Below are 288,358 nucleotides of genomic sequence, written 5' to 3' on the forward strand. Positions count from 1 at the left end.
GTGCATGTGTGCATGCTTTTTTCAAATGTGCTGCCATTTTCCTCTCTTTTTTTTCAAAGTGATTTCTGCTAAATGCTAACCATCACAATTAAAAAGAAGCTGTCCTTTTCTTTCAACTGCAAGTCTTACTTTTCAACAGCAACACAAATTAAATCTCTGCCCACAATTCTTCTCTGCACACAGACTCATGGTTTGATGGTAGTCACAAAACAGTATTCCTCATTGTTACCAGTACACATTATCTTATGTTGAAAACATACTCCATAATATTTTACATATTCAAAACAGTTAAATATCTTGCAAAACTGAAAATGTATATCACAACTGTAAACAAATAATCATAATTTTTTTTATATATATCAAAATTAACCACAAACACCCCCTCTCAAACTCATAACTCACCTTTAAAATTAGTTAGTTGTGAAAGAAATGTAGCAGTCACACAGCAGTTTATCAGACCAGAATCACTGAGCTCCACACCTCTCTCCTCTCAGCAGAACCAGTTAATGGCACAGTTTCCCTCTCTTTTTTCACACATATACATGTTAATTTTCAATCTCAGTACTTCCCAAATTTTTTCAAATGAAATCACACATTTCTATTGGATGAAAACTTCAACCCCTTTCCAAATGTACCCTTCCCCCAACTTAACTTCTGCCTGCTCCCATAGCAACAGGTCATAGAACACAGGTGTGAGCAGAGAAGTCAGAAGTTCAACAGACAATGTTTCATTTCCAAAGAGCAAGAGTGCTTGACTTTTCAAACCTAACAGCAAATCCAAACTAATGTTCTTTTTTCACACTTTTTTCTGAACCAATGCAATACATGCTTTTTAAAATTTAAACATACAGCCTAGTTTTTAGTGTAGAATGGTTTGAAACAGCCAATGAGTTCTTTTTATAAAAAAAGTATGTGTGCCTCCATTTCCAAACTGTCTTTCATTTCTTTTTGCCATTCTACTGAAAGACACCTGCTGAGTGCATCCAGATCTCCTTGGAAGATGTTCACAGTGTGGATTGTAGGACACAGCTATGTCTTCTGGAGTGAAAAATTTGCAGAAAAAAGAGGTATGGTGAGAGACCTTGCTTTGCCAAATGTAGACATTAAATGGATTGGTCAGAGAGGGTTAAAGTGGCACCAATTAATGCCTTTGGTGAAAACCTTTCTACATCTCCCACAGCCTAACCTTATTATTGTGCACTGTGGTGGAAATGACCTAGGCACTTTAACTGGGGTAGGTCTGGAAATGCTTATTAAGGACACCTTTGTGCAATTGATGACGCTTTTTCCACAAACTGCCTTCGTATATTCTAACATATGCCAAAGGCAAAAGTGGAACTGGTCCAACCAATTTTGTCCGCAGATTGACAAAGCAAGGAAGCACGTCAACAAATCTATTTCTGCTTTCCTCAGAGACTATGGCATGGGTTCTATATACCACAACAACTTGCGTTACAACATGCAAGACATTTATAGAGGAGATGGTGTACACTTCACTGATGAAGGCAACAGAGTCTTCCTCTTGAACTTTAGACTCTGCATCGGTACTTACTTGTAGGTACCAAAAAACAAACAATAAACACAAGGGCTCTTTTTAGAGCCACCTTATATCTAAACACTTAAATGCGATTTTTTTAAATTTTTTTAATAAAGTTTTTTTTCGGGTGCGCGCTGGGTGCGCGCACTCGGCGATATTTTTTAACAAAATATAAATCTTTTTTTTTGCCCTACAAGGTCCAACTGTGACCCCCTTACAATGCCTACTGGGTTAATTTCTCCCCACTCTGCCCCCTTTTCAAGTTCTCCCCCTTTGTTTATCACCCCCTCTTTATGCGATAGACAAAATGGCGGCCGCCGCTTCCTGATTTCCACCGATTCAAATGTTTACTAAGATCTAACAACCAATCAGAATTGCGCTCGCGCACGGCAAGGTGCGCGCACCCAGCGCGCACGCTGCGCGCTTACAGATATATATATTGATTTAAATACTATTTTCTCAGGAAATACTGAACAGATTTACACCAGACCTGCAAAAGGCACTTCATGGACCTTATGGCTACCTCTCTGCCAAATTTTACATAATTCTGTTCAGCCGTTCGGGCTGTAGCCCTGTCTAAAGGTCCTATGGAAAAATGCATGGGAAAAACGCGTTTTGGGACCCCCCTTTTATCTCGGCCCCCGCTTGACGAATCCCCCCGAGACTTTCAGAGTAGGAGCGGAGCGTAGCGCCCCACCTATTTTGAAAAATTTGCGAGGATTCGTCGACCGGCGCCAAAGTTATTCAAAATAGAATGTTGCGGATTTCCTATGGAAACGTGGTCCTAACTATAACTACCTACTGGCGACCGCCAGTAGGTAATATATATATATACATATATATATATATATATATATATATAAGTCACGTGAGAATACTTTAAACACGCAGCTGAATGCAATGTGCGTTTGAATCAGTGACCTTCTACCTGTGAACAAGGCTGAAAGGCAGAAACGTTAGGTGAAAGAAGGAACCTACAGTGTTTTGACGATGAATAAACGCTGTTTCTGTGCCAGCAGTGAGCCTCTTGTTGTTTGCTGTGTTAATGGATGGGCTTCTCCGTGCTCATTGTGAAGAGGCTGCCATGAAGGGTCGGGGCTCCGGTAACTGGAGGTTTGTTTATTGATTTAGATTGAGGAGCATGACCCACTCACGCGCCCCAACCTACCAAGGAGAGGCCAATGTGGCAAATGGGCACGCGTGTTGGAATGGATTCGGGGTGTATGACTTTCACCCACGATCGTGCTGGCTGGACATGTGTTAATTTACATCTAGAAAAGAATTGAAACAATGTGCCAACAACGATGCACTCACCTGACTTCTAAAGTATTTTCCATGCACGAGCGGCACCGCAATTAAGACATTGTTTTACGAACTTTGAACATTGTGGATTTCCAGAAGTACAACTAATACACTTGCGGTGCACTCTGGGACAAGTATTTTTCATTAAGTCACGTGAGTTTGAAAAACTTTAAACACGCAGCTGAATGCAATGTGCGTTTGAATCAGTGACCTTCTACCTGTGAACAAGGCTGAAAGGCAGAAACGTTAGGTGAAAGAAGGAACCTGCAGTGTTTTGACGATGAATAAACGCTGTTTCTGTGCCAGCAGTGAGCCTCTTGTTGTTTGCTGTGTTAATGGATGGGCTTCTCCGTGCTCATTGTGAAGAGGCTGCCATGAAGGGTCGGGGGCTCCGGTAACTGGAGGTTTGTTTATTGATTTAGATTGAGGAGCATGACCCACTCACGCGCCCCAACCTACCAAGGAGAGGCCAATGTGGCGAATGGGCACGCGTGTTGGAATGGATTCGGGGTGTATGACTTTCACCCACGATCGTGCTGGCTGGACATGTATGTATTGAGTTCTTATTAAGCGCTACTGCCACCCCAAGGGTATCCTGGCGCTTGACCTTCAATGAGTCATCAGATCTAATACACTACATTATTTTGGAAAGAGATAGGTCTTCAACTCTTTTTTAAAAGAGGAGATTTCTTGCTTACTCCTTAGCAACAGAGGGAGGGTATTCCACAGCTTAGCTGCTGTAAAACCAAAAGCACGACCACCCATCCTCACTCTAACAAATGTAGGGACTGTGACCAAAAAAGCCGAGGAGGATCTTAAGGGTCTAGCAGCCTGGTACCATGAGAAAAGATGTTGGAGTGGCAGCGGTCCCAGCCCATGCAGCGCTCTAAACACAATACAGGCAGCTTTGAAGAAAATACGCTGCTGGACAGGCAGCCAATGGAGATCAGATAGTGCTCCTGAAGATGACGCGGAGCGAGGTCAGGCTAAAGCCAGTTTGGCCGCCATGTTTTGAACCCTCTGCAGCCTGCCTACTAAAGACTTAGGTGCCCCCAGAAGTAGTGCGTTACAGTAGTCTAACCTACTGAGTATAGTACTACACACCACCTCTACTCGAGCCTCTGGGGGAGCAACGGCAAGATTTTACGTAGGGCTCGATGCAGGCCCATGCACGTAGCTATAGTCTTATTCACCGAGGCATCCAGTTGCAGACCGGGCTCAAACAGAATCCCCAGGTTGCGGGCCGACTCCGCCGCTGTCACCATACCCAAGATGGATGCCGGCCAAAAACCCTCTGGCAACGTGCAAGAGGGCTGATCCAATGAGCAATGAAGCACTTCGGTCTTTGCCCCATTAAATTGGAGTGAGTTAAGGCGAAGCCACTCTGCTGTTTCCAACATACACTGATGGAAAGTATCCCTCGAAACCGCCTCCTTACCCTCAAAGGAGAAGATCAGTTGTGTATCTTCGGCATAATTGATGACCGAGATGCCGAAAGATTTTATCAAACTGATTAGGGGTCGGAGGTATAGGTTAAAGAGGATCGGGCTAATCGCCGACCCCTGTGGCACACCCTGCTTCACCTGACGTATGTCTGACCGGAAAGGTGGTAATGCAACTGCTTGTTGCCTATTATCCAGGTAAGATTCAAGCCAGCCCAGCGCCAGACCACCCACGCCCGCACTCTGGAGACGATCCAGCAGGACAGCGTGATCCACCGTGTCGAACGCGGCCGACATGTCCAGCAGCACTAAAAATGCTGCCTTAACCGTGTCGACACGCGTTCGCAGATCGTCCAGCACGGTGATCAGGGCAGACTCAGTCCCATGTGCTGGCCTGAATCCAAACTGGACGGCGTCCAGACAAGCGTTCGATTCCAGAAAGTTTGATAAAGTTCTTGTTACCAACTTCTCTAGAATTTTTATAGGGAATGGGAGCAGCGAGATAGGCCTATAACTGGCAGGACAAAGCGGGTCCAGAGAGGCCTTTTTTAGCAGTGGTGTCACGATTGCAAGCTTCCAGCTATCAGGAACCGAAGCTGAAGTCAAAGACTGGCAGCAGATGGTATGCAACGGAGGTAACAGTTCTGCCTGAAAGACCTTCCATATCCTATGTGGCAAAGGATCAAGTGGAAAGCCCGAAGATACACCATTAGCCACTATACAGAATTCCTCCAAGGAAGGGATAGGAAAGCAAGATAATTGCTGTTGTTCCCCCTTGACCTCCTCCACACCCAAAGGGTGAGGAGGTTTCCGTGGAGAGAACTCTATCGGGACCACATGGCTCGGAGTCGAGAGGCCACTCAAGATAAGCCTGATTTTTTCCTCAAATGCAGAGGCCAAGGAATTACACAGCTCCTGAGATGCTGTGGTGACTGGAACTGCACAGGCCGGATTTGCCAGGTTATTGACCAACTTAAAAGGGTCTGTGATTTGTTGGTGGCTTTGGCCAGTGACTCTTCCAGAAACTTCGCCTTAGCCATCTTTAGGTGGTCTTTATATTCCCGCAAAGCCTGTCTATATTGTGCGCGATTTGAATCCGCGTACCCCTCTCCTCCAAGCAAGCTCCGCCTGCTTACAGCGGAGTTTCTGTTGACTAAGATCACCAGTGAACCAAGCATTAGTTCTCCGAGCCTTGTTCTTCACCCTTTTTAAAGGGATCAGTTAATCCAGTGATGTTACAATCTGTTCACTAAGGGTAGCGTAGCTTTTATCCACAGTTTCCTGCACCTCAAAGGTTGTTGGCAACAGAGAAGGTAAGCATGGCCCCCTAAGTAGACGGGACCACTGTCTGCTAAATTTATGCCCAGCCGAGCTGTCACTACGCTGCTCTCCAGCCACATAAATAGACATGAGCACCAGAGCATGATCAGTCCAGCATTGGTCCAGGACCTCGTTAATGGAAACCAACTTTTTATCAGCAAAGACCAAGTCCAAAATGTTCCCCTTCACATGTGTGGAACATTGCACAAGCTGTTCCAGCTGTATGTTGTCACATGCTTGGCATATTTCTCTATAGGCTAGATCTTGTGGGCCTGATGGTCGTAGATTAAAATCGCCCAGTACTATAAAGTTAGAATGTGAGTTGGATAAATTGTAAACAAGGTCAATAAATTGCTGAAAAGAGGGGGCTATTCCAGAGGGAGGTCTGTAACACAAAAGACCTGTCAAAACTGTACCACCCTGAGCCATTAGAGAGAATCCCATAAGTTCAAAGTCTACCACCTGTTTAACTGTAAACTGTGAAAGGGCGAGTGAATCTTTACAAATAAACCCCACTCCGCCACCTCTTCCCATAGTTCGGGGAATGTGTCTAATAAAATATCCTGGGGGACATGCCCAAGCCAACTCCGCTCCACTATCTGGTGTGGTCCAGGTCTCTGTCAGGAACAACATGTGTTAATTTACGTCTAGAAAAGAATTGAAGCAATGTGCCAACAACGATGCACTCACCTGACTTCTAAAGTATTTTCCATGCACGAGCGGCACCGCAATTAAGACATTGTTTTACGAACTTTGAACATTGTGGATTTCCAGAAGTACAACTAATACACTGGCGGTGCACTCTGGGACAAGTATTTTTCATTAAGTCACGTGAGTTTGAAAAACTTTAAACACGCAGCTGAATGCAATGTGCGTTTGAATCAGTGACCTTCTACCTGTGAACAAGGCTGAAAGGCAGAAACGTTAGGTGAAAGAAGGAACCTGCAGTGTTTTGACGATGAATAAACGCTATTTCTGTGCCAGCAGTGAGCCTCTTGTTGCTTGCTGTGTTAATGGATGGGCTTCTCCGTGCTCATTGTGAAGAGGCTGCCATGAAGGGTCGGGGGCTCCGGTAACTGGAGGTTTGTTTATTGATTTAGATTGAGGTGCATGACCCACTCACGCGCCCCAACCTACCAAGGAGAGGCCAATGTGGCGAATGGGCACGCGTGTTGGAATGGATTCGGGGTGTATGACTTTCACCCACGATCGTGCTGGCTGGACATGTGTTAATTTACGTCTAGAAAAGAATTGAAGCAATGTGCCAACAACGATGCACTCACCTGACTTCTAAAGTATTTTCCATGCACGAGCGGCACCGCAATTAAGACATTGTTTTACGAACTTTGAACATTGTGGATTTCCAGAAGTACAACTAATACACTTGCGGTGCACTCTGGGACAAGTATTTTTCATTAAGTCACGTGAGTTTGAAAAACTTTAAACACGCAGCTGAATGCAATGTGCGTTTGAATCAGTGACCTTCTACCTGTGAACAAGGCTGAAAGGCAGAAACGTTAGGTAAAAGAAGGAACCTGCAGTGTTTTGACGATGAATAAACGCTGTTTCTGTGCCAGCAGTGAGCCTCTTGTTGTTTGCTATATATATATATGTATATATATATATATATATATATATATATATACATAGTCGCCAGTAGGTAGTTATAGTTAAGACCTATTTTCCATAGGAAATCCGCAACATTCTATTTGGAATAACGTTGGCGCTGATTGACGAATCTTCATGAAATTTTCAAAACTTTTGGCCAGCTCCGGTCCGCTCCTATCCTGAAAATTTCACGGTGATTCGTCAAGCGGGGGCCGAGAAAAAAAGGAGGTCCCAAAACGCGTTTTCCCTATGCATTTTCCCGTAGGACCTGTTGATGCAGCTACAGCCCGAACTGCTGAACGGAATTACACCAAATTTCGCAAAGAGGTAGTCCTCAGTTCAGACTCGTGCCTTTTGCTTAAATGGTGTAAATCCGTTCAGTAGTTCCTGTGAAAATTGGAGTTAAAAAGATAGATATATCTGGGCGGAGCCTAACCACACATCTCATCGTGAGATCTGATTGGCTGTCAGTAATTCATCCAAGAAGTGTTGGCAGCCTTCTTGGGACCAATATACATGATAGCACCTCATTAAAAAGCATTTCAGTTAATAGAAGGTTTTAAGACTTTAGTTACATTATAAATCAATTGTTGATGGTACCATGCTCATTTTAGGAACTGTGGTGTGTTCTAAGGTGATTTTACCATGTGAAAAATAGGGGTGGGCGGAATTTGCGAAAGTGATTTTCGCAAATTATCACGAAAATGTTAAAAATCTCCGCAAACACGCGGAAATATCGTGAAGATGTGGAAGTTTTTTTCCCGCCCGTTCGTGGTATTTTCTGCGTGGTCGCGGCTCGCCAACTTACCCATGCGGTTGCTCGCGGGCGCGGCCATTTTGTTTTCACTCTTCTCGCGGTGCATGATCGCAAGAAGAAAGACGTGATCGCGCGACCAATCACATTACTGCGGGCGCGAACTGTCGCGAGACAGCGCAAATGGCTACCAACAATCCAACATCTCGTGGAGAACGCGACCGGATCGGGAAAACATGTCGGCGAACGCGGGGATTCAGGTAAGGCGATCGCGCGCGCGCGAGAATGTATTATTTTACAGAGCGAGCAAGAAACAAATTATCGCTAAGCTGCGGAATGCGGAAATTTTGTCATTTTCACGCTCTCCGCAGAACGCGAAAATGTCAAATTATCGCAATTTCTGCGAGCGGAACGGAAATTTAGCCCAGGCCTAGTGAAAAAGCCTTCTGCTGTGATATCATGAATCATGTTTGAGAGAAAACTATTTTCTCATGCTTTTTCCACAGAGGTTTGGAAGGTGATCTATAAGCTAAGCTGAGAGCATATTTTCTGTAAATTCACATTATCTTTCTCAGTCATGTGAGAATGAAGTCTGACATTCTCAGTAAAACATGTACATCCAACAAGGGCAGAGACTGTCAGTTGATTCCTTTGTGTTCTACTGCAGCTTCCCAGAGTGTTCTAAAGAACAACTAAAGCGCTAACAGTCCTACTTATGACAAACGTATTGCACACCTGAAGCCATCTTGATTGGAATAAAGTGGTAACTCTTAAAATATTTAATTTAAAAAGGAACAAAATGAGGGGGTTCATTTTGCCATAGAAAGTATGATTAGTGCTGCAGAAAGAAAAATTAGGGCACATTTTGAGTGACTTCTCAAATCCCCTTTTATTTCAGTAAAAAATTCTGGCATGCAGACTGAAACATGCACTTTTAATACCAGCAGCAGACTTCCGTGGTGAGCAGTAGCTTTACTACAGTGATCTAATGAGCAACTAGAGTGCTAACATTCTGAATTTATGGCAAATGTGTGACATATCTGAATACCTTCTTGATGGAATCAAAGTAAAAAACTGAAAGCATTTCCTACTGAGGAGACTGCAGTAAATGAGGAAATTAGGAAACTTCATAACAAATAAATCTCCCAAGATGGCCACCAGAGACAAAAGAGCCCAAATGCAGCACAAATATCACCCAGATGTAGCCCAATGACAGAAGTGTGCAAAACACTTATTTTTTGTGTATTTGCAGTTTTAAATAGTTCAGACTTGTCTGGTATTGGAGTGCTTTACATGAGCATTGGTTACATCACACAAGATCAAATTCATTTTGGTTGTAGACATGGGGAGATTAAGTGATTTGACCAGAATCACAAAATGTTGAGCTGAAGCAGAAACTCCAATCTGGTTCCCCAGTTGAAAAGTCTGCAGCTCTGGAAGTAACACCACATCCTCTCCCCTAAGTGCAACATTTAATCAATTGGTCAACTGGATAAACAAACATAAAGATTACAAATAATTTAAAAGTTCTTTGTCGCTATTTGAAAAATCTGAAAATATGTCCTCATTTTAGGTTTTTTAGAGCACTAACCATAATTTTGGAGCAAATAAGACCCTCTCATATATGTAATTTCTAAAGGAAATGCTCTAGGTATTACAGTTTTGATCACATCAAGATGACGTCTGGCGTTCCACACTTTTGTAATAAATATAGAATGTTAGCAATCTAGTTGTTCATTGGGATACTGTTGAGAGGCAGAGGCCAGGGGCATGGACTCTGAAAATTGAAGGCAGGTAGGAGAGTGCAGAGGCAACAATTTGACCACACTGGGCAGGCAGGAAGGGCAGTGGCAGCACAACAGACTATGGAGGGCAGTGGAAAGGGGGGCAGGGGCAACAAACCAACAATACAGGACTGGCAAGAGAGGCTGTGACAATATAATAGACCATTGTGGGCAGAAGGAAGAGGCAGTGGTAGTACAACCATACATGCCAACAGACCCGTTTCAGCCAGGAAACGTCCAATGTTTTTAAGCTCAAATGGGCTTTATTTGATCTGTCTCCTGTCTACAATCTCCTCTTTTTCAATGTAACTCAAAGGGGAAAATCAATACCCCAGTTCTTTTTCAACATCTCCATCTTACCAAGTTCAAAATGTTCGCAAGTATGGTACATTGGATCATGGTAGGCAGGAGGAATTGGGGTAGGGACATGGACTCGAATAACAGAGAACAGGAGGGACATGGAGAGGTGCACCAAACTGACCCTACAGGGCAGGCATCAGGGTTTGCAGCAGCACAATACACCACACAGGGCATGCGGGACGGGAGTGCAGCACAACAATCCATAGAAAGCAATAGGGAGGGGACAGGACCATGCACATGGACAACAGAGAACAGAGGGGAAAGAGGCAATGGTAGCTAGCTGACCATAATGGACAGACAGGAGAAAAAGCTGCAGCATAACAGACCATAAACGGCAGGAGGGACAGATCAGGGGCATTACAATTGAACAGACAAGCCAGGACGGAGGGAATAGGGGTCTGCACATGGAAACAGAGGGCTGGGGGCAAGGGGGCAGGGCAGGAGCAGCAAGCTGACCATGGATGTCAGGCAGGATGGGCACTAGAAACAAGACACACCATGGAGAGCAACAGTGAGACTATGATGGCATACACACAGACCATGGAGGGAAGGTGGGAGGGGGTCAGGGGCAGCTAGCTGACCACATAGGGAAGGTGGGAGGGGCCATGGCAGCACAGAAGACCATGCATGGCAAGCGGGAGGGTTAGTGGCAGCACAATGGCTATGATGGGCAAGAAGGAGGGTGCAGGCGCATGCACAAAGGACCATGGAGGATAGAAGGGAGGGTCAGGACCTGGGCACAGACAAGAGAGTTCAGGGGAAGGGGCCTAAAAACAGACCACGTAGGGCAGGCAGGAGGAGCAGTTGCAACACAACAGACCAGGGAGGGCAGAAGGGTGTGGCAGTAAAATGGACCATGGAGGACAGGAGGGGATAGGGGCATGGCATGTGGACAGGCAGGGTGGAGGTGGCAGGGACAGATTACAGTCATCTGACAATGCTAGGCAGGTGGGATGGGAGTGGCAGCTCAACACAACACTCAGAGTAGATAGGAGTGGCAGGTCCATGGAACATGGTGGGCAAAAAGAATGGAGCAGGGGCACGCACAAAGACATCGGAGGGTAGGGGAAAGGAGAATAGGGGCAGCAAGGTAATCACAGAGGCTAAGCAGGAGGTCAATGATGGGCCATAGAATTGGGCAATGGATGGCAAGAGGAGTGGACTGATACATCATGCTAAATGAAGTGCAGTGGCAGCACATCAGACCATGCATTGCAGGAGGGAGGAGGCTAGTCCATGGATTTAGACAACAGAGGATAGGGAGGAGGTGGATGGGGCAGCAAGCTAACTGTTCACAGAAGGAGGGTATTAGGAACTTTATTGTTTTTAAAATGTGTGTCTGTGAGAACTACTTAAAATATGAACAAGTATGCAGCATAATCTCACTTTTATTCAGGAAGAAGAGGACGTTTGTGACTGTGACTCCGGGCTCACTTGGCATAAACACCCCCTGACCCTCCACCCCCCATCGCAAAATGTAATGCCCGTGAAAAGGGTAGGTGGACGCAGTGTTATATAGAATATAGTCCTGAGAGCACAATTGAAAATGAAAACTAGATATAGAATATGGCATAAACTATGCACCAAAAAGTGTGATATAAGATGAACCGGGGCGTGAAATATAATATACAATACATTGTGCGCAATGACAGATTCATTGGAGAGCGCGAGATAGCACAGGCACTAGCACGTGCTATGCGATATGCGCCTTGGAGTGTTATATGCACAGGGCAGTGTTGTGTAACCTAACTAGTCTCTAAAGTTGTAATATAAAATATGTGCTGGGGAGTGTAATGTTTAAGGGTGGGCGTAGTTCGCGAAGTAGCACTTCGCGAAGCTACGCAAAGTGAAGTTCGCACTACGCGAGCTACGCGTAGCACTTCGCGAACTGCGTAGTAACATGTTCGCACTGTGCAAGATGTTGTTTTCAATTATTGCACAGTGCGGACAAGCAACCGGCACTGTGCAATCATTGAAAATGGCATCTTGCACAGTGCGAGCTGTAGTTTTCTGCTGCTCGAGTAGATTTTTACTCGAGCGGCAGCTTTCTCAACGCGAACTGGTAGTTTCTCATCGCGAGCGGTCGCGAGCATACGCGACCCCTCGCAATGAGAAACCTGACCTCCTCGCGTTGGGAATCTCGCCGGGAGGTTTATTTTCCATGCTCGCGATCGCGAACAAGGAAAAAGTCTCGCCGGGATGTAATTTTGCTTGCTCGCGGTCGCCAACTTGACGTTGAGGACCGCGAGCAAGCAAAAACTGACCGCAGCACTACGCATCACTACGCTACGCGTGTTCGCACTGTGCTACGTGCAGTTCGCGTAGTGCGAAGTAGCGCGAACTTCGCAAACTACGCGAGCGTAGCGTAGTGCTTCGCCCAGGCCTAGTAATGTTGCATATGCACTGTGACAAAGATATAGATCCCAGATTGTAATATGTATGGCATTGCGCTGTGCGTTATAACATAGGCATCGAGGAAGGCACGTTAGATGGGGCAATATAACCAGTGCGAAGGCAAGTGTGGCATGACATATTCACAGGGTGGTGTTACAGTGCACATGGGCAAGAGAGTGTCATAGCATACGCACTAGCTGGTGGAATACAACACAGAGGTGTGTGGCACTCGGTGGGCACTGGTGGGTGTAACACAGCATTGGGCTCAGCCAGGAGCACGCTGTGACTCTCAAGTGAGGTTCGTCTCCTTTCCAGAAAGTAAAATAAAAAGTATTACACATCCGGCGGTGGATGTGTGTTTTATTAACCATGAGGGGGGTTTCTTGCATAGTTTGGTCGAATTTTTGTCGAATCCCCTTTGAATGGCTTGGTGTGCGTGTGTATTAAATGTGCCCGTCAATAGCTACCCATGTCTGTATAAATAAACGACAAGGGTGTCTACTTGGAGAGTACCCACCGGCGGGGGCGCCGGGATTAGACACGATAGGGCATCAGACACATCAGAGATTCACTAGCGGTGTAAATACATTCCAAGTGGATTCATTGTATGCATAGTCGCCTTTTAATGAATATCACGCAAATCGTCATGGTGATAGGTACATACGGTTTGTCCAGCCTGTACTAGGTGTTTCTATAAATATATATTTTTTAAAAATAATAAAAAACAAAGGCCGGCCCTGGGGGATGGGTTCCCCGGGGCCATAAGTGGCCTGAGGAGGGGGGCAACGCAGCCCCCCTCCTAAAGAATTTTTTTTGAAAAGGCCATGACCCGGGGGTTGGGGTCCCTGGGGCCGATTAAGGCCTTGGGTGGGGGGCCACGCGCCCGCCTTCCAAATTTACTATTTTCAACAAAAAAAAATTAGGGAGCAGGCCCTGGGGGATGGGGTCCCAAGGGCCAATAAATGAGAAAAAGAAGAGGGGCCACACAGCCCTCCTTCTTAAAAAAATAAATAAATAAAAGACCGGCATCGCGCCGGAGGCCATGCCACCTCCTTGCAGCACTCTGCAAATGCGCCCCCTGGCCAGTTGTAAGTTGGGGAATTAATTCCCCTTCAATACTGAGGGTCCCTGAGGGCCAACTAGCCCAACAGGTATCTCCAGTATGCACCAGGGAGCTGCGTTGCAGACAGGTGTTCTGAGGCCACGCCCCTGTTTACACCTCTATGCAACGCAGCTCTGTGGCGCTTACTGGAGGTACCTAGTGGGCTAGTTTGACCCTAGGGACCCTTAGGATTCAAGGGGACTTAATCTCTCAACTTAGAACGGCCACAGGGCGCCTTGACACAGTGGTGAAGGGAGGGGATGGGGCCTGAGGTGACGTGTGCATACACACCCTGTGGCGTGTTTTAAGTTGGGAAAATAATTCCCTGTCAATCCTGAGGGACCCTGGGGGCCAACTATCCCACCAGATGCTTCCAGGAAGTGCCACTGCTCTGCGTTGCAGAGAGGTGGTGCAGGTCGTGCCCCTTTTTACACCTCTCTGCAATGGCGCTTACTGGACGCACCTAGTGGGCTATTTTGCCCCTAGGGACCCTCGGGATTCAAGGGGACTTAATCTCCCAACTTAAAACGGCCACAGGGTGTGTTTACACAGAGGGGAAGGGAGGGGACGGGGCCTGAGGTGACGTGTGCAAACATGCCCTATGGCGCGTTTTAAGTTGGGGAAACAGTGGTGAAGGGAGGGGACGGGGCCTGAGGTGACGTGTGCATACACACCCTGTGGCACGTTTTAAGTTGGGGAAATAATTCCCCTTCAATCCTGAGGGCCCCTGCGGGCTAACTAGCCCACCAGGTGCTTCCAGTTAGCGCCACTGAGCTGCGTTGCAGAGAGGTGGTCCAGGCCGTGCCATTATTTACACCTCACTGCAACACAGCTCTGTGGCACTTACTGGAGGTACCTAGTGGGCTAGTTGGACCCTAGGGACACTCACGATTCAAATGAACTTAATCTCCCAACTAAAAATGGCCACAGGGCGTGTTTACACAGTGGTGGAGGGAGGGGGCGAGGCCTGAGTTACCGTGTGCAAACATGCCCTGTGGCGCGTTTTAAGTTGGGGAAATAATTCCCCTTCAATCCTGAGGGACCCTGGGGGCCAACTAGCCCACCAGGTGCTTCCAGTAAGCACCACTGTGCTGCGTTGCAGAGAGGTGGTCTAGGTCGTGCCCCTTTCTACATCTCTCTAAAACGCAGCTCTGTGGCGCTTACTGGAGGTACCTAGTGGTCTAGTTGGACCCTAGGGACCCTCAGGAATCAAGGGGACTTAATCTCCCAACTTAAAATGGCCACAGGGCTTGTTTACACAGTGGGGAAGGGAGGGGACGGGGCCTGAGGTGACGTGTGCATACACACCCTGTGGCGCGTTTTAAGAGGTAGTTTTAATCCCCTGCCCTATTATATACTAGGGGCTTACAGAGGAGGTCATGCTAATCACACAGGGACCCCAACGCATAGTGTTCCCTAGTGTATGTAGGTGTTTTCACTGTATTCTGAGTGTCTTTTAACATAGCACTGGCTCTAGGACCGGTTAGTCAGACTCAGTTACCACCAGTATCCTTCTGAAAAAGTTGAGGGTACAGGATGATTTTGCAACAAGGCTTCTTTCTGCTCTTCTGTTTGTTCTTTCTGCACTTTATCCTTCTTCCTGCACTTTTCTGCATCTTTGAGGACTTCTGTTGCTTCTTTCTGCATTTCTTCTTTTTCTTTCTGTGCGATTTTTCTTCTTTCTTCACATGTCCTATCTCTGTAGGCATAGATAGAAATTAGCATTTAAAAAACCTTTGAAATTCACTGAAAAAACCATAGGTTTCAGGCACGTTATAGTTAGGAATTAGCATTTAAAAAAACCTTAGAAATTCACTGAAAAAAACTTAGGTTTCAGGGGTGTTATAGTTAGCTGGACTTTTCACTCGTACAAAACCATTGAAATTCCCCCGTTATAGTTAGTTCAGCTAACTATAACTCACGCGCCCGCAATGCACTGCTGATGACGTCACATATTACATCACTCATGACATGATCAGTGACGTCACTCATGACATCACTGATGACATCACAAATGACATCACTGATGACATCACTGATTACATCATCCTTGTGCTAGAGTGGCAGACCTCCTCTCCCCCTAATATAACCTTTGATACACACATTAAAAAATAGAAACTAAAAATTTCAAAACAATGGACATACCAATACCAGTTACAACAACCTATTCAGTAATTCTAAGATCCACATACACATCCACTCATTCACCAACAGTCCTATACAGTCACTCATACATGTACTCAATCATCATATGTACTCATACACCTATACATCCTGTCACACAACACCACTCATCCATAGAGTTACTCACACACATAGTCACTCATGCTAATAAAGAATCAAACATCAATTTTCTTGCATATACAGTTATACACAACCACCACACTTACTTCTACAGAAACTTACACATACTTAGTCTTTTAAACAATCACTTATAGAAACACATACTTATTCATACAGGAACTCTTCCAATCTCTCACTCTTACATATACTCACTTATATACACCAATAGTCACATATACTAGTTTAAAACATATGTAGTTACTCATAAAGACACTATTGAGACAGTCATTCACTCACTAACACACCCATGCACACACTCATCCATCCATACAGTCCTGCACACATGCTGTCTTCAACACATACAAACAGTGAGTCACTCATTCATGCACCTATGCACTATGTAATACCCCCCACCGAACCATACAGACACTCAGACACTCATACTCATACTCAAAAAACCAACTAATAACCTATATAGACACTCATGTAGCTACTCACCAACCCATGCAGCCACTTATACACAAAGTGAGAGACTGATACAGATATTTACATATTTAAACATTACTCACTAAGCCATGTATTCACTAAGATACACTTAATCAGTCAGTTATACAATCAATTTTTCAAAAAGAAATCATCCATTTAGGCACTAATATACCCATTTATTCTTCCATCGATCTTGAGATATACATATATAAAACATATGTAATTTTCAGAAAAACACACATTCACTGGATGATGTCATCAGTGATGTCATTTGAGATGACATCAGTGATGTCATGAGTGATGTCACTGACCATGTCATGAGTGATGTAATATGTGACGTCATCAGCAGTGCATTGCGGGCACGCGAGTTATAGAGTATAGCTGAACTAACTATAACGGGGGAATTTCAATGGTTTTGTACGAGTGAAAAGTCCAGCTAACTATAACGACCCTGAAACCTATGGTTTTTTCAATGAATATATATATATATATTGGTGATTTTCAGTGGTTATGTCACCTAACTATACTGATCCCTTGATCCCTTTAACCTTTTTTTTTTTCAGTGAATGTCTAAGGTTTTTTTTAATGGAAAGAAAGATATTATTACCATACCTAACTATAACATCACTTTAACAGTTGAATTTTACAGTGAATTTCTAGTTTTTTTAAAGTAAAGTAATATTTTATTAGCATACGTAACACACTGCGTATGGGCAAAGGGCATACTTGGCATGGGTGTGCCTCAGGCCCTGGCTGGCCAGGCCAACAACCAACCTATCACGGCAGTCAAGCCCATGCCACACACAGCTGAAGGCCATGTGCAATGTGAATTGGGCTGCAGTCCACGCCTTTCACCCAAGGCCTGCCATCCAAACTCTTCCAGCCACACATAGCTGAATATAAAGGGTCTTACTTTATGTAAGGTAGAGCTAATAATTTTGTCAAAAGGTCACAAATCTAAAACATAAAAATAAATGGCTTTATGAAGGGGTCAGAGTATCAACATATAGACAGCACATGTATTATCAATAATTGTACTGAAATATATATTTCATTAATTCACAAACAGTTCAATGTTTAATAAAAGAGATTGTCATTAAAACATTTAATAAAGCTGTAATAAAAAGAAGACCATCAACATGGTTTTGAGTCTTTTTATAGCATTTTTCAAACTACAAAATGTAGCCATAGAACCAACCACAAATGGGCTCTACATTCTAGCTGAAGAGCGTAGATCTCCAGCTAGGAGTGATTTTAAAAAATGGTAAGCTGTCCTACGATCATAGATTCAATGACCCAGGAGACTTACTGCTTTTTTTAATGTTGCTGGGGGCTTCTGTACTCCTTCAGCCCCCCACTAGCACCTTGAAAAAATGTTTGGTGATGGGCCTGCCTCTTCTAGACAAAAAAATGTATTCTGTTAAAATGCCCTAAGGCATTATGAAGTGCTTCTTGATAGGAGCTCTTGGCGCTGATTTCTGATTCTTATTTTATTGTGTTTTAAAAAAAAATAATTTTGGTTGTCCCTGAAACCCATACCATTTTTATTGTTTTTGTACTAGAGGGTGTGCAGCCAACTCCCAGAGCCTTTTCCTGGTCCCGGGACCCCATCCCCTAGGTTTGTTTTCTTTTTTATGAAGAGAGGGGAGTGCTGTCCCCCTCTGTACGTTTTTAGAGGCCCTAGGACCCATTTCCCTGGGCAATATTATTTTTTAAGGGAAGAGAGTGCACCATCCTCCCCCTTGACTCTTTACAGACCCAGGGAACCACGTCCCCAGGGCCTTTTTTAAGCAGAGTCAAGCGGCTCCCCTCCCCAAATTGGTATGACCCTGGGGATTCCATCTCCCACCCATGGCCTAATGTGGGTGCCCCTGGCCCACCAGAAGCACCCATAAGAGAACATTGGGGGCTAGCAGGATAGCTCCAGTGCCCCCGTTTCCCCATCGGCTGCCTGCATGCACTCATCTTGTGTGTAGCAAGTAATGCTCTGTCTGGCAAGAGCAGGCATTTTTCTTAGCTCCTGCAATGTGAAAGCAATCTCAGTTTTTCTGCCCACAAGAATGTGGTAAGGAAACCAATGCCTGTTCCCACCTAGTGGGAGCATTTATGCAAATCCTTCTGGGTGCAATAAGACATGTTTTCCTTGCCTGCACTCTTGAGGGAAGGAAAAGCGTGTCCCAGGGGTAGTCTCCCTGGGAAAGTACAGCGGAGTTTGCCCTGGGGGATGACTTTATGTTCTCGGATGGGGCTCTAGAGCTCTATTTGGCTTTTGAAGGGAAGCTGTGTACCACCCTCCCTGTCATTATTGTGTCAGTACCTTTGGATGAAGACGCTGGGGCCGTAACCATCTCAGGGAGTTGGATAGTGCACCTTCCTACCTTTTCATTATTATGCTGTGGCAGCTGTGCTGAAATTGGCTTAGGAAGGGGTACCCCACACACATACCTCTCACTGATATATGTTTTGGTTTGCCCGAGAAATGTTCCAATCTGGGGGTAATTGTATTTAAAAAGAAATGACGGCTGCCATTTTGGATTTATTTGCTTTTAGCATGGGGCTAAGGGGACAGGATATCCTTACCATGCCCCCTAATATTTTATATGTTTTTAGGAAAGGGGACTAGGTCCCAGAGTAACGTATTTGCTTTGATATTTCAGCCAGCCAATCAGAACACTTATTCCCCTTGGACCTTCATTCTTGCGTGACCGAGATGGCCTAAGGAAATAAAATGCAGCTTAAACCAATCAGAACGCTCTATTTGTTTAAGTTGTGGAAGCAGGACTCTCACGAGAGACCCTCTCACCCAACCATCCAGATATACAAATAGTTTTTCACCTTCTATTCTCAAAGGCTACTTGGCAAATTTAAACCATATCATCAAAAGTACACTTTCTAGACCATGATCTAGTTTCCTGCCAAATTTGGTGTTTTTACGATCAACCGTTTTTGTGCATGAGAATGAAACTGTTTGTACACACATGCACACACATACAAATGTTGGTTCTTTTCAATCTAAATTTTTTAAAAAATCATATGTTTCTTCTCATAATATATAAAGTAAGTGCCACTATCTCTAAATGCGTAACAATATTTATCCTTTGTAAATCAACCACACCTTTTTCAAAAGTCAACTTAAGATTATATTGAAATACTTCATTAGCCAAAATCAAATGTGCAACACCATAAATGTAATTCCAACATCAATATTTGATTTTAAAATCAAACCCGGTAGGTGACATTAAAGCACTTTCATAAATTGCTAGCTAAACTCACATACACTGGACTGATTCTGTGCTCATAATGAACCACAAATCTGAGGCCGTATTTTCTAACCTCTTCAGTGTGAGACATATGGCCGTACTACTGCATGACATTTAAATTAAAAAAAAAATGTGTTTATTTATCTTTAGAACTTCAGATATTCATCCAAATGTTATGTTATGTTATGTTATGCCAACTTATAGAGCGCTCTAATACCCGTAGGTGTCCTGGCGCTGTAGCAGAAAGTCTGGAGGGGCCATGAACAAACCAAAACCAGAGGCGAGGAGGAAGTCTAAACTGGGAAAAGCCAGGTCTTTAGACCTCTTCTAAAGGAGAGGAGATCGAAGGAGGACCTAAGAAATGCAGGGAGTTCGTTCCAGGCCCGGGCGGCCTTGCGTACAAAGCTCCTTCCACCCCAGTTTGATTTTTTGGCCCTGGTTACTAATGCCAGTTTGGCATCGCTGGAGCGGAGAGTTCTCCCGGGAATGTACCACTGGATACGATTTCTCAGGTCCAGAGGGCCGGTTCCATGAAGAGATTTGTGAACTATACAGAGAGATTTGAAAAGAACCCGCTGTTTCATGGGGAGCCAGTGCAAATCACGTAGTCCTTTACTAACGGACACAAATTTGGGGGTGTTTGTTAGCAGCCTGGCTGCCGCATTCTGTGCCATCTGGAGTCTGTTAAGATGTTTGTTGTGAACTGTGAGAAAGAGGCTATTGCAGTAGTCCAGATGGGACAGAACTAGGGCAGAAACAGCAGACCTGAAGCTGTCGGTGGTCAGGTAGGGCTTTATTTTTCTCAGCATCCTAATAGTCAAGAAGCACGTGGATGTGACTTTATTAACCTGTTTTTCAAAAGAGAGTTTATTGTCAAAGATCACCCCCAAGTCTTTAACCTTCAAGGCGGGAGGGAGGGAGGGCCCAAGTCACTGGGCCACCAGTCTGGGGACCAGAGACAGGGCCTGTTCCCGAACAGGATGACCTCTGTTTTGCCCGCATTAATGTTTAAACAGTTGGCCGCCATCCAGCTGGTGATAGCAGACATACAGTTTTGACAGGTAGAAGCTTTAATTACTTCCGTCCCCTTATTAAGGGAGATCACGATCTGGGTGTCATCGGCGTAGGAGGTTGGCCTAAGGCCATAAGATCGTATAAGGGGTCCCAGAGGTTTAACATAGACATTAAAGAGCGTCGGGCTCAACGAGGACCCCTGAGGCACTCCACAGGAAAGGACAAATGATTTGGAAGAAAAGGTGCCCATATCCACGTTTTGGGTTCTGTTGGACAACAAGGACTTAAGGAGGGTAAGGGCGGTGCCCTGAATGCCGAACTCTGAAAGTCGCTCTGTTAAGACAGCATGGTGAACCGTGTCGAAAGCCGCCGACAGGTCCAGTAAGATCAAGATAGCTGAACCTCCCTGGTCGACGGCTTCCCTTATCTCTTCGGTTGCTTTCAACAGAGCTGTTTCGGTGCTGTGCCAGGCCCGAAACCCATACTGGGAGTGGTCCAGCAGAGTGTTGGTGTCAAGGAAAAGACTAAGCTGCGAGTTCATCGCCTTCTCCAATACCTTAGCTGGTAGGGGAAGACGGGAAATTGGTCTGTAGCTGTTAGGGTCTTTTGGATCAAGGTTGTTTTTTTTTAGGAGGGGTAAAATAGAAGCGGTTTTCCATGACAAGGGGTATTGCCCAGTGGCCAAGATCTGATTAAGAAGAGGAGTGAGAGTATTGGCGATGGTATCAGGAGCCATTTTGTTAATAGAGGCAGGGCAAGGGTCATTCGGGGAACCGGAATTACAACCCAGCAGCAGATTAACCACCACCTGATTAGACAATGGCAAAAAATTATCAAAGGTGGGGAGGTTGTTAGACGGTGACACGTTGGTGCTAACATCCATGGGGGGTCCTGCGGGCATGTTAAAAGAAGAGAAGATGGCATCAACTTTAGACAGAAAAAATTGTGCAAGATCATTGCAGAGCTCAAGGCTACTGGCCGGGTTAGGTTTAGGGGGGGCAAGCAGGGCAGTGACAGTTTTAAAAAGTTGTTTAGCAGAGGATTTAGCTTCAATAATTTTTTTTGAAAAGAAGACCTTTTTCTCGGTGAGCAATGAGTTTTTGTAATAGAGGAGGCGGGATCTATACCTGTCTTTATTAATGGAGTTGTAGCCGTTCCTCCATAAACGCTCCAAGTGTTTACATTCTGATTTGAGCTTTTGAAGGCTCTGCGTGAACCAAGGGGCCGATGGGGTTCTACGTTTGGGGATGCACCATTTGACCAGTGCGAGGAGACAACAAGCTGATTTAATCCAGTTAGTATAGGCTGTAGAAACATCTTCTATACTAGACGTTAGGTCCGGGACTGAGTTGGTCAATATTTCATTAAAATTAAATGGATTGATGTTTTTCCAAGCCTGGATAGCTAACCTGTCACTGGGAGTTCGAAAGGCTCGATGAGGGGTTGACTGCGCAATCTCAAAGAGAATAGCCGAGTGGTCGGTCCAAGGTAAAGACAGGGTGGCCGAGATAGAAAGAGAGGGTGAGTTAGTGAAGATCCCATCCAGGGTATGGCCGGCCCTGTGAGTGGGACCAGAAACTAGTTGGTGGAGGTCGACGGCACTCAATGTGTCCAACAGTCGGGTCGTATCAGGATCCGATGAATCATTTAAATGAAAATTGAAATCGCCTAAGGCGGTAAAGGAATTGGCACAGAGGCCATCTTCCAACAGAAGGCCTATCGAGTCTAGAAAAGCTGCTTTGGAGCCTGGGGGGCGGTAAATGAGCATCACTTTAAGAGAATCATGGGGGCCATACCGCACATTAATAGAGAGAGCTTCGCAGGAATTGTTGGACGCGTCCTCAAACGTGGGGCTAAGGCTTTTGTGATAGATCACCGCCAGGCCTCCCCTCTTCTCAGAGGGCAGTCCAGACTATAGCTAAGAAAGTCCAGTGGCGAGGCTTTAACCAGATCTGGACCCGACGCATTGTCTGTCCACGCTTCGGTAATAAAGGCCATTTTGACCTCCTGATCTTCAATCAGGATGGAGCATTCTAAGCTATGCTTCACTAGCGACCGAGCGTTAACGAGGAGACACTTGAAAGGAGATGCCTTCCTAGGTGGCTCAGGTCTTAGGTAGCCATGTGAAAGAATTTTGATGGGTGCAGCCAGAATTAAAGGAAGTTTACCAGAGCAGTTAGCACAGTAATGGGGCAACGTGTCAACTGGTATCGAGGGGGAGAATCTGGGGCAGTGTAGTAGATCGATGGCGGGATTGAGCCGTAAGAGATTCTCCCTGGCGTAGGATATGCGTAATCCTTGCGTGGAGGCAGGGGTCGTCACCCTGAGCCCGGCACGAGCCCGGACGGGCGCAGACGGGCTTACCGACGGCACGCCCCTCTGCGCGCGTCTGCTGCGCGGTAGCTTCAGGGCGTGTATTCATTCAAACCGTCCTCCTGTAAAAAAAGAAATATAACATGAAATATCCCTTTGCCAACCTGTTATTTATGGGTGACACTTCTTAATGTCGTAAAGAATTTTGAATTCTGTTGCTCAGAGAATGGTCAGAAGTAGTACACTAATGTCTTAAAGATATTAAAAATGCCCCCTAATGTTGTGAATAAAGAACAATAGAGATCCTAGTAATTGTAGTAAAATGTTCTCTTGCACTGAGACCTTAGCCGTCAAACCACTCTAGAGCATCAGAGGAGCATGATATGCTCTTTGCTGCAGCCCAGGAGCATTCCTTTCTTACTGATATCCACCCTACCCTCTTCCTATGTACAGCACTAGGCCATGTTTCTCCACTCACAGTTATCACCTGTTAAGAGCATGGGCTATATATGAGAAGGAAAGCCCCATAATCTAGCAAAAGCCTGAGGAAAGGAGCTTGGAATATATAAGTGAGACTGTTTATTCTCCTTTCCAGGAACGTTAACTCGTGGTCCCAGGAGTTCGAGGTGAAGATACCTCCCAGAACTTGTATCTCTGGCTCCTGTTATCTCTTCCCCTTAATTTCAGTAATCTCCTAATGAGGACCTATTAGCCTTGGCAACAATATGCCGCTTGAAATATGGAGAAATAGATAAAAATTGTAAGCATCATAAACTCACCTATGAGCTCAATCTAGGGACCTTTTGGCTCTCCCAAAAAATCATCAATGGGCAGATCCATCCAGTGAGAGCTCCCAAGAAAAACAGAGGTATATAGACTGATGGGACTCCAGGCTTGCATGGCCTCCCATCAGCTTTGAATTTTTAATTGAAAACCTATCACTATCAACTTTGTTTAACTATTGATTCTTATTTGCATTAATTACTAATTCTTTGAAGTATTCCATGTTGCACCCAGTCCTATAAACAAGTGGGTCCTGACAAACCATGCCAGTTACCGGTTAATAATATAAAGGAGTTGGGCCCTTCGCCGCAAACTAGATTGGACCTCCTTAAGCGTTATAAACTGACAGATTATCTAATTGCCAAATATAAATTATCTTTACCAAAGAAAGGATCAATAGTATTATTTCATCAGCCATTGAGTTTTATTTCACTTTTCTTCTAGATTAGATGCAAAATTTCATAAGCTTCATCTTAAATGTCTTTTGAGAAGGGCAAACTTTTTTTGGGGAAAACAAAATCATATGTGCACTTCAAAATACATTTGACACTGCAACAAATACAAACACCATAAAACGACAAAAACATTAAAGTGAAAACAATGTGGTTACCCTATCAAATTAAAAAAACAAAATATAAATGATCTATATAAGACCAGTCCTTCATTTAACATATTAACACCTGACGGAATGTTAATTTTCTGTTTCTCTACACACTATATCCTGCCGGTGTAACATGCCCGGAGCAGCTGTCTCAAGATTGTTTTTAAGGGAGAAGTGAATGCCTTGGTAATCTCTCCCAAATGTTGTTAATTTAATTGCGGGTATTCTTCTCCCAGGAGCATAATTCAATGAGTTTCAAACGCTAATCGATTTGCGGGGTTCTCCTCAGGACCAGGACTACGTCAATGTCGGTGGAAGGTAATGTGGGACAGGAGTGAGTTAACAAGATTTCTGACATTTTTGGCCAGAGTCAAAGGGGGATTCGGATTTAGGAGAGGGCACATTCAACCAGAATCAACAAATAAAGACTGCTTTTTTAGCTGGAGGCCAGAAAAAGAACAGGGAACAAGCCTTGGGAGATGCAAACAAGGCATCAGTACTACAAAACCTAGAAAAATCTTCTGTGATGAATTTGTCTATTGACATTTTGACAAAAGACCAAGAATCATTGTTAGGAATGAGGTTAACCATTGTTCCCAGCCTGTATTCAGATTTGGTTAAACTCAAGATGGAAGCCTTGGAATTGTTTAGGAAAATACGCCTAACGTTATTCTTTTGGGGAAGAGAAGATCGAGCAACAAAAGAACTCTCTGGCATTCGCAATAAACACATGTCTGCCCTCCCACCCACAATATTCGCAGAGAGATAGTAGGATTCAAACAAAGAGTGCTGTACTAGATAATCTGTCAGTTTATAAAGTTACCGGTTAATGACATTTCTCGACGTTAAAGTAAAATGCTATGCAAAACCGATATAGAGGACCTTATCACCTTATTCGATGAACATATTTTACCTTATATCATCCAGGTTTGTGAGTAAATTTCATCCCTGTAGATTGCATAGTTGCATTGTTCATCATTGTGCATCCCTCAGACTACATTAGGAGTTGAGTTCCACATGCTAAGATTTTTTTTTCATTTCAGTAGAGCTTTAGATTATGTTGACGAAGGATTATGCTGAAACAAACTCAATGTCTGGGGTATTTCGCATAGCTTTCAACATACTATGCACATAAAACTGGGTAACAGTTCTACAAACTCTGCAAGCATTAAAATGGATTGAGGTTTAAAACAGAGCTGTGCAGTTATACCAATGTTAGATAACAGGTTTGATATAAACTGGCGTAAATCAAGGTCCTGTCCGCCAGTACTAGCTGGTGAGCCAGTCTAAGATCTTCAAAATCCCTACAATGCTGTACTGTTGGACAAGACTATCATAAGCCTGCAGCAGTACCTTACTTGTTTTAGAAAAATTGATTAATATTGCAAAGTCTATGAGCATCATTTTTGGAGAAAGGATCTGGAACCTGAGGGAAGGATTTCCGAGTTACCAGGAAACTCATGCACATTTAAGTATAATATTTTGTTCTGGGATTTCATGAGAGGGGCTGCCGCGACCATCACCTTGCTTCCCTGAAATCTATAATCTCATCCTTGAGCTTTGCTTTAGATTGTCTACACAGACAAAATTGATATATGTGTTACCTATAGTAGAGGTCATTAAAGCATAATACATGCCTACTTTGGATATGGGAATGAAACATTCTTTCGAAATCTATGGGGCAATATGTAGGGATTGATTCCAATATCGGTCAGAAGGGCTCCAAATCGGATTCAAGTTTGCCGAAACGGATCCATAGCCCTTGTTTCTGACCAACATGTTCCCAGTTCCGAACGACCAAGTAAGATGCCTGGAAACAGTTAGGGCTCCCCGAATCGGTTCCGAAAGGCATTCGGAGAGGTTGAGCCTTTCCAGTGCCAATTCGTACGGTTCTATGGACTTGGTTTGCGAACTATGGAGTACTATGACCGATTCGGACTGCCTTTCCGATTTGGTTTGCCCCGAACAAAAAGGCTGCCGGAATCTCTCTTTGGGGGCCCTTAACAGGTCCTAGTTCACCTGGCGCCCTCCAAATAGAGTACGTGTGGGTACCCATGTGCCCCCGCTTCCCAACCATGCACAATGTGGCTGGCACCATGGGGTGCCCACCACAGGGTGAATGATTTTCCTCAGCCACCCCTTTTCTTCAATGGGAATCTGTGTTGATGTTCGGAACACAGGCTCCCATTGAAGTCAATGGGAGTCCAACCAAATTGTATCCTGATGCATACGGCTGGATTGTACTTGCTCTGTCGGACTCCCTCGATCCGAGTCGTACGGAAAGCATTCCGGAACCGATTCAGTCTGTATGCTTTCCGAACAAGATCGGAATGGGGCCCATAGTATTTTGAGAACTATTCTATTTATGAAAAGTATCACTGCAATCCCAGAAAGGGCTTCAATTTGGTTTAAAAACACAGAGCATCAAAATTCACTTCCGGCATACCTGGTTTGGTTGGCCCAGAAGACAAATTGAAAGCTCTTTAATGGTTCTAAATAAAAGCACCTTTAGAGAACATTATTAATTTGTGAGCTATTTTTTCACCAAACTAATTGAGATTCTTCCTTATTGAACAACTGAGGGGATCGTGATTTAACACATTCAACAAATGTACTCTCATCCACAGTTCACTGCTGTGTAAAATAATTATTACTTGTTTACTTTAAATGAATTCCTTCAAAAATGGAAAATCCTTCTTGACATTAATCAATTCAGGTCTTGTGGCTACAACAAGGAAACATAGAACCATGTTTTATGTTGTTGCCTGTTATTAAATACAGAGCAAAAGGTACTCTTAAATAAGGCTGAGGAACTTCATATTTTTGTCCCGTAAAATACAACACAAATGTTGTGAAATTACGTAAAATAAAACCATTAGGGAAGATTGTGGTTCAAAGGTAGCCTGTGCTAATTGTTTAAAGCAAACAAAACGTTTTGAATGTGAATGAATTTCTCAAGGTGCACAGTCACTTATAAAACGTTTTTAAAAACTGTTTGATGAAATATTTGGCATTTTTCGAATTACACAAAATGTGCACATTTTGCAACTTCTGCCCTGGGCCATGTCAATGGCAGGTAGGCTTTCTTTCCAAGCGCTTGGATTGTTAAGCGATATTGAGTCCAATTAATTGATCTTGTTGGTAAACAGAAACTACTTTAATGTTGACACTGTGAGTTGTAATTATAACCTTAAATCCAATCCTATCTGGGTTGGTTTACATTCATCTTTACATTTTAAATATAAATAATTTACACGAACGGAATTCACACTGTTTTGTTTACTATTATAAATGTTTTGTTAAATGAATCATTTGCTTGATGGACTACTTGCTTCTCCGTCAGACATTAACGTTCTTATAGTGTACCTTCTGTTAATAGGGCTGGGACAGGAAAACATCCAATCGATGAGGAAGGTTAAAAAATGTTAAGGTTGAACTTGAGTGCAACGCACCAAAGGTTTTATTAAATCTAGCAGCATTCATTTTTGCACTTCTGCGTTATCTTCTTGAGTATTCAATCTTAGCATCTTCTTATTGGTCAGTTCCAGTTTGGATTGGTCAGTAGTTCACCTTCTACAAATACAGTTCCATTGGGGATGTTCTATAAGGTAAAGCACGCTAAGGCATCTAGTCAAAAAAACTAAATGTAAAGATCAGAATACTTTGGAAAGCAGCATGGAACCCTAAGTGCTCAAAATGTCCAAGCCATGCTTGAGCTATGTAATTTACAGGTAAAACGTTCCTGTGTCTTGCACTTTGCCTCCAAGAGAGCCAAAAGCTTCAATTAAGTCCTACTATATTTGAAATGAGCACAATCTTGTTTTGAAGGGCAAAATAAATGTCAGTTTTACTAACATGGAACCACTGCTGTTTTTTGCACTTTACCTCAAACACAAAGCTACCATGGACCATTTGGGTGACTGGCGATTTCTTAGAATTAATTTTAACATAGCATATTCATTTTATAGTAAATGGAAAAAGGTTCAGTTTCGGTACATTTTCCCTTCTTTGTGCACTTTTTGAGGCATGCAATGCAAAGGTATTTGTATCGAGGTAATGGCACATTTCCAATGAACTGATACCACACAACAATCCATGTATTCTTAAAGGTAGCAAAATATAAGCGGTAACTCGATGGAAGCAATTTGAAACACATGATTTGCAGTGTTGACACAGGAAATTCACTTGTATTAAACCTCCAATTTCGAGATACTTGATGTAGGAAAATGGGCCACTCTGAAGGGTCACCCAAACCTTTTGCCTACCTCCTCCTCTTTTTGCTGATTCTTTTTGTTGGCCTTAGGACTCTGGCCCCTTTTCCAGTGCTGACCAGTGCTAATGTGCATGTATTCTCTTCTCTCAACGTGGTGTAATTGGATTTCACCTGTTTTGCATGTTTAATTTAATTGTAAGTCCCTTGTAAAGTGGTATACCATATACTCAGGACCTATAAATAAAATGCTACTAGTGGGCCTGCAACACTGATTGTGCCACCCACACATGTAGCCTTTCAAACTTGTCTCATGCCAGCCACTGCATGACCTGTGTGTGCAATCTACTGCCACTTAGACTTGGCATTCACAACCACGTGACATCCCTTAAACTCCCCTTTTAATACATATAGTTCACCCCTAAGGAAGGCCCTGGGGAGCCCTAAGGGCAGGGTGCCGAGTAAGTAAAAGATAGGACATGTACACCTAAGTTCTTCATGTCCTGCTAGTGACAAACAGCTACATGTGTTTTTCACTACTCTGAGGCCTACTCCTCTCATAGGCTAGCATTGGGAATTCATTAAAGCCCTTTGAAGCTGTAATTCCTGACAGGAGTAGCTAAATCATGTTTCATATCTTTGGAATGTTAGTAATAAAGCCTCTTCAGTGGTAAAGTTGGATTTAACAATACTATTTTAGAAATGCCACTTTCAGAGAGAATACATTTCTCTGCTCTTAACTTAAGCTCTGGGGGCCTGAATCCTGTCATCCAATACACGTCTGGGCTGGGCGACAGCTATACTTTTTGAGTTCCCTCTACTCAGCCACAAACACAGAAAGTCTGGATGTGACTGTGGATTCATCTGCATTCTGGTAGTCTTCATGGGCAGGAAGGGGGAGAAGGAGGTGACACTTACATCTGAATAGGCTGTGCCCTGTCCTGACACCAAGGGCTGATTACCCCCATATGTAGCCTGGCAGACAGGGCTGGGATGAAAGGGGACTTTTGCACTTCAAGAAGCTGGTTTGAAGTCACTCCCACTTCAAAGGCACATTTGAGTACAAGTACTGGGGCTCTGACCCTACTAAATCAGTACACTGCTGGAGGTGTGAAGAATTCTGCCAGGATTAAGGACAGTTGTGCTTCAAATATTGCCACTCTGCTTGACTGGCTGTTTCCAGGTACTGCTTTGCAGCTGTGCTAAGCTGCCTCTGTTGCCTGCTGATCTCTGACCTGCTGAGGCAAGGATTGGACCCAACTCGCTTGAACCTAGAGTGACTCAAAGGGCTTGTTGATTGCCTTCTGTTTTCTGAAGTCTCAGGGTCATAAATGAAATTTTTAAACAATGTTGGTGATGCAGGAGTCCTACCCTTTCTTGAGGTGCCCCCTCCAGTCCTGGGCCTCGAATATGGGTTTTACAGCTGTTTTGCTACAAAACCAATGTATCATCACCACTGTGCCAATCTGAACCAACACAGTGCCCTTCAACTTCGACGCAGTACCGATCTGAAGACATGCCTGTGTGGCTCAACAATGATGCAGTACCGATCCGAGGTCTCAATGGTGAGATTTGACTGCAACGCAGCACTGATCCGAGGTCCCAAATGAGAGGCTTTACTTTGATGCATCGACCCGACTGTGTGAATCGGAACCTATGCATCAGACTCTTGATGACAATGCTTTACTCCATCCATTGTGCTTTGTCGGCGTCACCTGTTTGAGTCCTGTAGTCAGCCTGCTCTCCATCGCGTTCAGCCTGAACTTTGGATTTACCCCGGTCTAGCACATAATCATAGTAAACTTTTCGTGCTATTGACTTCTAAGCAGTGTTTTTGGTTTATTCTTTAAAAATTCATAACTCCAGTTGTACTTTTGGGATTTTGTCATTTTGGTCTTGATTTACGCATAGGCTTATTGTCTATTTTTCCAAACCTGTGTGCAATCTTTTAGTGTGTTTTTATTGTGTTACTCTGTGTGAGTGTGTGTCGCACAAATACTTTACACATTGCCTCTCAAGTTCTGCCTGCCTGCTCTTTCCCAAGCTATCCGAGGGTGAACACAGGTTAATTTAAAGTGTGTATCTAGCTTGTGGCTCCTTCTTGGACAGGGTGCAAGCCTCTGTCAACTAGAGACCCAATTCTAACACCTGAGAACAGTAATATGATTCATGCTGTGGTGTTTTTTCCTCTAGATTTGTTTATTGCGATGGCAATGAGACTGTTAGCATGCACATTTGTTTTACATGTAGTGCAAATTCCAGAACAGTACGTGTGTTCTTTCAGCATTTTTAGGATCACTTGTTATGGAGAATACTTTTTTTTTAGTCATATAGCTACTATTTCAAGTATTTTCAATTGTCAAATTGTCTAAATTTTAAAGTGGAGTTAAAGTTTTTCCAAATGAGTGATTTTGTATTATTGGTGAGTAAGAATAATAGGAGCTGATGTACTATTGGCTCGGATACATCACAATGGCCGTGTTTGCACAATGTCTGTGAAGGGGACTAACCAAATCTTTGATGGATTAACCGCTCACAGCCTGAAGAAGCCCTTCACAAGCAGTCAGAGGAAACTTGCTCTTTAATATGTTGAATTGATTGTGGGTTATTCTGGAGAAAAATGGTGTCTGGTTCCCGAAAAACTTTTTCAGACACCAGTTACCCCGAATGGCATTCTAAGGACGTTAAATTCATTCTAGTGAATGCCCTTCTTGCCAAAATAAATTCACTGCATTCTATTGTTTCATTAGAACACAGATATTCCTTGTTTCTGTTTTACATACTTTTGTCCCCTTCTTCTTCCTCTATCCAATCTACTTACTTTTCTGTTAAGGTCTTTTTAATACAGTCGCAGCCGACATGACTTGCGGGTGGGGGGGGGGTCGAGCAGGTGGGGGGCGAGGGAATAAAGAAAAAGAATTAGGCAGCCTAACTACCCTAAGCCAATCACAACACTGCAATGGCAGCGTTGTGATTGCAATGGCAGCATTGTGATTGGTGGGGACAGCGCCCAGCCAGGCGTCTATTGGGAGGCCATTTTTTCTATGTAGGGTGCACGCAGACTACTTAAAGAAAAGGGAGAGTGTGCATGGCTGCTTTGATCGGCTCCAGAGGACCGAATAAACAGTCAGGGCCCACAGTATTGGGCAAGCCACTCCTCCCCGACCCGCCCAACGGCCCGCCTGCCCCCAACCAGGCATACCCTTCTGCTTTCTCGCAGCGTGAGAAGCAGAAATATAAAATGGTAGTTTTACCATTTTATGTTTCGGCTTCTCGCACTGCTTGAAAGCAGTGGGGTGATGCTCCTCCGCTCTAATGGAGGAGCTGCCCCTGTTTTAATACCAGTTACATACCAGTAAACGCAGAGGAGCTAGAGACAAAGACAGCGGCCATCCACCTTCAGAAACTGGCCTCCAATGGCTCCCGCTCTCTTGGGTAAGGCCCGATGGAATATATTTCAAATGCAGCCCTGACTTAGACGTGAGTTGTCTTAATCATTTCTGGTTTAAAAACTAGACTATTTGATGAGTGTGCTAAACATTAGAAGTTGTACAATAAAACAGATACAACAACGCTGAATAACGAGATGGAAAGAAGGAAGGCAGGCAGGCAGCTTCCAGCAGCTTAACGAAGCTTCAGAATATAATCAGTGCTTGTTTTATTATATTCTGCTTTCTTAAGCATAGGGACAGTTATGTTTTTCAGGTTGTAAGCGTAGTAGATATTATGCTATTATTGTTTTGTAATACACGGAAAAGCTAAAAAAACAAAACAGCTTTTACAGGGAATTAAATTAAATCTACCCCCTCTCATTTGGAAGAACGTTACAACTTTTAGCCAGACAGAAATGCTACCCTGCATTAGCTATTTCACATTTATATCATTGCTCACCATGCATCAATGCAATTAGTCACATTGTAAAAAAGCAAATTATCTTCCAGGCTAGCCGCCCAGTAATTGAACAGCTAAGAGAGCTGATGGGGGTCATCCAAAGCATGTCATTAATACCTTCCTCTAACATATCAAAACAGCGTCGACAAGTAATGATGATGTGAAAGTGGTCTTCGGGTTATGCAAGTGCAGCTTCAAGACCATAATCTGTCCCAAATGACAGTCATTGCCTTTTATAGTACACAAAGGTCAGACCTAAAAAACCTTTGCCTTCGAGCCCCTTGTAATATGGCACATGCTCTCAAGGGATACTGTCTGATTTTCTGTAGTTGCTGGCGTTTCACAGTTTTTCCAGTCTTTGACAACCGCAATTACTTTTCTCAGGCATTAATTGCACTGAGCAAATGTTTGTTGCTTGACATACATCATGGCCTCCTCATTAGGAAATGTATTCAAGTTTGCTATCCCACCACGGCTCCTGGGAAGTAAAGCAGGAACTAAGGTATTACTCCAGCACAATAAGCAAGGATTGGTTGCGAATAGTGGACTCGGTCATTAGTGGACAGGCTTGCGCTTAATGCAATAATGTTTCTAGATGAATGTAAAGTGCCTGTTTGGACAAAGACACCATCCTCTTTTGACAGCTTTTAGCACGCAATGGAGTCAGGGTCCCAATTGCTCCTGCAGTTAATGTCGCTCCTTCAGCCCGGGTGGACTACTTCTCTGACCTCTACTTAGACATTCTGATAAAAAAAACTCCCTCTGATCCTCTGCAGCTGCTATCTTGCCCATCCTATTTAATGCGATTATTTGACAACTTGGGTGGGACTGATGGGCAGATGTACAAAGCTTTTTTGAGGACGCAAAACGCCCGAATTACTGAATCAGGCCGTTTGAGACTGCAGAAAAGCATTTGTTAATGTACAAAGGCCCACTTTGCGATTCGGTAACCTATTAGCGAATCGCAAATTGGGTTTGCGATTCGGTATTAGTAAGGGGCATATTTAGGGTATCCCTTCCTAATACAGAATCGCAGTGGTATGTGTGAATGTTTTGCAACCAAAATGCAGTTGCAAAACATTCGTATTTTACCACCTACTTCAAGTAGGTAGTAACCCATTTGCAAATGGGAAGGGGTCCCCAAGGGAATTTCTCCTTTGTGTATGTTTGTAAAAGCGTTTTTTATGAGAAGGAGGTGGTCCCATAAACCACTTCCTACTTTTAAAAAAGAAAAAGAAAACTTTTCTTTTTTTTTTTTAAATGCATCTTGTTTTCCTTCAAGCAAAACTGGCAGCATTTAAACACAATGTATTAATTTTTTGAAAAGCAATCACAGACATGGTGGTCAGCTGATCCCAGCAGGCCACCATCCCTGTAATTTTTTCAATTACCCAATTGGTCACAAATCGAGTCCAACCTCATGAAAGTTAATGAAGTTGGTCTATTTGCAACCCACTGTGAATCGCAAAATTTGTTAAACACATTTGTACATTGCTGTTTGTGATTACTAAATAGCGAATTGCAAAAACTTGCTATTTGGTCATCACAAATTCTTTCCTTTGTACATCTGGCCCTGAATCCCTTTCAGCTGTTACACGTGGAAGGGCAGCAGGGCTGGACAGCGTCCCGGCTGACGTTCTTCTATATGGCATAAACCTTTAGGCCTGTTACATCCTAAAAATTGCTAACTCCATCTCTCCAGGAGAAGGAATTCCCAAATCAGGTAAAGTCACAGTCGTCATTCCTATACATAAAAAAGTTGATAGGTCTCTTCCTAGCAACTACAGACTGATCAGCCAGATTAACCGTATGCAAAAAGTATTTTCTCAATGTCTGTTGGTCAGGATAGAGGACTTGATGACTGATAAGAATATCATTATCCCTTACCAATCAAGCTTTTGGAAAAAGGTCTCCACTATCGACCAGGTGTCCGGTTTCCCCTTGATATACTGGCATACTGTTACCATTGACAAAAGCTCTATGTACGTTGCACTTGTGGATCTCAGACCTGCCTTTGATCTGGTGACACGTTCTACACATTGGCAGGTTTTGCATAACATGAAAATGCTGCCAAGCTTACTGTCCCTGGTTAGACGGCTCCATGAGGAAAGGTTTGCCTAAATCAGGTAGGGAAACCAGAGTGAGCTGACTGAGGACATTCCAGTGTTGTGTGGCATATGACAGAGCTCATACGCCACACAACACTATACTTTTTTCATTGTTTGTTAACAAAAATGGTGTCTATTTAATTATAAGTTGAAGCCGACGCCCCCTTGCTGGCCAGATCCAAAGCTCCCATTCTCCTATTTGTGGACGACACCTTGTTGATCTCCAAGTTGATCTCCAAGACCCCAAGTGAGTTACAGAAGCTCCGCTGTCATTTTGAGGGGTTCTGCCTTGGTTGGGGTCTGTAGATCAATACAGATAAAACTAAGCTAATGCTCAATCCACATAGATCATTCAAGAAATGTGTTGTCATGGGGGGCTCCTCTCGAAATGGTCAATTGTTTCATCTATCTGGGTATTATGCTTTGTAAAAGTATGTCCCGGAAACTCTATCTCTTCAAAGCTGCTCTGAAGTTTATACAAGTAACAGGTGCTCTTTACAAAGAAAATTGCTCTTTTCATACTAATTTCCCTGGTGCTTCGCATATATGAGGCCAGTGCTCTTACCGCTGCCCTTTTTTGGGCAGAACTGTGGGTCTTTTCCAGCTTAGACACACGTACTAGTGCGGAGAACACATTTATTTGCAACCTTGCTTCTCTTCCCCCCAGCAACCCTTTGCACCCACTTTGTCATGACATGGGCATGAAAAGTCTCATGGGTAAAGTCAGCCTATACCCTTTATTGTTCTGGAGGCAGCTGTGGGCCACACCAGAACTAGCCCACTATGCATTAGCACTACAGGACATTATGGAGGCAGAACAATTTACCAAAGTAACATGGCTCTCAAACATCACACTGAGGTTCTGGACTTTTAAGAGTCCAGAGGTGTCAGGGAAACAACACCCGAAGATCCCTGAGTTCCCCCTGTCCCGGTGCACAAACAAACAGAGACACGGGCTTCTCGATGGCGGCGTCAAAGACCAAGGTTTATTTACTGCAGGGATACAGAAATCATAGGAACCACACAGAGGCAGAATCTAGGAGACTGTTCGAATTGCATTAAGTGGGTTGTTTCTTAAGTACAAGAAAAATGTCTTGGGGCAACATTACACGAATATTTCTCATGCCCAACCCGGTATCCCAAACAGATAATAAATAAATATCAAACAATGATTAGTTGTAGGTTTTCGGTATTCGATCAGGCTCTCTTGTCAGTTCTTCATTCTCTACTTGATCCTCCCCATCATAAAAATCGTAACCTCCCCATTGTAAAAGCCCAGAAAGAAAGGAGCAGAGCCAGGTGCAAAGGATTGAAATGTAGGATAAGAGGTGTTTATGGATCATAAACGGGCAGGGCAATCGTCTTCGGCCTTCAGTCAGGACAACGGACACGAGAACCAGTATAGCAGGACTGGCCTCAGGCAAGGGAGGCAGCTTGATTCTGCCTAGTCATGTAGCGTCAGCCTTTCTCGGGGCTTGAGCTTACGTGTCCTTAACAAGGTGATTCTGCCGGGGTCATCGTCCGTTCATTGGCTATGTGAGGGCAAGAAACAAAATGGATGCCGTAACTAAAATGGGTGCCATGACTTTACTGACAGAATGCCCTATTTTCCAGTGAATTCATGCTAGTTGCGCAGCGAAAACACTGTCATGTATATAATGGATCATTTGCGGTTCATTGATACCAAAATCGTGTCAGTACTATGATACCGAATTCACGGGTTCGGATCGCTACAGAACCTCAGACCGTCCTTTTGCCCTTACATAGGCAATAACTCACTCTATGTCAGAGTCCATTTCTATGTTCATTAGGTCACTGATATGTTGTTGTAGCATTACTTTATCTCGTGATGCATCTCCGAAAACAGGTGGTCTCCTTACGCACGATGAAACACAAACGCTACATAAGGCAGGGCCACACTGAATAATGAGACAGCACGAAAATAAAAATACTAACGTAACACCAATGACCATTAGAACCTTCCACCCCCATGCAGATAACAGATTCCAGAACCATCCCATTAGTGACCAGTCACCTTCCTCTACGTGAATGGAGTCGGAAATTTTGTGTAACTTAGAGATGGCCTTGTATACTGTTGGCGCATTATCTGAGATAAAAACGCAGCAACTTGATTGGATCATTTTGCATACCCCACCTCGATCTGCAAGTAACACGTCAAGAACCATACGGTTCTGTAACGTCATGAGGCGATCCGCTTGAAGCTCAGCTGTCAGGTTACTAAGGGCACCTGTAGTTTCGATAATGGTGGATTCAACTACTCGTGTTAGTTGACGCAGGTTTCTACTGTTGACCATAGGCCCCCAGAACGGGAGGAAACCTTTGAAAAAGTCTCCTGCTTCTTGGCCAGCAGTATCCTCTTTACTGAATACACCTCTCACAACTCTTGTTTTGTGATAATCCGGCGCAGCAGTGTATGTCGGAGGTAACAGTTGAGCGATATAACATGAGCCTGAGAAGTCAGCGGGCAGCCATGTATATGCTCTGTCTTGACAAACAAAATAGGTACCCTTAGCGGCTAAGAATGCAGGGGAAGATTGTGATGGGAACACGTACGTTTCAATACAGTCACTCTTCCCTAGTCGAGCTTTCGGATTCCTCCCATTTCCTTGCAAACAGACCTGACCTTGGTGGGGTACGACCCAGATCGGAGTTGAGCTCTTACGTTTGTTCTCACCCAGAGTGATGCCATATTCTGTAATGTTCCACCCCATGTAAACTCGCAGCTCATCCTTGGGAATGTACGGAGTATTAGTGACATCTCTCACCATATCAGTGATTCCTTTTACCAAGGCTCTATTAGCAGAGTTATACCGGGTGGAACGCGGAGGTCGTGGAGGGTAGGTCTCTAGAGCATAGGCGAACATGGTCTGAAATGCCCAGAATGATCCATTATAACTGAAAGGCAGAACCAAATAAGGGATGCCCTTGTCAATGGTATGTGGTATCAGGCCACATACCCAGCAGTTTGTTGTGTTAACCACTAGTTGATGTTGGTGCAAGAGCTGAATGAAAGTGTTATTTATAAACTCAGAGCGTCGAGCTTGCTCGTGGGCAGGAAAAGGATGAAAAGAATGAATAGAACCAATAGTCGGGGAAACAGAAATATGGGGTGATACTGTAGACGTAACAGGTGCAAAGATCAATTGAATACCAAAAATAATTCCGCCTATCAGAGTTATAAAAACAATCAGAAGTGTCAGGGCACATTGCATTAGGAAACATTTACTATACAATATGTCATATAATTTTGTCTTGTGCACCTTTATGACTTTAACCCGTCGTAATTCAGGAAGCTCCATCTTCTACAACCGTTCGCAACGGATGGTTTGTACCTGTTAAAAACTTACCTCTGTTTATCCCGGGAGTTCCCAAGACAAACAGAAGAAACCGACCTAATGTCTGATTCCCTGTAAATTAAAACAAGGCACACGTTACGACCCTACGGTAACCCAGACGGCAAGGCAAGAGGATAGCAAAAATAAAAGCAAACTTCCTGACTGTACGGGATGCAAATACTATCAAAACAGTTTTACAGTTATCAAACGGAAATGTAATAATGCAATGTCATCAGTTCATCACATGAGAACGTAGATTATATCTGTATTTTCCAGGTCTTGTTTGGTCTTGAAATAGCTGGTCCACAGGTGCAGAAATGTTCGATTCCACAGGCGACAAGTGTTCACTTTGTACAATGCTCGGTTCAGGATTCAAAGGAGCGGTTTCTGCTGAGGTGCCAAAGTTCTGCGTTTTAGTTCGTGGATGGTCCGTTAGGTACTCTGCATCGCTGAAAGGGATGTGCCTAGGAACAGGTTCTGTCTCGGATACACCAATTCCCTGTCTAACCCAGTTGTCAATTTTTCCTGCCAGCTAGGCGTACTGCAGTTCTGGTTACGAGGAGGACCTGGAACGGGCCCACGAATCTTGGCTGAAGGTTTCGAGTGCGTTCAAAGTTCCGCACTACAACCTGGTCGCCGGGTTTCAACGTATGACCTGGACTCTCCGGCAGTTTAGGCAAGGATTCGAATACCTGTTGATGAATAAGGCTCAGTTTAGCAGTCAGATCATGAAGGTAATCAATCAACATTGGGTATTCTATCTGTTTGAATTCCTTTGGCCTAGGGACTCCCCAAACATTAGCAGGGCGGCCGAACACAATCTCATATGGGCTAAGCCCTACTCGAGAATGTACAGTCGCGCTGGTGGACAGTAAAGCTAGAGGCAGTGCGTCTGGCCAAGAGAGACCAGTGGAAGCTTGAATTTTCGCAAGCTTCAGCTTCAGGGTGCCATTGTACCCTTCCACCAAACCTGCTGACTGTGGAAGGTTCGCACTGTGGAATTTTTGTACAATTCCTAGACCTGCACACACACTCTTCATAACTTTCCCTACAAACTCACTTCCGTTGTCTGACCAAACAATCCGTGGCATACCATACCTAGGGAAGTATTCTTTGAGGAGGATTTTGGCAGTGGACATGGCAGTGTTATCCTTTAATGGGTATGCCTCAATCCATCTTGAAAAGGCACATACTACCACTAGGACATACTTAAGATTGTTACACCTGTCCATGTGGATATAATCCAATTGAATCACTTCAAAGGGACAAGAAGGGGGAGCAAAATGACCAGTTGGGGTTGGGGTTCCCTTGCCAGGATTATGCATCAGGCATACCATGCAGTTTTTCACCACTCTTTCCGCACACTTAGTAATTCCATCGTTCTTCCATACTGGAGCTAACATTTTACAGATCCCTTTCGAACTGATGTGCGCCGCTCCATGCGCCATCGTGACTACCGCAAGTACATACGCGTCAGGTAACATCCAACGTTGCTGCTCAGACAGATCAATCCAACATCCACTTGGATCCATTTTACCCGTTTTCTCCTTCCATTCATTCTTCTCATTTTCAGTTGCCTCATTTTGGATTGCTTTCACACTGTCAATCGTATTCTCACACATTCCTGATTCAGCAATCCATCTTGCAGACGTTGCAACATACATTCGGCTCGTCATGTTCTTGGCCGTTTCTTTAGCGACCTCATCAGCAAACGCATTCCCACGGCCAACATTATCCGTAATCTTTCGATGTGCACTGCACTTCACAATCGCAACTTCATTCGGTAGGGTCAGGGATTCTAATAGATCGTTGACTAACTGTCCATGTTGGATCTTAGTTCCATGGGACGTGAGAAAACCTCTTTCTTTCCAGAGACGCCCAAAATTGTGTGCGACGCCAAAGGCGTACTGGCTATCAGTAAACACATTCACTCTCTTTCCCTCAGCTAAAACACACGCTCTTGTCAATGCAAATAATTCTGCTGCTTGGGCAGAATTCTGACTCACTGTTGCAGTCTCAACAATCGTACTCAAAGTCGTAACTGCATACGCGGCCGTCACATCACCATTCTGTAGTTTAAAACAGGACCCATCGACATATAACGTGCCGTCTGGGTCTGATAACGGAGTATCTTTCAAATCAATTCTACCTTTTGTCTCTTCCTCAGTTCTGAAACAACAATCATGGGGCTCTGAATCACTCGACTCCTGAGTAGTCGGCAACAGTGTTGCTGGATTCAATATGTTGCATCGCTTGATCTGAATGTGACTTGCCAAAAGCGTCAGCTCATAGCCTGATAATCTAGCACTGGTGAGGTGCTGAGTTTTTGTTCGATTCATGAGTGTATCCACAGCATGTGGAACCATGACTACTAACATGTTGTTCATGACTAGTCCAGCAGACTGTCGAATAGACACTGCGGCTGCTGCCGTGGCTCTTAAACAACTTGGCAATGCTCTGGCTACCGGATCTAATGTGGATGAAAAATATGCACAAGGCCGTTGTTTGTAGCCGAATTGTTGTGTTAATACACTCAATGCACAACCTTCTCTTTCATGGACATATAGTGTAAACGGCTTACTGTAGTCAGGAGTACCCAACACAGGAGCTGAACACAGCGCATCACGTAAGTCAGAGAAGCTCTGTTGACATTCATCAGACCATGGCAAAGGGCTCGGTACACCTTTTCCAGTCAGGGCTACCAATGGTTTTGCCATGAGAGAAAGATTTGGGATCCATTGCCTACAGTATGACGTAATACCCAAAAACGCACGCACTTCTCTTTGTGTGCTTGGTACAGTCATCTGTGAAATTGCTTTGATTCTCTCTGGGGTCAACCTTCTTCCCTCCTTTGACAAAAGATGACCTAAGTAGGTCACTTCTTGGCAACAATATTGCAGTTTAGAAGGTGACACCTTGTGATGTAGGTCTGACAAATGACGCAATAAAGAAATTGTAGCTGCTTTGCAAGTTTCCTTGTCGTCAGCGGCTAATAAAAGATCGTCTACGTATTGGATCAGAGCAACACCATGAGGAAGTACAAGAGCGTCTAATTGAGTTTTTAATGCTTGGCTATAAATTGAAGGGCTTTCACAATAACCTTGTGGAGCGCGTTTGAATCTGAAACTGCGTCCTCCTAATGAGAAACCAAAAATGTCTCTACTTTTTTCTGCTATGTGAATGCTGAAAAATGCATTTTTCAAGTCGATCACCGTAAACCATGATGCCGATGCAGGAATCAACGTCAATAATGCAGTGATATCTGGGACTACAGGAAACTGTGGAATCACTATTTTGTTAACTTCTCTGAGGTCAATCACAAATCTGTAAATTGGAGGTTTAGAAGGGTCAGTACGTTTCAGAATCGGCAGAACAGGACTATTGCAGAGGTTTCCTCTAGTTTCCTCTATCATATCTTTCTGTATCAGGTCTTTTACAATTAGTAAGAGTGCTTGTTCACCTTCGTTTGAAATCCGATACTGTGGGATTCATGGAAATTTAACATTCGCTTTTAGACTTACCACGTAAGGGGGAATTTCCAAGAGGCCTACATCGTTGGGACCAGTTGCCCAAAGAGTATCAGGGAGAGAACGCAGCTCCGGTGGGAGCTTGTCCATCGACATGTACATCGGGGAGATGACTCCTTTACCTAATGTGAGCTGTACTCCCGAAGGAGAACAGTACAACGTTGCATGCAGGCGTTTCAACAGGTCTAAACCAAGCAGATTCTCATTACAACCGGTTGTTAAAATGAGGGGTGCTTCTAGCTCGCATGGCCCAACAGTGATAGATAAAGGGCTGGACACAGGATTGTGAACAGGGGCGCCTGAGAAACCTACTGAAGTGTTCGTTAAGCCGGACAAAGGTGCGCCAGGGAGTTTCGCACGCATGATTGAACTTTTTGCCGCACCTGTATCCAACAGAAACGGTTCGACCACGCCTGAGGTAACTACTGTGACATAAGGTCCACTCTGATCAACTGGAACTGATACTACTCCCTCTCTCTGCCTGCGGCTGTCCTATTGTTCGTTTCTTTGAATCTCTTCATTATGATCATAGTAATCTTCAACATGATACTGTGGAGATCTACCTGGCTGCGTAGGTTGTACATTTCGCTGGTCGAAATAATTCGATTGGCGATCAGCCTGTGGTGTCATCGTACCACGCCCTCTACCTCTAGGAGCTTGCATAAATCCAACATTACCTCTCTGAGCTGGGACACCACTAGTTTGTGGGTGTAGTACTGGACACTCATTCTTATAATGACCCTCCTTTTTACAATAGGCACACTGATTCCATGCTAACTGTTGTCGGGGAAAACTATAATTAAATCTCTGGGCCGTCCCTTGCTGGAATTGTGGCTGCTGCTGAAACTGGGGTCGCTGCTGTGAGTCTGACTGATTCGAACGAGGCGGATATGCCTGTTGCAAAAGAACTTTGGTTTTTAAATCTTTCGTTTTCTTTTCTGACTTTTCCTTCTCTTCTTTCTCTCTATTCTCGTAATACTGAGCAGTTGCAAGTATCTGTGCTGTCGTCGACACTGCCCATGCACTTTCAGAATCCTTTAACTTGTTACTAAGCTCAGGTAGTAAATTAAACACGAACTTATCAACAAACAATCTCTGACCTCCCTCGGTACTCATATCTTGCCCACTGTAATCTACGACGGTCTCTTCAAATCTAGTGAAGAAGTCAGAGACGCTTTCGTCCTTCTTTTGCTTGCATGCTGATAGTTTATCCCAATTTACTCGTAACGCTGGCATCAGCGTTTTCATCAGGTTAATTATTCTGCCAGGTAAGTCAGCAATCAGAGGTTCAGGTTTAGCTCCACCAACCTGCTGTGCGTCTGCCGCTACGATAGCTGGCCAATCACCTCCTAAGGCGACTGGGTGGTTCTCTTGCCGAATCTTGGCCCATATAGGTTGTGGTACTACATTACCAAACAGCATTTCAATGTCTGCCAAATTCATGATACACGCTTGGACTGTCTGTGTTAATTCTTTGTAATAACCAGCAGGATTCTTACGAGGGTCTGGTAATGCTTGTTTTACTGCTAATACTTCAGCCCGTTTCCAAGGAAAGTGTATCCACACTCTCTGGAATTGTGCTGGAGCAGCTGCAATACCCAAGTTCACATCAGCGGCAACTGCTTCGCGCCATATGGGCGGAACTTCTCTCATCGGATACTGACCTCGTCTTTTCCTAGTTATCGGTGTACCATCAGGGTCTCTTGTCGCCCGAAAAGGGGACTCATCCCTATAAGCTAAAATGAATTCTATCGCTCTCCCTACTTCTGAACCTATCACCATTCCTGCGGCAAATGTCTGCTGAATATTTATTAAATCAGAAGGGACGGAATCTAAGTCATCATCTTCCCATTCCTCACGCACAAGAGAACACATCACGTCAAAAACATAACGTTGAGTTGGTTCATTCCACTGCATAAATGTGTCTAATACTCTTCGTGCATCATACTTCGCAGCTTTCGACATCCACCTAAGAGCTGTCGAATCTAACGTCTCTCGTTCCTCGGGACAGGAAGCTGGCTACGTCTCTGTATAGAGTCAGAAACGGGGGTCCCAATTAAGGACCTGTAAAGAGGGGTTAATATATTAGTTACAGAGTCGGTTATTTTCCGACGAACGGAAAGCGGAGTCAGAATGACAGGGCTTGGGGACAGGGCAGCTGAAGCAGATGAAGTAGTAAGGGTAGGAGTAGTAGGTAAAGCAGTTTGCGAAACGATAGGCAAAGGCGGAATAGGCGACCCAGGAAGAGGGGGTGCCGTAGGATCATTGACCATGGGAAAGACAGGAGCTGGATTCAAAGGGAGTGGAGCACCTATCCCAGGCTGACCAACAGCTGGCTGTACAACAGGTAGTAACTGTGGTACTGTAATACCCTGTGCATACGGTGGAGGTGAACTCAACAGGTAAGACAACAGGGGATCCTTTTCAGGGTCCTCTATCGGCTTAGCAGGACAAGATGGCAATACAGGGTAACATTTATCAATTGCCAAATTATGTTTTCTACTCGCCATCTCCATTGCTTTCTCGGTCTCGTTGACATGCAGCTGCCTAGCAGACTCCATTAAAGTCAACCCTTTCTCTTTCTGTTCTTTCTTTGTTTTCCTAATTTCTCTCTGTTTGGCTTCTTTGCGCCATACGCGAAAAGAATCAAACATCGCCGGCCGGGCTTTTCTCTTAAACAACTTCATTTCTAAATTATCTAGAATTTCCGTTTCGAAACTACCATGCGGTGGCCAACTAAGGACACCATCTTTCTTGGTATAACGGACCCATACTTCATTATACGTAATAGGACCCACACCATGTTTACAATAGAGCTCATATGTAGGAGTCCCAATCGGAGGAACCAAACACGAGTCCTCCAACCGTGAATCCCCGTTGCAACGTAACCAGGACAAAAAACAATTGTTACCCTTAGTCATGACTACAAAGACAAATTCAAACCAAAATGCGCAGAGAACTTAGGCGTACCAAAATGAACCAATACCAAATCCCAAGATTATTTTAACAAGAGCAACCAATGATAATCTACAAATCCAAAACGTATCAGAATAACCAAACTGAGCACAACCCACTTAATACTTAACTGAAATGTGGAAGACGTCACCAAGGAGAACCCGTCTTCGTCTCGCCGTACTAAGGTCTGCACCTCGGGTCCAAGACAGGGCGACAGTCAAGGCAGCGGTCCTCTGTAGCCGTCTGGGAACGGGAACCCTCGTGCAAGAGATCGTCGGGCCACTTTTACGACATGCAGGGATCGATGAAGCGGGGTACCTCCCTCCGGAATCTTCACACAAAACTTCTCGAACTTTTCAGGCTTTGGACCGGTACCGGATGACGTCGCCCCATGTTGGGCGCCAATTTGAGGTTCTGGACTTTTAAGAGTCCAGAGGTGTCAGGGAAACAACACCCGAAGACCCCTGAGTTCCCCCTGTCCCGGTGCACAAACAAACAGAGACACGGGCTTCTCGATGGCGGCGTCAAAGACCAAGGTTTATTTACTGCAGGGATACAGAAATCATAGGAACCACACAGAGGCAGAATCTAGGAGACTGTTCGAATTGCATTAAGTGGGTTGTTTCTTAAATACAAGAAAAATGTCTTGGGGCAACATTACACGAATATTTCTCATGCCCAACCCGGTATCCCAAACAGATAATAAATAAATATCAAACAATGATTAGTTGTAGGTTTTCGGTATTCGATCAGGCTCTTTTGTCAGTTCTTCATTCTCTACTTGATCCTCCCCATCATAAAAATCGTAACCTCCCCATTGTAAAAGCCCAGAAAGAAAGGAGCAGAGCCAGGTGCAAAGGATTGAAATGTAGGATAAGAGGTGTTTATGGATCATAAACGGGCAGGGCAATCGTCTTCGGCCTTCAGTCAGGACAACGGACACGAGAACCAGTATAGCAGGACTGGCCTCAGGCAAGGGAGGCAGCTTGATTCTGCCTAGTCATGTAGCGTCAGCCTTTCTCGGGGCTTGAGCTTACGTGTCCTTAACAAGGTGATCCTGCCGGGGTCATCGTCCGTTCATTGGCTATGTGAGGGCAAGAAACAAAATGGATGCCGTAACTAAAATGGGTGCCATGACTTTACTGACAGAATGCCCTATTTTCCAGTGAATTCATGCTAGTTGCGCAGCGAAAACACTGTCATGTATATAATGGATCATTTGCGGTTCATTGATACCAAAATCGTGTCAGTACTATGATACCGAATTCACGGGTTCGGATCGCTACAGAACCTCAACACAATAATTCTTTTCCTTGGCCTGTAAGATATCAGGGACCATCCCGCTTCTGCATCCTTCCAATCAAATAATGCATTGAAGTAGGTCTACTGGGAAACCACAGTGCAAATGATTTCAGGAAGTCTCTAGCCTCCAGCATGTCTAATGAGTTTCATGATTTTAAGCCTGTGAGTGGATATGAGACATTTTTCGATCTGGTCACTGTTCCTTTAGACCAGAAGTTATACTTCCATTTCCAATTGGGCACTCTATCACTGAGATGTTTTACTTCAAGGAGGTCTACTAGGTCCACAGATGTTTGTTCACCTTGCCCTCACTCAGTGGACAGTATCGCTCATGTCATTTTTGCCTGTCTGACCTATGTTCACCAAAACAGATTATGAAAGCCCCTACCTGTAGACAGTTGGGCATGCGTAAGTACTGTGTTGCCTTATGAATTTGGAGGTCAGATCCCAGCCCTTTACTTCTCAGTGGCTAATTTTCGAGGAGAAATGTGGAAACTTCGCAGAATGGTCTGTTAATTTTATGTGATGTCACGTTGTTTACTTTACCTATATTGTCAAACGTAGACTTTTTATTTTTAATGTATTCAAATTGAGTTATTTTATGCTATATGTACAGTTGTGTTACTTATTGTGTTTTTATATTTATGTACCTGTGCTTTTGTGGCCCTAGTGGCCAAAACAAAGTTATTTCGATTATGATGATCAACTATCGAAAGAATAATGAAAATAAAAAATAAAGGTATCTGTCTTTTGTTCACAACGCTTGTTGCACTTTGTCCAGTACTGAGAGAAGCAGCTAATTTGGTCGCATTGAGCATTGTAAGCTGAGCTCTTGGGCTTCAGCAAAGAGTGTGCAGTCAAAAACTGCATTGTGAACAAGTGATGTTTGTTCCTCCTCTTGACCTCGTCTACATAAGAAATAAGTGATAAGTCATTTTAAAGAATACACTATCTCAATGTAAGATGTTTTCTGTAGGCAGGATATACATGGGTGGACCGGTGACCAGAATGCCATTGCTGCCTCACATCCTTTTTGAATGATAAGTGTTGTAATGACATAGTCCCAGAGTAGGATTGGCTAAATATCATCTAATAAATATTGTGTCCTAAATTTGTTTTATCAAAAAAAATCACCCCTTTGGAGTTAATCATAGAAAATTTACCGCCAAACGTTTTTAAACAATATTTAGGCCATAATATTAATGTGATGTATTTTTTTATTGATATTCTACCATGTAAAAATTCTATTAAGAGGATTTTCGTAGTGGCTTTGTGTAACCCAAATTGGCTTGTTTAACTTTCAATATTTGTAATATAGAGCCAGAATTGTACCAACGGCTTGCACTCAATGTCAGATTTGGGCTGGTGTGTTTATTTGCACTGTATGACTCCAGAGAAACCACCACTGCAGTGGCACAAGTCAATCAAAATGCTTTGCATTGTAGCAAATCTACTTTTATTCATCAGCTAAATCGCATCTAAGTCTGTTATGTAAGGTAAGAATGGCTGGATGCATAACATCTAACAGAAAATAGGCATCTTTCAGGTGAAATGTTGCAAAAATCGGTCAGCAGGCCTTACTAAATTTGTCATCAGTGGTATAATTGTGAAATAAAATAAAAAACAATTACAATCTGGTCTTGGGAAATAACTGGAAATGACATTCAAAGTTATTTTCTCTTTAATAACAAATCAAATACAATTGTATTAAAATAAAAGTATAAAAGTAAAAAATAGTAATTTTTGTTATGTGTATGGAAAAGTAACTTTATTAATATACTTTACAAATATCTAACAGATTTTTTGTTGTAAGTAATGTTGCACTAGATGGTACTTTTATTCTTCATGTTTGCAAACATGCTCTCTCTTTTCATATGAAACAGGTACGCACCAAGAACTAAAGTAGTCTGTGGGGAAGATGATGGTGGGACCATGTGCTATATGGTACTGGATCTCTTCCATGACTTCTAGTATCCCATATATGTTGTGGTACTGGCAGAGCCTTGAATTTATTACATCAAGAAAGTTGGGGATGGCCATTACACTACAATCTCGAAAAAGTGGAGCATCACAATGGGGCATATGCATCAAGCTAACCAAAAGCGATTCCTTAATAGCGAGAAATAAGGAATCATTATTAAGGAATCGCTTTTGGGTATGCATCAACAGATTCGGTAAATATTAGCGATTCCTTAAAAATCGCTATTTTTACCGATTATACAATAGCGGGGCATACAAACTCCGAATAGCTATTAGCGAGTTCGGTAATTCCGAATTAGCAAATAGCGAATTCGGTATTAGCGAAATCGCAAATGACCGCGTCGCACCGGGAACGTGCAGATGACATCACCAACCAGGAAATACAGCAGCTCCACCCTCATTGCATCGACAGAGGAGCAAACAGGAGCACTGACTGCAGACTGCCTGTGCAGACTGAAGCCACACAGACTGTTCCATCAGCAAAAGAACTACATCCATGGAGAAGGAAGCCCCATCCAACGCTGAGGCTGCGCGCAAGTGCAAGCGCAAGTTCTCCGACAGGGAGCTGGAGCACCTAATAGAGGGAGTCTCCAGCAAGCACGTTCGCCTCTTTGGGAAGCTGTCCCTCAAGGTGCCTGAGGCGGAGAAGCGCCGCATATGGCTGCGCATCCGCGAGAGGGTGAATGCAGTAGGTGTGACGCCCCGCAGCATCGACGACCTCAAAAAAAGGTGGTACGACCTGCGGAAGCGTGCGAAGGAGAGGATAGCAGAGAGGCTCCGGGACGCAAGCAGAACGGGAGGCGGCCCTTCCACGGTCCAGGCTAACACTGCCCTGGAGGAGCTGGTGGAAGGAACAATTGAGCGGGAAGCCGTCGTGGGAGTGACCCAGTTGGACACCTCCGGCGCAGCCACAAGTGCCCAAGGTAAGATGCATGCCTGTGCCCATACCCAGCATAGCGTAAATCCCATTCAAGGCCCCCAGCAGGATCTGAGTGTGCATGCAGCTTTGCAACACACAGCTTGACTCCTAACACTAGTGCATCATGGGAGTTGTAGTCTACTCAGGCAAGTGTGCATGTAAAGGGGTAAATGCAATAACCATTCACCAGATCAGTAGAAGCTGGCTATAGACAGTATATTTAGTGGATCACGGAGGGACATGTATGTGTACAACACTACGTAGGTCTAACCATCCCACTAACCATGCACTGTTTCACACACAGATGCATCACCTGGGGATTCAGATGACAGCGGGCAGCTGGTAATCTCCGAAACACCGGTTGATTCAGACCTTGAGACAGCGCAGGATACCCTCACATCACCTACACCTGCCACCCCACCAGCACCACCAGCACCAGCAACACCAGCACCAGCAACACCAGCACCAGCAACACCAGCACCACCAGCACCAGCACCAGCCACACCAGCTGCTGCCACGACAGCCACCAAAGCGCCGCGGCGCAGGTCCCAGGTTGCGCCCTTGCCGGTGATGGAAACACCCACCACACAAACGGGACACGGTCAGCGTGCCATCACACCACCTGATGCACCACCTGTCCGCGCCAGGCTAACACAGCGGCGCAGGTCTCGCCAACGTTCGGTCTCATCAGGCAACCTGGATCTCCAACACACTCCTGGCATTGAGGAGAGGATGCTGTCTGTACAGCGCGTGCAGAGCCGCCACATGGCAACCATCAGCACCAACATCGTGCACCTTGTTCGTGAAATGCGAGCCATGACTGCCGCAGTAACGGCCATGGGCACGGCGGTCAGGGACATGAGCACTGTGGTGGCAGAGGGCAATGCTCACCTCAGGGAAGATGTACAGGACCTCACCAGTGCCATGAGGGAGGGCCATGAGTGCCAGAAGAGGAGGCACCGACAGCAATTGTTGTATTCCGCTGCCGCTACTAAGGCTATCACGCGCCACAGCAACAGTACCGCAGTGTTGGCACGCCACACTGTGTCCTTGCAGGTCGACCTTGGGCACTTCTGCGGGGATGTGGCAAAGGTACTGGGGCAGTTGACCACTGCTGTGGAACACTTCCAGAGCAGCACATGCAGTGCTGCAGCTTTGGGGGGGGATGACGCTAGTGAGGCTGCCTCCAGTGTCAGCAGCGTGTCACTGGCAGAGGCCAGCACCAGGCGCCGCAGTTCGCGGGCATCCACGGGGACAGGCCGTGGTGAGGCAATGGAGACACCTGAGCGGAGGCTTGGGGTACTTGGCAAGCACCACTAGACAGTTGAACATGCATACAGGACCATGGTGGGGCAACCATGGACAGCCACTTACTGAGTATGCACAGGCGTGAGTTTAAGGCACATTTGATTTTTTTATTTTGGCAATTGGAGCATGATTTGCATTGCTAGTTTTGTTGCACAAACCTCAGTGCTACTGTGCATTAAACAGTTGCACCCCAAAGAAAATTGTCATGTTTCATTCTCACATGTTTCAAAAATGATTTTGCATTATGTATGTCCGCCTCCTATGGCCCTCTGCTGTGTTCGGGACGTGTGCCTGTCGTTGTTGGGCGGGTGGTTGGTCGTCCCGTTGGTCCTCATTCCTGTCCACCTCTATGGGTATCCCCCTTCTGGTCGCTATGTTGTGCAGCATTGCGCATACAGCAATTATCCGGCAGCATGTTTCAGGTTTGTATAGCAAGGCGCTGCCAGTCTTATGTAGGATTCTGAAGCGACTCTTCAGAATCCCAAATGTCCTCTCTATGACATTCCTAGTGCTGATGTGTGCAGCGTTGTAGCGATGTTCCTGTGGGGTGGCTGGATTGATGTATGAGGTGAGTATGTATTCACGCAGGGCGTAAGCACTGTCACCTAGAAGATAGAAGCATAGACTTAGCATTGGTGATGTACATACATGTGTGGTGTTGGTGTGGGGAAGCGTAATTTTTACGTACCTAGCAGGAGTCCCTCTCCAAATTCTCCGTTGATTAGTCGCCTGTGCATTCCACTGTTGCGGAAGATGTAGGAGTCGTGTGTGCTCCCTGGGAATTGTGCCACTAGGTCCGTTATGATGTTATTGGCATCGCACACAACCTGCACGTTGATTGAGTGGTATGACTTGCGGTTCCGGAAAATGTACTCATTTGCTGCGGGTGGACATATGGGGATATGCGTGCAGTCGATGCATCCAATCACATGTGGGAATTGTGCCACCTGGTAAAATGCCTGTTTGGTGCGGTCCAACTGCTGTGGGGTTGTGGGGAAGCTGATGTGGGTGTGTAGCATTTTCAGCATGGCATCGAGGAATTTCTTGAAGAAGCGTGACAGTGCGCTTTGCGATACGCCTCCGGCAACCGCAATAACCCCCTGGAAACTCCCTGAGGCCAGTAGGTACAGGCTGCATAGGACCTGAACGTGCGCAGGGATTGCATTGGTCCGGTGTGTCTGGTGCTGCAGTAATGGTTCCAGGTCTGCAATCAGGCGCATGATCATTGCATGATTGAGGCGATACTTTGCGTACACCTCGTCCTCATTCTGCCCCAGCAAGGTTATGCGCAGTCTGAAGACTCGCTCCTGGACCCTTCTCCTGCGCTGTCCTTCTGCATTGATACGCATCCTCCTTGCAAGCACGTAGAGGGCAGCCATTTTGTGGGAGCCAACAGGGTCTCCTGGGCCACATTTAAGGGTCTTGTGATTGCCTCAATCATTTGCACATGTTGAAATTGTTTTTTTGCATTTGCTTTTTTTTTTTTAACTTTACCTCCAGGTTTTGATTCCCCTTATTTAGCTCATGCAAAATAGCGATTTTTAGGATTTTCGTTATTAGCGACTGTTGTTGCATTGGGGTGCGATTCGTTATTTGCTATTGGAACTTTCCGGGAGCTAATAGTGATTTCGGTAACTGCTAAAGCGGTATTTAGCGATTCGGTAATTTTGCATTTTGGTTATTAGCGATTCGGTATTTTGGCGGATTTATTTTAGCGATTCGTTATTTGCTCACGTTTTTGGTTCATGCATTTGAAGTGGGTATTTTTTAATCGGTAACGGGCGGTTTTTGCGATTCGGTATTTTACCGACTGGATTTTGGCTTGATGCATGAGGCTGTTAGTCAACAATCATCCTAGTGTCCTGGTATCTGTCCTTGCATTTCCCACACCCACTACCCTGGAGTTACTGATACTCCTACTTTAGAGCCACAGAGAACATAGGGGGAATTATGGGTTATTACCCACAGAAATTAGGAATTAGCAGGGGGAACATGAATTGGCCATTTCTCCCTGGCGTTTCATCCATAACTTTCAGTTGCTTTCTGCATCCAAAATGTCCATCTGAAATGCACCAGATCTGTGGTGTTTCAGAACATGCTATAATTCTGATGAGGCCAGTGACTGCAAACATAGGCCCCACTGGATTTACAGGATAACTCATAATAAAAAAGTTTGAGAGAAAAAACCGAAACAAAGATTTTACTTCACATTTTAATGCATGTATACTGTTAGACCTAGCACCTTGGTGTGGGTCTCCCTTCCATTTTTTTGCTGTTGCCGCATGTGTTTTTGCTGGTGTTAGATGCTTTGGGCACTGGGCCACTGCTGTCCAGTGCCACAGTGCAAGTGCTCCTTATTGTAAATTGATATGTGGATTAGTGATTCCATGATTGGCTGGTTTTGTTTACCTGTCAGACCCTAGTACAGTGCACCAGGAGTGTCCAGGGCTGGTAATCCAAATGCTGCTGGTGGGCTTTCAGCACTGATTGTGCCACCCACAGAAGCAGCCTGTAAAAGTGTGTCATAGGCCTGCCATTGCAGAGCCTGTGTGCAGGCTGGTACTGCCATGCTGACTGGCCAAGTGCACCCACTTGCCAGTCCGTAAACCTTCCTTTTTCTTCATATCAGACACCCCTATTGTAGGCCCAAGGGCAGGGTGCATTGTATGTATAAGGTAGGACAAGCCCTGGTGTGTGTGGCATGTCCTAATAGTAAATTACAGCCATTTTCGTTTTTCACTATTGCAAGGCTACCTGTTCCCCATAGGCCAGAATGGGCAGTTTGATTATTACATCCTATACTCCTAACTGACTCATGGAGCATGGTGGAAATTAGAGTTTAGTATGCCTGTACTCAGAATGATAAAATAGATCTTTTAGTGAAGTTGGTTTTAACATTCTGTGTTTGAAAATACCACTTTTAGAAAGTAGGTATTTGCTTGTCTAACCATCCAAACCTAACTCTGCTAGGTTGTGTATTCTTTGTCTGGAGTTTGAGTGACAAGGGCTGGGGGATTCCAGGAGACAAAGTGAGTCAGCATAGGGCTGAATGGAGAGATCTGCATCTAGATGGGTCTGAGGAGTTGCACCTGGGACCTGAAGAGGGCTGTGCCTTCCCTCCACAATGCTGGCTCCACCTCCAGTGGTACGTCTGATGTCTCTGCCCTGCACTCTGAAATTAAAGAAGGAGTCATGTCAACAAAGTGCTCCAGGACTGACCAGAACTGGTTTGGACTAGGCAAAGGCCTCTCTGCCTTCAGAGAACAAAGAGAAACTGGGTATAAATATTGGGACCCTAACCCAAGAATTTTAGATTACTTTGGGAAACAAGAAGAAACCTTTGCTTCGGAGCGGAACCAGAGAGACTGAGGAGAGACTATCGCTAAGCTGAAGTGCTGCTTGGGGGATTGGCCTGCAGTGGTTGCCTGACTGCCAAATAAAGGAGAAAGGAACTTTGTATATACTTTATTCAACTTGTGAAGGATCTCCAAGGGTTTGAGAAAAGAGCTTGCCTCCTGCCGAAGTCTCAGGGACAACAGACTTCAACCACCAGCTCCCCAGAGTTCTTTGAAAGTGCCTGCAGCTGTATTGGGGCCTTCTGAGGAACTGCGTGTCGCAAGGAGCTGGAAGAGCGACTTACGAAGAAGAAGCCTATCGCCGCCGCTGCTGCTGCCGTCGCGTCATTGAACAAGGGTGTTGCCACTGTAGCATCGCATCGTAAAGAAACGTCTCGCAACATCGAAGAAGCGTGTCGCTGCCGCAGCCTCTGTCGTCATATCACTGAACAAGGGTGTCGCAGCTGCAGCTGTCGTATCGAGCCAAAGTGTCTTGCATCACCGGAGAAGCGTGCCGCCGCCGCAGCCACTGTCGTCGCATCACTGAACAAGGGTGTCGCCGCTGCAGCTGTCTCAAAATTGATAAGTAGAGTGCACCCCTTAACATCCTTTTGCTCAATTTAATCAGTTTTAACAGTATGTTGCGTGCATCCCGGGAACGCAGTCTGCCCTACAACCACATGCGACAGTATCCAACATAAGGCTTTGGGAACGTAGTATCGCTCCCGTACCGGGAGCACTGCTGCGTTGCTGCTTCGAGCAAAAGATGCCACCATTTTATCAGTTTTATGAATTTATTCCAATTATTCACATATTTTAAATGTTAATTCCATTTCATCTGTCACATGAAAAAACATTTTGTATTCAATTCTGATGCAATAGATTTGCCCATCTGGGCCTTTTTCTAAGGCAGGAAACATACATGATTCACCCTCAGTAGTGTCTTATTCCCAATGCATTTCGGGCTGTTTCATTGCCCTTTGTCAGGGGTTCACTGAAAATGTAAACAATTACATTTGAACAGTATGTTTTAAAACTCATATCATGCCAACTGTAACATTACTCATTGTGTACATATTTTGAAATTCAATGCCTCGATCAGCGTTTTCCCTCTAATAACTCCCAACGCTGAACTGCTCCAAATTAACACCCCTCCTTCTTTGTTGCTGCCCCACATTAACGGAAAATGCGCGAGAATGTCTCCCCCACCACCTTAGTTCGCAATCCTCCCTGTTTTTCTCACACTAAACCTCGTGAAATCCTTCTCGTACCTGTAATCCGTTTCATTAGTTTGTGCCTCCTACCTCAAGCCATCTAACAACTCTCTCGGTCCAGCTTCCCTTTTAAACTCATCACTTTCGTAACTCCACCCTTTCTCATAAATGAGGCCTATGCCACATTACTATAGAACCCATAATTCACTAATCCGCTGATGTAACACCCACATGGGGTTGTCATATTACCTATGTGTACAACCTTCATCTATGTCCTCCTTCTAATCACAAGCCTCCCCATTTTCCCCACACTGAACCTCTTGGAATCCCTCTCATACATGTGATGCGTTTCCTTAGCTCATCCCTCCTTCCTCAAGCTGTCTAACAACTCTCTCGCTCCAACTTCCCTTTTAAAACTCATCACTTTCATAACCCCTCCCTTTCTCATAAATGAAACCTGTACCTCTTTACTACAGGACCCATAATCCACTGATCCACTGATTTTACACCCACGTGGTTTTATCAGATCGCCTATGTGTGAAACCTTCATCTGTGTCTTCCTATGGGTAAACAAACCCCCACCACTAGATTACTCAATTGCCCCGATCACCCTTACAATGTAAAAATCTACGCCCATCAAAAAGATGTAACACCTAAACATTGATCAATACAAATACAATTGTTAAAAAATAAATTTCAAAATTTGAAACCAGCCTGCTAAGTAACTACATAATATGGCGTTATTCTCATGTTGTAATTTAAATCTAACAGCTGATCATCCATTGTGTTCATTGCCACAGGAGCAGTTCGAACAAGCTCCCCTTGTGAGGAGAAGAGGTTTCACGTGTGACCACTTTCTTACCCATTTTAACCAGGATTATACGTGGGTGCTACTCTGGGTTGGGCTGTGACATTACCTCTCAAAATTGATAAGTAGAGTGCATTCCTTTTCACCCTTTTGCTCAATTCCATCAGTTTTAACAGTATGTTGCGTGCATCCCGGGAACGCAGTCCGTCCTACAACCACGTGCGACAGTATCCAACATAAGGTTTTGGGAACGTAGTATCGCTCCCGTACCGGGAGAACTGCTGCGTCGCTGGATCAAACAAAAGATGCCACCATTTTATCAGTTTTATGAATTCATATCAATTATTCAAATTTTTCAAATGTTCATTCCATTTCATCCATCACATGAAAAACCATTTTGTAATTAATTCGGATGCATAGATATGCCCATCCGGGCCTTTTTCCAAGGCTGGAAACATACATGATTCATCCTCAGTAGTGTCTTATTCCCAATGCATTTCGGGCTGTTTCAATGCCCTTCGTCAGGGGTTCACTGAAAATGTAAACAATGACATTGGAACCGCTGCAGCTGTTGCATCGAGCAGAAGTGCCTCGCACCACCGGAGAAGCGTGCCACCACCGCAGCCACTGTCGTCGCATCACTGAACAAGGGTGTCGCCGCTGCCGCTGTCACATCGAGCCGAAGTGCCTCGCACCACCGGAGAAGCGCGCCGCCACCGCAGCCGCTGCTGTCGCATCACGAACAAGGGTGTCGCCGCTGCAGCTGTCGCATCGAGCCGAAGCGTCTCGCATCATCAAAGAAGAGTGTCGCCGTCATAGCCGCTGTTGTTGCATCACTGAACCAGGGTGTCTCCGCTGCAGCTGTCGCATCGAGTCGAGACGTCTCGCATCATCGGAGAAGCGTGTTGCAGGGCCTGTCGTGGCTCAGAAGAATTGTTGAGTCGCCACACGGCCATCAGGCGTGCAGGCATTGTGTCGCAACAAGAGGAAGACACCATCTTTGTTTGCACCGGATCTTCATCGCCATGGAAGTGCAGTAAGAAACCGACGCATCACCGTTCCTGCGTGTCAGGAACCAACGCATAACCTTCTCTGCAACACTTTCATTGTATAGCGTTACGCATCCAAAGGTACATTGACTCAAAGTGTCGCATTTTAACATCTAAAGAGAACTAAGCTAGTACTACCATTTTAAGTACAGTATTGTGGATTTTTGTCGTTTATGGTCTTGTGTTAAATCTATATAAAGAATACATATTTTTTATATAAAACTTGTGTGGTGTCCATCTGTAGTGTTGTCACTTGGTTACTGTATGTGTTCACAAATACTTTACACACTGCCTCTGAGATAAGCCTGTCTGCTCATGTCAAGCTATCAAGGGGGTGAGAAGGGGTTATTTTAGGATTGTACCCCCTTACCCTGACTAGATGCAAGGATCCCTGTTTGTCAAAGGTACCTACATCTGCCAACTAGAGACCCCCAAATATAACATTGGTGGGAAGCGGTGAGGATTCTGGACTTGCATTTGGGACTCATGTAGAGTGATTGGTGAACACTACTAGTGAGCAAAAACGCGACCACATACTTTTGGAAGATTTCTTTTTTCTGGGATTTTCTATTTTTGCCAAGTTTAACCATCATTGAGAAAGCAGCATCCATAGCGTCAGTTGATTGGGATTGGGAAGAGGAGAAACCGGAATGCTACAATGTGAGACAGCTGAAGCACTTCTGCAAGAAATTTTAAGTTGTAATTACCGGGCTCACCAAGAAGGATGAGTTCTATAAGGCGCTGAGGGCCTGGGTAGAAGCAAGGCAGACCCCTGAGAATGAGGAAGGGGATGAGAATGCAGATGGGCAGCTGGAGGGGCCATTGGGTCCAAGTGGAAGGAGAGCAATTTCCCCAGCAGGTAGCAGTGTTTCTACCAAAAGCTTGTCCCCAGAGGAGCTGGAGGACAGGGAGAGAAATAGGATGCATGAGTTGGAGCTGGCCAAAATGAATGGGCAATTGGAAATTAGGAAATAGGACCTGCAAGAAAAGAGAATGTAGTTTGAGCATGAGAAAAGTTTGAGGGAGTTGGATTTGAAAGCTAGGAGCTTAGATATTACTCCCTCTGGTGGTAGCACACCGTCAATGCCTGTTGAATCTAGGGTGCATATTCCTAAGGATGTGGTCAGAGAGTTTTATAAGAATGATGACATTGGGCAGTAGTTCAAGGCCTATGAGTTAGCCGTGTTTTCCCACCGGGTCCCTGAGAAGGATTGGGGAGCGGGGCTCTGGGGGCAGTTCCTTAGTGAGGGGCGTTATACACAGTTAGACTTGCCTTCTGATGTCCATAATTCTTATAGCCACATGAAAGATGCATTGATGTCCAGGTATGGTTTGACTCATGAATTGTATAGACAGAGGTTCAGAGGTTGCAAGAATATAGAGAGCAGTACCTGGGTGGAATATGTCACTTTTTTTCTGCTGAGCATTGGATGGTTGGTTGAAGGGTAGCAAAGTTGATGATTTTCAGGGGCTCTTTGATTTGATTGCATGGGAGCACTTGTCAAGTAATTGTTTTCCAGAGCTACGCCAGCACCTGATTGATAGCAGGCTGACTAACCCTAGGAAGCTTACTGAGGAGGTGGACCACTGGGTGAGCACCCGGGTCCACAAGGGTCACGTGGGAGATTTAGCCAAAAGTGGGCAGGGTCCCCAGCAGAAAAGTGGAGGGGACAAGGGTAAACAGAGGGAGTTCCAGAGAAGGCCCCAAAGTAGTCCCCAAGGGAACCAAGGGAAAGGTTCCCAGCTTCACCCCCAGAAACCGTCAGGGGCTCAACAGGTCCAACTGTTCAAGGGGGACCCCTGAAGTGCTACAAGTGTGGAAACTTGGGTTAATCGTTATCGACTAAAAACAAAAGGTGGAAAAACCTTGGCGGTTCTGGGTACTAAAGCCTGGAACAGTCTGCCGGCTCAGTTGAGACTAGCTCAACAGAATGCCTTTTCAGAAAGCTTTTAAAAACGTGGATTTTTTCCATCAATGATAGTACCGTGTTCTCCCTGCTGTCAGGAAAATCACAGGGACTTTCACTTTTATTTCTCTCCTTATCCTTTCCGTTATTGCTTTATCTTTTGCTTATGGTCTGATAGCGCCAAGATGCTCCTTGGAGTGGATGTAGCGCTTTATAAATAAATAAATTAATTCATTCATTCATAAGGCAAATGATCCCAGGTGCCGCCAGTTTGGAAAGACAGCACCCCCTGGTGCAGCCCCCTGGTAGATTGCTAGTGTAGCCCTGGGTGAGGAGATGGGTACCCAAGGTGGGTGGGGTACCGCAGATATGTCCCTTGTCTCTTTAGGGGACTGTGAGGTGGTCCCCAGGACCCAACTGCCTGACAACACTAAGAAATACAGGCAGTGGGTGACCATCAATGGCCATAGAGTGGAGGTTCTTAGAGATACAGGAGCCAGTGTGACAGCTGTCAAGTGTCACCTGGTGTCTCAAGAGCAGGTTGTCCCCAATGCATTTTGCCCAGTTGTTGCCACTGACAACACAGACAGCCACTGCAAGGTGGCTCTGGTTCTCTTTGAGTGGGGGGTCTCTGGTACACTTCAGGTAGCCGTGAGGCCCGCCATGCCTGTTGACTGTTTGTTAGGGAACGATCTGGAGAGCTCACCTTGGGTGAAGGTGGAGCGAAGGGCTCATTTGGAGATGTTGGGCTGCCTGACTGGGCATGTGTAACAACACGGTCCATGGCAGCTAGTAAGGGTGCTCAAGAGGACCTGGTGCCTGAGAGGGGGTCCAGGTGCCTGCCTTAGAGAGAGGAGGCAGGGGGTGTGGGAAACCAGCCCCGAAGTTCCCACGGTCCAGGAGGAAGAGGGGGTGCGGGAAACCAGCCCCCGAAGTTCCCACGGTCCAGGAGGAAGCAGACCCTGAGGGGGATGCCCTAGATCCTACAGGGGAACAGGTAGCTGAACTGGGGGACCTGCCTGAGCTGACCTATTGGCAGCAAGAAGGAAGACCCTCCAGGGAAGAGTTCTGCCAGGAGCCAAAAGAATGCCCTTCTCTCGTGGGTCTGCGGCAGCAGGCTGCAGACCAGGCAGCAGGTGATCAATCTGGGTCACATTGGGTCTACTGGGAGAATGGTCTCCTGTATAGTGAGCCTAAGGTTGCTGAGCCTGGGTCAGCCCATGTTCTGGTGGTACCCCAGTGCTTCAGAGCCTTTCTACTGGGGCTGGCTCATGATGTGCTGTTGGCAGGACATTTGGGGCAGGACAAGACCTTTGAGAGGCTTGTCACCCACTTTTATTGGCCCCAAATGCGCAGGAGTTCAGACACTCACTGCAGGACATGTCAGACTTGCCAGGCAAGTGGAAAGAGTGGGAAGAAGCAAAAGGCTAATCTCCAGCCATTCCCTGTGGTCAGCACCCCCTTTGAACGGGTGGGTATTGACAATGTGGGGCCACTGGACCCCAAGACAGCCATGGGGAACAGGTTCATCCTGGTCTTGATGGACCATGCCACCCGGTACCTGGAAGCCATACCTCTTAGGACAGTGACGGCCTCAGTGCTGAGAGGAGCACTGATGGGAATTTTCTCACGAGTGGGCTTCCCTAGAGATGTAATGTCTGACTGGGGAACCAACTACATTTCCAAGTATATGAAGTCCCTGTGGCAGAAGTTTGGGGTAACCTACAAGTTTACCACTCCTTACCGCCCCCAAGGAAATGGGTTGGTTGAAATGTTCAACCGAACCCTGAAAGGCATGATTATGGGTTTTGAGGACCCTATGAGGCATAAGTGGGACGTCCTCTTACCATGCCTACTCTTTGCATATCCTGAGGTGCCACAGAAATCTCTAGGGTTCAGCCCCTTTGAGCTTCTCTATGGTCACCCAGGGAGAGGACCTCTGAGTCTGGTAAAGGAAGGCTGGTAGCAATCTTCCAGGAAACCTCCCCAGGATGTTTATAGCTACATGCTGGCCTTCAGAAACCAGACTAGGCGTTTCAGGCAACTCACTGAGGCGAATCTGGAAGCCAGCCAGGAGGAGATGAAGTGGTGGTACAACCAGAATGCCACCCTGGTAGATCTTCAGCCTGGTCAGAAAGTGTGGGTCATGGTCCCAGTGGAGTCCTGCAAGATATGTGGACCGGACTCTTTGAGGTTGTGGAGCGCAAAGGTCCTGTTACCTATTTAGTGGACTTGCAGTCTCCCAGGAACTCCTTTAGGGTCCTGCATGTCAACCGCCTGAAGCCCCACTTGGAGAGGTCCCAAGTGGGCATGCTCTTAGCGACAGATGCTGGAACGGAGGAGCAGGCTGAGCCTCTTCCTGTACTCCTGTTGGTGACAGAGCAAGGTGGGTCAGTGGATGGTGTCACCTCTCTTCCACTCTGGCCCCTGAGCAACAGAATGACTGCCGCCAGTTGCTGGGACAGTTTTCTGATCTGATCTTGCTGATCTCCGGGGTCACTGATTGGTGTGTCCATGATGTGGACACTGGGGATAGTACACCTGTGAGGCACAAAACTTACAGGGTGACTGACAGGTTGAGAGCTTGCATCAAGGAGGAGGTCTCCAAGATGCTTGTGTTAGGGGTGATTGAGTCCTCTAACAGTCCTTGGGCCAGCCCAGTGGTCTTGGTCCCAAAGGCTCTGTGTGGACTACCGAGGGCTCAATTCAGTCACTAGGACTGACGTGCACCGCATCCCCAGAGCTGATGAGCTCATAGATCGGTTAGGGGCTGCATGGTACCTCAGCACGTTTGACTTAACATCTGGCTACTGGCAGATCGCCTTGACTGATGGGGCAAGAGAGAGGTCAGCATTCTCCACACCAGATGGGCACTACCAGTTCCGGGTTATGCCCTTTGGGATGAAGAATGCCCCTGCCACCTTTCAGAGGTTGTGATTAATGGGTGAGAGTTCTATGATATGAACCACCCATGTCGGCTTCCTAGAGAGCGCCGTGAAACCAATCGGTGTACGAACGCTTTACAAAACCCTTTTAACATTAACATTAACAATAACATGACTGGATGCAAAAACTAATTCCTGGATAAATGCATTAATGCTCTCATTTTGGTAGACCTGCCTTGTTACAAGTCCAGTATGCATACAAATAGTCCGCCATTAAATTCTGAGGGACTAGGAGAGAGGATCTTTATAGATCATTGAAGATTGCTTCATGCAGCTGTACAAATAAAACATGTATGTTTGCCCAGCAGGTGAAGATGGATACCCACTGAAGCCTTATTTAAACATTGCCTCTATGGAGCAGAACACACTTAAAACCTTACACACCAGGATGTGCTGAACTATGAAGAAAGCAGCAGACACCATCAAACTATAATGTGTGTGCTATCTGCTGAATCCAAGGACATCTGAAGAATAACAGTGGCCAGGAACTGGCTTGCTTTATTCTTCACATCATAGCCAAAGACACAAGGCAACTCACCTCCAATGGTTATTGACTCACTTGATGGAAATGTGACTGTGAAGTCAGCAGTCATGTCTATGCTTTGATTTAATAAGAATCATTAACTTTTTAAGAGTTTTTAAACTCATTTAATATTATGCTCTCAGCTTATCCATTGATGTTTTCCCTGCTTTGATGGCAGTGCTGTGGTACCCGAGACAGTGGTCTGTCCTATCAAGGTAGTTTTCCTAGCCACTGAACATCTTAAACCTATGAAGCAAACATGTAACTACATTTCTTTGGTGGTCAAGGAACTTCAATGTTTACCATTTCAGGAAATAATTCAACACAAAATCTGTTGTCTGACTGCAAGGCTTTGCATCAGAATGCCTTACCCTTTTGTCATTACTGCTCACTATGTCTGAAAGTCAGCGGTGTCCGGTAGCAAAGAAATTCGCCGCTGGGAAACCTTTGAATTAAAGTCACCCTGGACACTGGTACGGTCCTTTTCGGGAACAGCAAATGCTGTCTGAAACTCCCTTCAATCCCTACTATGCACAAACCTGACCTTCTCCCCTTCAAGAAACTCTTGGACACACATCTATTGAAATAACATATCAGTTAAATCTGAACTATCCCCTTCACTGCAATGTTTCCAATGCAGGTTTATTGTTAATTATAAAACTTACTAACACCTCTTGGATTTAGCAGCAGTACAATAAAATGGAAAGTAACAGTTTACATTGTAAGACACCCAACGCCATCTTCAGCACAACAGATTCAGCTCATTGCTCATTTGTGAATTATATTGCTTTGTTATTTGCCTTGATTTAGACTGTTACCACTCAAGTAGAGAGAAATCCCAACGGTCTATGTGTTGTGTTTACTTTTTGCGACATGTAGAATGTAACATAGAGGCCACTTCTTAGAATGCCACAAAGTAATACAGAGAGTTAGACCCACATTCCTGCATGGCATGGCATGTTATGTAGGAAATAGAATCACTTGAGGGAACCCCTATCACTGGTGAAAAATTGCTCTGAGGACTTCAACGCAGAGGGAGACCTACAAAGGAGCAGAGCACATTAATAAAGCATCTTTTATAAATCTACTCACACTCTAGTAGCTCGAGTGCACAGCACAAGGATTATTGTTAGGTGCATGCACCAGACTTGAATTCACGGGCAGCGCGTTGGAGTCTCGAGCGCACACAGGCTGCACATCTTGTACTGTGTCATTGACGCCTAGACATGCACCAGAGGATCAAGCACAGTGCATGCAGGGGAAGCATCTTGGCGTCATCACAGTGGAAGCCATCTAGGATCGGGAGTAAGTTTCTTCTGTGCTAATGCAATAGGGATAAAAAACATGATTTTACACACTCTGTAGCAGCTATTCCTAGAGCACACTTGGGGGCAGATTTACAAGCCCCTTGTGCCGCCGGTGCATCACGTTGGGTGATGCACCGGTGGAGCAGCCTGCTGAGTGATATTTACAAGCACAGGTAAAGTCACCATGCGTGACAACCTGTGCTTGTAAATATCTCCCCTGCTCAGGCAACACTTTGCATGTTAGGGGCGATGACTTGGGTATTGCTGTTGGTGTTCCCACTCAACACCAATGTCCACTGATTCACTTCCAGATTTAAGAGAAATCGTAAATCTGGAAATGTGCCAGAATGCTTTGCCACCAGAGGGGTGACGTAGCGAGGTGCAACGAGGTGAAATGTTTTCATTTCTCCTTGCTTTTTTCCTCTTTCAGTGCATGCTGCATTCTACAGCACACATTGGAAGAGGATATCACCTCAATGTATTGTTTTTGTGCAGGAAGGTGTCCCTTCATTTAAACAGTTTAAACAGTTTTTAGCACATTAACTTTTGGTGCTTTATTCAGAGCACTACAACATGTGCGTGTCACATACTTTTTCTCTTACTCTGAGCTGATTGAATACTTTTAAAGTACTCTATTGAGAATGAAGAATTGTCACAACAAACGAAACAGATTATACTTTTAAATTAATTGGGGCCATGGGGCCTCCAAGTGTATAATTCTATGGAAAAGAAGCCTCATACTACAAATGATTTGGATGACTTTTTGTATGTGTTAAAAATTTAGAAAGATACTATTCTATATCTGTTTGTATTGCAATTGATAGACATATTTTTTTCAGAAGGATACAAAATAACACAAGCCTATAGATGAGTATGTGTCTCATCTTGAGAAGCGTGTATTAACGTGCAGATTTGATGCATCACACAACAAACTGATCAGAGACCAAATCATATTGCATGTTAACGGCAAACATATACTGGAAAGGTTGTAGGTGTATAGAGAATCTTTGCTTTGTGATGTGGTATCAGTAGTTAAAAAAGTAAAAATCGCTAATAAGTGCGCTAGGACAGGGGAGGTTAACTCAAAAGGTAATCGGAAAGATGTCGTCGGTAGGTTTTATTTCCTTTTATAAACTTTATTTAAAGTAAGGCTCATAACAGGTTATACATACAATTACATAGTTTAGACCAAGACACATTAATGAGGCATTATACTAATAACAGTAAATGACTGTGCTTGCCGGTATAGTCAGAAACTGAATTCACAAACTATTTATTAGATTAGCCAATCTATTATTCACAACAGCACGATGTCATTGGGATTAGGTCCACCACAGTCCCCGTTAATTTCTACTATCCTTGTTAATCTACTCACTTGGAGCTGCAGAGCCTGGGGGGGATTCGGGGTATAGTCATCCCCAGCTACCTGTTGGAGATAGGACACATAGGTGGCCCAGATGTCATGTGGTTAACTTGCATGGAGTATTAGGTTCCAATATATGCTCAAGTGCGACTGACAGTGTGCTGCGTCTGATATCCAGGTTCTAGTAAGAGGTGCCGGCTTATGTCCCCAATGGATCACCACTCTACGCCTGGCGAGCACCAGCAGCATCGCGACCAATCTGCGGTTGGCATCTGCAATGTCTTTGACAGAACCCAGGAGGCATGAACGAGGGTCAGGTATAAGGGTGTCAGAGATGATGTCACCTATAATTTTGCATTCCTCCCACCAGAAGATTGCTACCCTCGGGCAAGACCAGGCAAGGTGTGTGAATGTAGCGTTGGGAGCAGAGCATCTTGTGCATCTTGTGTACTCTTTCAAACCCATTTTGTGGAGTGCTGCAGGGGTGTGGTACAGCCTGTGTAAGAACTTAAAATGTATCAGGCATAGCCGATAGTTAGGGAAAATGTTTGGGTTTGATTGCAGCAGTATTGCCATTGTTTCGGTGAGGGCTGATCCACCAAGTCCACCACCCATGCGCATTGCGACCTTTCAGTGTCCACAGGGGAGCTGAGAGAGTCAACGCATACAGTTTTGTGACGAGTTTGTGCGAAGAAGCCGCCACATGGATATATTTGAATGATGCATTTGGCGCTGGAGGACTGGGAAATGTATCGTTCATGTCTCTGCTGGTTGCTCTTATCTGATAGTACAGTAGATTATCTAGTGGATTTGCATTGTCAGGGAGGGGAAGGAATTGTCCATTAGGATAGAGGTCGGCATTAGTGTGAATGCCCATTGTGGTGGCTCGGCGAGCCATGACACTCATTTGCAGTGGGGCGGAGGAGGGATTACTAGTAAGTTGCATCGCCGACGCGTGTAGGGTCTTAACACTTAGGTGTCTGCGGATCCCCTCCCAGGCCCAGCATATGCATTCAACAGTGCCTATTTTGCCTCTTGGAGCCGTATATGGTAAGAACCATTGCCGTTTATAGTGGCCATGGGGAAGCTAGGTTTGTTTCGACTGTAACATGTGGCTGAAAGGGCATAGGGTGTGGTGAGAATTGAAGAAAACTGTCATGAGCGGAGTATGCATAGAGTTTAAAGTTTGGGGTCCCCACCCCGCCTCTTGAAATCAGCAGAGTGAGTGTTTCGTAGGGGCTTGCGAATGTATAGTGCCTTATCGTCTGCGTGCATGGAAGTTACTAAGTCGCTGTTTGAGAATCTGATACCGTGCTATGTGTGGTGCTGTCGCAGCCAAACAGCGAGTGGCTCCATCGCTATGGCATAAAGCATGGTTGACAATGGGCAGCCCTGCCTGGTGCCTCTGGTGATGTGTATGGACTCTTAGATTTGTCCATTGATGCGGATGTGCGCTGAGTGTAGCGTGTATAGCAGTTTGATTTTGCTTATAAAGGCTGGGTTGAACCCTAAGCCACCCAGCATGGCTAAGAGAAAGGGCCATTCCAGTGAATCAAATACCTTGGTGGCGTCCAACAAGGCAGCCGGTAGATCGGGGTTGATTTGATGCATTATGGAGAAGATGGTGTGTTAATTGGGTGACATGGTGCGGCCTGGGATAAAACCAGATTGGTCTTGGCATGCAATAAGAGACATAAGTAAGAGGAGTCGATTAGCTAACAGTTTTGCATATATCTTATTGTCTGTGTTGATTAATGACAAGGGGGGTATGAGTCACAACACTCTGGCGGTTTGTCAGGTTTGAGGTGAAGGGTGATCACCGCTTCACGGAGGATGGTGGGGAATTGGTCGAGCGTGACAGATTCATTATACATCTTGGCGAGATGAGGAATAAGAGTGGACGCATACTCTCTATAAAAAGCGGCCGTCAGCCAGCAAAATCGAGTTGCCTTATCGCCTGGGAGGCCAGAGATCACTTGTGCAATCTTCTCTGCGCTGAAAGGCTCGTCTAGATATTCTCGATGCTCATTACTGAGCCAGAGTTGCTTGATAGTGTTGAGGTACTGTGCAGTGTAGAGATGGGAATAAAACGAGGAGATTATGTTGCTGGGGGAAGTAGTTCTTCATGCGGCATCATCGTGTAGCTCTGTTATATCAGAGGAGGCATGTGGCCTCCTCAGTAAATTTGCCCTGGTTTTGCCAGGCTGGTCTCCCTCGACGTAGCGGCCTGCCTGTGCTTCACGGCCGAGGTGCTTGACCTCGCGTTCAGCTTCAGTGTGATATTCGGTCAACTTTGACTGTGTAGCTGCTAGAGTGGCTGGAAAAGGGTTACTGATGTAACTTTGATCGAGTTGTTTAAGTTCTCTTTCCCGCCTCTCCAGTGTGCCCCTAATGGATCTAAGCTTGCCAGATTGCCTTGTAATACATTCTCCTCCAATCACCACCTTAAAGGTCTCCCAGAGGACGGATGCCGAGTCAACCGAGCCGGTATTTAGTTAAAAGATTTTAACAATGGTGCCGCAAAGCTCTTCCTTGAATGCCGCGTCTCGGAGTGCGTGGGGTGGGAGGATCCATGCAAACGTGCTGGGCGTCAGTGGAATCCGCAGAACCAGACTCAGTGGCGAGTGGTCAGATAGTGCATGCGCCAGATTCACAGTGGAAGTGGGCCAGCTCAGGACATCTCGGGTGACCACCCACAGGTCAATATGTGACCAGGAGCCATGTGTATTCGAGACACAGGAGCCCTCGCCTTTGTCAGGGTGGAAGTGCCTCCAGGCGTCTGCTAAGCTGTTGTCCTGCATAAGGGTATGCAGTGTGGCAGTAGCCTGTGGGTGAAGCACCCACTCGCCCGAGCGGACTAATGTGCAATATTGAAGTTGCCACACCACATCAACAGCAGTGAGCCTCCAAATGTGGGTGTAAAAGTCTGGATCATCTGTTTACGGACCATAGACTGCTGCCAGAATTACGGGTTGGGCGTAAAGGGTGCCTGCGAGAATCACATATCTCCCTTCAGTGTCGATGTGAGTTTGTGTGGTGCACCATGGCAAACCTTTCCTATATAGAAGGCTGAATCCCCTAGCATAGTTTGAGTAGAATGATGAGTATGTGCCTCCCAGTGTCTCGATCTGAGTCTGGCAGCATTAGAAGCTATCAAGTGAGTTTCCTGGAGAAAACAGACATCAATATTGTGCCTTGTGAGATACGTGTGTATAAGATGTGTTTTGCGGAAGTCGTTCATGCCTCTAAAGTTCCACGCCAGGAATGTCAGCTCAGTCATGGGCTATTTCTAACTGGGGCACAAGAGCATTTCTATTGTCATCTGTCCCGGTGCCAAGGGTTGGTGCAGCAGAAATCGAAGCCACTGTGTAATTGAATGCCATTGTAGCCAAATTTAAAGTCAAACATGTGCAACAATAGAACAGGGCCTAAGCTGTGAATCTTCAGCAACACGCGGAATACCCCTCGCCCCCTCCCACTTCAACCCCCCAACTTGGTTGAGAATCGAACCACCCAAGAAAGCCCAACTCGGTGAAACCCGGCGTGAAATGGGAATTATCCCAATGGGGTGTGTGGGCTCAACCAGACCTCCCCGTGCCGTGAGGCAGGGTGGCTGAGCGCGGCAGAGCGCAGCCGGGGGAGGAGAGCATGCAGTTAAATCATTACGTTTGAGAATAGGCAAGAGAGCAGTGAAGAATTATATTATCGGACTAGAATTGCTTAGTCTTATTGCCGGTAGGACTACACAGGAGCCGCTATCATACATAAGTTAAATCAATCATTTTCGCTTGAGTGTTTTTTTTCGGTAGGTGACTGACGATCTCAGGGAAGTTACTGTTACAGTTGTTTATCAAACTTAAGAGCAGCCTTAGAGTCTGTAAAGAAACAAGGCTTGTTCCCAGTGTCAATGCGTAGCTTGGCAGGGTACAAGAGAGCATATGTAATAGAAGTTTCTGTAGTATGCGCTTGGTGGGGAGGAAGTCTCTACAGACGGCTAGCACAGACAGTGTAAAGTTAGGTTAAAAGGAGAGTCTAATACCTTGATGTCTGACCTCCCCTATTTCTCTTGCCTTCAGGAAGATTTAGTAGTGGTCATGATAATTCAGCAGGCATGCTATTATTGGCCGCAAGGGAGTCCGCGGCAGGGGGCGCGGGCCGAGTGATCTGTGTGCCTGCTCAACGATAAACAGGTCCGACAAGGCCCCACCAAATAGCTCACGCAACATGTCTTCCAGGTAGGTCTCCATTTTGTTAATTGGAGTGGATTTGGGTAGACCCACTATGTGTATGTTTTTTCCTGTGGGAGCGGGCTTAAAGGTTTTGATTTTTAGCATGAATAATCCCCAGCACTTTGTCCATTTTCAGGATATGTTGCCGGTTTTCCGCTCCGGTATCGTCTGCGTCCGAGACCCTCGCCTCCAGCTGTGAAATGAGGGTATCATGAGTTTCCACCCGCTGCTTGACCTGGTCTAAGCGGGATGTTAGATTGTCGATCTTGTAGTCAATGGTCTTTAGGCTTGATTTGACTTCCAGGAGTAGAGAGCGTATAATGTTGTCCTGTGTTTCGGTGGCCTCCATCTACGCGGCCTGCTCAACGGCCTCCTGGGGAAACTTTCTGGGCTTGCCAGCCCGCGGCCCAAAAATTTGAGCTTGGCCAGTTTTGCATCAGCCTTCCCCATTGCAACGGATTCAGGAAGAATGGGGTCTCGAACTAAGAGTGTCTCAGGGGACGAAGAGCGGCGGTTCAGAGCCAGAGTCAGGCTAATATATTCATGTTGGTCTACTTATTTACAGCACCGTGACCAGTGACTGTCATGCAGGTGTGGCTGGAGGAGTTGGTACGCAGCGTCTAGATAGACCCAATATGTTCAAGCAGATGGGGGCCAGTTGCCAAAAGCACCCAGATATTTGTGTCAACGTCAGTGTGATCCTCTACCACACCCCACTGCGGCCAGACTCACCCAGCGGTGCAGGGCAAGGTCACAGAGCAGGCAGGGCAGTCCCACAAGGACCGGGGGTGCAATTGACACATCGCTTCAAAGTTCATGTGCTGTTGGTGCCACAGAGCTTCAGGCGCACCTCAGCAGAATCAAATGCGGTCGGGATTAGCAGAAGGGATGCAGCCCAGGCAGCGCCAATGGTAGGCTACAGGGGCAGACCCAGGCAGCTTGGATCCCGCACCTCCCGTGGCCCACCAGCCCCCCGGCACGCACCACCTCCCGCTCCAACACCTTGCTTGGGTAGTAGTGTTGGTTTTAGGTGCCACTTCGCATCTGGCCAGCTACATCATGTCTTCCCCAGTGCAGAGGTCGTGTCCTTGCATTGCCGCAGTTGCCGCCCCTCGGCCAGGCCCTGGGCCATGCCCGCCAGGCATCCGAGGCAGCAATGACCGAAGCAGGACAGCAGCAGTCTTCTTGGTTCAGGACTCGGCATGTCAGGCCCCCAGAGGGGAGGCGCAGGCAGTCCTAGTCCTAGTCCAGTGGGCCTCGTCACCTTGCAGGCTCAATGGCGTCTGCGGATGGTTTGACGATCTTGGTATTCTAGCGCCCAGGGGCGCCTGGGAAGCCAGAAAAGAATGACAGCGGCTCCTGAGGCATTTTGCCAGCGGAGACTGCCAGTTGTGTGTGTCTGCCCCCTCAGTGCAGTCAGAATGATGAAGGATTCTCTCGCTCATCTGGTAGAGCTCGCTTAAAGCGCAGCCATCTTGCTGCTGGCGAAACCATGCCCCCCATCAGTAGGGTTAAACAGAAAAAGAGGAAAGACACACAAAGCCATTTTGCTAAGGTTTGTAAGAAGGGAAGAAACAAGAAAAATGAAGCCATAATAATAGATGAGTTAAAAAAGGATAATGATTGTGTTTTAGGTATCAAAGAAACCATTTGCACCAGAGAAACAACTGGTGAAGTTAGAGTGAACAATCTTGTCAGGCAGCTTAGAAATGAACCTGTATGCAATATAAGACTGGGCTGGGTAGAGATACTCATTGTGGTATATACAGGTTCCCTCTATACATTAGTCGATCAGAAAGTGTGGGAAGAGATATTTACAGGAGTACTAGAGATACTTTTGAAACCCTCAGATGTGGCTCCTGAATGTTTTTTTACTGAGGAGCCAATACACATGTTAGGATAGAGGAAAGTAACTTTTGAAAAAGGGAGAAAACCATGGGAAAACTATGTGGCAGAAGAGGGTCCATCTTTGTTACGATGGAGAAAACCATGGGAAAACTCTATGTGGCAGAAGAGGGTCCATCTTGTTATGATGGATTGATCAGAGGGAGATGGACATTATACTACACCCAATACTAAAGAACAAGTACTGTTCATAGATAATAGTGAATGCCATGGCATGAAATTCAAGTATTTGTACCCAGAGGTATTTTCAGGAAAAATTGGGACCCTGGTTGGATATTGCCATAAAATCATTTTAGAAATTTTTTTTTCCAAAGGTGCATCAATCTAGAGAAATTCCTTGGATTCTGAGAGCAGAGGTCAATGAGGAACTTGATATTTTACCTAAAGGAGGGATCATTGAGAAAGTGGATATAGCTGAGTGAATTGCACCATTGGTCTTCGCAGGTAAGCCAATGGAACAATTTGCTTATGTGTTGATTTAAGGGAACTGAATAGGAATGTAGTTGTGGAGAAATTGAAACAAGAAAAAACTGTAGGTCTATCGTTGTATATGACCCTAACACAACAACAGGATGAACTAGAGTTTTTAATAGAGTCTTAACAAAATGTGTTGGGTGTTGGTTGCAGTGCTGGTGACAATGTGTGAAAAAAGTGATTTAAAATTGACTATCAAGACACAAAAAATGTTATTAGGCTCTGTCTTGGTGTCAATGTAATAACAGTGCATATACAGCTTAACAAATAACTGTAAGATTTTCAGGTCTACATGTGTCAGCTTATAGATATTAGAATCCAAGCTTTCATCAGGACCTTTTTAATTGTAGCTACTGCAAAAAGATTAGTGCTAATGAGCAAGAAAATTAAACAAGATAAAGTTTGGTAACAATACAACCTGGGCACTTGTATTCTAATATCCATAAGCTGAAACATGTAGACCTAGACATCTTGCAGTTATTTGTTAAGCTGTATATGCACTGTTTTTACATTGACACCAAGACAGCGCCTAATAAAAACGTTTGTGTCTTGATAGTCAATTTTAAATCACTTTTTTCACACATTGTCACCAGCACTGCAACCATCACCCTACAAATAGTTACTATGCTTTTTTTCAAGATGAAAAGTATACTGTTACTCACTTCTAGGGTACCTGTGTAACCAATACTCTCAAATTTCATATGGGAACGTGGTTTACTGATAGTTTCCAGATGATGAAACAAGCCACCTTGGTGGGTTATGAGAACTTATTCTTTTTTGTTAAGACTCCACTAAAACTCTAGCTCATCCTGTTGTTGTTTTAGGGTCATATACAACGATAGACCTACTTTTTTTTCTTGCTTCATATGTCAGTTTGGGGATTACAAACTGTTTAGGTCTTTAAAATTCATCCCTAGGACCCCCCTCTTTTTGAAGAAATGTTGTTACTAGTTGTGGAGAAATTCCCATTTCCTAAAAATGAAATGCTTCACATCTATAGCCTTATCCTCTGCATACCATCAGGTAAAACTACATGATGATAGCAAAATTTTAACCACCTTCATGACACCCTTGGGTTGTTATTGATTAGTATGCATGTCGTTCGGTCTTGCTTCTGCGACAGCAGTGTTAAAGAAATTAATTCATAAGCTGTTTACAGACATGTCTGGTACTATATTATTTGACGATGACATATTAGTAATGGGTGGGGAGTAAAAAACAGCATGACTTCAGACTGAAAGGGTGTGTTAGAAAAATTGTGGGAAAATGGCCTGATAGCGAAGTTTTCAAAATACAGGTTTGGGGTGCAATCTTTAGGTTAACCACACATGCAAGTAACAAAGGAATTGTAGCTGTATTAAGTCAGAGAATGTCACTGGTAATGAGTTCATCATATCATTTGCATTAAAAGCATTGTCACCAGCTGAAAAACGATATTAAATAATTGAGAAGAAAACTCTTACACTAGTGTGGAGGTTGAAAGAGTTCAGAAACTTTGTGCGGTGTTTTCAAGTAGAGGTAAGGTGCAACCATAAACCAATATTGAAGGTGTTATCTACTGATGGTTTACTTAATCAACCCCCGGCATAGCAAGAATATTTATGAGATAACTAGATTACAGGTACAATTTGCTCTATCTTCTAGGTGTCAGGAATAAAGTAGCAGATTGCCTAAGTAGATTGCATTGTCATTGGAAGAGAAATATAACAGGAATTTGGAAGAAGTAAGTGTGATATGGGCCAGTAGAAAAAAGAGATGCTATTACTGACAAAAAACGAAAGGAGCCAAGTATGAATGACTCTATTCAAGAGAAAATTAAGAATTTTATTGTAGAGTGTTGGCTAGAAAAACGACTCTGGAATAAGAGTTAAGAAATTTCTGGGAGGTAGGCAATGAGTTATCAGTGATTAATGGCAATGTCTTGAGAGAGACTAGACTCATATCACCTAAACGTTTGAGCTAGACATTAATAAAGTTGTATGATGAAGGACGCTTAGGTATTGTTATGTTAGCTCAATTTGATAGAGTGAAAAATGAATCATACCTGTAAGAATATCTTGGTGCTAGGCTAAATACAGCCAAGCAGCAATAACTGAGCTAGACCAATCTACTAGAATAGCCATGTTTTTAAAAGCTATTTGAACTTTCCAAGTTCCAAGCATAGTCGGATATGCAAAGGTAGTTTATTGAAGTGGAAGGGAGCGAGATAGGAGAATGATCTCCCCCATACCTGGAAGTGTTATTGCATCGAATTTGCAAAAACATTTTGTCTGTAGATCTTAGCAGTCTGGTCAGTTTATGCTGTCAGAGGCTGTTTTGCAGGTAGGATGGAGCATTCTGATTTATTGACTTATGTGTAAGGCAACATAACATAAAGATTAGCCTTTTCATAATAAGTGACCAGTGCAGGCAGTTAAGGATTGGAGCAGAAGAAGATCTGGATGGAAGATTCAAAACCAGTCTGTCTGCCGTGTTATGTACCACTTGTAGTTTGGACAGCAAAGTCTTGTTTCCAGCCACCAATAAGGCATCGCCATAGTCCAAACTACTTATGATCACAGCTTGTACAAGAGATTTTCTGGAAGATGGAGGGAGCCAAGGAAAAACCTTTTTCAATAGTCGCATGGTGGTGAAGCAGGTTCCACAAATATGCTCTTTCACGCCAAGGATTTTGCTATTTGCTTTGGGGACGGGGCTGGCTCCACTTCAGAAGGTCATCAATCCAGCTTCCATAGACCCTGAGCTCTGCCAAAGAGGAGTATCTCCATGTTTTCTCCATTATATTGAAGGCACTTACTAGACATCCAGGAAGCTATCTTCCTCATACAGTCAGTGAAGCAAGCATTAAACCCTGCTAGGTCCTGCCCCAAACAGATGACCAGTTGTGTATCATTGTCATATGAAATTGCCTCAAAACCACATGCGTTGATGATCTGTGTGAGAGGGGCAACATTAATAACATTGGGCTAAGTGTGGATCCCTGTGGTACCCCTTGGTCAACTGGCATGGTTTGAGATTTAAAGGGGTTCAAGTAAGATGTTTATGAAGGTCAAAAAAACATTTGTGCACTTTGCCATAAACTCCAATATCATGTAGACTTCGAACGAGAATCCCACGTGAGACCATATTGAAGGCTGCTGCCAGATCTCAGAGTACCGGTAAGGCTGGGGTGCTGTATCCAGGACAGTTCAATAGTATCAGTGACAGCGACCTGCACGGTCTCTTTGCTGTGGCATGCTCTAAAACCAAACTTTGAAGGGTATAGGAGTCTCTGTTTTTCCAGGAAGGCTCACCAAAGATGTGCCATGGGGAGGAAGTAACAAAATTGGCCAGTAACTATATGGGATGCCTGTGTCAGAGTTTCCCTTTTTTGAGATGGGGGAGACTGGAGCAGTTTTCCAAGCAGTGGGGACTGAAGCTAGGTCCATGGAGAGATTAAAAAGGGACATGATGGAAGGAGCAAATAAACTAGAGAAGCTCACCATAATGCTAGGTGGGCAAAGGCCCAGACAGGATCCTGATTTAGATGATTTGAGCATACCCTGCTCTAAAGCGCATGGTAAGAATCTCTCCAGATAATATGTGGCCTTTGGAGAGAGTAAATTAAAGTCAGGGTTGCTTTCAGACTGGCTCCGGGTTGCAGAAAAGTTTGCATAGATTTTAGTAATTTTTTCCTTGAATAATTGGCTAGTGTGCCACATTATTCTTGAGAAGCCAGGATAGCATGCACACAGCCATGCAGTTTAATAAAATCGTTAAGTGGTTTAAAGAGAGTTTTTATGGAATTTCCTGCTTGCTCAATTTCCATTGTAATAACATCTCTCTGGGATGTCTTAATATTATGAAGATTAACTCTTAAGCAGCAGTATTAGTGATCTTTAAATGAAAGGCATTTAGCCTTACGTCATCGCCTTTCTTGCTCTTTACACTTAGATTTTACTAGTTTCAGATCAGTTGACAACCAAGGTGCATTGTTTCTTCTGGGGGTAACTGATGACTTTTTGAGCGGTGCGACTATGTCAAGGCCCTGAGTGAGAGAATCATGGAAGCTGCCTAAAGCATTGTCCATGCCTGAGACACTCAACAATGCAGGAGGAGTAAATGCCATAGCAAAAGAGACCAATGAGACAGATTTTTATTGTCTTGTTGGCTGCCTGGTCTCTTTTCTGGTTGGCACAAGTTCATTAGCCTTAGGCATATGAAAATGTATTAGGTAATGATTTTTACAGAGGAGCGGTTAAGGAGATTCACATCTACACTCAAGAGAATTGCTAAAGATTAGATTTAGGGTATGACCTGCCGAGTGGGTGAGATCCACCACAATCGGAGTCGAATGTAGCATCTCCTTATCAGCCAGAAGCTGTGCTACCTCATCATCTTGAGTGTTTTCACCATGGAAATTTTAGTCCCTCAAGAGCACAAAGTGCAGTGAAAGTCAAAATGTGAGGAGCAATGAGTTCTGCTAGAAAGTGGCTGAATTATCTTTTTGCTCCGGGTAGGAAGATAAATGAAAGCGTCTTTCCAAAATTTGGCAGCCCAGAGTTAAATTCTAAAGACAATCATTTCTACACACTCAGCTAACAAGGTCTCAGTTACTACAGTATTGACTGTTTCTCTAAAAGTGATAGCCACACCTCCTACTGGTCTGGTTCTCTATTCAGATTTAGCAATTGATCTGACTCTGGGAGAGCTAGTGGAATACATGATAATGCAGCTGGATTCAGCCAATTTTCAGTTCAAAAACATACGTCAGAAGATAGGGAAGTTAACCAGTCCCAAAGTTATGTTGCATGCTTAGACATTGGTCTAATATTGCAATTGAGCTATTTAAAGCACAGATGGTGGGAGGGGGACATGTGGCTGGGAGGGGGGAATGTCGTTCGGGCTTCTGACTCTTTATAGGGGTTGCACTGTTGGAGTTAACTGGTACAGAACCAGACGCTAATACAGCACTATGCGGAGAGGGACTAAAGGAACAGGGGAACCTGCTTGTTAAACAAGAGACAGTCCCTTTTAAGTTAGAAGAGAACTTGCTAGAACAGCCAAAGGGGGGGCAAACCAGAGTGAAGATGGAGTTCTGCAAAGGAGTAGTATAGATCTGGTAAGGAATCAGCTTCTCTAGTTACAGCTGCAGAGTTGCTGGCTCCTGGTGATGTTCAGGCATGGATGTCAAGAGTAAGAGCAAAATCAAAGAGAATTATTGGTGGTTTGGTTAAGATGTAGAAGTGGAAAGGACAATTCAACAATGTGATTTGTGCGAGGATGCTGAGAAATCTCAAGTTTTATTAAAAATACGACTATGGACAATACCTTGTCAAGAAATGGCATTGGAAACCATAACAATAAAAATATTATGGGACCTGTTTGTTTTGGGGTTGTTTGGTCATGACACTTAATCAAAGTGATCACAGTTTTTATTCACTAGTAATTCCATCAAATTTAAATCAATTGTGTGAAAAAGACTGTCACAAACATTAGAACACATAATACAAAAACTACCTAACAAAACTAATTACAAAAAATGTTTAGCACAGGACAAGGGATGTTACAACAACATTGATAAATAATACAACAAAAGTATGTCCCACGTCAAGCGTTTTTTAGAGCACACAAGCCTCAAATGATTGAACCAATAGTGTGGGCTTACTCTTGATAGTGGAAAACGCCAATGCCATTGCTAAAAATCTCAAATTTTTAGGCTTTACGCGAAGGGCCCTTCTAATAAAGTCAATCTAAGTACAAGCAAGAGTTCCCCTAAAGCCAAACAATTTTTTTAAAAACAAGGCCTCCCTGGTGGTTTTTAAATTGTTGATGCTCTTCAAACCCATATTAATTGTTATTAGATGTTGACAGTGAAGTACACAATACTTTTTTTATAGTTGAACACCTGAAATGATTTTAAAAAGTGAGGGAATATAATACCAGCTTAGTGCATGTGAGCAGTAGCAAGATTAGCATGTTTGTTCTTTCATTAAGCTCACAAATTGAAGAACAACAGTATCTGTATTTGCTTTTCCTGTATTCCAAAGACGAGCTGAGCCAGCTGCAGTCCAGTTCCTTATTAGACAGTTGTGTCTGAAGAAAAACATTAATGGAATGAGTGAACTCCTTGATCCTAAAAAATAAAAATAAAACATTGAGTGGCGACACTTTCAGAGACGGGAATTAATTAATGTAAACTTCTTGACTCGCACACTGGTTGTTTGTCTCCTAATTCAAACAAGCGCTGCTTCACAGTTGAGGCCGAGCTGAGCGCAGCACCTTCGCAGAATGGATACAATGAAACCCAATAATGTCAAAGCTTTGAATGTTTATGACTGGTTTGTCTAAAGTTGTCCCACTCCATTTAAAGCCGACAACGTTGTTAGAACAGTTTGCATGGGCTTCTTTATAAAGTCATGGGTCTTTTTAGGAAAACATCTTAAGTTTAAGGCAAGTACAGTTTAATCAATGTGTCAAAAACAATACATGCACTGGAACGCAGCTAAAGAACATTTAGACACTGTTTCAAAATGATTTACTTCACATTCAAAGCGGTCCTTCTGCTATCTGCATCGTGATTACACCATTAACAACAACATTGCAGCAGTTTTCATTCATTTATTTGTTATTTGAGGGTACATTAGAGTAAGGGATTTTCTCATTGGTTAATAGGGTTCCAATTGGTAGGATACAAAGCAGTAGGACCAACACAACATTGTGATGCATTGTGGGAATTATACCTTCTTCCTAAAATGTTATGTTTATTCAGATAAACAGAAGGTGTTGAAGTAAATTTAGTAATGTGTATAGTTATTTTTTAATTCCAAACATAAAAGTGGGGGGGCAGAAAGTGGATTGATTTTTTAGGCCAGAGGCTTCATTGATCTGTGGAGGATTGTGATGAATAAAAAACAAAAATTCAAGTAGTTCTGTTTTCAAATGCACAAAGTTTGTCTGTTTGTAAGGTACAAGAGATAATCCCTTCTTTAGGGTGCTTTTTTCAGGTGTAGATAGTGGCCCTTTTGATCAGTTAAAAATGGAGGAGTTAACTCACAGTAGTAGAACTGTTGTCGAGTTCACATTTCCCATGGCTTGTTGTAATATTTTTGTGTTCTTCTCCCTCCCTGTTGACTTCTTCCTGAAAACATTGGGTGGCTTTTAAAATTAAAATTCTAATTTGGTGATCCTTCGCCTAGCTCAGACTTTCCATGGGCTCTGATGAAGATGTTTCAGAGAATATAATCAACTGTTTTCTAGATCTACCTTGCACATTTTGGAGAATGTGCCAAGACTTAGGGTGGGTATAAAAGTCCTCATTTAAGTAAGGGTAATCTGTTTCTAGGTTAAATGTGTTTTTGTCTCTCTCAAACCTGGTGGTCTTTTGGTTAATCGTGCAATCTTTGAAGTGAACAATTTCTTTTTTGATTATTTCCAAAAATGTTTTGGACTCAAACACTGACTGGTTGTTTAATTTCTTCTTCCAACAGTAACATTTCTTCCTATTGTGTTTCTGAGAGTCGTTGGGCTCTCTCTATTGAGAGAACCATTAGATCACGACTACATTTGGTACCAAACAAGCTTTATCCTTTCAATATTCAGGATCTTCAATAAAAATGATTTGTATGTTGTGTATTTATAATCCCCATTGGATTATGCATGTTTTTGAACTTTCCTTGAGGGAATTGCCATGGAGTTTGGTCCTGATATGCTTCTTTTTTAAACGTAACAATTTCTCTGATTTATTTTTCTGCTTAGCTGTGGAGTTTAAGTTTACTGAGGAGAATAGCGGAGTATAGATAAGTCTCTGTATTTTTTTCTCTAAATGACAGTGTGTCATTTTTAGACAAAAAAGGGAGGAAAGACGTTTCAAAAGTAAAGAGAAAAGCTACACACTGATCACTAAGCTGTTTACTTTTTTATTTTTGAAACGGGAAAGTGCCAATCCTTTTGAAGTACTTGCGGGAAAAAACCCACCCTCATGTTTAAAAAGAAAAAGGGGGAGGTTGGGCATATTTGTCACCAGTAACGCTAGGCCACCACAAATTCTCAGAAAAATACCTATACTGACACTACTCTTAAGAATTTGTTTTGGGGTTTCAGGTCACACCAATTACTCAACATGATCACAGTGTTTTATTCACTAGAAATTAAAATAATTTAAATCAATCTGTGTGAAAAAGACTGTCATAAACATTCAAGCAGTACAAAATATGGCATGCACATTCAAATGTATTTTTATAAAACACAATGCAAAAAATACCTAACAAAACTAATAACAACAAAATATTTAGCACAGTAAAAGGGATATCATGAAAACATGAAGAAATATCAATACAATACAAAAAAAATCCCAAATAAAGCGTTTTGTCAAACCGATAGTGTCGCCTCACTTTTGATTTTGAAGTTGCCATTTTTTTTGCCTCAACCAAATGTGCTGTTTTACCTGTGTTGAGGCTCACAGGACTGTTAATGATTTTTCTGTGGTGTGATGTCTATTCCTTCCAGACAAGTACCAATAGGGCCTTGGGTATATGGCCTCTCCTGAGCAGGATGGTCTGGAGGGGTTTCACCCAGCCCATCTTGGGTTTTAAAGGCTAGCCTGAGGAATGCAACACAGCCCCTTCCTGACTTCAGAAGATGGCTGCACTGTCACTGGCAAATGCAGCCCATACCAGACTTGAGTCAAACCCAGGGAAATGGGAAGACCTGACCAGGACCATTTTTAGTGTTGGACAAGGGTAATGGGCTACCCATAATATACTAACACTGGGTCTAAAGTTGTTATCTCTAGAAACTCTCATCATAACACTCCTGGACCTGTGGAGATTCAGTCTGAACCCTGAAGGAAGACTGGACCTTCTTGCCTTGAAACAAGGATCTCAGAAGTGAATACTAGTGTTACCTTTTGAGCTACAGGAACACAACAACCTTCCAAAGCTGTTTCCTGTGACTGCTCAGCAGACCAGTACCGACTAGACTTACCTGAACCATGGAGTGAGTCCTAACTAGGTGTGGGCGTATAAATTTATTCCGCTTCCGGAGCTTGTGGAATTCGGGAATTTCCGTGTTCTGCTTGGAATGTGGTATTCCCAATAAATTTCGCATTCTGCCACTTAGCAGTGTTTTTTATTGGTGTGTGCTAGATTTGCTTTGACACGGGCTGGCGACAAGACTTGCCAACCGTGAGCGCGCACAAGACTTGGTAGCCAGTTTATGGCACTTTTTCATGACTGCAGCTGCACCTCAAGCAGATTCTATTCTCGATGGGCAGCAAAATCAACTCAAAAAGGCATTTTTGAGTTACTATTCTCCTCCAACGGATCAATAAGGTTGTTTTTAGTGTGACAAGCCTTTTTTAATTCTACTTTCTTTTCCAACAAAAAAGAAGTGGCCGAGAGATTTCAACTTCCTCCTCCTGTCTAGCAGGCTCCTCCCAGTGCTTTATTCATTTACTGGTCACTTTTCATTTGGATTTTAAGCTGGAAGGATCACTCTCTTTGTCTAATGCACATATATACTTTTGGATCTAAGGACTGTTTTTGAGATTTCACAAGTAAGTTCAAAATCTCTTATATAAGTGTGTTGTTTGTTTTATAAAGGGCATGCACCAGTATTGTTTTTTAAAATGTATTGTTTTAGGTGACCTGCAGTTTCAGCAGAGACCTAGTTATATTTTTGGATTTAATTGTACTTCTTTTGTAAAACAACAATGTTGCACAGTTCAGTAAAGTTTCTCCATGTTCGTTAAATTTCCAATATTTCTTTTTTTACCATGTGGCCTAGTCTGTCAACGGGCCATCCAGTCAATAGGCCCAGGCCAGTACTAGTCATGGGTGCATAAAACAACTATTTATGTGGTATATGTTGTTTTGAAACATCATTTAGGGCTGGCATGGTATTGGATTAAATAAAAATTTGCCTTTTTTGTATTTCAAATTTTTTCTTGTGTGTACAAAAAGATTATGGTGCCGATCACGATCCGGTAAAAACCGGGTACGAACCGTCGGACGGAGCATATTCTCCGTCCGACGCGTACCTGGTCGAAAAAATATACAAACATGGAATTACGATTCGCAAGGAAATACCATTTCCGTACGAATCGTACAAAACCCCGACCGACGAAAATAAACATACAAATGTGATCCGGGAAAGCGCCGACGTGACGTCGGGACGCACGCAGCCTGCCATTCACGAACCAGGAATTACGATTCGCACCGACGTCATCCCGCACGGTGAATATTTTCCGGCAGCCAAAAACTGCCGGGAAATCAGGACGACGCGAACAAGGAGTACCTGCACGCGACGGACAGACATGGACCCGAACCTACGTGTCATCCCGGCCCTCATAGCAGTTGACCTCCTCTACAGGTTACGACGCACACGCCGCAGAAGGTCAGAACAACAAAGGGAGGGGGGAAGGGGGGGCAGGACCAGGGGCAGGCCACAAAACCCCCACCAAAGTCACACAGCACACATGCCCTGGACATACCTGACCCCCAGGCCCTGGTCACTACGAGGGGGTGGGGGCGTGTCCAGCAAAGCCAGCGTCCGCCACAACGGAAGTGCTTGACGACACGAACCGGCAACACAACAATACAGGTACGTCCCGTACCCACGCCTTAAGAGCGTGGGTACGAGTCGTACCACGCCCACACCTACGTCATCCCAACAATGGCGGGACGGCTGTACCCACGTGGCAAAGGCCTGGGTACGGCCCGCACAAGCATCATATAGCGTGGGGACGGATATGTACGGACCGTACCCCCACCCCCGTATGCATGGAGCGTACCCCCAACCCGAACAGTGTAAGTACGACCCGTACCCTCACACGCGTACGTATGGAGCGTACCCCCACCCCAACAGTGTAAGTACGACCCGTACCCTCACCCGCGTACGTATGGAGCGTACCCCCCACCCCAACAGTGTGAGTACGACCCGTACCCACACCCGCGTACGTATGGAGCGTACCCCCACCCCAACAGTGTAAGTACGACCCGTACCCTCACCCGCGTGCGTATGGAGCATACCCCCCACCCCAACAGTGTAAGTACGACCCGTACCCACACCCACGTACGTATGGAGCGTACCCCCAACCCCAACAGTATAAGTACGACCCGTACCCTCACCCGCGTACATATGGATCGTACCCCCCACCCCAACAGTGTAAGTACGACCCGTACCCTCACCCGCGTACGTATGGAGCGTACCCCCCACCCCAACAGTGTAAGTACGACCCGTACCCACACCCGCGTACGTATGGAGCGTACCCCCAACCCCAACAGTGTAAGTACGACCCGCACCCTCACCCGCGTACGTATGGAGCGTACCCCCACCCCAACAGTGTAAGTACGACCCGTGCCCTCACCCGTGTACGTATGGATCGTACCCCCCACCCCAACAGTGTAAGTATGACCCATACCCTCACCCGCGTACGTATGGAGCGTACCCCCACCCCAACAGTGTATGTACGGACCGTACCCCCACCCCAACCGTGTAAGTACGACCCGTACCCTCACCCGCGTATGTATGGAGCGTACCCCCACCTCAACAGTGTAAGTACGACCCGTACCCTCACCCGCGTACGTATGGAGCATACCCCCACCCCAACAGTGTAAGTACGACCCGTACCCTCACGCGCGTACGTATGGATCGTACCCCCCACCCCAACAGTGTAAGTACGACCCGTACCCTCACCCACGTACGTATGGAGCGTACCCCCACCCCAACCATGTATGTACGGACCCTACCCCCACCTCATATGCATGGAGCGAACCCACACCCATGTATGTTCTAAGCGTACATATCCTGAAATAGGAGGGGTGGGTGTAGAGTCCTCCCAGCAGTGCCCAGTCACAAGAGTGGTGTGTGAAGAGTCCTCCCAGCAGTGCCCAGATGCAGGAGGGGTGTGTGCAGAGTCCTCCCAGCAGTGCCCAGAGACAGGAGGGGTGGGTGCAGAGTCCTCCCAGCAGTGCCCAGAGACAGGAGGGGTGGGTGCAGAGTCCTCCCAGCAGTGCTCAGAGACAGGAGGGGTGGGTGCAGAGTCCTCCCAGCAGTGCCCAGAGACAGGAGGGGTGGGTGCAGAGTCCTCCCAGCAGTGCCCAAACGCAGGAGGGGTGGGTGCCTATCACTCCCAGCAGTGCCCAGAGACAGGAGGGGTGGGTGTAGAGTCCTCCCAGCAGTGCCCAGTCACAAGAGTGGTGTGTGCAGAGTCCTCCCAGCAGTGCCCAGACGCAGGAGGGGTGTGTGCAGAGTCCTCCCAGCAGTGCCCAGAGACAGGAGGGGTGGGTGCAGAGTCCTCCCAGCAGTGCCCAGAGACAGGAGGGGTGGGTGCAGAGTCCTCCCAGCAGTGCCCAGACACAGGAGGGGTGTGTGCCTATCACTCCCAGCAGTGCCCAGACACAGGAGGGGTGGGTGCCTAACACTCACAGCAGTGCCCCTGCAAAGAAAAGGGTGGAGTACCCACAGAGCCAACGCCCACAAATGTCAGTCAGGTGCACAAAGATCCTGCAGTACATGTACCACATGTGTGCGAGGCTGGAAGTATACATATGCATAGCGCCTAAAAGAATACATGTACACATGAAGTCATGGCAAAAGTCTACATACACAAGTACAGTGACCACCAAGTACGCCACGAATGATGCTGGTGGAGACATCGCTCAGCATGCATGGCCCAAGTCTAACGAGTCCGTCACACACCCAGCCAATGTAGACACAGCTCAGCACCACATATTGGAAAGACCCTGCAGGGAAGAAGTCAGGTTACACAAAGGAAGGAACACACCTTGGGACGATGTCACCATGCAGTAACTGCTTACATGAACAAAGTTATGTAGCCAACAGCTTGTGATGGCACACAGATACCAGGATCCACTCTATGACCAGCACAAGACGACAATTCCCACACACCCAACACATAATCACCACCCAAAAGAATGGGGCAGGTCGACCAACAGCAATACCAGACAGACAGTAGTGTGCGAAAGAAAAATAAATTGCTTTAATCAGCATCCAAAAATATGTTTGTCCCTTGACAGTTCAAAAAGTACAATGCCCATAGGGCAATCCAAAGTTCCAATCCAGGTGGGGGACACAGTGGGACGCGTGTCCCCTAGCTTGCCTGCACAGTCAGACTCCTTCGTCTTCCAGAGCGGGGAGGGCATCATGTGGGGGGGGAAGGACCAGGCACCGCAGGGACATGAGGGCGAAGGGTAGGCGTCGTGGGTGCAGGGATGGAGGACTCCACCACAGGGGGTGGGGCAGGGCCAAAGGCGGAGGCCAGGATGGTGCTGTACACCTTAGCAAGGTCCTCCAGCGACTCCCCTGCACCCGAAGGAACCACAGGCCCCAAGGAGGGGGGGGGCGGAGGGATGGGTCGCAGCGCCACTGGGGGAGGGTGTGGACAGGGGGGGACTCAACCACCCTGACCGGGGACTCCCTTGACCGCTTGCGGGGTGGTGTCACAGTGGGGCTCAGGGACAGAGCGGCCATGAAGGAGTCTTTGCTGGCTATGTGGCCAGGAGAGCTGAGGGGAGGGGATTTGGAGGGAGTGGATTTGGTGGAATGCGGACTCCCACTCTGGCTGCGTGACTTACGTTTGCCCCCGACCCAGTGGGTGTGCCTACTTCACCCTGTGTGTGCGTGCCAGGAGGTGTGCGTATGACCTTCCCTGCAGGTGTGGTGCCTGTGTCTGTTGTGGTGGGTGCATGCTGACGTCTGGGTGTACGTGGGACAGGCATGGGAGTGGGAAGTGTGGATGGTTCAGGGGTAGGGGGTTGGACGTAGCGCTGCAGGAGACCCACTGCTGCAGTCAGTGTCGAGTCAATGGACCTCAGCAAGTTGCGTTGGTCAGCCTGCGATGAAAAAATGCCCTCCAAGTATGCCTCCATGTTGTTCAGCACTTGGCTGTGGCCATGGAGGACATTAAGCATCGCAGCCTGACCAACCTGCAACTGCCGCTGGATGTCCACAGACTCGGCATTGGCGGCAGCAGTGGAGACAGGGGCAGGGGGTGCGGTGCCTGGCAGGAAGGAGACATGTGGTGACCGGGCACGCTGGGAAGGGACACGAGCAAGTGGGAGGCGGCTGATGGCAATGGAGGGGGCGGGGTGAGATGTTGTGCCGCTGTCAGCTGCTGGTGCAGCCTCCGCCCACTCGGAGAGATCATCCTCGGACCCGTCAGCTTCATATTCTGTCGTGCCAGTGGACAGGTCCTCGGCCTCACTCTCCTCCGCCTCAGTTCCACTCAATGTGCCAGCCACGATGTCAACGCTGGCACTGGTGCTCGGTCCCTCCGCTCAGTCTGTGCTCATGTCTCCCTCCGTGTACCCCGACGATGCTGTGGGCAAGGTGAAGAGACAGCAATTAATCACACACCTGTATACATATGTCACATGAGTCCAATCTACATAGGTTACAGTGCATAGCCTGAAAAAAAAGATCAGTAACATCTACAAAACAAGGTACAGATGTAGGGCATGCAACACACAGTTGGTTGACCCATCATGCCACTGAAAATCCATGGAGAGCATGACACAATAGCAAATGACATGAAATGGAGTTTGACATAGGAGCCAGGCCCTGGGGACAATCCAGCACTGCATCTTCACCACACAGCGTTGCCGAAAATAGGGATGAGCAGGGACCATATCCATGAACTTGAGGCACATGCTGCATAGGTAATACTGAAAACATGCCCAACATGACTGGCTCACTGCACCTTGAGTGTATGTCCAGACAAACATCACACACTGGCCAGACCTAGCAAGGAGATTTCAGGTTTTGGCATGTAGGCTTTGCCCGCACCAACCACCCCCTACATGAGACAATTTGTTGAGACACAGGAAGCACTTACATCTCTTAGTCTGGGTGAAATACACAGGGGCTGCATAAATGCAAGATTGGACGCCAAATACCGAAGGTGCGGCTGTCCAAATAATCATGTACAAATGGTCATCATCAGATGATTGTAACAAGACACACAGGCACTGGCCACCGTGAGTATGAACAAGGAAAATCAGGTCAGGCTGTACAGTGGACACTTGTACTACATTTTACGTCAATATACATGGTGCCAGGGGACAATGGCACAGAGCACAACCTATGCTGTAGACACTGAGAGTGTCCACGTTTTGTGATGACACACATGACACCTAGGAAAATATGCCCCAGGGGACAGTAGTGGCCACACAACTCCGTGGTCCTGAATGGGAATGACTGCAACACACGCCACCATCCCTGCACTATGCATATCGCACACTCATGCACATCATGTCACAGGCCACAACATAGGACATGCGTGCTGCAAGGCATGACACTTGAGAGACTAACTCCCATGTCTGGACTCAGCATCAGTGCCAACTGACATGGAACCCACATGTACTGAACTGGACAGGGCACAGGCAAGGTCCCAAAACCTGTTACACACCACCCCCACACATGATGCTACAGGCATAGTTCACGTGGAGAAAGTGCCAGCCTACATTACCTTGTGAAGGAGTGACTACACACAGACCAGGGAACACATTGCAAGGAGGGGAAGGGAGAGCACTGCTATACTGTGGGTAACTGGATCTGCACAGCACCTTTAAACCCTGGCAGTGTATCCATGCAACTGTGCACTTACAAATGCTGGTGACACACAACAAACACACATGTACCTACCCCCTTCCTGCTGCTGCTTCTCCTGTAAGCGCCTCTCCAAGTCTGGAAATACCACCGCCAGTACACGCTTGTGGATGTGGGTCAGACGGCGGCGCCCGCGGTTCTTATGGGTCTCAGGTGAGTCCCCCAGCAGGACCCGTGCGATCCTCCGCGTCCAGCACCGGATATCCTGCCAGCGTTTCCTCACCTGGGCCAGGTGCCGCTTGCGACCCTCCGTCCTCCTCACGGCACTGACGGCGTTCATCCATATCTGCTTCTTGGCAGAGGCGCCTACCTGTGAGGATGAACAAGTGACACTACAGCAATACACCAGGCACATGTCACAGAGAGACATATTAGAACAAATTTGCTGTTTACAACAAGGCATAGTATGCATCCAACGCATTGCACCTTTGTCATAGGGACATGATCCTCTGGGGAAGGGCTAAAGCAGTACGTGCCATTGAAAGTACACAGGTGGAATGAGGGCAACGACACAATCAATGATCCAGGCTCACACTGTGCATCACAAGCTACACCAGGATAATGTGCAGCACCTCTAAGCAGTCACATGCCACAGGCCACTGACGCTACCACAGCAGAGTACACAGACACACACAGGCACAGGACATTCACCTGCCATTGCCAAATGCAGCGACAAACCTCACTCTGCACATGTGCCACTAGACGGGGGGGCTCACAGGTGTGGGGCTGGCTCTGCACATCAGACACACAGCACTGCTCCCTGCTCACATCACATGGGCAGGGTATATCCATCCCTCATGCAGCCCGGGTGCCACACTCCACATATGCACCCACCCACATGACAGGGGACTTACACACACACCGATGTCCAGGGTACGAACACATCATGTGGACACTCTCAGCACAGGTACACAGAACTAACACACATCTGTGGGTACAGTCACCTGTCACACTGGGCTGACCACATAATAAAATGAGGACTGTAGAGGCTGCATTCCCAGGAGGACAAGACAGGCAGAATGTGGCATGCACCATGCAGTGATTGTCACAGTAAACACAATGCAAGTGAGGACGGCAGACATGCACCACAGCATGCACTGGCTGGGAGACATCAGGCATTCCCCCCCTGGGACCCCCCCTACAGTACATAGCATGTGTGTCACACCTGGACACAATGCCAGAAGTCACAGTCACAAACAAGGGACACAGTCTGTGCTAGTAGACTCTGCACTCACCTGACACCCTGGTCGCCCATACAGCAGGGGGTACTGTGGGAGGATCACATCCAGCAAAGCCAGGTTCTCCTCCAGGGTGAAAGGCTGTGACCTCTCCACAGACCTTGACATGGTTCCAGGGAATCAGAAGCAGCAGCTGGGTCGTCGAATCCAAAGATGTGCAGGCAAGTGCTCCCTCATGGGACCTGGCTGCCTTATATCTGCCTTGCTGGCCTGTTTCATGCACAGGAGTACAGAGTGATTGGTCACTCACATTTAGATCCTATGTTTCCTCCAATCCCTTCAAACCTAGCACAGTCAGTGGGTTCTTATTGTGTTTTTTTCTTAAGCATGATGTCAACTCCAGAACCACATTGCAACAAAGTAGATTCATTCAAACTGACTACTGCTGTGCACCTGCTGAAAAAAATTCAAACTTTAAACTTGGTCTCCATGACAACCAGCATGCATGTAGGCCTTTATACTTGTCCCTCATGTGTCCCCTATGTAATTTGGAGTTTCACACACAGGTACGGTGCGTACCGGGGCCCTAGGGCACCACAAATGCATAGCAACGGCCCGTACTGGCGTGTGTACGGTCCGTATCACTATGGATGTGCTCGCGTATGCGTACCCATAGTGATAGTGAGCGTACGCACGCGTGTACGGTCCGTACCACTATGAGTACGCATACGCGAGAACACCCATAGTGATAGTGAGCGTACAGGCGTGTGTACGGTCCGTACCACTATGAGTACGCATACGCGAGAACACCCATAGTGAAAGTGAGCGTACAGGCGTGTGTACGGTCCGTATCACTATGGGTGTTCTCGCGTATGCGTACTCATAGTGGTACGGACCGTACACACGCCTGTACGCTCACTATCACTATGGGTGTTCTCGCGCATGTGTACCCATAGTGATACGAACCGTACACGCGTGCGTACGCTCACTATCACTATGGGTGTTCTCGCGTATGCGTACTCATAGTGGTACGGACAGTACACGCGTGCATACGCTCACTATCACTATGGGTGTTCACGCGTATGTGTACCCATAGTGGTACGGACCGTACACACGCCTGTACGCTCACTTTCACTATGGGTGTTCTCGCGTATGTGTACCCATAGTGATACAGACCGTACACGCGTGCGTACGCTCACTATCACTATGGGTGTTCACGCGTATGTGTACCCATAGTGGTACGGACCGTACACACGCCTGTACGCTCACTTTCACTATGGGTGTTCTCGCGTATGTGTACCCATAGTGATACGGACCATAGACGCGTGCGTACGCTCACTATCACTATGGGTACACATACGGCAGCACTCCCACAGTGATAGGGAACGTACACAGGCCCTCTGAGCGAATGTACGGTGCCTTTCACACATCACAGTGGTGACAGGCAGCACACCGGAAGGAATAGGGCTGACATACTTGTCCATGGATTGACATCAAGGCATTGTCTGGGCAGTACTACATGTGTGGGGCACAGGTGTGAAAGGCTGTGATGTGGCACATTACTCCTGAGTCGAGAAGGCACCAGATGTATGATGAGATGTGCACAGATGGTATGTGTGACGGTGCAATGTGTGCCAGGCATGCCCTTAACTCCTTTGACATGTGTGCATGTCGTACTGCATACTTGGGATGAGCGTCACTGGCATGGCAAAGTCAACAACACACGCAAGTGTCCCCTGATGCCCGCTACAGGGGTTACCACACCAGACATGTCACTACCCACGGTGCACGATGTGACTATGTCATGTATGTGTGGGGTCTCCCCATTAGCTTGATGTTGGTGCTCCCTCAAAAGCGTCAGCTGTTGCAGCAACCAACATGTGTCTGTGTGTAGATGGACATGGCACACTGTTACGCACACCAGGCCACATGTGGTATCGGATGTGAGGTGCGTATGTATGCATGGGACACGGAGTAGCGTAACAAGGACATGTCTGCATCCTCTCTATGAATGTGTGGTGAGTCATTACATGTACACGTTATTGGCAAGGTGTGTGGGCTCTCCTAGTGTCATGTCATGTGACCTGTGGCTCTAGTGTTCCGCTACCAGTCTCTGAAATCGACAGCCTACTTCTGATGATGTGTTGATGTATGTCACTCCTGTGTTGCGTCTGGCTGTTCACTTACACTGGAACACTGCTAATCCCATGCCATGGCATGTGGAGGTTCACAATCTCCGTGTGTAGATGGGTCTTGGTAGGAGTGTCACCTGGCAGCCATACGTTTCCAGGGCATGTGGCACATACCTGACTCCGTGTGTCGCATATGTGTATTGACAGATTAACATGTGCTCAGCACCAAAAAATTGTTGTTGTAGTGCAGTCACTCTTCCTTGTCACTTCCAAATTACTGCAGAGCGCCGCCTCTTCCCCGAGCAATTACGGACTTGGCTGACATGCGGGAGAATGACTGTATCCGGTGCTGCCGCTTCCCCCAACCGTTGATTGAGGAGTTGACAGCGAGTCTGGCACCACACCTGCAACCTCTGCACAGGTATCCTACGGCACTGACACCCAAGCTGAAGGTAATGGCAGCCCTACATTTTCTTGCCACGGGTACTTTTCAAAATACCATAGCTCATGTTGGTGGCATGTCCCAGAGCATGTTCTGCCGTGTGCTGCATGATTTCTTAGAGGCCATGTTGCTTCACCTGGATGAGTTCATCCATTTCCCAACCCCTGAAATGTTGACTGGGGTCAAGCGTGGATTCTATGCCCTGGGAGGGATGCCCCATGTCATTGGGTCCATAGATGGGACACATGTGGCTTTGGTACCACCACAGGCACAGGAGGTAGCGTACAGGAATCGCAAGCACTACCACTCCATCAATGCCCTTGTGGTGTGTCTGTCCAACATGGTGATTTCACATGTCTGTGCTCGTTTTCCAGGATCAGCACACAATGCCTACATCATGAGGCGTAGCAGGGTGCCTGAGATGATGACACAGCTGCACAACGAACGAGCATGTGTTGTTGGTGGCTACACTCTGTCTGTCCTGTATTTTGCGTAGACTTCCAGCACGACCGCTTCTCCTGTCCTACTTATGTCCATGTGCTTTCCATGTAGGGGACGCTGGCTATCCCAACATGCCATGGCTGATCACACCTCTCCGCAACCCCATCACGCCGGCCCAGCTCCGCTACAACACCGCCCATGGCCGGACAAGGCGAGTGATAGAGAGGACATTTGGCCTCCTGAAGAGCCGATTCAGATGCCTCCACAAGACCGGCGGCGCCCTCCCATATGCCCCGTCGAAGGTCTGCAAAATCTTCATGGTGTGCTGCATGCTGCACAACATGGCAGTTGAAAAAGCTGTGCCACTCATCCTGGATCAAGATGATCAGGACCATCCACCCGTGGAGGACCAAGGTCTTGGCAATGGGGCTAGTGATGTGGAGGATGTGGTTCCGCAAGAGGACATCCGGAGTCGGCTCATACGCGACTTCTTTGCTTAGTGGTGAGTACCAGTGTCTGTGTGTGCACGCATTGGTCCCCGTGTGGCATGTGTTGCCATGTGTGTGTCCATCTGCATGTATGGCATGTGAGTCAGAGGTGTGTGTGGATGTGTCACTGGAGTGATGGTGCCAGTGATGAGTGTATTTCCCCAGTCATAATTGTGACCTAGCATGTTGTCATCCTTACATGTGTCGAGTACATGCACATGCAAGTGGCTGTGCTTTTTGTGTCTGACTTCTTGTGTGTCTCTCATCCCCAGGTACTTGCGCATGCCGTCTGCTGGTTGCATTGTTGGGGCACTGCTATTCCTTATGGACACGTCATCGTGTGCTGACTCAGCGTTACACGCACGGACAAGTTTGGAAGTCTCCTTAGGGTAAGGGATGCATCAGGGGTGTATTGGGTGTGGCAGTTGTTTACGATGTGTGCACACTGCCCCTGTCAATGTTTGGTTCCTCTGCAGACATGACGCATCACCATGGGACACATGACATGCAGCTGGGTACACCTGAATAGATGGTCAGACTTGTTGACAGTCATCAGTGATGGGATTGTGGATTGTGATGATGGCATCAATGTGTGTTACACTGCCCTCGGACACATACGGTTTGTATTGGCTTGACATGGTGTGGGACTTCCACATCAGCGGATCAATGGTGTATGGCAGCCTCTCCGTGAGCAGCAGGGGGTGTTTAGCTGTTAGCTGACACTTGTGTGCCAGTTCCATGGCTATCACGCATTTGTGCTGCAGAAGGGGAGTTCCAGTGTTGGACCCACATGTTACTCCACATGACCCGTTCATGTGTACTCCGAGTTGCCTCTGCAATCCCGAATACATGATTAATAAAGGTGTCCCTATGCCTCAAAGGTGCCTCTTCTCAGTCAATGCTGGTGTGTTGCCACGGTGCATCCGGCATGTCTGGCATGGTTTTCCGTGATAGTGGCTATGTGTCTGTGTGTAGAGTAGCAAGATGCAAGCTGTTTGTGTGGGATTAGACTGTGTATTGTGCATGATGTCCATGACTGTGTGGGTATTGTGACATGTGCCATCCCCATGCATCCAGGCCACCATTCTCTGCATCCACCTGACTCAAGCTTGCAGGACATGGTTCTGCCACCTGTCCACACATACCTGGGTGCCCCACAGGACACTCCACATGATCCCTGACCTCTGCGCATGGCTGTCGCTGTACTCAATATGTCTGTCGGCACGGTTGTGCGGCCACCCCCTCAGCTGGTTGGGCCCATCACGGGGGTGTATGGTGCTCCATGTCTGTCTTGCCTAAGACAATGTGACCCATGTGTGTCCTGTGCCAGACTCAGGCCCCAGGGTGTGGATGGTTGAAGTCAAATGAGAACTCAGGCATGGTTAGACTTTACAAGACACATGAAAGGTAATAATGCAATATGTAGGCATCTTCTCTTTATGGTGTAACTTTTTATTTTGGTTGGGGTACGGGGGGGTATGACATGAGGGGCTTTCCGGGTGTGTGGAATCCAAAGTTCACTAGGGGAGTTGGTGTCCTTGCCATTTGAAATCTTCAGTGTCCATGCCACAGTCTTTGTCAACATTGGTCAGACAGTGACCAGCAAGTCCATGTGGCAGAGAATGTATTTTGCTGCTGTGCTGCTGTTGGTCCAGTGGGCCAGGTGCCAGGCCAGGTGTCCTGGGAGATGGTGCTGTTGCGCTGACCCTCACGGTCTTTTCCGTAGACGACCCGCCCTCCTGCGGGGACCCTCAGAAGCAGGCCGTGACGATGTTTGGGATGCTCCATCGGATGTCTCCTCCTCCTCCTCCTGATCCCTCCCTCTGGGTGGTGATGTTCTACGCCTGATGGCACAGGGAGGGTTGCCCATGTTGTCGGCTATCCGACGGAGTGTACTGTGAATTCCCCTGAACACCGTCACGAGATCAGCCTGTCTGTCCTCCATCCGCCCTTGGTGTCGCAGTAGACAGGCATGTTGCTCCGCATGTTGCTGGGCCTGCTGGGTCTTGATCTCCTCGAGGATGGACACAACCTCGGCCATGCCCGTGGTGTCCTGCCGGTATGTGTCCAGGATGTTTCGGACATGGGAATATACCGGTTCCGCAGCCAACAGGTCAGGCTCGCGCCTCCGCCGTCCTCCACTCCCACCACCCCTGCCCACTTGCACCTGGCCTGCCCTTGTGGGCACATCGGGTCTCCGGGACCCCTGAGGGGTGGCATTGGCGTTGTCGCCTGCCTCCTCCTGGGTGCCCGGTACACCGTGTCCCTCCTGGCCAGCCTGGCTGCATTGTGGTGGTGGGGCAGGGATCCTGGGTGTCTCCTGGGATGTGGCAGGAGTGGGGGTGGTGGTTGGCCCAGTTGTACCTGACGCAGGTGCTGCAGGTGGTTGGACACCAGAGGGGCCAGGTTCGTCCACAGAGTGGTGAGAGTCGTCGCTGACGGTGGGTCCGTCATCCCGCCGAGCCGGGTCCTGTGAGTCTTCCCCCCAAGTGTTGGGGGGTGATCCACGACGTTGACCTGTGTGTGAGAGAGACAATGTTAATTTTGTTCCATGCAACATCCATGTTTCATTCGTTTCTAAGTTGGCACATTTCCTCTGGGAATTTGGATATGTCTTGCATTCCACTCACAGTGCACTTGTGCATGGGTATGTCCCTTGGCCACAGCTTTTGCGACTTTACCTATGTGTGGCACAGTCTTACTTGCTGCGTCAATTGTGACTGCAGTCAGCAGTGGAATGAGCAGGTGTGGCGAGCCATGCATTGGCGCCTTCCGTGTTGCACTGTACGTGGGCACATGGAGTTGTTCCACACACTTAGATAATGCAGGTAGCTGGCGTTGTGCTCGTGCACAGGTTGACACATGGCCCAGTGTTTTGCCATGGAGAAGAGGGGGGATTCAGGCACTGGCCACCCTTGTCTACATGCACGCAGTCCACCTGCTGACGAGCAGACATTCCCACCCCCCACGGCTGAATTGGTCTCCCTGTGTGTCCCTTTCTCACTCCCTCTCTGTCCCCCTCTCCCTCCCTCTGTGTGTCAGCCTCCACCCTCTGTCCGTCTCCCTGTGTCTCCCTCCCTCTCTCTCCCCCTCTCCCTCCCTCTGTGTGTCACCCACTTTCACCTCAGCCCAGCTTCCCAGGCACACAGTTTTTGCAGATCTTTGACTGGCCCTTGGCTTGTTGATGTGAGTTTGTTTCTGATCAGCAGGCACCCAGTGGGTGTAGTGTCTGTGTCTGCGCTGCTGCTGTGGTGGTGTGTGCTGTCACTCTTTCACAGTGTTGGCTGTTCATTAGCTGCTGTCATGTGCACAAACGTGCCGTCACCCCCATGTGTTAATGCAAGGCGTCCGCCATTTACTGGCAAGTCTTTCCTGTGTGGGGACACACTGTTTGTCTGGCTGTGACCTAGGCCATATGGGCAGGGGGCATTGTTGTCTGCTTCAGAGTTGCACTATGTGATTTTTGTGGCCCACACTCCCGCCATCCAACTTATTGTGTCTTGTGTTGGTGTTTTCTGTGGCCTGTGACTTTGCATTGTCAAGCTGGGTGCATGGGGCATGGTGGTGCCTGTGGCATGTGCGTGTTCATGGAGTGTGGTTGAGTCATGCGATAGCTTGGGGTGGTTGCGTGCCTGTTTGTGAGTTTGGTTGTGGATGACGTTCCCCCCATGTGAGGTGAGTTGTTTGTGTACTCACCCGGGTTTCGGAGTCCGTCTAATCTGTCCACTGACACCACCGGCAGTATGGCCATCACCCTCTCCTCCCAGGGATGGTACTGTACGGTTCTGCGGGGCGGCCCTCCTCCAGTGACGTTGGCCTGGTTGTGGTCGTCGGTCATTTTGTCTCGGACCCTCCTCCGCAGATCGTATCACCTGGCTTGGCATTCATGCCTGGTCCTTCTGGTGGCCGCAACAGCATTCACAGCATCAACAATCCTCTGCCACATGGCTGTTTTTTCGGTCATGCAGGTCTGTCTGACCAATCATCCAAAGAGGTGTGGCTCGACTCTGAGGATTTCGTCGACAAGGACCTCCAACTCTGAACTTTGGATTCTTGTTAGTGGGCATGGTGAGGGGTGTGGGTGTGGATGGTGGGGGGGTGTGGATGGTTGTGGGTGTGTGTGTGAATGTGATGAGGGGGTGTTTGTGAAGGTGTGTGTGTGAAGGTGTGCAAGTGTAAGGTGTAGTAAAGTTTCTAGTATGGTGCTGTAGGTTGTCTGTGGGGTCTGGCAGCAGTGAGTCTGTTGCAAAGGCTCATGGTTTGTGTGTGTGGGCCCTTTTTATTGGTCCATTGGTGGGTGTGGCTGTGTTTGAAGTTTGGGTGGGTGTGTTATAAGGAGTTGTTGTGTTTTGGGCCTCTGTTTTGGATTTTGGCAGTTGCAGGTCAGTGAATGTGTTGTTTTTGTGCTTGATGGACATGTTTTGTGGCTTTGTGCCATTCGAATGGTGTATTCTTGTGTTGTTTTGCTTTGTCCTGGTTGTGTACGTGCGTTTTTAGCGTGTGTACGGTGTGTACTTCGGGAATTTTGTTGTACAGTGCTGTCCTTGTGTCTGGCTTGGTACGACTCGTACTTGCGTGATGTTGTGTGAAGGTGCTGGTGTTGGGGCCTGGGGTGCACTCCGTACTTACAATGTTGTGGTGGGGGTACGCTCCATGCATACGCGGGTGAGGGAACGGGTCGTACATACACTGTTGGGGTGGGGGTACGCTCCATACGTACGCGTGTGAGGGTACGGTCTGTACATGCACGGTTGGGGTGGGGGTACGCTCCATGCATACGCGGGTGGGGGTACGGGTCGTACATACACTGTTGGGGTGGGGGTACGCTCCATACGTACGCGGGTGAGGGTACGGGTCGTACATACACGGTTGGGGTGGGGGTACGCTCCATACGTACGCGGGTGAGCGAACGGTCCGTACATACACGGTTGGGGTGGGGATACGCTCCATGCATATGTGGGTGGGGGTACGTGTTGTACATACACTGTTGGGGTGGGGGTACGCTCCATACGTACGCGGGTGAGGGTGCGGGTCGTACATACATGGTTGGGGTGGGGGTACGCTCCATACGTACACGGGTGAGGGTACGGGTCGTACATACACGGTTGGGGTGGGGGTACGCTCCATACGTACACGGGTGAGGGTACGGTCCGTACATACACGGTTGGGGTGGGGGTACGCTCCATACGTACGCGGGTGAGGGTACAGGTCATACATACACGGTTGGGGTGGGGGTACGGTCCGTACATACACTGTTGGGGTGGGGGTACACTCCATACGTACGCGGGTGAGGGTACGGGTCGTACATACACGGTTGGGGTGGGGGTACTCTCCATACGTACGCGGGTGAGGGTACGGTCCGTACATACACGGTTGGGGTGGGGGTATGCTCCATGCATACGCGGGTGGGGGTACATGTCGTATATACACTGTTGGGGTGGGGGTACGCTCCATGCATACGCGGGTGAGGGTACGGGTCGTACATACACGGTTGGGGTGGGGGTACGCTCCATGCATACGCGGGTGAGGGTACGGGTCGTATATACACGGTTGGGGTGGGGGTACGCTCCATATGTACGCAGGTGAGGGTACGGTCCGTACATACACGGTTGGGGTGGGGGTACGCTCCATGCATACGCGGGTGGGGGTACGTGTCGTACATACACTGTTGGGGTGGGGGTACGCTCCATGCATATGCGGGTGAGGGTACGGGTCGTATATACACGGTTGGGGTGGGGGTACACTCCATGCATACGCGGGTGAGGATACGGGTCGTACATTCACGGTTGGGGTGGGGGTACGCTCCATACATTCACGGGTGGGGGTACGTCTCGTACATACACGGGTGTACATACACGGGTGGGGATTCGACTCGTACATAGGAGGGCTGGGGGGGTGTTGGGTGCGTATGTGGGCACATGTCTCCATGGTTGCTATGGGAGTTCGGTGCGGACGGTGTTTTTTCCATACGGTTGTAACATCGGACGCACGGGATGGATCGTAATTCCGCGGTCGGACTTCACTTTTCACATTTGTACGGTAAATCGTCCGGGGACGTGTCGGACACATTTTCCGACCCGAGGACGTGTGGGGAATGATTCCCAATGCGATTCGTATGGACTTTTTCCCATGCTTATCGTGATTGCCAGTTTGTACGGCACTTTTACGATTCGTACGGTAAAAAGACAGGATACGAGTCGTACGTGGAATTTTTTTACCGGATCGTGATCGGCACCTCAATGTGCGATAATATTTGATGTCTTGGGAGGATATTTGGTGACTTGTTGTAAATGTTTGATATTTGGCACTGCTGAATTATTGTTTTCTTCAGTGTTACCAATGCCTCCTTTGTCTGGCCAGTGTGTGTGTGTGTTTCCCATAGGCCACAATTTTTTTTGTTCTCCATGCGATGTGGCCAGCGGCCATTTTGTTTAGTCAGTGTCCATGGGTATGCCAGTGTGTGTTTGCTATAGACCTGTATCTGTTCTTTTCTGTGGCCATGGTGCGTTGATTGCTACTTGACCATGTGGTCGATGGTCATTTGTGTTGCCAGCCAGTGTGCTTTAGACATAGCCCTTCATGTGTTCTTATTGTGGCCATTACTCCTTGCTAGCTATTGGTGGTTGACCATGTGCTGCCAGGCATTTTGTGCAGCCACTCTTTTTCCCAGTTTTCAAAGGGAGATTGACAGGAGATGGCTATGGCTTTTGGTACTTGTTCATATTGTTGTACTTTTCCCTGATATCAGTGTAATATCATGCTTGAGGAGCATTGTAGCATTTGTATATTAACAGTTTTGTGTTATATGCTTTTTACGTTTTGCACCTTCACCCCATTGACCCCCAATGGGTTTCTCATAGTCCCTTAGTTTCCCTAATATACTAGCAATTAATTATTGTTGTTATTTGTATTGTTTTCCTAATTTTTTTTATTAAAACTTTCTTTTTACATTCATCTATCCACCACCTGCCTGCCAAAGGCACACATGCACACAACCGCCTTTTTAAAAAGTATTATTCTATTTTCCCCTGGACCCCCTGCCTCCCATAGGTGAACAACACACCAGCATTAATTTTTAAGGATTATTCAATTTCCCCCTGGACCCCTTGCCTGCCATATGTGCACAACACACACCAGCATTCATTTTTAAGAATGATTCAATTCCCCCCTTGACCTGCTGCCTGCCATAGGTACAAAAAACACTATAGCATTCATTTTTTAAGGATGATTACATTTCTCCCTGGACCCCTGCCTGCCATAAATGCACAACACACACCAACATTCATTTGTTACCAGTTATATCATCTCCCCTGAACCCCCTTGCCTGCCATGGATACACCCCAGAATTTATTTTTTAAGCATTATACCGTTCACGATCGCGAGCGGGTAAAACCTCCGCTGCACATGGCGAAGTGGAGTTTTCTGCACTCCGCGAGCTCCGCAGAGTGCAGAGTGCAGAAAACTCCGCAAACTCCGTGAACTGAGCAAAGTTCACCACACAGGCCTTTTGAAAATACAGTGTAATTTTTCCCTTTAAGTATAATATTTTAGAACTGTGTGGATTCACTTCAATCCCCCATACTTTGCATTTTTGAAGCATAGATGGCAGAGCATTTAGATATTTAATAATAGCTTGGATCTCTGGGGCTGAAGGACTGCGTGCAATACATTTAACTGAACCGTGTCATACTCATTCCTTCATTTCTTCCAGAACAGATTAATGATGATGTGCTGCTTATTTCCGTTGAATTTGTGTAGTGTAGTATTTGTCTTTGTTGCACCTTTCACTAGATCCCCTTTCCCATCCATTCATCAGACCCCAAACCCTCTTCACCCGTGTTGTGTGATTTATTGAGGCGTGACTTAATTTGCACCATAAATAGATCACACACTAGGTGTGGCATATGTGTTGAAAGTGACACCAACTCACTGCAGGATCTTCTATTACCTGAGCAGTAGCCCACACTGGCCCCATTTAATCACCCACACATAAAAGTGATCCATATTTTAGATATAGAAAGACCTCATTCATCAAGATCATTATTCAGGCCTTGTCTTGTGTTGTGTAAATGCTTAACCTTGTCCACTCCTGACTGAGATTTCATAAGTTTAGTATTAAATGCTAACTTCCCATTTTGCAGAAGAAGTTGCTATTGCTATTTTTGGTATCATATCAGGACTTCTTTGTTGAGTCATGGGGTATTCTGGCCTACGTCTTTCTAAAGTTTCGATATTATAATATAACCCACTAAGTCTCTTAGGTGGGAGTGGAACCTCACTTCTGATTCCTTCCCTGTTAGCGCGCTAGCCTGCTACAACTAGCACCATCATGGCAACTTGGAAAACTCCGCAGTTAGAAGACTGAGGGCCTCATGTAGGTAGCCAAATACCGGTCGGTAACGGCCGATATTCGGTAAATATGCCGTCACCGACCGGTATTCAGACAAGTGAGATGTAGGAGTCCAAAAAACACTTTTCGGTAAATATGAGGCGGTAAATACCGATTCATATTTACCGAATTCCAAAATACCGAATCAGAGTTGCCGAATACATAATTAACGATTCGGTAAACATGAAGTGGTAAATATGAAGTGGTAAAAATTAAAATGACATGTAGGAGCACTCGGTAATTAAGAAATCCAGGAAAATCGGTAAATAAGAGTCGGTAATTAACACGGATTGAAAGCAGGTGGTAACCATCAACAGTGCAGATAAGCAATCCCAAAATGCAACAGCGTGGACAACATGGCCGCTATGTACGTCATTGCAAGGCGCCTACGTCTACAGGCAGCAGGACTGAGGGTGTGGCGACGGGAGGAACAAATCTACAGACAGCGCATCACACTATTCCAGCTGACTGATGCAGAGATACATGAGAGGTACAGGCTACACCCCGAAACCATCATGGACTTAATCAGGGACCTACACCCACTCCTGGACCATCCAATAAGAAGGGCGCACGCCATACCCCCACATGTGCAGGTGCTCTGCAGCCTACATCTGTTGGCATCCGGCAGTTATCAGGTGGTGACAGCTGCGGTGGGTGGGGTATCCCAGAGTTGCCTGTCACGTTTCTTCAGGAAGTTCCTGGATGCCATGATGCAGAGAATGCACCACTACATTAGCTTCCCAAACACACAGGCTGCACTGCAGAAAACAAAAACAGACTTTTATCACATGGCACAGTTCCCCCATGTCATCGGCTGTATTGATGGTACACACATCCCAATCTGTCCACCAGCTGACACAGAGCACATCTACAGGAACAGGAAGTCCACCCACTCCATCAATGTGCAGGTGATCTGTGATGCAGGGAACATCATCACAGATATTGTTGCAAAGTTCCCTGGGAGCACCCACGACTCTTACATCTTCCAGAATAGTGGGATCTACACACGACTGAGTGCCGGAGAATTCGGAGAGGGATACCTGCTAGGTAAGTAACAGTGACGCCCCTTGAAACCTGCAAATCATAGTGTATAGAGGCATGTTACTGATGGTTCCCTCTTACTCATCCAGGCGACAGTGCATATGCATGCCGTTCATTCATCCTCACTCCCTACCTACACCCAGCAACCCAGAGTGAGAGACGATACAACGTGGCACACAAAACAACACGCAATGTGGTGGAGCGCACGTTTGGACTACTGAAGAGCAGGTTCCGCTGCCTGCACAAGAGCGGAGGCGCACGCCAGTACAAACCCATCACCTGCTGCAAGATTATTGCCACTTGTGCAATGCTGCACAACCTTGCCACGAAAAAAGGTACAGATGTGGAACTAACATATTTTGAGGACAACGAGGATGAGTCAGGCCAGCCAGAGGGCAACGCAGCTAGAGTGCCAACTGCAATCGATGGGAGAGAGAGACGGGCAGAGATCACATGCAACTATTTCTGAGTAAGTGAGGGGACACAGCGAGTTGTGAGAAGTCATGACGTAGTTTTAATGTGGCACCACGCCATGAACACATGAACAGGCCAATCTGGCAATATACCATCTATACAAGGAGTATGTCCAGGGTTACGTCACCCAATGGGAAGTGGCTAAGCAGGGCTACATCAATGTTTGCGCATACGCGCTGCAGTGGTGGATTGCACGGCCTGTGCATCCTCACTAGAGCCAACCCCAAGCCGCCTGCTGCTCCTGCGTGCTTCTGGGACGGGGGGTGTGATGCTGCTGCTGGTGTCGATGCTCTCCGCAGCATCCCCTGCAGCAGTTGTCGACGCCTGACTAGTCAATAGCACCCCTAGTGCACTTGTCACCTGCACCATCCCCCGAGACAGGTCGCTGCAGCACTGTGTTAGGCCCTCCTGCATCGTCACAGAGCGCCGGCACAGTAGAGAAGTCGCAGTTGCCAGACGGTTGAGTGCCCTGCTGGTAGTGTCCCTTCTCTGGCGTTCCCGGCGCCGTGCTTCGATGTCAGCATCTAATTTGCTGCACAACTGCTGGATTGACTGGGACATGTCCCGAATGCCCGCAGCCATGCCGCTAATGTTACTGTCCATGTTGACTAATGTTGTCCTCATCACCCGCATGTGCCTCTGGACTGACATGACTGCCTTTGATTGCAGGCGCTGTTGCTTCAACATTTGGCCCTCGAGACCCAAGAAGACACCATGGCCGTCAGTGGGTGCTGGTGGACTCTGGACACGCGACCTGCGGCGCCCTCTTGCTCCCGTCTGTGCTGCCTGTGAGGTGTGGGGCACAGTGGCATGGCTCCCTTCCTGGGGCCCGGTGCGGTCTTCTGGGCCCATGCTGTCGTCTGACGAGGTGTCTAAGGCTCGTAGCCTGGCTGCTGGACGCCTCCTCATTCTCACACCTGCAAGCGGAGATGTGGCCGGTGATTCGAACATGAGTGGCGATGCTGGCTCTGGTTGTGGTGATGCTGGCTCTCGGTGAGGTGTTGCTGGCTCTGGGTGCGGCGAGGCTGGCTGTGTTGGTGGTGCGGCTGCCAGTGGGCCTGCTCCCTGGTCTGAACTTGTGCTGGCTAGAGGTGATATTTGTGGCCGGTGTGCCGTCTCTCCTGCAGCATGCCCTGTCCTGCATAATGTCACATCTGTGGACAGAAATACAACATTGGCTCAGTGTCCCCGAAGGGCTGCATTGCAAGCGTCACAATAAAACATTTCACATTCCAATATGTCCTCTGTCTCCTTGTGCCTCGAGTGCGTGACATGCCTTGTTGCCCTGTAACATTTACGTCATGGTTAGTGTTGCCCTGACTACATCTCCCGGAATGCATTGCCTGTCTGCACTGACACGTGTGGACTGCAGTGTGATTCTCGTTTCACAATGGGGGATGTGGGATAGGGGTAGGGGGGGCTACATTGCTGTGCTTTCGTCTTACCTTGGTGTGTTGCGGCTCTGGCAGAGCTGTCGGCGTCCCCAAGACCCACGACGCTCTCCTGCTCGATTGTGGCCGCCACCAGCTCCTCCAGTTCGGTGAGGGCAGGTGCCCTGTTGGTTCCACCTCCGGTCTGGCTGGCCTCCTTCTGGATGTCGCCCATCTTCCTCTTGGTTACAATCCTCAGGTCATACCAGCGCTTTTTGAGGACCTCAATGTCCCTGTGGGTCACTCCCACAGCATTGACCTGCGCCTGGATGGCCAGCCATATGTTGCGCTTTTCAGCCTCAGGCACTTGCAGGGATTGCCTTCCAAACAGCTTCTGGTGCTGCTTCACCACCTCCTCCACCAGCACCTGGAGTTCCTTGGGGCTCAATTTCAGCTTCCTCCTCCTTTCCCCTCCGTCTCTCTGTGTTCTCTGGCTGGACATGCTGTTCGTTTACCCGCTCGCACATGCAACGGCTCCCTGCCTCTCCTCTGCACTCCAAGCCTCTCCAGGGTCGGCTAATTATGTACACCTGCCTGGGTGTGGCCACTTCGGCTAATTATGTACACCTGCCTGGGTGTGGGCACTTCCTGGTTGGGTGGGCTGTCGTTGCACAGGATTAGCTGTTTTGTCAAGTCATGTGATTTTATTTACCGAATCCGTACATACCGATTCGGTATTTTCCGATTCGGTAAATACCACCTCGGTATTTTCCGATTCGGTAAATACCACCTCGGTATTTTCCGATTCGGTAAATACCACCTCGGTATTTACCGATTCGGTGAATTCCGATTCGTAATTACCGAATGTTACCGAATCGGTAACTGTTACCGAATTTTTACCTACATGTAACTTACCGATTCTAATTTACCGATTCGGTACGGCTCGGTATTTAAGAACCGGTAAAATTTATTTACCTACATGAGGCCCTGAGTGAGGTAGCGGCCCTAGCTTCATCAATTCAGTTAAAGAGAACTATGGAGTGCTGTTTTAGGCAATATAGGCAATGGCGACGCCCCAGTGGTCAATATAGTTACACTTTTTTAAGCAGATTCAAAAAAGAAGCTGCACTTAATGGCAGCAGTGCAAATTTCAACAACCCAAAAAACATTTGAGACATAAATAAAATATCTATTACCCTTTTTGAACAATAAACACCAGCCCCTTCCACCCACAACCGGCCCACCATTGTATCCAACAAAATCTCCCAAAACCAACCAATATTCAACAAAAAAGTCCAAGACACAGTCCAGATATCAACTCCCATCATTACCACCCTCTCCACCGACAACAAGTCCCTACCACTAAAACAAATATTATAAAAAGAGCTAAAGAAGAGGGCACTACACACAGGTCAGAAGCTTTTTGAGGTGCTTCTCAATGAGTCCTGTTCTGCATTCAAAACAATGGTAGGCCCTGAAGTAATGGTATTTGAAAACAAGGTACTGCAGGATATATCTCGACTTGAACAGCAAAGCACAATCCCTAAATTTAACAACATGAGCCGGGAGGATTGGGAGGCAGTCAAGGGCCTTCAGAATAACCAGCGACTGACGATTAAAAACGCAGATAAGGGTGGAGCAGTAGTCGTTATGAACACCATTGACTATGACACCGAAGTGATGAGATTATTAGGTGTCCACCAAAACTACCATCCACTAACACAGGACCCCCTGGATGAACTTTTAGAAATCATCAGGAAGATGGTAGGCGTGGCGAAGGAGAAAAAATGGATTACGACTAAGGAGGCAGAGTTCTTGGTTAATGACAAGCCAAGAACTCCGGCGTTCTATATTTTACCAAAAATCCACAAGCCACAACGCCCCCCACCCGGTCGACCCATTGTTTCAGGGATTCAGTCGGTGTTAGAGCCCCTCTCGCAATTCGCCGACTTTTTTCTGAGGGAATCAGTTGTTAACCAACAATCTTTCGTAAAAGACACTACAGCAATTCTTAACATCTTAGAGGATTTTCATTTTGACTCAGGCAATGAGTTTATGGTAACCATTGATATAGAGTCACTCTATACTTGTATACCACAAGATGCAGCGTTGGTGGCAGCAGCGCATGCTCTTAAGGGACAAGAGTGGTTCTATGATGTACCACAATCTTTCGTGCTACAGTGCATTGAACTCGCCCTGACTCGGAATTATTTCTGCTATAAAGATAACATGTACCTGCAGACCACGGGTACTTCAATGGGCGCGACGATGGCGCCTAGTCTGGCCTGTATCTATGTTGGCCAGTTCAAGGAGCACGTCATATACCAACAGTCTAATCCCTTCCAGAGTAACATCCGCCTCTGGAAGAGGTACATAGACGACGTGCTCTGCGTCTGGTCTGGACTAGAGGATGGGTTACTAGAGTTTCTAAATTGGCTCAACCATCAGGACCCCAGCCTCAGGTTCACATGGAACTACAGTAGCCATACAGCAGTATTTCTTGATCTGGACATCTATGAAGAAGGGGGTAAATTATGTTCTAAGGTACATCAAAAACCCACAGATAAAAATTCTCTCCTATCTTACAATTCGTATCACCCTAGACCACGCAGGGATAATTTACCCGTGGGACAGTTCCTTCGGTACCGCAGGAACTGTTCATCCACTGTAACATTCCTGGACCAATCAGAAGAACTCTGTGCCAAACTTGAGATGAGGCAGTACCCCCGTAAGATCATCAGACAGGCTAAAAAAAGAGCAATGAACACCCCGCGGAGTGTTTTGCTTCAGAAAAATGAAAAAACAAGAGATGACTGCTTACCTGTGGTCATGACGTTTGACCCTTTAGCCACACAGATTCGTCAGTCCATACGAAAGCATTGGGCATTGTTGTCTACTGAGGATTTCATCATGCCTCCCCCTAGGTTTGCTTTTAAAAGATCTAGCAACCTGGGCGATAAACTTGTACACACACGTGTCAAAATGGCACAGAGGCCGACAGAGTCGTCCATCCCGTCAGGACATTACCCATGTGGACTATGCTCTGTGTGTGGATTAACAAAGAAAACCCAGAGTGTAACCCTTAATTCAGGAAAAATCTGGCATTTGAAGTGTTTTAGTAATTGCAATACTGCCAATGTGGTCTACAGACTTACGTGCCAATGTAACCTTCAATACATAGGACTCACGACGAGGAAGGTGAAAGTCAGAATACAGGAACATCTGAGTACGATCAGAGGAGGCAAGCTCACGACTAAATTGGTACAACATTGTCACAACACCAAGCATACCTTCACGTGGGTGGTTTTGGAGAAAATAATGGGTTCACCCCAAAACGTTGAAGATCTACTGGCCACAAAAGAAGCCAGATGGATTTTCCAGGAGAAATCTGACCAGTTTGGACTGAATGCCCAAATTGAGTGGGGGAGGGCAAGATACTGAGTGTCCGTAACTTGGAACTAAACTTATCAATGGACGATCTGGCACTGCCTCTCTAACTCCTGTCTATTCTCCCTCCTCTTGCCCTGATTAGGTCTGTGGGTATGTAACTATGAGATAACACCTAATTTGTTTATATTCTCAATACCCCTACTCAATAAAAATTATATAAAATTTATACTTCAACAACAAAAATTATATTTCAATAGATGAACAAGATATATACTTCATAATGGTAGGGTTCATTTAGATCATAGTTACACATTGAGAGATATATATATAAAACACAAAAGATAAGAGTAGAAGAAACAGGGCTTAGTGGTATGGTGAAAAAGAAAGGCATGGAGATACATATGGAAGCACACGTGCAGCATCCCACTAAGAATTACTAATGAATCCTTCAGAGAGGTATCTCATTGGGTATTTTCCATACTGTCGCCCATGATACAACCAGAAACACCAAATAGAGATTTACGCGTTGTGCCTAATCTTGATCCCGGACGCATAATCTCCCCTTTTCAAAATAGTCCCCCTGAGAGTGACTAAGGCGATGTAATAGAGATCTGAAACTAGAAATCTAACTGGCCAGTAGATAGCTAGGTCACTTATTTTACCAGTTAAAGATGGCGCCCATAATTGTAAAAGTAAGACATGAAGACATGCAGGGAAGCGCGCGTGTTACACCCTATTGAGAATCACCAATGAGCCCTCCGGAGAGGAACCCCAGAGGATAATTCCTAGATTATGGCCCAGGACTCAACCATATATATAAAAAACATGGAATAGAGATTGGCACGTGTATGTGCTTAATCTTGACCTCGTATCCACAGCCTCCCCAATCCAAAATGGCGCTTATACTTGTTCCGCGAGATGGTGGGCGTTCCCGGAGAATGAATATAATCAGACGCGGTAACACAACACACTCGACCGGCGGAGAAAAGGAGCTCCGTGAGGCTTTGGGTGGTAAGGAGGTGTTGGATGGGAAGGAGGGGGCTCTGTATGAAATAGAGGATTCCATTGGCCTACGATCTCGTTTATAAATAATTTGCTAAATATTTTGCTAAATACCGATCCATGGGTAAAACTATGATAAAATCTCGGGAGAATGGGGCCAGAATTGAAAACTTCCTTTTTTTTAAAAAAGCCCCCTCTCGATGCCTGGTTGGTTTGTTTTCGCATTAGTGGGGGTTCTGTGGTTTACGAGTGAGGACACATCAGTGTCCATGAATGTATACCGGGCATTTGTAATCCTAGTACAGCGCTGATAAGTATATAGAGAAACAACTAAAGGAGAGAGTCACACTAGAACAGTATTAACTAGGGGCTCGTTGTACTAGTGTGGGATGTCAGTTTACTGATAAGAGTATGTAAACAATAGAAATCTGAGTATATTGAAACTGCCCTCTCTATAGATTGGCATTACAGCTGAATGCTGACCCACCACGAGGACTCATACAAGGAGCCCTAGGGTGACCTGTAGGAACGAGCTGGTACGCGAGGCCATGGCTCCACAAGGGTAATTGATGGATTCAAATGAGAGACATATATCCGTCCATGCAGAATGGGTCATGGAAATAGTTAAGTGTGTTGTGTGTCTTTTACTTTTGGCAGTCCCCGAATGAAACTCTAAGAAGTGTCCCTGACGTGTGCCAAGCGACTGTATTTGCCCTGACGAAATCGCTACAAATACATTTGGCGATGAAACATGTTGGCACAACATAATGTTATGCATATTTAGCAACCTTTTTAAGTTTTGAACTGGGTGCACATCTAAGGAGGAATAAAGTTTGAACCTATAGAGGTTGCATCTTTTTCATTGTTTTACTTTCACTATTCAGTCGCGCTATTTACCCGCACAAAAATGTTCTTAAAATTTTCTTTGGGTTTATTTTTGTGGACACGTTATTTATTGTTTAATATTTTTGGAGCGTGATGGCAACCGATGATGATAAGAGTGGGCAGAGCTGATGAGTACCAGTCAGCAGGCTCAATTGGTGTTGAGCACGTGAGGTGCCATCTCGCCTCGCTCACATTTTTTTCCTCACGTTTTTCTCATTACTGGATTTGAGAAATACCTGGTGTAATTTACATGAGCTCTTACACCGTGGGGCTCATTAGGGAGACTGCCTGAAGTAAAACTTTTATTAATCAAAAATTGAAGGTGGCGAGCTTGTGGGTGACTACCTCAAAATTTGGAAATACGGGTAGTACAAAATACCTTAAGCGATAGGGTTTTTGAACCACAATTTACGGCCATTACACCTTCTAAGACCTAGGCCTGTGTAGAAAAATATTGTTTGAGAGGAGGGCGACCTAGGTTCTTTTTCCCTCTGTAGCTCCTTATTGTGTGCCTGCATTCAAAACACGCCAACGTCAGCAGGATGAGGCACAGGAAAATATGGTGTGAGGGTGAGGGGGGCCACAGGGGTAGTGTGAAGGGCAGCTGGCAAGGGCAATGGGCAGCAGCAGCTTCCTCCTTCTCCTCCGCCTCCTCAAGGACCACCAGCCGCTGAAATTCAGCCCGTTCATCCTCCAACCTCTGCTGCCACAGCCAGGCTGCTATCTCCTGCCTAATGGGTGGTTGACCAGCAGGTGTAGCTATATCATGAAAGAAAAAAAGACAAATTGTAAACAAAGCTCTGTACAAAGCCTTTGTATAATATAGTAGCACAGAATCAGTACATTGCTGGACCCCTCAAGCCATTTAAATATGATGTGATTAGAGTCACAGCCATTTTTTACCCACAAATGCCTCACGTAAAAGGCAAATGCAACCATCGGCTGAAAGGAATTAAGGCAGAATGACAGCACGCCTGATTACAAAAGTTTTTTTTTCTTTTTAACAGATTTCCTAGCAAAAAAAATAAACAGACGCTTTGTGTGGAAAAATAAAAATAAATTACCTCTTTTTAATGAGTAAGGCATTATGCAGTATGAACAAGTATTCATGTTGTGCTAAATTAAGGAAGCCATGCTAGCTAGTATGCCTGTATTGCTACTCTCTGAAGGTTGCAGCTTGGGCAGCTGTTATAGACAATTATCGTATTTCAATAGCCATGCTTCAAAATACCTTTCAATTTTACCCTGAATCCATGTCAGATGAATAATAATGACACAACATGTATAAAATGGGGATAGCCGGTCTGCCGTAAGTAGATGGTGGGAAAAGCAGTAAACTGCAGTACAGGGAAAGGATTAAGGAACAGGATATATAGATTGTATTTGGCATGTTCATCACAGACTCACATCGACAAAACTCAAGGCACTCCATCCCACTTTACTGTCTTACATTACCATCCACCACAATTTTGAATTATTTCAAACAAGTACATTTGCTTGGCAGTAAGAAAGGTAACTTAACTTACTCTACTGTAGGGTTAGTTAGAGGAATTATGCTGCAGACATTTTACTACAGAATAATGGGGTGTCACTGATCATCCTCATGTGCCTAAGCGTTGGTTTAGTCAGTCACTGTAGTTGACAAATGTTAAAAGACAAAAATATTGAACTGGCATAAATCCATTATGAAAGCAATTACATATATAAATCATTTGGCCAGAAAATGTGGTGCATGCCACGAATGGATTTTTGAATTTGTTTGGCAGGCTAGGACAGAACTGAGGAAACAAAAAAGGAGTAAAGTACTAGGAAGTGACTAGGTGGGAACTGGGAAAGAACGGGAAACACACTTTGTTTTTGCTTTGCCATACATTGAAAACTTTGTAAATGCCAAAAAAAACTGAAGCAAATGCATATTGCACAGCCAACACTACAGTGTTGAGTTGAACCTTGCACACGTTAGGTCATGGGTGGCACTGGCGAAATGCAATGGGATGGGTGGAACACAAATCTGCCTCTCTTGACAAATACAGTGAGTCAAGGGAGTAGACATAAATACCCCCCACTTTGAACCAAAGCTTTGATAAGATAGATAGATATATAGATAATTTTATTGCACAATTAATAAAAAGTGTTCATATTAAATTAAAATCAAAGGTAAAGTACATCAATTTCTGTATTTACAAAAGTATGTAACAATTAATCTTCTTGTGGTTCTAAAAATAAATTGGAAAGCCATTTTGACAAGCATTAAGGAGTGCAGATTTAAAACAATTAGCGCTGCATTATGCCTTGTGTTCTGCATTATTGTCTAAGTCCGGCATGGCTACTACAGCTGTCAAGAATTTCAAGAAGCTTCTTGACAAGTCTGCACATTTAAGATTCACCAGATAGGGCGCAGCCAGCAAATTCTCAATGAACGTATTTTCTCATAGATGCGGATTAATGTTTCCTCTTCTCCCCTGCATGTTTGGCACTGTATTGTTACAGATTCTTTATACCCTTGGACGTACTTGTAAGCCAAAAGTGGGATCAAGCCAAACCATAGTCTCATTAATTGGTGCTTTATTATTGCCTTTAAGGGGGAGGACAAATAGTGTGGCAGGCCCCCGCTGTTGTAAATTGTCGCTCAACTGACTTAGTTTTTTCAAGGTTAGTGCATCAAGGTTGGCCGTCATTATTTTTGCTTGTTTGGTTAAAGGTTTTGCTGCAGCCATTGTGGGTATGTGGGCAGACCATATTTCGCAAGCTTCCAGTGCTTCCAAACATTTAATTAACCCCTTCCATGCCCATGACGGAACGGTTCCGTCATGAGCATCGGTTGAGCTGTCCTCATGACGGAACCGTTCCGTCATGGCCCCGCCCGCGCTCAAACCCTTCAGCACCGCGGGGGAATCCGCGCAGCGCTGATGGGGTTAAGAACACATGCCAGGTTGACCCTACGTTGCTTATCATTAGCCAGATGTGCTTCTTTAGTGTGTGGTATCGTGGTTTTACTTTGATGCAGTAGGCACTAAACCTGGCTTTTACCATCCACCTTTGAGATGTCAAACTAAATTTGGTGCAAATATGTGCATGGAAGGTGGAGGTTGGTAAAAAAATACTATGTGGAAGCAAGCGCACTGGGCTCTCTCCAACCATAGCGACAGTTTGTCTTTGAAGGCTATTGGTTTGTGGGCCACTGACGGTAAGAATCGTGCCCCATAGATCAAATTATGGGGTAAAATCCGGTGGTAAACTCATGGTTTTCCTTGCTCTTCAGAAGGCCCGCTCTAGTGACTGAGCCATACCTTGCATTGCGGTGATGTGGGCCGACTGCCTTCCTTTGTGGTCGATCCATACTCTCAAGTTCTTATAGGCAGTAACTGTCTCAATCGGTTTACCTTCAGCGTGCCATGAGCCAATCCTCTTTATTTGTCTGGAAATAATCATTGCCTTTGTCTTTGCCGTGTTTATTCTCAAATTGTTTGCTTTGCAGTGTGATATCAATGTGGTCAGAACCCTCTGTAGCCCAATAGCAGTTTGATTGAGCAATATCGTATCATCCGCATATTACAGCAATTGAATTTTGGTTCCAGCGAGTTTCGGGGGAAAAGCTTGATTGTCAGCCAGACAGTCCGGTAAGTCTGCCAAGTGTAGGTTGAAGAGCATCGTGCCAATATACATCCTTGCTATAGGCCCTTAATAGTATTTATTTTTTGGGTCATTGACCAACCAGAGGAGACTATTATCTTGCCCCATGTTTCCGAATATAGGGCAAACAATGCTTGTAATAGTGTATTGTTAATGCCCCAATTTTTTAATTTCATCCACAATCTCGGGGGGCCACACTGTTGAAAGCTGTTTTGAAATCAATATATGCTAAATACAGAGACTGCCGTTTTTTGCAAGTGACGCCTCAATCAGATGTCACAAGCATACCAGGTTATCCTTAATGTGAGATCCCTTTTTGATCTTGTTTGTGTAAACAGGATCAATTTACGTGTTTCTGCCCAAGCTTTGCTAAGTGTATGAGCACGCCCCTCTCCAGAAGAGCTTCCTTCTTTCTTCGTCCAAGCAATTATCCATTCATCATGTCATTGCTTTAGTATTCTTCACCCTTTTATACCCACAATTTAAGCTTTACATTCTCTCATCCATACATTCAGCATTGAAAACCGTCCATCTATATATATCCATCCATTAATGTATTCACCTATCCATGGCTCTCAACAATCCTTTCTCCAATATATCCATTTTCCCACCCACACATACTTTCACACATTTACCCTTTCACCCATCCTGCTATAACCCACTAGAGCATTCCTTTCACCCATCAACCCTTTCACCAGCCCAGTCATGCATCCTACCTTTTACCCATATACCCTTTCACCTACCCTTCACCCACACATGCATTCCATCACCCATCTACACATCCTTTCACCTTCACTCACCCATGCATTCTTTCACTCATAACATTTTACCCCTCCTTTTTCCCTTTTCTATCAACCCATCATTTTTAGCGTTCATTATGATCTTGTGTCACCTGAGTTGCAGACAGAAGATGTCATTAACTCAACTCCCCCTGTAGGTGGTAAAGTGGGATGTTCGCAAAGCCCTTATAGTGAGTATACTAGTAATTGTCAATAAGCAAGAAATGTGACCTAATGTAGTCGAGCCAACCAAAAACTTTTCATAATGGAGAGGCAGAGCTATGATGACTCTGAGTCATTGAAACGCAATGAAGGGGTAGAACATTTGGTCAATGAAGGATATATGGACTTTTTTTGCAAATGCAATGGGACCATCCTCTCTTTTCCAGCCATGCTGCACCATCATTGAAACTGTTGGTATAACTACTACTGTATGGCCACTCTCTAGGTTTACTGTTTGAGCATGATCAAGAAAAAGAAAGCCTTCTCAACAAACATGCATAGAATAAGAATAGCTTACATGGGGATGAAATCTTCACAGTAGAGTACCTGTCCTAAAATCGGCTCTCTTAGTCCTGCAGTACCAGTCCGCAATATATATAATGGGAGAGGGAAAGCTTACTGACAAAGCAAAAGAAAGGATGCTACCGACAGCCTAGTACAGACAGGAGAAAGCAAACTACAGAAACTAAATATGCAAAATAACTAGGATAATACAAGGAAAACAAGAACAGGGCTAAGAAGAGTTGGAAAAAGTAAACAAAGTAAAAAGGAAAAAATATTCAAAATGTGGAGTGGCAACAGTTAGGGAAATAATAATACTCACAAGTGGACTTACTGGGGCCAGCAGATCCATCAGCATTGGCCGCAGCACTGATGGTAGTGGTGGAAGTTCCACTTTCCGCGCATTCCTACTGACACCCCCGGCTCCCTGGCCCACCTTCATGCTGCTAGCCCTCTTCTTGCCTCTGGATGCTGATGTAAGTGATAAAGAAGATAAAACAAAAACAGATTAGTGGCACAGCTAATATTCTCCCCAAAAATAATTTACCAGGCAAAGGCAAACACAGCAACATTGCACTTTTCTAAATTAGATCATCTATTGTACTAGTATCAAATTGACTTATCCCTAATTTCCTAAATCTAAGCCATATTCCAAGTTTCCTGAACCTAAACTACATTTTGGAACTACTATTGCATTACAACAAAGGACCTTTGCTTCTCATCTCATTCTCAATCTAAACCCCCTCTGATTGGCCAGCTTATGCTGCCTTTTTTCTGTACATAAATGCATGCTACACATCAGCAGAATATTGCTTGGGACTGTACGAGCTACGTAAAGAATGGCAGAGGAAAGGCTATATTACTGATATTACTACTACTTCCACTGTCGCAGTGACAGAGGAGTCAGCTTGACTTCCTAAATAATCAGCCCAAGCAAGTGCCAACAAGTACGATTAGGTTGCGCTGAACACCTGGCTGGATCACATAATATTTGTAATGCAAACTTAACTTACCTCAGAATTTGAGCAGCATGCTCTTTGGAAACAAAATGTTAGCACAGAAAGAACACAACAAATAAATAATTACTCAACAAGCTCTGTAACCTCGATTCCTAGCAGGTCCTGCTCCCTGTGCAGGATATCGGCCCAGCAGAGGGTAAACTGTTTTGTGGTGCGCTGGACCATAGAGCTCTGGTGCACACACTGGTGCACATTCCCCCACAGCAGCCGAAGCTCCCACAGGTCGTACTCGCTGCCAGGTCTGCCACCTGCTACCAGCATACAGGGGAGTTGGCACCGCACATAAAAAACAACTGCAGCAACCTCTGAGAAAAAACAGCACGGGCTGCACCCTTTGGTGGCACCGGCAACTGCAAGGTGTGCGACGAGCAGCCACACTAGCACCACCACTCTCGCACTGCTCTCCCATGGTGCTGGTGGTCAAATAAAAAAAAAGAAGAAATAGGAAAAGAATGAAGGGAAAAACTAAAGACTTAAAGGGAAATAAATTAAAAAAAATCACAAAAACATAAAATACACAAACACAAAAACACACACTGATCTGGTAAAGGAAAACGAGGGGTGGAGGAGTCAAATGGGGGAGGAGTGAAAATATTAAGGGTGGGTGGAAAAACAGGACCGAGCACCACGCACAGGACAGAAAACAAAATGGCTGTGGCAAAGCGAACCATGGGGTACCGTTTGCTTGCAGTTTCTGGTTCAAGAATCCGCGTTGTGCTATTGAACGCCCAAAACATATCATCAAGCAGCTCCGTCCATCCATGGAATTCTGTGGAATCTTGCAGAGTTTTTGTGGTGCTCCATGGAATTCTGCGTAGCAGTACTCCGCAAGCTCTGCCAGGGCCTAGGCCTAATCCCTCAAGAGGTACCCCAGGTCTTTGACCCTTGGCTGGAGTTGGAGTGTACTGCTCCACCCTTAAAACTGCAAGAACTGGACTCCAAGCAGCATCCTCAGAAACCCTCATCAGAACACTCCAGTGGAGACTCATAAGAAGGACTGCCCTACTGCCTGAAGCCTGAAGGAAGACTAGATCTGCATGCTTTGAACCCAGGACCCCACAAGTGACTCCAAGGATCAATTTGATGATCTCCTATTTGAGCTACAGGGACACAACACGCTTCCATAGGCCTTTCCCTTAATTGCTCAGCTGCCCATTACTATAACTGGACCTGCCTGAAATCATCTGATAGTCTTTTCTGGAGTGAGTCCTAACCTCCAAAGAGGTGCCCCCAGATCCTGAAGCCTTGGATGATATTGTAGTTTACTTCTCTAGCCTTAAAACTGACAAAAACTGGACTCCAGGTGGAAATTCACAGGCTGTAGGCTGTGCTGATCAATAGGATCTGACCCCGGTCCCTAATGAAAAACAAGTAGACTTCACCAAGGCCAATGCAGGAAACTGCATCCACCTTTCCAGAGACAGAGACCAGACTTTGCTACCAGGAGTTCTTTGCATCCACAACGATAGCCCTGTGTTTTCCCTGAAAAGTGAAGTTTTCACTTTTTCACAATTTTCTGTTTTAAATTACTAGAGAATAGTCATGCACCACCAGCAGCCTTCCACCTCTCACTTGTTCTGAAGAAGTCTACAAATTAACTGAAGTAGAAAAGCCAAAACATAGCCTGAGACTGACTTTATCTATCTATCTATCTATCTATCTATCTATCTATCTATCTATCTATCTATCTATCTATCTATCTATCTATCTATCTATCTATCTATCTATCTATCTATCTATCTATCTATCTATCTATCTATCTATCTATCTATCTATCTATCTATCTATCTATCATCTATCTATCTATCTATCAATCTATACTAATATAATATAATCTATCTACATAGGGTATCTATGCCTTGTAATTAGGCTTTACAGGGGTCATCCAGATCAGACAAAATAAATCAATTTTCTTTTGTCAGTGCTTCTTCACTAACAACCAGAAACAACAGAAGCCAAGGAATGTTTGATGATGTCTGTTTGAGCTTTGAGACCTATTCTGACATCATTCACCAAATTAATGCTTTAACTGCTTCTTGGCTGCCAAGGGTTCCGAAAATGATTACATGCAAAGAAAGCCTACAGTGGAGTTGTGGCTGCACACTTGAGGAGCGTGGCAGGGAAAGGTCAACGGGTCAAGAGTGGATTTCTTCCAACTGAGTACTGGCAATGGCAGCTTTTAAATCCGCTGGTACAATGTGAACATTAAAAGAGCTGTTAATCAACTTGAATAAGAGACGCTAACAGTACAATTCACGAATAACAGAAGAGAGGGGCGAAGTAAGTGACAATACTCACCTTAAAAAACAAGATGAAGAAGAAGCTCTACTACGTTGGTGATTGCTGGTCTTAGACATTGTAGATGAGCTTTTTGCATCAGATTGTATCTGCTTCACGTATCCACTATGTCTCTATCATTAACAAGGAAGATACGACTTGAAGGGCCTCTGACTAATCGTCATGCAGGTAAATTGAAGGAATGCCTCGGTCAAGGCAGTGATTGGCTTTTCAACAAGGAAGAGGAAGGAAAAAAACAAGGGGGCAGATTTGCAAGCTCCTTGCGCCACTTTTGCGTCACTTTTCCCATGTCAAAAGTGACACAAAAGTGGCGCAAGGGGCTCATAAATCTGCCCCAAGGAGGGAAGCTTGCTAATTGAAATAAGTACCTACCAGAACAAGCTCAAAATGGGTAAGGTGCACTCCTGTGTCAGTGGATGCAAGTAGCTCAGGTGAAACACACCCACCCTCATCACTTTAAGGGGTGTTCCCTTCCTCTGTGCTTTCTTCTTTGGCGTTTTCTTCCTGCTCTTCACTGTTTGTTAAATTGATCCCTAAGTCCTGTATCTCATGTTATCGGTTTCATACTTATCAACCGCTTTTTCTCCTACATGCTTAAAACCGTTGTTGACATAACTCTCAGAAAACCCATAAAAGCGGCAATTTTTATTTTTATACTTTGAAAGGTCGAAAATGCCATTAGAGTAGCAATTTTGACAATAGGGACAACAGCAAACAGAAGGTTGTCTCTTATAAAACCATGGTCATTATTTTTCAGGAAAATACTACTTTTGAAGTAATGTGCAGTCTGTCCCTCTAACAGTAGTACACACCAATAAACAGGATTCAATATAGCAGCATGGCTATAAATGAGAAATACCAGTCTAAGGGAGTACTCGACATATACACCATGTGTTACTTCACTTTAATATTTTTTTGAAATCCTTGGCTGCTCACACACATCTGCTGCCTCTTCAGAGTAATCTATGATGTACCACAGAGTATACATTTGTTCAACACTGGTAATTGTTTTATTCTGTTTCGCAAATTTCAACGTAGGCTCTCTGCGTTATCACACTTGGCAAAACTACACTTTTCAAAGCTTTCAAGAAAATAGAAGACACATTTTAAAATGTAAAAAGGAATTTAATTATGCAATCACACCGTAGAAAATAGAATAGATCGAAATCATAGAACTAAAAGCACTTTCCGTTTTGAAACTGATAAAAATAAATTTACATTTCTAAAAGCTTTTTGAAAACAATTGCATGAGATTATTAAGAAGCATTAAATTACTTGAAACCCAATCAATGTTGATATTTGACTATGCACATTCGGAACAAAAATAATTTACGCAGTTTACATCGCATGAAGGAAATACTTTCTTGAGCTTTTGTACGTGTGCATATTGGATATTTCAAGTATCTTTAAGTAGGAATTAACAACACTTTTTCATTACGTGAACCATAATGATAACGAGCTAAATTAACTAATTCGAGGCGAACGGGTAATGTCTAAAAATTATAAAAATAATGTTTTCAATTGTTTTCATGAAGAAAGCCCATGGTTTTCCAGCGTTTATTTTTGATGTGTGGGGATGTGCAACACATTGTGAATTTCCTTTTATTGATGAGACGGGTCCTTCCCTCTACTTTTCACTTTTTTCACAGCAGTTTTTGGCTCAGGAATGCTCTGAGAATGTTTTCCAAGCTTTGTTCTCAGGACAATCACTTTAGCCATAGCTGAGGGGACACTGCTTAACTTGGAGCTATAAATAACATTTATTTTGTGTGAAATGAGCAAAATATACTTATGTACCCTTATATCCCAATACAATCCACATTATGCCAGTTCATCTAACACTGCATATTTATTTAGTGTATTTGCAAAATACTACCACTCATCTTAAGGTAACCTCAGAACGCAATAAAAGGGTACATGTAAGAAAGAATAACAGAGGAATATTAGGACATTAGCAAAGGTTGAACCTGAGAACCAGAAAAGCAACCAGTAGACCGCTCAATCAATCAATCAATAAAAACTTTATTCGATCTAGATAGATGACATAGTTCATAAAAGCAAACAAGTTTAAAAAGACATTTTGGCATCCTTAGCAAAATTGATACAGACTAGTTAATAAGACAAACCATAACAATTTCATTTAAATAGACGTCAGAATCTAATGGGTTCAGTCCTAGCTTATACAACAATCCTTACCCAGCCCTCCACTGATTGATTACAAAAACATAAATAAGCTATAAAAAAAAAATGTTGTATCCAGAAATATAAATTTCAAATGACAGTGAGGTTGTCTATGTTATTTAGGTCCCCCATCTAGATAAGATAAGTAATTTCCCCAATGACAATAAAAGCTCTTAAAATTGGAATAATATAAAACTAGCTCACTTCTTCTTTACAAGAGACGTCTTCTATGCATACATGTCCCCAGAAAAGATGCTACACAGAAACAGACATAGAGGTTGCAAAGCTTCTTCATGAAAAATAATGCAATTCAAGTATTTGGTTTAAGTTATGCCGGCTTAAAAGGGTAAGAATATATATGAATCTCTGGTCCTTGTAATATTTACAAAAGAAAAAGAGATGAAGGTCAGATTGCTGTGACAAATTGTCACACGGACACAGTGCCAAGTCACTGAAAGAGTACTTTCTGACTGGAAAACCCAGCATCAAGGGTATTAAATTGGTGCGGAAACTTAAAAGAATAAATCTGTGCTGTAAATTTTGTATACCCTCCAGTTACACAAATTCACCTTCAATTATGGGCAGTAACTGATGGTAGAGTTTTGCTACTGTTTTTGCATGGTGAGTCTCCTTCCTTACATATACAGCCTTAGCCATAAATAGGGATTTTGGAGCAAAAACTCGGATTGGTATACAATTCTGGGCCACCTAAGGAGTATAAAGTAGTCTTACAATACTCCATTCAAGCAATTTTATGGGCATTATCTAATGTCAAACAATTTCTTATTATCACCTGGTTGGAAAAAAAAATGGATATCTACAGTATTTCTTCTCCATATTGAATGCCACAGCATAATCGGAGCAAGTCTTACTGTGTCCGTTATGTATGGTAGGCCCAGTTCTAAATGGCAAACCTAGTTAAGAAATGAGGTGGGAAGAGATGCGCCCCTTTTTAAAAAGCCATCCTCTGTCTTCTGCGGGGAGTCTATTGGTGCCATTCCCCACAAACCAGCCCCTTTTGTTGTTGCAGAAATTGTTTTTGCATTGTAGATCTTTTTTATCATCCCAATGGGTGTAGATCCCAGTTTTTTACAAAAACAGGCCATTGCAACCAGAGCTCTTCTAATTTCCTTGTCCATATATAAAAAGATGGTAACCTGTTCAACAGTAGAGAGCCGACACCATAACAAATGATTTGGACTCATTTACGTTTAAGTCCAATGATGACATGTGCCCTGAATAGGCGTTTAGTAGGAGTTGAAGCGCAACTCCCGTCCTGGCTATTAATACCGCGTCATCCGCATAGGCCAGGATTGGTAGTAAAACTGGGGGGAAGGTTGGGATGTCTACTGCAGAACCTCTTAATTCAGCTTCCACCCCGTTTGTGTATAATGAAAAGAGGAATAGGGCAAGTACACAGCCTTGCCTAACTCCTTTCATAATCTGGAAGGAGCTTCCTTTTTTCCATACCATATGCTTGCTGTCGCCTGAGAGTACATTTCCCTAATTATATTAATCAGGTGAAGGTCAATGCCCATTTCCAGCAACATAGACCATAGCTTTGCATGGTCCATGAAAGCCATGTATATACGGCCTCCCTTGGCTGCAGTATACTTTGCAGTGGTCTTGCTAAGATTTAGGCATTGGTCAATCGTTCCTCGTCCCTTTTGGAAGCCATACTGGGTTGGCATATGATTGTCTTTTTCCCTCACCCATTCTTCCAGCCTATTCAATAGGACCCGACCTAACAATTTTCCTGTGCAATCCAGGAGGGAAATCGGGTGATAGTTCTGAGGGTTTGATTTGTCACCCTTCTTGTGCAGTGGGACTATAATACTTGTTTTCCATGAAGGAGGCGGTCCCTTCTTTGCGATGTCATTGAATACGATGGTTAACAATGGGGCCCATAGCTCTCGGTGCTCCAGAAAGAAGTCAATGGGGACTGCACTCGAGCCAGGCGCTTTGGCAGGGGTACAATTAAGCAGTGCTGTTTTTACCTCTTCCAAATCAAATCAAACAACAGAGACTCACTTGAGGATACCGTTTACTTAAAGGGGTCCTCCCTCATCATATTATTGCTCCCAAAAATTGCTTCAAAATGCAGCACCCAGGCATCTTCGGCTACATGATTGTCCAGAGTTTTGTCTAAGCGATTCTCCGCATCCCCGTTTTTCCTTAATTTCTTGTAATTCAGGTGTAAATCCTTAATCAGGGGCTGATCTCTAGAAGATACCTTAAGGGACTAGTGAAGATCTCGTAGGGCATGGGAACAAGCATCATCGAACCAACCAGTTTATCGGCTTTTTTTATTTATGTTTGACCGGGTTAAGGATGATTTAATTTCCTTGATTAATTCTAGGAAATTAGGGTGTCACATTCAGCATTCGGGTCTAGGCACTTCATGATCAAATCTGATTTATTATTTACAACCTGGTGAATGATTTTCTCTTTATATATTTTGACCCATTTTAACTGGAACCCATTCTGTCTGGCTAAAATTGGTTTGGGTACATTATCTTTCTGCCTTTGATACCCACCTACACCAGTAACCTCAAACAGCAATATTGCATGATCACTAAAATTTGAAAATTACGTAATAGTGTAGGTGATGTTACCATGGGCAGAGGTGACTATGAAGTTGATTGTCGACCCATAGTTGCAACGCAAAAAGATATTGTCTAGACCACCTCCAGTGGGAACTCTTTTGTTACATATTTCTAAGTTCTAAGTGGTGAGCAGCCTATTTAAGCTGTTTCCATGTCCATTGTGCATGAAATGCACTATTGGGTCCCCCTGAGTATCTTCTAGCCCACAAACCGATTCAGAAAGATGAGTATATGTTTGAGCATTAAAATCTCCTGCCCAAAGAGTATTAAAATCCTTAACTGGCAAAGCCAGCTAAGAACTTAGTCAATTCACTCTCCAGGGAGTCTACAGTTGCCGCCATGCTACCCCCAAAGTTATTATTGTAATAATTTACCATTAGCCATACTTGCTGGCAATCTCCTCTTAAAGCTAGGAAATGGAAGTTGGATGATGGCTATTCAACTTTAATGACCTTAATGTTTAAAGTATTTGAGATTAGTGTGAGCAAACCTCCTTTTGCTCTACCTGCCGGTGATGGAACAGCTTTAATTTGAAAAGATCGATAGCCAGTAATTAAAATGGGGTCTATTGCCCAAGTTTCCTGGAAACAGATGATGTCTCTATCCTGCCATATTTATGCCCACTTCAGTAAGAGCTGATTGCAAGCAATGTCTGCCACATGTGGCTATTTGCACGGCATGCTTCTGATGACCCATTGTTTCCACAGGGGATGATGTATCTCTGATGTGAGTTCGTTCGATATCACCTGATATCTGTTCAGTTGATCCTCCCCCTATTGACAAGAGTCTATGAAAGCCTGGTGAATATTCGCAGGCATCCATAGCCATTTAGCAAGGATGTACACTGAAAACAGCTGAATACCGCTGTAGCAAATTCTCCTTTTCTGAATGGTTACCCCAGAATTTCCCCTTTTGCTGGACCCTATTTTTCCTGTACATTGCAATTAGCTGTTTACCCTGTTTATTTTTGCTAAAAGTCCATAGACAATGACATGGAAAGTGAAATGTCATAGGTGCTCTGCTGTTTCCATTTGCATTACCCGCCCACGTACAGATACATATTTCTGCTAGGAGCACCACTCTAGTCCGGCTAGGCTACAATTTAAATGCACTGCTTTGCCACATCTAGGGAAAAATGCATTTGCTATATAGAAAAAGCCTATTTATATATATTCATAATTCAACCCAAAAGTGTGTCTAGTAAACCCAAAGGGTAGGATAATAATATATAAACAGAAGGCACACTACATATTGTGGTGAAAGTGCCCTCACAGTAAAATAAAATCCAAAAGCTTTTTCACTTTGTTGGTCAGGCTAGACCTTTCTTTAACAGACCTGGGATGGATTAATATGTTTATTTTCAATTCCACTTAGGAAAGGGCTACAAAAAAGATTCAAAGCTATTTCTTGTTCAGTTCATTAAATCTGATTTCATCATGAAGTCAGGTTTTTGATAACATAAGAAGAAATGTAACTTTGTAAAAATGTACTTGAGGCTGCCTACCTATGCTATAACTGGCCTTAAACCAGTTCTGCTGCTTATCACGCCTCCTGAGTTGGAATACACATCTTTGGCTGGCCTACTTACCTTTGATAGAGATGTTCCTGAAGACCATTGCATAGGTCATTGCATTTATCAAGAGATGACATTACCACAGCTAGCACAAGGGCAGTTTTCTGGGAACAATGTAATGTGGCAGAACCTCCTTTAGCAGACAAACTTTAGTTTTGATTATTTATAGCATAAATGAGAGATTGCTATCAAACAACTCAACCATTTCCATACCTTTGCCACTGGGACTGGAGGGTTAACAAGTTGATCCTTTCAAGATAATAGTAGGGGCATGTGAAATGCATTTAATTTGCTTTTGCTTGATTACATGAAATTTCCACAAAACGAATGTGAAATGACGTAATTATGTGAAATGCAAATCCGTCACTTTGCTCTATATCTTAGCGCAAATGCATCCTTGTATAAATCTTTACCCCAAGAACATATTTCATGTTAAAACAGTGCTAAAAAACACATTGAAATAGCAGCCACTCGTGTTCTGTTTCTTTTTCGCGGTGGCTGTATATATTTACTACAAATGGAGCCTTCACATTTAATTTTTACTGCACATTAGGACTTATTTACAAGCCCTTAGCGCCACTTTTGCCTCATTTTTAACATGGTAAAAGTGACGTATGTGAGGTGCAAGGGCCTTGTAAATAAGCCCACATTGTGTGTATTTAATGTGAAGTGTCATGATGGTGTGTGTTGTTTCAGGAATTTCATATTAGACGCGTACCATGAAATTGCGCAATTTACACCAGCATAGTTTACATTTTGTAAAGACCTATATACAAGGAGGGGGTCTTGAAAACCAAGCAGAGGGAATTCCGTTCTATCTGCATTTGCACGAAGTCAATTATTATGCAACTGCGAGAGGCAGTGTGCAAACTTTGGGAGGTTGACAGGGTCTTTATTGAGCTAAAATGGAACTAGGTATTGCCCGATTACATGTGATAATGTACCTTGTAATATCTTAATGTGCCAGGAAGGGGGGTATAATATATTTGATGTCAGCTGTACTTGACAGAAATCTCTAGTGACAAGTCATGATGGGCAGTAAGGAGGCAAAACATGATGTTCTGACACTAAAGGCATCTGAAACGAACAATTGGCAGAACAGCATTCAGTGTTCAATGGTGTCATAGGTAGATTAGAAATCGACAATAAGTCCAGAAGTGTGGTCCTGGAGGTTAACAGTTTCTTCTATAATATTTAACAAGGCGATTGCAGTACCCTTACCAAGTTTGTAGACTGATTGGAAGTCTCTGAGTATGTGATTTGCCTCTACATGAATTGACAATTGGCAGAGATAACACTTTCAGGCACACTAGATGGATAGTGTGTTGGCTTGATTGTATAGGTCCTCGTTGGGTTGCTTTTAGAATGAGTATGATTTGTGCATGTATTAGGAGTTTTATATAGCGCTGGCCGGACCCGTGGGTATCGGAGCGCTTTACAACAGTTTTTCCAAGAGTAGCACAATAGAGCACTCATTATACAATAATGGTTCGGAAGTCCAAGTGTGCGGTGCAGCATTGAGGTAGTATGAGAGTCCTGAGATAACCTCATTTAGTGCACGTTGTCTTGGGTTGAACCTCTTGGGGGAAGGGAGGAGCAGGAAATGGGTCGAAGGGCAAGGATGAGGTAGGTCTTTGAGAAACAATGTCAGGGGGAACGACTAGCAGGGATTGGCGTTCCATTGGCGGCTATCCCTCCGGGAGGGAACGGTTGAGGAAGAGGGTTTTTAGGTCTTTTTTTAATTTTGTGAAGGACGAGATCGTTCTGATATCTGCTGGGAAGGAGTTCCAGATTTTGGGCGCGTTTCCGGCGAAGGACCGTGCGGCGGTTTTTTGTTTGCGTGTTTTCATAGGGATGAGAAGTAGGGAATTGGAGCTCCTGATGTTTCTTGTCTGACCAGCCCTCTTGAGTTTGGCGGCCAGTTAGTCAGGTTTTCCAGTGTGCAGGGATTTGTGCGGGAGGCAGGCAGTTCTGAAGCTGGCAAGTAGTTCGAATGGGAGCCATTTTAGTTCTCTGAGTGCTTGGTGAAATTTGGTCATATTTCCTAATTCCACTGACCATTCTGGCTGCTGAGTTGAGAGTTGTTTTAAGGGGAGCTAGGTGAGATTTTGTTGTAACCGTGAGAGTTGCATTCCTATAGTCGAGTCTGGATAGCACCAGTGATTGGGTAGCTTGTTTGAGATCATTGTTTGGGATGAATGGTTTGATTTTGTTGAGTAGCTACAAATTGAGGAAGGCACTCTTTACAGAGTTTTTAATGTGTTTGGCCATGTTGAGTTTTGGGTCTAGGGTGATTCCTAATGATTTTACAGAGTTTGCCAGAGTGAGATTACCGTTGAGAGAATCCATAGCTTTTAACCATTCTGCGATTTGAGGGTTCTCCTCTTTGTTGGAGATGAGGGGGATCTCATTTTTTTTCTTGATTGAGTTTTAAGTGATTTACAGACAGGCAGTGTTGGATTTCTTTTACAGTGTCATTTAGTCTGTGAATGTCGTCTATGGCGGAGGTTTCTAGGTAGATTTGGGTGTCATCTGCATATAGGTGGAAAGGGATGTTGGCATTTTTCAGTATGGTGGTGAGAGGTTCCAAGTATATGTTGAACAATTGTGGTGAGAGCACTGAGCCTTCGGGAACGCCCCTGTTGAAGGGGTATAGGTCGGAAGTAATGTTTTTGATTTTTATCGTTTGCGAGCAACTGTGTAGGAAGGAGGAGAACCAGCGTAGGACCACCTCATCAGCACCTACCCTTTCTTGTAAAGCCTTGATGAATAGTTGGTGTTGGTGTCAAAGGCTGCTGATAGGTCCAGGAGAATGAGCAGGCAGCATTTGTCAGTGTCGAGGGATTTGTGGATATCGTCTGAGATGTTGAGGATCGCGGTCTCGGTGCTATAGCCTTTTCTCAATCCCGATTGGTGGGGATCAAGAAGGTTGCTGTTGTCCATGTGCTGCGCCAGTTGTAAGAGGACGCATTTTTCAAGGATTTTCGATAGGAAAGGGAGATTGGAGACGGTTCTGAAGTTTTTCAGGTCCTTGGAGTCAAGGCCTGGTTTTTTTAGTAGTACCGTGGCTTGGCCAAATTTGAGGCATTCTGGTATGACGCCTGTTCTCAGGGAGCTGTTTAAGATCTTGCACCAGAACGGGGCTATGGAGAGTTTCAGTTTTTTGGTCAATTGGGTGGGTATATGGTCAAGGACCTGAGAGCGGGTTTGGAGGTGGAGATCAGCTTGAGGATCTCGACTTCCAGGATGCGGGTGAAGGACTTCCATGTTTTAATAGGGTGTTTGCACGTGCTGTCTGTTGTCACTGGGGGCAAGCTTTTGCAGGAGGGGATGACGTCCAGTGAGAGATCAATCTTGGTGATTTTTTCCTCGAAGAAGATGGCAACGTTTTTGCACAGTTCCTTGGAGGCCTGCATTGTAGATTTAGGGGGTTTGGAGGTTTGTTGCTTGATGATTTTAAACAGGTCATTGGGTTTGTTTATTGTATTGTCCATGGCGGAGCACAACAAGGTGGATTTTTTGCTGTTGATGTGTCTTTTGTATTTTCTTCGAGCTGATTTGAGTTGTTTGTGTAGGCTTGTGGAAGGGTTGCTCCTTCAAAGTCTTTCTGTAGCTCTGAGTTGTCTCCCTTCGTTGTTAAAGTCCGTGTTGAACCAAGATCTGGATGGGATGTTCCTAGTCTTTATTAGTTTTAGGGGGGCTGCTTGGTCTAAAATGGATGTCATGGTTGTGTTGTAGTGGGCGATGAGTTCTGTTATGGAAAGATCAACCGCGGGGTGGTGAGGAGGGAGTTGACCCTCTCCTCTAGGTCAGTAATGTTGATCTGCGTGAGGTTTCTGGTCCATTTGGAAGGGTCTTGGGTGAGGGGTTGGAAGGTGATCGGAAGAGTGAGGTGGAATAGGATTAAGTGGTGGTCAGACCAATCCACTGGTAGGGTGTGTTCTTTCGTGAATGAGTCGCGTTGGGCAATAATGGCATCTAGGGTTGCTCCTTTGTTGTGAGTTTCCTCTGTGTAGTGTTGGGTAAGGTTGTTGCTGTGTAGCAACTCATTTGGGTTCTGGATTAGCAGGTTTTGTTCTTCATTCCAGTGTAGGATGAGGTCGCCCAGAATTAAGTTGTTAGCATCTCAGAGAGAGCAGTGGGAAATCAGGTCGGACAGGTGTTCAGTGAATGTGGTGACTTTGCCTGGGGGGTGGTTGATGAGGTGGCAGATTAGAGTTTTGTTGTTGCTAGTGTTAGTGTTGACGGTTAGGCATTCAAAGGTGTTGTAGTTGAAGGAGTCTGTTTCTGTCACTGAGATATTGTTTTTGTGGATGATTGCTATGGCTCCACCTCTTTGGTATTTTCTGTCTTTGTTGGTGATTGTAAAGCCTGGGGGGACAAGAGTATCCAAGAGTGGTAGGGAGGAGTCATTTAGCCAAGTCTCGGTGATGAATGCTATGTCTATGTCGTGGATGAGGATGGATTCCGCTAGCTCTGTGGCATGTTTGGTGGCTGATCTGCAGTTTATGTGCATGCAGATGGTGGGGGTTGTCTCTGTTTTGGGTTTCTTTGTATGGGGGCTGTGGGGATGATAGTGCGGGTGGCAGGGGGTCACAGGGATTTCAGAAGGACCTGGTACCCTTCCCAGTCTGGTGATCACCTGAATGTTGGATTGGAGGGAGACAGTAATAGGATTGTTGTTTGAGGAAGCGAGGTTTGCCCCATCGCTCTCAGACATTGCATCTCTAGTTCTTTTGGGTCTCTGTGTCTGATTAGGGAGGGGGGTAGACATCCATCTTTTGTGGGGAGCTTTGGGAGGTCTTTGTTGTGTGCGGGTAGGGAAGGAGGGGATGTGGTGAGGCTGATGGGGCGTGGCGAGGTTGGATAGGATTTCGCTAAGGGTGAGTCACAGCCCAGTCTCTATGTTAGTGAGGGTGTTCTGGGCGGGTATGTTAGATCTGGAGGGGGGAGCCTCACGTTGTTGTGTTGCCTTTTTGAGGGAGTGTTCTCCGTGTGGGTTCTAGGCAGGGCCGTGAGTGCAGAGTGATGGGGGTCGTGTTGTGGTGTAGGTGTTTTATTGTATGTGGGTCGGGGGAGTTGGTTGGGGGTTATAAAGTGAGTGTTAAATTAATTCTAAGTGTGTAGGGGGGTGTAGGTCAGAGGACGGGTAAGGGTAGTGGTGGGGCCTTGTTTTCACTGTCAGTGTTAAGGGCAATGTCTCGAGGCGCGGGCGGGTGTTGTTATTGGGAAGCATCGGAATGGTGGGTGCGTTCTGCTGGTGGGTCCGGTTGCTTAAGGAGAGGAGGAGGGGCGGGCAGGGGAAGAGTGCGTGTGGCGGGGCAGTCCGGAGTGATGGAAAGAGGGCGTCAAAGGAATCTAGATTGTAATGGTTGTTTGTATCAGGACTGTGCCATTGGAGTAGATGGTCACATGGTGTTTCCTATTGGTCTAGTGTGGTTAGGAGCTGAGAATGTCAGTTTGCAGCTATGTGAAGAGTTGGTTATTTTGGAAATATTGAGCTGTGATCTGAGGATGGAGTTCCATATTTTGGGTCTTTCCGTGTGGAAAATGAGATCCATTTTGACCTGTCCTTTGGAGGAGCAGTGGTAAATGTCAGCGGATAGTGATTCAGGATGTTGTCTGGTTAGTTTTGCTTCAAGATTTTTTTTGCTTTGGGTGAGAGGTTAGGTGGGAAACTGATCGAGAAGGAGTTCGGGCCGTGAGGATTTAAGTGGTTTGCAGATGAGGGGTTGATGTGGGCTGACGTGGCGGATGACATTGTGTCTAGGTAGGAAGAGGGGAAGCTCCTTTTGGGGAAAGGTGGGATAGTATTTCCAGCGCCGTCCTTTGAGGGTGATGTGAGGGTAGTCGGGAGATTCGTGCAGTTTTTTACTTGGGCCGGTAGTTGAACCAGCAGTGTATTAGACGATATAAATGCAAAGGTGAAGACTTTAGAATTACTAATATCCCATGAAGAAAAAGATTTTTAAAAGGATGAAGGCATAGTGTTAATTGTAATTTTAATCATAATTGTAACTATATAGTGCTTATTACCCTTGACACGGCGAGTAGCACAATACCCCAGGACCCAAATAATTAGTGGTGGATTGGTATAGGGAAATCTTAGTTGTTAATTTGAGCGGTGGATGTATGAGCCTATTAGTCTGATTGAATGGGATAAAGGAGGGATAGAGGAGGGAAGAGTCTAGATAATGTCATTTGGGAGATCATATTAGTTAGATAAGGTTTAGGATGAGTCAAAGGAGGGATAGAGAAGGGAAAGGTCTACAATTGGTTATATGGGAAATCACAGTAGTAGTATGATGTTTGGAATGAGTCAGAGAGTGGAGGTGAACGATATATTGAGAGAGGTATAGGATGAGACAGAAAGTAGTGCATCGGAGCAGTGGAAGGTGATTTTCTTTCTTTCTTCTTTTCTTCCTTTCTTTCTTCCTTTCTTTCTTCCTTTCTTTCTTTCTTTCTTTCTTTCTTTCTTTCTTTCTTTCTTTCTTTCTTTCTTTCTTTCTTTCTTTCGTTCTTTCTTTCTTTCTAGAAAAGTAATAAAATATATAGATACATAACTACATAGAAAGGTATACATCTATAAAAGAAAATTATAAAGAGATATAAAATTGTATTGCATGTATGCGCAAGTATGGATCGATAGTCAGAAACTCAGAATTTCAGGTGTTGCTTTAGGTAAATAGTAATGTATTTGTGTGTGTGAATATATATATATATTTATTTTTCACATTTGCACTTTTTTCAAATAACATTTTTTAGATAGTGTTCTGATGATAGGCGTGGCTGTAATTGATTTTTAAAGAGATCCTGGGCTTGATTATTATATATATATATATTTTTATCTTTTTTATCTCTTGCCTCTGTGTCAATCTCCAAAGAGTTGTATTTGAACTGATTTATGAACACCTTGAATTTGGCCAATATTGCTGCTATGTATATATTCTATGCGTTTGCTTGCACTCGGTACTGTTATTGCGTATTTTGCACAACAATATCATTGCAGTTTGCACTTCTATTTGCGTATTTTGCACACTCAGTATTTTCACTTCGTTACAGTACTGTCCATGCTCTTTTGCACTTTTTCATGAGTCTACCTCGGCAAGAGATTGATAAATTGCAGCCTACTTTAAGGATTTTCGTTATATATTTCTTATGTAGTCATTACAATTGTATTTGCATACTTTGTATAAATACTAATCACAGATTTTTCTATGTCCTTCATCATAACCATCATATGACCTTTGAATGCTGTGTATATAAGGTTGTTAACGATGGCGCTTACTTTATGTGATCATGGCCACCTTGTGGCCGAAACGCGTAATGACGTGCTGTGTTGGTGCTGGCTCTGATTAAACTCTCCTGAAGCACGACTGGTGTCCGTGTGCTTTCTTCTTCGCCTGCCTGGAAGTGGGAGAATGCGCCTGGTGTTTGCATATATTTATATATATATATATACATATATATATATATTAGTTTATATTTTCCTCAATATTTCAATAGTGAAGCACTTATAGATACAATTGATAAGATCATATATACATATTGTGATAGAGAAATAGAACAAAGACCCATAAGCATCTAATCAAATAGTGTACATGAAAAATATGCAATGACCTATATACATTTTAGGCATAAAATAATGTATACATATATTTGTATACTCATGTATAAATTTACCCATAAGTTATATGTACATTTGTTAAGCACTCCTAAATAATATCTATATATTTTTAATCATAAGTAGTAAAACAAGTTGTACGAAGAAATGCACATCTCTAAATAAGTACATATATTCAAATTATCCACATTTACATACACAGGCATATGCTGTATATTTGTGTTCGAATGTGTTGATCATGAGGGAAAGAACCAGCTCTTGAATAGTCTACTGAAGATCACATAGTTGTCCATGGCACATATGTTTGGGGGTAATGAATTTCCATAGTGTGGCTCCTTGAACAGTGAAAGATGTACCACCCATGTATTTTTTCTTGTATGATGGGATTTTGAGGCAAGGTGCAAATCTTGAGTGCAGGTTCCTTTGCTGTATGCATTTGGTGATTTTATTTTTTAGATTAAGTGGTACTGTTCCACGTACTGCTTTGTGGGTGGACCTTCTAGCAACCGGTAACCAATGTAGGGACCACAAGGCAAGGGAGTTGTGGGCCTGTGGCTTTGCATTTAGGAGTAGTCTGACAGCAGAGTTCTAAATTAGTTGTAATTTTTTCATAGTTGATAAAGATTATCTGTAGTAGAGGCCATTGGTGTAATTTCAGTAAAAGAGAAATAGTGGTCTGGACCTTGTGTGGAAATCCTAGGTGTGAGAAAATGCGTCACAGAGTTTTCATGGTAATGAAGATTGTTCTTGCTAATTTGGAGTCCATAGTAATATCAAGGTTTCTTACTTCCTGAGATACTTTAGGAGGTGGTCCCACATCATCAGACCAGGTGCATAGTGGGTCATAATTCATTCAATCGCCGCATGTGAGTATTTCAGTTTTGGAGGCATTTAATTTAAGATGGTTCCATGTCATGCACTGATTAATGACACTTAGGCAACTGAAGATTTTTAAGTTTCCAACGTCTTTGGAATTTTCCAGTTTAGGTATTTGTATGCCATCAGCATAGTTGTAGCATGTGAGCTAAAATTTCTCCATCATTTCTGGTAATTACTTCATCTAGATGTTGAAAAGTATGGGTGAGATGATAGTGCCTTGAGGGTCACCTGCTTTTGTAAAGTACAATTTGGATGAAGAAGGGGGAGTATAAATGGCATTTGCCCTGTTTTTAAGGTAGGTTGTGATCCAATCAAGAGAAGTCCCAACTATGCTGGCTTCATAGAGTCTTTGGATTAGAACGTCACAGCCAACTGGTCTACTGTGTTTTTAAAATCATACCATATGGTGATGATGAGTGCAGATTGAGGACCTCTTTCTAGTTGGAATCCTGTTTGAAGTCTAAGAGTATGGAGGTATCTTCAATGAGGTGTGACATGTGGGCGGATGCTGCGTTTTCTTTCAGTTTGCCCAGGAAAGGTCTGTTTGTAATTGGTCTGTAGTTGTGTGGTAAATAAAATTCATTACCGGGACTTAATTTGATACGGAAACATAATAAAATAGCTCAGTAAAATGAGAGGCAGAATCCGTGGTATCAGAGGTTCGGAATGGGCTTTATTCCAATGATTGATTATAATCGGTTGCTCCAAGTTCCATCACCACGGAGGTTCAGGAAGTGAAGTACATACTTTATTGACAAGAAATGACTTTTATAGTACATACATTACAATGAAGCGAATGCAGTAGGCGTAACAATTGATAAGGAAAATGACGATTCATATGCGTAACCGAAAATGGGTGTAATAAGGAGTAAAGAGGAACATAATTGGTTATGATGTCATATATAGGTGGATCTATAAGATAATACTTGGCATAGATGCGCGCGCAGCAGCATGATGTGTGATTGACGTGCAACTAGGGGGTGAAGGGGACTTGACATTTAGCTCTACATGTGGAGACGAAAAGTCTGGGGGGTCAAGTCAACCTAATCCCAAATCATATCTAACATCCTATGTTTAAAGAACTATGTTATCCACAAAAGAAGGACTCTCGGACAGAATCTATTCTATACTGACTGTGCGTGCGTGTACAAGCGTCTAAGTGTCTACACTAAATGCGAGGGGGCAGGAATATTCCATGGTAACAGGACTATGAATTACTTGCATAAAGACAGAGAAGCCGAGCCATTGCTCGGTAGCTGGAAGAATGTTTATTTAAACTACTAGACAGGAATGCATCGGCTGAGGGGTGAAGCAGATAACTCGAAGGTGAAATACAGTTCTTGGCAGAGAATAGGCTGATGTCAGGCTTCGTGAGCCGCGCAGAGAATGAGACAAAGTTCATGGTCACAGATGCAGGCTCAGACTGGAGTTTTCAGAGGCAGAAGGCAAGAAAAGTTTGACGACAGAATCAGGGCCTACTTGCCTGGACTGTAAAATGGCATAGGTGAACCATATAAAGGCGGTGGCCTTTCATACTTAGGAATGGAATATCCGGCCCATTCATGGCGGATCAACAGAGGACATGTTAACGGTGGACGCACATGTATATGCGTCTTCATAACTGGAACTGGAGGGAACATACATGTACTTGTAACATGCACATAGAACCGTTGGGGTCCAAGATAGGGGACATAACTGACCAGAAAAATCCATATTTCCACATTTCCTCCTTGTCCCCTACTTGCCCGTCAAGAGATATCAATCCTCATTAATCCATTGATCTGTTCATATAGCATCATTTGTTCTTCTTTCTTCTTCCGTGACGAATAAAATCTTGGTGGTGGAATACACGATGTGGCACACAGGCCACAGATCGCTGGTCCACATTGTAGACATAGACAGCAACTGAATAGTATGAGAAGGCCAATACCTAGGAAAGATAGGACTCTCCATCCCCAGGCTGATATCACACTCCAAAACCAACCGGACCAAGTCCAAGTGCCTGGGTTCTGGTGTATCTGGCTTACAATCTTATGAAGGCGAGTTATAGCTTTATATACAGATGGCGAATTTTCTGGTATGAATACGCAGCAGCTTGATCCGATGACCCTACAAGCTCCGCCCCTATCAGCCAGGATGACGTCAAGGACAAGACGATTTTGAAGCACAACAATCCGCATAGCAGACTGCTCTTCTGTTAAATTGCCTAAGGCGGAAATAGTTTCATTCACTACCGCTTCAAGGGTTCTAGTTAATCTACGTATCAGCTTACTATTAGTAACAGTACCTATATAGGGAAAGATGCCTTTATTGAAATCTGTGTATTTTTCCCATGCTGTTTCAGTGTAATCGACAATTGGGAGATCTCTCCGCTCTCTGTTGTGTACTAAATGAATATTTCTATAATAATCAGGAGGAGCTAGGAAAACAGGTGGCAAAAGGAATGCAATGTAGCAGGTACCATCCCAATCTAGAGGTAGACGCATATATGCAGTCTGACCACATATAAAGTAGGAGTGGCGATAAGCTCTAAATGAAGATTTGCCTTGATCACTGAATTCTACTGTAGTAGTGCATTTACTATGGCCCATATGTATGGAACCAACTTTTCTTACACACAATTCACCTTTCGCTGGGAATACTGACATGGTTGGTAAAACTAGTTCAACTTCGGATTCGACACTTAGAACCATGAGATTAGGAGTAAAGTTACCTAATCCATATACTTCATTTTCTAGATCAGTTCCTGTTCCTTTGGGGCGACCCTCCTTGTCAGGGTAACAGACTTTGAATAAAACTAGGTTCAGATTTCCCCATACCCACTGGTCTTGGTAAACGGCTGTATCTGAGTCTATGGAATTGATTAAACTAAACCATGCTCCACAGGAGCCATTATGTGTAAACGGATGTGGAAAGAAAGGCAGGACTCCTTCATAATTCTGATAGGGAGGGAGCCGGCCACACACCCAACAATTAGTTGCATTACTAGTCTGATGGGAATGATGTAACATACTAATGAAAGTGTTATTGCGCAGCGCAAGTCTATAAGACAATTCATGCGGGGGTAAGTCACTAAAAGAATGTTCAGCAGTAACATTGTAAACGTTTCTGGCAATAGGGTAATATATGTGCAACAATATACTTGCAGTAATTATTAAAAGACTTAAGAAAAACAAGATTAATAATGTCACTATGCAATGGCTACGCAGTGATTTACAATACGCCTGTCGTTTCATCATTTTTCGCGACTGTCCATGATTCAGGTCTAGGCGATACATGTCGGAGACAGATTCAACCGCTTCACCTAGGAGAGGACTTAAACAATCAAATCGTCCGACGGCCTAGGCCTTAATTTTAGTTTATAAAGTTCTTTACTGTCGGCCTCAGCCAGAGGTAGTTTGGAGTCAATTGGTGAGGACACACGAGGTGGGCTGTTTACATCTGAAGGAAGTCCATGAAATTTTTTGATATGACTTGAATGCACCCATCCTTTCCTGCCCTCGATCTTCACGGCTGTCCTTGTGGTCAGCAGGACCAACTTGGGTGTCTTCCACCTGGGCTCCAGCTGAGTCTTTCGGTCGAAATTCCTCACAAGGACGAGGTCCCCCGGAATTACGTCAAGGGGTTTCACCTCAGTGTTGTCGGGAAAGGCTGCAGCTACCTGTGAACGACAAGATTGTAGTGCAGACATCAAGGAAGCCAAGTAATCTGTCAGCATATTACAGTCAATATCAGTTATTTTGCGTGGTATGGGCGTCCCCCACATATTTGGTGGTCTGCCGAAGATCACCTCATACGGGGATAGCCCTGTTCGAGAGTGTGCTACCATTCTTGTGTAAAAGAGTGCAACTGGTAGTGCTACTACCCAGTCGACACCTTTCTCCCTGCATATTTTGGACAATCTAATTTTCAGTATCTGATTATGTCTTTCTACGAGACCTGCTGCTTCGGGGTGTCGGACACAGTGAAATTTCCACTGATAACCTAACAGAAGTGAAACATGTTTCATTAATTCGGATGAGAACGGCTGGCCGTTATCTGAGTGAACAACACGTGGTAAACCGTATCGTGGGAAGAATTCTCGAACTAACTGTTTGGCAGTAGTCGGGGCAGTGTAATCTGAAACCGGGTATGCCTCCGTCCAGCGGGACAGAGCGCAGACAACTACGAGAACATATTTGAATCCTCGACATCGTTCCATCTGGATATAATCCATCTGGAGTACTTCAAAAGGGTGATTAGGAGGATGAAATCCACCTTGTTCTACGGGAACACTTTTTCCTGGGTTGAACTGGCAACAGATCATACAGGTACGGACCTTTTGTTTGGCTGCTGCTCGTAAATGTTTATTGAACCAAATGTGTTGAATGCTGTCTAGCATAGCTTTTTCTCCTAGATGCGCTGGACTATGTATAGTGTTAACTATAACTTGGACCATTGAATCAGGAAGGAACCACACAGACCTTTCCTTCATAATCCATCCTTGGTCCGTTTGGATCCCTCCTAATTCGGTCCATTTCTTTATTTCGTCTGGTGTAGCATGTGTCTGTATGTCAATTACGTCAAAAGTAGGATCTTTAACTGTCATACAATGTGTCGGCATCGGGACTATTGTCTTTGTCATGTCGGATGTTTGGGTTTGAGCAGTCTGTTTAGCTGTTCTGTCGGCTAGATCATTGCCTTGAGAAATGATATCAGTGACTTTCGTATGAGCTTTACATTTCATAATTGATATTGCAGTCGGTAGATGTATCGCATCTAATAAGGCATGAATGAGGGGTCCGTGCTGAATGTGGGCACCGTGGGAAGTTAAATAACCTCTCTCTCGCCATAGCACGTCGAAGTCATGTACAACTCCGAATGCATAACGTGAATCAGTGTATATGTTGACTTTTTTATTTGTGGCTTGAATACAGGCTTGTGTCAGAGCAATAAGCTCTGCGGCTTGAGCTGACAAAGTATTTATACGATTAGTTTCAATGACTTCAGTATCTGTTGTGACTGCGTAAGCAGCCACCAACTCTCCTGTATTTGTTCTCATACATGAACCATCTACATACAATGTCAGGTCTGGATCTGACAATGGGACATCGGTTAAGTCTTGTCTGGGTTTCGTCGTTATAGTAATAACTTCAATACAGTCATGGGCTAGTGGGTCTGTTCCAATTACTGGCAAAAGTGTGGCAGGATTCAATGTGTTACAGCGTCTGATTTCTATATGTGGCTGGAACAATGTAAGTTCGTACCCTGTAAGTCGCGCTATAGTCAAGTGTTGTGTTTGCGTTCTATTTACAAGAACCTCTACTGCGTGTGGTACTTGAACTGTCAATGGATGTCCTAACACTATGGCATCGCTTTGTCTGATTGCTAAAGCTGTCGCTGCTACTGATTTTAGGCATGCAGGCAAAGCCTGAGCTACGGGATCTAATGTACTAGAAAAATAAGCACATGGTTTGTGTGCTCCTGCTTGTTCCTATGTGAGTACTGACAAGGCAGTACCTTCGCGTTCTGTAACAAAGAGTGTAAACTGTTTTCTGTAACATGGCGTTGCTAAAACAGGTGCTTGACATAAAGCTTTCTTTAGGCTTTCAAAAGCTTGTGTATGTTCCTGAGTCCAAGGGAGAACAGTCGATGTGGCTGCCTCCTGTGTTGTCAACTGAATGAGCGATTTTGCTAGAAATGCATATTGAGGGATCCACTGTCTACAGTATGAAGTGAGGCCTATGAAAGCCCGCACCTCCTTTTGTGTCTTGGGTATTTGCATGTTAGCTATTAACTGAATGCGGTCGGGTGTAAGCTGCCTTCCCTCCTTGGACAGCGAGTGTCCAAGATAAATAACTCGCTGGACACAGAATTGCAGCTTAGAAGGGGACACCTTGTGCCCCTTTTCGGCTAGAAATTGTAAAACTGTCAGTGATGCTTTTCCACATTCCGGTTCACTTCTCGCGGTGATCAACAGATCATCGACGTATTGAAGCAGAGCAGTGTTAACTGGCATGTGGATACTGTCGAGTTCTCGTTTCAGTGCTTGGCTATAGATGCTGGGGCTTTCTGTAAATCCTTGAGGTGCGCGTGAGAATTTAAAGCTACGTCCATTTAAACTAAATCCGAACAAATATTGGCTTTCCGGATCTATTGGGACGCTGAAAAAGGCATTCTTGAGATCGATTACAGTAAAGAATGTCGCTTCGGAATCAATAGCTGTCAGTAATGACGAGATATCTGGGACCACAGGAAATTGTGGCACAATGCATTTGTTTAATTCGCGCAGATCAATAACCAATCGATATACTGGCGGGGCCTTTGGATCTGTTCGTTTAAGAATCGGAATTATCGGTGAATTACATACATTGGAGTCTGTTTCTACAACTACTCCTTGGGTAATGAGCTCGTCAATGATTTGTAGTAAAGCCATTACAGCATCTGGTGGTAACTTGTATTGTCGCATTCGTGGTAGCACCACTCCTGCCTTTAATGTGACTCGATATGGTGTAATATTCATGCATCCAACATCAGTAGGGCCTTGTGCCCATAGATGTGTAGGTAAAGTCTGCAGTCGGGGATCCATGTCTTTAGACACATAATGACCTTTAAAATCACGTAAAAACAATCTTACTCCTTCCGGAGAACAACATATTATGGCTCCTAGAGCTTTCAGTGTTTTTATTCCTAACAGATTTTCTGGACATGATTTAGTAAGCAATAAATCGGTAGTTCGGGTCAAAGGTCCTATCGTAAGTGGAAGAGGTTGTGACACTTCATTAACAATAGGTTTTCCTGAAAAACCAAGGGAAATATTCTGAGAGCCTGAGAGGGGTGCCCCTGGAACTTCACTACGTTTTATGGTCGTTCGACTTGCCCCTGTATCGAGTAAAAACTTTCTGTCTTGGCCTAACAATTCACTATGTACATAAGGTCCTTCTTGATCTACAGGGATCTCGATAAGGGGTAAGTCAACTTCCCTCTCTAGGCTTGTTCATGCGTATCGCTGATAATCAGGATAGTCGTACTGTGCGGTCTGGTACAGTTGTCGTGTCGTGGTTTGTGTGGCAGCAACGGGCAGCGCTGGTGCAGCTGGCACAAACTGTATAGACTGTGGTGGAGCTGGCATGGACTGTGCATGCTGCGGAGCTCCTTGTTCATTCTGATCCTGTCTAGGTGGCCGTGATCTTTCTTTTGTATTACCTATGGCGATATTATGTTTCAAAACTGGACAATCGTGTACGTAATGACCTGGCTTTTTACAATAATTGCATGTCCCTTTTACAGGTCCGGCTGAATCACCGGAATGTGTCATACCCTTTTTATGTCCTTCAGCTGGGACTGTCTGAGAAACTAACATTTTCATTTTCGTGTCTTTCATGCGTCTGTGTTCATGTTCTTGTTCCTCTCTAATTCTATTGTGATGGTACTGTAACATTTGTAACATTTGTGATGGAGTGTTACCTTGCCAGGTACTCTCGAATTTTAATACTCTATTCTTTACTTGGGGCAGGGCATTTTCTACTAATTTTGTTACAAACAGATGTGGGTATGATTCGCTACTTGCTTTTAGGCCACTATTTATACCAAAACATTTTTCAAATCGGGCATAGTAATCACTAGTGTCTTCATCTTGCTTCTGTTTACAGGCTGAAATTGTACCCCAATCTTCCTTTTTTGTAGTTAGTAAACGTGGCAGTACCTGTACTAATAAACCTGGTAGTGCTTTAGTTTTATCCCCGAGTCCTGCTCCTGCAGTTCGGGCCTTTTCTTCTGCTTCTAATACTGACCATTCTATCTTTTGGTCTCCTACCTCCCACTCTTTTTCCCTGAGTTTCTCATAAATGCCAGCAGGCATCAATACCTTTAATATTGTCATAATGTCGGGATAGGTATACTCTCCCATGAGTAACATGTCTTTAATTTCTCGGTGAAAACCCGCTGGATCTTTGTCATGACTGGGTACCACTTTCTTCATTTCTAACAATTCTATTTTTGATATGGGCGTATATACAAATACGCGCTTAAACTCGTTGTCCTCGCCCTTTATTGGGTGCACTTCTCGTAAGGGATTCTGTCTATCCATGTAATACGTGGTTCTTTCCTTGATGGGCAATGAGACACGGTCTGAACATACAAAAAGAATATACTGCTTTCTTGATTCTAGAATTTCTTTAATTAATTTAGTACCTGAACCTCTCCATCTATTCATAAGCAATTCAGTCAATATGTCAGGTAAGGGACCAGGGTCCGAATGCTGACTCTGATATAGTATAATGAGTTGTTGAATCATATAAATCCCAGCTAACCGCTGTCCATCTGGGGTGAGATTCAAAAATGTGCGTGCTACTGTATCATCACTATATTTTCCGGGACTGTCCACCCAATGGACAGCTGCCCTAGCTAAATCTTGTTCATCCATAGAATCGAGGAAATGATAACCCCTTCGTTCTCGGAGTAGTTTGTCGGCGGCTTGGAACGAATGCTCGTTAGACCTGATGTTAATTATAGGTATTTGGAAATTCCTGTTTTTATCTGGACATATCGGACGTATCGGGTCAATAGGACATCTATTACTATTACAAGATCTTCCTTTACCTACATAGGCTATGGTGTCTGACTGTCCTGCGGGCAGTCCTGACCCTTCCTCCTCGTTTTGTTCGAACTCGTCTACCGCTAATCTTTCTTCGTGTAGGCGTTCATTTTCTTTACGGATCTTTCGGCACATGGCTATTATACAATTTTGTTTATCATGTCTACCTTCTGATATATTCTGGCTCCATCTGGTAAGAATTTGCATTGCTTCCGGGTCTACCCCCGGTCGGTCTTCATTTCTGATCACACAATTTATGAGGAAACGTAACAGTTCCCCCTGTATCTCCACTTTCTGGTATTCCATAGCTCTGTTAATACATTCTGGATCTCGCCCTGTTTGGACAAAATGGTATATTTTATCTAGATGCGCAGTCATTCCTGGTAACTTCCCTAAGTACACTGCGGCTCGTCTGATACGCAATGATGCCAGGGTCATTTCGTCCTCTTTGCCGGGCACAGGGTCATATCTGCAATCTATAAGAAGTTCCTTAAGCGTACGGGCATTTATGAGTTTGGGGGTACGTGAATGTGCTGACTCTTGAAACGTAAGTTTATTTATTCTGGGTGGCGTAGAAAAAATGTTACTAGCACCTCCCGTAGCCCCATCTGGGGTGTCGGGTGTGAAAGGATTCGTTGGACGTGACACAGCAACTATAGGTGTGGACACAGCTATAGAAGCAGCTGTAGGAACAGATGTAGAAACAGATGTGCTTGTCGGAACTTGTGACACGATCTGTTGCTGTAGGGATACGGGTACTGGGTCTTGGCGTTGAACCTCCCTGATAGGCGGTCTATGTGGGGCGGAATTAGCATACTCGGGAGCTGCGTCATCTAAATATGAGGAAAGAAAAACATCTTCTGCGGTTCTAGGATGCCCCTTAGGATGTACCTTTATTGGGAATAATGGGGGCGGCAAGTCTTTCGGTGTTTCTGGAGTAGCTTTAGGTAATCCTTCGGCTAGAAGGGGATACATACCATTCATAAGGGCATTTCTTTGTCTGTCTACTTGTTCTGATTTCACTCGGATACCTTCCTCAATTAATAGATTTTCTCGAACTTTATTGGAATTCTCTTTACTCTTCTCCTCCTGTCTACGTGCTTTTTCTGTACGTCTATGAGATTCTTTACGCCATAACTCAACGGCATCTTTCTGTGACTGTCTGACTTTCCTTTTCCATAACTCTTCTTCTACTTTCATGATGCACTCTGCATCCCAGGTTCCCGCTGTGGGCCACCTCTGACTTTCTGGTAATTCCTTGGTGTAGTCTACCCATAAATCAAGAAATAATATAGCGTCTAAGCCATGTTTATGATACATGAAGTATCCTGGAGTGTCCCTAGGAGGAATAGGAACGGCTTCTTCGAGTACCCCTTTTCTTGTAGTGATCTGTCTTAGTTTCGAAAAGAGCGGCATATTGAGAACTGATCTGATACTTAATCTTGAACACACTTAGTACAAAGCACAATAATGAACAACCATTCATACCACAATATGCAGGACGTTTAACACATTAAACATTAAACATTAAACATTTTTTTTTTAACCTTTAAAATAACCAACAATGATGATCGTCTGCATAACTAATCACCAAGCATAATTCTTTGACAATAACTAGATACTTCGGAATACTTGATATACTGCTAAACAGTACATATACACTGCTAAAACAGTGCAGACCGGATTTGTGTACCCAAACCCGTCTTGACCGGCACAACCTATGTGCACGTCAGAAATGCCTCCCCAGCAATGGTACTCACCGGGTAGCTTCGGAAACGGAAGGCCTCGGAAACTGAACTTGGACCGGACTGGACTCGACTCGACTCGTCGGAAACTGGACTCGACTTCGAACTGGTGGGCCTCTGTATACCTCGGATCTTGCTCTCTCAGCTAGGCTCTGGTCGGGATACTTCGCACTTCTCACCGCCTCGTCTGGGTGTTGATCGCAGCCTCAGTCGCCCCCGCTTGACCGGAGGGAGATACAGGAAATCCTGCTGGTACGCGTTATTGTCCGTCCAGCTGTGGCAGGAGACCGGGCCTGCAACTCACCGCCGGCGCGTGAGATGAGAAAGTGTCCCTGTTCGGGCGCCATTCATGTGGTAAATAAAATTCATTACCGGGACTTAATTTGATACGGAAACATAATAAAATAGCTCAGCAAAATGAGAGGCAGAATCCGTGGTATCAGAGGTTCGGAATGGGCTTTATTCCAATGATCGATTATAATCGGTTGCTCCAAGTTCCATCACCACGGAGGTTCAGGAAGTGAAGTACATACTTTATTGACAAGAAATGACTTTTATAGTACATACATTACAATGAAGCGAATGCAGTAGGCGTAACAATTGATAAGGAAAATGACGATTCATATGCGTAACCGAAAATGGGTGTAATAAGGAGTAAAGAGGAACATAATTGGTTATGATGTCATATATAGGTGGATCTATAAGATAATACTTGGCATAGATGCGCGCGCAGCAGCATGACGTGTGATTGACGTGCAACTAGGGGGTGAAGGGGACTTGACATTTAGCTCTACATGTGGAGACGAAAAGTCTGGGGGGTCAAGTCAACCTAATCCCAAATCATATCTAACATCCTATGTTTAAAGAACTATGTTATCCACAAAAGAAGGACTCTCGGACAGAATCTATTCTATACTGACTGTGCGTGCGTGTACAAGCGTCTAAGTGTCTACACTAAATGCGAGGGGGCAGGAATATTCCATGGTAACAGGACTATGAATTACTTGCATAAAGACAGAGAAGCCGAGCCATTGCTCGGTAGCTGGAAGAATGTTTATTTAAACTACTAGACAGGAATGCATCGGCTGAGGGGTGAAGCAGATAACTCGAAGGTGAAATACAGTTCTTGGCAGAGAATAGGCTGATGTCAGGCTTCGTGAGCCGCGCAGAGAATGAGACAAAGTTCATGGTCACAGATGCAGGCTCAGACTGGAGTTTTCAGAGGCAGAAGGCAAGAAAAGTTTGACGACAGAATCAGGGCCTACTTGCCTGGACTGTAAAATGGCATAGGTGAACCATATAAAGGCGGTGGCCTTTCGTACTTAGGAATGGAATATCCGGCCCATTCATGGCGGATCAACAGAGGACATGTTAACCGTGGACGCACATGTATATGCGTCTTCATAACTGGAACTGGAGGGAACATACATGTACTTGTAACATGCACATAGAACCGTTGGGGTCCAAGATAGGGGACATAACTGACCAGAAAAATCCATATTTCCACAGTTGTCTGGGGCATTCAGGTCCAAGTTTGTTCTTTCTTAATAATGGGCATTTGTAAGCCTTTTTTAAGTCTTCTGGAAGTTAGCAAATTATTGATTCGTTTTTTCTGCTGTGGAAGCAGCAGAAGTTAAAAGAATCTTCTTGAATATTTGTGTTGGACAAGGGTCAGAGGGGCAGTCGGCTGGCTTGTTTTGACCAGATAGGGTGATGACAGATCAAACCAAAAATTTCCTCACCATCAGAAATGCTAGACAACCTAAATTGTACATGATCCCCAAAATCCACAAAAACCCCTCTGATCCTCCATTTCGCCCCATCGTTTCAGCTTGTGGATCCTTGTTTGAACCACTAGGAAAATTTGTTGATCATCTACAACAATTTGTTAAAAAATGGCCTTCATACATCAAAGACACAACACATTTTCTACAACAGTTGAACACACTCCAAAACATTGATTTGTCCAACATCATTCTATGTACAATCGACGTCACGGCATTGTACACGTCTATTCCACAACAAGCTGGTTTAGAAGCCACTGAGTGGGCACTCCTCCGATCATCTGACATAGGAGCAGAAAAACTGTTTATCCTCAAAGTCTTACACTTCTGCCTAAATCACAGCTATTTTGAATGGGATGGTCAGTTCTACGCACAACTCACTGGAACTTCGATGGGTTTTTCAGGAGCACCGGCATACGCCAACACATTTATGGCACTCTTTGAACATGTGAACATCATGTCCAACCCCGAGTTGTGGAACAACATACTGATGTACTGTCGTTATATTGACGACATATTTATCCTTTGGAAAGGTACCATAATCCAACTAGAAACTATGATAACAGACTTGAATACCATTGACCCAAGGATCCAGTTCACCTGGAACATCCAACAACACACCATTCATTTTTTAGATTTTTTCATTTTCAAAACAGAAGATAACAACAATTTTGAAACCTCGGTGTTCTTGAAACCTACAAACCGCAACAGTACCTTGCACTATACCAGTTTTCACCCAAATAGTCTTCTTAGGAACCTGCCATTTTCTCAATTTCTCAGAATCAGACGAATTTGTTCAAATCCAGAAATCACCAAAAACAAAGATTTGGAATACATGTCTCGTTTCCAAAATCGGGGATATCCAGACAATGTTTTACAAGAATGTTTACAACGGGCACAGCAACAGGACAGAACCACGTTGCTCAAAAAACAGATACAACAACCTACTGACCGCCCAGTCTTCATGTCAAAATTATCCACAGCTGCAAGAGAAATAAGAAGCATCATTAACAACAGATGGGAAATGTTATCGTCAGAAGACGACTTCAATAACATTTTTTCCACCAAGCCTTTATTCGCGTATACCCGCGGGAAAAATGTGAAATCACTTCTGTCCACGCCATCCACTAGACAACCTATGGCTCACCACAAAGGAATGTCAAAATGCAATAATTGTGTGCACTGCAACAATGTGATTACTGGTAATACCCTGACACATCCATCTTCAGGCAAACCAATCATTTTGAAACATTTGGGCAATTGCAACTCTATGAATCTAATATACTGCATCAAATGCCCTTGTGGCAAAGCCTACATTGGCAAAACGGAAAGAAAAATGAAGGTGAGAATTACAGAACACAAAAGTAAAATTAGGAATTGCAGCACTTCTTCTCCACTTGCCACCCATTGGAATGAACTACATCACACCATTTCTCAATTAAGATTCCAGATAGTTGAACTCATTAATACCACTCCAGGCACTGATACAAGGCAAACACTGCTGCAAAGAGAGATCTACTGGATCAAACACCTTAACACTTTGATTCCATCTAGCCTTAATGACCGGATTGACATGAACTGCTTCCTGTGAACACCTCATGTATCCTACCGTACACTTTTGATTCCCGCATTATACAATACCCCATTCTAATACTTTTATTCCATTACCTTCATTACATATATAATGGGTATACAATCTTATATTGATGTCACTAATATTTTAATCATGTCTATGTATCCAATTGTACAATTTGTATTTGCACAACCAGAGCGTTTTGTAAGGTGTATTTTTCACGAACTATACAGAGAGCACTTTATTAACCCACACACCCTTTTGTTTTTCTAGCCAACACTTCCCGTTCCATGGTGAACACGCTATGCTATTGACCCACAGCTATATCTTCATTGGTTCCATGGTATCATCACACTAGATATTTTCGAGCAGTTTCATTTTTCCCATGTTTACCTCTTGGGGTTCATCCTCCACCCCTTCCATATTCATTTGTTTATTGGAAGCTACTCTTTATTTTTGAGCTTTCCATTAATATTCCCCCTGTTTTTTCCCTCTGTTTCACGTCCCAGTGTTCCATTTTTATCAATACTTTCACTATCTATTCATCTATTCTTTTCTTCCTCGCTGCACCAGAGAGTATTTCTTCCTTGTCTATTGTCCCACGTGATACGTCCTCCGCTGCACTTCCTATTAAACTACCGGGTCTCATCTTCCCATCACCGCGCTTGTCTCAGCACACTCCGTGGACCACAGATTTTTGCTGCTACGCTTCCGGGTTTCCATCTTCAGGTACTTCTGCACTCGCAATGGGTCATCATTTACCGCTCGCTTGTTTGGTTATCACTTGTCCCTACAAAGACTTTTCTTCTTCTTTCTTTAGTGAGCTGCCCGTAACACGGGCTCAACGTGACTCGTATACACGGAGGCATCACCAGTTGCTACCACTCGCTATAGATCTAACAGCGCTGCCACTTCACTCCTGTGAATACGGTAAGCGCAGAAACACATTAAGTGTTTTCCATCCCACGATCTTTTTTTCTCCGTGACGAACACATCAGCCTGACAATTAACACATTCTTGCATTTTAGATTTCTCGAACCTATTTTCGATTGTGGAATTATTTGTGATAAACATAGCTATCACATGTTCTCAGGTGAGCTTTATTCGTCACGCGGTTTTCCCTATAGTTTGCACCCTTATTACCCCATATTCTCCTTAAGGGGTCCCAAGCTCTGGCATTTTCAATCAATATTCCACTCCTAATCTAATTATTTTCACCAGGCCAGTACATCACCCTTGTCCTATGCCTATAGTCTCCACATATAGACAGGAGCACTTCAATATGAGCCTTTCCTTTTCAACCACCCACATGGTTTTGAGTGTGTAGCATGCTGTGTGCTATTACTAACTTCCACCTGAGCATCATCATTTTGACATTGCTTCATAAAATTTCTGAACATAAAACTTATAATGCTCACATTTGTTCTAGGTTGGCCCCTGACGAAGGAACTCTCATAATCCCGAAATGCATTGGGCACTTTCCACCAATGACTTGAAACATTTTTCATTGTGTATAATACAGCTACGTTTGTTAGATAGTGAATAAGTCAACTTGTACATTCAGTTAAGAAACCATTAACTTGTTGTACTATTGTGAATTCTCATTAAGTTTTTCTAAAAAGTTAATGGTCTAAAACTAAAGATGTCTCTGTTTACTTAAACACGTGTACAGTTTTTTATAGATGGAATTGTCATTTCAAATAACTTTGATCTAATTGTTTTCTTGGGGGGATCCCCAAATTTGTGAACAGTGCAAGGTACCAAGTGGGGTTTCCCACTTTTCTTTTTCTTGTTTTGACCAGATCCATAAATTCACGTTGTAATGGTTGTTTGAAGTAATATAGAGGCTGGGTAAACCTACTATTGGAGCATATTGTTAGAAATGGGTTGGTGCTGGTTTTTTCCTTATTCTTAAATAGGAGTACTATTTTAGCATCTGTATTATTAGTGTTGGCATTAACTGTATAAAGATAGCCATGTTGTTTTCTATATTGGAATCCTTGTCTGGCAGGTTTAGAAGGCATTTTGTTGGGTCTGCATATATAGGTGGTGGAAATGGTAGTTGATAGTAAGTTGGTGAGCTCTGCTGTGTGTTTAGAGAATTCTTGTTTTGTTAAAAGACATGGAGATGTGAAGTTATGAAGAGTAGCATGTTGTTTATTTTGTTTGTGCCTGTTTAGGGTGGGAGGTGTATAGGGTTGGGGGTGGAGCATGTGCATCATGTTTAAGGCTCTAAGCAATGGATGAGAGGTGTGTTGTTGCTCTGCGTTTGGGGACTATGTAGTAGGTTTTGTTGAAGATAGAAGATTTGTGAGTAAGGATGGTTTAGGATCTGTCCTATTTGTGTAGTCATGAGGGTGGGAGTGGATGTATTTTGTCTGTGGGGGAGATTTTCATGTGCTGGTGTGTGTGTTCTGTTTTGTTTTTGTGGAGTAGTGAGATGAGATATTGATGTGGAAAAGTTCTGTGAAGGATTTGAATGTAAAGTACTCTTGATGAGTGGATGTTGAGTGGTAATGAGGTGGTGATGCGCATTGGAGGAGAGACCATGTGGTGTGTGAGAGGGGATGGACAGGGATTATGAGTGTTTGTGTTAGATTTGGTAGCAGGAAGAGGCAATACGTGTGGTGGAGTGGAGTGTAAAGACTGTTTGTGTTTTTTGGTAGAAAGAGGAGGAGGATGTTGTTGGTGGTTCATATAAGAGTGAGTAGATTATAGGGTTGGTGGTGATGGAAAGGTGTTTGTTAGAAGTAAGTAGAGGGTAGAGCTGGTGTTTTGTATAAACAGGAAGTGTGTGTTTGTTTGGCTTAAGAGTAAGTATAATATCGGTTTGTTTTGTATTGGTTTGATAGTGGTATCAGACAGATTTCTGTTTGTGTGAGAGTGAAGGTGAAGGTGCCATTGTGTGATAGTAGGGGTAGAAGGGAGTATAGATGTTCTTTGTGGGGTTTTGTAGTGGTTGTTGACACACTGAAGCATGGTTAGAGTTTGTTTGTTGCACATGAGTAGTGTGCATTTGCTGAGATTGTGTTATTATGTTTTGCAGATGTGGATGGTATAAGGTGGTTGCTGGTGAATGAATGTCAGTTCAAGAGTGTGCAAACCCACTGAGAAGTCTTTCAGAGGATCATCTAGAAGAAAAAGGGCAAGGTACCATGGCCTGTATTGTGGTTGTGGCTATGCAATTGTATAGCTTGTGAGTTTTGTTGGTAAATGTTAGAACTGGGGGTCTGTAGTTGGCTGAGGTCGGTACCTTAGTCCAAATAGGGACCCTTGCTTCTAGTCAGGGAAAGGAGGGACACACTCTTAGATAACCCCTGCTCACCCTCCGGTAGCTTGGCTCGAGCAGCCAGACTTATCTCCAATACAATGTGTAAAGTATTTGCAACCACACTCTCAGTAAAACAGTGATAACACCACAAATGGACACCACGCTCATTTTATGAAAATAGAGGTATCTTTATGAAAAGCAATAAGATGAGACCAAACGATAGTAATCCAACATATGCGTATTCGTAATATTTCACTTTGACGGTTATTAGGCCAACAATCACTCGTAGGTTCTTGCGGTATTAATAAGCAGTTCACAATGATCTAATGCAGTCCTAATCCAATTTTATGAGGTTCATAATGTAGAAATAAGACAGTCCTTAATGCAAGTACTAATGCAGTTTGTAACGCAGGAATAATGCAGTTCGTAATGCAAGAATAATGCGGTTCGGAATGCAAGAATAATGCAGTTCTTAATGCAAGAATAATGAAGTTCTTAGTGGAAGAATAATGCAGTTCTTAGTGCTAGAATAAGGCAGTTCTTAAAACAAGGAATAATGTTATAAGCCAATCTGTGCGGTCAGCTCCGGCACCACTAGGCCCCAATAACAGAGATAACGGTCATAAATTTAAAAGGGAGGCACCGGTACTGCTGGGCAGGTAAAGGCCGCTCGGGGACTCAGCACGTCTAACGCGGTGCAGCAGGAGGGAGATCGGAGCACTCCTGCACACCTCCCCAGGCCACACATGCTTGCGGCTCCCGACTGGAGTCCAAGCCTTACATGGGGAGTGCGCTGCCTCTCTCTCTCTCTTTCCCCGCTCATCAGATGTCCTGCTGGGCGGTCCCGATGACGTTGCAGCTCCGTTGCTAGGCAATGCTGTAGCCGGACAGGTTACGGCGCTGCCTTCTCCCTCGTTGATGATCTTGGGCTGATTCCTCTTGGCGAACAGTGATCACGATCCCTTTCACCTTCACAGCTTCCTTAGTTTCAAGAAATCCTTTAGCACGCTGCGGCTCGGGCCGGCGGCGGCGATCCTTACTCACAGCCTCAGTTGCGATAATGGCTCGGGCCACAAACAGCAATGCAGCAGCGTGGCCCATGTTTCATGCTGCAGGGACAATGCTGTCACGGGACACCTCGTAAACAGCACCACAGACCACATGGCAGTCTTGAGCATGCAAAAGGACGCGCACCAAGCGTTGCTGAGACACGGTTGGAAACTTTGATGTTCATGAGTTTCCACAACAGGGGACCAGCTCTCCTCGGGCCATTGGAGACAAGTTACTTCAGGACACAGCACACAGCAAAGTCCTTTCAAGCAGGGGGACACAGCACACTGCAAAGTCCCTTGTCCTTTCCTTAGTCAAATCAGGAAACTGCAGGCCAGCCCCAGAACACACAGCAAGGGCAGTCCTCTTCAGTCTCTTCAGCTGTTCTTCTTTGGCAGAGGTTCCTCTTGATCACAAAGTAGTTTATATCCTTTTTCAGTCTTGAGTTCAGTCTTGAGTTCAGAGGTTTCAGCTCTCACATTTATACTCCTAAATGCCTTTGAAGTCTTTGTGTTAAGGGGGCTCTGATCCCGGTCCATACTAATTCTGGGTGTCTTCCTGCCAGTGCACACCCTCTTCCTTTGATAGTGAGGGTCTGGGCCTCAGATGCTCTGCAGGAGGTGGAGCCATCCTTTTGTGGCAGCAGCACAGCCCTCTTCACATCCAGGGGGCTACTCCTCCCACCACACCAAATGCAGGCCATCCTGTAGCTGTCTCACCTACTCCTGCCTGGAGTCAGGACACCTCCCCAGACTCTGTCTCATCCAAACCCAAACAGTCAATAAACAAACAGGCAGAGGCACACAGGATTATTAGGACAATAAACCAGCCACTTCTAAAAGCGTGGTTTCTAAACACACAATTTAAAAACCATCTTCACAAAAAGATGTGTTATTAAATTCTGAGTTTAGGGCTACTTATGTGGGTGGCACAATTAGTGCTGCAGGCACACTAGTTGCATTTGCATTACCAGCCCTGGCACCCTTAGTGCACTTAACTAGGGACTTTACTAGGAAGACAAACATACCAATTATGGACAACCAATTCCCATAACACTTTACACAGAGAGCATATGCACATTAGCACTGATCAGCAGTAGTAAAGTGCCAAGAGTCCTAAAACCAACAAAAACTGGTCAGAAACAATACGGGAGGAAGGCAAAACGTTCAGGGATGACCCTGCAAAAAGGGCCAAGTCCAACAGTAAAGAATGAGTAGAGATTTTCACAGAAGTAAGGCAAGGGGTTAGAGTACAATAGGCAAGAAGACTCCATCCGCATATGGATGTGGAATAATTTTTTGGTAGAATTAGAGAGTAGGCAATGCAGGAGAGTATTTGTTCAGTGCCTTTTTACCATTCTGCCACAACTTTTCATTGGTGTAGTCTTTCAGTGTATGATTTATTATGGCTGGACAAAGTAACCAAAAGCAGTCATGGCAAAAATGCTCAAACCAGTCCTGCTCCCTTCAGCTCCTCACTCTATCTCTCTCTTTCCATACATCCATTCTCTCTTTCCTTCTCTCTGCCTTACCCCTCCCACCCTCTCTTTCGCTCTCCTGAAGCCTCCCTGTGCCTGCTGCAATTAACTTTGGTGAGATGAGGAAAGTGACAGAGTCACAAGAAGTGGCACTGGGTTTTCAAAGCCATCCTTCAAAGTCTCCAGTCGACTGGAGAAATGTAGAGTGGAACAAAAGGCCAGGTAGGACTTGCCATTTGTTGGTTAGGTTGGTTGGAATTAGGTGTCAAAGTGTCTAAGGCATTGATCATTCTGAGCTCAAGGTGGGCAATAATATCATCTGAGGATTCCATGGAAGAACTGACAATATAAAAAATGTTGGAATGAATGACTTTGATTGTATTTTGTTCAGGTTATGCCAAGCCAAGAATTGACAAATGACATTGGACATCTTAGTTTTGCTGTCTAGCTCATTATTGATGTAGAATGTGACTAATAAGTGATCTGACCTTCATAACTGTTGGATTTGCATGACCTGGAGCTCTTGTATCATGAAGAACATTGTATCTAAAACATGAACACAATTTGGCTGGGTTCTTTAATTAACTGGATAAAACCAAGGTAACCAATCCCTAAATTATTTTATGGCTGGATCACCTACCCAGAAGTCACCCATGATAAGAACTTGTTTAGAAGTGTGTTGGGCAGTATCAAAGAGATCTGTGTGGATGGTAGTGTGGTATTTCTTGGGTGGATGGTAAATGGCAGTGCAGACAAGGGATGTAGTTGATTGTATAACTTGCTTGGCCAAGAGATACTGAAACGGCTCATACGATGGGCCATGTAATTACTTGAGGGATCAAAAGTTGAGATGGACGATTTCAGCACCATCTCCATTGCCCTTATTTCAGTTTTTTGTCAGAACTTTGAAGTTGCGGTCAAGGAGTTTGGTTGTAGGAGGAGTTGAGGCTATTTTGCACCAGGTCTAAGTAATAGTGAGAGTTGTGAATGCCATACTCAGATTTGGCATTGGTGAGGGTGTTCAATAGCTCAATAAGATACTAAATGTGGGGGGGTGATATGGTGCAAGCTGCCCAGCCACCAAGTGGGGACTTGGTTTTATTGAGATAAGTGTAGGAATGCTGGGGGTATGATTTGTATTGTTCCTTCCAGATTTTAGAATTTTCTTTCACAGAAATGTGAAGAAAATGAATGATTTCAGAAAAATTATGACATTTGCAGGGCATTCTTGATAAGAAAACATATTGCAAGATGCACAACCTTTGATATACCTGGGTCTCTAGGTTCAAGAAATTGCCAGGATTCATAGGGTTCCTTAATGACATCTGGCCAGAACTTGAATAATACAGTCATTCACCAAAGTAGGTGAGAAGAAATTAGTTTTCACTCCCTCTCTGCCAGGTCATATATCAAGCCTATGTCCAGAAGATTTAAATTTTTATCTCCTCCAATTTACCCATAGGGGACCTGAAAGACTGTTGTGGCCTTTCTGGTGGGACTCACAGCCCGATGCCAGGGTGGGCCATACCAAACCTGTAACTCTTTTAATTTAGCTTCCCTCTTTATGCCCCTTGGAGGAAGACTGGAAACAAACATCAGAGGTGGTAAAAAGACTTTCATGCCATTTGTCTAGTCGACTTTCTACCCCTCAATCTGCCCCTTCAGAGCGGCAGAAATACTGTTGTGCCTTTTGTTTGAAGTGGATGCATTGTCCATTTACATCCCAAATGTCTATTGGACTTTCTACCCTCATGGAAGGGTAATTGGGGGTAAGGACAAGGAGGGTGGAAGGTTTGTTCCCTGAGGGGAGAGCACTAGACCAAGTGCCGGCCTCTACTGGTAATACTATAATATGTAATATTATTAATGTATTTCTGCGTTTATATAGCGTGAACCCTGCCTTCTTTTGGCTAATTTTGAGTGCTGAAAAGTCTAGATGATGAAAAGTCAGCTTTGTCATGTGTGGGCATTAGAATCTGATTAATGAAGTATACGCTTGTTCAATAGTATTTATTTATGGTTCCTCAAAGCTCAATTGTAAGCGAGCCTGAAATGTTCTGTGTGATGTGAGGTGCCTTTTGTGTGGATCAGGGTGTTCCAGATTTGAACTCATAAGGAGGATTCCGTAAGGTTCTGCCTTCTTGTAGATTATTTATCTGATCTTTGGGGAATGCAGTGAGCAGTCACTGAGTGAGTTTCCTATTGAGTGGGCAATGGCAGAATATGTATGCAAGTTTTGGGGGACTTTTCCCCAATAAGCTTGTGACCTGTGAAGCAGACCTTATACACTTTAGCTTCCAAACAGAGCCACTGCTAGTCTGATGTGTTCACATTCGCACAGAATCATTCACACTTTGGCTTCTTTCATTTTTAACAACCAGAGTCTACTAATCAATGTTTAGGACCCTGCATAGATGTTATTACCATAGTCCAGTCTTGCCATAACCCATGCTTTCATAAGCTAGCCCTGGTGATCCGCTGTGTTCATAAACTCCAGTTAGGTTCCAGTTTGTGAATAAAACCTCAATATTGAGGTATTCAAAGGCTGGGGATCAAAGCAAAGGGCAAAGAGGTATGTACAATCCTCACTTTACCAAGATTTCTGAATAACGTCCATTTATGCAGCATAACCTGTCCTCCATCCGATGAAAGACATGATCCAAGCAGATAATGATATTCATGTCAAGGTAATTTTACACCCAAAGGTGAAAGAGTATTTTTATTTCAAGTGTGACAGACGTAAATTTTACTGCTCTTGGAGTCGTGGCCCACTGTAAATGTAGATGATACAATGACAGTGTTGCTTCAAAAATGGTACTCAAAGTCAACATACTGAAAAATAATTATTTGCAAAGACACTGTTTGGTATTTTAAGCAACTCTGCCTGTGCTCGAGTAGTGTTTTTACCAGACATTCTTTACAAAAAGGGAAGTATGTGCGCAGGCACAAATGATTATATTTGACACACATCTATACATCTACAGCAGTGGCACCTAACCTCTGGATATGACTAACACTGCGGATCACTGACAAAATATCGAAAGACAAAAAATCGACCTACAAAAATATAGGTACAAAGTTATCGATAACATTATTATCGACATCACATACTTATTTAAAAAATTACAAAAATATCGAACACACAATATCGAACTACATAAATATAGATACCCCAAATATCGCAAACACAGTTATCGAAAACATGAAATATCGATGCTCATTAATAAACATTTACTACATTACTAAATATCGTAAACAAAAATATCGACTACTAAAATATCTCCATTTTACAAATATCGACTATATAAAATTAAATTAAATACTAAAATCAAACCACATAAATACCAAATAATGTATTTTAACTCTACACAAAATTAATATTAAACAATAATATATTTACTACATTTAAAAATCTATTAAAAGACTTAACAATTTGCTAAAACATTATTAACAACCTTCCTACATTAAACAACAATAATATGGAATTATACTTTAATAATTCATGCATACAATACATAATATAAAGTTTTTAAAAATACATATACAATAATACACCACAGACTACTAATTAGCGTTTTCCTTATTTGGAAACTAACTACCAGAACATGTAAAAAAAAAATTCGTACTAACCAATAAAAACACTTCAAATTCAAACTAACCAATAAAACAAAGCACTATAAAAACAGTTGAACTTCATTCACAGTCCAGAACTGAAAAAAAGAAATTGAATGAAGAAGAAAATCTACAGGATTGCAACTGCGGATATAAGGAAATCAACATACAGCAAATATTTAAAACTATCAAAAGTAAGAAAACTATATTATACTCATTAAGACTCAAAGTAAATAAATTGTAATTACAATATACATACACTATAAATAAATAAATTTCTTCTTTCTATTTCATGTTTTCACTACAGGAAACTCCAAAAGAAACTAAGAAAATACAGAAAAGCACCAAAAAAGATACAACTAACAAAGTAAGTATTTCCCAACCAAAATTAAGCTAATAGATCAAAAAACCACCCAAATTCAATCCCAATTGCAAATCCCCTAACCATTCCCTATAAAAATATAGAAACAAATATTAAAACAAATGTACTTATATTTTCCAGAGAAAGAAAATACTGCAAGAAAATTCCACAAATAAAGAATAAAAGGCATTCAACTCAAAGACATAAACACCAACTTTGTGAGTATATTGTAACTAAATGTTTGTTTTTTTCAACTGAAATTCATACAACAGCATATGTAATAACTGTAATATATATTTTTCATAGATAAAGCTATACACACAGGAAAAAGTGTATGGTTTAAAAGTTAACTGGAAATGCACTAAATACTACTCTAATAAGTGCTATGGGCGTGCTACAACACGAGAAACAACAGTACTGTACACTAGAGAACATAACCATGCACCAAACATTACTGAAATAGAAGTCAGATCTGCATTGGAAACTATAAAGGAAGCTAGCACAAGTTCTCAAAAACCTACAAGTGTAATTTTAAAAGAGCAGCTTCCAAAAATTCCTAAAACTGCTACTACACAAATGCCATCTGTAACTTCGCTCAAAAGAACTATAGCACTTACTAAAAAAAACACTACTACTTCAACCCCAATTCCTCACACATATAGTGAAGTTATTATAAGTCCAGAACAAAGTATAACTTTAAACAAAGAACCATTTGTCATTTTTGATAATAAAAACAATGACAAAAGAATAATAATATTTGGAACTGCTAATAATCTCTCTAAACTACAAGAATCACCAAACTGGATGATGGATGGGACTTTTACCACATGTCCCAAGCCCTTTTTCCAACTATATACAATACACGTCCTATATCACAATTGCAATATACCATTAATTTACACATTATTACCAAACAAACATAGCTCCACATACACTGAACTATTAAATACAATAAAACAAAAAACAAATAACTTTTCCCCACAAAAAGTCATCCTAGATTTTGAACATGCAATGATTAATACTATATTAAAACACACCCCCATACCTTCATCCAAGGCCGTTACTATCATTTTAATCAATGCCTATGGAGACACATGCAAAAATCAGCCCTAAGCATTGAATATGCATCTAATTCAGCTTTCGCATATCAAATAAAAAAATTAACAGCACTAGCTTATGTACCTGACACAGACGTAACAGAACATTACAACATTTTAATAGACAGCGCCTTCTACAAACAAAATGAAGAAAAACTAAGTCCACTATTGGACTATTTTGAAGATACATGGGTCGGCAGACTACATAGATCTGGCCACAGAAGAAACCCTAAATTCTTAATTCCCTGGTGGAATGTATATAGAAGCACATTAAATGGAGAATCAAAAACTAATAACGCAGTTGAAGGATGGCATAACGCCTTCCTGCAATCAACAGGCAGAACAAAACCAACACTAGAAAAATGTATATCATGCCTACAAAAAGAACAGAGTTATCAAGAGTTCCGAATGGAACAATCCATAACTCAGCTAACTCCAAAAACCTCAAAACAAACTAAACAAATGTATAAATATCTAGAACAACAAGTAAAATTGTACCCTACTACCAAAGGCCTAGAATACCTAAACATCATAGCTAAAACACTTCTTTAAAACATCAATACAAATAAATGACAAATTACTCATTTTCAATCATATCAAACACATAAAATATATTTATTTTATCACAAAAATAATTACTGTGTGTAACATATTTATACATATTTTAAAAAATATATTAACACACATTAATAATATTTGTAATAAAATAAAAATAAACAATAATAATATAAAACAATACTCACCCACAATAAATAATAATAAATTAACTTACCAAGTTTATTCCAAACTCTGTAAAATCCATTTTCTGCTTACACAATCCAAACATAAAAAAAAAATGTTTCCCAAAAAAAAATGGAAAAATACAACTGTCGATTTAATCCATAATCCATGCAGCAAATATCCATCGGAAAACCATAAAAAACCAGAAAATAGATAAAAATAGTAAAAAACGCTCCAGGAAAACCGAAAATGTTAAAGAAGTGTAAAAAACATATTAGTCAATAAAACGAACACACACTTCTTTAAAAAAAAAACGACTCCATCCGAAACGAAGAACCTAGGAAAGAAAGTATAAAAACAAAGCAACAAACACTCCCACCCACATAAAACAACACATAAACACTTACTAACAATAGTACTAGATTTAAAAGAGTTCTAAATATACATTTAGGGGCAATTCCGATCCTGGAAAAATTTCCCCCGTACGAATTGTATCCGGATTTTTTTCCGTACGAATCGTACAAGTAGCGTACAAACTGCCAAGTACGATTCGCATGGGAAAAACTCCATACGAATCACATCGGGAAAATTTCCCCACACGTCCTCGGGTCGGAAAATGTGTCTGACACATCCCCGGACGATTTACTGTACGAATCGGAAAAATGAAGTCCGACCGCGCAAGTACGATCACTCCTGTCCTTTTGATTTTACAACTGTATGGAAAAAACACCGTACGGACCGAACTCCCATAGCAACCATGGAGACATGTGCTCGCATACGCGCCGAACACCCCACCACAGACCCCGCATGTACGCTCAAAACGCCCCCGCGGATGTACGTGCCGAACTCCCACCAGTGTGTGTATGGAGCGTACCCCCACCCCACCCGTGTATGTACGGACCGTACCCACACCCCACCCGTGTATGTACGGACCGTACCCCCACCTGTGTATGTACGGACCGTACCCCCACCCCACCAGTGTATGTACGGACCGTACCCCCACCCGTGTATGTATGGACCGTACCCCCACCCCACCAGTGTATGTACGGACCGTACCCCCACCCCACCAGTGTATGTACGGACCGTACCCCCACCCATGTATGTACGGACCGTTCCCCCACCCGTGTATGCATGGAGCATACCAACTCCCCACCCGTGTATGTACAGACCGTACCCACACCCCACCAGTGTATGTACGGACCTTACCCCCACCAGTGTATGTACGGACCGTACCCCCACCCGTGTATGTACGGACCGTACCCACACCCCACCAGTGTATGTATGGAGCGTACCCCCACCCGTGTATGTACGGACCGTACCCCCACCCCACCAGTGTATGTACAGACCGTACCCCAACCGTGTATGTATGGACCGTACCCCCACCCGTGTATGCATGGAGCGTACCAAGTCCCGACCCGTGTATGAATGGAGCTTACCCCCACCCGTGTATGTACGTACCATACCCACACCCCACCTGTGTATGTACGGACCGTACCCCCACCCGTGTATGTACAGACCATACCCCCACCCCACCAGTGTATGTACGGACCGTACCCCCACCCGTGTATGTACGGACCGTACCCCCACCCATGTATGCATGGAGCGTGTCAACTCCCCACCCGTGTATGAATGGAGCGTACCCCCACCTGTGTGTGTACGGACCGTACCCACACCCCACCAGTGTATGTATGGAGCATACCCCCACCCGTGTATGTACAGACAGTACCCCCACCCGTGTATGTACGGACCGTACCCACCCCACCAGTGTATGTACGGACCCTACACCCAGCCCCCCTGTATGTACGGTGCGAAACACCACCACCGATGGACGGTGCGGACCAACACCCTGCCCGTGTTCGTACGCACCCTACCCCAGGCCCACACACCAGCACCCTCACCCAACATCGCGCATGTACGAGTCATACTAAGCCATAGCAAAGGACAGCACTGTACAACAACATGGCCCACGTACGCACCGTACAGACGCAAAAAACACTCGTACTGAACCAGGACAAACCAAAAAACACAAGGAGAGTCAATTCGATGCACACAACACCACAAAACATATCCAACAAGGCCAAATACATCCTATACACTGACCTGCAACTGACAAACAGCTAAACAGAGGCCCAAACCACTACCACTCCTTATAACACACCCACCCAAAGTTCAAACACAGCCACACCCACAAATGGACCAATAAAAGGCCCAGCACACACAAACCATGATCCTTTGCAACAGATCCCCTACTGCCAGACCACAGAGACAACGCACTGCACCATACTACATACATCAATACACCTTACACTTGCACTCCTTCACACAACCACCATCACAAACACACCCTCATCACATTCACACACACACACCTGCACAACCACACTCACACACCCACAACTATCCACACCCACACCCCCACAACCATCCACACCCACACCCCACACCATGCCCACTAACAAGAATCCAAAGATCACAAAGGAGGAGCTGGAGGTCCTTGTCGACAAAATCGTCAGAGTCGAGCCACAGCTCTTTGGAACATTGGTCAGACGGACCAGCATAGCCGAAAAATCTGCCATGTGGGAGAGGATAGAAAATTCCGTGAATGCTGTTGGGGCCACCAGAAGGACCAGGCATGAGTGCCAAGCCAGGTGGTACGATCTGCGGAGGACGGTCCGCCGCAAAATGATGGACGACCACAACCAGGCCAACATCACTGGAGGAGGTCCGGCCCGCAGACCGGTACACTACCATCCCTGGGAGGAGAAGGTGATGGCCACGCTGCCGCCGGTGGGAGTAGACGGACTAGAAGGAGTCCGAGAGCCGGGTGAGTACACAAACAACTCACCTCACATGGGGGGAACGCCATATACAACCCAAATACCAATCATGCACGCAACCCCCCCAAAGCCTGCACCGTACACAACCACACTCCAAAAACACACACATGCCACTAGCGCCTCCATGCCCCATGCCCCAAGCAAGGCCATGCCAAGTCACAGGCCACACAAAACACCAACACAAGACAGGATGTCCCCGATGCCGGGAGGGTGGGCCTCAAAACTAATATAGAGCAACTCTGAAGCACACACCAATGCCCTCAGCCCATATGGCTTAGGGCACAGCCATACAAACAGTGTGTCCCCACACAGTACTGTTTTGCCTGCTAATGGTGGCCGCGTTGCAGGACGACATGGGTATGAAGGCACAATTTGCACATAAAAGCAGCTAATGAAGACGCATAACACTGAAAGAGTGTCAGCACACACCGCCACAGCAGCAGCGCAGACTCAGACACTCGCAGAGAAGAAACAAACCCACATGAACAAGCCAATGGCCTTTGAAAGACCTGCAAACTGTGTGTGCCCAGGAAGCTGGGCTGAGGTGACAGAGGGTGACACACAGAGGGAGGGAGAGGGGCAGAGAGAGGGACAGAGACAGAGGTGGACACAGGGAGACAGACAGAGGGAGGGAGGAGGCTGACAGAGGGAGGGAGAAAGGGAGACAGACAGAGGGAGGAGGCTGACAGAGGGAGGGAGAAAGGGAGACGGACAGAGGGAGGAGGCTGACAGAGGGAGGGAGAAAGGGAGATGGACAGAGGGAGGATGCTGACAGAGGGAAGGAGAAAGGGAGACAGAGGGAGATGGACAGAGGGAGGAGGCTGACAGAGGGACGGAGAAAGGGATACGGACAGAGGGAGGAGGCTGACAGAGGGAGGGAGAAAGGGAGACAGAGGGAGACAGACAGAGGGAGGAGGCTGACAGAGGGAGGGAGAAAGGGAGACAGAGGGAGACCAAATCACCCTTGGGTGGTGTGGCCATGTCCGCTCGTCAGCAGGTGGACTGTGTGCATGTAGACAAGGTTTGGCACTGCGTGAACCCCCCTTCAACCTTTGATAAACACTGGGCCATGTGTCAATCTGTGCACGAGTACATCCGTGCTGCAGGCACAAACAGAACCTTACACCCAGTATACCCACCCACTGTGTTTGTCAGAACCCTGTCACAAATTGTTAAGTTATCTACCTGCATTCTCAAATTGCATGGAAAAAACACCATTTGGCCACGTACAGCACAACACGTAAGGCGGCTCTGCATGGCTTGCTACGCCCGCTCACTACACTGCTGACTGCGTTCACAAAAGATGCATCAACTAAGATTGTGTCACACATAGGTAAAGTGTCGAAAGCTGTGGCCAAGGGACATACCCATGCACAAGTGCACTGTGAGAGGAATGCTAGCCAAATCCAACCACCCAGAGGAACTGTGCCTAATCCAAAATGAATGAACATGGATGTTGCATGTAACACAATTAACACTGTCTCTCTCACACACAGGTCAACGTCATCAATCTCCCCCCAACACTGGGGGGGAAGACTCACAGGACCTGGCTCTGCATGAAGAGGACCCCACCAGCAGCGACGACTCTCACCACTCCGTGGATGACCCAGACCAACCTGGCCCCTCTGGTGTCCAACCACCTGCAGCACCTGCGTCAGGTACAACTGTGCCAACCACCAGCCCCATTCCTGCCACATCACAGGAGACACCCAGGAGCCCTGCACGCACACAACAACACAGCCAGTCTGTCCAGGAGGGACAAGGTGCTCGGGGCACCCAGGAGGAGGCAGGCGACACCGCAAATGCCATCCCTCAGGGGTCCCGGAGACCTGATGTGCCCACAACGGCAGGCCAGGTGCAAGTGGGCAGGGGTGGTGGGAGTGGAGGACGGCGGGTGCGCGAACCTGACCAGTTGGCCCAGGAACCGGTAATGTCACACGTCCACAACATCCTGGACACATACCAGCGTGACTCCAGAGGCATCGACCAGGTAGTGGAGACCCTCAATGAGATGAAGACCCTGCAGGTCGAGCATCATGCCAGTCATCTACAACACCATGGATGGCAAGACTGGCTGAGCTCCTGGCGGTGCACAGGGACGTGAGCCAATCACTCCGTCAGATCGCCCAAAGCCTGGCAAACCCTCCCTGTGCCACCAGGCGTAGACCAGCACCAGAAACAGGGAGGGAGGAGGAGGAGGATTAATCTGACGGAGCGTCCCTAGCATCGTCAAGGCCTGCTTCTGAGGGTCCCCGCAGGAAGGTGGGTCGTCCACGCAAAAGACCGTGAGAGTCAGCGGAACATCACCATCTCCCAGGTCACCTGGCCTGGCACCTGGCCCTCTGGCCCAACAGCAGCAGAGCAGCAAATGACATTCTCTGCCACATGGCCTTGCTGGTCACTGTCTGACCAATGTTGACAAAGACTGTGGCACAGACTATGATGACTTTCAATGGCAGGATACCAACTCCCCCTGTGAACTTTGGATTCTACACTCCCGCCAAGCACCTCTTGTCACCTCCCCGAACACGTACCCCAGCACTAATAAAATTCATCACAATCACAAGATGATGCCGTCATTTTGCATTATTCCACTACATGTCTGTGTTGTAAAGTCAAACCATGCCTGATTTCAGAAGTAACTCCAAACATCCATACCCTGGGGTCTGAGTCTGGCACAGGACACACATGGGTCACAATGTACCATCCAAGACAGACATGGAGCACCATACTCACCTGTGATGGGCCCAACCAGCTGAGGGGGTGCCCGCACAACTGTGCCTACAGACCTATTTAGAAGAGCAGCAGTCATGCGCAGAGGTCAGGGATCATGTGGAGTGTCCTGGGGTGGGAGTCCCAGGTATGTGTAGACACGTGGCAGAACCATGTCCTGCATGCTTGAGTCAGGTGGATTTGGAGAATGGTGGGCCAGCCAAGGTTGGATGCATGGAGATGGCACAATTGGGTGTTGGATCACAGTGCCACAAGGTTGTGTTGTGGGCTGCATCCTGAGTGTGTGCGTGGATTGAGAAGGTCATCCTGCAGCTGGCAGTGATCCACTCCCCCCCCATCTCTGTTGGACATTGATGTGGCCTGGTCGCCGGATGTAGTAGCAGAGCTGTGCAGATGCACCCTGGATGTGGACAAGTATCATGGGATTTCTAACGCACATGTCCGTAGAGTGCAGGGTAGGATTAGACACGGATGTCATAGTTGACCTGGGGATGGTCTCCCTCTTGCCTTGAGGTTGATGGAACTGGGGATCTTGTGCATAATGCAGAGTGTGCTGCCGCATGACGCACAGATGCTGCTTATCAGCATAGCACATGTCAGCAAGCAATCCATGATGAACACCAGCTCGTTTGAGTGGACACTGGGTGCCCTTGCTGCAGGGCCTGCAGCAGCATGCGCCATGTCAAGAAAACAATGCCACAAGTAGCACAAAAAGACAAGGATCTCAGGAAGGAACTTTGCAAAAGGTGTATGTCAAGGAAGGAATGTCTGGTTCAACATGGCACACACACACAATGGATTCGCATGCAGCACAGTGGCCATCGTGGAGACTGACATGCCACAATACCTACACAGCCATGGACATCATGCACAATACAGAATCTAATCCCTGACAAACAGCTTGCATCTTGCTACTCTACACATAGACTCATATGCACCATCTCTGAGAACAATGCCAGACATGCCGCATGCACAGTGGCAACAGACCACCATTGACAGAGATGAGGCACCTTGGAGGCAGAGGGACACCTTTATTACTCATGTGTGTCGGAATGCTAATGCAACTCTATCAACACATACACAGGTCATGTGGATGAACACATGGGACCAACACTGGCACCCCCCTTACCACCACAGATGCTGGAAATCCATGGCACTGGCACACAAGTGAAGGGTTACAGCTAAACACCCCCTGCTGCTCACGGAGAGGCTGCTATACACCATTGAGCCCCTAATGGGGAATTCACACACCATGTCAACCCGGTGCAACCCGTATGTTTCCGAGGGCAGTGTTACACACATTGATGGCTCCATCACAATCCACAATCCCATTACAGATGACTGTCACCAAGTCTGACCATCAATTCAGGTGAATTCAGCTCCATGTCATGTGCCCCATGGTGATTCTACATGTATGTAAAGTATCCAAACATGAACAGGAGCAGTGCACACACATTCAAAACAAATACCACTCCCAAAAAGCTGTGCTGCATCCCTTACCCGAAGGAGATTTTCTAACTTGTCTGTGCATGTAACGCTGATTCAGCACATGTTGCTGTGTTCATGAGGATTAGCAGGAGCACAACAATGCCACCAGCAGACAGCATGCGCAAGTACCTGTGGATGGGAGACACACCAGAAGTCAGCCAAAAGAAGCACATCCGCGTGCATGTGCATGTGCTCGACACGTATAAGGTTGTCAAAATGCTAGGTGACAATGATGACTCTGGAAAAACATTCTTCTATTGCACCATCACTCGAGTGACATATCCAAACACACCTCTGACTCACTTGGCAGACATGCAGATGGACACACACATTGCAACACATGCCACACATGGCCCAATGCGTGCACACTCAGACACTGGAACTCACCACTAAGCAAAGAAGTTGCATATGAGCCGACTCCGGATGTCCTCTACCGCCTCCTCCTCCTCCACATCACTTGCCTCATGACCAAGCCCTTCATCCTCCACGGGTGGATGGTCCTGCTCAAATGGATCCAGGATGAGTGGCACAGCTTTCTCCACTGCCATGTTGTGCAGCATGCAGCACACGAGGAATATCTTGCAGACCTTCACCGGTGCATATGGGAGTGCGCCACCGGTCTTGTGGAGGCAACGGAATCGGCTCTTCAGGAGGCCAAATGTCCTCTCTATCACTTGCCTGGTCCACCCATGGGCGTTGTTGTAGCGGTGATCGGCAGCCGTGCTGGGGTTGCGGAGAGGCGTGATCAGCCATGGCATGTTGGGATAGCCAGCGTCCTCTACATGGAAACATCATGGACAACAGTGGGTCAGGAGAAGCAGTAAGACAGAAAGATGACGTTAAATACAGGACTGCCAGAGTATACCCACCAACAATACATTCTCGTTCGTTGCGCAGCTGCAGCATAATTTCAGGCACCCTGCTACGCCTCATGATGTAGGCATCGTGTGCTGATCCTGGAAAACGAGCACAGAAATGTGAAATCACCATGTTGGTAAGACACACCACAAGGGCATTAATGGAGTGGTAATGCTTGTGGTTCCTATACCCTACCTTCTGTGCCTGTGGTGGTACCAAAGCCACATGTGTTCCATCTATGGACCCAATGACATGGGGCATCCCTCCCAGGGCATAGAACTCACGCTTGACACCTGTCAACTGCTCAGGAGTTGGGAATTTTATGAACTCATCCAGGTGATCCAACATGGCCTCTAAAAAATCATGCAGAACACGGCTGAACATGGTTTGGGACATGCCACCGACATGGGCAATGGTATGTTGAAAGGTACCCGTGGCAAAGAAATGTAGGGCTGCCATCACCTTCATCTTGGGTGTCAGTGCAGTAGGATACCTGTGTAGCGGTTGGAGGTGTGGTGCCAGCCGTGTCGTCAAGTCCTCAATCAAACGTTGGGGGAAGCGGTAGCGGCGTATACAGTCATGTTCCCTCAGGTCAGCCAAGTCCGGAATTGCTCGAGGGAGAGGCGGAGCCCTGCAGTGAATTAGAAGGGACAACGAAGAGTGAGTACAGTACACCACCAATGTCAATGTACTGAGCACTAGCTCAAGAGTCAATGCACATATGCTACATACAGAGTCAGGTCTGTGCAATATGCCCTGGACACGTATGCCAGGCATGTGACACTCCTACCAAGAGCCAGCTACAAACATTGATTCTCAACCTCAATATAACATGCCATGAAACTAGCTGTGGGCCAGTGTAAGTGAGCAGGCAGACGCATTACAGGAGTTACAGACATCCAAATATGTGCAGAAGAAGGATGTTTATTGTACAGACAGGTTGCGGGACACTAGAGGCACAGGTCACATGTCATAGAAAAAGGACAGACCACACACCTTGCCATGAAGGATTACATGTCAAGACTGATCACACATACATTGAGAGTATGCAGATATGTCCTTGTTTTGAAACTCCGTGTCGATGCATACACACACCTTATGTCGGATTACACATGTGTGCTGGTGTGCGTAACAGTGTGCCATGCCCATCTACACACAGACACATGTTGGTTGCAGCAACTGCAGATGCATTTGACCAAACACCTACAGCAAACCTATGGGAACACATGACACCCACATGACATAGTTACAGCGTGCAACGCTGGCATTCACTTGTCAGGGGTAACATTCCATGTACCTGGCATCAGGGGACATTTGCGGGTGTCGGTGACTGTGCCATGCCAGTGACGCATGGCTCACCAAGTCTGTACTACATGCACACATGTCAAAGGAATGAAGGGGATGTGTGGCACATAGGGCACCATCACACATGACATGTGTACACAGCTCATCATACTTTAATTAGCTTCACACCTCAGGAGTATAGTGTCACTTCACAGCCTGACCCACCTGTGCCCAACACATGTAGTACTGCACAGACAATGCCTTGATGTCCAGCCTTGGCCAGGTATGACAGCTCAATTCCTTCCTGTGTGCCGCTTGTCACCACTGTCAGGTTTGAAACGCACCGTACATATGCTCTGAGGGCGTGTGTAGGGTCCCTATCACTATGGGAGTGCTGGCGAATTCGTACGCCACAGTGATACGGACTGTACACGCGTGTGCAGGGTCCCTATCACTATGGGAGTGCTGGCGAATGCGTACGCTACAGTGATACGGACCGTACACGTGTGTGTAGGGTCCCTATCACTATGGGAGTGCTGGCGTATGCGTACGCCACAGTGATACGGACCGTACACGCGTGCGTAGGGTCCCTATCACTATGGGAGTGCTGGAGTATGCGTACACCACAGTGATACGGACCGTACACGCGTGTGTAGGGATGGTCCGTATCACTATGGCGTACGCATTCGCCAGCACTCCCATACTGATAGGGACCCTACACACGCGTGTACGGTCCGTATCACTGTGGCGTACGCATTTGCCAGCACTCCCATAGTGATAGGGACCCTACACACACGTGTACGGTCCGTATCACTTTGGCGTACGCATTCGCCAGCACTCCCATAGTGATAGGGACCCTACACACGCGTGTACGGTCCGTATCACTGTGGTGTACGCATTCGCCAGCACTCCCATAGTGATAGGGACCCTACACACGCGTGTACGGTCCGTATCACTGTGGCGTACGCATTCGCCAGCACTCCCATAGTGATAGGGACCCTACACACGCGTGTACGGTCCGTATCACTGTGGCGTACGCATTCGCCAGCCCTCCCATAGTGATAGGGACCCTACACACGCGTGTACGGTCCGTATCACTGTGGCGTACGCATTCGCCAGCACTCCCATAGTGGTAGGGACCCTACACACGGGTGTACGGTCCGTATCACTGTGGCGTACGCATTCGCCAGCACTCCCATAGTGATAGGGACCCTACACACGCGTGTACGGTCCGTATCACTGCATTTGGGGTGCCCTAGGGCCATGGAACGGACCGTACCTGTGTGTAAATCATGAAATAACATAGGGGACACATGAGGGACAAGTTAAAGGGCCTAAATGCATGCTGGTTGTTATGGAGACCGAGTTTAAAGTTTGAATTATTGCATCAGGTGGCCAGCAGAAGTCAGTTTGAAAAGATATACCTATTTTTAAACCATGCAAAGCCACTCACTGGGGTAGGTTTACAGGGATTGGAGGAAACGCAGGATGCTAATGTGACTGACCAATCACTCTGTAATCCTGTGAATGAAACAGGCCAGCAAGGCAGATATAAGGCAGCCAGGTCCCATGAGAGAGCACTTGCCTGCACATCCTTTCATTCCACAACACTGCTGCTGCTCGTGATTCCTCTGGCACCATGTCCAGGTCTGTGGAGAGGGCCCAGCCATTCACCATGTAGGAGAACATTGCGTTGGTGGATGTGATCCTCCCACAGTACACCATGCTGTATGGTCGACCAGGGGAGCAGGTGAGTGCAGACTCCACTAGCTTAGACTGTGCCCCTGTTTTGTGACTGTGACTTCTGGCATTGTGTCCCTGTGTGACAGATATGCAATGTTGTTTGGAGTGGGTCACAGGGTGGGGAAGGCCTCATGTCTCCCATGCAGAGCATGCTGTGGTTCCTGTGTGCACTCCTCACTTGCATTGTGCTTACTGTGACAATCAATGCATGGTGCATGCCACATTCTGCCTGGCTACTCCTCCTGGGAATGTTGTTGCTACAGTCCCGATGTGATTCTGTGGTCCCCCCAGTGTGACAGGTGACAGTACCCATAGATGTGTGTTTGTTTAGTGTACCTGTGCTGTGAGTGTACAAATGATGTGTTCGTCCCCTGGACATTGGTGTGTGTGTAAGTCCCCTGTCATGTGGGTGAGTGCATATGGGGAGTTTTGCACAACAGCTGCATGAGGGATGGATATACCCTGCCCATGTGATGTGAGCAGAGAGCAGTGCTGTGTGACTGCGGTGCTGAGCCAGCCCCACACCTGTGACACCCCCCAGTCTAGTGGCACATGGGCAGAGTGAGGTTTGTACCCGCAGTTGGCAATGGCAGGTGATTGTCCTGTGCCTGTGTGTGTCTGTGTACTCTGCTGAGGTAGCGTCAGTAGGCTGGGACATGTGACTGCTTTGAGGTGTTGTACATAATCCTTGTGTAGCTTGTGATGCACAGTGTGATCCAGGATCATTTATTGTGTGGCACCCCTCATGCCACCTGTGTACCTTCAATGCCATGTAGTGCATTTTGCCTTCCACAGTGGATTATGTCCCTATGACAAATGTGCAATGAGTTGCCTGCATACCATGGCCTGTTCAAAGAAGACAATTTGTTAATATGTGTGTCTCTGTGTCATTGCTCAGGTGAATTAAAGTATTCTCACTTTTGCATCCTCACAGGTAGGCGTCCATGCCAAGGGGGAGATATGGAAGCAAGCCGTCAGTGCCGTGAGGAATACGGAGGGTCGGAATCGGCGCCTAGCCCAGGTGAGGAAACGCTGGCAGGATATCCGGTGCTGGACGAGGAGGATTGCACGGGTCCTGCTGGGGGACTCACCTGAGAGCCGGAAGAACCGTAGGTGCCGGCGTCTGACCCACATCCAGAAGCGTGTGCTGGCGGTGGTCTTCCCCGACTTGGATAGGCGCTTACTGGAGAAGCAGCAGCAGGAAGGGGGTAGGTACATGTGTGTTTGTTTTGTGTCACCAGCTTTTGGAAGTGCGCAGTTGCATGGATACACTGCCAGGGTTTATATGTGCAGTGCATAACCAGTTCCCCAAAGTAAACCGGTGCTGTCCTTCCTCCCTTCCCCTCCTTGCCATGTGTTCCCTGGTCTGTGTGTAGTCACTCTTGCACAAGGTAATCTAGGCTGGCAGTAAATCCAAGTGCCCAATGCTTGCAGCATCATGTGTGGGGGTGGAGTGTGACAGGTTTTGGTACCTTGGCTGTGCCCTGGCCAGTTCAGTCATTGTGGGGTCCATGTCAGTTGGCACTCATGCTGAGGCCCAACATAGGAGTGTGTCTTTAAAGTGTACTGCCTTCCAGCATGCATGTCCAATGTTGTGCCCTCTGACATGATGTCCATGAGTGGGATTAATGCATAGTGCAGAGACGGTTGCTTCAGTTGCAGTCATATCCATCCAGGACCATGGAGGTGTGTGGCCACTACCGTGCCCTGGGGCACCTTTTCCTAGGTATCATGTCTGTCATCCAACTATGTGGACATTTTCTGTGTCTTCGGCATAGGTTGGGCTCTGTGGCATTGTACCCTGGCCTCATCTGTATTGACGTAAACTGTGCTACATGTGTCCACTGTACAGTGTGACCCAATTTTGCTTGTGCATACTCACAGTGGGCAGTGCCTGTGTGTCTTGGAACGACAATCTGATGATGGTTGATTGTCAATGATATATGTGGACAGGCGTACCAGGGGTAGTTCGTGTACAATCAGGATGTAGTGCAGGCCATGTGTTTTTATCCCAGAGTAAGAGGTGTAAGTACTTCCTCTGTCACAATCACATTGTCTCAGGTAGGGGGTGCTTTGTGCGGGCAAGGCCTACATGTCCAAATCTGAAGTCTCCCTGCTTGGTCTGGCCTGTGTGTGATGTTTGTCTGGACATACACTCAAGGTGCAGTGACCCAGTCATGTTGTGCATGTTTTAATGTATTGGCTTTGCAGTATGTGCAAAAAGTTAATAGACATGGTTCCTGCTCATCCCTTTTTTGTCAACGCTGTGTGGTACAGATGCTGTGCACGATTGTCCTCAGAGCCTGGCTCCTCTGTCCTGTTTGATAACAAGTAATTTGCTGTTGGGTCATGCTCTCCATTGTTTCTCAGTGGCATGGTGGGTCAACCAGCTGGGTGTTGCAGGGCCTACATATGTACCTTGTGTTGTAGATGTTACTCATGTTGCTTTTCAGGCTATGCACTGTGACCTATGTCGATTTGACTCATGTGACATATGTATACAGGTGTCTGATCATTTCCTGTCTCTTCACCTTGCCCACAGCATCGTCGGGGGACTCCGAGGGAGACACTGGCATGGACCATGAGGAGGGAGCAGGCACCAGTGGCAGCAGTGCTGTCTTGTCTGGCACATAGAGTGGCACGGAGGCCGAGGGGAGTGAGGCGGAGGACCTGTCCAGTTACACCACCGACTATGATGCTGACGGGTCCGAGTCTGAGCTCCCAGAGGGGGCGGAGGCTGCTCCCACAGCTGACAGCAGCACTCGATCTCTACCCGCCCCCTCGATTCCCATCACCGGCCTCCCACTTGCTCTGGTCCCTTCCCGCCGTGCTAGGTCACCATGTGTCTCCTTCTTACCAGGCACCGCACCCCCTGCCCCTGTCTCCACTGCTGCCGCCAATGCCGAGTCTGTGGACATCCTGCGCCAGTTGCAGGTTGGTCAGACTGCGATGCTTAATGTCCTCCATGGCCACACACGAGTGCTCACCCAGATGGAGGCATACATGGAGGGCATCTCAGCTGCGCAGTCTGACCAACGCCAGTTGCTGAGGTCCATTGACTCGACACTGACTGCAGCAGTGGGTCTCCTGCAGTGCTACGTCTCCCCCCTACCCCTGTACCAGCCACACTTCCCACTCCCATGCCTGTCCAAAGCACACCCAGACGTAGCCATGCACGCACCCCACCAGACACAGGCACCACACCACCAGGGAAGGCCAAGCGCACACCTCCTCTCACGCACACACAGGGGGAAGAAGGCACACCCACTGGGTCGGGGGACAAACGGAATACACGCAGCCACAGTGGGAGTCCACATTCATCCCAACCCACTACCTCCAAATCCACTCCCCTCAGCTCTCCTGGCCAGGATTCCACCAAAGACTCCTTCATGGCCGCTCTGTCCCTGAGCCCCAAAGTGACACCACCCCGCAAGCGGTCAAAGGAGTCCCCGGTCAGGGTGGTTGTGCCCCCCCTGTCCACACCCTCCCCCAGTAGAGCTGCGACCCATCCCTCCGACCCCCCCTCCTTGGGGCCTGTGGTTCTTTTGGGTGCAGGGGGTGCAGGGGAGACGCTGGGGGACCTTGTAACCGTGTGCAGCGCCATTCTGACCTCCACCTTTGGCGCTGCTCCACCCCCTGTGGTGGAGTCCTCCGTCCCTGCACCCACAACACCTACCCTTGCCCCTCCAGTCCCTGCGGTGCCTGGTCCTTCCCCCCCACATGATGCCCCCCCCTTTTGTGGATAAAATGGACATGTGAACTGTGCAGGCAAGTTAGGGGACACACGTCCCGATGTGTACCCCTCAGGACTTTGCTGATGGCCTGGCCCATGGGCCTTGTAAATAGTGGACATTTATAACAATTTATTTTGACTGCTGAATAAAGCATTTTGTTTTTCTTTTGCACACTACTGCTTTTCTGGTATTGCTGTTGGTGGTGCTGCTCCATGTTTGGGGATAATGTGTTAGTTGTCTGGCAAATGTAGTGGTGTGCTGTTCATGGGATGGACCCTGGTATCTGTGTGCCATCACAAGGTATTTGCGAAATAACTTTGTTCATGTATGCTCTTACTGCATGGTGACATTGTCCCAAGGTGTGTCGCTTCCTCTGTGGACCCTGACATCTTCCCTGCAGGGTGTTTCCTAAATGTTGTGCTGAGCTGTGTCTACATATCCTTGGTGTATGACGGATCCGTTCTACTTTGGCCATGCATGCTGGGCAATGTCTCCACCTGCATCATTTGTGGCATCCTTGGTGGTCACTGTACTTGTGTGTGGAGTATATTGAAGTTACTTCATGTGGACATGTTCCCTTTTACACACTATGCATGTGTGTACTCCCAGCCTCGCACACATGTTCCGTGTTCTGCAGGGTCTTTGAGCACCTGACTGACTATTGTGGGCATTGTATCTGTGGGTACTGCGCCCTTTTTTTTCCATGGTCACTGCTGGGAGGACTCTGCACACACCCCTCCTGTGTCTGGGCACTGCTGGGAGGACTCTGCACCCACCCCTCCTGCATCTGGGCCCTGCTGTGAGGACTCTGCACCCACCCCTCCTGCATCTGGGCACTGCTGGGAGGACTCTGCACACACCCCTCCTGTGTCTGGGCACTGCTGAGAGTGATGGGCACCCACCCCTCCTGTGTCTGGGCACTGCTGGGAGGACTCTGCACCCACCCCTCCTGCATCTGGGCACTGCTGGGAGGACTCTGCACCCACCCCTCCTGTGTCTGGGCACTGCTGGGAGGACCCTGCACCCACCCCTCCTGTGTCTGGGCACTGCTGGGAGTGATGGGCACCCACCCCTCCTGTGTCTGGGCACTGCTGGGAGGACTCTGCACCCACCCCTCCTGCGTCTGGGCACTGCTGGGAGTGATAGGCACACACCCCTCCTGTGTCTGGGCACTGCTGGGAGGACTCTGCACACACCCCTCCTGTGTCTGGGCACTGCTGGGAGGACTCTGCAACCACCCCTCCTGCGTCTGGGCACTGCTGGGAGGACTCTGCACACACCCCTCCTGTGTCTGGGCACTGCTGGGAGTGATAGGCACACACCCCTCCTGTGTCTGGGCACTGCTGGGAGGACTCTGCACACACCCCTACTGTGTCTGGGCACTGCTGGGAGGACTCTGCACCCACCCCTCCTGCGTCTGGGCACTGCTGGGAGGACTCTGCACCCACCCCTCCTGCGTCTGGGCACTGCTGGGAGGACTCTGCACACACCCCTCCTGTGTCTGGGCACTGCTGGGAGTGATAGGCACCCACCCCTCCTGTGTCTGGGCACTGCTGGGAGGGCTCTGCACACACCCCTCCTGTGTCTGGGCACTGCTGGGAGGACTCTGCACCCACCCCTCCTGCGTCTGGGCACTGCTGGGAGGACTCTGCACCCACCCCTCCTTCGTCTGGGCACTGCTGGGAGGACTCAGCACCCACCCCTCCTGCGCCTGGGCACTGCTGGGAGGACTCTGCACCCACCCCTCCTGTGTCTGGGCACTGCTGGGAGTGATGGGCACCCACCCCTCCTGTGTCTGGGCACTGCTGGGAGGACTCTGCACCCACCCCTCCTGCATCTGGGCACTGCCGGGAGTGATAGGCACACACCCCTCCTGTGTCTGGGCACTGCTGGGAGGACTCTGCACACACCCCTCCTGCGTCTGGGCACTGCTGGGAGGACTCTGCAGCCACCCCTCCTGCGTCTGGGCACTGCTGGGAGTGATAGGCACACACCCTCCTGTGTCTGGGCACTGCTGGGAGGACTCTGCACCCACCCCTCCTGTGTCTGGGCACTGCTGGGAGGACTCTGCACACACCCCTCCTGTGTCTGCGCACTGCTGGGAGGACTCTGCACACACCCCTCCTATGTCTGGGCATGTACGGTTGGGACATACACGGGTGTGGGTACGCTCCGTACATACACTGGTGGGGTGTGGGTACACTACATTCATACACGGGTGGGGGTACGCTCCATTCATACACGGGTGGGGGTACGCTCCGTACTTTCCCGTACCCACGATTTGCAGGCCTGGGTACGTACCGTACCCAGCCCTTCAGAGCGTGGGTACGTGTCGTACCATGCCCACCACTACGTCACCCCAACAATGGCGGGACGGCCCGTACCCACGTTCTAAAGGCCTGGGTACGGGCCGTACCAGCATTGTTGGGGTGATGTAGGGGTACGCGTGGTACGACCCGTACCCACGCTCTGAAGGGCTGGGTACGGTGCGTACCCCTACGGCACCCCATTGGGGGTCTGCACCGTACCCAGGCCTTCAGAGCGTTGGTACGGGTCGTACCATGCCCACCCCTACGTCACCCCAACAATGGCGGTACGGCCCGTACCCACGTTCTTAAGGCCTGGGTACGGGCCGTACCAGCATTTTTGGGGTGATGTAGGGGTACGCGTGGTACGACCCGTACCAACGCTCTGATGGCCTGGGTACGGTGCAGACCCCCAATGGGGTGCCGTAGGGGTACGCACCGTACCCAGGCCTTCAGAGCGTGGGTACGGGTCGTACAACGCGTACCCCTACATCACCCCAACAATGCTGGTACGTACCGTACCCAGGCCTTTAGAACGTGGGTACGGGCCGTACCGCTATTGTTGGGGTAACGTAGTGGTGGGCGTGGTACGACCCGTACCCACGCTCTTAAGGCCTGGGTACGGTACGTACCGGTATTGTTGTGTTGCCGGTTCGTGTCAACATCCACTTCCGTTGTGGCGGACGCTTGCGTTGCTGGACACGCCCCCACTCCCTTGAGGTGACCAGGTCCTGCAGGGCAGGTTTGTCCAGGGCATGTGTAATTTGTGACTTGGGTGGGGGTTATGTGTCCTCCCCCTGCCCCCCCCTTTGCCCCTGGGTGTTATTCTGAACTTCTACGGCGTCTGCGTCAGTACCTGTAGAGTAGGTGGACTTCTATGAGGGCTGGGTTGACACGTAGGTTTGGGTCCATGGCTGTCCGTCGCGTACAGGTGCTCCTTGTACGCATCGTCCTGGTTTCCCGGCAGTTTTTGGCAGGCGGAGAATTTTATCTGTGCGGGGTGACGTCGGTGCGGATCGTACTTCCTGGTTCGTGAACCGCAGGCTGAATGCGTCCCGACATCACGTCGGCGCTGTCTCGGATAACATTGGTATGTATTTTTTCGTCGGTCGGTGTTTTTTACGATTCGTACGGAAATGGTGTTTCCGTGGGAATCGTACTTGCATGTTTGTAATGTTTATTTCCCGGGTACGAGTCGGACGGAGAAAACGCTCCGACCGACGGTTCGTACCCGGTTTCTCCAGGATCCGAATCGGCACCTCAACACCTTAAACCTAACTCTCGAAACATGCCTACACAACGTTAAAAACACGTAAAAACACGACAAGCAACTATAACATATAACATTTCCAAATATAACTAATATATATACAGCTACACTAAACAGTATCTAACTAGGTTCAAAATTAATTTTTAAACCATCTAAAACATAGAAAACAAACCTTAACTTTGACGACGCAAAGTAACTCCCAACCGCGAGCTTCCCTTCAACCCAAATGACACAAAACAACATTACCGGGTTACAAAATAGAGCGCTCAAAACCTAATAAAACATTTAACTGTAGAAAAAAAACCTCATTAAATCAGGTAAAATGTAAATTCACACACAAATTTTTTTCTATTATTTAACTAAAATAGACCTCTTTTTTTCATGTACTTAAAAATTGTAATAAAATGTACCTAATGTGTAAAATTATAAAAATAAATATTACAAAATATACAATATTTATGATTATAATTTCTAAAAAGAAAATACAACAAAACAATGTATGAAAAATTGTTACAAATATTTTTCATGAATTATAAAATGATATTTATGTTAAAAATTGGTTTGATTTGAAAACATTGTAAAAAAAATAATATTAATATTTTAAATATTAATATTAATTAAAAATTGTAACATGTTTCTAATACAAATGTTAAAATGTTAAAAATGTATATATATGAAAACAGTTTACACATTTTTTGTAGAAAGATTTACAAAGCCTATTGCTATGTTAAATTTAATTAAAAACACAAAATGCTACTACGTTATTAATAACTAAAATGTACTAAAAAACTGTACAAAATATAGTAAATGTACATAACATTTTTTCTGACCTATATTCAATATGTTTGAATTGAATTACAATGTAAATAACGATTTTTCTGAATTATCCTACTCAAATGAATAAACAATTAAAAATTACAAAAATTACAATAAAAACCGTGTGCTTGTCTTATTAATTGTGGTTCTCTGATTATTTATATTTACCTTCTATTGTCAATATTTTACATATATAAAAAATTGTTTTTACAAACATAAAAATAAATAAATATTTTAAATTTAGTGAATACCATTACCCATTATTCCAATACAAAATATTCTTATTTTTTTTTCTACTAATAACATTTAGGTGTCGATTCCGATCCGCTAAAAAAAAAAATACCGTACGACTCGCATCCGTATGTTTTTTACGTACGAGTCGCACAAGTACCGTACAAACTGGCAAGTACGAATGGGACATGAAAAATAACTACGAATAGTGTTGGGAAAAGTCTACGAGCATGCGTCGGAAAGTGACCACGTCCGAATATCATCTGGAAAAGTGTACATAAGTGATCCGGACAGTTCCACTTACAAATCGTAAAACACAAGTCCGAGCGCGCAAGTACGATCCCGACCGCCCGTCCGAAAACCCAATCGCACGGAAAAAGGCCCGTACGGAGCCAACGCTGAAACACACAGGTACACGGGTAAATTCATGCCCGTGTACGAGCCGCACAGCCCCCCAATACATCTGCACCGTACACCACCCTATCCGCACTGTACCCCCAGCCCCCCACCGCATTAACTTGCCGTATACCAACACCGAACCCCAGCACCCTCACACACGATCGCGAATGTACGGCGCCTACCTACGCGAAAATCACACACACAGAACCAGGACAGTGGAAAACAGCACAAGGAGGTCCAAAGCCACTTGCACAAACACACAAAACACGTTCACACTAAAAAACACAACTCAATGACTGACCTGCCACATCCAAACTGGCCAACAGAGGCCCCAAACACAACCACCTCTTACAACACACCCACCAAAATTCAAACACAGCCACACCCAACAATGGACCAATAAAAAGGGCCCACACACACAAACCATGAGCCCTTGCAACAGACCTACTGCGGACAGAGCTCACACACAAACCACCCCACAGAACTCATACCTTTGCTACCCCGCCACTCACACACCTTCACACAACCTCCCCCACAAACATCCCCCTCTTCACAGTCACACACACACATTCACACCCACACACCCACAACCGCCCACACCCCACACCATGCCCACAGACAAGAATCCAAAGTTCACTACGGCAGAGCTGGAGCTCCTCGTCGACGAAGTCATCAGAGTCGAGCCACAGCTGTTTGGAACAATGGTCAGACAGACCAGCATATCTGAAAAATCTGCCATGTGGCAGAGGATCGTCGACAAGGTGAATGCTGTTGCGCCAGTTCGAAGGACCAGGCATGAATGCCAAGCCAGGTGGTACGATCTGCGCAGGGCAGTTAAGAGGAAGATGAATGAAGAACATGCCCAGGCCAACATCACTGGAGGTGGGCCGCCCCGCAGACGCGTACAGTACCATCCCTGGGAGGAGAAGGTGATGGCCATGCTACCGCCGGTGGGAGTACACGGAGTGGACGGAGTCGCAGAGCCTGGTGAGTACACAAACAACTCATGTAACTTGGTGGGTGTTGCGCGCCTGCCAACCACAACAAATGCACGCACCCACCACCAAGCACTCACCGCACACAACCACACTCAATAACCATGGCCATGCCACGAACACCATTCACCCTTCACAAATCAAGGCAAGGCCATGTCCAAGGCCACAACAACCACAAACACAAGACAGGATGTCCGGGAGGCTGGGAGGGTGGGCCCCACACAACACATCGTGAAAATGAGACGCAGACACCAATGTCCCACCCATATGGCATAGGGACATACCCATGCACAATGCACAGGGACTGGCAAACTACTAACAAGGTCGCTGATACTGGGCCCTGCTGTATGCAGCACAAGGCCCTCCTGGGACCACTGTACACTCAAACACCAAATCCACAAGCACAGGCATCCAGCACAGGAACCCACACACACTGTCATGCCAGCACACACCATGAGGGGGGACACACATCACCTGGGAGACCCAATGACGACTCACACAACACACCACAGCACGCCAGGTCACCCCCCCCCCCCGACAAGCACACACCCCCAGGGCAGGCAATGGATACACCCACTCCCACAATGGACATGTGACACAACAAGACCAATCCGGAGCCAAGTAAGCATCAGAGCCAGGCGGGCAACTACAGCCAACTTCCGGGGAGGGCAGTAAAAGATTGGGGGGGGGCAAATCAACCAGCCCTAGGCAGACTGGCTGTAAGAATGGGTGAAAACACAACAAAAGCCGAATGTTCGAGTAAATGGTCTACCATACACCTGTGAAGTTCTCGGGTCCGGATGCAATTAGACGGATGCCAGCCCGCGAGGCTGTCTCAGCCGGGCTGACACACATGACGGGGGGGGCACAAGCCCGGTCAGCCCAATGGGTGTTGCGCGCCTGATCAGAGCCAACTATCTACAGGCCACACACTCAGGAGAACATCCCAATCTGTCCCCCGCAACATACCCATCCCCAAGTAGACACTGAGAGGAATGCCAGGGACATCCACATACCTGGGGGAACTGTGTCAACTTGAATATGTATGAAACATGGATGTGGCATGAAACAGCATTAACATTGTCCCTCTCTCACACACAGGGCGACATCGACGATCTGGGGGGGAAGATTTACAGTCCCAGGCACCGCGTGACGACGATCCCACCGGCAGCGACGACTCTCACCACTCCGTGGATGACCCCGACCAACCTGGCCCCTCTGGTGTACAAGCTCCTGCAGCACCTGCGTCAGGTACATCTGTGCCAACCACCACCCCCATTCCCGCCACATCCCAGGACACACCCAGGATCCCTGCTCGCACTGAACAACACAGCCAGTCTGACCGGGAGGGACAACGTTCTGCGGACACCCAGGAGGAGGCAGACAACCCTGCCGATGCCATCCCTCAGGGGTCCCGTAGACCCGATGTGCCCACAACAGCAGGCCAGGCACGTGTGGGCAGGGGTGGTGGGAGTGGAGGCAGGCGGAGGCGCGAACCTGACCAGCCAGCCGAGGAACCCGGTGTGGCCCACCTACGCAACATCCTGGACTCATACCGGCGTGACACCAGAGGCATCGACCAGGTCGTGGTCATACTTTCCGGGATGCAGGGGACCCTCGATGAGATCAAGAACCTGCAGGTCGAGCATCATGCCAGTCACCAGCAACAACAAGGACGGATGGAGGCAAGACTGGCAGAGCTCCTGGCGGTGCACAGGGACGTGAGCCAATCACTCCGTCAGATCGCCCAAAGTCTGGCAAACCCTCCCTGTGCCACCAGGCGTAGACCAGCACCAGACACAGGGAGGGAGGAGGAGGAGGATTCATCTGACGGAGCGTCCCTAGCATCGTCAAGGCCTGCATCTGAGGGTCCCCGGAGGAAAGTGGGTCGTCCACGTAAGAGACCGTGAGAGTCAGCGGACCATCCCCATCTCCCAGATCACCTGGCCTGGCACCTGGCCCTCGGGCACAACAGCAGCACCTCACCCAATGACATTCTCTGCCACATGGACTTGCTGGTCCCAGTCTGACCAATGATGATCAACACTGTGGTCTGGACTCTGATGACTTCCAATGCCAAGGATGCCATCTCCCCCAGTGAACTTTGGATTCTATTCCCCCGGTAGTGCACCTTAGCACATCTACCAAAAGACGCACCCCACCAAAAATAAAGTCACATTGTTCTGCACATGAGATGTTGCTGTCATTTTGCATTATTCTATGACATATGTGTCTTGAAATGTCTAACTATGCGTGAGTGTTGAACCAACTCCAGCCATCCATCCCCTGGGAACAGAGTCTGGTACAGGACACACATGGGTCACAAGTATCAGTCAATGTAGGCATGGAGCACAACACTCACCTGTGATGGACTCTGGCTGCTGAGGGGGGGCTTGCTAAACTGTGCAGACAGACCTATTTGGGAGATCATCATCAAGGCGTAGAGGTCATGGCCCATGTGGAGGTACCCGGGGAGGAAGTCCCAGGGATTTGTGGCCAGGTGGGAGAACTATGTCCTGTATGCCGGAGTACGGTGGATGAGAAGAACGGGGGCCAGGGAAAGGTTGGATGCACTGAGATGGACCAACGGGATCTAGGATGACAGACGTACAAGGTTGGTGTGGGGTCGGGTTTGTGGGCTGCCTCCTGAGTGTGGGTGGGGTGTGCGGAGGACATCCTGCAGCAGACAGTGATCCATTGCAGCCAGCTATGGTGGACGGTGAGGTGGCTGGGGCGCAGGGCGTAGAAGCTGAGGTGTGCAGATGCCCCCTGGAAGTGGACCAGTGTCCTTGGAGTGTGGATGTACTTGCTCCATAGAGGGCAGGGCAGTATATGAGATGGATGTCGTCATGGACCTGGGGGATGGCCTGTCGTAACTAGGAGTGGATCTATCTGTGGATCATGTGCATGATGCAGAGTGCGTTACAGCATGGGGTACAGATGCTGTGGACTAGCATGGCAAATGTGAGCGAGCAAAACATGATGCACAACATCTTGTGAGTGTGGCCACTGTGTGCCTGTGCAGGGCCTGCAGCAGCAGGTGCCATCCCCCTGCCAAATGGCCCATCTTGCACACAAACACTAGGATGTCAGAAGGGCAACTGCAACAGGCGCGTGTGTAAAGTGAGGAGTGTCCAGTGTCACATGGCACACCCAGAGACAATGCATGCCCAATCCCCAAAGAACCATTACACAGGATCAGGAAACTGAAGGTCGAACTGCGCACTGGAGACACACCCTCAGCAACTGGTGATGGCCCATTGTGTGGTTGACCTCGCTAAAAAACATACACGACCATGTACTACATGCCCAATGGGGAGCCAAATCCATGAGCAACTGCATGCATGTCGCTAAACTACACAAGGACTCCTATGCATTATCTACAGCAAGTATGCCAGAGATGCCGCATGCCAAGTGGCAAGAGACCAGCATTGACAGAGACGAGGCACCTTGGAGTATGACGAACACCTTTATTACTCAGCCTCACACTAATGGAGTTGCATTCATTGGAACAGAATCACAGGTCATTCGGCTGAACATGTGTGACCCACACTGGACACCCCCTGCAACACACAGATGTGGTAAATCCTACTGAGCTGGCACACAAGTGAAGAGGTTGACCTCACACCCCTTGCTGCACACGGCGAGTCTACAATTCCACATTGAGCCTCATATGGGGATGTCCCACACCATGTCCAGCATGACCATCCCATATGTTCCTGAGGGACGTTAGACACACATTGATGCCTTCATCAGAATCCACAATCCATGACAGATGACTGTCAGGAAGGTTGACTATCAATTAATGGGGGCCATGCAACACGTCACGTGGCCCATGGTGAGTCGACATGTATGCATGGTAACAAAACATGCACAGGAGCAGTACCCACATATCACAAACTCGTACCACCCACAAAAGGCCTTGCTGCACTCCTTACCAAAAAAGACTTCTCACCATCTCTGTGCATGTAACTCTGATCCAGCACACGTTGGAAAAATCATGAGGAATAGCAGGAGTGCAATGATGACATGAGCAGACGACAGCCGCAGGAACCTGGGGAGGACAGACACACAACAAGTCAGCGAGGAGCTAGTAATCCGCACACATGTACATGCACCCTACAGGATTGATGTTGTCACCATGGGAATAATGAGTTTTGTGTACCTGCACAAATATGGGGAATGACATTTGCACTTGTATGACACATCAGAACACACCTCCAAGTAACTTGGCACACAGTCAGCTCGACACACACATTGCAACACATGCCACACAAGGCACTAGGCGTGTACACTCAAACACCGGAACTCACCATTATGAGAAGAAGTTGCGGATCAGCTGACTCCGGATGTCCTCATCCTCATTCTCACTTGCCCCGTGCCCAAGCCTTTCATCCTCCACGGGTGGATGATCTTGCTCATCAGGATCCAGAATGAGTGGCATGGCCCATGTTGTGCAGCATGCAGCACACAAGGAAGATTTTGCAGACCTTCATTGGGGCATATGGTTGGGCGCCGCCGGTCTTGTGGAGGCACCTGAATCTGCTCTTCAGGAGTCCAAACGTCCTCTCAATCACGCGCCTCGTCTGCCCATGGGTGTCGTTGTACCGGTGTTCTGCGGCTGTTCTGGGGTGGCGGAGAGGCGTCATCAGCCATGGCATGTTGGGATAGCCAGCGTCCCCTACATGGAAACATCATGGACAGAAGTGGGTCAGGAGAAGCAGTAAGACATGAAGAAACGGCTAAATACAGGACTAACAGATCATACCCACCAACAAGACATGCATGTTCGTTGCGCAGCTGCAGCATCATTTCAGGCACCCTGCTACGCCTCATGATGTAGGCATCGTGTGCTGATCCTGGAAAACGTGAACAGACATGGGATATCATCATGTTGGCAAGACATACCACAAGGGCATTGATGGAGTGGTAATGCTTGCGGTTACGGAAGGCTACCTCCTGTGCGTGTGGTGGCACCAAAGCCACATGTGTCCCATCAATGGCCCCAATTACATGGGGCATCCCTCCCAGGGCATAGAACTCACCCTTGACACCTGTCAACTGCTCACGAGTTGGAAAGGCAATGAATTCATCAAGGTGTACCAACATGGCCTCTAACACATCATGCAGGACACGGCTGAACATGGTCTGGGACATGCCACCTACATCAGCTATAGTCAATTGAAACGTACCAGTGGCAAAGAAATGTAGGACTGCCATCACCTTCATCTTGGGTGTCAGTGCAGTAGGACACCTGTGTAGCGGTTGGAGGTGTGGCTCGAGCCTTGTGGTCAAGTCATCAATCAACGGTTGGGTGAAGCGGTAGCGGCGTATACAGTCATGTTCCCTCATGGCAGCCAAGTCTGGCATTGGTCGGGGGAGAGGCGGTGCCCTGCAGAAATTTGGAAGGAATAACGAAGATTGAGTACAGCAATACACCACTGTCAATGAACTGAGCACATGTTCAACAGCTAATACACATATGCTACATATAGAGTCTGTACTGTGCAATGCATCCAGGACACGCATGCCAGCCAGGTAACACCCCTAACAACAGTCAGCTACACACGTGGGTGCGCAAGGTCAACATGACATGACATGACATGGAACTTGCTGTGGGCCAGTCTAAGTGAAGAGGCTGACGCATAACAGGAGTGACAGACATCCACATATGTGCATTAGAAGGATGTATTATCACACAGACCGGTTGCGGGACACTAGAGGCACAGGTCGCATGTCCTTGAAACAGGACAGTCCACACACCTTGGCAGGAAGGGGGACATGTCAGGTATGATGACACATACATTGAGACTACGCAGAATAGTCCTTGTCTCGCAAGTGCATGTGCGATGCACACATACACCTGTTACGTCTGATTCTACATGTGGCCTGGTGTGCGTAATAGTGTGCCATGCCCATCGACACGCACACACATGTTGGATGCAGCAAATGCAGATGCATGTCACGGAACTCATACAGCTAGCTCATGGGATCACATGACACTCACATGACATAGTCACAACGTGCAACGCCGGTAGTAACATTTGAGGTGTCATTAACCGTGTCCCTGGCATCGGTGGACAGTTGCGGGTGTAGGTGACCGTGCCATGCCAGTGATGCAGTGCTCGACTGTCCCCAGTGAGTAGCTCCTCTGTATCGATTTAGGACAAGTACATTTCTGTTGTGTCAGGCTCCCCATTGTTTCCCAGTGGTATGGTGGGTAAACCAACCGTGTGGTGCAGGGCCTACTTATCTTTGTATTTTTGTAGATGTCACCCATGTTGGCGTTAATGCTATGCGCTGTGTCCTATGTAGATTGGACTCATGTGTCATGTGTATACAGGTGTCTGGTCATTTCCTGTTACTTCACCTTGGCCACAGCATCGTCGGGGGAAACAGAGGGAGACACTGGCACGGATGTGGGGGAGGTAGCCAGCACCGGGGCCACCAGTGCTGGGGAGTCTGGCACAGCATGTGGCACGGAGGCCGAGGGGAGTCAGGCGGAAGACCTGTCCAGTCCCAACACCGACTATGATGCTGACCGGTCCGAGGCTGAGCCCCCAGAGGGGGCGGAGGCTTCCCCCAGTGCTGAAGGCAGCACTCCATCCCTCGGCGCACCCTCCATTCTCATCACCGCCCCCCCAGTTGCTCGGTCCCTTGTGTCCGTGCTAGGCGACAACAGGTGCGTGAGAGACGGCAAGGAGGTGTATTCAAGGGGTGAAGGGTGCACTTCCACTCCGGATCATTCTGTGGTGTGTAGGCACATTCAAGTGCATGGTGCTTGTTACATGCACGCTCATGACGTGGCTTGTATACTGAAGTGGATTCGTGTGCCAGTCATGCCCCCATCTTGTGCGCTGCTTGCTAACGGCAATTATGTGCTATTCAATGCAGACGCTTGCTGTGGGATGCTTCCGGCAATTCCTGAGATCGTGACTGTATCACTACGAGTGGTTTTCTGTCATTTCGGCTTTTCCCACCCCCGCATGTCCGGCTGGATGTATCCATCTGGCCTCCCATTGCAACCTTGAAAGCGGAGTTCAACAAGATGAGCAGTATAAGGGCTCCATTGTCTCAAACACAAGTCGTGTTGACTTCTTCCCGAGAAACATTTGGCCTTCACGAAGATCACACGCCCACAGAGGTGCAAGAGGCTTTTTAACACTGATGTCCAACTACATATTTGGAACTCGGATTCAGACTATCTTTCATGCCTCGTCAACAGGTGGCCTGGCTGTTTTTTTTTACATTGTGGTCTCCGGCCTCGTGACCTCCTTTCAAACTCTGTTTGGTGTGCTCCCCGCATTTCATCATTCGCTTTTGTCTACCGTCTTCGGAGGTGTCCCTTTGCTTCTCGCCCTCATAGCTGGGGTGCCATAATAGATCAGCGTACTACGCTGTGGCTTCACCTCTTGCGTTACAAGACAGCATGCACCGGCTGCTCCATCTTCGGAACATGATGCTTGAATTATACGGCACTCTGCCGCTGGCAACCTTAATCAGTGCCTATGGATTGTCCTTCCGGTTTCCCTTCTTTCTCTGCGTGCAAACTGTCTTTCATTGCCTACACTGTCCATTAGAATGGGCTCTGGATGTGTGCCTGTGTAACTCGGTGCCTCCTGACCCGGATTTGGATGGACTGATGTGCCCCTTAGTGGCTCATGAGTTGGACTGATCTGGCATCAGTGTCATGGCCTGTGCTGCTGCAGATGGAGTCATGGGGAATTGGGACATCCGAACAGCAGCAAATGAGTTCTTGACCAGGAGTTATCTTGATGTCCCCACCTGTTGTTCACAAGTTGTGCTGGATGGCCCGATTGTTGAGGAACACGTGTGTTCTTTCCCCCTGCTTAACTGGATGGCATACAATTTTTCGGAATGTGCAGATGATTTCCTCTTGGAAGCTGTTGCAACTTATAGTGCCTCTGCCTTGATGGATGAACTTTAGCCCTGCTCATTTCATGGTGCATCCGTCGATGTGATATTTTCCTCCCCTTTTACATGGTTGATTTCCCTGCAACATCGTTCAGGTTTGACATTTCTTTTCTGACTTTTTCGCTTCCCTTCTATGGACTTCCAGTTCATGCCCTTGGTTCCGTTCTATCAAACTTGAACTCTGCGTTCTCAAATTAGCGCCCCTAATGGATGGAGGACTTTTGCAGGAGATGGGACTAGATGATCCTGTGATGTGATACCACTGAGCTGATCTGTGCGGTGGGGGGTCCCCCCTTCTAGCTTAGGGACCTGCTATTAGTCGAATGATACTACTATTAGTTTACTGCCGACAGGAAGATTGCTGTTTCCACTGTTTCTTAAGATTGCTCCTTTCAATGTCTATGAAATTGCAACAATGCTGATATTTCTGGCCTTGACCATTTGTCTGCTTATGTTGGCCACAGTCCTGCATCTTAGGACGCGAGGTTCATTGAGTGTACTCATTAAACTTTACCTTGTCTGTGTCTATTCTGTTGTGGACTGATCTGTGAATCATGACGCACAGCTATGTCTGATTCACACCATTCATGGGGATGTTGTAAGTCGCTTGTTCTGGCTTGTCTATACATTGGGACTGCCGGGCCCAACCTCGGATATCGAATGGGACACTTAGCTAGTCGGATGTGGGGTTCTGGGTTCTGAGGGGAGTTTGTGGTAAGCCAAACATGTCTCCTTCGTGCCAGGTACCGCAACCCCTGTGGTGGGGTCGTCCGTCCCTGCAGCCATGACACCTACCCGTGCCCCTCCTGTCCCTGCGGTGCCTGGTTCTTCCCCCCACATGATACCCCCACTTCTGTGGATAATATGCTACAGTGTACTGTGCAGGCGAGCCTGGGGAGACGCGTCCCTATGTGTCCCCCCCGGTGCTTCGCATCTGGTGTGGCCTATGGGCTTGTGGAATGGTGTACTGTGGCTACTTTCCTTCGAGATGGTGAATGTGGTTGTTATTTTCTCGTTTGCACACTATTTCTATTCTGCTGTTGCTGCTGGTGCTGCTGTTCCCTGGGTTGGGGTGGTGATGATGTGTTGGGTGTCTGGTAAATGTTGTTGTGTCCTGCTCATGGGGTGGACCCTGGTATCTGCATGCCGTCACATGGTGTCTGCATATATTCGTGGGTCATGTTGGCTCTTACTGCATGGTGACATTGTCCCAAGGTGTGTTCCTTCCTCTGTGGCACCTGTCATCTTCCCTGCATGGTGTTTCCCAATTGTTGTGCTGAGCTGTGTCAACATTGCCTCGGTGTGTGACACATCCCTTCGACTTTGGCCATGCATGCTCTGCAATATCTCCACCTGCATCGTTTGTGGCATCCTTGCGGGTCACTGTACTTGTGTATGGCGTATATTGACATGACTTCATGTGGACATTTTCCGTTTTCCGCACTTTGCATGTGTGTACTCCCTGCCTCACACACATGTGTTGCGTGTTCTGCAGAGTATTTGGGCACCTGCCTGACAATTGTGGGCATTGTATCTGTGTGTACTCCACCCTTTCACTTCCATGGGGGCCAACTGCTTGTTGGCTGCCCCAGCACCTGTGCATTCCTCTCATTCGTGGACTGTGCGTGACAGTGTGTGTTCCCTTTGGCTCGCATTGTTTAGTGGTGTTTGACATGAGGGTGCAGTCTTGTGGCAAAATCTCAGTGTGTGTATTGTGCTGCCTCCGCCAGGGGTGGGTATGCATGTGTAATTTGTCCTTCCACCCACATGTGGTGTGTCATGCAGTGGGGGTAGGCCGAACATCCTCCTGGGAGTGGGACACTGCTGTCAGTGATGTGTTGTTATGGCACTATCGTCATTGTCCTGAGTTAGGGATACGTACATTCACCCATGGAGCTGTGGTCATCTGATAATGATGTTGGCCCCCCATGTCTCTGTCCACTGCTGGGGGTCCTCGGCACCCACCCCTCATATGTCTGGGCACTGCTGGGAGTGATAGGCACACACCCCTATGTATCTTTCCACTGTCATGGTTTGTGCCGGAACCACGGGCTGATGGCCTGGGTGGGGCCCGTGCCCCTAGGGTGCCCCAACTTTGGGGGTGCGACCCGTTCACATGCCTTTGGGACATGGGTGCGGCCATACTGGCGTAGTTCGTGTGACGTAGGGGTGGGCGTGGTATGTGCCGTAACCACGCGCTGATGGCATGGGTCGGGCCCGTGCCCCTAGGGCGCCCCAACTTTGGGGGTGCGGCCCGTACACATGCCTTTGGGACGTGGGTGCGGCCGTACCGGCGTAGTTCGTGTGACGTAGGGGTGGGCGTGGTATGTGCCGTAACCACGTGCTGGTGGCCTGGGTGGGGCCCGTGCCCCTAGGGCGCCCCAACTTTGGGGGTGCGGCCTGTACACATGCCTTTGGGACGTGGGTGCGGCCGTACCAGCGTAGTTCGTGTGACGTAGGGGTGGGCGTGGTATGTGCCGTAACCACGCGCTGATGGCCTGGGTAGGGCTGGACACTGACCATAAATAATTTACTATTCCCACTCCAGTCTATAATAAATTAGAGTAGGCGCTGGACAGTGACCATAAATAATTTACTATTCCAACTCCAGTCTATAATAAATTAGAGTAGGTGCTGGACAGTTACCATAAATAATTTACTATTCTCACTCCAGTCTATTAAAGGTTGCAATAAGTACTGGTCAGTAAACCAGAATCATTTACTATTCCCACTCCAGTCTATAATAGGATGTAGTAGCTGCTGGACAGTAAACAAAAATAATTTACTATTCCCACTCAAAGCTATAAAATATTGGAGTAGGTGCTGGACACTAAGGTGCCGATTCCGCTCCTGGAGAAATTTTCCCCGTACGAATCGTATCCGGATTTTTTTCCGTACGAATCGTACAAGTACAGTACAAACTGGCAAGTACGATTCGTATGGGAAAAAATACATACGAATCGCATTGGGAAAATTCCCCGACACGTCCTCGGGTCGGGAAAAGTGTCCGACACGTCCCCGGACGATTTTCAGTACGAATCGTAAAACTGAAGTCCGAGCGCGCAAGTACGATCCGTCCCGTGCGTCCAATTGTACAACCGTATGGAAAAATCACCGTACGGAGCGAACTTCTATAGCAACCATGGAGACATGTGCCCGCATACGTGCCGTCCCCCCCCAGCCCCCGTATGTATGCGCCGTCCCCCCACCCGTGTATGTACACCCGTGCATGTACGAGACATACCCCCACCCGTGAATGTACACCCGTGTATGTACACCCGTGTATGTACACCCGTGTATGTACGAGACGTACCCCCACCCGTGAATGTACACCCGTGTATGTACACCCGTGTATTTACACCCGTGTATGTACACCCGTGAATGTACACCCGTTTATGTACACCCGTGTATGTACACCCGTGTATGTACGAGACGTACCCCCACCCGTGAATGTACACCCGTGTATGTACACCCATGTATGTACGAGACGTACCCCCACCCGTGATGGGGGTACGTCTCGTACATACACGGGTGTACATACACGGGTGTACATACACGGGTGTACATTCACGGGTGGGGGTACGTCTCGTACATACATGGGTGTACATACACGGGTGTACATACATGGGTGTACATTCACGGGTGGGGGTACGTCTCGTACATACACGGGTGTACATACACGGGTGTACATACACGGGTGTACATTCACGGGTGTACATACACGGGTGTACATTCACGGGTGGGGGTACGTCTCGTACATACACGGGTGTACATACACGGGTGTACATTCACGGGTGGGGGTACGTCTCGTACATACACGGGTGTACATAAACGGGTGTACATACACGGGTGTACATTCACGGGTGTACATACACGGGTGTACATACACGGATGTACATTCACGGGTGGGGGTACGTCTCGTACATACACGGGTGTACATACACGGGTGTACATACACGGGTGTACATTCACGGGTGGGGGTACGTCTCGTACATACACGGGTGTACATACATGGGTGTACATTCACGGGTGGGGGTACGTCTCGTACATACACGGGTGTACATACACGGGTGTTCATGGGTGTACATACATGGGTGTACATACACGGGTGTACATTCACGGGTGGGGGTACGTCTCGTACATATACGGGTGTACATACACGGGTGTACATTCATGGGTGGGGGTACGTCTCGTACATACACGGGGGGCTGGGGGGGACGGCGTGTACATACGGGGGCTGGGGGGGCGGCGTGTACCGGGCCCCCTATACCGCTCGCATCGCGGCGTACTTACCTTTTCCGGCACTTTTTGGGTGCCTTAAAAATATTGCCGTCCGGACTGCTGTCGGTACGTATCATACTTGCTGGTACGTAAAAACATGCCTAACTCCGTCCGGACGTCACGTCCGCGGTGTCCCGGATCACATTCGTATGTATTTTACTGTCGGTCGGTGTTTTGTCCGACTCGTACGGAAATGGTGTTTCCATACGAATCGTACTTGCAAGTTTGTAGGGTTTTTTTCCCGGGTACGAGTCGGACGGAGAAAACGCTCCGACCGACGGTTCGTACCCGGTTTTTCCAGGATCGGAATCGGCACCAAAACATGAACAATTTACTATTCCCACTCCAGTCTATAATAAATTAGAGTAGGTGCTTCTGCTGTCACTCACCGGACCTTGTTAGTGCCTCCGTATTGCGGACCCCGCAGTGCTTTCACTTCCACCTCGTTTCCGTTTGCGTCTCCCGCCGCCTCTTTCCCACCTATAGCGGCCACGGAGTGGAGACGGGGATCACAATTCCCAGCTGCCCCAGCGGCAGGGGAGCCGGCGACGCCGTTTCCGCACCAGGAGGCGCATAAAGGACTGCACCAACCCCGGCAGAGCGGGCTTCTGCTGTCACTCACCGGACCTTATTAGTGCCTCCATATTGCGGACCCCGCAGTGCTTTCACTTCCACCTCGTTTCCGTTCCCGTCTCCCGCCGCCGCTTTCCCACCTATAGCGGCCGCGGAGTGGAGACGGGGACCACAATTCCCAGCTGCCCCAGCGGCAGGGGAGCCGCCAACGCCGTTTCTGTGCCAGGAGGCGCATAAAGGACTGCACCAACCCCCACGTCGCGGGACCGCGCGCGGGCAGCGCCGGGCAGCGCCGTGCTAAGCCCGGGCAAAGGGCGGGCCGTCTGTGGCCGTCCGGGGCAGGAGGAGGCAGGGCTGGGCCCACTCTCTGATACCTGCACATTGCTACGAAAAGGTACTGTTTGTAAATTCTCTTTCGTGATTGTCACATCCCGCATCCTATTTTTGTTAATGGTCGCCTATTCTACATGAATTGGATATTGACAATCACATTTCCCAGTGCTGTTTTAGAGCTACTCCACCCAACTACTATCATGTCAATATGTACTCCCAAAAGTAGACCCTCATTGTTGGGAGGCTCAATGCGAGGTACACTGGACATCTTCATTACAAGGGCCGCTTCAGTCCTTGAGAAGGAGATTGCCCTGGTAGAGCGGCGCCTATCGGCCGAACATCTACATAGTAAACGCTCTTCGCTTGGATCCATTCAGACGGCCATTTCACCGGCGCCTGCACCACTTGTTCCTTGTTTAACAAACGACTCTCAGAATGCTACCAGACTTTCTTCGCCCATTCGAGACTCTAATCTCCCGTTAAGACCTCATACCCATTTAACATCGCTTGTTTCTAAGTCCCCTTCTGATCTTTCCTCTGATTGCATTACATTGGATTTAATGTCCCCCAGGGCCGTCGCCGTTAGTCCTCAGCAGAAGAAGGGCAGGGGAACCACTAACGCAGGCCCTCCTCCGAAAAAAAGAAAGAGGGGAAGGAAGAAACATAATAAAATTATTCCACTTGGTAATAACAAGTGTAACCAAGTGGAAAATACTGCGACTCATGTTCCCCCAGCTGTTAAACAGACACAAGGCTCTGTAACCCACTCGGACCTTTATAATTATGACTCTTTAATGAATGAACTCACAGGTCGATTGGAGTTACTTGTTAAATCACTTCTTCTTCCACTCCTTGAAAGAATGAAGGGAATGTCCAAACAACTTGGGTCAATGGAGAAGCTGATTTTAAATAATACTGATCAATTGAAAGAGTTATCGTCCAATAGATTGGTATCTTTAAACAGTCCCACTCACTCCAAACCACCCTCAACGATAGATGATAGACAACTTAATCTAGAGGCAAATAAAATTTTACCATCTTCATCAAGCCTAAAAAACCTGTCACCTAATCGAAGGAATAACATCGAGATAGATTGTGGTCAGACAATTCCCAGCTCCCAAACTAATGGGCCCGACTCCAAAACACGTAATGTATTTGCTGCCATTGCCCCGGGAAAAAGCGATGGCGCGAATTGGCAGCACATAGATTTGCCCCCGGAGGCGGTCCCTTATGTTGTAGTTTTGAAAGGAGTTCCAACACTAGAAACAGGGAAAAAAGAGGGCTACTATGACCTAAAAAATAAGGTCATACACTGGTTGGGACAGAATAGACCCTTACCCCCTAACATCAATGGAGAAATTCTGAATGTCCGCAGACTTGGTTGGGTTGGCTCACGGCCGAAGGATATTCAAGGCGATGTGATTATTGTCAACTTCAGAGATCGCAGGGCAACCAGGCATATAATTAATTGGTTCCAAGGTCAAGATCAGAGTGTTATTAGAACCTATGACTTGACCTACTTTTATCCACAGATATTACTTAGGAACTCAACACAGCCCAGTACCTATTTACGGCCCCAATTAGGGTGCTCTAATTTTAATATATCTACTTCCAATCGTTTCTCTTCTCTCAGAGGGTTAGAAGACGTCGATTGACTTTCTATTGGAGATTATACCCGGGTCCCTTTTGATGGTCCAACAAAGGTACAAGTAAATAGTGATTCTTGTTTTCCCTCTTTAATTCATACTGTACCTGATAATAAGAAGCCACTATTTGTGGCATTAAGCACCGACCCTCAATCGACGGATGAACCGCTGACATCTTTGATACCTCCATTAAATCCCATAACTATGTATGATCAAGAGACCAACAAATCAAAGATAGCGGTTGCATTTTGGAACGTAGCTGGTCTACGCTCCAAATTAGGGAACGACGTTTGGATTAATTTTATCTCAAATTTAACATTTTGTGCTTACAGGAGACATGGCTGACAACAGTGAATTATTTGGACGGCTATAGAACGTATTTTTCACCTGCCCAACCTTCTAAGTCTGGTAAGGCTAAGGGTGGATTAACCGCCTATATATCAAATTTTATCAAGATGGATGAGATAAGGGTCATAAAACTTGACCCTAGTTTCCAGCTTCTTAGCTTCAGTTTAAAAGCGAAGAACTCTTTCCTCCTGGTCAATTATTATAATAATCTTTCTGACCTAGAAGCAGTGGAAATAGTCAATTCCATTTCATCTTTAATATTATCCACTATCAAGAAATCAGTCAGAGAGGTGACTATTATATGGGGTGGTGATTTTAACCAGACTTCCTGTAGCGTTTTAAATCAATTTTTATGTGGTTTAAACGACGAGGATGATAACCCTATTTCCCATTTCACTCACTCGATTTTAGTCAGTTCCCTAAACGAAATTATGTTTAAGTTAGATCTGGGATTCGCCAATAATCTAGCCAATTCAAACACAATGCTGGCCCCAACTTACCATGGGAGGGGATGTAATTCCACCATTGACTTCATTCTGATCTCAAATGGAGCCATAAAAAGGGATACCATCTTCCACACCCACCAGATCGTATTGAGTGATCATTATCCTCTTAGTATTACTTTTTATTTTCCCGACAGGCCCAACCCTAAAATTTCCAGTCTTCTGGACCAAAATAACCTAGAACTAACCAGACTTAATGGCTATTCTCTTAATTGGGCCCTAGTTGATCCTACTGAAATTGTTAATACTGTGGTTACTGACGTATACTCGTCCATTATGAAATGTTTGGACTTGACCACCACAGACGCTGACGTTATTATTAATTTTGGCATTGTGATTCAGGCCGTCAAAAATGCCCTAACGGCAAAAAAGAATCGCTCCGCAAGGAATAGACAGGGCTGGTTCAATCACACATGCATGGCTGCAGAGGAACCAAACATCGACAGGGGCAGTGTGCATACATCGTGAACAACTGCCACACCCAATACACCCCTGATGCATCCCTTACCCTATGGAGACTTCCAAACGTGTCCGTGCCTGTAACGCTGAGTCAGCCCACGATGACGTGTCCATGAGGAATAGCAGTGCCACAACAATGCAACCAGCAGACGGCATGCGCAAGTACCTGGGGAAGAGAGACACACAAGAAGTCAGCCACAAAAAGCACAGCCACTTGCATGTGCATTTACTCGACACATGTATGGATGACAACATGCTAGGTCACAATTATGACTGGGGAAATACAACCATCACTGCCACCATCACTCCAGTGACACACCCACACACACCTCTGACTCACATGCCATACATGCAGGTGGAGACACACATCACAACACATGCCACACGGGGACCAATGCGTGCACACTCAGACACTGGTACTCACCACTAAGCAAAGAAGTCGCGTATGAGCCGAGTCCGGATGTCCTCTTGCGGCTCCACATCCTCCACATCACTAGCCCCATTTCCAAGCCCTTCGTCCTCCACGGGTGGATGGTCCTCGTCATGTTGATCCAGGATGAGTGGCACAGCTTTCTCAACTGCCATGTTGTGCAGCATGCAGCAGACCATGACGATTTTGCAGACCTTCGCAGGGGCATATGGGAGCGCGCCGCCGGTCTTGTGGAGGCACCGAAATCGGCTCTTCAGCAGGCCAAACGTCCTCTCTATCACTCGCCTTGTCCGGCCATGGGCGGTGTTGTAGCGGAGCTGGGCCGGCGTGATGGGGTTGCGGAGAGGTGTGAGCAGCCATGGCATGTTGGGATAGCCAGCGTCCCCTACATGGGAAGCACATGGACATCGTTAGAAGTGGTGAAGCGGTCGTGCTGGTAGGCTATGCAAAATAGAGGACAGACAGACTGTACCCACCAACAACACATGCTCTTTCGTTGCGCAGCTGCATCATCATTTCAGGCATCCTGCTACGCCTCATGATGTAGGCATCGTGTGCTGATCCTGGAAAACGAGCACAGACATGTGAAATCACCATGTTGGACTGACACACCACAAGGGCATTGATGGAGTGGTAGTGCTTCCGATTGCGGTACGCTACCTCCCGTGCGTGTGGTGGTACCAAAGCTACATGTGTCCCATCTATGGACCCAATGACATGGGGCATCCCTCCCAGGGCATAGAATCCACGCTTGACCGCAGTCAACTGTTCAGGGGTTGGGAACTTGATGAAGTCATCCAGGTGAATCAACATGGCCGCTAAGAAATCATGCAGCACACGGCAGAACATGCTCTGGGACATGCCACCAACATGAGCTATGGTATATTGAAAGGTACCCGTGGCAAGAAAATGTAGGGCAGCCATTACCTTCAGCTGGGGTGTCAGTGCCGTAGGATACCTGTGCTGTGGTTGCAGGTGTGGTGCCAGTCTCGCCGTCAACTCCAGAATCAACGGTTGGGGGAAGCGGTAGCACCGGATGCTGTCATTCTCCCGCATGGCAGCCAAGTCCGGAATTGGTCGGGCAAGAGGCGGCGCTCTGCAGTAATTAGGAAGTGACAATGAATAGTGAGTGCACTACGACAACAATTCACATGTACTGAGCACATGTTAACCTGTCAATACACATATGCTACATAGGGAGTCAGGTATGTGCTACATGCCCAGGACAAGGTATGGCTGCCAGGTGACACTCCTACCAAGACCCAGCTACACAAGGAGATTGAGAACCTCCCCATGCCATGCCATGGGAATAGCTGTTTCCCAGTGCAAGTGAACAGCAAGACGCAAGACAGGAGTGACATACGCCCACACATCAGCAGAAGTAGGATGCCGATTGCAGAGACTGGTAGCGGAACACTAGAGCCACAGGTCACATGGCATTACACTAGGACAGCCCACACACCTTGCCATGAAGGTGCACATGTCATGACTCACCACACATTCATTGTGAGGATGCAGACATGTCCTTGTCACGCTACTCCGTGTCCCATGCATTCATGTGCACCTCACATCCGATACCACATGTGGCATGGTGTGCGGAACAGTGTGCAATGTCAATCTACACACAGACACATGTTAGTTGCTACAACAGCTGCAGCTTGTGAGGGTGCTCCAACATCAACCTGATGGGAAGCCCCCACACATACATGACATAGTCACATTGTGCACCGTGGGTAGTGACAAGTCAGGTGTGTTAACCCCTGTACCGGGCATCAGGGGACACTTCCGTGTGTTGGTGTCTGTGCCATGCCAGTGACGCTCACCCCATGTGTGCAGTACGACATGCACACATGTCAAAGGAGTCAAGGGCATGCCTGGCACACATTGCACCGTCACACAGTACATCTGTACACATCTCATCATACATCTGGTGCCTTCTCGACTCAGGAGTAATGTTCCACATCACAGCCTGTCACACAAGTGCCCCACACATGTAGTAATGCACAGACGATGCCTTGATGTCCATTCATGGACAAGTATGTCCATTCATGGACAAGTATGTCCATCCATTGACAAGTATGTCCATCCATGGACAAGTATGTCCGCCCTATTCCTACCTGTGTGCCGCCTGTCACCACTGTGATGTGTGAAAACCGCCGTACTGCTGCTAAGAGGGCCTGTGTACGTTCCCATATCACTATGGTAGTGCTGCCGTATGTGTACCCATCGTGATGGCGAGCGTACAGGCATTTGTACGGCCCGTACCACTACGAGTACGCATACGCAAGAACACCCATAGTGGTAGGGCCGTACGCACGCCTGTACGCTCCCTATCACTATGGGTGTCCTCGCGTATGCGTACGCGTAGTGGTATGGGCCGTACACACGCCTGTACGCTCCCTATCACTATGGGTGTCCTCGCGTATGCGTACTCGTAGTGGTACGGGCCGTACACACGCCTGTACGCTCCCTATCACTATGGGTGTCCTCGCGTATGCGTACTCGTAGTGGTACCAGCCGTACACACGCCTGTACGCTCACTATCACTATGTGTACGCAGGGCCCCGGAACGCACCGTACCTGTGTGTGCTCCAAATTACATAGGGGACACATGAGGGACAAGTATTAAGGCCTACATGCATGCTGGTTGTCATGGAGACCAAGTTCAAATTTTGAATTTGTTCTGGAAGGTGCACAGCAGAAGTCAGTTGAAATTAATCTACTTTGTTGTAATGTGTTTGTGGGGCTGACATCATGCAGGAGAATGAAACCGATAGAGAACCCACAGACTGCTAGGTTTGAAGGGATTGGAGGAAACATAGGATGCAAATGTGAGTGACCAATCACTCTGTACTCCTGTGCATGAGAAGGGCCAGCAAGGCAGATATAAGGCAGCCAGGTCCCATGAGGGAGCACTTGCCTGCACATCTCTGTATTGCACGACCCAGCTGCTGCAACTGATTCCCTGGAACCATGTCAAGGTCTGTGGAGAGGTCACAGCCATTCACCCTGGAGGAGAACATGGCTTTGGTGGATGTGATCCTCCCACAGTACCCCATGCTGTATGGGCGACCAGGTTATCAGGTGAGTGCAGTGTCCACTGCCACAGACTGTGTCCCTTTTTTGTGACTGTGACTTCTGCCATTGTGTCCAGGTGTGACACACATGCTATGTACTGTAGGGGGGGTCCCAGGGGGGGGAATGCCTGATGTCTCCCAGCAGTGCCCTGAGACAGGAGGGGTGGGTGCAGAGTCCTCCCAGCAGTGCCCTGAGACAGGAGGGGTGGGCGCAGAGTCCTCCCAGCAGTGCCCTGAGACAGGAGGGGTGGGGGCAGAGTCCTCCCAGCAGTGCCCTGAGACAGGAGGGGTGGGGGCCTATCACTCCCAGCAGTGCCCTGAGACAGGAGGGGTGGGTGCCTATCACTCCCAGCAGTGCCCAGTTACAGGAGGGGTGGGGGCCTATCACTCCCAGCAGTGCCCTGAGACAGGAGGGGTGGGTGCAGAGTCCTCCCAGCAGTGCCCTGAGACAGGAGGGGTGGGGGCCTATCACTCCCAGCAGTGCCCTGAGACAGGAGGGGTGGGTGCAGAGTCCTCCCAGCAGTGCCCTGAAACAGGAGGGGTGGGGGCCTATCACTCCCAGCAGTGCCCTGAGACAGGAGGGGTGGGTGCAGAGTCCTCCCAGCAGTGCCCTGAGACAGGAGGGGTGGGGGCCTATCACTCCCAGCAGTGCCCTGAGACAGGAGGGGTGGGTGTGATGCACAGTGTTTAGCCTGGCTCATTGATTGTGTAGTTGCCCTCATTCCACCTGTGTCCTTTCAATGGCACGTACTGCTTTTGGCCTTCCCCCACAGGATCAAGTCCCTATGACAAAGTTGCAATGCGTTGGATGCACACTATGCCTTGTTGTAAACAGCAAATGTGTTCTAATCTGTGTCCCCGTGACATGTGGAAGGTGTATTGATGTAGTGTCACTTGTTCATCCTCACAGGTATACGCCTCTGGCAAGGAGCAGATATGGCTGGACGCCGTCAGCGCCGTGAGGAGTGCGGATGGTCGGAGGCGGCACCTGTCCCAGGTGAGGAAACGCTGGCAGGATATCCGGTGCTGGATGCGGAGGATCGCACGGGTCCTGCTGGGGGACTCACCTGAGAGCCACAAGAACCGCGGGCGCCGCCGTCTCTCCCACATCCAGAAACGTGTGCTGGCGGTGGTCTTTCCTGACTTGGACAGGCGTCTACAGGACATGCAGCAGCCGGAAGGGGGTAGGTACATGTGTGTGTTTGTTGTGTTTCACCAGCATTTGTAAGTGCACTGTTCCATGGATACACTTCCAGGGTTTATGGTGCTGTGCAGATCCTGTTCCCCACAGTATTGCAGTGCTCTCCTGCCTCCCTTCCCGTCCTTGCAATGTGTTCCCTGGTCTGTGTGTAGTCACTCCATCACAAGGTTATGTAGCCTGACACCTTCTCCAAGTGTACAATGCCTGCAGCATCATGTGTGGGGGTGGTGTGTAACAGGTTTTGTGACCTTGCCTGTGCCCTGTCCAGTTCTGGACTTGTGGGTTCCATGTCAGTTGGCACTAATGCTGAGTCCAGACATGGGAGTTAATCTCTCGAGTGCCAGGCCTTCCAGCAGGCATGTCCCATGTGGTGGCCTGTGACATGATGTGCATGAGTGTGCGTTAGGCATAGTGCAGGGATGTTAGCGTGTGTTGCAGTCATTCCCATTCAGGAGCATGGAGTTGTGTGGCCACTACTGTCCCCAGGGGCATATTTTCCTAGGTATCATGTGTGTAATCCGAGAATGTCGACAATCTCTGTGTCTACAGCATAGGTTGTGCTCTGTGCCATTGTCCCCTGGCACCATGTTTCTTGACGTGAGATGTATTACAAGTGTCCACTGTCCAGCCTGACCTGATTTTCAAAGTACATACTCACGGTGGCCATTGCCTGTGTGTCTTGTTGCAATCATCTGATGATGCCCATTTGTAGATTATTATTAGGACAGGCGCACCTTGGGTATTTGGTGTGCAATCTTGAATTGTTGCATCCCATGTGTATTTCACCCACACTAAGAGATGTAAGTGCTTCCTGTGTCTCCACAGATTTGTCTCATGTAGGGGGTGGGTGGGGCGGCCATGGCCTACATGTCAAGACCTGTCATCTCCTTGCTCGGACTGGCCAGTGTGTGATGTTTGTCTGGACATACACTCAAGGTGCAGCGTGCCAGTCAGGGTGGGCATGTTCTCAGTATTACCTATGCTGCATGTGCCTCTAGTTCCTGGATTCAGTCCCTGCTCATCCCAATTTCCTGCCACGCTGTGTGGTGCAGATGCAGTGCTGTATTGTCCCCAGGGCCTTGCTCCTCAGTCAGAACACCATGTCATCTCATTTGCTATTGTGTCATGCTCTCCATAGTTTTTCCATGGCATGGTGGGTCACACAACTGTGTCTTGCAGGGCCTACGTATGTACCTTGTTTTGTAGTTGTAACTCATCCTTTGTTTCAGGCTATGCACTGTAACCTACGTAGATTTCACTCATGTGACATATGTATACAGGTGTATGATTAATTTCTGTCTCTTCACCCTGCCCACAGCATCGTCGGGGGACACGGAGGGAGACATGGACACAGACGGCGCGGAGGGACCGAGCACCAGTGCCAGCGGTGATATCGGGGCTGGCACTTCGAGTGGGTCTGAGGAGGAGCAGAGTGAACCCGGGGACCTGTCGACTGGCACAACAGAGTATGAAGCTGACGGGTCCGAGGATGATCTCTCCGAGTGGGCGGTGGCTGCACCACCATCTGACAGCAGCCCTACATCTGGCACCGCCCCCTCCATTGGCATCAGCCGCCTCCCACGTGCTCGTGTCCCTTCCCAACGTGCCCGGTCACCACATGTCTCCTTCCTGCCAGGCACCGCACCCCCTGCCCCTGTCTCCACTGCTGCCGCCAATGCTGAGTCTGTGGACATCCATCGGCAGTTGCAGATTGGTCAGACTGCGATCCTTAATGTCCTCCATGGCCACAGCCAGGTCCTCAACAACATGGAGGCATACTTGGAGGGCATTCATTCATCGCAGGCTGACCAACGCAACTTGCTGAGGTCCATAGACTCCACACTGACTGCAGCAGTGGGTCTCCTGCAGCGCTACGTCCCACCCCCTACCCCTGCTCTTTCCACAATTCCCACTCCCATGCCTGTCCCATGTTGTAACCTATGTTTCCCTGCTGCTCAGCTAGAATGAACTGGGACAACGATTCTAGAAGTTAGAGTCAAGTGTGAGCCTGGAACAGGGATAGTAATCCCAGACGTCGGTCATTGAGATAGGATTTTGGAGGGGATAAAGGTCCCAGAACTTGAACCACGACTGCTCAAAAAACGGGGACAAAGAGCCCATGTTGGGGACAAAGGTCCCAGAAATTGAACCACAACAGTTAGCTCTAAATGGGGACAAGGGTCTCAGAAGTGGAAGATTGTTGTGCATGAGTTGGCGTTGAGGTGTTAGGCCACTCATTGATATGAGTTGTGTATGAGATGGCTGTGTTATATTAAGTCACTCATTATTACAAGTTTGTTGTTGTTTGATTGTATGTGAATAAGTCATCCATTGACTTTGTGAATGAATTTGAACCACGACGGAGAGCCATGTCCCATAATAGGAATGGGGAAGGGACATTTGTCCCAGAATTTTGAAACACTGTTGATGTGGTGTATTTGGTGGTCGTTAATGATTGGGCCACTCATTGGTTTGAGTTGTGCATGAGATGGCTGTGTTATGTTAAGTCACTCATTAGTAGGTACTATTTGTTGTATAATGGTACGTGAATGAGACTCAGTGTCTCAGTGTTTGAGATTTGTGTTAAGGGAGAGTAGTAGTTTTATTGGGAGTGTGAAGTAGAAGTGTTATTAGGGTGTTTGTTTACTGACCTGGGGTGTACACGTTGTTTCCTGATATATATGTATTGTTTTAAGGTTTGTTCCCCGTATGTTGCTCGTCGTACCGGTCTGGCCAACTGGTGTGATCTATGGCATATGGGTTTTGGTGTATGTGGTAGGATGGTGGTTTAATTCAGGAAGTGTTGTGATACTTAGGTCAGAATGTGATGTGGTGTGAAATCTGTGTGCGAGATGAGATGTAGTATGATGTGATATGACGTTTCTTTTATGTGAGTTTGATGAGACGTGGTATGGTGTGACAGGGTATGATGTGGGATGTTTATATTGTAATGCATTATTTTCTTACTATTGGTGCATTGTATTCAATTTCGTGACTATATGTTATTTGCTATATTGTCATTGTTTTATTGTTTCATCTAATTTATTTTACGATGCACTTGTTCCCCGTAAAGAAGGGAGATATGTTGTAACTTATGTTTCCCTGCTGCTCAGCTAGAATGACTGTGGTGTGGAATGTTGGATGGATGGAATGTTGGATGTCTGTGAATGTCAGTTGGGTGTGGGCTGAGCAGCAGGACAGCTGCTACTGGTGGGGTTTCTCTTGATTACTTAACAACCTGAATAAAGATCTTAACCAATCTACTTAAGAAGAACGGACCATCATTCATTTGGATTACAACATCCCACATACACCCAGACGTAAGCATGCACCCACCACAACAGACACAGGCACCACACCAGCAGGGAAGGTCCGCCGCACACCTCCTGACACGCACACACAGGGTGAAATAGGCACACCCACTGGGTCGGGGGGCAAACGTGTGACACGCAGCCAGAGTGGGAGTCCGCATTCCACCCAATCCACTCCCTCCAAATCCCCTCCCCTCAGCTCTCCTGGCCACATCTCCCCCAAAGACTCCTTCATGGCGGCTCTGTCCCTGAGCCCCACAGTGACGCCACCACGCAAGCGGTCAAGGAAGTCCTCGGTCAGGGTGGTTGAGTCCCCCCCCCCTGTCCACACCCTCCCCCAGTGGCGCTGTGATCCATCCCTCTGACCCCCCCCCCTCCTTGGGGCCTGTGGTTCCTTCGGGTGCAGGGGAGTCCCTGGAGGACCTTGCTAAGGTGTGCAGCGAGATCCTGGCCTCCGCCTTTGGCCCTGCCCCACACCCTGTGGTGGAGTCCTCCATCCCTGCACCCACGACGCCTACCCTTCACCCTCTTGTCCCTGCGGTGCCTGTTTCTTCCCCCCCACATGATGCCCTCACCCCTGTGGAAGACAACGGATTGTAACTGTGCAGGCAAGCTAGGGGACACGCATCCCACTGTGTCCCCCATCCAGCTGGGACTCCTGGACTGCCCTATGGCCTTTGTTAATATTGGACTTACGTCATACTAGTTTTTTGCTCATGCTGAATAAAGCTATTTGTTTTTTGCCCTTGGAACACTCCTGCATTGCTGGCATTGCTGTTGGTGGGGCTGCTACATGGTTGTGGGTGTTGGTCATGTGTTGGGTGTGTGGGAAATGTAGTAATGTGCTGCTCATAGGGGGGACCCTGGGATCTGTGTCACATCACACGGTGTTAGCTACCTTTCTCCATTCAGTTGCTGCATGTTGCAATTGTCCCAAGGTGTATTCCTTCCTCTGTGTACCCTGACTTCTTCCCTGCAGGGTGTCCCCTGACTTTAGCACAGAGCTTTGTGTCCATTAGCTGGGTGTGTGACGTAGTCCTTCACCTTTGCACATGCATGCTGAGCGATGTCTCCACCTGCATCATTCGTGGCATCCTTGGTAGTCATTGTACTTGTGTATGTGGCCTATTGACATGACTTCATGTGTACATGTTTCCTTTTCTGCGCTATGCATGTGTATACTCCCAGCCTCGCACACATGTGGTACATGTACTGCAGGGTCTTTGTGCGCCTGACTGACATTTGTGGGCATGGAATCTGTGACTACTCCACCCTTTGCGTTCCATGGGCACTGCTGGGAGTGATGGGCACCCACCCCTCCTGTCTCTGGGCACTGCTGGGAGGACTCTGCACCCACCCCTTCTGTCTCTGGGCACTGCTGGGAGGACTCTGCACACACCCCTCCTGCCTCTGGGATCTGCTGGGAGGACTCTGCACACACCCCTCCTGCCTCTGGGCACTGCTGGGAGGACTCTGCACACACCCCTCCTGTCTCTGGGCACTGCTGGGAGGACTCTGCACACACCCCTCCTGCCTCTGGGCACTGCTGGGAGGACTCTGCACACACCCCTCCTGCCTCTGGGCACTGCTGGAAGGACTCTGCACCCACCCCTCCTGTCTCAGGGCACTGCTGGGAGTGATAGGCCCCCACCCCTCCTGTCTCTGGGCACTGCTGGGAGGACTCTGCACCCACCCCTCCTGTCTCAGGGCACTGCTGGGAGTGATAGGCCCCCACCCCTCCTGTCTCAGGACACTGCTGGGAGGACTCTGCACCCACCCCTCCTGTCTCAGGGCACTGCTGGGAGTGATAGGCCCCTACCCCTCCTGTCTCAGGGCACTGCTGGGAGGACTCTGCACCCACCCCTCCTGTCTCAGGGCACTGCTGGGAGTGATAGGCACCCACCCCTCCTGTCTCAGGGCACTGCTGGGAGGACTCTGCACCCACCCCTCCTGTCTCTGGGCACTGCTGGGAGGACTCTGCACACACCCCTCCTGTCTCTGGGCACTGCTGGGAGGACTCTGCACACACCCCTCCTGCCTCTGGGCACTGCTGGGAGGACTCTGCACACACCCCTCCTGCCTCTGGGCACTGCTGGGAGGACTCTGCACACACCCCTCCTGCCTCTGGGCACTGCTGGGAGGACTCTGCACACACCCCTCCTGTCTCTGGGCACTGCTGGGAGGAGTCTGCACACACCACTCTTGTGACTGGGCACTGCTGGGAGGACTCTGCACATACCCCTCCTGCCTCTGGGCACTGCTGGGAGGACTCTGCACACACCCCTCCTGCCTCTGGGCACTGCTGGGAGGACTCCGCACACACCCCTCCTGTCTCTGGGCACTGCTGGGAGGACTCTGCACACACCACTCTTGTGACTGGGCACTGCTGGGAGGACTCTGCACCCACCCCTTGTGTGACTGGGCACTGCTGGGAGTGATAGGCACCCACCCCTCCTGTCTCAGGGCACTGCTGGGAGGACTCTGCACACACCCCTCCTGTCTCTGGGCACTGCTGGGAGGACTCTGCACACACCCCTCCTGTCTCTGGGCACTGCTGGGAGGACTCTGCACACACCACTCTTGTGACTGGGCACTGCTGGGAGGACTCTGCACACACCCCACATGCCTCTGGGCCCTGCTGGGAGGACTCTGCACACACCCCTCCTGCCTCTGGGCACTGCTGGGAGGACTCTGCACACACCCCTCCTGCCTCTGGGCACTGCTGGGAGGACTCTGCACACAACCCTCCTGTCTCTGGGCACTGCTGGGAGGACTCTGCACACACCACTCTTGTGACTGGGCACTGCTGGGAGGACTCTGCACCCACCCCTCGTGTGACTGGGCACTGCTGGGAGTGATAGGCACCCACCCCTCCTGTCTCAGGGCACTGCTGGGAGGACTCTGCACCCACCCCTCCTGTCTCAGGGCACTGCTGGGAGGACGCTGCACCCACCCCTCCTGCCTCTGGGCACTGCTGGGAGGACTCTGCACACACCCCTCCTGTCTCTGGGCACTGCTGGGAGGACTCTGCACACACCCCTCCTGCCTCTGGGCACTGCTGGGAGGACTCTGCACACACCCCTCCTGCCTCTGGGTACTGCTGGGAGGACTCTGCACACACCCCTCCTGTCTCTGGGCACTGCTGGGAGGACTCTGCACACACCCCTCATGTCTCTGAGCACTGCTGGGAGGACTCTGCACACACCACTCTTGTGACTGGGCACTGCTGGGAGGACTCTGCACACACCCCTCCTGCCTCTGGGCACTGCTGGGAGGACTCTGCACACACCCCTCCTGCCTGTGGGCACTGCTGGGAGGACTCTGTAGACACCCATCCTGCCTCTGGGCACTGCTGGGAGGACTCTGCACACACCCCTCCTGTCTCTGGGCACTGCTGGGAGGACTCTGCACACACCACTCTTGTGACTGGGCACTGCTGGGAGGACTATGCACCCACCCCTTGTGTGACTGGGCACTGCTGGGAGTGATAGGCACCCACCCCTCCTGTCTCAGGGCACTGCTGGGAGGACTCTGCACCCACCCCTCCTGTCTCAGGGCACTGCTGGGAGGACGCTGCACCCACCCCTCCTGCCTCTGGGCACTGCTGGGAGGACTCTGCACACACCCCTCCTGTCTCTGGGCACTGCTGGGAGGACTCTGCACACACCACTCTTGTGACTGGGCACTGCTGGGAGGACTCTGCACCCACCCCTCGTGTGACTGGGCACTGCTGGGAGTGATAGGCACCCACCCCTCCTGTATCAGGGCACTGCTGGGAGGACTCTGCACACACCACTCTTGTGACTGGGCACTGCTGGGAGGACTCTGCACACTCCCCTCCTGCCTCTGGGCACTGCTGGGAGGACTCTGCACACACCCCTCCTGCCTCTGGGCACTGCTGGGAGGACTCTGCACACACCCCTCCTGCCTCTGGGCACTGCTGGGAGGACTCTGCACACACCCCTCCTGTCTCTGGGCACTGCTGGGAGGACTCTGCACACATCACTCTTGTGACTGGGCACTGCTGGGAGGACTCTGCACCCACCCCTCGTGTGACTGGGCACTGCTGGGAGTGATAGGCACCCACCCCTCCTGTCTCAGGGCACTGCTGGGAGGACTCTGCACCCACCCCTCCTGTCTCAGGGCACTGCTGGGAGGACGCTGCACCCACCCCTCCTGCCTCTGGGCACTGCTGGGAGGACTCTGCACACACCCCTCCTGTCTCTGGGCACTGCTGGGAGGACTCTGCACACACCCCTCCTGCCTATGGGCACTGCTGGGAGGACTCTGCACACACCCCTCCTGCCTCTGGGTACTGCTGGGAGGACTCTGCACACACCCCTCCTGTCTCTGGGCACTGCTGGGAGGACTCTGCACACACCCCTCCTGTCTCTGGGGGGGAACAACCTTTACAACGCAACTTTTACAACGCACTACCATTATAACGCATTTTTTACAACGCATAATCCATTACAACGCATGATATTACAACGCATGACACTACAACGCATTTTTAAAAACTACCTTTACAACGCATTCCATTACAACGCATACTACCATTACAACGCATACCATTACAACGCATAATATTACACTATTCTATCCAACACTTACCCTACTGATGCACCCCCTGGAGTTAGAATAGTAATTTTTACCCCTATACTATCCAACACTTACCCTACTGATGCACCCCCTGGAGTTAGAATAGTAATTTTTACCCCTATACTATCCAACACTTACCCTACTGATGCACCCCCTGGAGTTAGAATAGTAATTTTTACCCCTATACTATCCAACACTTACCCTACTGATGCACCCCCTGGAGTTAGAATAGTAATTTTTACCCCTATACTATCCAACACTTACCCTACTGATGCACCCCCTGGAGTTAGAATAGTAATTTTTACCCCTATACTATCCAACACTTACCCTACTGATGCACCCCCTGGAGTTAGAATAGTAATTTTTACCCCTATACTATCCAACACTTACCCTACTGTTGCACCCCCTGGAGTTAGAATAGTAATTTTTACCCCTATACTATCCAACACTTTCCCTACTGTTGCACCCCCTGGAGTTAGAATAGTAATTTTTACCCCTACACTATCCAACACTTACCCTACTGTTGCACCCCCTGGAGTTAGAATAGTAATTTTTACCCCTACACTATCCAACACTTACCCTACTGTTGCACCCCCTGGAGTTAGAATAGTAATTTTTACCCCTACACTATCCAACACTTACCCTACTGTTGCACCCCCTGGAGTTAGAATAGTAATTTTTACCCCTATACTATCTAATACTTACCTTAAATGTAATTTAATATTATGCGTTGTAATGGTATGCGTTGTAAAGGTAGTATGCGTTGTAATGGTAGTGCGTTGTAAAGGTATTTTTTAAAAATGCGTTGTAGTGTCATGCGTTGTAATGTCATGCGTTGTAATGGATTATGCGTTGTAAAAAATGCGTTGTAAGTGCATGCGTTGTAAAAGTGTGCGTTGTAACGTCATACATCCGTCTCTGGGCACTGCTGGGAGGAGTCTGCACACACCACTCTTGTGACTGGGCACTGCTGGAAGGACTCTGCACACACCCCTCCTGCCTCTGGGCACTGCTGGGAGGACTCTGCACACACCCCTCCTGCCTCTGGGCACTGCTGGGAGGACTCTGCACACACCCCTCCTGTCTCTGGGCACTGCTGGGAGGACTCTGCACACACCACTCTTGTGACTGGGCACTGCTGGGAGGACTCTGCGCCCACCCCTCGTGTGAGTGGGCACTGCTGGGAGTGATAGGCACCCACCCCTCCTGTCTCAGGGCACTGTTGGGAGGACTCTGCACACACCCCTCCTGTCTCTGGGCACTGCTGGGAGGACTCTGCACACACCCCTCCTGTCTCTGGGCACTGCTGGGAGGACTCTGCACACACCACTCTTGTGACTGGGCACTGCTGGGAGGACTCTGCACACACCCCTCCTGCCTCTGGGCACTGCTGGGAGGACTCTGCACACACCCCTCCTGCCTCTGTGCACTGCTGGGAGGACTCTGCACACACCCCTCCTGCCTCTGGGCACTGCTGGGAGGACTCTGCACACAACCCTCCTGTCTCTGGGCACTGCTGGGAGGACTCTGCACACACCACTCTTGTGACTGGGCACTGCTGGGAGGACTCTGCACACACCCCTCCTGCCTCTGGGCACTGCTGGGAGGACTCTGCACACACCCCTCCTGCCTCTGGGCACTGCTGGGAGGACTCTGTAGACACCCCTCCTGCCTCTGGGCACTGCTGGGAGGACTCTGCACACACCCCTCCTGTCTCTGGGCACTGCTGGGAGGACTCTGCACACACCACTCTTGTGACTGGGCACTGCTGGGAGGACTATGCACCCACCCCTTGTGTGACTGGGCACTGCTGGGAGTGATAGGCACCCACCCCTCCTGTCTCAGGGCACTGCTGGGAGGACTCTGCACCCACCCCTCCTGTCTCAGGGCACTGCTGGGAGGACGCTGCACCCACCCCTCCTGCCTCTGGGCACTGCTGGGAGGACTCTGCACACACCCCTCCTGTCTCTGGGCACTGCTGGGAGGACTCTGCACACACCACTCTTGTGACTGGGCACTGCTGGGAGGACTCTGCACCCACCCCTCGTGTGACTTGGCACTGCTGGGAGTGATAGGCACCCACCCCTCCTGTATCAGGGCACTGCTGGGAGGACTCTGCACACACCACTCTTGTGACTGGGCACTGCTGGGAGGACTCTGCACACACCCCTCCTGCCTCTGGGCACTGCTGGGAGGACTCTGCACACACCCCTCCTGCCTCTGGGCACTGCTGGGAGGACTATGCACACACCCCTCCTGCCTCTGGGCACTGCTGGGAGGACTCTGCACACACCCCTCCTGTCTCTGGGCACTGCTGGGAGGACTCTGCACACACCACTCTTGTGACTGGGCACTGCTGGGAGGACTCTGCACCCACCCCTCGTGTGACTGGGCACTGCTGGGAGTGATAGGCACCCACCCCTCCTGTCTCAGGGCACTGCTGGGAGGACTCTGCATCCACCCCTCCTGTCTCAGGGCACTGCTGGGAGGACGCTGCACCCACCCCTCCTGCCTCTGGGCACTGCTGGGAGGACTCTGCACACACCCCTCCTGTCTCTGGGCACTGCTGGGAGGACTCTGCACACACCCCTCCTGCCTCTGGGCACTGCTGGGAGGACTCTGCACACACCCCTCCTGCCTCTGGGTACTGCTGGGAGGACTCTGCACACACCCCTCCTGTCTCTGGGCACTGCTGGGAGGACTCTGCACACACCCCTCCTGTCTCTGGGCACTGCTGGGAGGAGTCTGCACACACCACTCTTGTGACTGGGCACTGCTGGGAGGACTCTGCACACACCCCTCCTGCCTCTGGGCACTGCTGGGAGGACTCTGCACACACCCCTCCTGCCTCTGGGCACTGCTGGGAGGACTCTGCACACACCCCTCCTGTCTCTGGGCACTGCTGGGAGGACTCTGCACACACCACTCTTGTGACTGGGCACTGCTGGGAGGACTCTGCACCCACCCCTCGTGTGAGTGGGCACTGCTGGGAGTGATAGGCACCCACCCCTCCTGTCTCAGGGCACTGTTGGGAGGACTCTGCACACACCCCTCCTGTCTCTGGGCACTGCTGGGAGGACTCTGCACACACCCCTCCTGTCTCTGGGCACTGCTGGGAGGAGTCTGCACACAACTCTTGTGACTGGGCACTGCTGGGAGGACTCTGCACACACCCCTCATGCCTCTGGGCACTGCTGGGAGGACTCTGCACACACCCCTCCTGCCTCTGTGCACTGTTGGGAGGACTCTGCACACACCCCTCCTGCCTCTGGGCACTGCTGGGAGGACTCTGCACACAACCCTCCTCTCTCTGGGCACTGCTGGGAGGACTCTGCACACACCACTCTTGTGACTGGGCACTGCTGGGAGGACTCTGCACCCACCCCTCGTGTGACTGGGCACTGCTGGGAGTGATAGGCACCCACCCCTCCTGTCTCAGGGCACTGCTGGGAGGACTCTGCACCCACCCCTCCTGTCTCAGGGCACTGCTGGGAGGACGCTGCACCCACCCCTCCTGCCTCTGGGCACTGCTGGGAGGACTCTGCACACACCCCTCCTGTCTCTGGGCACTGCTGGGAGGGCTCTGCACACACCCCTCCTGCCTCTGGGCACTGCTGGGAGGACTCTGCACACACCCCTCCTACCTCTGGGTACTGCTGGGAGGACTCTGCACACACCCCTCCTGTCTCTGGGCACTGCTGGGAGGACTCTGCACACACCCCTCCTGTCTCTGAGCACTGCTGGGAGGACTCTGCACACACCACTCTTGTGACTGGGCACTGCTGGGAGGACTCTGCACACACCCCTCCTGCCTCTGGGCACTGCTGGGAGGACTCTGCACACACCCCTCCTGCCTCTGGGCACTGCTGGGAGGACTCTGTAGACACCCCTCCTGCCTCTGGGCACTGCTGGGAGGACTCTGCACACACCCCTCCTGCCTCTGGGCACTGCTGGGAGGACTCTGCACACACCCCTCCTGCCTCTGGGCACTGCTGGGAGGACTCTGCACACACCCCTCCTGTCTCTGGGCACTGCTGGGAGGACTCTGCACACATCACTCTTGTGACTGGGCACTGCTGGGAGGACTCTGCACCCACCCCTCGTGTGACTGGGCACTGCTGGGAGTGATAGGCACCCACCCCTCCTGTCTCAGGGCACTGCTGGGAGGACTCTGCACCCACCCCTCCTGTCTCAGGGCACTGCTGGGAGGACGCTGCACCCACCCCTCCTGCCTCTGGGCACTGCTGGGAGGACTCTGCACACACCCCTCCTGTCTCTGGGCACTGCTGGGAGGACTCTGCACACACCCCTCCTGCCTATGGGCACTGCTGGGAGGACTCTGCACACACCCCTCCTGCCTCTGGGTACTGCTGGGAGGACTCTGCACACACCCCTCCTGTCTCTGGGCACTGCTGGGAGGACTCTGCACACACCCCTCCTGTCTCTGGGCACTGCTGGGAGGAGTCGGCACACACCACTCTTGTGACTGGGCACTGCTGGAAGGACTCTGCACACACCCCTCCTGCCTCTGGGCACTGCTGGGAGGACTCTGCACACACCCCTCCTGCCTCTGGGCACTGCTAGGAGGACTCTGCACACACCCCTCCTGTCTCTGGGCACTGCTGGGAGGACTCTGCACACACCACTCTTGTGACTGGGCACTGCTGGGAGGACTCTGCGCCCACCCCTCGTGTGAGTGGGCACTGCTGGGAGTGATAGGCACCCACCCCTCCTGTCTCAGGGCACTGTTGGGAGGACTCTGCACACACCCCTCCTGTCTCTGGGCACTGCTGGGAGGACTCTGCACACACCCCTCCTGTCTCTGGGCACTGCTGGGAGGACTCTGCACACACCACTCTTGTGACTGGGCACTGCTGGGAGGACTCTGCACACACCCCTCATGCCTCTGGGCACTGCTGGGAGGACTCTGCACACACCCCTCCTGCCTCTGTGCACTGCTGGGAGGACTCTGCACACACCCCTCCTGCCTCTGGGCACTGCTGGGAGGACTCTGCACACAACCCTCCTGTCTCTGGGCACTGCTGGGAGGACTCTGCACACACCACTCTTGTGACTGGGCACTGCTGGGAGGACTCTGCACACACCCCTCCTGCCTCTGGGCACTGCTGGGAGGACTCTGCACACACCCCTCCTGCCTCTGGGCACTGCTGGGAGGACTCTGTAGACACCCCTCCTGCCTCTGGGCACTGCTGGGAGGACTCTGCACACACCCCTCCTGTCTCTGGGCACTGCTGGGAGGACTCTGCACACACCACTCTTGTGACTGGGCACTGCTGGGAGGACTATGCACCCACCCCTTGTGTGACTGGGCACTGCTGGGAGTGATAGGCACCCACCCCTCCTGTCTCAGGGCACTGCTGGGAGGACTCTGCACCCACCCCTCCTGTCTCAGGGCACTGCTGGGAGGACGCTGCACCCACCCCTCCTGCCTCTGGGCACTGCTGGGAGGACTCTGCACACACCCCTCCTGTCTCTGGGCACTGCTGGGAGGACTCTGCACACACCACTCTTGTGACTGGGCACTGCTGGGAGGACTCTGCACCCACCCCTCGTGTGACTTGGCACTGCTGGGAGTGATAGGCACCCACCCCTCCTGTATCAGGGCACTGCTGGGAGGACTCTGCACACACCACTCTTGTGACTGGGCACTGCTGGGAGGACTCTGCACACACCCCTCCTGCCTCTGGGCACTGCTGGGAGGACTCTGCACACACCCCTCCTGCCTCTGGGCACTGCTGGGAGGACTATGCACACACCCCTCCTGCCTCTGGGCACTGCTGGGAGGACTCTGCACACACCCCTCCTGTCTCTGGGCACTGCTGGGAGGACTCTGCACACACCACTCTTGTGACTGGGCACTGCTGGGAGGACTCTGCACCCACCCCTCGTGTGACTGGGCACTGCTGGGAGTGATAGGCACCCACCCCTCCTGTCTCAGGGCACTGCTGGGAGGACTCTGCATCCACCCCTCCTGTCTCAGGGCACTGCTGGGAGGACGCTGCACCCACCCCTCCTGCCTCTGGGCACTGCTGGGAGGACTCTGCACACACCCCTCCTGTCTCTGGGCACTGCTGGGAGGACTCTGCACACACCCCTCCTGCCTCTGGGCACTGCTGGGAGGACTCTGCACACACCCCTCCTGCCTCTGGGTACTGCTGGGAGGACTCTGCACACACCCCTCCTGTCTCTGGGCACTGCTGGGAGGACTCTGCACACACCCCTCCTGTCTCTGGGCACTGCTGTGAGGAGTCTGCACACACCACTCTTGTGACTGGGCACTGCTGGGAGGACTCTGCACACACCCCTCCTGCCTCTGGGCACTGCTGGGAGGACTCTGCACACACCCCTCCTGCCTCTGGGCACTGCTGGGAGGACTCTGCACACACCCCTCCTGTCTCTGGGCACTGCTGGGAGGACTCTGCACACACCACTCTTGTGACTGAGCACTGCTGGGAGGACTCTGCACCCACCCCTCGTGTGAGTGGGCACTGCTGGGAGTGATAGGCACCCACCCCTCCTGTCTCAGGGCACTGTTGGGAGGACTCTGCACACACCCCTCCTGTCTCTGGGCACTGCTGGGAGGACTCTGCACACACCCCTCCTGTCTCTGGGCACTGCTGGGAGGAGTCTGCACACAACTCTTGTGACTGGGCACTGCTGGGAGGACTCTGCACACACCCCTCATGCCTCTGGGCACTGCTGGGAGGACTCTGCACACACCCCTCCTGCCTCTGTGCACTGTTGGGAGGACTCTGCACACACCCCTCCTGCCTCTGGGCACTGCTGGGAGGACTCTGCACACAACCCTCCTCTCTCTGGGCACTGCTGGGAGGACTCTGCACACACCACTCTTGTGACTGGGCACTGCTGGGAGGACTCTGCACCCACCCCTCGTGTGACTGGGCACTGCTGGGAGTGATAGGCACCCACCCCTCCTGTCTCAGGGCACTGCTGGGAGGACTCTGCACCCACCCCTCCTGTCTCAGGGCACTGCTGGGAGGACGCTGCACCCACCCCTCCTGCCTCTGGGCACTGCTGGGAGGACTCTGCACACCCCTCCTGTCTCTGGGCACTGCTGGGAGGGCTCTGCACACACCCTTCCTGCCTCTGGGCACTGCTGGGAGGACTCTGCACACACCCCTCCTACCTCTGGGTACTGCTGGGAGGACTCTGCACACACCCCTCCTGTCTCTGGGCACTGCTGGGAGGACTCTGCACACACCCCTCCTGTCTCTGAGCACTGCTGGGAGGACTCTGCACACACCACTCTTGTGACTGGGCACTGCTGGGAGGACTCTGCACACACCCCTCCTGCCTCTGGGCACTGCTGGGAGGACTCTGCACACACCCCTCCTGCCTCTGGGCACTGCTGGGAGGACTCTGTAGACACCCCTCCTGCCTCTGGGCACTGCTGGGAGGACTCTGCACACACCCCTCCTGTCTCTGGGCACTGCTGGGAGGACTCTGCACACACCACTTTTGTGACTGGGCACTGCTGGGAGGACTATGCACCCACCCCTTGTGTGACTGGGCACTGCTGGGAGTGATAGGCACCCACCCCTCCTGTCTCAGGGCACTGCTGGGAGGACTCTGCACCCACCCCTCCTGTCTCAGGGCACTGCTGGGACGACGCTGCACCCACCCCTCCTGCCTCTGGGCACTGCTGGGAGGACTCTGCACACACCCCTCCTGTCTCTGGGCACTGCTGGGAGGACTCTGCACACACCACTCTTGTGACTGGGCACTGCTGGGAGGACTCTGCACCCACCCCTCGTGTGACTGGGCACTGCTGGGAGTGATAGGCACCCACCCCTCCTGTATCAGGGCACTGCTGGGAGGACTCTGCACACACCACTCTTGTGACTGGGCACTGCTGGGAGGACTCTGCACACACCCCTCCTGCCTCTGGGCACTGCTGGGAGGACTCTGCACACACCCCTCCTGCCTCTGGGCACTGCTGGGAGGACTCTGCACACACCCCTCCTGCCTCTGGGCACTGCTGGGAGGACTCTGCACACACCCCTCCTGTCTCTGGGCACTGCTGGGAGGACTCTGCACACACCACTCTTGTGACTGGGCACTGCTGGGAGGACTCTGCACCCACCCCTCGTGTGACTGGGCACTGCTGGGAGTGATAGGCACCCACCCCTTCTGTCTCAGGGCACTGCTGGGAGGACTCTGCACCCACCGCTCCTGTCTCAGGGCACTGCTGGGAGGACGCTGCACCCACCCCTCCTGCCTCTGGGCACTGCTGGGAGGACTCTGCACACACCCCTCCTGTCTCTGGGCACTGCTGGGAGGACTCTGCACACACCCCTCCTGCCTCTGGGCACTGCTGGGAGGACTCTGCACACACCCCTCCTGCCTCTGGGTACTGCTGGGAGGACTCTGCACACACCCCTCCTGTCTCTGGGCACTGCTGGGAGGACTCTGCACACACCCCTCCTGTCTCTGGGCACTGCTGGGAGGACTCTGCACACACCACTCTTGTGACTGGGCACTGCTGGGAGGACTCTGCACACACCCCTCCTGCCTCTGGGCACTGCTGGGAGGACTCTGCACACACCCCTCCTGCCTCTGGGCACTGCTGGGAGGACTCTGCACACACCCCTCCTGCCTCTGGGCACTGCTGGGAGGACTCTGCACACACCCCGCCTGTCTCTGGGCACTGCTGGGAGGACTATGCACACACCACGCTTGTGACTGGGCACTGCTGGGAGGACTCTGCACCCACCCCTCGTGTGACTGGGCACTGCTGGGAGTGATAGGCACCCACCCCTCCTGTCTCAGGGCACTGCTGTGAGGACTCTGCACCCACCCCTCCTGTCTCAGGGCACTGCTGGGAGGACGCTGCACCCACCCCTCCTGCCTCTGGGCACTGCTGGGAGGACTCTGCACACACCCCTCCTGTCTCTGGGCACTGCTGGGAAGACTCTGCACACACCACTCTTGTGACTGGGCACTGCTGGGAGGACTCTGCACCCACCCCTCGTGTGACTGGGCACTGCTGGGAGTGATAGGCACCCACCCCTCCTGTCTCAGGGCACTGCTGGGAGGACTCTGCACCCACTCCTCCTGTCTCAGGGCACTGCTGGGAGGACGCTGCACCCACCCCTCCTGTCTCAGGGCACTGCTGGGAGGACTCTGCACCCACCCCTCCTGTCTCAGGGCACTGCTGGGAGGACTCTGCACCCACCCCTCCTGTGTCTGGGCACTGCTGGGAGTGATAGGCCCCCACCCCTCCTGTCTCTGGGCACTGCTGGGAGTGTTAGGCACCCACCCCTCCTGTCTCTGGGCACTGCTGGGAGGACTCTGCACCCACCTCTCCAATTTCACAATATGTACGCTTATGACATGCACGGATGTGGGTACGCTCCATGCATTCGAGGTGGGGGTATGTGTCGTATTTACACTGTTGGGGTGGGGGTACGCTCCATGCATTCGAGGTGGGGGTACGTGTCGTACTTACACTGTTGGGGTGGGGGTACGCTCCATGCATTCGAGGTGGGGGTACGTGTCGTACTTACACTGTTGGGGTGGGGGTACGCTCCATGCATTCGAGGTGAGGGTACGTGTCGTACTTACACTGTTGGGGTGGGGGTACGCTCCATGCATTCGAGGTAAGGGTACGGGTCGTACTTACACTGTTGGGGTGGGGGTACGCTCCATGCATTCGAGGTGAGGGTACGTGACTTACTTACACTGTTGGGGTGGGGGTATGCTCCATACGTACGCGGGTGGGGGTACGGGTCGTACTTACACTGTTGGAGTGGGGGTACGCTCCATACGTACGCGGGTGTGGGTACGTGTCGTACTTACACTGTTGGGGTGGGGGTACGCTCCATACGTACGTGGGTGTGGGTACGTGTCGTACTTACACTGTTGGGGTGGGGGTACGCTCCATACGTACGCGGGTGGGGGTACGGGTCGTACTTACACTGTTGGGGTGGGGGTACGCTCCATACGTACGCGGGTGTGGGTACGGGTCGTACTTACACTGTTGGGGTGGGGGTACGCTCCATACGTACGCGGGTGGGGGTACGGGTCGTACTTACACTGTTGGGGTGGGGGTACGCTCCATACGTACGCGGGTGGGGGTACGGGTCGTACTTACACTGTTGGGGTGGGGGTACGCTCCATGCATATGGGGTGGGGGTAGGGTCCGTACATATCTGTCCCCATGCTATGTGATGCTTGTGCAGCCCGTACCCAGGCCTTTGCCAAGTGGGTACGAGCCGTCCCGCCATTGTTGGGGTGACGGCATGGTACGACTCGTACCCACGCTCTTCAGGCGTGGGTACGGGACGTACCTGTCTGGTTGTGTTGCCGGTTCGCGTCGTGACAGACTTCCGTTGTGGCGGTCGCTGGCTTAGCTGGACACGCCCCCACCCCCTCGTAGTGACCAGGGCATGGGAGTCAGGTATGTCCAGGGCATGTGTGCTGTGTGACTTTGGTGGGGTTTGTGGCCTGCCCTGGTCCTGCCACCCCCACCCCACCCCACTTTCCCCCCCTCCCTTAGTTGTTCTGACCTTCTGCGGCGTCTGCGTCCGAACCTGTAGAGGAGGTCGACTGCTATGAGGGCCGGGATGACACGTAGGTTCGGGTCCATGTCTGTCCGTCGCATACGGGTCCTCCTTGTTCGCGTCATCCTGTCTGCCCGTCGCGTACTGGTCCTCCTTGTTCGCGTCGTCCTGTCTGTCCGTTGCGTACTGGTACTCCTTGTTCGCGTCATCCTGTCTGTCCGTCGCGTACTGGTCCTCCTTGTTTGCGTTGTCCTGTCTGTCCGTCGCGTACTGGTAGTCCTTGTTCGCGTCGTCCTGATTTCCCAGCAGTTTTTGGCAGCCGGAAAATATTCACCGTGCGGGATGACGTCGGTGCGAATCGTAATTCCTGGTTCGTGAATGGCAGGCTGCGAGCGTCCCGACGTCAGGTCGGCGCTTTCCCGGATCGCATTTGTAGGTTTATTTTGTTCGGTCGGGGTTTTTTACGATTCGTACGGAAATGGTGTTCCCGTGCGAATCGTAATTCCATGTTTGTAAATTTTGACGACGGGGTGCGCGTCGGACGGAGAATATGCTCCGTCCAACGGTTCGTACCCGGTTTTTACAGGATCGTGATCGACACCTATATGGATCAACGGAGAAAATTACTAATCCCCTTATTAAAACGTTTGGGCTTTCGTACTTGTCGCCCAGCCCTACTCTTTTTACAGTCACTGGAGGGGGAGGGGCTGGTCTACATTGTTTCTAATTTCTTACAGAATATCATGCGACATAGACCGAACTTAGGTTGATTTTATTTATCTGATTTTACTGTCAAACCGACTTGATGCTCTTTACCCAGATACTTTGCATGCATTGCCACTTTAAATTTGTGAATGAAATCACTGTGATCATTCTTGTCTGCGATGAATTTTAACTTAATGAGATTTTATGTGACATTTTATTATGTATTTTTACTTGTATCTTTTATGACCTTTCTTTGGAAGGCCGAATAAAGAAAGTTTTGATTTGATTAGAGTAGGTGCTGGACAGTGACCATAAATAATTTACTATTCCCACTCCAGTCTATAATAAATTAGAGTAGGTGCTGGACAGTGACCATAAATAATTTACTATTCCCACTCCAGTCTATAATAAATTAGAGTAGGTGCTGGACAGTTACCATAAATAATTTACTATTCTCACTCCAGTCTATTAAATGTTGCAATAAGTGCTGGTCAGTAAACCAGAATAATTTACTAATCCCACTCCAGTCTATAATAGGTTGTAGTAGGTGCTGGACAGTAAACAAAATTAATTTACTATTCCCACACAAAGCTATAAAATATTGGAGTAGGTGCTGGACACTAAACATGAAAAATGTACTATTCCCACTCCAGTCTATAATAAATTAGAGTAGGTACTGGACAGTGACCATAAATAATTTACTATTCCCACTCCAGTCTATAAAAGTTTTGAATAGGTGCTGGACAGTAAAAATATTTAATTTACTATTCCCATACTATTCTATAATAAATTACAGTAGATGCTGGACAGTAACCACAAATTATTTCCTATTCCCAATCCAAACTATAACAAATTGGAGTAGATGCTGGACACTACACATAAATAATAAACTATTCCCACTCCAATCTACAATAAATTGTGGTAGGTGCTGAACAATAAACAAAATTAATTACCCATTCCCACTCCAATCTCTACAAAATTACAGTACATAATAGACAATAAACATAAATAAATTACAATTTCCACTCCCCTTTCTAAAAAATTAAAGTAACTGCCAGACACTACATATAAAAAATGTACGATTCCCACAAAAATATATTACATTTTTGTGTAGTTACTCGACACTAAACACACATATTTTTAAATTGCCACTGCTATATAAATTCTAATTATGAAAACCTCATTACTAAACATTATCAATAATAGGCCCTTAAAATTATTTATTTTTAATAACTCCCCACCCTCATCCCACATAAATCCAAAAAAATAATCTTAATATTTAATGAAAATTAATAATCCTATTTTCCTACATTTTTATATCTATATCTGTTTTATATTTTATTAATGTAATAATAAAAATAAATACAACATATCTATTTTCATTAAAATCCCCAACCTTATCCCCTATGAATGCACCAATCCCAGAACAAAAATTAATTTTCATCTTTGAAATGCCAAATGCATTTTTTTCTTTCTAAACATATTTTGAAATGTGCAAATATAACAAAATATACTATTGTGCCAAAATAATCTTAAAAACACTCCCTACAATAATACTCTGTAAAACAAAAAACACACTCCTAAATGTATTTTTAAAAATTTCATTTAATTTTTTTTTTTAATTAACTGCATTTTTATATTAAAATTTCATATTATTTAATTTTACAAATACATTTTTCAAACACTACCCATCCTTAACCCTATAAACCCACCATCACACTTCTAAAATAAAATATTATAATAACATTTTAATATTAAATTTTAACTTTTCTAAATTTATAAATAAATTTACAAATTTTTATAGAATTTAATTTAAAATAAATATTTTCAAAACACTACCCACCCTTATCCCCCTTACAAACAAAATCACACTCCTCCAAATACTCCCAAAATTGAGATGTTATTATTAAATATTTGTATCAATTATTTAATCATTTTTTTTAATACAATACATGATATTTTACATTAATTTTTATTTATGAATAAATACCCAAACTTAAAACCTACAAAACCAACATCCCACTTATAATATATATTGTTTAATTTAATGAAAATATGACAGTTTGTATTACTAAATTAAATTCTAAAATTAAAAATATTTAAAATTATATTTCATAAAAAAGATATATTTTTAAAACAGTCCACACCCTTATACCCTATAAACCCAAAATCCCACTTCTACAATTAATTTTCTTATTAAAATGAAAAAATGTCACTTTTATAAATAAATGGAAATTTAAAATTTTTTCATAAAATATTAAATTTAAAATATATATTTGTAAAACACTCCCCACCCATATCCCCTATAAACCCACTATCCCACTTATCAAAATATTTTTCTTATTAAAATTAAAATATTCCAATTGTATTAAAAATGTGTAATTTAAAATTATTTCATAAATTATTTAATTTACAATATATATTTCTAAAACACTCCCCACCCTTATCCCCTATAAACCCAAAATATCACTTATTAAATTAATTTTCTTATTAAAATTTTTTTTTTATTTTATTTAAAAATTGAAATTTAAAATTATTTCATAAAATATTAAATTTAATATATATTTCTAAAACACTCCCCACCCTTATCCCCTATAAACCCAAAATCCCACTTATTAAATTAATTTTCTTATTCAAATTTAAAAATTGTAATTTTATAAAAAAATCGAAATGTAAAATTATTTAATAAAATATTAAATTTAATATATATTTCTAAAACACTCCCAACCCTTATCCCCTGTAAACCCAAAATCCCACTTATTAAATTAAATGTCTTATTAAAATTTTAAAAAATTCATTTTATTAAAAAATTGAATTTTAAAATTATTTCATAAAATATTAAATTGTATTTATATTTCTAAAACACTCCCCACCCTTATCCCCTATAAACCCAACATCCCACTTATAACATTTATTTCCTAATTAAAATGTAAATATAGAAATTTGTTTTGATAAATTAAATTCTAATTCTACAAATATTTTATAGAATATTTCATTTAAAATATATATTTTTAAAACACTCCCCCACCCTTATCCCCTATAAACCCAACATCCGGCTCCTAAAATTATATATCAAAATTAAAAATATAATATTAATATAAACAAAATTCTTAATTTTAATACACTTAAATAAACATTTTCTAACACTTATAAACAATACATTTTAACAAATAACAAATTCACAGAATACTATCCTTTTTCGATATTTTCACAACACGATATTATGACATTCGATATACTATACTTCGATATTTTACTACACATAACAATATCGAAATGTTTTACATCGATATACAAAACAGAGATATTTTATACCATCGATATTTTAACTTCGATATTTCTGTATATCGATATTAAAATTTCGATATTTTGACTACTCACCTAACACTGCAAAGGCATGTTAGATACTGTGGCTGTATATATAACTTCAAGATATTTCATTTACGTGTTCTAGCCACACAATTGTTTTTTAAATAATTTTCTCTAATTTCCCCCCCCCCCAAAAAAAAGATGAAACCGCAATTTTCCAAACTAAAAATAAAGCCTGTTGATGTAGCTTTTTCTAATTTCCTCTCAAATCTGATTAACATAGATTTACTAGTAACATCTGAGACTTCCCGTGGGTACATTTTGTTGATTAAATGTGACTCTGCAATTTGTAACCACGCATCAATAAATACGTTATGCCAAATACATAAAAAATGTTTACCAAATTGCAAACCTTGCAAATATTTACATCTAAAAAAAGGATTACAATAGCACAGTTGCTACCAAATACCATTAACATTGTTGTGAATATAAAGAAATTGCAATACACACTGTTGGCGCAGACCGTGCACGTCAAAATGACTTTGCTCTATTGTTTTCTCTTTTTGAATGGTACCATGGAACCTGCATGGTTGGCAGGGGAGATTGCAATCCAGTCCCATCCTATTACACATGTTTGTACTTCTTTAATCCCAAATCTTGGCGAAAATAGGAAATAAAATCTCACAGTAGACCTAACCGAGCATTTAATTTCAGTAAGATTTGATCAAGTTTTCATGAAACGATAAAACAATACAATTAAAAAAAAACTGAAAAAACTGTCTGGCGTACAGGCGCTAAATGGCAAAGTTAAGGGCTGTGTCAAATAGTTACAGAATGAATTCCAAAACGTTATTGGAGATTCAGCTGTGTATTGGAAATTTAAGCCCCAAGTAGATAGAAAAGGATCAAGAAGGAAGGGAGAGAGTTTGAACTAAGGAATTGAGACGCGAAAGAGTTACAGGGGAACTTGTAGAGAGTATCAGGAGTGGCAGGGTGGAGCAAGTTGAGGAGGTGTGAGGGAAAGGGGAGAGGGGAAAGGGGAGAGGGGGGAAGGGTAAGCGCTCGGGCTCGGTGAGGGTTAGGTTTTACATAGAAATCAATTGATTTGGAAGCAATAACCAAAGGCAGGTGACCCAGAACGAGATGTGTAACAATTGGTCTGATTGATTTAGTTCAGGCAGCACAGTAGAGGCAACTTATTGGTGTGTTATGGTACTTGTGGAGGCGTGAAAGGCAGTGTACCTTGAGGAAGATGAGATGTGAGGCAATTATGTAATCATAGGAGGCCTATGGGTGTTCACAATTATTGCCTTATTTTGAGTTTGGCAGACACAGGACTCTGCGACAGCAAGAAGGTGATGTACTGACTGCTTGAATTACAGTCTCCTGTGGCCTCATTTCAGTCCATTTGTTTCACCCACGATGCCACTTTCGACAAAGGGCCATCTGATGCAAATCAGTACTGACCCTGCTCCTCATGGGAAGAGTCCGTCCCAACCTGCCAGGTGAGGCCACCCTCCAGAAGGGAAAACAAGCAGCTCCAGACAGAGTTTGCCCTACTTGGGGCTCATCAGTAGGGTGTTGCTTGAGTCAAATAGCACAGGGAGCGTATGACCCACATCCAGGCATACCTGATGCACTTGGGACATCAACTGAGTCAACTTTCAAAATGTGACGGATTTCCCATCTGCTGTATTTAAAGTTGCTTTGACTATAATGAACTTGTAATATGTTGAGCAGGATGATTGCCATGGTTTTCATTACAAACCCTGTCTCTCACACTTTGGTGCCAATTACGATCCGGTAAAAAATGTCCCCGTACGACTCGTATCCGGTCTTTTTACCGTACGAATCGTACAAGTGCCGTACAAACTGCCAATTACGATTTGCATGGGAAAAAGACCATACGAATCGCATTGGGAATCATTCCCCACACGTCCTCGGGTCGGAAAAAGTGTCCGACACGTCCTCGGACGAATCACCGTACAAATGTGAAAAGTGAAGTCCGACCGCAGAATCACGATCCATCCCGTGCGTCAGAAGTTACAACCGTATGGAAAAAACACCGTCCGCACCGAACACCCATAGCAACCATGGAGACATGTGCCCGCATACGCGCCGACCCCCCCAGCCCCCGTACGTACGCGCCGACCCCCCCAGCCCCCGTACGTACGCGCCGACCCCCCCAGCCCCTGTACGTACGTGTCAAACCCCCCGTGTATGTACACCCCTGTACGTGTCGTACCCCCCGTGTATGTACACCCCTGTACGTGTCGTACCCCCACCCGTGTATGTGCACCCGTGTACATTAGAGTCGTACCCCCACCCGTGTATGTACACCCCTGTATGTGTCGTACCCCTCCGTGTATGTACACCCCTGTACGTGTCGTACCCCCCGTGTATGTACACCCCTGTACGTGTCGTACCCCCACCCGTCTATGTGCACCCGTGTACATTAGAGTCGTACCCCCACCTGTGTATGTACACCCGTGTACGTGTCGTACCCCTCCGTGTATGTACACCCCTGTACGTGTCGTACCCCCGTGTATGTACACCCCTGTACGTGTCGTACCCCCCGTGTATGTACACCCCTCTACGTGTCGTACCCCCACCCGTGTATGTACACCCGTGTACGTGTCGTACCCCCGTGTATGTACACCCCTGTACGTGTCGTACCCCCGTGTATGTACATCCCTGTACGTGTCGTACCCCCACCCGTGTATGTACACCCGTGTACGTGTTGTACCCCCCGTGTATGTACACCCCTGTACGTGTCGTACCCCCACCCGTGTATGTACACCCGTGTACGTGTCGCACCCCCCGTGTATGTACACCCCTGTACGTGTCATACCCCCTTGTATGTACACCCCTGTACGTGTCGCACCCCCACCCGTGTATGTACACCCCTGTACGTGTCGTACCCCCGTGTATGTACACCCCTGTACGTGTCATACCCCCACCCGTGTATGTGCACCCGTGTACGTGTCGTACCCCCCGTGTATGTACACCCCTGTACGTGTCATACCCCTCCGTGTATGTACACCCCTGTACATGTCGTACCCCCCCGTATGTACACCCGTGTACATTAGAGTCGTACCCCCACCCGTGTACGTACACCCGTGTACATTAGAGTCGTACCCCCACCCGTGTATGTACACCCGTGTACATTAGAGTCATACCCCCACCCGTGTATGTACACCCGTGTACGTCAGAGTTGTACCCCCACCACAACCTCCTAAGTACGGAGCGCACCCCAGGCCCCAACATCACAACCGCATGTACGAGTCGTACCAAGCCACACACAAGGACAGCACTGTACAACAAAATGGCCCATGTACACCCCGTACACACGCTAAAAACGCACGTACACAACCAGGACAAACCAAAACAACACAAGAATACACCATTCGAATGGCACAAAGCCACTAAACATGTCCAACAACCACTAAAACAACACAGGGTCAAGACTGATTTGCATATGGCCATGTCTGAACTGGGGTGGCGTAGTGGGCAAAAGAACGATGGATTTAACCCAGATCTCTTGACTGGGGGAGAATGTCTGCATTGTCAGCATTCCGTCCATCATTTGTTTGTTGTAACGCTTTTCGCCCTAAGTGGGATGGGTATTCCCAGACGTGGGACCCGTGCTCACTACGCCACTGGAGTCAAGCTATCCTGGCTGATGACGGCTGATAGCCAGAAACCGGTCCTAGGATGCTTGATTCCGGTCCAGGGAAGACATGGCTTGGCAGTTCGGGCTGGACTGTTCCCATGAGGCACAGGGTCAAGACTGATTTGCATATGGCCATGTCTGAACTGGGGTGGCGTAGGGGCAAAAGAACGATGGGTTTAACCCAGATCTCTTGACTGGGGGAGAATGTCTGCATTGTCAGCATTCCGTCCATCATTTGTTTGTTGTAACGCTTTTCGCCCTAAGTGGGATGGGTATTCCCAGACGTGGGACCCGTGCTCACTACGCCACTGGAGTCAAGCTATCCTGGCTGATGACGGCTGATAGCCAGAAACCGGTCCTAGGATGCTTGATTCCGGTCCAGGGAAGACATGGCTTGGCAGTTCGGGCTGGACTGTTCCCATGAGGCACAGGGTCAAGACTGATTTGCATATGGCCATGTCTGAACTGGGGTGGCGTAGTGGGCAAAAGAACGATGGATTTAACCCAGATCTCTTGACTGGGGGAGAATGTCTGCATTGTCAGCATTCCGTCCATCATTTGTTTGTTGTAACGCCCAACATCACAACCGCATGTACGAGTCGTACCAAGCCACACACAAGGACAGCACTGTACAACAAAATGGCCCATGTACACCCCGTACACACGCTAAAAACGCACGTACACAACCAGGACAAACCAAAACAACACAAGAATACACCATTCGAATGGCACAAAGCCACTAAACATGTCCAACAACCACTAAAACAACACATTTACCGACCTGCAACTGCCAAAAACAAACAGAGGCCCAAAACACCACCACTCCTTATAACACACCCACCCAAACTTCAAACACAGCCACACCCACCAATGGACCAATAAAAAGGGCCCACACACACAAACCATGAGCCTTTGCAACAGACTCACTGCTGCCAGACCCCACAGACAACCTACAGCACCAAACCCATGAGGCACAGGGTCAAGACTGATTTGCATATGGCCATGTCTGAACTGGGGTGGCGTAGTGGGCAAAAGAACGATGGATTTAACCCAGATCTCTTGACTGGGGGAGAATGTCTGCATTGTCAGCATTCCGTCCATCATTTGTTTGTTGTAACGCTTTTTGCCCTAAGTGGGATGGGTATTCCCAGACGTGGGACCCGTGCTCACTACGCCACTGGAGTCAAGCTATCCTGGCTGATGACGGCTGATAGCCAGAAACCGGTCCTAGGATGCTTGATTCCGGTCCAGGGAAGACATGGCTTGGCAGTTCGGGCTGGACTGTTCCCATGAGGCACAGGGTCAAGACTGATTTGCATATGGCCATGTCTGAACTGGGGTGGCGTAGGGGCAAAAGAACGATGGATTTAACCCAGATCTCTTGACTGGGGGAGAATGTCTGCATTGTCAGCATTCCGTCCATCATTTGTTTGTTGTAACTTTTTTCGCCCTAAGTGGGATGGGTATTCCCAGACGTGGGACCCGTGCTCACTACGCCACTGGAGTCAAGCTATCCTGGCTGATGACGGCTGATAGCCAGAAACCGGTCCTAGGATGCTTGATTCCGGTCCAGGGAAGACATGGCTTGGCAGTTCGGGCTGGACTGTTCCCATGAGGCACAGGGTCAAGACTGATTTGCATATGGCCATGTCTGAACTGGGGTGGCGTAGTGGGCAAAAGAACGATGGATTTAACCCAGATCTCTTGACTGGGGGAGAATGTCTGCATTGTCAGCATTCCGTCCATCATTTGTTTGTTGTAACGCCCAACATCACAACCGCATGTACGAGTCGTACCAAGCCACACACAAGGACAGCACTGTACAACAAAATGGCCCATGTACACCCCGTACACACGCTAAAAACGCACGTACACAACCAGGACAAAACAAAACAACACAAGAATACACCATTCGAATGGCACAAAGCCACTAAACATGTCCAACAACCACTAAAACAACACATTTACCGACCTGCAACTGCCAAAAACAAACAGAGGCCCAAAACACCACCACTCCTTATAACACACCCACCCAAACTTCAAACACAGCCACACCCACCAATGGACCAATAAAAAGGGCCCACACACACAAACCATGAGCCTTTGCAACAGACTCACTGCTGCCAGACCCCACAGACAACCTACAGCACCAAACTAGAAGCTTTACCACACCTTACACTTGCACACCTTCACACAACCACCTTCACAAACACCCCCTCATCACATTCACACACACACCTGCACAACCACACCCACACACCCACAACCATCCACACACACCCCCCCATCCACACCCACACCCCTCACCATGCCCACTAACAAGAATCCAAAGTTCAGTAACCGAGAGTTGGAGGTCCTTGTCGATGAAATCCTCAGAGTCGAGCCACACCTCTTTGGAACATTGGTCAGACAGACCAGCATATCAGCAAAAACAGCCATGTGGCAGACCATCGTCGATGCTGTGAATGCTGTTGCGGACACCAGAAGGAACAAGCAGGAATGCCAAGCCAGGTGGTACGATCTGCGGAGGAGGGTCCGAGCCAAGATGACGGATGAACACAACCAGGCCAACGTCATTGGAGGAGGGCCGTCCCGCAGACCCGTACACTACCATCCCTGGGAGGAGAGGGTGATGGCCATACTGCCGGTGGAGGCAGTCGAAGGATTAGGAGGACTCCGAGACCCGGGTGAGTACACAAACAACGCACCTCACATGGGGGGAACGTCATCCACAACCAAACTCACAAACAGGCACGCTACCACCCCAAGCTATCGCATGACTCAACCACACTCCATGAACACGCACATGCCACTGGCGCCACCATGCCCCATGCACCCAGCTGGACAATGTCAAGTCACAGGCCACAGAAGACACCAACACATGACACAGTAACCCGGATGGCGTGAGGGTGGGCCCAAAAAATCACATAGTGCAACTCATAAGCAGACAACAATGCCCTCTGCCCATATGGCCTAGGTCACAGCCAGACAAACAGTGTGTCCCCACACAGGAAAGACTCGCCAGCAAATGGCGGACGCCTTGCATTAACACAGGGGGGTGAAGGCACTGTTTTGCACATGACAGCAGCTAATGAACAGCCAACACTGTGAAAGAGTGGCAGCACACACCACCAAAGCAGCAGCGCAGACACACACACTACACCCAATGGGTGCCTGGAGATCAGAAACAAACTCACATCAACAAGCCAAGGGCCATTCAAAGATCTGCTAACAGTGTGTGCCCAGGAAGCTGGGCTGAGGTGACAGAGGGTGACACACAGAGGGAGGGAGAGGGGGACAGAGAGGGAGGGAGAGGGGGACAGAGAGGGAGGGAGACACAGGAAGACGGACAGAGGGAGGAGGCTGACACACAGAGGGAGGGAGACGGGGACAGAGAGGGAGGGAGACACAGGAAGACGGACAGAGAGAGGAGGCTGACACACAGAGGGAGGGAGAGGGGGACAGAGAGGGAGGGAGACACAGGAAGACGGACAGAGGGAGGAGGCTGACACACAGAGGGAGGGAGAGGGGGACAGAGAGGGAGGGAGACACAGGAAGACGGACAGAGGGAGGAGGCTGACACACAGAGGGAGGGAGAGGGGGACAGAGAGGGAGGGAGACACAGGGAGACGGACAGAGGGAGGAGGCTGACACACAGAGGGAGGGAGAGGGGGACAGAGAGGGAGGGAGACACAGGAAGACGGACAGAGGGAGGAGGCTGACACACAGAGGGAGGGAGAGGGGGACAGAGAGGGAGGGAGACACAGGAAGACGGACAGAGGGAGGAGGCTGACACACAGAGGGAGGGAGAGGGGGACAGAGAGGGAGGGAGACACAGGAAGACGGACAGAGGGAGGAGGCTGACACACAGAGGGAGGGAGAGGGGGACAGAGAGGGAGGGAGACACAGGAAGACGGACAGAGGGAGGAGGCTGACACACAGAGGGAGGGAGAGGGGGACAGAGAGGGAGGGAGACACAGGAAGACGGACAGAAGGAGGAGGCTGACACACAGAGGGAGGGAGAGGGGGACAGAGAGGGAGGGAGACACAGGAAGACGGACAGAGGGAGGAGGCTGACACATAGAGGGAGGGAGAGGGGGACAGAGAGGGAGGGAGACACAGGGAGAGCAAATCAGCCATGTGGTGGTTGGGAATGTCTGCTCGTCAGCAGGTGGACTGCGTGCATGTAGACAAGGGTGGCCAGTGCCAGCACCCCCCCTCTCCTCCATGGCAAAACACAGGGCCATGTCACAACCTGTGCACGAGCACAACAAGAGCTACCTGCATCATATAAGTGTGTGGAACAACTTCATGTGCCCACGTACAGTGCAACACGGAAGGCGCCAATGCACGGCTCGCCAAACCTGCCCACTCCACTGCTGACTGCAGTCACACTTGACGCAGCAAGTAAGACTGTGCCACACATAGTTAAAGGCGCCAAAGCTGTGCCCAAGGGACACACCCTGTTAGACGGACCGGGAGGGTCGGCCGAGGACAAGGGGAGAGGTCTCCGGGGAGAGCCGTCTCCAGCGATCGTACAGGTGAGCAACTTCCCCCCCACAGATATACACCACACAAGGATAGGATTTAACGTTCTTTATAGGTGATTTCTTAAGGTACGATGAAATGGTACAAGGAGGTCTGGACTCAGGGGTCCCCTCGATTCTAGTCTCTTGGTTTGGGAAAAGGGGGTAGCGGGACAGTCTGGCCACCAATCTGGTAGCTGAGATGGTATGGTGGATAGCTCACAATCCTCGAGCTCGATGTTCTAGCTTGGACGGGCTGCGGCAGCGCCAGCAGGTCCCGGTGAAGGTGGTCGTTACACGGTCCGCGGCAGCGCCAGCAGGTCCCGATGAAGGTGGTCGTTACACGGTCCGCGGCAGCGCCAGCAGGTCCCGATGAAGGTGGTCGTTACACGGTCCGCGGCAGCGCCAGCAGGTCCCGATGAAGGTGGTCATTACAACGGTCCGCGGCAGCGCCAGCAGGTCCCGACGAGGATGGATGATGCAGAAGGCCACGGCAGCGCCAGCAGGCAGGACGATATTTCACAAGGCAGAGCTACGGCAGCGCCAGTAGTCCGTCAAGGCTGAGTTCTCTCGGTGTCTCTCGACTCCAGGATACAACTGCCTTCCTGCTCTGGAGCTGCCCTAGTTATAGGTCTGGCGCCCTTTGATGTCTGGACCCTCGCACTTGGAGGTCGGGGGGTCCGGGATGAGGGAGTCCAGGCACCCAGCAGGGGGTGGAGCCAGCGCCTGGGGGAGCTGGAGGGCGATCGGCACCTGGCGGGGGAGAGCCACCGACACTTCTTTCTCCCATTGACCTGCCAAGTGGTCCGTTCACCTCCTGGGTGGATGGTGGTGCCGGGATGTCGGGGCCGGGCAAGGCCCAGGGTTAGGGTCGGGCTGAGGCCACGGGGCCTCGTGGCGCAGTGTCCAAGATGGCGGCTGATCCGGCCGGGGGAGCCGGTAGTGGTTCGGCCCCATGATACATGGATGTCCGGGGGCAGGAGTGCCGTTGGGAGACGGGGTGCGGGTTGCCCTTGTGGGTAACACCTGGGAGTCCGGGGCTTGGGCCTTGTCATGCAGGGAGGGAGCAAGCCCTTCATGTGGCCTGTCCAACATGCGTCCCCCCCAGCTGAAGGCGGGGAGAGTCACCCATCCTCTTGGGGACTCTCCTCGTCGAGGCGGAAAAAGCGTGACAGGCCATCTGCGTTGGCGTGGTCTTGGCCCGGTCGATGTTCCACAGTGAAGTCCATCCCCTGCAGGGAGATGGACCAGCGCAATAGTTTTGGGTTTTCCCCCCGCATCTGCATTAGCCACTGCAGGGGTCGATGATCGGTTTGCACCCGGAAGTGGGTACCGAAGAGATAGGGCCGGAGCTTTTTGAGGGCCCACACTACTGCGAAGGCCTCCCTCTCGATTGTGCTCCAGCGCTGTTCTCGGGCCAGGAGGCGTCTGCTGATGAAGGCCACCGGCTGGTTAAGACCCTCGGGGTTCAGCTGGGAGAGAACCGCCCCGATGCCGTGGTCGGAGGCGTCCGTTTGCACAATGAATTCCCGACTGTAATCAGGGGCCTGGAGCACAGGGGCGGTGCACAGGGCGGCTTTCAGCTTCTCGAAGGCCGCTTGACAGTCGGGGTCCAGTTAATCTTCTTCGGGTGGTTTTTGGACGTGAGACCCGTGAGGGGCCCCACAATGCTGCCATAGTCCCTCACGAACCGCCGGTAGTAGCCGGTAAGTCCCAAGAAGGCTCGGACCTCGGTCTGCGTGACTGGGGGTTGCCAGGACTGGATGGCAGCAATTTTGAGTTGCAGAGGGGCCACCAGACCGCTTCCCACCTGGTGTCCGAGGTAGGTCACGGACCCCTGACCAATTTGGCACTTGCCGGCCTTGATTGTGAGGCCGGCCCGCTGGAGGGCTTGCAGGACCTCTCGGAGGTGGTGGAGGTGGTCGGACCAGTGGCGGCTGTATACAGCGATGTCGTCCAGGTAGGCGGCGCTGAACTCTTCGAGCCCCGCCAAGACCTGGTTCACTAGTCGCTGAAAAGTAGCTGGGGCATTCTTCATGCCGAAGGGCATGACCTTGAAGTGGTAGTGGCCATCGGGGGTAGAAAAGGCGGACCGTTCTTGGGCCCGGGGTGTGAGACCGATCTGCCAGTAGCCCGCTGTCAGGTCGAAGATGCTGAGGTAGCGGGCAGCCCCCATGTGGTCGATCAATTCATCCGCTCGGGGGATGGGATGAGCGTCGGTCCTGGTGACAGCGTTCAAGCCCCGATAGTCGACGCAGAATCGGAGTTCAGGAGTGGTGCCGGGGGCAGCGGCTTTGGGGACCAGCACGACCGGGCTGGCCCAGGGGCTGTCCGAGGGCTCGATGACCCCGAGCGTGAGCATCTTGGACACTTCCGCTTGGATGCAGGCCTGCACCCGATCTGGTACGCGGTAGGCCCGGTGTCGGATAGGGGGACTGTCCCCAGTGTCCACGTCGTGCAAGCACCATGGGGTGACCCCTGGGATGAGGGAAAACAGAGGAGCAAACTGCAGCAGGAGGTCCCGGCAGCCCTGGCGTTGCTCTGGGGTGTCGGTATCGTCGGTGTCCTCTACTGGAGCGATCGGTGGAGGAGGTGCAGGCCATTCTGGTTCTTCTGGTCGGGGGATGGCACGGGCGGCCATGGACCGGGTGGTTACGCACGCCCAGTCCGGGAGGCCCAGCATCCCCAGGTGCTCTCTTCTTTCGACGGCGGCCCACGGGGAACTCTCAAGATCATTCCCCAGGAGACAGTCCACGGGGGCATCATCCCGGACCGTCACCTTCAACATGCCGGAGACCCCTCCCCATTCGAAGGGGACGCAGGCCATCCGACATAGACTCTCGGAATTGTCGGCTGAGCGGACGGGGCAGAGAATGTTCGGCAGGATCTGCTCTGGTTTTACCAGGTGACAGCGGACGGCCGTCACACTGGCCCCTGTGTCACGTAGGGCTTCGGCCCGGCGCCCATTAATGTTCACCCACTGGCTATATTTTCTGGTGTTGGCGGGTAGGGGAGCCCGCGGGACCATGTCTTTTCCCCCTAGGCACGCTAGAACCATGGCGGCCGGTTCCCACTCCTGTTGTGCCTGCTCATATTCTTCTTGTTCCTCGGAGATTTGTTCTCCCCCCAGGGCGGCGGCAGCTACCTGGCGGGGTTTTGGCGTTTGGTTCTGCGGGCAGTTCGGGTCATTGGCGTAGTGGCCGACTCGCTGGCATCGGTGACACGTGACGTTGGCTCGGAACCCCGGGCGCATCGGGGGGTTGCCCCGGCCGGCCGGGGGCGGGGTGCTGGCCGCGGGAGTGGCCGGGACGGTGTCTCTCCCTCGCCCCTGGCCTCCTCCTCCTCCTCGGGGACGGTGCTGACCTTGGTTGTTCCGGTTTTGCTCGTGTGGCCCTCTCCGGCCCACTCGGGTGCTTTCCCACCGGTCAGCTTCGGCGGCGAGTTGCCGTGGGTCAGTCAATTTACTGTCGAGGAGGTGCTGCCGGAGCTCGACGAAGCAGTTGTTAGACAGGTGCTCCCACACCATGAGATTAAAAAGTTGCTCGTAGGTCGTTACGTGGCTTCCCTTGATCCAACCCTCGAAGGCTCGGCTGAAATAGTTGACATATTCCACCCACGTTGTACCCGGGATCCGGGTGCAGTCCCGAAACCTCTGGCGGTACATTTCGGGTGTGAGCCCATATCAGGTGAGGAGGGCAGCCTTCATGTGGTCATAGGATGACATCTGATGGTCTGGGAGCTGCAGTAGGGCATCGCGGCCTTCGTTGACGAACCTCCCCCATAGGCCGGCTCCCCAGTCACTCCGATCGATCCGGTGGGAGGTCATGGCGATCTCGTAGGCTTTGAACCACTGTTGTATGTCGTCCTCTCGGACATACTCTCAGACAACATCCTTGGGGATGTGGACTTTCTTTTCGGTTGCTCCCGGGGTGCGCGGTCGCTCGGGCACCTCCGGTTCTTTGTTCTGCTTCCGTAGTTCTATTTCTGCCAGTTTGCGCTCGTGTTCGAATGTTAGTCTTTTTTCTTCGAGCTCTCTCTGCCTCTGTTTTTCTTCCCGTTCTTCTCGGAGCCGCAGATCTTCTAGGTTCAGTTTTTGCTCGGCTAATTTTAGTTCACCGTCCATTTTGAGTCGTGCCATTTCCAACTCATGTAATCTGTTTTTTTCTCTTTCTTGGATCTCTTCCTGCGAGAGGCCCGTTCCTCGCTCCTCGGGAGCCGTGGCGTTCCTCTCCGATGCTGCACCGTTTTGGTCTGAGGATCCGGCGACCCCGGTTTCCGCCCACGACTCAATGGCGTGCTTAAGATCGTCTTTGGTACTCAGGCCGGTGGTAGCAATGCCTAGTTCCATGCAGAATTGTTTCAGTTCACGATGGCTATACTCTTCCAATTTATCCATCTGGAATTTCTCGGTGGATCCGCTCTCTTTGGTTGACATCGTGGTTTTGTCGTGGGGTGAGCTACTCTCTGTACGATTACGCGTTGATTCGGATCGCGCCGCTGGCCACCAATGTTAGACGGACCGGGAGGGTCGGCCGAGGACAAGGGGAGAGGTCTCCGGGGAGAGCCGTCTCCAGCGATCGTACAGGTGAGCAACTTCCCCCCCACAGATATACACCACACAAGGATAGGATTTAACGTTCTTTATACGTGATTTCTTAAGGTACGATGAAATGGTACAAGGAGGTCTGGACTCAGGGGTCCCCTCGATTCTAGTCTCTTGGTTTGGGAAAAGGGTGTAGCGGGACAGTCTGGCCACCAATCTGGTAGCTGAGATGGTATGGTGGATAGCTCACAATCCTCGAGCTCGATGTTCTAGCTTGGACGGGCCGCGGCAGCGCCAGCAGGTCCCGGTGAAGGTGGTCGTTACACGGTCCACGGCAGCGCCAGCAGGTCCGGAGGAAGGTGGTCGTTACACGGTCCGCGGCAGCGCCAGCAGGTCCCGATGAAGGTGGTCGTTACACGGTCCGCGGCAGCGCCAGCAGGTCCCGATGAAGGTGGTCATTACAACGGTCCGCGGCAGCGCCAGCAGGTCCCGACGAGGATGGATGATGCAGAAGGCCGCGGCAGCGCCAGCAGGCAGGACGATATTTCACAAGGCAGAGCTACGGCAGCGCCAGTAGTCCGTCAAGGCTGAGTTCTCTCGGTGTCTCTCGACTCCAGGATACAACTGCCTTCCTGTTCTGGAGCTGCCCTAGTTATAGGTCTGGCGCCCTTTGATGTCCGGACCCTCGCACTTGGAGGTCGGGGGGTCCGGGATGAGGGAGTCCAGACACCCAGAAGGGGGTGGAGCCAGCGCCTGGGGGAGCTGGAGGGCGATCGGCACCTGGCGGGGGAGAGCCACCGACACTTCTTTCTCCCATTGACCTGCCAAGTGGTCCGTTTACCTCCTGGGTGGATGGTGGTGCCGGGATGTCGGGGCCGGGCCAGGCCCAGGGTTAGGGTCGGGCTCAGGCCACGCGGCCTCATGGCGCAGTGTCCAAGATGGCGGCTGATCCGGCCGGGGGAGCCGGTAGTGGTTCGGCCCCATGATACATGGATGTCCGGGGGCAGGAGTTCCGTTGGGAGACGGGGTGCGGGTTGCCCTTGTGGGTAACACCTGGGAGTCCGGGGCTTGGGCCTTGTCATGCGGGGAGGGAGCAAGCCCTTCATGTGGCCTGTCCAACACACCCATGCACAAGTGCACTGTGAGTGGAATGCAAGACAGATCCAAATTCCCAGAGGAAATGTTCCAACTTTGAAACTGATGAAACATGGATGTTGCATGGACCAAAATTAACATTGTCTCTCTCACACACAGGTCAACCTCATGGTTCACAGGACCCGGCTCTGCGGGAGGCCGATCCCACCGGCAGCGACGACTCTCACCACTCTGTGGACGACCCCGACCAACCTGGCCCCTCTGGTGTCCAACGACCTGCAGCACCTGCGTACAACGGGGCCAACCACCACCCCCACTCCTGCCACATCCCAGGAGACACCCAGGATCCCTGCCCCACCACCACAAAGCAGCCAGGCTGGCCAGGAGGGACACGGTGTCCCGGGCACCCAGGAGGAGGCAGGCGACAACGCCAATGCCACCCCTCAGGGGTCCCGGAGACCCGATGTGCCCACAAGGGCAGGCCAGGTGCAAGTGGGCAGGGGTGGTGGGAGTGGAGGACGGCGGAGGCGCCAGCCTGACCAGTTGGCTGGGGATCCGGTATATTCCCATGTCCGAAACATCCTGGACACATACCGGCAGGACACCACGGGCATGAGCCAGTGTGTGTCCGTCCTCGAGGGGATCAAGACCCAGCAGGCCCAGCAACATGCGGAGCTACATGCCTGTCTACTGCAACACCAATGGAGGATGGAGGACAGACAGGCTGAGCTCGTGACGGTGTACACGGGAATTCACAACACACTCCGTCGGATGGCCGACAACATGGGCAACCATCCCTTTGCCAGAAGGCGTAGAACATCACCACCCACAGGGAGGGATCAGGAGGAGGAGGAGGAAACATCCGATGGAGCATCCCAAACATCGTCACGGCCTGCTTCTGAGGGTCCCTGCAGGAGGGCGGGTCGTCCACGGAAAAGACCGTGAGGGTCGGCGCTACAGCACCATCTCCCAGGACACCTGGCCTGGCACCTGCCCCACTGGAGCAACAGCAGCACAGCATCAAAAGACATTCTCTGCCACATGGCCTTGCTGGTCACTGTCTGACCAATGTTGACAAAGACTGGAATGGACTCTGAGGATTTCAAATGGCAAGGACACCAACTTCCCTACTGAACTTTGGATTCCAAACACCCGGAAAGCCCCTCATTTCATACCCCCCCCACAAAAATAAAAAGTCACACCATGAAGAGAAGATGCCTGCTGGTTGCATTATTACCTTACTTGTGTCTTGTAAAGTCTAAACATGCCTGAGTTCTCTTTTGACTTCAACCATCCACACCCTGGGGCCTGAGTCTGGCACAGGACACACGGGTCACAGTGTATTAGGCAAGACAGACATGGAGCACCATACACACCCGTGATGGGCCCAACCAGCTGAGGGGGTGGCCGCACAACCGTGCCGACAGACATATTGAGTACAGCAACAGTCATGCGCAGAGGTCAGGGATCATGTCCAGTGTCCTTGGGGGCACCCAGGTATGTGTAGACAGGTGGCAGAACCATGTCCTGCAAGCTTGAGTCCGGTGGATGCAGATAATGGGGGCCTGGCCAATGTTGGATGCATGGGGATGGCACATGTCACAATACCCAGACAGTCATGGACATCATGCACAATACACAGTCTCATCCCACACACACAGCTTGCATCTTGCTACTCGACACATAGACACATAGCCACTATCAGGGAAAACCATGCCAGGCATGCTGGATGCACCGTGGCAACACACCAGCATTGACTGAGAAGAGGCACCTTGGAGGCATAGGGACACCTTTATTAGTCATGTATTCGGGATTGCAGAGGCAACTTGAAGTACACATGAACGGGTCATGTGGAGTAACATGTGGGTCCAACACTGGCACCCCCCTTCTGCAGCACAAATGCGTGATAGCCATGGAACTGGCACACAAGTGTCGGCTAACAGCTAAACACCCCCAGCTGCTCACGGAGAGCCTGCCATACACCATTGATCCGCTGATGTGGAAGTCCCACAGCATGTCAAGCCAATGCAAACTGTATGTGTCCGAGGGCAGTGTTACACACATTGATGCCGGACAGAGGGAGGAGGCTGACACACAGAGGGAGGGAGAGGGGGACAGAGAGGGAGGGAGACACAGGAAGACGTACAGAGGGAGGAGGCTGACACACAGAGGGAGGGAGAGGGGGACAGAGAGGGAGGGAGACACAGGGAGACGGACAGAGGGAGGAGGCTGACACACAGAGGGAGGGAGAGGGGGACAGAGAGGGAGGGAGACACAGGAAGACGGACAGAGGGAGGAGGCTGACAGACAGAGGGAGGGAGAGGGGGACAGAGAGGGAGGGAGACACAGGAAGACGGACAGAGGGAGGAGGCTGACACACAGAGGGAGGGAGAGGGGGACAGAGAGGGAGGGAGACACAGGAAGACGGACAGAGGGAGGAGGCTGACACACAGAGGGAGGGAGAGGGGGACAGAGAGGGAGGGAGACACAGGAAGACGGACAGAGGGAGGAGGCAAACACACAGAGGGAGGGAGAGGGGGACAGAGAGGGAGGGAGACACAGGAAGACGGACAGAAGGAGGAGGCTGACACACAGAGGGAGGGAGAGGGGGACAGAGAGGGAGGGAGACACAGGAAGACGGACAGAGGGAGGAGGCTGACACATAGAGGGAGGGAGAGGGGAACAGAGAGGGAGGGAGACACAGGGAGAGCAAATCAGCCATGTGGTGTGTGGGAATGTCTGCTCGTCAGCAGGTGGACTGCGTGCATGTAGACAAGGGTGGCCAGTGCCAGCACGCCCCCTCTCCTCCATGGCAAAACACAGGGCCATGTCACAACCTGTGCACGAGCACAACGACAGCTACCTGCATCATATAAGTGTGTGGAACAACTTCATGTGCCCACGTACAGTGCAACACGGAAGGCGCCAATGCACGGCTCGCCAAACCTGCCCACTCCACTGCTGACTGCAGTCACACTTGACGCAGCAAGTAAGACTGTGCCACACATAGTTAAAGGCGCCAAAGCTGTGCCCAAGGGACACACCCTGTTAGACGGACCGGGAGGGTCGGCCGAGGACAAGGGGAGAGGTCTCCGGGGAGAGCCGTCTCCAGTGATCGTACAGGTGAGCAACTTCCCCCCCACAGATATACACCACACAAGGATAGGATTTAACGTTCTTTATAGGTGATTTCTTAAGGTACGATGAAATGGTACAAGGAGGTCTGGACTCAGGGGTCCCCTCGATTCTAGTCTCTTGGTTTGGGAAAAGGGGGTAGCGGGACAGTCTGGCCACCAATCTGGTAGCTGAGATGGTATGGTGGATAGCTCACAATCCTCGAGCTCGATGTTCTAGCTTGGACGGGCCGCGGCAGCGCCAGCAGGTCCCGGTGAAGGTGGTCGTTACACGGTCCGCGGCAGCGCCAGCAGGTCCCGATGAAGGTAGTCGTTACACGGTCCGCGGCAGCGCCAGCAGGTCCCGATGAAGGTGGTCGTTACACGGTCCGCGGCAGCGCCAGCAGGTCCCGATGAAGGTGGTCGTTACAACGGTCCGCGGCAGCGCCAGCAGGTCCCGACGAGGATGGATGATGCAGAAGGCCGCGGCAGCGCCAGCAGGCAGGACGATATTTCACAAGGCAGAGCTACGGCAGCGCCAGTAGTCCGTCAAGGCTGAGTTCTCTCGGTGTCTCTCGACTCCAGGATACAACTGCCTTCCTGCTCTGGAGCTGCCCTAGTTATAGGTCTGGCGCCCTTTGATGTCCGGACCCTCGCACTTGGAGGTCGGGGGGTCCGGGATGAGGGAGTCCAGACACCCAGCAGGGGGTGGAGCCAGCGCCTGGGGGAGCTGGAGGGCGATCGGCACCTGGCGGGGGAGAGCCACCGACACTTCTTTCTCCCATTGACCTGCCAAGTGGTCCGTTCACCTCCTGGGTGGATGGTGGTGCCGGGATGTCGGGGCCGGGCCAGGCCCAGGGTTAGGGTTGGGCTGAGGCCACGCGGCCTCATGGCGCAGTGTCCAAGATGGCGGCTGATCCGGCCGGGGGAGCCGGTAGTGGTTCGGCCCCATGATACATGGATGTCCGGGGGCAGGAGTTCCGTTGGGAGACGGGGTGCGGGTTGCCCTTGTGGGTAACACCTGGGAGTCTGGGGCTTGGGCCTTGTCATGCGGGGAGGGAGCAAGCCCTTCATGTGGCCTGTCCAACACACCCATGCACAAGTGCACTGTGAGTGGAATGCAAGACAGATCCAAATTCCCAGAGGAAATGTTCCAACTTTGAAACTGATGAAACATGGATGTTGCATGGACCAAAATTAAAATTGTCTCTCTCACACACAGGTCAACCTCGTGGTTCACAGGACCCGGCTCTGCGGGAGGCCGATCCCACCGGCAGCGACGACTCTCACCACTCTGTGGACGACCCCGACCAACCTGGCCCCTCTGGTGTCCAACGACCTGCAGCACCTGCGTCAGGTACAACGGGGCCAACCACCACCCCCACTCCTGCCACATCCCAGGAGACACCCAGGATCCCTGCCCCACCACCACAAAGCAGCCAGGCTGGCCAGGAGGGACACGGTGTCCCGGGCACCCAGGAGGAGGCAGGCGACAACGCCAATGCCACCCCTCAGGGGTCCCGGAGACCCGATGTGCCCACAAGGGCAGGCCAGGTGCAAGTGGGCAGGGGTGGTGGGAGTGGGGGACGGCGGAGGCGCCAGCCTGACCAGTTGGCTGGGGATCCGGTATATTCCCATGTCCGAAACATCCTGGACACATACCGGCAGGACACCACGGGCATGAGCCAGTGTGTGTCCGTCCTCGAGGGGATCAAGACCCAGCAGGCCCAGCAACATGCGGAGCTACATGCCTGTCTACTGCAACACCAATGGAGGACAGACAGGCTGAGCTCGTGACGGTGTACACGGGAATTCACAACACACTCCGTCGGATGGCCGACAACATGGGCAACCCTCCCTGTGCCAGAAGGCGTAGAACATCACCACCCACAGGGAGGGATCAGGAGGAGGAGGAGGAAACATCCGATGGAGCATCCCAAACATCGTCACGGCCTGCTTCTGAGGGTCCCCGCAGGAGGGCGGGTCGTCCACGGAAAAGACCGTGAGGGTCGGCGCTACAGCACCATCTCCCAGGACACCTGGCCTGGCACCTGCCCCACTGGAGCAACAGCAGCACAGCATCAAAAGACATTCTCTGCCACATGGCCTTGCTGGTCACTGTCTGACCAATGTTGACAAAGACTGGAATGGACTCTGAGGATTTCAAATGGCAAGGACACCAACTCCCCTACTGAACTTTGGATTCCAAACACCCGGAAAGCCCCTCATGTCATACCCCCCCCACTAAAATAAAAAGTCACACCATGAAGAGAAGATGCCTGCTGGTTGCATTATTACCTTACATGTGTCTTGTAAAGTCTAAACATGCCTGAGTTCTCTTTTGACTTCAACCATCCACACCCTGGGGCCTGAGTCTGGCACAGGACACACGGGTCACAGTGTATTAGGCAAGACAGACATGGAGCACCATACACACCCGTGATGGGCCCAACCAGCTGAGGGGGGGCCGCACAACCGTGCCGACAGACATATTGAGTACAGCAACAGTCATGCGCAGAGGTCAGGGATCATGTCCAGTGTCCTGGGGGGCACCCAGGTATGTGTAGACAGGTGGCAGAACCATGTCCTGCAAGCTTGAGTCCGGTGGATGCAGATAATGGGGGCCTGGCCAATGTTGGATGCATGGGGATGGCACGTGTCACAATACCCACACAGTCATGGACATCATGCACAATACACAGTCTCATCCCACACACACAGCTTGCATCTTGCTACTCGACACATAGACACATAGCCACTATCAGGGAATACCATGCCAGGCATGCTGGATGCACCGTGGCAACACACCAGCATTGACTGAGAAGAGGCACCTTGGAGGCATAGGGACACCTTTATTAGTCATGTATTTGGGATTGCAGAGGCAACTTGAAGTACACATGAACGGGTCATGTGGAGTAACATGTGGGTCCAACACTGGCACCCCCCTTCTGCAGCACAAATGCATGATAGCCATGGAACTGGCACACAAGTGTCGGCTAACAGCTAAACACCCCCAGCTGCTCACGGAGAGCCTGCCATACACCATTGATCCGCTGATGTGGAAGTCCCACAGCATGTCAAGCCAATGCAAACTGTATGTGTCCGAGGGTAGTGTTACACACATTGATGCCGGACAGAGGGAGGAGGCTGACACACAGAGGGAGGGAGAGGGGGACAGAGAGGGAGGGAGACACAGGAAGACGGACAGAGGGAGGAGGCTGACACACAGAGGGAGGGAGAGGGGGACAGAGAGGGAGGGAGACACAGGGAGACGGACAGAGGGAGGAGGCTGACACACAGAGGGAGGGAGAGGGGGACAGAGAGGGAGAGAGACACAGGAAGACGGACAGAGGGAGGAGGCTGACAGACAGAGGGAGGGAGAGGGGGACAGAGAGGGAGGGAGACACAGGAAGACGGACAGAGGGAGGAGGCTGACACACAGAGGGAGGGAGAGGGGGACAGAGAGGGAGGGAGACACAGGAAGACGGACAGAGGGAGGAGGCTGACACACAGAGGGAGGGAGAGAGGGACAGAGAGGGAGGGAGACACAGGAAGACGGACAGAGGGAGGAGGCTGACACACAGAGGGAGGGAGAGGGGGACAGAGAGGGAGGGAGACACAGGAAGACAGACAGAAGGAGGAGGCTGACACACAGAAGGAGGGAGAGGGGGACAGAGAGGGAGGGAGACACAGGAAGACGGACAGAGGGAGGAGGCTGACACATAGAGGGAGGGAGAGGGGGACAGAGAGGGAGGGAGACACAGGGAGAGCAAATCAGCCATGTGGTGTGTGGGAATGTCTGCTCGTCAGCAGGTGGACTGCGTGCATGTAGACAAGGGTGGCCAGTGCCAGCACCCCCCCTCTCCTCCATGGCAAAACACAGGGCCATGTCACAACCTGTGCACGAGCACAACGACAGCTACCTGCATCATATAAGTATGTGGAACAACTTCATGTGCCCATGTACAGTGCAACACGGAAGGCGCCAATGCACGGCTCGCCAAACCTTCCCACTCCACTGCTGACTGCAGTCACACTTGACGCAGCAAGTAAGACTGTGCCACACATAGTTAAAGGCGCCAAAGCTGTGCCCAAGGGACACACCCATGCACAAGTGCACTGTGAGTGGAATGCAAGGCAGATCCAAATTCCCAGAGGAAATGTTCCAACTTTGAAACTGATGAAACATGGATGTTGCATGGACCAAAATTAACATTGTCTCTCTCACACACAGGTCAACCTCATGGTTCACAGGACCCGGCTCTGCGGGAGGCCGATCCCACCGGCAGCGACGACTCTCACCACTCTGTGGACGACCCCGACCAACCTGGCCCCTCTGGTGTCCAACGACCTGCAGCACCTGCGTCAGGTACAACGGGGCCAACCACCACCCCCACTCCTGCCACATCCCAGGAGACACCCAGGATCCCTGCCCCACCACCACAAAGCAGCCAGGCTGGCCAGGAGGGACACGGTGTCCCGGGCACCCAGGAGGAGGCAGGCGACAACGCCAATGCCACCCCTCAGGGGTCCCGGAGACCCGATGTGCCCACAAGGGGAGGCCAGGTGAAAGTGGGCAGGGGTGGTGGGAGTGGAGGACGGCGGAGGCGCCAGCCTGACCAGTTGGCTGGGGATCCGGTATATTCCCATGTCCGAAACATCCTGGACACATACCGGCAGGACACCACGGGCATGAGCCAGTGTGTGTCCGTCCTCGAGGGGATCAAGACCCAGCAGGCCCAGCAACATGCGGAGCTACATGCCTGTCTACTGCAACACCAATGGAGGATGGAGGACAGACAGGCTGAGCTCGTGACGGTGTACACGGGAATTCACAACACACTCCGTCGGATGGCCGACAACATGGGCAACCCTCCCTGTGCCAGAAGGCGTAGAACATCACCACCCACAGGGAGGGATCAGGAGGAGGAGGAGGAAACATCCGATGGAGCATCCCAAACATCGTCACGGCCTGCTTCTGAGGGTCCCCGCAGGAGGGCGGGTCGTCCACGGAAAAGACCGTGAGGGTCGGCGCTACAGCACCATCTCCCAGGACACCTGGCCTGGCACCTGCCCCACTGGAGCAACAGCAGCACAGCATCAAAAGACATTCTCTGTCACATGGCCTTGCTGGTCACTGTCTGACCAATGTTGACAAAGACTGGAATGGACTCTGAGGATTTCAAATGGCAAGGACACCAACTCCCCTACTGAACTTTGGATTCCAAACACCCGGAAAGCCCCTCATGTCATACCCCCCCCACTAAAAAAAAAAGTCACACCATGAAGAGAAGATGCCTGCTGGTTGCATTATTACCTTACATGTGTCTTGTAAAGTCTAAACATGCCTGAGTTCTCTTTTGACTTCAACCATCCACACCCTGGGGCCTGAGTCTGGCACAGGACACACGGGTCACAGTGTATTAGGCAAGACAGACATGGAGCACCATACACACCCGTGATGGGCCCAACTAGCTGAGGGGGTGGCCGCACAACCGTGCCGACAGACATATTGAGTACAGCAACAGTCATGCGCAGAGGTCAGGGATCATGTCCAGTGTCCTGGGGGGCACCCAGGTATGTGTAGACAGGTGGCAGAACCATGTCCTGCAAGCTTGAGTCCGGTGGATGCAGATAATGGGGGCCTGGCCAATGTTGGATGCATGGGGATGGCACATGTCACAATACCCACACAGTCATGGACATCATGCACAATACACAGTCTCATCCCACACACACAGCTTGCATCTTGCTACTCGACACATAGACACATAGCCACTATCAGGGAAAACCATGCCAGGCATGCTGGATGCACCATGGCAACACACCAGCATTGACTGAGAAGAGGCACCTTGGAGGCACAGGGACACCTTTATTAGTCATGTATTCGGGATTGCAGAGGCAACTTGAAGTACACATGAACGGGTCATGTGGAGTAACATGTGGGTCCAACACTGGCACCCCCCTTCTGCAGCACAAATGCGTGATAGCCATGGAACTGGCACACAAGTGTCGGCTAACAGCTAAACACCCCCAGCTGCTCACGGAGATCCTGCCATACACCATTGATCCGCTGATGTGGAAGTCCCACAGCATGTCAAGCCAATGCAAACTGTATGTGTCCGAGGGCAGTGTTACACACATTGATGCCATCATCACAATCCACTAGCTCATCACTGATGACTGTCAACAAGTCTGACCATCTATTCAGGTGTACCCAGCTGCATGTAATGTGTACCATGGTGATGCAACATGTCTGCAGAGGAACCAAACATCAACAGGGGCAGTGTGCATACATCGTGAACAACTGCCACACCCAATACACCCCTGATGCATCCCTTACCCTAAGGAGACTTCCAAACGTGTCCGTGCCTGTAATGCTGAGTCAGCACACGATGACGTGTCCATGAGGAATAGCTGTGCCACAACAATGCAAGCAGCAGACGGCATGCGCAAGTACCTGGGGAAGAGAGACACACAAGAAGTCAGCCACAAAAAGCACAGCCACTTGCATGTGCATTTACTCGACACATGTATGGATGACAACATGCTAGGTCACAATTATGACTGGGGAAATACAACCATCACTGGCACCATCACTCCAGTGACACACCCACACACACCTCAGACTCACGTGCCATACATGCAGGTGGAGACACACATCACAACACATGCCACACGGGGACCAATGCGTGCACACTCAGACACTGGTACTCACCACTAAGCAAAGAAGTCGCGTATGAGCCGAGTCTGGATGTCCTCTTGCGGCTCCACATCCTCCACATCACTAGCCCCATTGCCAAGCCCTTCGTCCTCCACGGGTGGATGGTCCTCGTCATCTTGATCCAGGATGAGTGGCACAGCTTTCTCAACTGCCATGTTGTGCAGCATGCAGCAGACCATGAAGATTTTGCAGACCTTCACCGGGGCATATGGGAGGGCGCCGTCGGTCTTGTGTAGGCACCTGAATCGGCTCTTCAGGAGGCCAAACGTCCTCTCTATCACTCGCCTTGTCCGGCCATGGGGGGTGTTGTAGCGGAGCTGGGCCGGTGTGATGGGGTTGCGGAGAGGTGTGATCAGCCATAGCATGTTGGGATAGCCAGCGTCCCCTACATGGAAAGCACATGGACATAAGTAGGACAGGAGAAGCGGTCGTGCTGGAAGTCTACGCAAAATACAGGACAGACAGAGTGTACCCACCAACAACACATGCTCGTTCGTTGTGCAGCTGCGTCATCATTTCAGGCACCCTGCTACACCTCATGATGTAGGCATCGTGTGCTGATCCTGGAAAACGAGCACAGACATTTGAAATCACCATGTTGGACAGACACACCACAAGGGCATTGATGGAGTGGTAGTGCTTGCGATTCCGGTACGCTACCTCCTGTGCCTGTGGTGGTACCAAAGCAACATGTGTCCCATCTATGGACCCAATGACATGGGGCATCCCTCCCAGGAAATAGAACCCACGCTTGACCCCAGTCAACATTTCAGGGGTAGGAAAATGGATGAAGTCATCCAGGTGAATCAACATGGCCTCTAAGAAATCATGCAGCACACGGCAGAACATGCTCTGGGACATGCCACCAACATGAGCTATGGTATTTTGAAAGGTACCCGTGGCTAGAAAATGTAGGGCTGCCATTACCTTCAGCTTGGGTGTCAGTGCCGTAGGATACCTGTGCAGCGGTTGCAGGTGTGGTGCCAGTCTCACCGTCAAATCCAGAATCAACCGTTGGGGGAAGCGGTAGCACCGGATACAGTCATTCTCCCGCATGGCAGCCAAGTCCGGAATTGGTCGGGGAAGAGGCGGCGCTCTGCAGTAATTTGGAATTGACAAGGAAGAGTGAGTGCACCACAACAACAATTAATTTGTACTGAGCACATGTTCATCTGTCTATACACATATGCTACATACGGAGTCAGGTATGTGCCACATGCCCTGGACACGTATGGCTGGCAGGTGACACTCCTACCAAGACCCAGCTACACACGGAGATTGAGAACCTCCACATGCCATTGCATGGGATTAGCTGTGTCCCAGTGCAAGTGAACAGCCAGACGCAAGACAGGAGTGACATACACCCACACATCAGCAGAAGTAGGATGTCGATTGCAGATACTGGTAGCGGAACACTAGAGACACAGGTCACATGACATTACACTAGGACAGCCCACACACCTTGCCATGAAGGTGCACATGTCATGACTCACCACACATTCATAGAGAGGATGCAGACATGTCCTTGTTACGCTACTCCGTGTCCCATGCATACATACGCACCTCACATCCGATACCACATGTGGCATGGTGTGCGGAACAGTGTGCAATGTCAATCTACACACAGACACATGTTGGTTGCTGCAACAGCTGCAGCTTTTGAGGGTGCTCCAACATCAACCTAATGGGAACCCCCCACACATACATGACATAGTCACATCGTGCACCGTGGGTAGTGACAAGTCAGGTGTGGTAACCCCTGTACCGGGCATCAGGGGACACTTCCGTGGGTTGGTGTCCATGCCATGCCAGTGTCGCTCATCCCAAGTGTGCAGTACGACATGCACACATGTCAAAGGAGTCAAGGGCATGCCTGGCACACATTGCACCGTCACACATTACATCTGTACACATCTCATCATACATCTGGTGCCTTCTCGACTCAGGAGTAATGTGCCACATCACAGCCTGTCACACCTGTGCCCCACACATGTAGTAATGCCCAGACAATGCCTTGATGTCCATCCATGGACAAGTATGTCAGCCCTATTCCTTCCTGTGTGCTGCCTGTCACCACTGTGATGTGTGAAAACCACCGTACTGCTGCTAAGATGGCCTGTGTACGTTCCCATATCACTTTGGGAGTGCTGTTGTATGTGTACCCATAGTGATGGTGAGCGTACAGGCATGTGTACGGTCAGTAAGTACGCATACGCAAGAACACCCATAGTGGTACGGACCGTACACACGCCTGTACGTTCACTATCACTACGAGTACGCATACGCGAGAACACCCATAGTGGTACGGACCGTACACACGCCTGTACGTTCACTATCACCATGGGTATCCTCGCGTATGCGTACTCGTAAAGGTACGGCCCGTACACACGCCTGTACGTTCACCATCACTACGAGTACACATACGCGAGAACACCCATAGTGGTACGGACCGTACACACGCTTGTACGTTCACTATCACTACGAGTACACATACGCGAGAACACCCATAGTGGTACGGACCGTACACACGCCTGTACGTTCACTATCACCATGGGTGTCCTCGCGTATGCGTACTCGTAGTGGTACGGCCCGTGCACACGCCTGTACGTTCACCATCACTACGAGTACGCATACGCGAGAACACCCATAGTGGTACGGACCGTACACACGCCTGTACGCTCACTATCACTACGAGTACGCATACGCAAGGACACCCATAGTGATAGTGGACGTACAGGCGTGTGTACGGTCCGTACCACTATGGGTGTTCTCGCGTATGTGTACTCGTAGTTATAGTGAACGTACAGGCGTGTGTACGGGCCGTACCAGTACGAGTACTCATACTCGAGGACACCCATAGTGATAGTGAACGTACGCACGCGTGTACGGGCCGTTGCTATGCATTTGGGGTGCCCTAGGGGCCCGGAACGCACCGTACCTGTGGGTGAAGCTCAATTTTACATAGGGGACACATGAGGGACAAGTATTAAGGCCTACATGCATGCTGGTTGTCATGGAGACCAAGTTTTAAGTTTGAATTTGTTCTGGAAGGTGCACAGCAGAAGTCAGTTGGAATGAATCTACTTTGTTGCAATGTGTTTGTGGGGTTGACATCATGCTGAAGAAAAAAACACAATAAGAACCCACTGACTGTGCTAGGTTTGAAGGGATTGGAGGAAACATAGGATGCAAAGGTGAGTGACCAATCATTCTGTACTCCTGTGCATGAAGCAGCCCAGCAAAGCAGATATAAGGCAGCCAGGTCCCATGAGGGAGCACTTGCCTGCACATATTTCGATTCTACCACACTGCTGCTGCTCCTGATTCCCTGGAACCATGTCAAGGTCTGTGGAGAGGTCACAGCCATTCACCCTGGAGGAGAACCTGGCATTGCTGGATGTGATCATCCCACAGTACCCCCTGCTGTATGGGCAACCAGGGTATCAGGTGAGTGCAGAGCTACTAGCACAGACTGTGTCCCTTTTTTTGTGACTGTGACTTCTGCCATTGTGTCCAGGTGTGACACACATGCTATGTACTGTAGGGGGGGTCCCAGGGGGGGGGATGCCTGATGTCTCCCAGCAGTGCCCAGAGACAGGAGGGGTGTGTGCAGAGTCCTCCCAGCAGTGCCCAGAGTCAGGAGGGGTGTGTGCCTATCACTCCCAGCAGTGCCCAGAGACAGGAGGGGTGTGTGCAGAGGCCTCCCAGCAGTGCCCAGAGACAGGAGGGGTGGGTGCCTATCACTCACAGCAGTGCCCAGAGACACTGGGGGGGGTGTGCAGAGGCCTCCGAGCAGTGCCCAGAGTCAGGACGGGTGGGTGCCTATCACTCCCAGCAGTGCCCAGAGGCAGGAGGGGTGTGTGCAGAGTCCTCACAGCAGTGCCCAGAGACAGGAAGGGGTGTGTGCAGAGGCCTCCCAGCAGTGCCCAGAGACAGGAGGGGTGTGTGCCTATCACTCCCAGCAGTGCCCAGAGACCGGAGGGGTGTGTGCAGAGGCCTCCCAGCAGTGCCCAGAGATAGGAGGGGTGGGTGCCTATCACTCACAGCAGTGCCCAGAGACAGGAGGGGTGTGTGCAGAGTCCTCCCAGCAGTGCCCAGAGTCAGGAGGGGTGGGTGCCTATCACTCCCAGCAGTGCCCAGAGGCAGGAGGGGTGGGTGCCTATCACTCCCAGCAGTGCCCAGAGACAGGAGGGGTGTGTGCAGAGGCCTCCCAGCAGTGCCCAGAGACAGGAGGGGTGTGTGCCTATCACTCCCAGCAGTGCCCAGAGACAGGAGGGGTGTGTGCAGAGGCCTCCCAGCAGTGCCCAGAGACAGGAGGGGTGGGTGCCTATCACTCACAGCAGTGCCCAGAGACAGGAGGGGTGTGTGCAGAGTCCTCCCAGCAGTGCCCAGAGTCAGGAGGGGTGTGTGCCTATCACTCCCAGCAGTGCCCAGAGGCAGGAGGGGTGGGTGCCTATCACTCCCAGCAGTGCCCAGAGGCAGTAGGGGTGGGTGCCTATCTCTCCCAGCAGTGCCCAGAGACAGGAGGGGTGTGTGCAGAGGCCTCCCAGCAGTGCCCAGAGACAGGAGGGGTGTGTGCCTATCACTCACAGCAGTGCCCAGAGACAGGAGGGGTGTGTGCAGAGGCCTCCCATCAGTGCCCAGAGACAGGAGGGGTGGGTGCCTATCACTCACAGCAGTGCCCAGAGACAGGAGGGGTGTGTGCAGAGTCCTCCCAGCAATGCCCAGAGTCAGGAGGGGTGGGTGCCTATCACTCCCAGCAGTGCCCAGAGGCAGGAGGGGTGGGTGCCTATCACTCCCAGCAGTGCCCAGAGACAGGAGGGGTGTGTGCCTATCACTCCCAGCAGTGCCCAGAGGCAGGAGGGGTGGGTGCCTATCACTCCCAGCAGTGCCCAGAGACAGGAGGGGTGTGTGCAGAGTCCTCCCAGCAGTGCCCAGAGACAGGAGGGGTGGGTGCCTATCACTCCCAGCAGTGCCCAGAGACAGGTGGGGTGGGTGTGATGCACAGTGTGAGCCTTGATAAGTGATTGTGTCTTTGCCCTCATTCCACCTGTGTACTTTCACTGGCACATACTGCTTTTGCCCTTCCCCAGAGGAGTATGTCCCTATGGCAAAGGTGCAATGCGTCGGCTGCATGACATGCCTTGTTGTAACCAGCTAATTTGTTCTCATATGTGTCTCTGTGACATGTTGCAGGTGTATTGATGTAGTGTCACTTGTTCATCCTCACAGGTAGGCGCCTCTGCCAAGGAGCAGATCTGGCTGACCGCCGTCAGTGCCGTGAGGAGTGCGGATGGTCGGAAGCGGCGCCTGTCCCAGGTGAGGAAACGCTGGCAGGATATCCGGTGCTGGACGCGGAGGATCGCACTGGTCCTGCTGGGGGACTCACCTGAGAGCCATAAGAACCGCGGGCGCCGCCGTCTCTCCCACATCCACAAGCGAGTGCTGGCGGTGGTCTTTCCAGACTTGGACAGGCGCTTACAGGAGATGCAGCAGCAGGAAGGGGGTAGGTACATGTGTGTTTGTTGTGTTTCACCAGCATTTGTAAGTGCACTGTTCCATGGATGCACTGCCAGGGTTTAATGGTGCTGTGCAGATCCTGTTACCCACAGTATTGCAGTGCTCTCCTAACTCCCTTCCCCTCCTTGCAATGTGTTCCCTGGTCTGTGTGGAGTCACTCCGTCACAAGGTTATGTAGCCTGGCACCTTCTCCACGTGTACAATGCCTGCAGCATCATGTGTGGGGGTGGTGTGTAACAGGTTTTGGGACCTTGCCTGTGCCCTGTCCAGTTCTGGTCTTGTGGGTTCCATGTCAGTTGGCACTAATGCTGAGTCCAGACATGGGAGTTAGTCTCTCAAGTGTGAGGCCTTACAGCACGCATGTCCTATGTGGTGGCCTGTGACATGATGTGCATGAGTGTGCGGTACGCTTAGTGCGGGGATGGTAGCGTGTGTTGCAGTCATTCCCCTTCAGGAGCATGGAGTTGTGTGGCCACTACTGTCCCCAGGGGCAAATTTTCCTAGGTATCATGTGTGTAATCCGAATATGTTGACAATCTCTGTGTCTACAGCATAGGTTGTGCTCTGTGCCATTGTCCCCGGGCCAAATTTATTTTGACGTGAAATGTAGTACAAGTGTCCACTGTACAGACTGACCTGATTTTCCTTGTTCATGCTCACGGTGGACATTGCCTGTGTGTCTTGTTACAATCATCTGATGATGCCCATTTGTACATGAATAGTTGGACAGGCGCACCTTGGGTATTTTGTGTGCAACCTTGATTTGCTGCATCCCATGTGTATTTCACCCAGACTAAGGGATGTAAGTGCTTCCTGTGTCTCAAAATAATAGTCTCATGTAGGGGGTGGGTGGTGCGGGCATGGCCTTTATGTCACAACCTGATATCTCCTTGCTAGGACTGGCCAGTGTGTGATGTTTGTCTGGACATGCACTCAAGGTGCAGTGGGCCAGTCATGGTGGGCATGTTTTCAGTATAACCTATGCTGCATGTGCCTCTTGTTTCTGGATATGGTCCCTGCTCATCCCTATTTCCTGCCACGCTGTGTGGTGCAGATGCAGTGCTGGATTGTCCCCAGGGCCTTGCTCCTCAGTCAAAATTCCATTCCTTCTCATTTGCTATTGTGTCATGCTCTCCATAGTTTTTCGGTGGCATGGTGGGTCAAACAACTGTGTCTTGCATGCCCTACATATGTACCTTGTTTTGTAGATGTAACTCTTCTTTTGTTTCAGGCTATGCACGGTGACCTATGTAGATTGGACTCATGTGACTTTTGTGTATACAGGTGTATGATTAATTTCTGTCTCTTCACCCTGCCCACAGCATCGTCGGGGGACACGGAGGGAGACATGGGCACAGACGGAGCAGAGGGACCGAGCACCAGTGCCAGCGGTGACATCGGGGCTGGCACATCAAGTGGGACTGAGGCGGAGGAGAGTGAAGCCGGGGACCTGTCGACTGGCACAACAGAGTATGAAGCTGACGGGTCCGAGGATGATCTCTCCGAGTGGGCGGCAGCTGCACCAGCAGCTGACAGCGGCACTACATCTTGCCCCGCCCCCTCCATTGCCATCAGCCGCCTCCCACTTGCTCGTGTCCCTTCCCAACGTGCCCGGCCACCACATGTCTCCTTCCTGCCAGGCACCGCACCCCCTGCCCCTGTCTCCACTGCTGCCGCCAATGCCGAGTCTGTGGACATCCAGCGGCAGTTGCAGGTTGGTCAGGCTGCGATCCTTAATGTCCTCCATGGCCACAGCCAAGTGCTGCACAACATGGAGGCATACTTGGAGGGCATTCATTCATCGCAGGCTGACCAACGCAGCTTGCTGAGGTCGATAGACTCGACACTGACTGCAGCAGTGGGTCTCCTGCAGTGCTACGTCCCACCCCCTACCCCTGCCCCATCAACACTTCCCACTCCCTTGCCTGTCCGACGTACACCCAGACGTCAGCATGCGCCCACCACAACACACACAGGCACCACACCAGCAGGGAAGGTCGACCGCACACCTCCTGACACGCACACACAGGGTGAAGTAGGCACACCCACTGGGTCGGGGGGCAAACGTGTGACACGCAGCCAGAGTGGGAGTCCGCATTCCACCCAATCCACTCCCTCCAAATCCCCTCCCCTCAGCTCTCCTGGCCACATCTCCCCCAAAGCCTCCTTCATGGCCGCTCTGTCCCTGAGCCCCACAGTGACGCCACCATGCAAGCGGTCAAGGAAGTCCTCGGTCAGGGTGGTTGATTCCCCCCCCCCTGTCTACACCCTCCCCCAGTGGCGCTGTGACCCATCCCTCTGACCCCCCCCCTCCTTGGGGCCTGTGGTTCCTTCGGGTGCAGGGGAATCCCTGGCGGACCTTGCTAAGGTGTGCAGCGAGCTCCTGGCCTCCACCTTTGGCCCTGCCCCACCCCCTGTGGTGGAGTCCTCCATCCCTGCACCCACGACACCTACCCTTCACGCTCCTGTCCCTGCGGTGCCTGTTTCTTTCCCCCCACATGATGCCCTCACCGCTGTGGAAGACGACGGAATGTAACTGTGCAGGCAAGCTAGGGGACACGCATCCCACTGTGTCCCCCATCCAGCTGTGACTTCTGGACTGCCCTATGGGCTTTGTAAATATTGAACTTTCTACGAACATACAATTTTGGATCATGCTGATTAAAGCCATTTTTGTTTCCTTTGAACACTACTGCTTTTCTGATATTGTTGTTGGTGGGGCTGCTACATGATTTTGGGTGGTGATCATGTGTTGGTTGTGTAGGAAATGTAGTAGTGTGCTGGTCATAGGGGGGACCCTGGGATCTGTGTGCCATCACACGGTGTTAGCTAGGTTTCTGTGTTCATGTAAGCAGTTGCTGCATGGTGAAATTGTCCAAAGGTGTATTCCTTCCTTTGTGTACCCTGACATCTCCCCTGCAGGGTGTTCCCAATATTTTGCGCAGAGCTGTGTGTACATTAGCTGGGTGTGTGACGGACTCCTTCTACTTTGCACATGCATGCTGAGCGATGTCTCCACCTGCATCATTCGTGGCATTCTTGGTAGTCATTGTACTTGTGTATGTGGACTATTGACATGACTTCATGTGTACATGTTTTCTTTTCTGCGCTATGCATGCGTAAACTCCCAGCCTCGCACACATGTGGTACATGTACTGCAGGGTCTTTGTGCACCTGACTGAAATTTGTGGGCATGGTATCTGTGGCTACTCCACCCTTTGCGTTTCATGGGCACTGCTGTGAGTGTTAGGCACGCACCCCTCCTGTCTCTGGGCACTGCTGGGAGGACTCTGCACACACCCCTCCTGTCTCTGGGCACTGCTGGGAGGACTCTGCACACACCCCTCCTGCCTCTGGGCACTGCTGGGAGTGATAGGCACACAACCCTCCTGACTCTGGGCACTGCTGGGAGGACTCTGCACACACCCCTCCTGCCTCTGGGCACTGCTGGTAGTGATAGGCACACACCCCTCCTGACTCTGGGCACTGCTGGGAGGACTCTGCACCCACCCCTCCTGTGTCTGGGCACTGCTGGGAGTGATAGGCACACACCCCTCCTGACTCTGGGCACTGCTGGGAGGCCTCTGCACCCACCCCTCCTGTCTCTGGGCACTGCTGGGAGTGATAGGCACACACCCCTCCTGACTCTGGGCACTGCTGGGAGGCCTCTGCACCCACCCCTCCTGTGTCTGGGCACTGCTGGGAGGACTCTGCACACACCCCTCCTGACTCTGGGCACTGCTGGGAGGCCTCTGCACCCACCCCTCCTGTCTCTGGGCACTGCTGGGAGTGATAGGCACACACCCCTCCTGACTCTGGGCACTGCTGGGAGGCCTCTGCACCCACCTCTCCTGTGTCTGGGCACTGCTGGGAGGACTCTGCACACACCCCTCCTGACTCTGGGCACTGCTGGGAGGCCTCTGCACCCACCCCTCCTGTCTCTGGGCACTGCTGGGAGTGATAGGCACACACTCCTCCTGACTCTGGGCACTGCTGGGAGGCCTTTGCACCCACCCCTCCTGTGTCTGGGCACTGCTGGGAGGACTCTGCACACACCCCTCCTGTCTCTGGGGACTGCTGGGAGTGATAGGCACACACCCCTCCTGACTCTGGGCACTGCTGGGAGGACTCTGCACACACCCCTCCTGTCTCTGGGCACTGCTGGGAGGACTCTGCACACACCCCTCCTGACTCTGGGCACTGCTGGGAGGCCTCTGCACCCACCCCTCCTGTCTCTGGGCACTGCTGGGAGTGATAGGCACACACCCCTCCTGACTCTGGGCACTGCTGGGAGGCCTCTGCACCCACCCCTCCTGTGTCTGGGCACTGCTGGGAGGACTCTGCACACACCCCTCCTGTCTCTGGGCACTGCTGGGAGTGATAGGCACACACCCCTCCTGACTCTGGGCACTGCTGGGAGGACTATGCACACACCCCTCCTGCCTCTGGGCACTGCTGGGAGTGATAGGCACACACCCCTCCTGACTCTGGGCACTGCTGGGGGGACTCTGCACACACCCCTCCTGCCTCTGGGCACTGCTGGGAGTGATAGGTGTTGGACCCGGCCTCGTAGAATGGCCCTCCGTGCCCCCGCACCACCGAAACCTGGTACCTGCAGCCCAAGCACACGGCCCAGCCGACCCTCCCCACCAGGACACACGCACCGACCCGGACATCCCCGTCCATGGCCTCTCTCCTTTCGGCCACCCCGGGCCCGCGTGCCCACTTCATGCACCAAGATGGCCGCCCGGCCCCAGCGCGACCCGGGCCTAGAGGCGCCACTCCGGCTGGAGGACATCACGCTTCCAGGGGATGAGAGAGGGAGGAGCAGTTTCTATCGCACCTCTGAACTCCCCCGGGACGATGGGTTTCGATCGGCCCTCCGGCCTCCCTGAGGGCTGGCTCCGTGCCTGCTGGGTGTCTGGGACTCCTCCCGACCCGGCCCTGAAAGGATCAAAAGACAATAGCAGGAAATCCCGACAAGCGACCCCCAGGTGACAAGACCCCTGCCTGCACAGACTCCGGACATCAAAGAGGGGTCGACCTATAACAAGGGGTGCTCTGGGTCTGTCCGGCAGATTCGACGCTGGAACAATGAGAGCCTGCCGACGTGGTCGCGGCTCCTGGAACTTGGACCCTCCTGAGCCCTGCTGAGTGACTCGCGGCTCCCTGAAGATCGTAAGACCTCCGAACTTGTACCTGAGCCTGCTGAGTGACTCGCGGCTCCCTGAAGATCGTAAGACCTCCGAACTTGCACCTGAGCCTGCTGAGTGACTCGCGGCTCCCTGAAGATCGTAAGACCTCCTAACTTGTGCCTGAGCCTGCTGAGTGACTCGCGGCTCCTTGAAGATCGTAAGACCTCCGAACCTGTACCTGAGCCCGCTGAGTGACTCGCGGCTCCAACAGACTCTCACGGTCCCGCCGGACCCCGTCTACAACATTGTATCCCCCAGCTCGAGGATTGTGAGCTGTGCGCCGGATACGTCCCTGCTTTGAACCTTTACCAGAGACTGTCCCGCTACCCCCTACCCCTTCCGAGACTCTTGAGCCCATGCTCACCTTGTACATATTTGCAGTGATAACCTACTTGATAAAGATTGATTTCTCAGAATACCCGGTGTGGTCACTCTGTGTCGTGTGGTGCCAGAAGTACGATCCTAGATACGAGATTCCTCCCCCTGGGGAGTCTCCCGCCAGTGCCCGGCTACGATACTTCGAGGGTGGGTCTCAGGGTAGTCAGGACCCCTTCCAGGCTCCTCTGAGGTCGCCGTCTAACATTGGTGGCAAGCGACGGGATTCGGGCCCATCACCTAGAGATCGTACCGTGAACAACGGAAGCACTACCGACAAAGATGGCAGAAGGAAGCGCCGTGAGCCCCACAGAAACCAACGCCAACAGGGTGTTCCAGGTGGAGCATCTAGAAGAATACACACACAAAGAGCTAAAGCAATTTTGCAAAGAACTTAAAATCGCTACCACTGGTCTCAACACTAAAGAGGATTTGCAGAAAGCACTGAAAACTTGGGTGGAGACCGGGGCCTCCCGCCCGGAAGGCACGGAGGAGCGCCCCGACGAAGCCGAACCCCCCCAAAGTGAAAGCAGTAGCAATCAGGTGCGAGGCATCGTACCAGACGGGGGCCTATCCCCGGAAGAGCTCGCGGACAGAGAGAGAAGCCGCAATCATGAACTCGAGTTAGCCAAACTCAAAATCGAGGGCGAATTGAAGTTAGCGGAAAAAAAGCTAGCAGTAGAGCAAATGCGTGTACAAGGCGAACTAGAAGAAAAGAAGCTCCAACGGGAGCACGAAGGAAGGAAGCTCCAACTGGAGCACGAACGCAGCTTGAAGGAACTCGAGCTCAAGGCCAGAAACGAGGAAGGGAGGCCCCCGGGAAACCGAGAGACGGCCTCCCCAGCGGAACAGAAGGTCCACATCCCCAAGGATGTGGTCAAGGAATATTATAAAAACGATGACATTCAGCAATGGTTCAGGGCCTACGAGGTCGCCATGACCTCCCATCGGATCCCGCAGAAGGACTGGGGGGCGGGGTTGTGGGGGCGGTTTCTGAGCGAAGGAAGGGACACCCTGCTCGACCTACCCCTCTCCCTGCAGACCTCCTGCAGCCACATGAAAGAGGCTCTACTCACAAGATACGGCCTCACCCCAGAAATGTACCGTCAGCGATTCCGGGACTGCAGGAAGATCCCGGGCACCACCTGGGTGGAGTATGTAAACTTTTTCAGTCGGGCCTTCGATGGGTGGATCAAGGGCAGCAAAGTCACCACCCTTGCCGAACTCACTGACCTCATGTTGTGGGAACATCTGGCTGCGAACTGCTTCATAGAACTACGTCAGCATCTGCTTGACAGCAAGCTCACAGATCCCCGGAAGCTGGCTGTGGAGGCCGACCGCTGGACCAACACCCGGGTCTCCCGGGGCATGGTAGGAGAGTACCCCCGAGCCAGTCAGGGACCACCCCGCCAGAGAGGGGGAGGGAACCAGGGAGGGCCGAGAGAGTCCCAGCCTAGCCCCCCGAAGACACAACCTCCACCTTTCCCGGCGCCCCCCCACCGGTGACAGGGCCCCCTGGGAGACGGGGACACCGGGTGACCGTCACATGTTTCCGTTGCCAGATACCCGGGCACTACGCCAATGACCCAGAGTGCCCCATGGCCACCCAAGTCTCCCCTACCACCCCTGCGAGACAGATAGCCAACGTAGCCCTGGGGGAGGAGGTTGAGGAAGCCGAGGAGTGGGAACCCGCAGCGATGGCCCTAGTATCCCTGGGAGATAGGGAGATGATCCCTGGTAGCCTTCTACCCTCCAACACACAGAAATACGGGCAGCTCGTCAAGATCAATGGCCACCAAGTAGAGGCCCTGCGGGACACCGGGGCCAGTATCACCGGTGTCCTCAGGCACCTAGTCCCCGAGGAGCAGATCCTCCCCAACGTCTTTTGCCCCGTAATATCCGCAGACAATAGAGAAAGTATGTGTCAGGTAGCCCTGGTGCCGTTTGAGTGGGGAGGGGTGATAGGTAAACTCAAGGTGGCCGTAAGAACCTCCCAGCCGGTCGACTGCCTCTTAGGGAACGACCTGGAGAGTTCTCCCTGGAAGCACGTCGAGCGCAAGGCCCACCTAGGAATGATGGGACTCCCCGAGTGGGTGTGCGCCACCACCCGATCTATGTCAGCCCGACTCACTCCCCGGAGAGAAGTCGGGAGCACCCCGATCGAAGAGACCAGTACAGTCCCCGCCGAGGGTCCTCCCGTCCCCCCATCAGAAGGGTCCGTCGCCCGCGACGAACCCGCACCATCCGACCCCGCCCCGGTCCCCGAGTTGGGAGATCTACCCGAGTTGGCCCATTGGCGCCACGAGGGCGGGCCCACCCGGGAAGAATTTTGCCGGGAGCAAGCCACTTGTCCTTCCCTGGTCGGGCTGCGGCGCCAGGCCGAGGGCCAAGCCGCAGGTGACCAGACCGGGACGCACCGAATCTATTGGGAAAATAACATCTTGTACAGTGAGCAGAAGTCGGTGGAGCTGGGATCCGGACGGGCACTGGTGGTACCCCTCCACTTCCGAGATTTCCTCCTGGGCTTAGCCCACGACGTCCCCCTCGCCGGCCACCTGGGTCAGGACAAGACCTACAGCCGTCTCGTGACCCATTTTTACTGGCCTAGAATGAGAGCAGCGGTAGAAGCCCACTGCAAGTCCTGCCCCACGTGCCAGGCTAGTGGGAAGAGTGGGGGGAAGCGCAAGGCTCCCCTCCAACCCTTCCCGGTCTTCAGTACCCCTTTTGAACGAGTCGGAATCGACATCGTGGGACCACTGGACCCCCCCACCTCCCAAGGCCACCGTTTCATCTTGGTCCTAGTGGACCACGCCACCCGCTATCCTGAGGCTATTCCCCTACGCACCATTACGGCCCCCGTGGTGGGCCGGGCCCTGATGGGGATCTTTTCCAGGGTGGGTTTTCCCCGCGAGGTCGTGAGCGATCGCGGCACTAATTTTATCTCGAAATATATGACGTCCCTATGGCAACAATGTGGGGTGTCCTATAAGTTCACCACCCCGTACCATCCCCAAGGGAACGGCCTAGTAGAAAGGTTTAATAGGACTTTGAAAGGGATGATCGCTGGCCTAGAAGAGCCCCTCCGGCGTAAGTGGGACGTCCTGCTCCCCTGCCTCTTGTTCGCTTACCGGGAGGTCCCCCAGAAGCCCTTAGGGTTCAGCCCGTTTGAATTACTCTATGGACACCCCGTCCGAGGTCCCCTCAGTTTGGTTAAGGAAGGGTGGGAGGCAGCACCCCAGACCACCCCCCGAGATGTGTTCCAATACGTCCTGGCCCTCCGGAACCAGACCAGGAAGTTCCGAGAACTGGCCGAGGCCAACCTGGAGGCAAGTCAAGAAGAGATGAAGCGCTGGTACGACCAGAATGCCACTCTGGTCGAGTTCCAGCCGGGCCAGCAGATGTGGGTCATGGCCCCCGTGAAGCCTGGCGCCCTCCAGGACCGATGGACTGGGCCCTACAAAGTGGTTGAGCGGAAGAGTCAAGTCACATACTTGGTGGACGTCCAGTCGCCTCGGGATCCCCTCCGGGTCCTGCACGTGAACCGCCTCAAGCCTCACTTCGAGCGGACAGAACTGAGCCTCCTGCTGGCCACCGATGACGGGGCTGAAGATGAGTCGGATCCCCTCCCGGACCTCCTATGTGTCAAGGAGCAGGATGGCTCCGTGGAAGGAGTGAACCTCTCCCCAGCCCTCACTGCCCAGCAACAAGTGGACTGCCGCCAGCTCCTAAGACAATTTTCCGACCTCTTCTCCCTGACCCCCCGGGTCACCAACTGGTGTGTTCATGACGTGGACACCGGGGACAGCCCGCCGGTGAGACACCGAGCCTACCGGGTTCCTGACCGGGTCCGGTCCTGCATTCAAGCGGAAGTCTCGAAGATGTTGACCCTGGGGGTGATCGAGCCCTCTGACAGTCCCTGGGCCAGCCCCGTGGTCCTGGTGCCGAAGGCAGCGGCCCCCGGTGTCGCCCCCGAGCTCCGATTCTGCGTGGCCTACCGGGGGCTCAATGACGTTACCCGAGCCGATGCCCACCCCATTCCACGAGCCGACGAACTCATTGACCGACTAGGGGCAGCCCGGTTCCTCAGCACATTCGACCTCACCTGCGGATACTGGCAGATTGCGCTCACCGAAGGGGCCAAGGAGCGGTCCGCTTTCTCCACCCCCGATGGGCACTACCGCTTCCGCGTAATGCCCTTCGGGATGAAAAATGCCCCGGCCACTTTCCAGCGACTGGTGAATAGGGTCCTGGCCGGGCTAGAGCAGTTCAGCGCGGCATATCTGGACGATATCGCTGTCTTCAGTTCAGAGTGGAGTGAGCACCTCCAGCACCTCCGGAGGGTGCTAACCGCCCTGCGCCAGGCAGGCCTCACAGTAAAAGCCAGCAAGTGCCAGATCGGGCAAGGATCCGTAGTCTACCTGGGGCACCAGGTCGGGAGCGGCCAGGTCGCCCCTCTGCAGCCAAAGATCGACGCCATCCTGGCCTGGGAACCACCCATCACCCAAACGGAGGTCCGAGCCTTTCTGGGACTCATGGGCTACTACCGAAGATTCATTCGGGGGTATGGCAGCCTTGTCGGCCCTCTCACAGAACTCACATCTAAAAGACAGCCAAAGAAAGTGCAGTGGACGGCTGCCTGCCAGGAAGCTTTCGATGCCCTAAAAAAAGCCATGTGTACTGCCCCCGTCCTCCAGGCTCCCGACTACGCCAAGGAGCTCATAGTCCAGACCGATGCCTCCGAGCATGGCATTGGGGCCGTCCTGTCCCAAGTGAATGACCAAGGCCTAGACCAGCCCGTCGCCTTCCTCAGTCGGCGGCTGTTGCCCCGAGAACAGAGATGGAGCACCATAGAGCGCGAAGCCTTTGCCGTGGTCTTGGCACTCAAAAAGCTACGACCCTACCTGTTCGGCACCCATTTCAGAGTCCAAACTGACCATCGGCCCTTGCGATGGCTCATGCAGATGCGAGGAGAAAACCCCAAGCTACTGCGGTGGTCAATCTCCCTCCAGGGGATGGATTTCACCGTAGAACACCGCCCTGGTACGGACCACGCCAATGCTGACGGCCTCTCCCGGTTCTTCCGCCTCAGCGAAGAGAACCCCCCAAGATGATGGGCAGTTCTCTCCGGCTTTCAGCTGGGGGGGACGCGTGTTGGACCCGGCCTCGTAGAATGGCCCTCCGTGCCCCCGCACCACCGAAACCTGGTACCTGCAGCCCAAGCACACGGCCCAGCCGACCCTCCCCACCAGGACACACGCACCGACCCGGACATCCCCGTCCATGGCCTCTCTCCTTTCGGCCACCCCGGGCCCGCGTGCCCACTTCATGCACCAAGATGGCCGCCCGGCCCCAGCACGACCCGGGCCTAGAGGCGCCACTCCGGCTGGAGGACATCACGCTTCCAGGGGATGAGAGAGGGAGGAGCAGTTTCTATCGCACCTCTGAACTCCCCCGGGACGATGGGTTTCGATCGGCCCTCCGGCCTCCCTGAGGGCTGGCTCCGTGCCTGCTGGGTGTCTGGGACTCCTCCCGACCCGGCCCTGAAAGGATCAAAAGACAATAGCAGGAAATCCCGACAAGCGACCCCCAGGTGACAAGACCCCTGCCTGCACAGACTCCGGACATCAAAGAGGGGTCGACCTATAACAAGGGGTGCTCTGGGTCTGTCCGGCAGATTCGACGCTGGAACAACGAGAGCCTGCCGACGTGGTCGCGGCTCCTGGAACTTGGACCCTCCTGAGCCCTGCTGAGTGACTCGCGGCTCCCTGAAGATCGTAAGACCTCCGAACTTGTACCTGAGCCTGCTGAGTGACTCGCGGCTCCCTGAAGATCGTAAGACCTCCGAACTTGCACCTGAGCCTGCTGAGTGACTCGCGGCTCCCTGAAGATCGTAAGACCTCCGAACTTGTGCCTGAGCCTGCTGAGTGACTCGCGGCTCCTTGAAGATCGTAAGACCTCCGAACCTGTACCTGAGCCCGCTGAGTGACTCGCGGCTCCAACAGACACTCACGGTCTCGCCGGACCCCGTCTACAACATCGTATCCCCCAGCTCGAGGATTGTGAGCTGTGCGCCGGATACGTCCCTGCTTTGAACCTTTACCAGAGACTGTCCCGCTACCCCCTACCCCTTCCGAGACTCTTGAGCCCGTGCTCACCTTGTACATATTTGCAGTGATAACCTACTTGATAAAGATTGATTTCTCAGAATACCCGGTGTGGTCACTCTGTGTCGTGTGGTGCCAGAAGTACGATCCTAGATACGAGATTCCTCCCCCTGGGGAGTCTCCCGCCAGTGCCCGGCTACGATACTTCGAGGGTGGGTCTCAGGGTAGTCAGGACCCCTTCCAGGCTGCTCTGAGGTCGCCGTCTAACAATAGGCACACACCCCTCCTGACTCTGGGCACTGCTGGGGGGACTCTGCACACACCCCTCTTGCCTCTGGGCACTGCTGGGAGTGATTGGCACACACCCCTCCTATTTAACAATATGTACGCTTAGTCCATACACGTGTGTGGGTTCGCTCCATGGGGGTACGGGTCGTACTTACACTGTTGGGGTGGGGTTACGCTCCATACGTACGCGGGTGAGGGTACGGGTCATACTTACACTGTTGGGGTGGAGGTACGCTCCATACGTACGCGGGTGGGGGTACGGGTCGTACTTATACTGTTGGGGTGGGGGGTACGCTCCACACGTCCGCGTGTGAGGGTACGGGTCGTACTTACACTGTTGGGGTGGGGGGTATGCTCCATACGTCCGCGGGTGAGGGTACGGGTCGTACTTAGACAGTTGGGGTGGAGGTACGCTCCATACGTACGCGGGTGGGGGTACGGGTCGTACTTACACTGTTTGGGTGGGGGGTACGCTCCATACGTCCGCGGGTGAGGGTACGGGTCGTACTTACACTGTTGGGGTGGGGGTTACGCTCCATACGTCCGTGGGTGAGGGTACGGGTCGTACTTACACTGTTGGGGTGGGGGTATGCTCCATACGTCCGCGGGTGAGGGTACGGGTCGTACTTACACTGTTGGGGTGGAGGTACGCTCCATACGTACGCGGGTGGGGGTACGGGTCGTACTTACACTGTTGGGGTGGGGGTACGCTCCATACGTCCGCGGGTGAGGGTACGGGTCGTACTTACACTGTTGGGGTGGGGGTACGCTCCATACGTACGCGGGTGAGGGTACGGGTCGTACTTACACTGTTGGGGTGGAGGTACGCTCCATACGTACGCGGGTGGGGGTACGGGTTGTACTTACACTGTTGGGGTTGGGGGTAAGCTCCATGCATACTGTGGTGGGGGTACGGTCCGTACATATCCGTCCCCAAGCTATGTGATGCTTGTGCGACCTGTACCCAGGCCTTTGCCACGTGGGTACAGCAGTCCCGCCATTCTTGGGGTGACATAGGTGTGGGCGTGGTATGACTCATACCCACGCTCTTAAGGCGTGGGTACGGGACGTACCTGTATAGTTGTGTTGCCGGTTCGCGTCGTCAGGCACTTCCTTTGTGGCGGACGCTGGCTTTGCTGGACACGCCCCCACCCCCTCGTGGTGACCAGGGCTTGGGGGTCAGGTATGTCCAGGGCATGTGTGCTGTGTGACATTGGTGGTGGTTTTGTGGCCTGCCCCTGGTCCTGCCCCCCCCCCCCTTTCCCCCCTCCCTTTGTTGTTCTGACCTTCTGCGGCGTCTGCGTCGGAACCTGTAGAGGAGGTCGACTGCTATGAGGGCCGGGATGACACGTAGGTTCGGGTCCATGTCTGTCCGTCGCGTACAGGTACTCCTTGTTCGCGTCGTCCTGATTTCCCGGCAGTTTTTGGCAGCCGGAAAATATTCACCGTGCGGGATGACGTCGGTGCGAATCGTAATTCCTGGTTCGTGAATGGCAGGCTGCGTGCGTCCCGACGTCACGTCGGCGCTTTCCTGGATCGCATTTGTATGTTTATGTTCGTCGGTCGGGGTTTTGTACGATTCATACGGAAATGGTGTTTCCGTGCGAATCGTAATTCCATGTTTGTATATTTTGACGACCGGGTACGCGTCGGACGGAGAATTTGCTCCGTCCGACGCTTTGTACCCGGTTTTTACAGGATCGTGATCGGCACCTCTAGATAGTGCTTTAGTCATTGTGTTTCTCCTGAGATGGGTATGCAGCTCTATTTTGTATATGGAGCTTTTTTATGTATCCACTGTTGGTTATTCAAGGTCTCAAAGACTTTCCATTTATAGCCCAGAGTCAAGGCTGCAGGAGTCAGGAGGCATATTGCCATTTTGGAGGAGGCTTGATTTCTTCTATCCACAAATGATTGATACAGTGGGAATCATGCTTGAGAATGGGGTATCTGGGTCCATTTAAGATTTCTATTCCAATGATACACCTCTTTCCTATAATGCTAAGATGCGGGACAGGCCTCCGAAGGAGGTGGCCTTATTGCCTGCAACAGTGATCAATGATACCTGCACATTTATTACGTGGATAACTAGTGTCACAAAGTGGGTTTTTAAATTGAGTAACTTGAACCCTTACCAAGTTAATAATCAAATGTTGGTTTGGTCTCAACAGAGGTTTCAGGTAAACTCTACTCAACCTGTGCTAGCTTTGAAGCAGAATTGTCCTTAGAGAAATGTGTGCTTAGTTAAAGCAACAAAAAGATTTCATAAACTATTCACACTAGATAAGGTGAACAGGAGATATGAATTTCTAAATTTGTATGGCAAGAATTATCTAGAATAAGAAAAGCACAATTGAAAAATGTAATCTTGCAGTTCACTGTGATCTAGGTGTGGTATTAGGTTAACCATGAGGTAGCTTAGGTAGGATGCATTCTAATTTTTGGAAGCTCTCATTTAGGGTCCTTCAAAATCATATTGGCCCTCATTGAGCTCCCACTAAAAACGTTGGTTCTGTTCCAAAATCTCTAGCTGCACTTGATAGCTTTAGAGGTGACTTCAGTTCTGGAATACATTTGCTGCTTCACCTTTGTCCATAATTGTATCTTCAAATGTTGTCACTTTTGAGAAAGCATTTTTATTAACTAGAAAATAATGTTTATTTAAGTGTTATTATGTTACCAGAACTAGGCCACAGATTTTAATTACCGAGCACTAGCCTGCTTCCACTGACATCTGTTTTAAAATTGCATAAACAAGTTCCCTATGTACATGTTTCTCGTCTGTGTTTTTCTTTTTCATAAAGTAGAGGAAATGTGATTGATTTTATGGTGTTATTTTCTTCTACTAAATAAAATATATTCATTGTTGTTCCTCAAGAAGAAAGCAACGTACTGGGAGATATGCAACACAAATAACATGTTTTTAATGCCTGCTGGGTCCTAAGCCACAAGTGTACTTTATTAATTTCTAAATGATTTATTTCTTGGTTGTTTCAATAGTGCAATGCCATTTCCCTTGTTTGTAGGGTAATGGGTGTCCAATATTTATTCAGGATCTAGGTGCCGATCACGATCCGGTAAAAACCGGGTACGAACCGTCGGACGGAGCATATTCTCCATCCGACGCGTACCCGGGCGTCAAAATATACAAACATGGAATTACGATTCGCACGGAAACACCATTTCCGTATGAATCGTACAAAACCCCGACCGACTAAAATAAACATACAAATGCGATCCGGGAAAGCGCCAACGTGACGTCGGGACGCACACAGCCTGCCATTCACGAACCAGGAATCACGATTCGCACCGACGTCATCCCGCACGGTGAATATTTTCCGGCTGCCAAAAACTGCCGGGTAATCAGGACGACGCGAACAAGGAGTACCTGTACGCGACGGACAGACATGGACCCGAACCTACGTGTCATCCCGGCCCTCATAGCAGTCGACCTCCTCTACAGGTTCCTACGCAGACGCCGCAGAAGGTCAGAACAACACCCAGGGGCAAAGGGGGAGAGGGGGGTAGGGGCAGGACACAAAACCCCCACCAAAGTCACACAGCACACATGCCCTGGACATACCTGACCCCCAGGCCCTGGTCACTACGAGGGGGTGGGGGCGTGTCCAGCAAAGCCAGCGTCCGCCACAACGGAAGTGCTTGACGAAGCGAACCGGCAACACAACAATACAGGTACATCCCGTACCCACACCTTAAGAGCGTGGGTACGAGTGTTACCCCGCCCACACCTACGTCATCCCAACTATGGCGGGACGGCTGTACCCACGTGGCAAAGGCCTGGGTACGGCACGCACAAGCATCACATAGCGTGGGAACGCATATGTACGGACCGCACCCCCACCCCCCGTATGCATGGAGCGTACCCCCCACCCCAACAGTGTAAGTATGACCCGTACCCTCACCCGCGGATGTATGGAGCGTACCCCCACCCCAACAGTGTAAGTACGACCCGTACCCACACCCGCGGACGTATGGAGCGTACACCCACCCCAACAGTGTAAGTACGACCCGTACCCTCACCCGCGGACGTATGGAGCGTACCCCCACCCCAACAGTGTATGAACAACCCGTACCCTCACCTGCGGACGTATGGAGCGTACCCCCACCCCAACAGTGTAAGTACGACCCGTACCGTCACCCGCGGACGTATGGAGCGTACCCCCACCCCAACAGTGTAAGTACGACCCGTACCCTCACCCGCGTACGTATGGAGCGTACCCCCACCCCAACAGTGTAAGTACGACCCCTACCCACACCCGCGGACGTATGGAGCGTACCCCCACCCCAACAGTGTAAGTACGACCCGTACCCTCACCCGCGTACGTATGGAGCGTACCCCCACCCCAACAGTGTAAGTACGACCCGTACCCACACCCGTGGACGTATGGAGCGTACCCCCACCCCAACAGTGTAAGTACGACCCGTACCCACACCGGCGGACGTATGGAGTGTACCCCCACCCCAACAGTGTAAGTACGACCCGTACCCACACCCGCAGACGTATGGAGCGTACCCCCACCCCAACAGTGTAAGTACGACCAGTACCCTCACCCGCGGACGTATGGAGCGTACCCCCACCCCAACAGTGTAAATACGACACGTACCCTCACCCGCGTATGTATGGAGCGTACCCCCACCCCAACCGTGTATGCACAACACGTACCCCCACCTCGTATGCATGGAGCGAACCCACACACGTGTATGTTCTAAGCGTACATATCGTGAAATAGGAGGGGTGGGTGCAGAGTCCTCCCAGCAGTGCCCAGAGACAGGAGGGGTGTGTGCCTATCACTCCCAGCAGTGCCCAGACACAGGAGGGGTGTGTGCCTATCACTCCCAGCAGTGCCCAGACACAGGAGGGGTGTGTGCAGAGTCCTCCAAGCCGTGCCCAGAGACAGGAGGGGTGGGTGCAGAGTCCTCCCAGCAGTGCCCAGACACAGGAGGGGTGGGTGCAGAGTCCTCCCAGCAGTGCCCAGAGACAGGAGGGGTGTGTGCCTATCACTCCCAGCAGTGCCCAGAGACAGGAGAGGTGTGTGCCTATCACTCCCAGCAGTGCCCAGAGACAGGAGGGGTGGGTGCAGAGTCCTCCCAGCAGTGCCCAGAGACAGGAGGGGTGGGTGCCTATCACTCCCAGCAGTGCCCAGAGACAGGAGGGGTGTGTGCCTATCACTCCCAGCAGTGCCCAGAGACAGGAGGGGTGTGTGCAGAGTCCTCCCAGCAGTGCCCAGAGACAGGAGGGGTGGGTGCAGAGTCCTCCCAGCAGTGCCCAGAGACAGGAGGGGTGGGTGCAGAGTCCTCCCAGCAGTGCCCAGACACAGGAGGGGTGTGTGCAGAGTCCTCCCAGCAGTGCCCAGAGACAGGAGGAGTGGGTGCAGAGTCCTCCCAGCAGTGCCCAGAGACAGGAGGGGTGGGTGCAGAGTCCTCCCAGCAGTGCCCGGAGACAGGAGGGGTGTGTGCCTATCACTCCCAGCAGTGCCCAGAGACCGGAGGGGTGTGTGCCTATCACTCCCAGCAGTCCCCAGACACAGGAGGGGTGTGTGCAGAGTCCTCCCAGCAGTGCCCAGAGACAGGAGGGGTGGGTGCAGAGTCCTCCCAGCAGTGCCCAGACACAGGAGGGGTGGGTGCAGAGTCCTCCCAGCAGTGCCCAGAGACAGGAGGGGTGTGTGCCTATCACTCCCAGCAGTGCCCAGAGACAGGAGGGGTGTGTGCCTATCACTCCCAGCAGTGCCCAGAGACAGGAGGGGTGTGTGCAGAGTCCTCCCAGCAGTGCCCAGAGACAGGAGGGGTGTGTGCCTATCACTCCCAGCAGTGCCCAGAGACAGGAGGGGTGGGTGCAGAGTCCTCCCAGCAGTGCCCAGAGACAGGAGGGGTATGTGCAGAGTCCTCCCAGCAGTGCCCGGAGACAGGAGGGGTGGGTGCAGAGTCCTCCCAGCAGTGCCCAGAGACAGGGGGGGGTGCAGAGTCCTCCCAGCAGTGCCCAGAGACAGGAGGGGTGGGTGCAGAGTCCTCCCAGCAGTGCCCAGAGACAGGAGGGGTGGGTGCAGAGTCCTCCCGGCAGTGCCCAGACACAGGAGGGGTGGGTACAGAGGCCACCAGCATTGCCCATGGAAAAAAATAAGGGTTGAGTACCCACAGATCCAATTGCCACAATTGTCAGTCAGGTGCACAAAGACCCTGCAGTACATGTAACACATGTGTGCGAGGCTGGGAGTACACACATGCATACAGCCTAAAAGGGAACATGTCCACATGAAGTCATGTCAACAGACTACATACACAAGTACAGTGATCACCAAGGATGCCACGAATGATGCAGGTGGAGACATCGCTCTGCATGCATGGCCAAAGTTGAAGGTGTCCGTCACACACCCAGCTAATGTACACACAGCTCAGCGATCAAAATTGGGAACACCCTGCAGGGAAGATGTCAGGGTACACAGAGGAAGGAATACACCTTGGGACAATTTCACCATGCAGTAACTGCTTACATGAACAGAGAAACCTAGCTAACACCTTGTGATGGCACACAGATACCAGGGTCCCCCCTATGACCAGCACACTACCACATTTACCACCGCAGGGACATGAGGGCAAAGGGTAGGCGTCGTGGGTGCCGGGATGGAGGACTCCACCACAGGGGGTGGGGCAGGGCCAAAGGCGGAGGCCAGGATCTCGCTGCACACCTTAGCAAGGTCCTCCAGTGTCTCACCTGCACCCGAAGGAACCACAGGCCCCAAGGAGGGGGGAGGGGCGGAGGGATGGGTCGCAGCGCCACTGGGGGAGGGTGCGGACAGGGGGGGACTCAACCACCCTGACCGGGTACTCCCTTGACCGCTTGCGGGGTGGTGTCACAGTGGGGCTCAGGGACAGAGCGGCCATGAAGGAGTCCTTGCCGGATATGTGGCCAGGAGAGCTGAGTGGAGGGGATTTGGAGGGAGTGGATTGGGTGGAATGCAGACTCCCACTCTGGCTGCATGACTTACGTTTGCTCCCCGACCCAGTGGGTGTGCCTACTTCACCCTGTGTGTGCGTGCCAGGAGGAGTGCATATGACCTTCTCTGCTGGTGTGGTGCCTGTGTCTGTTGTGGTGGGTGGATGCTGACGTCTGGGTGTACGTGGGACAGGCATGGGAGTGGGAAGTGTTGATGGGGCAGGGGTAGGGGGTGGGACGTAGCGCTGCAGGAGACCCACTGCTGCAGTCAGTGTCGAGTCGATGGACCTCAGCAACTGCCGTTGGCCAGCCTGCGATGAAAAAATGCCCTCCAAGTATGCCTCCATGTTGTGCAGCACTTGGCTGTGGCCATGGAGGACATTAAGGATCGCAGCCTGACCAACCTGCAACTGCCGCTGGATGTCCACAGACTCGGCATTGGCGGCAGCAGTGGAGACAGGGGCAGGGGGTGCGGTGCCTGGCAGGAAGGAGACATGTGGTGACCGGGCACGCTGGGAAGGGACACGAGCAAGTGGGAGGCGGCTGATGGCAATGGAGGGGGCGGGGTGCGATGTTGTGCCGCTGTCAGCTGCTGGTGCAGCCTCCGCCCACTCAGAGAGATCATCCTCGGACCCGTCAGCTTCATATTCTGTCGTGCCAGTGGACAGGTCCTCGGCCTCACTCTCCTCAGTACCACTCAATGTGCCAGCCACGATGTCAACGCTGGCACTGGTGCTCGGTCCCTCCGCTCCGTCTGTGCTCATGTCTCCCTCCGTGTCCCCCGACGATGCTGTGGGCAAGGTGAAGAGACAGCAATTAATCACACACCTGTATAAATATGTCACATGAGTCCAATCTACATAGGTTACAGTGCATAGCCTGAAAAGAAAGATCAGTAACATCTACAAAACAAGGTACAGATGTAGGGCATGCAACACACAGTTGGTTGACCCACCATGCCAATGAAAATCCATGGAGAGCCTGACACAATAGCAAATGACATGACATGGAGTTTGACATAGGAGCCAGGTCCTGGGGACAATCCAGCACTGCATCTGCACCACACAGCGTTGGCGAAAATAGGGATGAGGAGGGACCATATCCATTAACTTGAGGCACATGCTGCATAGGTAATACTGAAAACATGCCCACCATGACTGGCTCACTGCACCTTGAGTGTATGTCCAGACAAACATCACACACTGGCCAGACCTAGCAAGGAGAATTCTGGTTTTGACATGTAGGCTTGGCCCGCACCAACCACCCCCTACATGAGACAATTTGTTGAGACACAGGTGGCACTTACATCTCTTAGTCTGGGTGAAATACACAGGGGCTGCATAAATGCAAGATTGGATGCCAAATTCCCAAGGTGCGCCTGTCCAAATAATCATGTACAAATGGTCATCATCAGATGTTTGTAACAAGACACAAAGGCACTGGCCACTGTGACTATGAACAAGGAAAATCAGGTCAGGCTGTACAGTGGACACTTGTACTACATTTCACGTCAATATACATGGTGCCAGGGGACAATGGCTCAGAGCACAACCTATGCTGTAGACACTGAGAGTGTCCACGTTTTGTGATGATACACATGACACCTATGAACATATGCCCCAGGGGACAGCAGTGGCCACACAACTCCATGGTCCTGAATGGGAATGACTGCAACACACGCCACCATCCCTGCACTATGCGTATCGCACACTCATGCACATCATGTCACAGGCCACAACATAGGACATGCGCGCTGTAAGGCCTGACACTTGAGAGACTAACACCCATGTCTGGACTCAGCATCAGTGCCAACTGACATGGAACCCACATGTACTGAACTGGACAGGGCACAGGCAAGGTCCCCAAACCTGTTAGACACCATCCCCACACATGATGCTACAGGCATAGTTCACGTGGAGAAAGCGTCAGCTTACATTACCTTGTGAAGGAGTGACTACACACAGACCAGGGAACACATTGCAAGGAGGGGAAGGGAGGCAGGAGAGCACAGCTATACTGTGCGTAACTGGATCTGCACAGCACCTTTAAACCCTGGCAGTGTATCCATGCAGCTGTGCACTTACAAATGCTGGTGACACACAACAAACACACATGTACCTACCCCCTTCCTGCTGCTGCTTCTCTTGTAAGCGCCTCTCCAAGTCTGGAAATACCACCGCCAGCACACGCTTGTGGATGTGGGTCAGACGGCAGCGCCCCCGGTTCTTATGGGTCTCAGGTGAGTCCCCCAGCAGGACCCGTGCGATCCTCCGCGTCCATCACCGGATATCCTGCCAGCGTTTCCTCACCTGGGCCAGGCGCTGCTTGCGACCATCCGCACTCCTCACGGCACTGACGGTGGTCAGCCATATCTGCTTCTTGGCAGAGGCGCCTACCTGTGAGGATGAACAAGTGACACTACATCAATACACCAGGCACATGTCACAGAGAGACATATTAGAACAAATGTGCTGTTTACAACAAGGCATAGTATGCATCCAACGCATTGCACCTTTGTCATAGGGACATGATCCTCTGGGGAAGGGCAAAAGCAGTACGTGCCATTGAAAGTACACAGGTGGAATGAGGGCAACGACACAATCAATGATCCAGGCTCACACTGTGCATCACAAGCTACACCAGGATAATGTGCAGCACCTCTAAGCAGTCACATGCCACAGGCCACTGACGCTACCGCAGCAGAGTACACAGACACACACAAGCACAGGACATTCACCTGCCATTGCCAAATGCTGCAACAAACCTCACTCTGCACATGTGCCACTAGACGGGGGGGGCTCACAGGTGTGGGGCTGGCTCTGCACGTCAGACACACAGCACTGCTCCCTGCTCACATCACATGGGCAGGGTATATCCATCCCTCATGCAGCTGGGTTGCTACACTCCACATATGCACCCACCCACATGACAGGGGACTTACACACACACCAATGTCCAGGGTACGAACACATCATGTGGACACTCTCAGCACAGGTACACAGAACTAACACACATCTGTGGGTACAGTCACCTGTCACACTGGGCTGACCACATAATCACATGAGGACTGCAGAGGCTACATTCCCAGGAGGACAAGACAGGCAGAATGTGGCATGCACCATGCAGTGATTGTCACAGTAAACACAATGCAAGTGAGGACGGCAGACATGCACCACAGCATGCACTGGCTGGGATACATCAGGCATTCCCCCCCCGGGACCCCCCTACAGTACATAGCATGTGTGCCACACCTGGACACAATGCCAGAAGTCACACTCACAAAAAAGGGACACAGTCTGTGCTGGTGGGCTCTGCACTCACCTGATACCCTGGTCGCCCATACAGCATGGGGTACTGTGGGAGGATCACATCCAGCAAAGCCAGGTTCTCCTCCAGGGTGAAGGGCTGTGACCTCTCCACAGACCTTGACATGGTTCCAGGGAATCAGTAGCAGCAGCTGGGTTGTGGAATACAAAGATGTGCAGGCAAGTGCTCCCTCATGGGACCTGGTTGCCTTATATCTGCCTTGCTGGCCTGTTTCATGCACAGGAGTAGAGAGTGATTGGTCACTCACATTTGCATCCTATGTTTCCTCCAATCCCTTCAAACCTAGCACATTCAGTGGGTTCTCATTGTGGTTTTTTTCTTCAGCATGATGTCAACTCCTGAAGCACATTGCAACAAAGTAGATTCATTCAAACTGACTACTGCTGTGCACCTGCTTCAAAATATTCAAACTTTAAACTTGGTCTCCATGACAACCAGCATGCATGTAGGCCTTTATACTTGTCCCTCATGTGTCCCCTATGTAATTTGGAGCTTCACACACAGGTACGGTGCGTTCCGGGGCCCTAGGGCACCCCAAATGCATAGCAACGGCCCGTACAGGCGAGTGTACGGTCCGTATCACTATGGGTGTGCTCGCGTATGCGTACTCATAGTGGTATGGACCGTACACACGCCTGTACGCTCACTATCACTATGAGTACGCATACTCGAGAACACCCATAGTGATAGTGAGCGTACAGGCGTGTGTACGGTCCGTACCACTATGAGTACGCATACGCGAGAACACCCATAGTGATAGTGAGCGTACAGGCGTGTGTACGGTCCGTACCACTATGGGTGTTCTCGCGTATGCGTACTCATAGTGATAGTGAGCATACAGGCGTGTGTACGGTCCGTACCGCTATGAGTACGCATACGCGAGAACACCCATAGTGATAGTGAGCGTACAGGCGTGTGTACGGGCCGTACCACTATGGGTGTTCTCGCGTATGCGTACTCATAGTGGTACGGACCGTACGCACGCCTGTATGCTCACTATCACTATGAGTACGCATACGCGAGAACACCCATAGTGAGACAGATCGTACACGCGTGCGTACGCTCACTATCACTATGGGTACACATACGGCAGCACTCCCATAGTGATAGGGAACGTACACAGGCCTTCTTAGCGAAAGTACGGTGCCTTTCACACATCACAGTGGTGACAGGCAGCACACAGAAGGAATAGGGCTGACATACTTGTCCATGGATGGACATCAAGGCATTGTCTGGGCAGTACTACATGTGTGGTGCACAGGTGTGAAAGGCTGTGATGTGGCAACTTACTCCTGAGTCGAGAAGGCTCCAGATGTATGATGAGATGTGTACAGATGTTATGTGTGACGGTGCAATGTGTGCCAGGCATGCCCTTGACTCCTTTGACATGTGTGCATGTCGTACTGCACACTTGAAATGAGCGTCACTGGCATGGCACGGTCAACAACACACTCAAGTGTCCCCTGATGCCCGCTACAGGGGTTACCACACCAGACAGGTCACTACCCACGGTGCACCATGTGACTATGTCATGTATGTGTGGGGGATTCACATTGGGTTGATGTTGGTGCTCCCTCAAAAGCATCAGCTGTTGCAGCAACCAACATGTGTCTGTGTGCAGATTGACATGGCACACTGTTCCGCACACCAGGCCACATGTGGTATCTGATGTGAGGTGCGTATGTATGCATGGGACACAGAGTAGCGTAACAAGGACATGTCTGCATCCTCTCTATGAATGTGTGGTGAGTCATCACATGTACACCTTCATGGCAAGGTGTGTGGGCTGTCCTAGTGTAATGTCATGTGACCTGTGGCTCTAGTGTTCCGCTACCAGTCTCTGCAATCGACATCCTACTTCTGCTGATGTGTGGATGTATGTCACTCCTGTGTTGCGTCTGGCTGTTCGCTTACACTGGGACACAGCTAATCCCATGCCATGGCATGTGGAGGTTCACAATCTCCGTGTGTAGCTGGGTCTTGGTAGGAGTGTCACCTGCCAGCCATACGTGTCCAGGGCATGTGGCACATACCTGACTCCGTATGTCGCATATGTGTATTGACAGATTGACATGTGCTCAGTACATATAAATTGTTGTTGTAGTGCACTCACTCTTCCTTGTCACTTCCAAATTACTGCAGAGCGCCGCCTCTTCCCCGACCAATTCCGGACTTGGCTGCCATGCGGGAGAATGACTGTATCCGGTGCTACCGCTTCCCCCAACAGTTGATTCTGGAGTTGACAGCGAGACTGGCACCACACCTGCAACCGGTGCACAGGTATCCTACGGCACTGACACCCAAGCTGAAGGTAATGGCAGCCCTACATTTTCTGGCCACGGGTACCTTTCAAAATACCATAGCTCATGTTGGTGGCATGTCCCAGAGCATGTTCTGCCGTGTGCTGCATGATTTCTTAGAGGCCATGTTGCTTCACCTGGATGAATTCATCCATTTCCCAACCCCTGAAATGTTGACTGGGGTCAAGCGTGGATTCTATGCCCTGGGAGGGATGCCCCATGTCATTGGGTCCATAGATGGGACACATGTGGCTTTGGTACCACCACAGGCACAGGAGGTAGCGTACAGGAATCGCAAGCACTATCACTCCATCAATGCCCTTGTGGTGTGTCTGTCCAACATGGTGATTTCACATGTCTGTGCTCGTTTTCCAGGATCAGCACACGATGCCTACATCATGAGGCGTAGCAGGGTGCCTGAAATGATGACGCAGCTGCACAACGAACGAGCATGTGTTGTTGGTGGGTACACTCTGTCTGTCCTGTATTTTGCGTAGACATCCAGCACGACCGCTTCTCCTGTCCTACTTATGTCCATGTGCTTTCCATGTAGGTGACGCTGGCTATCCCAACATGCCATGGCTGATCACACCTCTCCGCAACCCCATCACGCCGGCCCAGCTCCGCTACAACACCGCCCATGGCCGGACAAGGCGAGTGATAGAGAGCACGTTTGGCCTCCTGAAGAGCCGATTCCGATGCCTCCACAAGACCGGCGGCGCCCTCCCATATGCCCCGGCGAAGGTCTGCAAAATCTTCATGGTCTGCTGCATGCTGCACAACATGGCAGTTGAGAAAGCTGTGCCACTCATCCTGGATCAAGATGATCAGGACCATCCACCCGTGGAGGACGAAGGGCTTGGCAATGGGGCTAGTGATGTGGAGGACGTGGTTCCGCAAGAGGACATCCGGACTCGGCTCATACGCGACTTCTTTGCTTAGTGGTGAGTACCATTGTCTGTGTGTGCACGCATTGGTCCCCGTGCGGCATGTGTTGCGATGTGTGTGTCCATCTGCATGTATGGCACGTGAGTCAGAGGTGTGTGTGGATGTGTCACTGGAGTGATGGTGGCAGTGATGTGTATTTCCCCAGTCATAATTGTGACCTGGCATGTTGTCATCCTTACATGTGTCGAGTACATGCACATGCAAGTGGCTGTGCTTTTTGTGGCTGACTTCTTGTGTGTCTCTTATCCCCAGGTACTTGCGCATACCGTCTGCTGGTTGCATTGTTGTGGCACTGCTATTCCTCATGGACACGTCATCGTGTGCTGACTCAGCGTTACCCGCACGGACAAGTTTGGAAGTCTCCTTAGGGTAAGGGATGCATCAGGGGTGTATTGGGTGTGGCAGTTGTTTATGATGTATGCACACTGCCCCTGTCGATGTTTGGTTCCTCTGCAGACATGTCACATCACCATGGTACACATTACATGCAGCTGGGTACACCTGAATAGATGGTCAGACTTGTTGACAGTCATCAGTGATGGGATTGTGGAATGTGATGATGGCATCAATGTGTGTTACACTGCCCTCAGACACATACGGTTTGCATTGGCTGACATGGTGTGGGACTTCCACATCAGCGGATCAATGGTGTATGGCAGTCTCTCCGTGAGCAGCAGGGGGTGTTTAGCTGTTAGCCGACACTTGTGTGCCAGTTCCATGGCTATCACGCATTTGTGCTGCAGAAGGGGGGTGCCAGTGTTGGACCCACATGTTACTCCACATGACCCGTTCATGTGTACTCCGAGTTGCCTCTGCAATCCCGAATACATAACTAATAAAGGTGTCCCTATGCCTCCAAGGTGCCTCTTCTCAGTCAATGCTGGTGTGTTGCCACGGTGCATCCGGCATGTCTGGCATGGTTTTCCGTGATAGTGGCTATGTGTCTATGTGTAGAGTAGCAAGATGCAAGCTGTTTGTGTGGGATTTGTGACATGTGCCATCCCCATGCATCCAACGTTGGCCAGGCCACCATTCTCTGCATCCACCTGACTCAAGCTTGCAGGACATGCTTCTGCCACCTGTCCACACATACCTGGGTGCCCCCAGGACACTCCACATGATCCCTGACCTCTGCGCATGGCTGTCGCTGTACTCAATATGTCTGTCGGCACGGTTGTGCGGCCACCCCCTCAGCTGGTTGGGCCCATCACGGGTGTGAATGGTGCTCCATGTCTGTCTTGCCTACTACAATGTGACCCATGTGTGTCCTGTGCCAGACTCAGGCCCCAGGGTGTGGATGGTTGAAGTCAAATGAGAACTCAGGCATAGTTAGACTTTACAAGACACATGTAAGGTAATAATGCAATCAGTAGGCATCTTCTCTTTATGGTGTGAATTTTTATTTTGGTTGGGGTAGGGGGGGGGGGGGGGGGGTTTGACATGAGGGGCTTTCCGGGTGTGTGGAATCCAAAGTTCACTAGGGGAGTTGGTGTCCTTGCCATTTGAAATCCTCAGAGTCCATGCCACAGTCTTTGGCAACATTGGTCAGACAGTGACCAGCAAGTCCATGTGGCAGAGAATGTCTTTTGCTGCTGTGCTGCTGTTGCTCCAGTGGGCCAGGTGCCAGGCCAGGTGTCCTGGGAGATGGTGCTGTTGCGCCAACCCTCACGGTCTTTTCCGTGGACGACCCGCCCTCCTGCGGGGACCCTCAGAAGCAGGCCGTGACGATGTTTGGGATGCTCCGTCGGATGTCTCCTCCTCCTCCTCATCCCTCCCTGTGGGTGGTGATGTTCGACGCTTGGTGGCACAGGGAGGGTTGCCCATGTTGTCGGCCATCCGACGGAGTGTACTTGAATTCCCATGAACACCGTCACGAGCTCAGCCTGTCTGTCCTCCATCCGCCGTTGGTGTTGCAGTAGACAGGCATGTTGCTCCGCAGGTTGCTGGGCCTGCTGGGTCTTGATCCCCTCGAGGATGGACACAACCTGGGCCATGCCCGTGGTGTCCTGCCGGTATGTGTCCAGGATGTTTCGGACATGGGAATATACCGGTTCCCCAGCCAACTGGTCAGGCTGGCGCCTCCAGCGTCCTCCACTCCCACCACCCCTGCCCACTTGCACCTGGCCTGCCCTTGTGGGCACATCGGGTCTCCGGGACCCCTGAGGGGTGGTATTTGCGTTGTCGCCTGCCTCCTCCTGGGTGCCCGGGACACCGTGTCCCTCCTGGCCAGCCTGGCTGCATTGTGGTGGTGGGGCAGGGATCCTGGGTGTCTCCTGGGATGTGGCAGGAGTGGGGGTGGTGGTTGGCCCAGTTGTACCTGACGCAGGTGCTGCAGGTCGTTGGACACCAGAGGGGCCAGGTTGGTCGGGGTCGGGTTCGTCCACAGAGTGGTGAGAGTCGTCGCTGCCGGTGGCTCTGTCATCCCGCCGAGCCGGGTCCTGTGAGTCTTCCCCCCCAGTGTTGGGGGGTGATCCACGACATTGACCTGTGTGTGAGAGAGACAATGTTAATTTTGTTCCATGCAACATCCATGTTTCATTGTTTTCAAAGTTGGCACATTTCCTCTGGAAATTTGGATATGTCTTGCATTCCACTCACAGTGCACTTGTGCATGGGTATGTCCCTTGGCCACAGCTTTTGCGACTGTACCTATATGTGGCACAGTCTTACTTGCTGCGTCAATTGTGACTGCAGTCAGCAGTGGAGCGGGCAGGTGTGGCGAGCCATGCATTGGCGCCTTCCGTGTAGCACTGTACGTGTGCACATGGAGTGGATCCACACACTTATATAATGCAGGTAGCTGTCGTTGTGCTCGTGCACAGGTTGCGACATGGCCCTGTGTTTTGCCATGGAGAATAGGGGGGGTTCTGGCACTGGCCACCCTTGTCTACATGCACGCAGTCCACCTGCTGAGGAGCAGACATTCCCACACCCCACAAGGCTGATTTGCTCTCCCTGTGTGTCCCTTTCTCGCTCCCTCTCTGTCCCCCTCTCCCTCCCTCTGTTTGTCAGCCTCCTCCCTCTGTCCGTCTCCCTGTGTCTCCCTCCCTCTCTGTCCCCCTCTCCCTCCCTCTGTGTGTGAGCCTCCTCCCTCTGTCCGTCTCCCTGTGTCTCCCTCCCTCTCTGTCCCCCTCTCCCTCCCTCTGTGTGTCACCCTCTGTCACCTCAGCCCAGCTTCCTGGGCACACACTGTTAGCAGATCTTTGAATGGCCCTTGGATTGTTGATGTGAGTTTGTTTCTGATCTCCAGGCACCCATTGGGTGTAGTGTCTGTGTCTGCACTGCTGCTGTGGTGGTGTGTGCTGCCACTCTTTCACAGTGTTGGCTGTTCATTAGCTGCTGTCATGTGCAAGAACGTGCCGTCACCCCCATGTGTTGATGCAAGGCGTCCGCCATTTGCTGGCGAGTCTTTCCTGTGTAGGGACACACTGTTTGTCTGGCTGTGACCTAGGCCATATGGGCAGGGGGCATTGTTGTCTGCTTCTGATTTGCACTATGTGATTTTTGGGGCCCACACTCCCGCCATCTGGCTTACCGTGTCATGTGTTGGTGTTTTCTGTGGCCTGTGACTTGACATTGTCCAGCTGGGTGCATGGGGCATGGTGGCGCCAGTGGCATGTGCGTGTTCATGGAGTGTGGTTGAGTCATGCGATAGCTTGGGGTGGTTGCGTGCCTGTTTGTGAGTTTGGTTGTGGATGACGTTCCCCCCATGTGAGGTGAGTTGTTTGTGTACTCACCCGGGTCTCAGAGTCCATCTAATCCGTCCACTGCCACCACCGGCAGCATGGCCATCACCCTCTCCTCCCAGGGATGGTATTCTACGCGTCTGCGGGGCGGCCCTCCTCCAGTGACGTTGGCCTGGTTGTGTTCGTCCGTCATTTTGGCTCGGACCCTCCTCCGCAGATCGTACCACCTGGCTTGGCATTCATGCCTGGTCCTTCTGGTGTCCGCAACAGCATTCACAGCATCGACGATGGTCTGCCACATGGATGTTTTTTCTGAAATGGTGGTCTGTCTGACCAATGTTCCAAAGAGGTGTGGCTCAACTCTGAGGATTTCATTGACAAGGACCTCCAACTCTCGGCTAGTGAACTTTGGATTCTTGTTAGTGGGCATGGTGAGGGGTGTGGGTGTGGATGGTGGGGGGGTGTGGATGGTTGTGGGTGTGTGGGTGTGGTTGTGCAGGTGTGGGTGTGAATGTGATGTGGGGGTGTTTGTGAAGGTGTGTGTGTGAAGGTGTGCAAGTGTAAGGTGTGGTAAAGGTTCTAGTATGGTGCTGTAGGTTGTCTGTGGGGTCTGGCAGCAGTGAGTCTGTTGCAAAGGCTCATGGTTTGTGTGTGTGGGCCCTTTTTATTGGTCCATTGGTGGGTGTGGCTGTGTTTGAACTTTGGGTGGCTGTGTTATAAGGAGTGGTTGTGTTTTGGGCCTCTGTTTGGGATTTTGGCAGTTGCAGGTCAGTGAATGTGTTGTTTTAGTGGTTGTTGGACATGTTTTGTGGCTTTGTGCCATTCGAATGGTGTATTCTTGTGTTGTTTTGCTTTGTCCTGGTTGTGTACGTGCGTTTTTAGCGTGTGTATGGTGTGTACATGGGCCATTTTGTTGTACAGTGCTGTCCTTGTGTCTGGCTTGGTACGACTCGTACATGCGCGATGTTGTGTGAAAGTGGTGATGTTGGGGCCTGGGGTACGCTCCATACGTACGCGGGTGAGGGTACGGGTCGCACATACATGGGTGGGGGTACGACTCGAACGTACACGGGTGTACATACACGGGGGTATGCCACGTACACGGGTGTACATACACGGGGGGTGCGACACGTACACGGGTGTACATGCACGGGGGGTATGACTCATACACGGGTGTACATACACGGGTGGGGGTACGACTCGAACGTACATGAGTGTACATGCATGGGGGTACGACTTGTACACGGGTGAACATGCACGGGTGGGGGTACGACTCGCACGGACACAGGTGTACATACACGGGTGGGGGTACGACTCGAACGTACACGGGTGTACATACACGGGGGGTGCGACACGTACACGGGTGTACATACACGGGGGGTATGCCACGTACACGGGTGTACATACACGGGGGTATGCCACGTACACGGGTGTACATACACGGGGGGTGCGACACGTACACGGGTGTACATACACGGGGGGTGCGACATGTACACAGGTGTACATACACGGGGGGTACGCCACGTACACGGGTGTACATACACGGGTGGGGGTACGACTCGAACGTACACGGGTGTACATACACGGGGGGTACGCCACGTACACGGGTGTACATACACGGGTGGGGGTACGACTCAAACGTACACGGGTGTACATACACGGGGGGTGCGACTCGTACACGGGTGTACATACACGGGTAGGGGTACGACTCGAATGTACACGGGTGTACATGCACGGGGGTACGACTCGTACACGGGTGTACATACACGGGTGGGGGTACGACTCGAACGTACACGGGTGTACATACACGGGGGGTACGACTCGAACGTACGGGGGCTGGGGGGTGTTCGTCGCGTATGCGGGGACATGTCTCCATGGTTGCTATGGGTGTTCGGTGCGGACAATGTTTTTTGCATACGGTTGTAACATCGGACGCATGGGATGGATCGTGATTCCGCGGTCGGACTTGACTTTTCACATTTGTACGGTAAATCGTCCAGGGACGTGTCGGACACAATTTCTGACCCGAGCACGTGTGGGGAATTGTTCCCAATGCGATTCGTATGGTCTTTTTCCCATGCGAATCGTAATTGGCAGTTTGTACGGCACTTGTACTATTCGTACGGTAAAAAGACCGGATACGAGTCGTACGGGCTAATTTTTTTACCGGATCATGATCGGCACCTTAGTGTTTTCTAAAGTATCCTATTTTAGATATCTGAATTTCAACAATATTGATTGGTTTATGTGATGTATCTTTGTTACTACAACTCTATGATTCAGTGTCACACCATGATGAGTATGTGGTTTTTTACGTCTCTGAAACCATAAATTATGCCATTTCTGGGATGTGCAAAAAGAACAATTGATGGACAGAATGCAGAACAATGTCATACATTCACCCCAGTACCGAGATTTGGGCCTAAATCCACAGTTTTTTTGTTCCCCAAACCCTTCCAGTTTGAACCCAGCCATATGCAAATCAGTCTTGACCCTGCGCCCAATAGGAACAGTCCAGCCTGAACTGCCAGGTCAGGTCCCGCATGGAGTGGAAACATTCATCCTAGGACCGGTTTCAGCGTTTCACCCCTCATTTGCCAGGATAGCTTGACTCCAGTGGCAATGAGAGCACAGGACCCATGTTTGGGCATACCCATCCCACTCGGGGTGACAGATGCAAAAAGAACAATTGATGAGCAGAATGCAGCAAAATGTCATACATTCACCTCAATACAGAGATCTGGGTCTAAATCCATGGTGTTTTGCTCACCATGCCATTCCAGTTTGAACCCAGCCATATGCAAATCAGTCTTGACCCTGCACCCAATGGGAACAGTCTAGCCTGAATTGCCAGCTCAGGTCCCACCTGGACTGGAAACAAGCATCCTAGTACCGGTTTTGGGGTTTCATCCCCCATCAGCCTGGATAGCTTGACACCAGTGGCATGGAGAGCACATGACCCACGTCTGGGCATACACTTCCCATTAAGGGGGACAAATGCAAAAAGAACAATTGATGGACAGAATGCAGCACAATGCCATACATTCACCCCAGTACAGAGATCGGAGCCTAAATCCATTGTTTTTTTGATCCCCATGCAATTCCAGTTTGAACCCAGCTATATGCAAATCAGTCTTGACACTGCACCCAGTGCGAACAGTCCAGTCTGAACTGCCAGGCCAGGTCCTCCCTGGTCTGGACACAAGCATTCTAGGACAGGTTTCAGGGTTTCACCCCTCATCAGCCAGGATAACTTGACTCCAGTGGCATGGAGAGCACATGACCCACGTCTGGGCATACACTTCCCATTAAGGGGGACAAATGCAAAAAGAAAAATTGATGAACAGAATGCAGAACAATGTCATACATTCAACCCAGTACAGAAATCTGGGCCTAAATCTATCGTATTTTTGCTTCCCATGCTATTCCTGTTTGAACCCAGCCATGAGCAAATCAGTCTTGACCCAGCACCCAATGGGAACAGTCCAGCTTGAACTGCCAGGCCAGGTCCTCCCCAGACTGGAAACAAGCATCCTAGGACGGGTTTTGGGGACCTAGCTTGGCAGTTCGAGCTGTACTGTTCCCATGAGACACAGGGTCAAGACTGATTTTCATATGGCCATGTCTAGACTGGGGTGGCATGGTGAGCAAAGGGATGATTAATTTAACCAAGATCTCTTTACTGGGGGTGACTGTTTTGATTTGTTCCTCATTCCGTCCATCAATTGTGTGTCTTTTGATTTCTGAGATGTGTGCCAGACATTTCTTCTCTTTTAAACTGAGCAGTCTTTAAGTCAGTTTGCTATTTGATTTACATTTAGAACTTTGTCTGCCTTTCATGCTGAGCAGTCTTTATGTCGGATTGTTCTCTGACTTATATTTTGAATCTCCCTTGATTTACAAACTAAGTAGGTATGTACTAGTTCTTGGCTGAACTACATTTTGGTTTCGGCTAATTTGCTTTAATTGTGGCATCTTGCAATTGGTTTTAATTTTATATGTTAGTGAAGAAGATTTGAATGTAACTAATTCACAACATTTTCTCTTCTGCAATGATAAATACATCCTGAGTAAAACCTTTTGGTTTTGACTTTGAAAGTTTGCTTTGTGAAGGTTTACTTTATTTGCAGAAAGGCCTCCCCCCTTCGGGACTCAAACAGCCCAAATTCTGTGAATCCTCCTTCAACATTTATTATTGAAAGCTCTAACACCTCCTATGTCCTCAAGTATTCCCCAGTGGGTCTAGGCTGGAATCTGGAGCCAGGCAGGGATGCGTAAGGCTGGATACCTTTATGATGAGGTTCCATTGAATCTGTTTTCTGCTCAGTAAGAAGCTGCGATCTGGACAAACTTGATATTTATGATTTCTTGGGTGTGCTCAGAACCTTTGCCTGGTTCTCCAGATTTGGAACGCACGAAGACCCACTATTCACTAGCTGATGTCAAAGTTATTTATTGTCACTCACGCAGCCAACAGCTTCTTAAGGCAACATTTTATGTAACAGGTCTCTCTCCAGCAAGGGTACAGCATGATCTGATACTTTGAAATTAAGTGGGCCATCTTGGATTCAGGAGTCCTTTTGCTTTTTGTGTCTCTTAAGCAGGTGCCTGACCTTTGGAGAGCAATTCCAGTCCCTGGGTGAGAGCAGGAGTCAGGAGTACTTGACTCTTCTTTGTTCCAGTAGAGTCTTCTTATTTAGATGTTGTTTTGCCAGGTCCAGGAATATTCTGAGGCGGTGGTGTTGAGGTTCTAGTCATGCCCTGTACACTAGCCAGTGATTTGGAGAATTGTTCTTTCTCAATCCTGTCTACTTTCTTTTCCCTTGCCCACTTCCTTTTGCAGCTCTTGCTAGTCACTTTACTGCACACATTCACAGACCCCTGAAATCCACAAAGGTTTAACCCTTCTTGCTTCAGAAGGGATGCTGGTTCTACCTAAACCTCTGCCTTACCTAGATTAGGACTCCTCTCTCTGCCAGGATATGGAACTGTTTTCTACTGCTGGTACTGAGGCAATAAAGTCTAGGAGTGGGAATGAAGAAGAAAAGACATGTCTGCCTCATTTGGAATCTCCAACTCAAAAAATGTACTATGCAGTCTTTCCTTTGAGTTGCCAACTGCTCCTGCCCCACCCAGAGTTAATACATGCTAAAAGGCCAGTTGTTAGCAAGATCCTGGCTTCCTGTGCCCATAGGCCAGGCTATTGTACTGTGGAGAATATGATCTTCAGCCTGGAATTTGAATCGTGCTTCTACAGGTGAGAGGAGTGACAACACTTGATATGCAGTACTTTTGGACATGGCTAACAAAACACATTTTCTGTTGTTATTGTTCTTCTGACATTATAAAAAATGTATGTTTATCATGAAATTAGATTTTTAGAATTAAAAATTAGAACTTTGAATCATATTTATAGTATTTTCACAGGCAAACAGAAAAGTTAAATGTGTTAATGTTTTCTAAGACTTTTCATGAAGAATCTTCCAGAACCTCCACAGTGAAAAGAACTTTTGCATGTTAAGTCACTGTGAGGATTCACTATTTCCAATATGTATTGTGCTACTTTTTTTATATATATATTAGGCACCCATCTATTTTGGTGTACTGGTCACATTTTAGTGTTGAAATATTAATATGGATACATAGGTATTCCTACATAGCAATGATACTTTACCTTTACATATGCCACTTCGATGCTTTCAAACTGCAATCAGGCTAAGAACAGCGGTGTTTCTGGGAGCTGGATACTTTTATACTATGGGTTGGCCGTTCAACATGCTGCAGCCCATTTATGATATTTACCTTCCATGAAAATGGAGCAATTTCTGATCCATTATCCATTGACTTATAGGAAAGTTAAATAGCACAATTAAATTGAACCAATTTTGACAGTACCCTCTAGGGACAGAATGCATACATCGCACCACTACATATCAGTGTCACAGAGGACAGAGTCATGAAGCCAATAAAAATAGGGTTCAGAAAAAGGTGAAGGATTCTAATGGCCATACATAAAAGTCAATTTTGCTTGAAGTACCGATACACCCTTATTTCCCATTGTGTTTGCTCCCTTTAAATCCATCCTTTCCTATAGTGTTTTTGTCAAAACATTTTTATAGTTAGCATTATTTCTATGTTATAGCCCCTCTCTATCTCTCTGAACGGAGACAAAAGCAGCCAAATGCTGATTTGATCCTATATGCGCCTCTTCAGGAGGGTGGAGCTTGATTCCAATGTCTTGTGTACCTCCGATTCTTTTTTTTAGAGTAAAGTAACAAGAGGATGGGTTACATTTGCTTGGGCCACATCCTGTTGATTGAGAGTTTTGACAGCAGCCATAGATGCCAGCCATTATCTGCACAGTTTAGGAATTCTTACATGTACACCATTACACTCCCTGGCTAGAAATTGTAGTTCAGGATCACTGGAAAAATGCAAACAACTACAATGCGAATTGCTGTTGTTCGCAGCACTTGTGTTTGTTGCACTGTATTGTTTAGCACAAAATACACCCTAAAGTCTAAAATAGATGTAAGGATGCCTTATAAAACAAAATATCATGCTAGAGGCTAAGTTTGCATTTCACATGATTCTGTTTCATTTTTGTGGAATTTTGCATAATTTAACCAAAAACAAATTACATAAACTTCTCACACCGCTACTCATCTGCCACTGAACAATATGGATCATTCATGTGCAGACAAGTGCTTATGCCTTCTGGGATGTGGCAAGTGTTTCCTAATATATATTGGCTGTAAGAATATGCTGCTGAACAATCTGCGTTGCAAAATGTAATATTTTTAGTATTACATATTTACCATATTTTCCGTAGTGAAGCGTTAACATTTTCTTTTACTTATGTGAAGCTTCATTATAAGAGGCAAACAAACATATGACTGCTATTAATCATGCAAACAATTGTCCTTTGAAATTGCATCTCCACATGCTTATAATTAAAAGCTACAGATAATATTTCCAAAGCTGAAACAGACATGACAGTTCAGGGAACAGCTCAGCAGACTTGAAAGGAAAGCAGATCACTTGCAATTCTAAAATAAAAACAATGGTATTGCAAGATGAGAATTTTAATGTAAGATCTCCAGTCATTACATATTATAACTCTAATGGCACTGACAATCAAGAGAAGAATTTGCATGAAGGGCTACAGAAGACATCCAGCTGTTCCCAGGATTTGCGACACAAAAGATTGAGCACTGTCGGGAAAAAGGCTTTGATATTGAAGTCATGTGGCAATTTGATTGCTCTTCGGAGAGGGTAGAATAGATTACTTACCTGTAAACATTCTGAAATTTTTAATTTGATTATGGGAACAGCTGCATAAGGTGTCTGGTATATGGGGATATACTCTAAATCCTTTTCTGTGAAGGCACGTGTTCCTATACATTATTGGATTGCCTGAAAACCCTCAGGAAATTAGACATGACATATGTATCCCTTGTCAATGATTTTTGTGTGGCTTCTTGCATTTTACACTGATACTCAGCAGCATGTTCCTATAGACACATGCTCCCAGGTCTCAGACTGGTGAGACAACTAATGGGAAAGAACTTGGCCATTTAGAATGAATATGTTTAAAGAACCATTTTTGTATGAAATAATGCAACATTTACTCTTAGGAAAAGCTGCAGTATGACTGCACCTAATTTCGTGATGTACTACACCCTGTCTCTGTATTCATATGCAAGGTGAAATAGTTTACTTGGCATGCAGTACACAGATGGTACAACGCCATAGAAGGAACTCCATATGGGAAGATTGTAAGATGAGACCAAGCAAAATCAAATGCATTACTCTACAAATGCCACACAATTTCATGCCTCAAATGCCTGTGGTCTCAAAAAACTTTAAAAAGTGGAAAACCAAGCCAAAAAGCAACATAAGTATTAACATGCAAGTCAAAATCAAGGCCAATGCTAACATAGATCCTTATGCCTTTTAACTTTTCAATGCAAAAATAAGTATATTCTTTTGTATTGTAAAGACTTGGGGGCAGCTTTACTACATTGTAATGCAACACAACTCAGCAACCAAAGTTGCTGCCCTGCATTGAGTGAGGGGGGGAATGGAGGGGCAATGCCATATCTACTAGGACTGTGCTCAGACCTTTGCACCATAGTTTGAAGGTGTCTGTGTGATGCCTTGTATTGCTTTTCTACTTCCAGGTTATACTTCAAAGAAAAACATATTATGCTAAGGCATAGTTTAAAACTTTTAAAATCTTGTGTGTGTGTGATGTACAGTGTAGCACAAATGCAAATTCGCTGGCTCAGTGATGGTGTCCCGGAGATGGCAACACAAAAAGATGACGGACAGGATGTTGAACATTGTCAAATATTCACCCCAGTCATAGATATGGGTTGAATCCATTTTCATGCCACCTCAGTTTGGACCCATCCAAATGCAAATCAGTCTTGGCCCTGCTCATCATTGGAACAGTCCAGCCCAAACTGCAAGCCTCCCTGGACCAGAAAAAAAACTTCCGGTACCGGTTTCAGGGTATCAGCCATCATCAGTCAGGCCAGCTTGAATCCACTGGCACAGTGAGCATGGGACCCACATCTGGGCATACCCTTCCCACTTAGGGCAACTATAGAAAACAGAGTTGCGCATGCTGTTTTGATTATAAATGCCTTATTTAAATGTTTATTGACAAAATCAATAGATTTGCATTTTATATATTGACAGAAAGTCGCTGGAAAAAACAAAGGTTAAAGTGACAATTCTAGTTAGGCATTCATAAAACCTAAGAAATTCATTGAAAAAAATCAAAGGATAAAGTGACGTTATAGTTAGGTGAAAATGTCAGTTAAACATCATATATTTATTTATTTATATTTGTAGGAGGGAACCCCCCCTAAAATCCAAAGGCACTATGAAGTTCAGGCAGTCCTATCTCCTTCTACCAACCACACAGATGCCTCTGACTGCAAGACTCCTACTCACACATATCCCACATATACACAGAACCAGATCATGAGGATGGGCCTTACTACCCCTTATTAAACTCTACCTTACCCTTAGCCATTCATAAACCCTAAAACCATTCACCATTCATAAACCCTAAAACCACTTACACTCCTTTAATTCCTTTAAAAACACACTTACCTCAATGGTAAATACTACATACAGCTACCTCTATGCCCAAGACAACAAGTCACACATGGAAACTAACAATAACCTGAATTTGCCATGACATCAAGGCCATCCACAAACCACTAACATATTTAAAAAATACCTATATTACAGTAGCTATGAGAATGAGCAAACTGCATTTAGTACTACATTATTGGCAATAATGGAACAGGCATCAAACAGCAAAACGCTGCAGTAGCATAAAAAATCTGAACAAAAAGCATGTGGAAAAGGAGGAAATATATATTATTCAGGCTTTCACCATCCAACCATCTATAAATGTCCTTTGTCCTTATTGAATTATACCTGACTCCCAAACAGGCTTGCCCTGAATGCACAGTTCACCTTTTACCAAAATATATAGAACCCAAAAAAGAGAAGAAGTTTGTGCTGGCCACCCACGCTCAAGCACCACACATTTGTAAAGTACTGCGCTAAACTTGATTTTTTTCAAAATATTGCAAACATTCCAATGGTGGATGATGTAGCAGAGATTGCAGACAAATGGTGCTTTCACTCCAAAATCCAAATCCATTGGTGGGCCCTCAGAACAGGAAGAATATGTTTATACTGTATGTAAAATACACTCACTTTCTATAGTGCTCCCCTGTTAAAAAAGATAATATTTTTGCTGGCTGATCTTAATTTTTTAACTCTGCCCACTGGCGTACTGCTTTTGAGACCCCGTGTATGTACCCTGACCACTAAAACATTGTCTATTCCCT

This window comes from Triturus cristatus, chromosome 4_2 (assembly GCF_964204655.1).
Source record: "Triturus cristatus chromosome 4_2, aTriCri1.1, whole genome shotgun sequence".
NCBI classification, from domain to species: domain Eukaryota; kingdom Metazoa; phylum Chordata; class Amphibia; order Caudata; family Salamandridae; genus Triturus; species Triturus cristatus.